The sequence below is a fragment of the Sitophilus oryzae genome, unplaced genomic scaffold (genome assembly GCF_002938485.1).
Source record: "Sitophilus oryzae breed Bouriz unplaced genomic scaffold, Soryzae_2.0 scaffold_1440_pilon_pilon, whole genome shotgun sequence".
NCBI lineage: Eukaryota > Metazoa > Arthropoda > Insecta > Coleoptera > Curculionidae > Sitophilus > Sitophilus oryzae.
The window spans coordinates 1764668-2023216 of NW_022146105.1; the positions used below are offsets into that span (position 1 = coordinate 1764668).

Below are 258549 nucleotides of genomic sequence, written 5' to 3' on the forward strand. Positions count from 1 at the left end.
AAATATGGAACGGATCTATCTATCTACTTGAGTATAATTAAGAATTTTTGGCTAAGACTATATTTGTCTAGATGTATCTTATCAGTAAAAATTAAATTAATCTGGTATACAAAATAGTAAAATAATTTTATTCTAAAAAGACGAGAAGAAATAAAGGCAGAACACAATAGTGAAATGTCATAGGTATAACATTTAGGCTTTAAGGACAAAAGGCCATAATATATTACGATGTTATCGAACTTAGTGATTTGCTGGGGGTGCGAGGAGACCCTTATTGCTTTGTCCTCACTTTTGAATTTGGGGTGGTCGCAAGCTGATAACGGCAACTCACTGTTACATTCTCGATCTGTAAACCCCATTCTTAATTTACATATGTAATCTTCGGCCCTTTTTGTCTTAGGGATCCTTTTTTCTCACCACCGAGACTGAATAAATTCGATCTTGGGTTGGTTTAGATAAGGTTTAGACTGGAAGGGTAACAAATCCTTAGTTTTGCGTAAAATTAGTAAACGCAGATAGGGATGATTTGGATTTTTGGATTTAACTATTAAATCCGTTGACGTTCTGAGGGTTTCTGCGTTTCAACGGATTCTATAGACGTGTCTGTGTCTCTAAAACACTAAACCTTTGTGATATTTTGAATAGTTTTATCCCTTTAATTGTTTTTTTTTGGCCAGGCAAAGGAACTATTTTTTAACTATTAATTTCGACAGATACAATTTAATAATTAATTTATAGCAAAAAATAAAGCTAAAGTAATTTTTTTATTTTAGATTATTAAAAAAATAAATTAAAATTGAAAGGGTAGAGAGTGGAAAAGGCCTAATAAGCTGATGGCGCGTGACAGTGATTACTAATTGTCTCTAATAGCGGCACCAAGTGCGTGTTATGAGAGTTTACAACTCTCTCTGAACTATACTCTTGCTGACAAACTCTCCTCGATGTCATAACAAGGGTAATGTTTGTACATTTCCCGATTAAGGGTTCGCCTTGTTTATGCCTCAACGCCAGCAAGACAACGCGTTTCAATCATTTACGTCAATTAAACCTTTCAGAATATTGTTTGAAATAATTAATGAGACAAAAGTAATTATTTATAGTAAAAAGAACTATTTTTCTTTAGGAATTAATCTCAAAATATATTTTCTGGACTGACATTGTCATTAATTTTGTAATTTTACACAACGTTTAGATTGACTAAGATGTATTACTGACCGTTATTAAGTGTGAACTGAACTTTTACACTAGTGCTAGGCATACACACGTGACGGGATTGTGTGCAGTCAACTTGTTGAGTCAGATTGTCAGGTTGTCCGCTAAGGACTTCAGCATTGGTACGTCTTATAATTGGTTGCCATATTGTGCATGGCTAAATATGTTATTATTGTTTGATATAAAAATAATTTCTTTAAATGTACGCTATACCGAGGTTCCTTGTGGATAATCCGGACTTCCGAAGACTGTATGTTTTGCGGGTTGGTCCATGTGGCAGTTAGAATGAGTGGGAGGGGGTTAATCACCGCGACCTTATATACAGATCAATTGTGTCCCTCTTTCTTAAGTTATAACTCATTATACAATCCCAGGACCCTGACAAAAGTCAATATCAGAGACGGTGTTACTGAGGGTAGTTCTCCATCTCCGATATCAGTCGTACCAAATTTTATGGCATGGATGGCTGTCGTCTCGGCACACTTAGTGATGAGGGGTTCTGGTGTTTCCCTATTCTCCTCACAGAATCTGCATTCGCCGTTATTTCTTATCATTCTGCTGAGGTGTTCATTGAAGGGACAGTATCCTATTAAAAACCCCATGACAATTCAAGGACATTGTTTGACAATTACTTAATTACAATTATAATTAATTCAAGGACATTGACCATGACAATTACTTAATTCAAGGAACTGTTTCGCTATTCGCCTGATCTTTTCTGATGTTTGCCTTTCATATAATATGGTATTGTTAAAAGAGAGTGATCTTAAGGTATGGTTTCGCTTGTGCGTCTGGCGTGTCTTTTTATAATTATGGCGCCAATATTCTCTGGTATAGAGAGTGAAAAATTAATTGACGAAGTGAGGAAGTATAGTGCTATTTATGATCCCGAGCAATGGAACTATAAAGGTGTGTCTATCAAAGACGCAGTATGGGAGAAAATATGTGTATTGATAGAAAAAAACGGTAAGCACGTATCTAAAATATTTTTATTTATAATTTATTTTCAATAATTGGGTACTGCTACGGTTAAAAATGCGGCGGTTGCGTCTGGACGCAGCTGCCAGACGCACAAGCGGAACTATAGCAACCGCGTTGTCAGTCGCTGGAAACGCCAGTGCTGCGCCTGGACGCGGCCACCAGACGCACAAGCGCAACCATACCATTAGGTTCGCTCACCAATGAGTCTAGCTTGCAATTCGAGATAATCTTGTAAGGGACTAAATTAGGAAGATTATATAATAATATAATTTTAAAGACAATAGATATAGAAAGTTTGTTTTTTTATATCTTACATAATATGTTGTGTGTGAAATTACAATGTAAAAAACTGGCGCATTATAAATTTATAAATGCTTACGGTGCCCAGAATGTAACTACACGTGAAAAGCTGTCTATCAGTTACTGCAAATTATTATCGAATGGCTGTAAAGCTGATTTACGATAAATGCCTGGCGAGAAAACGAACACCTTCGTTGCGCTGGGCAGCCTTTTAGATTTTTATTAAATTTTACGACGATGGCCATTTTATAGGCGATCGTAATGTATGACATACAGGGAATAGTCGAGACAACACTCTTTACATTGTAGCCGATTCATTCTCAAGGAATATAAAATCACCATACTAATAAAACCCTCACAATTCCACGTAAATATTAAACTTTCATATGTTCTGAATTTTAAGCTGATCTACATATTATTATTTATTTACTCTATGGCAGATACAAACAATCAGGAGATTTCAAAAAGCGACGAGGAAGAAAATTACTAATAAAATTTAACACATAAATTTTGGTGAAAGCGGAACGGAAAGGAGCTGATTAATTGCAGGGAAGGAAAAAAGATTTTCCACACACTTTCCCAATAAATCTCGGAGAGAGGTGGTGTACTTATAAAGTTATCCAATTTCACCCTTTCTCTATTTAATCTGACAAGGGCGAATTCAGGCGCTGGAGAGGTGGTTGTCATCTTGCGACTTGATCACCGCGTGTGATTGCCCCTCTAATCAAGAATCATTTATCTTCGGCCTCTAATAGCTTCATTTGTTCCAGTTTTTATAGCTCCTTTTATTGCTGACAAACTTTTTTGCCTACTAGATCATTTTTTTATACTTCATAGTCTCGACAGTTTTATTTATTTTTTTATCTTTAGATTTTAGGTCTTCTATTAATAAATATTCTTTTTTACTTTTTTATCAGAATATTTCGTATTTTTATATAAACGATTTTTTCTAAATTTTGTCATATGCCATACCCTACTCCTATGCCTACAACCTAACCAAGCTAATACCATTCTTCTTCAGCTAATAGTGGTTTAGTGCTGATGGATAATGCCATGCACTTCGAAGTAATATGTTTTAACATTGTAAATTTTAGATTCTTGACAAATTTTGCAAATGAGAAGAAGTTAATTACCATGACCTTATAGATTTATTGTGTCCCCCTTTCTTGCGTTATAATTCAACATATATTCTCAGGACTTTGACAAAAGCCAGTATCTGAGATAGGAGAGATGATTATTCAGAGATTAGTTCTCAATCTCCGATATCAGTTGTACCACAGACAAACTAGTTTGTGGTTATACCAAAGTTTATGGCAGGAATGGTTGTTGTCTCGGCGCACTCAGTGATGAGGTGTTCTGGTGTTTCCCCATTTTTGCAACAGAATCTGCATTCGCCGTTGTTTCTTAGCTTCAAACTACTGAGGTGTTCATTGATGAGACAGTGTACTGTTAAAAACCCCGTGACAATCCGAAGATTGTTCTTTTGAATCAAGGAAAATCTTTTCGTCGTAAGTCCTGAGAAATTTCTTCGAGTGTCTTAGGGCACAAACATAGGAGGCATCTCGATGCGATGCTCGCCAAGATGCTGGCCGCGCTGCTCGCCAGGATGGAAGTCGCGATGCATCCTACGCGCACTGTTTTAAAACGGCGAATAGGTGCGCGTAGGCATACTGAAACATTTACCATCGCCGTCTTATTAAGCACCAGTTCATGTAATAGTAGTTATTAATTAGTATAGGCTTGGTGCATTTCAGATGATTTCAACAAATTCCTACCGCAGCGAGTCAATGGCAAAAATCAGAAATTATCTTGATCGCATAGAATAATATTGAAATCGTGGTTTTGTTATAATATATAAGTATTTTAGTTTTTTGCTAGTGCAGTTATTGAGACAAAAAGAGATATAAAACACTCACTTTCGGGTAGTAAAAAATAAATGAAAAAGAATTCGAACTAGGCGTCGGCGTCGTGCTGTGTTGTGACAATGTCAAATGTTAATAAAATTGCCGAAAAAATGTTAACGCATAAAGGAGAGCGCAATTAGGGTGTTGTTGGGTGCAATTACATTCAATAACTCAACTTTCCCGGATATTCAACTCTCCTGAAACAAAATTTTATAGCTTCATAGTTTCTCATACCGATTTGATCAAAAGCAAAAATGGTTTCAAGCAGTTCGACGAAACAAGTGAGTAAACAAAGTGCTCGTTACATAATCAAAAAATTAAAAAGACATTTACTATGAGAGGATAAAATATAATTTGCAATATTAATGGTATACTTTTTTTAAACAACTAGTGATTAAAGTACTTGCTATAAATAAATAGTCCATAAAGTAATTTCTATTTTGAAAATAGCTACTGTCACTAGAAACCTGCCATGACGACATCAGCCCTCTTTGTTGCCATTTTATTAAAAAATTGCTCTTTATTCAAAATCTGAGCTAGATAGGTATAGGACACCCTAATATATGTAGTTTGAAGGAGCATTTGAATCTGTTTCGATTTATTTAAAAAAATAGGTTGTATTTAAAATAACAAAGTTTTTATGTAAAATAAATATTTAAAATAAATCATGAATTTTTGGTACCCCTGTATAAATTTAAGGCAGCAATACAATTTTTCAGTAAAGTTTATTTCTCTATCTTTAAACTCAGCAAAAGAATTAATTCTAAAAAGTAATGTACAGGGTGTTGATAATCTATTCCATTGTAGCATGCATATTTAAATATCTTTAAATATCTCAAAACCCAAAGCTTGTAAACATATTAATATATAATAACCCTTATAATACATGCCTTATTTTGTGTCCAAGGATCCAAATAAGAAATAAAATATCGGGTGTTCCATAAGAAAAAATATAATTTTGGTGTGTAAATCTTAGTTCTGACATACCCTGTACATTTCAAAATAATTTTAAATTATGCACATGGTCTTCCCACATATGCCCATAAAATATTTTGTTTCTACATATTTCCGTTTTCGTATAATCAACCGACGCGAATGAGTTGCGCCACCCCGTATATAGGTGTTCCATTTAAAAAAATATTCGCGATCCACTCACACTTTTTGAGTCACCCTTTAGTAGTTCAAATATTTTCCTCAAATACATACCTAATACATACTAATACATACGGTATTAGGATACTGGTCTGGACTACAAAATTCATAAGTTTTTTATTATTAGAACTACAGATGTCCGACGCACTATTGCCGGACCCTGTAGAATCAAAGGTTATTACATTTTGGTGATAAATTAAATATTAGTATTGTGAACATTTTATTTCACCCGACTCTAGTTCGACATATGCTCAACGAATTGTAATCCTAAACCGACCAATCAAATGTAAAGTTTCAGGCATCCGCGTCCGCTTCTCGCAAAAACAAAAATTTGTTTTTAGGAAGCATCGCGCTGAACATCTAGGTGCGTGGCGAGGTGCGAGGCTCCAGTATGTTTTGACACATAAATTTGTACATGTTCGATTCAGCATCGCCGGATGGCAAGGTGAATGGCGCGCATCGCATCGAGATGAAATGCCCCGCACTATGTTTGTACGATAGTCGCGATGCATCCTACGCGCACCCATTCGCCGTTTTAAAACAGCGCGCGTAGGATGCATCGCGGCTACCAGCCTGGCGAGCAGCGCGGCCAGCATCTTGGCGAGCATCGCATCGAGATGCCTCACTATGTTTGCGCCTTAGACCGTTGGATGATTCCCATAGGTTGTAACGTATATATTTTTTTAAAGAATACTATTATTGCATAATATATTCATGCAATAACAGTGTTATTATTATGATCTCCATCCAAACATCATACTTCTTGGGTTAATGGTTTACTGGTGATGATTGTTTGCCATCAATATCAAAGAAACTTAATATCATACATTGTGCTGTTTAGTCATATTTTGCGTTTTCATTTGGTTTTAGTAGAGAATTTTTTGTTTACCTTTTTACAGCTCGCTGATGTATACCACACAATATATTAAAGTTTAATAATTTTTCTTCCTTTGTTCGCAAAAACGTCCGGATACATAATATTTAGAATTGCATTGTATAAGTAATTATATGAAGTAGTAATCTACGAAATATACATATTTAACATTTTCTAAGTTATTTTTAGAAATAACGTGGTAGACGGAAAGATAATAAAGGCATCGGAAGTTTCGGCTGCTTGAAAGTTCGGGGAAGTTAATTTTTCTTGAAGGTGGAAAATTCTCTGTACACAGATCGCGGGTGGCTGGCTTGCTGGCTTTATGGGTTATTTATGCAAATTTTCAACTGCTACACGCCGATAAAGTATTAGAACGAAAAGTGTCTCGTTCCTAAGTAATTATACGATTCCTCCTGTTGACGCAATCTAATTAATATAGGTATTTATCTTACAAATTAAGACGGCTCGCTTACTATGGCAAATACCTAGCGACCGAGTTTCGGTGATTAATTACATAAGATATCGCTTCATCCCGCCAACTCCTCTTCCGCTATAATTCTGGGCAAATTTTCGCCGTGCTCGTCCCCTCGTTCTATTGCTTTTGTGTCGCATTATGCAGTACTGCGTATTGTGCCCACTCCTTTCTAATCATTTCGATCATTCTTCTCGGAAATTACCCAAAATCCCCGCTCGCTACACAAAAAGATCATTTCTGGTTTCGTTTTCATTGTTGCCGAGGACTACTTATATCCCAAATCCCTTCAAGGCAAAGATTTCGGAAATAAAGCCCATATACACTTTAATTAAGTTTTATAATTTCATCAGACAACCGGATTTCTAATTTTAGACTTAACTTTTGCTTTTAATGATAATCAGAAGTGATATTTTACTAAATTTACTTATATATCTTATATCAGAAATATTTCAAAATAAATCTTATTTAATTATTGGATTCAATTTTACAAAATATATTATACCGGGTGCGTCTCAAAAGTGGCTCACCCCTATGACTTTATTCTTTCAAATAAAAAATTAGAGATTTGGTATGTTAGTATATGACATAAATTAGGATTGATTGACGATTCAATTGTTTTTGGTCACTTCCTGTTTCACCGGAAATGACTACAACTTTTGATTTTTAAATGGCACCCTCGGTATATACAGGCTCTCGTCTACCAATCTCGAGGTAGTGGGTTCGAATCCCACACCCGGCATTTCATCAGCCGACTATTTTTATTAAAATAAAAATAGTTTGGGTACCTAGGTCGACTCAGCCTTAAATGAGTACTTGGGATTCACAATTCTGAGGTAATAATAGGCGGTTGAAGCGTAGTGCTAGGCCACATTACCTTCCTTGTATACCGAACGGCTCTAGTATGGCAAGCTGTACCTTGCTACTCCCAAGGCGTTAAACGCTATATACGGGAGCTATTATTATTATTATATTTTAAATACCATCAACGTCAATCAATCCTAATTTATGTCATATACTAATATACCAAATCCCGGTTTTTTAACTGAAAAAATAAAAAATTTATAAGGGTGAGCCCCTTTTGAAACGCACCCGGTATACAGTACAGTTGACCACCTGTTACTAACTGTGAACTATGAAAACACTAATAGAACGAGCCGATGGATACAACATCCCATTATACAGGGTGAGGCTTAAATAAATGCAAATATTTTCGGGGCTGGTAGATCTCCATAAAATAAACATATTTTCTCTTTACCGTTTTTCAAATAACTCCAAAATAACGGAGATATTTTACTTTAAAAAATAAAAAAAATCGGTTAGATTTTGAGAAACACTGGATCTTTTCTGGGTTTCCTTTCTTGTAAATTTAATCTACTACCTACATATATGTTGCCATATTATGAAGATATTATTTTTTTTAACTAAAAATTAAAAAAAAATCAAAAATTCTAAATTTTCAAAAATAATTTGCGAAAAAAAAATAAAATGTTACATATATCCTAAAATGCAGCTAATCTTTACAATCGTTCACAATCAACATTATTGTTATTATATTATATACCCCTGCAAACCATATTTTCTTTTCCTGAAAATTAAACAATCAATTAAAGAAGACTAAGCTAATCAGGGAACAATCAGCGCCGAATCCTGGTCAAAGCAATCGAGGCATTAAAGTGACGAAGAATCGAAATGGCAAGAGAAATAAGACCTCAGATTCATTCAATCAGCAGAGTCCCAGGGGAGGGCGAGAAATTAAGTAACCTTGGATGCTCGCCTACATGTAATTAGAATTACTACTTCCTGCGGTACAAATATCACCACGTTCCCCTAAGGACTTCTCCCTTGTCGCAATCCACTTCCATTTTTGGTCCATATTTTTGTCCTATTTGAAAAAAATAGTGCTATTTTATAGAATATATTTCCAGATATGTAGTAATGATAATAAGATTATGTTAATAAAATTATATAGCTGATTTAAATACAATAATTCTTGTAAATGCAGCGATCAAACAGTTTTATATACTTAGTATCCAGTTTTTTTTAAAGTCACTAATATAGAATCAGGAAATCTTATAATGTAAATAATCTTGATAAAAACAGATATTCGATAAAAGAGTAGGAAAGTCGTTTAAAGTTATATTCTCTGTATTTTATTGACATCGTCTTCTGACGTTAATGGTAAGATTAAAGAACCTTACCGACGTTACTTTACCGTAACATCCTAGAAAAATATTTAGAGGCTTCCACTGATTTTTTTTTCTCTAAGCCAGGCCTGGCACTCCTAAGGGAACCGTTGACTCATCTCTGATATTCAATAAGGATGCCTTAAGTATCTGTAAAACACTATATTATGGTTATTTGTACTTTAGGATATGCACATTGTTAAGATTTTATTTTATTGTACTTTTAACAGGCTAAACTTATTTATTTTTTGAACCAGTACTTTCATTTAAAAAATGTGCTATCTAATATGCTTCTAATATACAGGGTGTCCCCTTAGCTGTGATTGCAGTCCACAACATATATGCCTTTTTTGGTTAATATACATATTAAAACTTGACGGAAAACCTAGCTCAAATATTTAAAAAATTAAAGCTTGGTAAAAATGGGACACACAAGTTTTTAACTATATATGTATATAATAATTTAATTCCAGATTAATAAGGCGTTATATTATGCGTATTTCTTTTTTTGAATATGTCTCAAAAAATGAGTGTACTGCCTTTATTCCAGCTGTTGCAATTCGATTTTCCACGTTATGCACCGAGGCGTGGAAAACAATTTTCGATAGAGAATTTATGAAGACATTCTGACACAATATGTGACAGCGTTTTATATTCCTTGTATTCGGCATGTTTAGTCTTTTACGTCCGATTTATTTTTTGCGTGATTTGTTATGCGATTTAATAAAAGCAGTGGCTTACGTTAGTAACATCTTTTTATATAGATTTATACTCAGACAAAAATATAATTAGACAAGACTTAATGTAAAAAAAAGGTACCCAAGAAAGAAACCAGATATAAACAGAAAAATAAATAAATAAAAAATAATAGGATGCTACTTATTAAAAAAGTTTTTAACGATGATCTATATAATTATTATACAGATTATAATTAAAATAAGTAAAGATTTTTTGCCACGCTTTTTATTAAAAGATATTATAGATTTTTATTTATTGAAATAATTGCCACCCCTAATCTATTTTAAATACTTATTTATTACCCGCTACTGGGGCTAATTTCTTGTTGGAAGGTCGTTAAATTTATAAACAAATACCTTTCGGAATGAAGGCGCAAAAAAATAGCAAAAAATAGCGCTGCTATGACTCAGCTCGACACAGCGAAGCCACTGGCCACAGGCAAAGCTGAAAAAAGTCTAGTAGGCGCTAGTAGTGATTTGTTTATCGAAGTTTTGGCAGCCTGAGTTGCGAGTATATTTACGAAAAATGTGTTTAAAAAGTGTTTTTAGTGATCATAATAAGCCGTAATATGTAAGTACAAACATATTGTATATTTAGATGTTCTAATATTTACTGTTTTGAGATTTGGCTTCTGAAAGTTGGTTTAAAAGAATTGTGTTATAAAATTTTATTCCTGCAGTTCTATTTTTTACATAATAAGTATTTTCAAATTATTTTATACCGATTTAGGCTGCATTTATTTGTTTTATGATCTCGTACTCGTAAGTATTCAAAATTAAATCAAATACGTAAAGATTGGAATAGGAATTTCAGTTTAAATCTACTAATGAGAGAAATACAAATATATTTAAGATACAGTGACTTAAAATATTAACTATAGTAAAAAGCTGAAACACTAAAGGGGAAACTTTATATGGAGCATTTTTGGAGCACTGGGGAGCAATGTAGATAACTAATTATAGTTTTGTAATTTTCTATTTGTACTATTAGGTTTTCGGTATATTTAAAGGAATCATACCTATGTATATAGAAGATTTTCTATTATATTCTACGTCATTCCCTGCCCTGTTTTCGAATTGTTTTTGGTCACTTCCTGTTTCACCGGAAATGACTACAACTTTTGAGTTGTAAACGGCACCTTCGGTGTTTTTTTACTTTATTCGGTAGAAAATAACACTCTGAATAGAATGACATATCATATGTCAACTTTTGACATTTTCGCATATGGTTTATATGAAATTATAACTTCCGGTTCGTAATGAAAATTTGACTCGAAATACCGTGTGTAAGTATCTAAAATTGAAGTGTGTAGTATCAAATTATTCGTAAAAAATGCCTTTTCCAAATATGCTAATGAGCCACCCTCGTTCCATTTGAAAAATTGAGATATGATTAAAAATACGATTTGGGCATTTTTTTAACTGGCCAGGACAAGACACTAAAAACATTAGACGATCAAATCTATTTTTCCAAGGCTCCTTGATTTAGAATTAGTATTTTTAACATACCCATGGCACTCTAGTTTGAAATTTAAAATACGAGTATTTTATTAAGCGAGAATGTCAAAAGTTGACATATGATATACCATTCTATTCAGAATGTGATTTTTTATTGAATAAAGAAAAAATACCGAGGGTGCCATTTAAAAATCAAAAGTTATAGTCATTTCCGGTGAAACAGGAAGTGACAAAAAACAATTGAATATGTCTATCTTAATTTATGTCATATACTAACATACCGAATCTCGTTTTTTTATCTGAAAAAATAAAAAATTATAGGGGTGAGCCCCTTTTGAGACGCACCCGGTATATTATATGATTAAATATTTTAAAATTTTGAATTTTTTTTAATGACTAGTAAATAAAAAGCCATATAAAAGATCGATTACAAAAGAATTGTAAAACATTTAAGAAAGTACGGTCAGATAATAGGTAAGAGGTCCGTCGCATTGTATCATAGATTGAATGTGAAATGAAGTATAAGACGTGACAAGTGACATGGGGTGTCGACAAAACTTTTGACGTATGGCTTTCGGGCTGCCGGCTATCGGACCGTAATATACGTCCATCTATATCGAGTTGGAGCGTTAGGGCTCTCTGGAGGAAACTGCTCCACTTTATCTTCCAGTGTTTTATGTTTGCGGCTTGACAGTAGATAAAAAATATTCCGATGACTGATGGCCGAGAATTGCCTGGGAGACCGCCTTTTTTATTTCTCTCCACTATCTTTTTAATAAACAGCTATTAGTTAGGCTCTCGGATTTACGCAGATACTTGTAAGGGCCCATTGAGTTATAGCCAAGGGTTTATTTACGACCACGCAGGAGACGACCCTTTTGTTGCATTTATTTCTATATTTCCCTACGTAAAATCGTTTAATTCCTTTAAAAGCTATATAATATAAATATCCATCTGGATGTCTAAAATTACTCTAGTATATACCGGGTGCGTCTCGAAAGTGTCAAGCTCACCCCTATAACCTTTTTTATTTTTTCAGATAAAAAACGAGATTTGGTATGTTAGTCTTTAACATACATTAGGATTGATTGACGTATTCAATTGTTTTTGGTCACTTCCTGTTTCACCGGAAATGACTACAACTTTTGATTTTTAAATGGCACCCTCCATATATTTCTACTTTATTCGATAGAAAATGGCACTTTGAGTAGAATGATTATGAATTTATGACATTTTCGCTTAAAAAAATTGTATTTTAAATTTCAATCTAGAGTGCAATGAATGTGTTAAAAACACTAATTTTTAATCAAGGAGCTTTGGAAAAATAGATTTGATAGTCTAATGTTTTTCGTGGGTTGTTCTGGCCGGTTAAAAGATGCGCAAATCATATTTTTAACCATATTTCAATTTTTTCAAATGAAACAAAGGTAGCTCGTTAGCATATTTGAAAATAGCATTTTTTTACGAATAATTTGGTACCACACACTTGGTATTTTGAGTCAAATTGTTGTTATGAACCGCATGTTACAATTTCAAATAAGCCATATGCGAAAACGTCATATGATATGAGATATGATATATCATTCTATTCAGAGTGTCATTTTCTATTGAATAAAGTAGAAATACACCGAGGGTGCCATTTAAAAATCAAAATTTGTAGTAATTTCCGGTGAAACAAGAAGTGACCAAAAACAATTATTGAATACAATTAATCCTAATTTATGTCATATACTGACATACCAAATCTCGTTTTTTTTATCTGAAAAAATAAAAATGTTATAGGGGGTGAGCCACTTTTGAGACGTACCCGATATATTGCAGGCTAATAATACGTGTCTAAATGACAATATTTCAAGAAAAGTTTAAGTTTAGGACAATTTCCAAAAAAAAAGATATTATTTCAGTAAAGTAGTAAAGTTTTTCAGAATTCAGTATGTACCTACCTATTTACTAACACTCTTTTTACAATATTTATTTAGGTTTATTATTTGAATTATATCTAAAACTTATTACAAAACGTGCCTTAGAGACCATAATACATACAAAAATACTGCGCAGGAAATTCTGTACAGGAAAATTAAAATTCAAAGTGATATAAAACACAGTAAAATCAATTTTCATCAATCAAGCTTTTTTCTATTTGACATTTAATGAGAGTGATTAAATTGTACGCTAGCACAAGAAAAATCTTCCTAGAAACTAATTCTACAAATATATAAATAAGCTAGGGTGAATTCTACCTTCCTCTTTTACCTGTCTGTCATACATCACGGCCATATGTGAATGTTTTGACATAATGATACTCATCCTATAATAGCAACGCATAATGTAGGAAATGACTGAAAAGGAACTAAAATTTTAAATTCATAGTTTGATTTTTATCTGGTAGTGTCCAATTTAGAAGCTTTAAATTTTGCTTTAGGTATATGATATAATATAAGAATATACGTTGTGTTAAGTCTTTTAGCAGGGAATGTAGTGGATAGCAATATTGTAGATACAAAGACTGTTGAACCAAATTTTACGATTTCGAGACTAGAATATTGTGATTTTACAACTCTTTGCAACGTGTGCGGTAAGCTTTAAGCTGTAAAACCAGTTTTATGTTCACCGCAAAAATAATAAAATATAAAAAAATCTACATTCCAGTCATATTTCAATATAAATCTAGTTGTGTACCTTCTACCAAACAGGATGTTAGCCCTATATTATCCTTAAATACAGTATGATTATTTTAAAAGTAGCAATCGGGTATATATTTTACATAACATACACCAAACATTGTCAGATAATTGACAGTAAAATACGTTTATGCTCTTCTTTGCTATATTTCGTGCTGTTTATTCATAAAAATTAATACATTTATTGTTACTTGTGTTTAGAAAAGCCCATTTTAACTACTTTAAGAAAAACTGCATCTATTTTTAAATTAAAACTGACAGGAAACAATTGGTAAAAACCAGGCAAATGTCAACATACCTTAATTTGTCAATCTATGATTCTATCATTGTCCATTGTAATTTCTTGTGTCCCCGAAATGCATTTTTGTTTTAAAACTGGTTTGGATGAGGTAAAAGCATAACGTTTAGATAATACAATTTGATATTGACAAAATTATATGACAACTTAAGGTACTATGATATTTGCCTGGTTTTGTATTGTTACATGTTCAGTTTTAATTTAAAAAAAGATGCAGTTTTTCTTAAATTACTTAAATTCAGGTTGAAAATTGTTTAAATTTGGCAGTATATTCAGGTGTACGCAGACCTTTAAAATACCTATTTACGACTTTGCTGTAAAATATACAGGGGAGCCAATATTTTGACAGCTCAAAATTTGTATACAATTTTCTGATTCCAATGACGATGCACCACTCGCTATACGCGGTATTTTCAAAGAACGTAGCCCCCGCGTAAAACGAGAAATTCCTGTATATCACATACATAAAAAGTCCTCCTACTCTGGCTGCCTGCTCACCAAGGGATAGTCTCCAATCTGGAAGACTCCAACCGTAACTTGGAATGGGTGTCCTCCAACGGTCTAAGACACTCGAAAAAGTTCCTCAGAACCTACGACCGAGAAAAATCAAAGGTTTTCCTTGATTTAAGTAAAAACAATCTTCGGATTGTCACGGGGTTTCTAACAGGACACTGTCTCCTCAACGCACACCTCAGTAGGCTGAAGCTGAGAAACAACGGCGAATGCAGATTCTGTGGGGAATACGGGGAAACACCAGAACACCTCATCACTGAGTGCGCCGAGACGACGACCATTCGTGCCATGAACTTTGGTACGGCTGATGTCAAGGATGGAGAGCTAGCCTCTGTGGAGCCGTCTCAGATACTGGCTTTTGTTAAAGCCTTGAGACTGTATGATGAGTTATAACTCGTTATAACTCAAGAAAGGGGAACACACAATAGATCTTTAAGGTCGCGGTGACTAACTCCCCTCCTAAACATTCTACATTTTCGATACATTCATACATAAAAATTATATTTAGAATTTCAAGTAGGAACTCAAATATCTATCATATATTAGATCCTAAAAAAAAACCTGTATAGTTATTGGAAATTCGATATTTAAAAAAAATCGGTGCGCGTCAAAAAACGAGCGCGATTTGTCAAATAGGCCGGAAAATTAACACCCGAGCAAATATGCCGACATATTTTGGAGAATTCCCACAAACCGCGGAATGCGACCAGGCAGGCCCTCAAATCCGACAGCCGAGAGCCACTTGTGCCCTTTGCCATTCCGGTGGGGGAATCCCGGAAGTAGTGGCTGGTCGCAGACGCGGTGCACGTCTAGAGCGCTTCCTCGAGGAATCGGTTCCCACGCAGGAGGGTGGTAGTCGCTGCCTGCGAATTGCCTAGGCCTTCCTCAGATTTACGTTTCCAGGTGGTTCAAATTAATTTTCCGTCTTTCCGTAACCAAATACCTATACGGGGAATACCTATAGTGGCTCATAAACGTAAACAACATGGTTTTAAACATATTGATACTCCTTAAACCTTACTTCAAAATTGAAGTTATAATACGTGCACACAAGTTTTTTCAGGGCTGGTAGATCTCGATAAAAGTAATATATTTTCTCGTTACCGGTTTTCAAAAATCCAAAATAGTCTAGTTATATGTTTTACCCCCGCCTGTGTTTTACTAGGAAAATTTAAAAAAAATGAACAGTATAATAGATCTAGTGAACGTTTTAACCATCATCAAAAATGGAAAAGCTGAAAAACAACGGCCCAAAACAAATGTTTCGAATCTTCATAAAATTTTCTACAAATGCTGAAATTTTCATAATTTTATGACAATGTTATAGTATGTTTTTAAAACCTTTGAAAATATGTGAAAAATAGCATAAATGAACATTTTTTGGACTTCTTCCCATACATACAATCATGAAAATTGGCAATTTTCGTCATGTCACCGATTTTATTAAAAATGCTGTTATTTGCTAATTAATAGATGTAGAATAAGAAGATATAGTCTGTTGTAGTCTTACGAAAACAGTAATTGATCTAGAGGACGTTTTAACATTTATCAAAAATAGCTAAAAATCAAGGTTCCTTCGAATTGAAAAGTCCCAATTATTTTGAAATAATTTCATATTATCGAAAAATGTTTGATAATTTATAAAATATTACGGAAAATTATTTGTACTAAAAACGTACTCATCTTTTTGTCAAGAAACTATTTATTGTATTAAAATAATTATTTTCTTATTTCAGGATTACAGAACAGGAATCAGTTGCGAAAAATATCTTAATGGATATTATCGGCCAGTTGATGTACCTAGTTCCATTTGATTCAGAATTTTACAATAAATGCGATTGCAGGGAATATGGTGCATAAAATAAAAACCCTTGCGAACAGGTAAGAATATCATATTTCAGCTCTTTTAGTATTCACATTTTTTGCTAATAAGAGCAAATAATAAAAAATAAAACGAAAATCAAGACAACTGACATCTTTAATTAAATACTATATCAAATTCATACTTATACAGGGTGTTTTGAAATTTTTTTACCAACATCGGTTCGATTCTGTCTTATTTCGTAGTTACTGGGAGTTAAAATCTTCATTTTGCATATATTGTGAATCTACATAAAATTTTCTACAAATGCTGAAATTTTTATAATTTTTGACTTTGTTTACTATCTTTCTAAGGCCTTTGAAAGTATGTAAAAAATAGCAGGGGGTTTATTTATTAATATACGTAAAAGATACAATATACTTTTTACAATCAACTTTAAAAAAGTCTTTTTTATCGTAGTATATTTCTAAACGGTTACGAATAAAAAGTGTGAATGTAGCTCGTCAAAAAGTTTCGAATTTGTATTCGAAGTAAGTCGGACAAGTTTCGAGGCGGCAAATGCGATGCAAAATCTAAAAATGATTCTCGCCGCCAAGTTTCGGTCACAATTTAAAATTGAATTTGTGCAAAACAGATCTAGGACGTTTCCAGGGAACGTGACAAGTGGCGAGATACCAGACAAAACAAGCACTAAGGACCGCAGGAGGCACAACAGAGCGGAGATGCTCACCAAAGTTCCGTTAACATTTATAGCCCCAAATTTAATTAAGCAAATAGCTGAAATTCCTCGGGCAACGGTCATTTATATTCTCAACTGAATACATAACACACCCCCAAGTCGAATTGTATATTTATTGTCGCCACAATTGAAAATTACATGTCATCACACCAACTGAAATTTATTCTAAGTTAAATCATTGTATTAATGCCGGTGTACGTTTGCACAATGACCACTTTGTTCGCATATATTAATGAGTTTTCCATTCCGAAGTTATAATTTAAGCGAGAAATAATTACTATATTATTGGTTTAATTGTACAGATACGGACTAGTGGTGAGTTATATTTCATTTCCTTGTTTTAATATAGTCATAATTATAAAAATTACCTTACTGATAATAGAATTTATTCTTTTATTTCGTGTGTCAAAATTATTATTATATTAAATACACTCAATACCCGTATGACAATAACTATACTATAACTGTACTGGAAAATCTATGTATTTTGCAACTGACATAGATATATAAGAAGATATATTTCCTCTTTCAGCGCTATAAAATATTAGATGTTGATGGGAGGGAGGAAGTTACCCATATAGCACGTCCAAATGAAATTACGTTTCTACAAGGGAGACACATGAGAAACAACATATATTAAAGTGAACCTAAGTGTTCATCTAGTTCTAACATATACATATGAGATACACGCAGGTTTATATTGATAGAATTGTGTGATATAGTGTTTACTAGTTGTATACCGTATGCACTCAAGATTCTAAAAAGTTTTTTGTAACGTAACAAATAATTATTAAAATGATGAAATCTGACGTCGGTATATGAGACATACAGTGTATAAGTCATATGTATGTGTGATACTTCGTATCATAGTTGTGCCTATAGTACACACCTTGTCAAAATGTGACGTATACACATAATATAAATATCTATATAGACACTTTGTAATAGTGTACTGTTGTGTCTACATTCTAGCATGAAATGAAGGTGTGCGCATGCGCGGATAGCCTCAGTGTAGATACACCGACCAAGTATATCTTATGTGTCCTCTCTCCTTTCTCCTTTCTAGGAGTGGTATGTGTTAGCAGCCATTATTGTTTTATCATTCGGAAGCTCTATATAAATGTTCTGTTTGTGTGTAGTTTAAAAGAGATTTTAAGGTAAGTACAAGTTTTTAATTACCTTGTTACACCTTCCTAAGAGTATTATTAATATTATAGCAACGACTCTTCCCTTACTCAATACCCAATTTACCAAATTTTGACTCCAGTGAATGAAAACTCTAAATATTCTCGTATAATGATAAAGAGGTTAGCTGAGTTAGCTCTGCAATATATTTTTTTTTAATTTGGAAATAATACAAATCTAAATGGACCAAAGAAAGAAAGATTTAAACACTTCAAAGAACTTCTTACACTGATATTCGGTAAGTTATTGATGGATCAATATACAGATATGTTTAATATTCAATAATCAGTTCATATAAAATTTAAGGGTGAGATTGTTAATCTGGAAATAAAATACAACAAAGTCCAACAGAGTGCTCGATGAATGAGTATGCTAATAAACCAACTGCTTGGAGGAAAAGAGGAGAAAAAATGACTAAACGAGGTCCACCAGAATCGTGGCGATATACCAGTGTTTACTATTTTAGTATGTTGTTATTCTAGGTACTTATATTTTTAATACATTTTGATACAAATTCTGTTCTTTTACAGTGTTTTCTTTTTTCTGGTGTCTGCAGTGTAAATAATTATTATTATTGTGTTATTTGCGCTATTGCGTTCCATGATATAAAGAAATATAAGAATTTTATTTTTTAAACACTTAATCCATTTTATGGAAGAAAAATGGTACATTTAATACAAAACAAAAATGGAACAATTTTAAGGCTACTTCTCTTGAACTTACGATCGAGATACTTTTGGAAAATACAAAGTTTTGCCTTCCTAATTTTCGTTCTAAAATGTTATAATTGGTACCATTGAATAAATATTTCTTAAAAAGAATGAAAACTTAGGCATCAAAACTTGTATTATTTCCTAAATTCGTTCATAAGAAGTAGTTTTATCTAGCACAAGATATACGAAGCAAAATACATACGTATACACGCGGTAGTCACAACTGCAATGTGTAAACATAGTTTAAACGTAATACACAAGCACTGTGTATCCTACGGCACACTGTGTATCCCTTACTTTGTGTATACGTAAATGCTATACTGTGGCTACATTGTGAGGCGGACGTTTAACCTTTGTGTCAAAATTATTATTATATTAAATACACTCAATACCCGTATGACAATAACTATACTATAACTGTACTGGAAAATCTATGTATTTTGCAACTGACTAAGATATATTTCCTCTTTCAGCGCTATAAAATATTAGATGTTGATGGGAGGGAGGAAGTTAATCACCGCGACCTTATAGATCTATTGTGCCCCCTTTTCTTGAGTTATAACTCATTATACAGTCTCAAGGCCTTGACAAAAGCCAGTATCTGAGACGGTTTTACAGAGTTAGTTCTCCATCTCCGATACCGTACCAAAATTTATGGCACGATTGGTTGTCATCTCAGTGATGACGTGTTCTGGTGTTTCCTCATTTTATAAAACTGAGTAGGCTTCATTAACCTAAAATTATTATTATTTCTAGATATCGTAATCTTCTAAAGGTTTTCCGGAAAATAGTTCAGATCCATGAACATGGATCTTGGACTTTATAGCCATTTTAACAATGAAAAATATTAGGCATTTTTTAAGAGTTTTTTTTTACTTTTATAATAGGTACAATACTTCCGTTATGATTTTCTTTATAGCCACTTTTCCAAATCACTTTATAAACTGCATTTGAGAATAAAAAGCAATTCTTTTATAGTTTTTGAGGGTGTAGCAGTTTGCGACAGTTCAGTTTTTGCGGAGTAAAATATATACCGTTATTTTAAGCAAATTCTAATTTATATTGAAACCAATATTAATTTTTAACAATATTAAAATTAATTACGAATATTATTTTATGAAATAATTACAACATCGCTTCATAAAAGAATCAAAATTCGTTTACTAATTATTTCATAAATAGAACAAAATGAGTTGAATCAATATTTTTGTTTAAAAATCTAATATTGTCTTAAAATGTATGATATTACATTATTTTGATATTTTTTCAAGTCCGTTACAGGATATCCTAAAACTCTTCTGGATGTAGGGAATTGAGGAATTTCTTGTCACCCCCTAATATTTATTTTCTTCTTGGGGACCTCGGACCTCCCTAAGTTGGCCATAAATTTTTTTAAGTCATATCTAGATAATTTTTATTTCTGCACATCGTTCAATACAGGGTGAGTCTCAAATAAGTGCAAATATTTTCAGGGCTGGCAGATCTCGATTAAAGAAACTTATTTTCTCTTTCCGTTTTTCTTTTTATTTTACTGTGAAAATTGCCAAAAAATTGATTTTTTGCCAAAATTTTGAGAACCACTGCATCTTTTCTGGATTTTCTTTCGTGTAAATTTAATCTACTACTTATGTTGCCATATTATCAACAAATTATGTTTTTTAACTAAAAACTAAAAAAATCCAAAAGGTCTTTATGGGGTCAAAATATACTACCCCTAAAAATATTTGCACTTATTTAAGACCCTGTATAAGTACTTTGTATTGAAAACAGAACAAAAAATAATGCTTGTTCTATTTTTGTGCATGGTTATATTACATTAATTATACACGTTGTTGCTATACCGTACATTAAAATATAGCTAACTGTATACTTAACAGATTTTTAGAGTACGAAGAACCAGTATGGCAAAAAATCTCCGTATAAGTTTTTCTATGAGTTACATAATAGATGTTATCCATTTTTGTTTAATCTCTTTGTTTTTATGTTTCTGATGACAGGGGGAGATATAGCCCCTGAAACGTTAAGCATTTTTTGATGCTTAGGTGAATTTATTTAAAATAAAACTATGCTTAATTATATAATTCTCAGGTTGGGTTTAGCAAATAGTTTTAAACCGCGAATTACTTCTATTTAAACTCTTCGAAAATGACTGAATGTTCTAAATAGACTACGGATATATTTGTCAAATTTCGTGAGATAGGAAAAGTCCACAGAAAATAGATTAAACTAGAGATTTGATTTAGTCGACTTGAAGCTTTTACAACGAGGACATGAGGGAGGAAACAATCAAGACACTCCTCGGGCTTAGAGCTCGCCAGAGATGGGAGTGATGCGATCAAGCCACTTGAACAGGCATTAACGGATGCTTTCCACTACATGCTTAAAGTGTCTTGTCGCTTTTTAGCAAGCTTAATTCATCTGCATACTTGACTAGGTTTCGTTTTGCATAGGCGTGCCTATAAAATATTTTGCCAGTATTTTAAAATACTTCCAACACAAAATTTTTTATATTGTTAATATCCATAATTGTACTTTTTTGGCATTGTCTTTAATTTAGAATTAATAATTAATCTCTTCTCGTTCTGCCTCAATACCAACAGGAATAATAGCTGATCATACTTCGGCAGCTGATTCCTTGGAGGTGAACATTTTTAGTGGGTAATATTCTGACTCCCACACTGTCTCGTGTTCGACTCTATGATCATCTCTCTCGAGATGGTGATGGGAACGAGCACCATTCGCCTATAAAAGAGTTTCTACCACCCCTTCACCAAAAACTAAGTAGATTATTAGAATATATAGATTGTGTAGACAATGTAAGTCCCAAAATATATTTTATTTCATCAACCACAATTTAAACAACAAAGTTTCTAGATGTTGTGTTTTTTTGAACAGGGATGATAAATAAGACCTATTAAAAATTATAATCAATAAATTAAATACACTCCCTGACCCAAAAAACGGGCACTTTAAAATTTTGATGCGCTTTAAAATTTAATATATTTTGTTCTAGTGGGCCGATTTTGATGATTTTTTAAGCAATTTGTAGCTAAATTATTTGACTTTTTAGTATATCTTTCTAAATTTACCAAACCAAATTTAAAATAAAACTTCTCATCTGTCAATTATACGAAGGAAAAGTCGTGGTTAAAGTTTGAAACACCCTGTGGAATTTTTGTTGGAGATATTTTCTTTTGAAAAAGACACTAACATTTTTTCGTTCATTAAATGATGGAAAAACTAAAAACATATAAGAAAATTATTCATTTTAATTTAGAAAGAAATACTAAAATGTCAAATAATTTAGCTACAAATTACTTAAAAAATCTTCAAAATCGGTCCACTAGAACAAAATATATTAAACTTTAAAAACCATCAAAATTTTAAGGTGCCCGTTTTTCGTGCCGGTGAGTGTAGAAAAAAGTTGCTGCTTCTCTACTAAAATAATAGTTATATAAGATGAAAGAAATCAACCCCCCTTTGGAATAAAAAATCACCAGGTCCCATCGAACGTAAACACGCAGGGGTTTGCTTCCTGTTTTAGACTTATATAAAAAAAACACACCGAGGGATTTAATTATTTTAAAAATAAACTGGGCCTCCCATTTATTTTTAGTGGCGTGGTGTTTTTTAACCGTCAAATTCCGGGGGAGGGAGACCTAGTGTGGGGTATCTCACGACAATTCCGACGTGCAAACCGTATCACTTAGTTTTCCTAAAGGACTTTAATCCCTTTTAGCGATTAAACGCCGAGTAGGCCGTGTCTCGTTTCGGCATTCGGCATAGAATGGCAGCGATTTGGTCGAATACGGATGTAGCAGCTTATGTAGTCTTAAACAGAACAAGACTATTAATTCACAAAACTGATTTATACGCACCCATTTGAAATATGGCCCAATAAATTACCACCGTCCCTGGATCTTTGCATGTGAAAATCCTTTCGTACAAAATACGTAATATGTTTGTATTTTGCAGGACTTTTTCATCCTTGTTTTATTTCATATACAGGGTGGCGCCTCTCATACGCCGCGGAAGCTCCAAGGAGAACGGTAGTTTATATCGAAATGAAATTTTGGCAAAATATGTAGGTTGTGCAATAGAGTTGATTTACAAAGAGCAAATGAGACGGGTAAATGGATTTATGATAATATTTAAAGGTTTTTATTATTTTTCAAGTGAGAGTTCATAAGAATAAATGAAAAAAAAACACTGCCTGGTTGACATTTACATGTGATTAGTCTAAACAAGCAGAGCGATATTTGTCAATACGCGGTAGTAGATAAATCAATTAAATGAAAAAAAGGCAGCCCTGATTAAGAAGTCGGAACAAACAAAAGTGCGGGGTGGAACGTTCGGCTTGGGGTTGGTTTGCGGCCCATTGGTTGCGGAGAGGGTGGCTTGGAAAAGCAATATAATCCACCCCCATGTGCGTGTCCTGCGGTTCGCCCCTGTGACATTTCAGGCCGCGCTGTGTCCAGAACTAATTCAGGATCTCCTTTTTTAATTAACTTTTCACTTTTTTCGATTATCGACTAGATTGAAATTTAAAAAAAACAATTCTCTAATAGTTTTTTTTCATATTTAATATATAGGTACATTTTTTTCAATGTGCAATGAAAATGGTTAGAACAAAATTAAAACCAGGTGTTCGCGAAGTTGGTTTACAATATTAGCAAATGAATTACAGAATATTCTAGCGAACCAGAAACGAATAAAACGTCGTAGGTGGTGGGTCAGGTCCTGGATATTGCGAAGAAATAAACGGGGTGCTAGTGAAACTATATTAAAAGAATTAATTAACTTTAACGTAGTAAACTTTTTTACGTTGTAAACTAAACAAATCACGAAAATTTAGTTCTCACGCTTCAGTTTCTATTCATTATTCGATAATGATCAGTCAAAAATGAAAAAAAGTAGAACTGGTTTTCACTTTAACTGAAAGTACGAATGTACCTACTGATCATTTAACATGAAAATGTGTTCTGACGTTCATTATTTGTTCAGTATCACTGAATCAGTCACACTGCGTCAGCGAAACTGACAAGTGAGAACCCGCCTTAAACTTAAATTTAATTAATTCAAAGAGACCTGGTTTATACGTTAAAAAAGAATAAAAGAGACTTTGAGACTATTTTCTTTTTTAATTTATACTTTTTATGAACAAATTTGCTTTACACTTTACAATTAAATAATTAATTCTAATGTAATTTCCAGTATGATTTTTTTAATATTTAATATCATAGATACATTTTTTTTCCAAGAATTAAGGGTGTGTTTGAGATATTTGACATATATGAAAAATAAATTTGTTCTTGGCCTCTTCTTCTTTTTTGATACACAGAGTGTCCTAAATTCAGTGTTGGCCAAATGGCCAGATTATGGCATAGTTAAACAGTTAAATGACCACTTGAATTTAGGCCACCCTCTACAGGACATTATCAAAAACTCGAAATTAGAGATTAAAGCGGTCTAATTTTCCAAAATACATAAAAAAGTTACATGTTGTTAAGTTATGTTGTTATCCTATATGATATCTGTAACACAGAGTGTTACTAGTAATTCCTTCACATTAAAAATAAATTATTCTTTATACACCAAATAGTGTAATATATAGTAAAGAGTGCTTATCAGATTAGACATTCGGTGCTATAGATTAATGTGGATTACAAACTAAAATTAAGTCTTGATGCTAATAACATAAAAAACAAATCGAATAAGTTAAATTTGCCGTTTGAGGTTTTATCCTTGCCACCTCGTGCCAGATTAAAATTCTGGAAAAGCCGATGCATCCATCCAAAGAAACTAATCCAATAAAAAACAAACAGGGATTTGGGCCGTTTGAAGCTGTATTGTCGTTGCGTTCTCCACCCGGCGGGAAAAAACGAAAAAAAAACAAAAGAAAGCTTTTAGATGAGGTAGTTGTCACGTATAGACTGGCTAGGATCACTTGCTAGTCCATTTTCCAAATTAAAAGGGACAAAATAAAAAATACGGTGGCAGGAGAAGAAAGGGACATGTCGTTTTAGATAGACCAGAACCGGACCCAGACTTTGACCGCTCGACATATTGTTTTCAGTTGAGGGCTTTCAGAAAACGTAACTTTACATGAAGAAATAACGCACTTAACATATTAACTTGTAGTACTTGTCAAAGAATTTAGATACGTCAATATGATTTACCTGCTTCAGTAGCGTAGCGGATGTTAGTGTGCACGTTTTGAATAAAATTAGAACTGACAAACCGGAATTTAAGTCGGCCATTTTTAATCCCCATCGCACTCAATCTAAGTTTTTTGATATACTCCTTTAATCTCTTTATTCCAAGTCAGGACCTAGATGCAAAGCCATACAGAATAATAAAGTCAAGAATTAATATTGAACTAAAGCAAACTGTCAACATTCTGGACCAATGATCTATTTTTTTATCTTAGAAAACTACAATAAATATAGACATTTATAGTTCGCTCACGTACACTCTCCACTTGTCCCTGTATGTTTATATCGTTGATATTTTTTAGATTAGCAGAATTTTATTTGTATGCTCCCCAGCTGTACAGTAATATTTCAAAATAATTCAGTATTTAACATTTACATTTTTATGAATATAATATTTTTTTGGATCGATCTGTTCTCGTACACATGCGGACAATCTGAGCTTCAATGTAGCTCAGAATACGACTTGTTACTTAACATAAGATAAGCGAGTACCTACATGATCATAAGTCGAATGGTTGTGACGTAATAATAAGTAGAGTAGTATTGTTACAAATAGTAGTGTTGTTACAAATGCTTAAAATGCATTATAATATATTATAGGGTAAGTGATACATACCTACTACACCATACTATATTTTTTAAGCAACTACATATTTGTTCAAAATAATTCTTAAGAAATTACATTACAGTAAGCTGATCAAAATCCACTTCATCATATTCTACGATACCGTATAAAATGGGGGATATAAAGAGCCCATAAAAACAATAAACTAGAAAATTTAGGGTCCCAAAAGAGGAAAAATATAAAATAGCGAGACTTGAGCTTTAGAGCGACTGTCTAGAATCGTTGGAATAACTTCTGAGGCGAACTATGTTCGTTTCGTGTCATTTACTTCTCAAAATCGCCCTTAAAAAATGGGATTTTGGAGACTTTCCCCATAGCTAAGTAGTTTAAAAACATGTGTGCCTGTTGGGGGTGAGGGAATGTCTAGCATAAATGCATCCTGCTGGGTTGTATTCGCTTTTCAAACATATTATTGCTATTATCTTAAGCACACTAAATTTATTCATTTAACTGCATTATTCTCCGATAACATCGTATATTTATATATTTTTCCATGTCTATATACTTATATAGACATATAGGGTGTTAATAATATTTTTAATATTGACATTTGACATCACCATGTCACCACCAAACAAAAATTATTTTTATTGTAAAATATTAGGTATGTACCTTTTTAAACTTCATTTCCCTGCAAATTTAAAACTCTCCCAAAATTATAAAATACTTACCAAATCTCATTTTTTTATTAAGAAGTTTTATGTAATAGTAGAACGCTTTAATATCTAGATCTAGGAATGGGGTGAGGCAGGGTGCGTCCTGTCGCCATTTCTTTTATATCTATTATCCTCTTTCTATTATCTATTATTATATAATAGATTATATATAGATACATTATTATATATATAATAGATAAATATATATAATATATATATTTATCTATTATCCTCTGAGATGATATTCTAAAGAGAATAATTTCCAGGAATCATCGTAGAATATTGTGGACTCCCATTAGCTTGTTAGAAGATCTCAGTTATGCAGATGACATCAATCTCCTTTTCATAGTCACGCGGATATCAATATTAAGAAAACTAAATCGATGAGAGTTTGTACCAACAATTTCGCTCCCTTTATCATTGGAACAGCAGCTATAGAGGAGGTAAATAATTTTACTTACTTGGGTAGTATAATCTCAACCAACGGAGGCACAGAGCAAGATATATAAATATAATAAACAAGATCAGAATAACATTTGTAATGCTCAACAATAATTGGAGATCTAGACTCTCAACTTATTAAACTTAAAATGTTCAATTCGAATGTAAAGTCAGTATTGCTGTATATCTCTTTATGTATTGCTTATATTTCTGCTGAAATGCATAATTTTTAAAAAGAAAAGTTTTTCAACTTTAGAAGAGTTGCAAGTTTCTGTTTTTCATTCTAGAAATTTTTCTAAACATAGACACACAAGAAACTTCTGGCGGATGTGTACATTTTCATTTAGTGATAAAATATTGTAAAAATATAGCCAGATTTGAAAAGCACTTGGCAATTGGAATTCGTAAGCAGGGGCGTTTTAGCTTACAGCGTGTTTTGATTGCTTTGGTTTAGTTTGTTTTGTTTTAGTTTGGTTTTTTGTCGGTACGGTATTGATGTATAAACTACAGTATCTATTAGACTGTAGGTATGAACGTATGAAGAATGTAAATAATGTAAAGCAAGAACATGTTTTTATAAAACTGATTTCAGTTATTAAGTCGGAAAAAAGAAAATGTTACATTTCCGCAGAGATATTTTTATGATTTTGTGTTTAGGGAGGCTTCTATATACTGAATGTTTGTTGTTTTTTTTATAAGTGATTTCAGCTAAAAAAAAATCACCCTATATCTTTTGTAGGAATAATTTCTTATTATTATACTTTTTTTGAATTAAAATAGGGTCCTATTTTTTGATAGAAGACGTATTATCTTTGCTGGCCATTAGACGTGAACTGGCGGTAAATTAACAGAAAGTTAATGCGGTACATCTGGATCTGGGGAAAAGAGGAAGGAAAGGAACAAAAACAAGATGTTTTTTTGTAATGACAAATGGCCGTGGGGTAGACGACGATGGCGGACACAAAACGGAATTTAAAAATAGTCGAAACAGCATAAAATTTAAAATATACGCCCGCGTTTTTGCCGGCGATACCCGGCCATTTCTCGGACTCTCAATTATAATTACAAGAAACAAGGAATGTCTTAATCGCCATCAGGAACGAATTAAAACAGTTAGAAAGTTATAAAACGAAAATTATTGTTTTGCTTCCGATAAGGTATGTTTTTTATAACGGGGGCAATTTGCATTTTAATTGCGGAATTAGCCGATTTTTCTTCCTCCTATTAGTATGGTAATCTTTATTAGGGTTTGGCAAGACGCTTTCAAAACAAACAGCTAGCTAATCGATTTAAAACAACTTTTTAGGGATTAGTTTGCGCGAAAAAAAATCTATTTGCTTTTTTAAATATGCCGCCCTGAATAAACACCAAGATATTTAATAAAGTTGTCATTATTTCTATATTCCATGTTTTTTTCAGTATAATCCTGCAATTAACTAGAATTTTTATTTTTGTAAATTCATGCAATAACAGGAACATTATAATTTAATTTTTATTATACCGGGTGCGTCTCAAAAGTGGCTCACCCCTATAACTTTTTTATTTTTTCAAATAAAAAAACGAGATTTGGTATGTTAGTATATGACATAAATTAGGATTGATTGACGCATTCAATTGTTTTTGGTCATTTCCTGTTGACTACAACTTTTGATTTTTAAATGGCACCCTCGGTATATTTTTACTTTATTCGATAAAAAATGACACTCTGAATAGAATGACATATCATATGTCAACTTTTGACATTTTCGCTTAAAACAAATAATTAGTGCTATGGCTGCGTTAAAAATACTAATTTTTAGTCAAGAAGCCTTGGAAAAATAGATTTGATCGTCTAATCGTTTCAGTGTTTTGTCCTGGCCAGTTAGAAAATGCTCAAATCGTATTTTTAACCATATCTCATTTTTTTTTCAAATGGAACGAGGGTGGCTCATTACCATATTTGGAAAAAGCATTTTTTTACGAATAATTTGGTACCACACATTTGGTATTTCGAGTCAAATTTTTGTTACGAACCGCAAGTTATAATTTTAAATAAACCATATGCAAAAATGTCAAAAGTTGACATATAATATCGTCCCATTGCTGCCAAAAGTCACTAACTTACTTTTTATTACTTACGAGAAAAACGCGTCTAAAGATGAATTGCATTGCATAAAAATGTTATAGTTAGTAACCATTCGGTATTAAAATACAACGTAAATAGCCAGGAATCGTAGTTAATCCTTTTTTAATCGATTCTCCGCTTCAAAATACAGTTAGTGATTGAATTTTCAGGTTCGGAAAAATGTTAGTTAGTGACTTTTGGCAGCAATAGGACGATATGTCATTCTATTCAGAGTGTTATTTTCTATCGAATAAAGTAAAAAAAAAATACCAAGGATACTATTTAAAAATTAAAATGAATACGATTTTTCCAGCTGCCAATCATCTTTCCAGCATGGTGCGTGGATCCAGGCCGACTGCGACAAATCCATAAATATAAATGCACCGGTATTTTTATCAGTCAGTTTCCATTTCGCATGGTCGGATATTACTAAGATATTTTAATTTCCATACGATTAACTCTCCATCTGATTTCGGGCCATAAGAAGGATCGTTTGCGAAACGAGTCAGCCATCTACACACCAGTCAAAAGCCCTTTTATCGTGCCGGATTTGAATTTTCGAGTGTGTCTTTATTGTCAACTTTATTTCTAACGTTGTCGCTTACGCCATAATACGTGTAAACCAATGAACTGTTTACTTTAGGAATTGCGTCATTTCTCCCCATTCAAATTATCCCTAGTTTGATTTTCTTTCGTTTATTTTTTACACCATAATACGGTTTTATCTTTTCTTTTGCTTATGTATTAGGTTCTTAAATATCCATTTTAAATCTTAAATTACATTATACCAAATAAATGATGTTGAGGCTCAACTGAACTGAATGTTATAATATTATATAGCTGATAATGACTTTACATCCCGTAGAACAAAGAATGGGAGGTAGAATGTAGAATGAGTGGGAGGGGGGCGCGAGAGGAATCACCGCGACCATACAGATCTATTGTGCCCCCCTTTCTTGAGTTATAACTCATCATACAGACCTAGGACATTGACGAAAGCCAGTATCTGAGACGGTCTTATAGAGGATAGTTCTCCATTTCCCATATCAGTCATACCAAAGTTTATGGCACGAATAGTTGTCGTCTCGGCGCACTCACTGACGAGGTGTTCTGGTGTTTCCTCATTCTCCCCACAGAATCTGCATTCGCCGTTTTTTCTACTGAGGTGTTCGTTGAGGAGACAGTGTCCTGTTAAAAAACCCGAAGATTGTTATACATATATTGATAAAGTATATAACAAAAACCATACAATATCCAAAAATAATAAAAACCATACAATATTCAAAAATTAATTTTGGATATTGTATGGTGACAGACCACTCTGCAGCCGTTAAGGCTTAAAACAAGGTCTGTACCTTTGTGGCAGGTTCATATCTTGAAAAAATTCTTTGTTTTGACTGACTGTCTAATAAATTCGCTGTGATTCAGCTCTAACGTTAAATGGAAATTACGAAAACTTGATTTGTTGTGTACCTGCTGAAACAATAAACAGGTGATCCTGCCCTCGAACTTATACCTGAAAGGGGGAAATTCTACAAAAAGAGGGAGGTAATAAAAGTTGGAAATCGCCATTTTAAAATTAAAAAAGGGGGAAGTACAAGCACTCGAAAGAAATTAAACGAGCATTATTGGAAAACAAGAATAAGAGACGAGTTGTTTGTTGTTTGGTTTTGCGGTCTATTAGATGGCAAATCGGCGATGTGATGCTGGAGAGAGAAGGCTTTCATTTAGGCCGTTGCGCCACATAATATAAGATCAAACGAGCTGGTGGGCCTTTGCATTGAAAAGCAAAACCTTTTGATGCTCCGCGCCATTCAAACAAAGTCACATGGACGCTTTTCAGACCGCAAGAGGGAATGCTTCGTTTCGGAATAAAAATCTTTCATCAAACAGTCCCCGCCTGTCCCAATGGCAAACCTTCTAATGAGTAAAAACATCCCTTTATATAGGTACATTTTATATCTTCAATACACATATTTTTTAAAAGAACGAAATTTGACTTCGTTTTTTTGTTCTCTAATATATTTACAAATATTATCTTCTTTCATTTTGTATTAACTCAAATAAGGTTTTTTATTAAGGCGTATTTACGTCACCAATTGAAAAAAAATATGTCAAGTTAATCTCTGTTTTCTTGAAATGATATGTCTGCGTGAACTGCGAGGTCTGACAGATTCAAATTACGAGCAACAGAATCAAATTATTCTATGTGCCGGGCTACAGCGGCATCCAAGGCAAAGAAAAAGACGATGAACTAGCAAGGCAACGATCCCCGGAACCCTATCTTGGCCCAGAGTGAGTACTGGGAATGTATGACCCGTAGTAAAATTCTGGATCAGGGAAAAACAGAATGTCCACTGGAGAAACGGGCACAGGCATAGCAAGTCCTTTACCCAAGTACCTAATTCTAAAACCACAAAGGAACTACTGATGCTTATGAGGAATAAAGTGCGCATTATAACAGGTCTCTTCACAGGACATATCGTCAGTGAAACGTTAATTGAATAATACATTTAATACATCACATACGTTAAATTTTTAACGAAATATTGGGTTTTATTTTTCCCCAACAAATATTATTATTTTGGTAATACTTTTGGTACCGTTTCTTTTTTCTCCTGTAAAATTAGAAATAATGCCGACGATATGTTTGTCAAGTACTACCTGAACAAGTTCAACCTGTATCAAGGAAGTCTTTGTTGCAGACTCTGCTATAAAGATCCTGAAACAGCGGAGCACATAATATGTCGCTGCGAGGCTCTGGATCGCAAGGCTAGAGCCGGAGGAACTATGCTTCTTGCTTCCATCCTATCAAGGACCTGCACAAGTTTGTGCAGGGTCCAGAGTTAAGAGATTAAAATATTAAATACATCAAATAAATTAATACCGTTTAGAATTTTAACCAACAGTACAAGAAGAAATATCTACTAATCCCGAAAACCTGAGCGGCCATAATTAACAAGAAGTCTCTGTCTCAACCCCGAAATTCCGAAAAGACATGAAGGGGAAGAAGGAATTTTTTATTTGTCACCAGATAACGAGCACTCTGATAATGAGCTCGCCAAAGGTATATCACGTCTACCATAAATAATAATTATGCGAGGTTGAGAGAGAGAGGCCAGGGCCCAGATGAGAGCTCGACTAGTGCAGATGCATATTCTAATTACTCGGGGTGTAATTGATTTGGGTTTCCATCTCGCGGGACCACGATGGATCGGTCTCCGGAGATTTCGAGGCTCGTCGCTGCGGCAGAGGCATCATATTTGTTTAGCGTCGCATCTGGAATCAACCTTACAGTACAGGGAAACCTCCAATTAGGAACATACCATGTTTGATGGACATCACAAACTCAGTGTCTTCTATAAAATCTCTATTAAAAATATTATAATTATTACTGTGCCTTTATTACTCTCACTTGCAGATATAACTAATATGATGTAAGAATTTTATTTTGGCCACATATAAGAAGCTTTTAACTTCATTATTTTTTAGTTTTTTTATTCAATTTTACTAGGAGTTACGAAATGGCATACACTGTAAGATGTTATTGATATGAACTATATTTTTTAACTGTGACTAACCGCCTACCCGAAATACATTTGCTATATCCTGTATTTAGAAATGTAATATTATTAAAATATAAGACATTTTATTTTCATTTATAATAAATATTTTCTTTTTCTTAGTAACGTTAATGAGACATCAAGAAATCTAGAGATGTAGCAAAAATTGAGGATGAATAGCAGTTTTACCTGAAGAAAGAGCAGGTAAGAAGTCGCCGATATATTGTTTAGTAGATGTATATGTTACTTAACTTATTGCATGATCAATTTAAAAAAGTATAGGTATTCTTAAAGATCACACCAATAATAGTAAAGGGTATAGCCGGATTAATATAGGAAATCTGCCCCGCGGCTTTTTTGACCCGCATTCAAGGGACCGATTTGGTGTCGAATCAAAAATAATTCACCTAAATTTTTAACTTTTTAACTCAAAACGGTTTTCGAGATTTTCAAAAAAAACTGTTTTTTTCACTTTTATTTTTATTTTTATAGTAAAATTCAAAATTAATTAAAAATAATATGATCATGGTTCTTAAACGAAAAGCCGATTTTTAGAGGAGGGAAGAAAATTAAAATATTCATTTTTTTAACCTTTCTGAAATATGTCACTCACTAAAAATCGTCAGAAAATGTCTTTTATACACCGTTACACACAGGAATTTTTTAGAATTTTTTGAAGTGGTGGAACAATATGAAAAAAATTAAACTCATTTTTTTTTCTAAAATCTTTTTTTTTCTAAAATCTTCTCGGGCGGAAATTTTTTTATAATAATCTTTATGTTTATTTCTGGCAAGGATGTATTTTTAATGAAAAAATATTTTCTACGCACTTTTTTAAACTAAACAAAAATATAAGTTAGTTAAAACAGAAGATTTTAGAAAAAGAATGAGTTTTTAATTTTTTTCATATTGTTCCACCACTTCAAAAAATTCTAAAAAATTCCTGTGTGTAACGGTGTATAAAAGACATTTTCTGACGATTTTTAGTGAGTGACATATTTCAGAAAGGTTAAAAAAATGAAGATTTTAATTTTCTTTCCTCCGCTAAAAATCGGCTTTTCGTTTAAGAATCATGATCATATTATTTTTTCATGTCTGAGACTTCCAAGAATTAAAAAAAATCATCATTAATTAATTTTCATTTTACATATAAAAATAAAAATAAAATTGAAAGAACAGTTTTTTTTGAAAATCTCGAAAACCGTTTGAGTTAAAGAGCTAAAAATTTAGGTTAATTATTTTGATTCGACACCTAATCGAGTACGAGTTAAAAAACCGCGGGGGCAGATTTCCCATATTAATCCGGCTAATGGCTATACCCTTTGAATAGCTAGTTATTATGTATTTACATTATGGCGAATGCGCTGGGAAATAATTATTATCTTTAAGAGTGTGTATGTAAAATTGTAAAATGTAAATTAGAATGTTATTTATCCAATAGATTTACGTATTTCAAAAATTTCCTTTCTAAATTACACTTCCAAACGAAGAGTAATGAAAACGTACCATACCAAAACGTAATACTTACCACATATGATGGACATCAGAAACTGAGACTCCATTAAAAATATTATAATTAATACCTTGCTTTTATTATTCTCAACTGCATAGTATAACAAATACAATATTTGCATTTTATTTTGGCCACATATAAGAAGTTTTTCTCTTCATTATTTTTTCATTTTTATTCAAGTTTTAGTAGGTGTTAACTAAATGGCATACACTACAAGATGTTATTGCTTTAAATTATATTTTTAAAACGAGACACGAGACACCTTATACACCAAATACATTTGCTATGTCCTGTTTATTAGAAACGTAATATTATTAAAATATAGCACCTTTTATTCTTATTTTTAATAAATATTTTATTTTTCTTAGTGACAACAATATGAGGCATCAAGAAATCTAGAGAAGCTGAAGCAAAAATTAAGGATGAACAGTAGCTTCGCCTGAAGAAAAATCAGGTAAGAAGTTGCCGATATATTGTTTAATAGATGTGTATGAAATCTTAACTTATTGCATGATCAATTTAAAAAAGCATATCCTTAAAGAACACAATAGTAGATTTGAATAGCAAGTTTTTATATTTTATATTATGGCGAGTGCGCTGGGAAATAGTTATTATCTTTAGAAGAGTATCTAGAATTTTATGTAAATTAGAATGTTATTTATCAAATAGATTTACGTATTTCAAAAATTTCCTTTCTAAATTCCACTTCCAAACGAAGAGTAATGAAAGCGTCGCATATAAGTACCTTACAGTAGGTAAAGGGAAATTCACAATTAAAAACATACTTGCCACGCATGATGGATATCAGAAACTGAGTCTTCTATAAAATCTCCATTTAAAATATTATAATTATTACTGTGCTTTTATTACTCTCAATCGCATATACCGTATGATGAAAAAAACGGTGTCACCATTTTATTTTAGCCACATATAAGAAGTTTTTAACTTCATTATTTTTTAATTTTTATTCGTTTTAGTTGGTGTTAACTAAATGGTATACACTGTAAGATGTTATTGATATAAACTCAATTTTTTAAACGAGACACTTTATACACCAAATATTTTTGCTATGTTTTGTTTATTAGAAATGTAATATTATTAAAAGATCGCACTTTTTATTCCTACTCTTATATAATAAATATTTTCTTTTTCTTAGTGACGGCAATATGAGGCATCAAATCTCGAGAAGCTGTAGCAAAAATTGAGGATGAACAGCAGATTCACCTGAAGAAAGATCAGGCAAGAAGTCGCCGATATATTGTTTAATAGGTGTGTTTGTTACTTAACTTATTGCATGATTAATGTAAAAAACTACCATATGATCAAAAAAAAAAACGGCATCCAGTTGGCTGGGAAATAACGATCAATGACATTTCTCATATAAATTTACATATAAAATGACAGCGGTCTTCATTTCATAGCCATCGCTGACGCCGTTTTTTTTCGATATCATACGGTATATTGTTAAAGATCACAACATTAGTAGATTATTTGAATACCGTTTTTATATTTTTACATTATGGCGAATGCGCTGGGAAATAAGTATTATCTCTGGAAGAGAATTTTATGTAAATTAGCATATTACTTCATTCATCAATCAACAACGTTGACTTTTAATTTTTTTATCAATTATTTTATGTATTACCTTAGTGTATTACTCATGTGTATTACTCTTATGGCGCATTCTCACGACGCGTGTACTTGACAAATGTTTGTAATTGATACATGGTGCGTCGGGCATCTATACAGAAATTCTAAGTTATTTATTATAGGAACTGCGCCGTATTCTCGCCAGACCCTGTATGCCGAAAAAAAATACTTGCCAAGCAGACGAGTTGTGAGAATGCGCCTTTAGATTATTAATCTAACTTTAAAGAGAATTTTTAAATTACGCTGTAATAGAAATATTTTTAAAAAAGAAAAATACACACTTAGAAGGGTCAAAAAATAGATACATCAAAGTTATGTAACTTTTTTTATCTCTTATTCTTATTTAAGTATACTTTAAAAATAATTTTTCAAATATTTTTTATTTAACGCCACTATATGTTGTTTCTTTGTCTTAGTAGTTTCAGATTAATGTTTGTGTTATATCTATTTCTATATATTCTTTTTCAGACCCAATATAAATCTATACATCACACGTCTCCCTATGGCAGAGACAAATCATTATAACTGTCCTTAAAATGGAATGAAGAAATACTGACTAAAGAACATGAAAGCTAGTAAGTTCTTAATAATATTTTGTATTTAAGGTATTCCACTAATCTCGAAATTCTTATAGCTCATTGTCGAAGTTACGATTTGCATCTCGCCGTATCCTATATCCTATGGTTGTGTCGCCTTTCCAAAGCAGTATTTACATTGTAATGACGCCTGTAATTTTGAAAACATGTAATAAAATGGAAGCTTATGGAGCAGGGAAATGGAAGAATAAAAGATAATGTAATAAATTATACCGTATAATCGAAAAAAAAAACGGCGTCCACTTGGCTTGGAAATGATCATCGATGACATTCCCCATATAATTTGCCATATAAAAAGACAGCGATATTCATTTCATAGCCATCTCTGATGCCGTTTTTTTTCGATCGTATGGTATTTTGTGGCATTTGTATTCAGAGCTAGTTTAATATAAACGGGGTCATTTAAAATTTCATTAAAAAGCTATGTTATATTAACATATAATTAACTAATGTAGATAATTTAAATTAAGTATATAATTTAATATATAAATAGGTTTATATAATATAGTACCTACATGTGTATGTATCTATTAATATACATATACAGGTCGATGTGCGTGTTGTGTCATATATTTGTATATGACACACCACACTTATTTATAGATTTAAAGATATCACACTAATAATAATGTAGAATAATGCAGTTAATGTAGAATATACTATGTAACCCCTGTTGATTTTTTAACTTTTAATAAATCTGTTTTAAAAGAATCCTGTATTTCATTTTTGAAAATTTTAGGCTAAATATAGTTTTTAAAAGTTTATTTTGATTGTGGCTCCCTCTGGTGACAAAAATCTGAAACTAAATTTTTAGTTCAGCGTTTTGCCGCAAGAGGGCGCTAAAATCGCATAAATTTTTGACCGATAGTAGCGCCTCTAGCGGCAAAACGTTGAACTAAAAATTTAGTAACAGTCTTTTGTCAACAGAGGGCGCTACGATCGCATAAATTTTTGTCCGATAGTGGCGCCTCTAGCGACAAAACGATGAACTAAAAATTTAGTTTCAGCCTTTTGCCACCAGAGAGCGCTATGGTCGCATAAATTTTCCGACCGATGTGGCGCCTCTAGCGGCAAAACGTTGAACTAAAAATTTAGTTTCAGCCTTTTGCCACCAGAGGGCGCTACAGTATCATATATTTTTGGACGCTTGTAGCGCCTCTAGCGGCAAAACGTTGAACTAAAAATTTAGTTTCAGCCTTTTGTCACCAGAGGGCGCTACAGTAACAAAAATTGTTGTCCGAATGTGGCGCCTCTAGCGGCAAAACGTTGAACTAAAAATTTAGTTTCAGCCTTTTGTCACCAGATGGCGCTACACTAGCATAAATTGTTGTCCGATTGTGTCGCCCCTAGCGGCAAAACGTTGAACTAAAAATTTAGTTTCAGCCTTTTGTCACCAGAGGGCGCTACAGTAGCATAAATTTTTGTCCAATTGTGGCGCCTCTAGCGGCAAAACGTTAAACTAAAAATTTAGTTTCCGCCTTTTGTCACCAGATGGCGCTACAATCGCATTTTTTGGACGATTGTGGCGCCTCTAGCGGCAAAACGCCGAACAAAATAAGTAATATAAATATTGAAAAAAATATTTTTTTTAATTAAAACAACCAAATTTCTCCAAAAATGTATATATTATATTTTTTAAGTTAACAAAAAGAGCGTAATACTAGAATAAAAACCTGACAGAATGAATAAAAACGACTGTACACAATATAGAGAACCAACCGTTTGGTATATTATGAAGGAGCAGGAGGAATTTTTGCTGAATCTTGTAGAAGATGAGTAGAAGCAGGAGGGAAGCAACAGCCAGAAGCCGCAAATTAAATACCTACAAGTAAAAGCACTATAAGTAACGTATATACAGGGTGTCCCACAAATAAGTGCAAATATTTTAACTGGGAGTATAGTTCAACCCAAGAAACACGCCTATGAGGTTTTTTCGCGAAAAAAAAAATTTGAATATTCGAAATTTTTTGGAAATTTTTTTAGTTTTTAGTTAAAAAACATAATTTCTTGATAATATGGCAACATAGGTATTAGATTAAATTTACAAGAAAGAAAATCCAGAAAAGATCCACTGGTTCTCAAAATTTTAGCAAAAAATAATTTTGTTTTTGACAATTTTCAAAGCAAAATAAAATAACTCCGTTATTTTGGACTTATTTGAAAAACGATAAAGAGAAAATATGTTTCTTTGATCGAGATCTACCACCCCTTAAAATATTTGCACATATTTCTGGGACACCCTGTATATATACAGGGTGTTTCAAAACAAATGCGAAAAATTTCAGGGGGCGATTCCTTGTTCAAAATAAAGGGTAGTTTGCTTTATAAATGTTGGGTCAAAAGTCAACCATTAGGGAGTTATCGCGGTACAAAGATGGCGGAAAAATAATGTTATTTTTTATCTTGAAAACGAAAAGCGATAGACTAATGAAATTTTATGGAAGCATTACTGTTATGAAAACACACTTTTTGGTAATTTTCTCACTTTTTTAAAGTGAGTGGAAGGGGTTGAATTAAACTACCCTATCATTCTTGTTAACGAAATTAAAAAAAAAATCTTATCAAACACATGCAAAAAAATTAATTTGGATAGTCTACTTTGTTTAGAAACTTTTTTATGTCTTGTGATTTTTTGATAGAACTCGCCGATTTGAAATTAAAAAATAAAATGTAAAGCATTACATGTCAGGACAAAAAACATTTTTAGATAAAGAATCTAGTTTTCTTTAAATTTCGTTAACAAGAATGATAGGGGTGGTTTATTTCAACCCCTTCCACTCATTTAAAAAAGTGAAAAAAATTACCAGAAAGTGTGTTTTCATAACAGTAAAGCTCCATAAATTTCACTAGTCTATCGCTTTTCGTTTTCAAGATAAAAAATAAAAACATTATTTTTCCGCCATCTTTGTACCGCGATATCTCCCTAATGGTTGACTTTTGACCCAACGTTTATGAAGCAAACTACCCTTTATTTTGAACAAGGAATCACCCCCTGAAGTTTTTCGCATTTGTTTTGAAACACCCTGTATATAAAGTATTTCAATAAGATGCTCAAGAACTGTTAATCTAAATATCTAGGAAAATATTTAAATTTTAATTACTCAAAGGATTTTTATATTACTTTAAAATTACAGTAATTAAAATTTAAATATTTTCCTAGATATTTACGTCTTTTGTCCTTAGAATTTTCTAAGGACAAAAGAGAGCTTTCAAATAAAGAGAATACAGTAGAGATACTATAAAAATGGCAAAACGTAAAACAACGGCAGCTGCATTTTATTTTTTCATTCTGCATGTATCTTTTTCGTTATTTTTTATTGTCCTTCTGTGTTTTTTATTATATCTCTAATGAAGATAAACGATGATTCACACGTAAACATTACCTGGCGCCACTTTCACTCGCGTGGTTGTGATACCGTGTAAACACATCCCCGTACTAATCACTAACTGGCATAAAAAAGTGTTTATACGGTACCACTACCATGCCAGACTATGATGCCAGAGCTGGCGTTCCAGTGAAACTGGCGCCAACTACTGGATACGTGTTACCCACCCTTAAGTATAAAATTAGAAATGTTTCTTACTTTTAAGAAAAATGCTGGTAGCTCTATCAATTTTAAGATTTGTGAACAAGTCAAGACAATCTACTGCTGCTGTTCCATCAACATATGGGAGGTTAGCCGAGTGTTGGAAATATGTATTGTAATGTACCCTAAAATAAAATAAGTAAATAAGTATTGCTATATCTTACTTTAAAATATGCTTTACTTTTAATAATTACTTAAACGTAATCTCTCATATACAATCGGTGACTGGCGGTGGGTAAATACTAAATGGTATAATAATGAAAATTGTGTATAGGGAATATATATCAAACCCATTGAGAGAATATTTCGTCGGGGAACCCCCATGTAAAATTCGATTATCTACCTAACCTAAATTGAACGAGTTTAGTTTTTTACGGAACAGAATGAGAAACTATATAGCCTTACAATGATGAAAGTACCTAAATACCGCTTTGAAACTCCGGCGCGACTCGAACTGTAATTTTCATTTATCTAAGGGCTGAGCTACTTTATCTATAGATAAGAAATGCAGTACTAGAATTTTAAAATAACCCCGACAAAAGTTAAAATGTATTATAAACTTACCACAATTTCCTTATCCTTCCGCCGGAATTTCTTCACTCCCATTATAAAGAGTGTCCCAGAAATGAGTGCAAGTATTTTAACTGGTAGTATAGTTCAACTCCAGAAACACGCCTATGAGGTTTTTTTAGCAAAAAAAAATTAAAATTCGAAATTTTGCGAATTTTTTTAGTTAAGAAACATAATTTCTTGATAATATGGCAACATAGCTATTATATTAAATTTACAAGAAATAAAATCCAGAAAAGATCCAGTTGTTCTCAAAATTTTAACAAAAAATCATTTTTTTGGAAATTTTCAAAGTAAAATAACTCCGTTGTTTTGGACTTATCTGAAAAACGATAAAGAGAAAATATGTTTCTTTTATCAAGATCTACCACCCCTTAAAATACTTGCATTAATTTCTGGGGCACCCTGTATATACAGGACGAAAAGGCAGTTACGTCAGACTGCACCTGGGCATGGCGAATGCCCCAACTTCCTGGACATCGGGCGATTCTCTAGAGTTGGTACACGTCATCAGGTATTCGACGGTGCCTTGGAGAATCCGAAGAAGCTTTGGGACCAAAGATATTTTGGGACCAATCACACGCGTCTTACAATATTTCATCTGGAATCTTCTTTGATTGAATTATCCTAGAAAAATAGAAAAAAATAATCAGCTTCGGAAATATTAACTGATCAAAATCAAATAAACTTACTTTTTAGTTGGTTTTGGGTTGAGCCTGGGCTATGCTAGCCTTTCTATCCCGAATCTCTACCCATAAATCACGTCAGGCAGATGCAAAACAAAAAATTCTTCACGTCGCGTCCGAGGTGTTGTTGCCCTCTTCTGCAGATTTGACCCTTTTCGATGAATATGCCTCACCAGTCACTTTCGATCCCAATTAAAAAAATAAAGCCTCATCTGAGATCATGCATGCTACATATGTAGGTCATCGTAAAGAAGAACATCAAGTTCAGGAGATGATCCAGGTCTCCTCTTCGGAAGAAGGCCGCGTCGCGCTCTGGAGCGTCACCCTTTGATCCAATTCGTCGGGACACCATCTCTCGATCAAAGTCTGAAAAGAAAAGAAAAAACACTGTAATGCCTTTGCAACTAACTAAACGAGAAAAAAAAGGTCGAAAGAAAACGAGAGATCAAGAGAAATCCATGAGAAGAAAAAATAAAAGAATAGATCTCACCCAAGACAATTGAAAAGGGAGTTTTTTTATCCCCTTAAATATTAGTATTAAGAAGGAATAGTCATTAAGGAATAAGGAATACCCTGACAATAGTAATAAGATGACACTATCTGATTAATAAACAAAATAAAATGCAGAAAATATATGTATCACAGTCACAAATTCCAGAAAAACTCAAATCATAAAAAGTTTCTTTATTTTTCAATTGATTTTGAAGGTATTAATTTATTTATATTGTTATATCGTACAAAAAAAAGCATGAAATGACTGTTATGTAAGGATATAGGTAAAAACGATATTTGTTAAAAGTTATTGGAAAAAATAAATAACAAATTTCATATGGAAAAATAAAACTATTAAAGCTAAATATCAACCTAATTCTCCATAGAAATATTATATAGGTATGCCTAATTTATAATTTTTACTCCATAACAGTTCGAGAACAAAAAATAAACAAAGAACTTCATAATTTTAAACAGCATTAAAATTTTCGTTTTGTGAAAATTTTGTGATATTTAATGCTCTGTAATAAATATCTAGGTACTATCTATAATGACCTTAAAACAAATGGAAAACCAATAATTAAAAATATTAAGACAAGAAAAGCGAAGGCGCCATGACGGTTACAAGATTGCAAAAAAAACTTAATCGAGAATCGAGATAAAATGAAATATAAAGAAAATATCGAGTACTCACTATTTGGAGAGCTCAGCGATGTCACAAACAAGAGTTTACGAACAAATATAGTGTACATAAAATTCACTTTTTGTTAAAAAAATCAGAGAATTTTAAATACCGGCGACAGAAAGCTGCGGACCTCTTGGCATTTAAAAGGGACATGCGCGACGCCAATTTCCGGAAGACGGCATGACATATGTGAGTTGACCAATCAGAAGGAAGTCACAGGTGTCACAGCCCTCTTTGTTAACAAAAATTTAATTTGACTTTATATAGTGGGTTAAATTATTAAAAAGTGGGCCAAATTAATGCCGTAATAAACAGTATTGAATTTATTACTCATAAAATAAAAAACTTTTGAGCAGATTTATATACTATACTTGTGAGAAGTTGACAAAGTTGTTATCAGTAGATGTCAAAACAGATGTTCGAGATTATTTCTAATGACATTTGTAGATGGACCAATAGAAATTAATTATTAACCGTGGATACCGCTTAATTAATGTAATGTAGGTTACTATAAAAGGAATGGGAAAACATAAGTCAAGTTTACTACAAATAGGGCAGCTTTCATTGTTGAAAAATGGATAAAGTTTATAGGTCCCTTATAAGAAATAGTGTTTTGGGGATATCTCGAGAACGGATAGGGCTATTTCCTTAAGCGAGGTCTCGTTGGATTCAGGGATGGAAAAGAAATGCCACGACAATAGTTTCATCCCTGTGTAACCCCTATTTTAGAGGTAGTTTGTATTTTTTAGGAATAATCGAGAACAGATGGGACTATCGACTTAATTCAAGGTATCGTACCGCTACAGTTCCAGCCCCCTACAACCCCAATATAATGGGGTAGTTTTTGATTTTAGATATTTTTTTGTAAATAAATCGAGATATAGGAGGATTATATCGACTTAGTTGATGTGTCGTTGGGTTCAAAAGGCACATTAGGCACCAACTTACAGTGGCTCTTCAACCCTCACCAACCTCTATTTTAGAGTTAGTTTTCGATTTTTGATGTTTTTGGAAATAAATCGATTTTTCTTTATTGGACTCATGAGCAAAAAAAACATATAAATAATATGAAAAGCCCGAAATATTTAAGAACGATGAGAAAATGTTACTTTACAAGGCGCAATTCAACCATTAATTTCAATATCAGGCAACAAACGTTTATTTATTTGGAAAATAATTATGAGGCTCAAAAACTGTTTCTTTATTCCAAGTTCAGGCAACCAGTAAAACTGCTCGAAGAAAATTATTAAGCTTTTTTTAAATAGATTTTCCCAACGAAACATAGATACTTTATTATTTTTACTCTAATATAATTGAATTATTTAGAAATAAATGCTTTTCAACCGACTTTAAACTTTTTCAAATTAACTCTTAGTTAAATTATACATAGGTACTTCTCCTACAAAACATTAAAAAAACATTTTCATTCAACGGTAAATACATACATTAAAAATGTTATTCTCATTATAATTGGGTTTATTTCAAGGATAATTTTAATATAGAGCGGTATTTTTAAATTTTTGATTTTATGTTGAAATGTTTCTGAAAATAAATTTTCTATGGACTGCAAATAAAAAGTATATTTATATTTTCCTGTATTTTAAGGCAATTTGAATTTTGTTTAAAACTGTCCTAGTCCTAGCATTATATAGACAGTGGTACCATCTATCAAGCTAACAATCGAATGACATTAAAAAACTTTCTGTAATAGAGTATTCAATTACTATCATAACTTGTTATAAAATATATTTTTGAGATACTTAATTCAATTTTCGCGTAATAACAGCAAATGCATTTAACTTCGCACATATAAAAAAAGTGACAATGTTGTACAACGTTTATACTAAGACTCTGTATATGTACCAATCTGGCATATTCTACGCCACGCTAAGTCTAAAAATAATCTTTAGGTGAACTTTTTCAGTATGATCCAACATCGCTATAACTTTATTTTCGGAACTCTAGATGTATTATAATGTATTATTTTAAGTGTTTTCTTATTTTACTTGTTTTTGATCTAAGACTAAAATGTTCTTCTTGTTCTTTGCAAGGAGAAGAGTAAGTATTATCTTATTAAAAGCAATTTAAGTGTTAAAATAATAATCATTTTTACATAGAGTGGCAAAATGGGCAAATGCAATAGGAGAAGATTTGTGGAAATTAGGTAGAGAAGTTACTAAAATAACCGAAATTAAACAGGTAGTATTAATATGTTATGAATTTTAGATTGTCCTACTTAAAAAATCTAAATTATATATTTTTACTTTAGAAGTATGCATTTCTGAATGCCAGAGTTGAGAAAAAAGATTTAACAATCTTACTACAGGAGATAAAAGAAAATATCTTAAGAATGATGGACAGAAAAATGGACGCTATAAGGGTAAAAACTTTCCTGTATAAGTCAGAACGAAGTGTAAAAAATGATTAACTTGTAGTGCATACAACAAGAAGCTGAAAAAGTAGCTGAGACCTTCAACATTGACCGTGACGTACAATTCAAATATTACAGCTCTAAATGGTCATCAACTGAAGGAGCCGAACCGACAAAACTGCCAAAATCTTTAAAGAAAAATCGACACATGTATTTAACCATGGTGCTAAATAACGATACTCATTTTTATAATCTACCAGTCAACACCAGCCATAGTTCCGTACATGTCCCAACAAACGTCTATGATAAAGGTACATTGCTATTAATGAAGGTTTCCCATATCATTTCAACTAGGTATATTTTTATAGAGGAAAAGGTGGCTGAAGCAATTCAATGGTCTGAAGCTTTAGACAAGGTGTTTGCTCAGAATTACAAATCAGATCCCGCCCTGTCCTGGCAGTACTTCGGTAGTTCTTCTGGAATAATGCGCCATTATCCAGGTGTCTTCATTTGTGTATTTAAGAGTTTATACATGTCGGATATTTTTAGCCACGCTTCTATAACATAATATTTTGCCTTTAGCTATGCACTGGGAAGAACACAAAAAGGAAATCAAAGATCTGTTTGATTGTCGCATTAGGACTTGGTTTATTGAAGCTGCCACTTGCACCAAGGACGTCGTTATTCTTATAGATAATTCTGGTTCCATGGACGGTAAGCTCTTATATGTTTATGGCGTATAGTACACATTTTCATTTAATTCTTTATAACTGTTAACATGTCTTGTAGGACATTTTAATTGACGGTTTTAAATAAAACTCTAATTACTCTAATGACGTTTTTCTAAGAGTTATTCCGGGGGGTGTCTCACTATTGGAATTACATGTACATTTTCTTGGCAGTCGCTGGCAGTCTTATGGCAGTCACCTATCATAATTACATGGCAGTCATAGACAGTCTTCTTCATACTCATTGGCAGTCGCTTAGCAGTGGAAGGATATTTTGGCAGTACGTGTACATTTTTTACCCGAGTGAGACACCCCTCGAGTTATTCTAAAAAAATCTTCTTAAACAGTTTACTATTTCCCTTAATTAATAATAAAATAAAATATTCAACAGAGTTTCAAAAAACATAAGCGTTGAAATGATTTTTATATTATAATAAATATTTTTATAAAGGTTATTATGAATTAAAATGACATTAACTATAAATATAAATGACAAAATCTATTTTATATTACGTTCATTTTTTTTATTATTTTATGACAAAACCCCCAAATAAATTGTACTTTTATAATTCAAAGGAATGGGCAAACATATAGGAGCTTTAACAGCGTACAGTATATTAGATACTTTTTCGAATAATGACTATGTAAATATTCTATACTATTCGGAAAAGACAGCGTACGTAGTGCCATGTTTTGAAGATCAGTTGGTGCAAGCAACAAAAGAGAATATTCGTTTATTTAAAGATGCTATCAATAGTTTGGAACCGAGCGGAAAAACCCTGCTTGAACCGGCACTGGAAAATGCTTTCCAACTTTTGAGTGACGTAACATAATAAATACGGCTTCATTTCTTCTGATCGTTTTATCTCCTATATGTTTTAGTACCGTACAAAACGTGGCTGCGATAACGAAAATAGCACTGATTGCAATCAAGCTATCATGATATTAACTGACGGATTAAACGCAAATTACAGCCAGCTAGTGATGAAACATAATTACTTATTTAACGGAACAAACATTCCTGTCAGAATATTCACTTATCTTATTGGACAGGAAGTTACTAATGTCGAAGAGAGCAAATGGATGTCTTGTGCCAATAGAGGTCTTAGAATATGTTTCGTCTTTACATGTCTAACTTGCTTAATTTTATAGGGTACTATACACACGTACAAACGTTAGAACAAGTAACAGCAGCAGTACTCCAGTATATTTATGTAGTAGCCAGGCCTCTAGTATTACAAGCTGAGGATCATCCAGTGTCTTGGACTCACGCTTATGCAGATCTCACAGTATAGCATCCTGCGCCTATACATAAAATTGTAGTTATTTTAACGCTATTTTTATTTCAGTATGACGATGCCACTGATATAACTATAAATGAACCTTACAGACTCTTGACGTCAGCGGCTATTCCTTGTTACGATATGAAAATAAATAAACAGAACGATACAAGAACAGCGGAATTGTTAGGAGTTGCAGCAACTGATGTGCCTATCGATGAGTTTCAAAAATTAATTCGTCCATATAAGGTAAAGGCAACCTCTAACAATTCTTTAAAACTATTTTGTTTTCTTAAATTCTTTTAGATCGGTGTAAACGCTTATGCATTTATTGTAAGTAATAACGGTTATGTATTAATGCACCCTGATCTGAGGCCAGTATTTAATGGAATACTGAAAGAAAACTACAACAGTATCGATTTAACGGAAGTGGAACAGCATGATCATGATTTACCAGATGAGGAAAACGGCAAGAGGCAAATAAGCGAAACATTAAGAAAACTTCGATCAGCGTTAGTTAACGGTTCAGAAGGAAGCATGCACAATGTTACGCTGAAATACCACTACGATGATAATAAGAGAGTGGCAGAGGAACTGTACGATTACTACTTTGCGCCTCTAGAATACACGCCATTTTCAATCGCTATAGCGCTGCCTAGTACTTATGGAAAGTATTCCTTAGATGTCGGAGATGAAATTCAAAAAAATCGACACACTGGAGAAAACTTAACGTCATTTTTCAAAGGAAAATGGAAAATCCACCCCAAATGGTAACATTGGTAACCACAGCAATTTTTAAGCAGTTAAAAAATACAACAATTTTCAACTTTTTCAGGGTATATTGTCGTTATCACTACTTGGAAGGGCATGAATTTGATACTCCCGAAGAAGAATTAATACATTTCCTAGGCAAAATGTACGATATGGATTTTAAATGGGAAAGACAGTATGAACCAATGGAAACTGAAGATATTAATCAAAGTCAGTTAGTCAGTTAATCACTAAATAATAAGATCGTAAGCATCAGCTTTTTCTAGTTGAATGTGGTCGAAAAACCTTAGGAGATGACGATTATTACTGCGATAAGCAACTAGTCCAGAGACTTATTTTTGATGCCAGAAACACATTTGAACCTTTCAAAGAAAAATGGTCCTTTCAGTCCGATTTTGAGAGACAACTATTTGAAAAATACAACGTCTCTTTGAGATTTGTCGCGACTATGAGCGGCCTAACCCGTTGGGATTACATATTTCGCAATGAAACTAAATCAAAAACTAAGTAGGACAGAGTTTATGAATAAATTTGTCATTTTAAAGCTAAATGATTTTTAGGGAATTCGGTGATCTGCATCCAAGAGCTATACACGAAAAATGGTATAAAAGTGCCGTACTCCAACACAAGTACGACACAGACTCGTTTGTATATTCCGTGCCATTTAACACTAGTCCAGATAAAGACGATTTGGTTACAGCCAGCTACGCCATTTTTGTTAACGACGTCGGACTTGAAGCTCCCGCTTCGGTAGTGGGCTTCCAATTCTCTCAAGCTAGTTTTCAAAATAAAGTAGTCAATGTATCGACGCGTCTATCGGTATGATAGTTTTTTGTTTTAAGTATATAAAACAAATATATTCTACCATGAAATTGTAGAATCAATGCTCACACTGTGATAAATGTGGAGATAAGCTAACATGCTACGTGGTGGACAGTTCTGGATATATAGTTGCCTCGAAAGACAAAACAGGTCAATTTTTCGGAGAAGTTGAAGGCGATATCTTTGAATCTATGCTGAACTATTCTGTTTTCAAGGAAAAAATACTGAACGACTATCAGGCTCTATGCCAGTTGGTGGAACAAAACAGCAGTTCCAGTCCAACAATGCACACTGTAATTAGTTTTTTCAAATATCTATAAATACAAATTTATTTTGTACAGAACCATTTCAGCCCATCTATTACATCAGTTCAGTGTTTAAATGGTTTGTTTTAAAAACACTATACTTGATAGGAAAAATAAATTTATATCAAATATTAGATCCCTTAATCTCCATGGCGCAAGAAATTGCTGGTAATATTAAATTAAGTAAAAAATTATATTACTAAAATGTCAATTTTAGAAAATATTTCTGATTCTGAAGCTGAAGATGGTGATTCAAAGGATGACGAAAATGAAGTTCCAGACAGTGAGGATGATGATGATGAGGATGGTGAATCAGATTCTGATGATTATACTGACGACGATAACAAATATACAGCGTGTGAGAATAAAACCACCCTATATATTTTACAACAGTCCCTGTTTATAGATGGAAATTTCCTTGGTGAACTGTTTACTTCTGAAAGGTTGGTGTACTGATTTCCAAAATTTAAAACCCTCATTAATTTTTTTTTGTAGAACATATTATTATGTAAAGAGAATTCCCAACAGTAATTTAATTTTTGTGGCCATCCAAGGAAAAACAAATGTAGAGGGGAAAAAATATACAACCACCCCCCAAACGAACTCAAGTCTCCCACCACTCGACTGGACCTTTGTAGTAAGCGATACTCATCTACCATGTCAAAAATTGCATCTAAACTCCCTACCAAGAAGAAGGCTCACTGGATGTTACAACGAACACTATTTGGTAAGCTTTGGTAATGGTAACTCTCTATTAAGCACGTTTTTTAATAAAATATTACATTTTTCAGGAACATGAAATCAAAGCTTGTGGCAAAGCATCACCAATAAAAGACTTATCACTGAATGTATTTATTTTAAGTTTCATTCTAAAGTATTTTTTAAATTATTCTATATTGTAAGTATTCATATCAAAATAGAATAAAATACGTTAATGTTAAATAGAGTTTTAACTGATACATAATTTTTAAGAGAGACAAAAATAAAAATAAAAAAAATGCTTAAAATATATTCGCGTGGTGGTGGTGTTCAAATCGTTGAGTAGAACGTAATATTAATTAAGAAAGTTCTATCATCGGTACCATTCACAGATACCGTTCCATACTGGTTTTAAATTTATTTCATTATATGTCGTGGGGAAAAAACTATTAATTCTATAGAATAATGCCAGTGAATTCAATACAGCTAAATAATCAGTATTTATTAAAATATATGCAACTATTCTAAACATTTACAATTTTCTTTGTGTGAGCCATTAGGAAAAGGAAGTAGAATGTAGAGTGAGTGGAAGGGGAGTTAATCACCGCGACCTTAAAGATCTATTGTGTCCCCCTTTATTGAGTTATAACTCTCATCATACTTATCATCAGTTCAGAGTCAATAACTCATATCATACATGGGAATCTTCCTGTTGTAGAGAGGACAAGGTATTTCCCATTCTCCGCTGACTACAAGTGTTCATCCTCCGAAAAGTGGATTTTTGTCCTCTGTGTCCTTCAGTGGAAGAGCTTGTCTCCGGGACAGGTACACTTGAGGTAGAGACTGGAGGATCTGTCTCCATTTTCTCCACCTCTTTAACTTGGTCTCTCCTTAGACCTGATACGCACCCCCTTGATCTGGTCCTGCCATCACAGGATTTAAGTATTTGGTGGGGTTGTCTCCTCTTGGTCTGGGCGGTTAAGCTAAGCCCCCTCACATACACCCGTGATACATAACCACAGACAGTAGAGGATGCCTGGTATGACGGACGTAGTCCCATCCAGCATCGTTATACGTCTTGGTGCAATTCTCTGGCCACGACACTACAGCCAGGGACAAGACAATGAGATGTTCCTTAGACCCAGCCAAAGTGCCAGAGGGGATTTCCCCTAGCACCTAACTAGGAGCTTCCCCGCCAAAGATAAGGTCTCGCATCTCCTAAAGAAATAAAAAGAAAGTAAAAACACTGAATAATTTTTTAAACATACACTGTATTTTTAATAATTTTTTCGAATAGACAATATAAATAAAAATATTTTAAAAATCAATCTAAACAGTAAAAAACATCCTATTTATAATATAAATAAATCACAGAATATTCACCGTTCTTAACATAACAACGCAATTTGATATTAAGTTTGTTCAAGAACTTTTTAAGCACTGAGCATGTTGAAATTTAACCCCCAAAAGGAAAGAACTAATAATTTAGCTTAATAAAGTAGATTACATTCACCTGCGATATTTTTTCACGTCTTTATAATTGATCACATATATATTTAATCTAACGCATACAGAGATGTTTTCTAATATTCCCTTAAAAATTATTTTTACATACAAAATTTTGAAATACGTTTAGTTATGTACATCTTAAGTTAGGAACAAAATCACTGAACTTTTCTAATAAAATAAAATATATAAAGCTCTACAGATATTTTATTTTCACCAAAAACATTATCCCTATTTACCACTAGTCTACGAAAATCTTTAGAAAAAATGGCACTGGCATTATAATAGTTGTTAATTTTTTTGATCAAACTTTTAACATTTATTAGTGCCTGTAAGATTCGTCTAGACTAATCATTCTAATATCAAACCAATCAAAAAAACTGTTAGGAAACCTCATCCTGTCTCAAATACTACAAGAATTGCTTAAAGTGTGACAAAATGCCATGCTAAAAATAATCTCTTATGAAGAGAAATGTTGGAGTATTTCAATTTTTTGAGCATTTTCTAGAAATAAAGATCATTTAAACTGGGTCGTGATTATTTTTCAGTGGTTCTTGAGCCTAAAAATAAAAAAATAATAATTATTAGTAAAAATATTTGCATAGTGTTTATTACATTGCTATAAAAAATATTAGAATACAAAAAAAAATCATGCTACACAAAAAATCATTGGCAAAAAAAAACAAATGATAATTTCAATATACTTACATAACGTAAAAATCAAAAAACAAGTTATAAATATTTTTTAAATATGCTTCGCTTATTTGAATGCCCTAGAATACCATACACTTACCAAAATGAGCCATCTCTCATGGTGTACGCATGAACCAAAAAGAAATTTTTAGAAAAAAAGGTTATAACATAAAAGTTTCCTATGCTAACCTCAAAGATTATTTTTTTACTACGTTATACTTAATTGTAAATGTTTACATATCATGCTATAAATATCTTCAATGTTTTTGGCACATATACTGATAAAATAGATATATAAAAATATTTGTATAATTTATGGAAGCTAGTAATACTGACAGTTAAGGGAGCAATAAGTTATTAGTGAATTCCGAAAAAACATATTTTGAGCTCACAATTCTCAATAATTGTTAATCACAAACAAGCACAGTTATTTTATCATTCCATATGTGGAAGTTTAGGCTATTTTAACAAGACAAATTAGAACTGAAACAAATGTTAGTGACGCAATTACACAAAAAATAACAGAGACATATACATAGTTAGATTTAAAAATTATCTAGAAATATTGTAGTCTAAAGCTAGAGCTCTCACCTCTTCACCGACGGTACTTGGATAGTGCTTCACGGGATAATTGTTTTTCTCCAGTGAAAATTGATCTTCCGTTGTCTTCCTGTATACTGGATTGTCAAAGTTCATTGACGTCACGTTGCGATGTTTCAGACGGTTATATAACATATAGGCACCCTGAGGACACAATCATATGAAATTTGCATCAAACGTCATTTAAAAAAAAACTTACCAGTGCAAGAAGTAAGATGGAAAATACCAGTACTGTAATGGCCCAATATGCCACGCCTCCACTATCAAGGGATTCCGGGGTAGACACACCAGGGACGTTCTTAGATCGACTTGTCGTGCCTATAATACAATAAAGATAATATATAAGATAATATATTATGTCTTCACAATAATTATAACTTAGAAAAAAAAAAGAAAAATTAGAGAAAGATCTAGAAAAAGTTATTGGTAAAAGTAGCGAATAGAGTATAGGATTATTAAGACTAAAGAAGCTACGGGAATATACAGGGTGTGCCAAAAAGTTCGCAATAATTGGGATTTTTTATTATTATTCAGTTATTGAACAAGTTTCTACCGAACTTCTATAGCATGTCCAATAATTTAAGAATAAAAAATCCATTTCTTGCGAACACTTTCGCACGGCCTGTATATACAGCTAGAAAAATTGCGGACACCACCACCAGTAAGAGACGCTAAGTTAGGTTAGGGGCGCTGTACTCACTCTCTGGGAAGGGGCCCACTCGCGGTGAATATGGCTTAGACTGTGAGGGTGTACTTGTTGTAATAGACTCTGCCAACCAAATAAAACAAAAAATAAACACGTGAAACTTGAAGGCGAATGAGAGCAGAACATTAATAAAATAGTCTCTTTTCTGAACCACTTTTAATTGTGCTCACAAATTTTGTGATTTGAACTCAAAGTAGTTTTAGAGAAGATATAACAAAACTTACCGTCTTGGACACACGTTATTTCATCGGAGAGCATTCTCAAGCCTTCTGGGCATGCGCACGAGATGAATGGTGCTCTGGATCCGACACGGGGAGCAGGCAAACATAAATGAGAACAATGCCCGTTGACAGGTTGACAGTGATTTTCAGCGTCCGGCTGACGATATGGATGGTACACGTGAATAACCATTGGATTCTAATTAGACAAAAACTCTACTAAGTACTCATTAACTTAACAAATAAACGTGATAACATACCAAAACCATCTCTGTTGCAGTAATGGGACTTAGATCTTTGCCGGTGAATTTATTGGCACGGAATACTGCTGCTCTGTCCCAATCTGTCCAATAAAGCCAGTCCTCAAATGTGGTTATAGAAAATGGATGCCTCAAAGCGTTTGCAGAAAACAAAATAAGCTTCCTATTTTGGCCATCCCAGTCGCAAGCAGAGATAGTGTTGAGTTTGGCATCAGCCCAATAAAGTCGCTTTTTAACAAGATCTAACGTCAAACCGTTGGGCCACCTAGAAATAATAATGTATATTATATAAGAGAAGAATTGGAAGTCTATATTATATGATTAAAGGTAACATAAGTCATGAACATACCTGACATCATAAGTTACAATAGCTTGTCTATGAGTTCCATCCATGCCAGCACGTTCAATACGAGGTTCTTGTCCCCAGTCAGTCCAGAACATCCAGCCTTCAAGAGGATCAACAGCAATGGCTCTAGGTTCTTCTAAATTATCACGGATTAAAATTTTTCGCATCTGTCCATCAAAGTTGGCTAAAGAAATGGTGTTCGTGCCAGTGTCAGTCCAGTAGAGATGCTCATATACCCAGTCGACAGCCAAACCGTCAGAAGTAGTTACTTCATCTGACACAACCTAAACAATTAGCAAAAAATTACAATATACATTTATAAATTACAAGCGTAGTTGAAACTTACTACTGTTTTAGCATTGCCTTCATCAATAGGAGCTTTGTAAATTTTCTTATCAGCAACATCACTCCAGAAAATCATACCAGTCCGGAAGACGAAATCCAGAGCTGTTGCAGAGTTTGTTTCATTGACAATGCTGGTCATCTCGTGGTGGTCCAAGGAGATTTTACGTATGTCGCGACGTCTGGCAAATAACAACGATGCATGACCTTCGACAGCTTTGCACTTGGTATGGTCTCGAGGATCTCTGGCATAACCAGCCATGCATTCACATTTGAAACCGCCCTTTTCATTATGACAAATCTGCGAACAACTTCCTTCGATCTCACATTCGTCGATATCTTTGCAGGTACGATTATCATGGGTGAGGGCGTATCCATGACGGCATTCGCATCGAAATCCTGCAGGAGTATCTACACAGCGATGGGCACAACCTCCATTGTCATGAGCACATTCATTGACTCCGCAGCTGTTTCTTGGTTCGTCTTCCCAAGCGGGGCAATCAGGTTTACCATCACAAACGTGGCTTAGTGGGACACACGGGCCCCCAGGACCACAAGAGAAGTGAGTGATTGGGTCACAAATTGCAGCGGGTTTGCCACAATCGCGTTCGTCGCTTCCATCCATGCAGTTCGGGTGGCCATCACATAACAGCGCTCCTGCGATACAAGAACGATCTGTGCATTGAAACTGGTCAGGTCTGCAAGTGATATTGGCGCAATGAGAAGGTTCTTCATCTGAACCATCGGGACAATCTTTGGTACCGTCGCAGAGCCAGCTTTTATGGATGCAAGTTAAATGATCGTTGCATTCGTGCTCAGAATTTAAGCAAACTGAGGCGTGAGGACGGAGAGGGCATCCCTGCTCGTCCTTTCCGTTAAGACAATCATATTCGCCATCGCAACGCCACCTAGACGGAACGCAAAATTTCTCGCTGCACTGGAATTCGGATTCTGGTGCGCAGCTAACAGCGGGGCAATCTGCTTCATCAGAATTATCGCCGCAATCGTTATCAGCGTCGCAAACCCATTTCTTTTGAATGCACTTCCCGTTTTTACATGTAAACTCGTCAGCACGACAAGTCTCATCTGAAAAAAAGGGTTTAACGCCATTTTAAATTAACGAATTTACAATCCTTTTAACAAGTTAACTTAAAATTAACTTTTTCAACAAACTGTAGAAAATTCAAGTGTATAGCATTGCTAATATATTTGTGACACCATTATGTAAAAGAATGTAAAATATTTCTAGTAATTATTTAAATGACCAAAATAAAAGATAACTGAAATTAACAAATAAAAAATGCAGAAAAAACTTACTGCAAGATTTCTCATCACTGCCATCTGAACAATCTGGGTTATCGTCACACATCCACGTTAGTGGTACACATTCTCCTGGGGAGGCCTTACAAGTAAACTCGTCTGCGCCGCATTTCTTTTGTTCTAATAACGAAAAAACGTCAACGTTTTAGTAAAAACAAATTTCACTTTCCAAAACTCAAACTTACGACAGATGTGTTCATCCTCATCGCTGTTATCGCTACAATCAATATCATTGTCACACTGCCAGTGGCCAGGAATACACTTGCCATTGCCACATCTAAATTCGTTTTTACTACAAGTCACATTTTCTAAAAAAAAATCCTTCAATTCCAAACAGTTATAATAAAAATTGGCTTTAAAATCGTGAAATAGTAGAGATATTAAAAATATAATTAGTGAAAATTATTAAAAATTTAATTTATATCTGCCCTGATGATTTTTACATACAGAGTGACAATTTGAACAGTAGCATTCAGGAATATCTGCTGAGAGAGATCTCAAAATCTAATCGTACGATTTAAGATTTTGCTAAAAGACTATAAATAGAAAGCAACGAGCTTTTCAACGACAAGGTAACACACACACAGGTAAGTTCGCAGTAAAAAATTAGTCGGGGTGGCTACCCTCTAAGGGGTGAGGTTACCCATCCAATCCCCTGATATGTATATTGAAATCTTCCTATTAGTATTTCTTATCCAAGAGATTGGATATTGCGTATCCACCCTTTAGGTAAAAGTGGCTTTAAAATAAATTATTAAACTTTAGCTTTAATTTAAAAAACTCATGTTAGATTATCGGCATCTTCAATGTGCAAAAACATTTTTTCCTGCTGTAACTTTTATGTTTTAAAGATTAGTATAATTATAGTAGAACATAAGAAAATTTATTCTACAGTTATCTAATAAATTATTTATTTATGCCCGATGCAAAAATATGTAACTGAATTTGATATATTATCAAGGAGTCGGCCTGATTATAAGAAAAAACTGTGTTAAATTTTGCTAGATATAAACAAAACTTTGACCGACTTATTGTAACTTAACCTTTATTTGATCTAATCGCAATTAAAGCGGCGCTAGAAGACACAATATTTATGTTTACATAATATTATTATATCCTGGCATCTACTATTTTTTACAAAGGTTATTAAAATATAATCAAATCTACGTATTAAGTTCACAGTTCACACAAAAAGGGATCACTAATTAAAGGATTTTAATTTCCCAAAAGGTCACTAGACGAAAAAAAATATACATACATATATTTAAAAAAATGCGATACTAAAATATAAAAATAAAAAAAAAGAAGTAAAATTTAAAAAAAATCTTTTAAAAATTCAGAAAAATAAAAAATATAAATAAATTAACGAACCTGGATTTGATATAACAAGACCAAGAGAAAAATCTATGACTAGGAAGAGTAACAAGAAGCTATATAAAAACTTCATCACTAAACACAAGTGAACCAACCGACCACGACGAAATGCTGTCTTAGTGTAAACTTGACAGCGCGACTTCTTGTGCGTTTTCTGCTTATGTCTCCCCCAGATTTGCCCACTGCGATAACATTTAACTATTCCGATTTATACACTCTTCATCAAAAAGATTGACAATCACTATCGGCAGTTTCACACACATTTATTTTTGTTTTTAGTATAACAGTATTTCCAAAAATATATATATGTCGAAACCTAGTCAATACTATTGATAAAATAAAGATTTTTAGTAATAGATTCTATGAAAATTAAGTAAAATATTTTCTGCTCTTTCTTAATAACTGAGAAAAATATCATTATCAATTAGGAATTTTAAACATCAAAAATAAATAAAATAAAATTGTTTGTATTTATTGGGCAAAAAAATTATTTATATTTTTTACAAAAACAAAAATAGTTGCGTACTTCAATAACTTTGAATTAACAAAATAATTATAATAATAAATAAAATAAATTTTTAAGATATATAATATATCAAATAGTTCCAGTAAAAAGAAAATATAGATATTAATATACAAATAAATCCATAGAACTCTCAGTTTTTGTAAAGTATCTCGACAAAAGAAACATATTTTCTCTTTGCCGTTTTTTCAAATAAGTCCAAAATAACCGAGTTATTTTGTTTTCAAAATTTAAAAAAAATATATTTTTTGCTTAAATTTTGAGAACCACTGGATTTTCTGGGGTTTCTTTCTTGTAAATTTAATCTACTACCTATGTTGCCATATTATCAAGAAATGACGTTTTTTAACTAAAACCCTGTTAAAACATTTTTCAAAAAATAAAAAATTTCGGTAAATCATATTTTGCGATGAAAAAAAGTTCTTATTGCGTAAAATATATCGATTTCTCTCAGAGACACCTCAGTAGCATTTAAAAATATATTTTTTTAATTTCTCATAATTCTATATTAAAATGAAGAGAAGTAACATATTTTTTAATATTATATAAACATAAACAGCCAACAATCAATTTTATTTGGAAGAGTATATATTATGTTTAATAGGTGCTCTGGACGCAAGGTAGGTATCTGATGTAACTTTCTTCAAGTTTACAGCGCGTCAGCTGAAAAGCCGTACTGGTCAAATTATACCTTTGATGGGCTTTTTTTTCTCGCTTCAAGGATACTGAAAATGATTTCTTATATGCTTGGGACATAATTGAAAAGAAAAAAAATAAAGTGCCTCTATTATATATGCATGTAAAATAGGCAAGGGACTAAAAAAGAATTAAGGACAATTAATAAAAAAGCACTGACAGTATAATTATCAGCAACAGCCCACTATGACGACTTTTCTTGGATATTATGGTACTTTTTTGTGAAGTAGTCTTAAATATTACTCACAGGGTGAATCTTAAATAAGTTTTTAGGAAATATTTTCAGGGCTGACAGATTCTAATAAAAAAATCATATTTTTTCTTTACCGTTTTTCAATTTTTTCAAGTCTAAAATAACCGTGTTATTTTACTTATAAAATTTCCAAAAAAAAAGGATTTTTTACTAAAATTTTAAGAACCACTGGATCTTTTCTGAGTTTTCTTTCTTGTAAATTTAAGCTACTATCTATGTTGCCATATTAGCAAGAAATTATATTTTTTTAACTAAAAAAATCCAAATTTTTTTTTTCAAAAATTCCCAATTTTCAATTTTTTTTTCGCGAAAAAACCTAATAATTCTGTTTTTGGGGTCGAAATATACTACCCCTAAAAATATTTGCACTTATTCAAGAGTCACCCTGTATACCACAAAAATTCACAAAAAATTTAAAATATTTTCAAGATTATAGTTTATTAACATTCGATATTACTTATTCTATTGTTTACATCCACTATACATATGCAGTACCATTGTATACAAATACTGCAAGTGATGCTGATACATGTAGCATATCGATTTTTATAGACAAAGTTATTCTTTAAAAAACACATTTATCTTACTACACTTCGTATACAGGGTTGTTCACGACATACGACACGGAGTATTGTAGCTAAACGATTAGATTTTTACAAATTGTAAGTTTTGGATTCGTTGAAGGACTATTAGAACTACAATTTAAAAATGTTTTTACAAGATACAGAGTGTCCCAAATAAATAAAAAATATCAAAGTTGTATTTTTTTAAATGGAATACCCTGTATATTATTACATTTTTAGTTTCTACGATTAAAATAAAGGTAAATTTGATAAAGGTTTATTACACTTAAACCTTACCGTTTTTGAAATATTTTCAATTTTGTGAAATTGCAGTCAAAATTTTAACGCTTCATTTCTCCAAGGGTATGAAAGTTTTTGATACTAAATATTTACTGAAGTTTATTTATTGATCAGTTATTGTGCTGCAATAATAAAAATTGTACTACCTTATACAGAGTGTCTAAAATGTTATTTTACATAATTACTAGCTATAAACGGCAATAACTTGTTAAATTTAAATGGAACACCCTGTATATTTTATGAGAATCAGATGCACAATTTAATTGTCTATCAAATTGTATTATACCATTTTTTACCTATAGCTTCAAGTTTCCGTAGAAAATGCATTTTCATGTAATTTTAAATTCGTTTATCAATATACCCATGGAATACTGACATTTTAGATTATTTTTAAAGATGTAGGTACCAAATTTTTAAAGAGTACAGATACTAATATTGTCGATATAGTTTGTTTATTTCATTAAAAAATAGAAAAAAAAACTGTTTAAATATTTGTTAAAGAGGACCAATTAATATGATTCCAGTATTCAAACTACATTAATTAACTGTTTGAGTTGATTAATAATAATTGCTCCAAAAACTAAAAAACTGAATTTTTTATGTGTATTAGACAGTGTGGTAAAAAGTAACACCTTAAAAATGATATTTCATTTTTTGACAAATGCTTATTTGTAACAACAACATATTATTATATTGATTTCTGATTCAAATCCACATTTATTTAGAAGTATTAGTATGTAATTAATTAGTATTTGGGCGGAAATAATGGTGGTATATTTAATTAATGGTATACTCTTTTATGAAGATTTAAATAGTTTTCTTTTTGCATACAAATGGGCTAGTAATATTATCATTTTGCTAAAAACGATAATATTACTAGCCTGTACATTTTGTTTGACATTTGTTGCTATAAAAACAATCTAAAATGTCAATATTCCATGGGTATATTGATAAATGAGGTCTAAATTATAAGAAAATGCATTTTATACGAAAACTTGAAGGGATAGGTAAAAAGTGGTATAATACAATTTGATAGACAATTAAATTATGCATCTGATTCTTTTAAAATATACAGGGCGTTCCATTTAAATTAAACAAGTTATTGCCGTTTAAAGCTAGTAATTATTTAAAATAAAATTTTAGACACTCTGTATAAGGTAGTATAATTTTTATTATTGCAACACAATAACTGATCAATAAATAAACTTCAGTAAATATTTAGTATTAAAACTTTGATACCCCTTGGGGAAATGAAGCCTTAAAATTTTTACTGCAATTTCAATAAAATTGAAAATATTTCAAAAAACGGTAAGGTTTAAGTGTAATAAACCGTTATCAAATTTACCATTATTGCAACATAATAACTGATAAATAAATAAACTTCAGTAAATATTTAGTATTAAAAACTTTGATACCCTTGGGGAAATGAAGCCTTAAAATTTTTACTGCAATTTCACAAAATTGAAAATATTTCAAAAACGGTAAGGTTTAAGTGTAATAAACCTTTATCAAATTTACCTTTATTTCAGTCGTAGAATCTAAAAATAGAATAATATACAGGGTGTTCCATTTAAAAAAATACAACTATAGCATTTTTTACTTATTTGGGACACTCTGTATCTTAAATTATTTCTAAATTGTAGCTCTAATAGTCCTTCAACGAACCCAAAACTTAAAATTTGTAAAAATCTAATTGTTTAGCTACAATACTCCGTGTCGTATGTGGTGAACAACCCTGTATATTAACAAATATTTTTAGTGGTGGTATATTTCGAAAACGCGCGCCTTAGAGTTTTTTTCGCAAAAAAATAAAAATTTTGTAATTATTATATATTTGTAATTAAAATTATTCGTAATATTTTTAATTCTCAGTTATTATAATATGGTAACACAGGTTGAAGACTAAATTTAGAGGTACGAAAACACAGAAAAAATACAGCGATCCTCAAAATTTAAGTAAAACAACATTTTTTTTTTATTTTCAAAGTAAAAAGCTCTATTTTGAACTTATTTGAAAAACGTCAAAGAGAAAATATAGTTCTCTTATCGAGATCTACCAGTCCTGAAATTTTTTGAATTTAAGACCCTGTATATCACTGTATTTTTTATGATTTAAAACAAATCAATTACTTAACACATACATAAATATTTCCTCGTATAGAAAATCGAACACATCTAAGATTTATTGGTATTAAAGCTTGTCATAACATAATTGATTGCATCAGAAAGAAATGGTTGAGACAAGGTGTGTAGGAAAAAGCGCGCAAAAACCTAGTTTCAGTAATGCAACACAGTGGTCGAACATACCTTAATGTAAGTCTGAAAAAAAATACAAATCGTCTAAAAATACATGAAAATTTGATGTATAAGATTATAAATAGCTTGCGATTAAGGTGAATCCATCTACCTTGACAAGCAGGTTGTTAGAATCTGGTCATACAACATCCTTACTTATAAAAAAGAATATTCATTAAGCCGCTTATTTGAAAAATTAAATTGCGTTGAAAATGCATGAGACGCGTTTTCTGAAGAGTTCATCACGTAACGGGATATCTGTCTGAATACATTGTTAATTTCACTCTTTAAAGGAAGTATTACAGAAAGCTGTGCATTAGACTCTTCCGCCTGCAGAGAACGACATTGCAGCGAAAAGAAACTACGAACAAAAAAAATAAACATCTTAATAGCAAACTAATGAATCCAAGTATATACAACATTTTTTACTAGGTTTTATACAATAATTAAAGGTGATTTTTTTTTAAATTTTGAAACTCCTTGTATATGCATAATGCTCGGATTACAATAATTATAGGTAGATTAATTATTTTAGGCATAAGCAAAATTTAATTACTTATTAAATATGCAGGCATAAACAGTTTGTTAATGTTAAATACGTCTAATGTCAGTCTCACTAACAAAGTACTTGGTGAATGCCAGGTGAGTCTTTCAGAAACAATATTAATTTACTGTTTTATCAATTAGTTGTTAGAAATATTAATATTCCTCAAATAAAGTGCAATAACCACTGATAAAACCACATTTGTACAACATAAACAAATCAATCCAAAATAGAAATCTTTCTGTCAATTTGCATAATCTGCAGGTTTAAAAAAATCCTAGTAATACAATAATAACTATGTACGTTAGATTTATTGCATAAACATGAATTCCCCCGTTCTAGCTAAATTAGAATATGGCCTTATTTTGCAAAATATGCGAAAAATAAGAGACAATAATTACGCAAAATAAGTAAACTAAAACGATATGTGACTAGCGCTTTTTAGTAAAAAATCGAAATGTCATTCTATGACTTTCACGCAAGCCCAAAACAGTCTATATTTTCTTCATTCCTACGTTTTAATTGTTTAATGACCTTAGTGAAAATTAAAAGATCATTCAAAGTATTTATAGTAGCATAAAAGGATATTAAAAAGTTACTTTTACGATTTCAATATAGTTTTTCTATACCCTTAATCCCCATCTATTCTGGCTGAATTCGGCTGTACAAATTGAATTTTCTACCCTTTTATTCTGTTGAAATTGGATGAGACAAAAATAAGGTTCAATATAAAAATTACTTTCAAGCCACCCCTATTTCGTAAAGACCTATTTCAAAACAGATATTACAAATAATATTATTGCTGGAAAATGTTGAAAAATATTTATTTTTCGTTCATCTCTCGTTGACGGCAAAACTATTAGCAATTATGAAGATCTCTCATGCGCAAATTGTCAGTAAACAAAAATTACGCAAAACTCGGATAATTTTAGACGTTTATATTCATGTATAACGATTTTTTTAAATAGCTTAAGCTTCTTTTTCTTTTTTCATGCGAACAAAATTAGACTAGACTTTGGATTATAAACAAATAATGGTTTAGGAACACGTTTATTAATCCTACAAAGATCTGTCATCTCGACATTTGCGCTCAATTAACATTCAGTTTTACAAATGCACGATTAATTTGTTATTTACTGTCAATTATTTTATTGTAACAGATGATTGAAAGATATCTAAGTTATTTACGAATATAAAACATAAAATTTACAAGTCAATTTTCAGTTTTAAGTTTTAATGTAATATTAGTATAAAATAACATTAAATGTTTATTAAAAATTAATAATTTAAAAAAAAACGAATTATAACAGATATAAAAAGGACTAAATGTGGACACACACCTGCCAACTTAACGACAGACCAATCTTTTTGCCAATAAAACAAATGGACACTTAAAATTCAATAAACTCTCGTCTTTATTATGTTAAGATCACCAAACACGGGAGACACGTCTAATATCTTGTAGATTTTCAAAGAGAAAAGTCTGCTGTCTGTCTTCCAGTAAACTAGAACGTGTATGGCCACTTTAAAAACATTAATTTTGGTATAGATGTCTCTCTCATAATATAAGCAACACAGAAGCTTTTAGGAGTTAAAATTAAAAATAGTATACTGAGAACCCTGAAGAATAAAATTCACTAGACCAAATAATGATTTCGAAAATAACCCCCTTTCAAAAGAAAGTGAACTAAGTAACACAGAATATTTATTAAACAAACATGTATTGTAGAGTTTGTTGAATGTATATTTATCTAGAGATTGTGTTTTCATAAGATAAAAGATATATTGAGGGATTAATAATTATTAAGTATTTTTAATATCATAAAAAATAAACTGTTTAAAGAAAAAATGTAGATTATTAAAAATTCGTCAGGTTATCAATCTAAGCAAGGTGTTTTTATTCTTTCGATACAGAAATACAAATATTGTAAATTAGCTAACAAAGGAAATTTAATAGTTTGCTCAATAAAATAAAAATCTATATCTTCTAATAATTTTTATCAAGTAAAAAGAGTCAAGGTTTTGAAAAGAATTGTGTCTAGTAGCTACGCATAAAAATTATTTCTTAATGTTAACATTTTGATAAAATTCTATCTTATGTAATACATAAAATGCGTAACATCTTTTAATAAGTATCTAAATCTCATTAATTAAAGAAAATAATATAGTCAATTTAAAAATAAAAGAGATAAAAGAGCATAAGGTTTTTTTTATATAACAGAAATAGGGCAAAATGTACTTTGTATATATATATACAAAGTAACAACTATATATTTTTTGCATGGTGCATATGTAATAACTGCGTAATAATATCAATGCGCGCCAGTTATCTTATAAAATAAATCCTATTGACCCCTTTTGGAAGACAAATTTAGAGGTTAAAGTATAATATAAACAGGAAAAAAATGTAATACAAATCAAATTGTATACTAATGTAATGTAGTACGAAAGTTTACAGATTTGGTAGTACGTCGTAAAGTCGTCACTGGTGAGCGAATAAATGTCATCAAAATATTTTGTTAAATCATAATTTGTTAAACTATATAATTTGTTAGCACTTAAATGTGAGAAAAATAATGAAATATAATAAGCATGATAATTAGTTTTGTCGACAATTTGTTATCTACGTCATTATGTATGATAATATTTTTTTAAATTAAAATTATTGTTTGGTAAACGTTAACTAAAGCCTAGAAAAAAGATCATAAAGCACTAGCGGAATTTTTGCAAAATCGGAAAGCCTATAGTCTTTAATAATAAAAAATAATACAAAATTAAAATTATAGTATAATATGTAGATTATTATATATTTACTATTTACATAAATTTTACAGCATAAAATTTAATATACAGGGTGGTCTACTGCTATGAAAAAGCTCCATATCATGTTTTCTCTTTGATATATTTAGCACAACACACAATTTCATTTTATAATAAACTTATTAGTTTTACACTAAAGTTAAATATATTTTTTAAAGAAAATCAAATTCAATAATAAATATTTATTCGGATTTAAAATGCAGATTTTAGGAAATTATTATAATCAATTATTTTCTAATAATAACCATTTTTGAAATTTTGTTTATTTTAATATCACCAATTATTATCTATTTATTAGTTTTTGAACTTCATCTATTTTATAAACTTGATATGGCATTTTCTCTTTTGGTTTCTCCTGGTTATACAGGGTGAGTCTTAAATATGTGCAAATATTTTCAGAACTTGTCGATCTCGATAAAAGAAACTTTTTTCAAATAAGTCTAAAATAATCCAGTTATTTTATTTTGAAAATTAAAAAAAAGAGTTTTTGCTTAAATTGTGAGAACCACTGGATATTTTTTGGTTTTCTTTCTTGTAAATTTAATTTACTAACTATGTTGCTATGTTATCAAGAAATTTTGATTTTTAACTCAAAAAAATCCAAATTTTCATTTTTTTTTTGCGCAAAAGCCTTATAAAATCCTCGTTTCTGAGGTCGAAATATACTACCTCTAAAAAGATTTGCACTTATTTAAGATTCGCCCTGTATAACAAAAAATGTTGTTTATCTTGAAATAATGATTTTGGCACTTAGAACATTATTTACTTCAGTCTTTATTATGTTTTACAGCATAAAATTTAATATACAGGGTGGTCTACTGCTATGAAAAAGCTCCATATCATGTTTTCTCTTTGATATATTTAGCACAACACACAATTTCATTTTATAATAAACTTATTAGCTTTACACTAAAGTTAAATATATTTTTTAAAGAAAATCAAATTCAATAATAAATATTTATTCGGATTACTTCTTCCGTAGGATGAATTTTAAGAGAAGACAAAACACGAATTAACTATAAAAAAGAATAATGTCTTAAAAAGTTTTGACTACAACAGTTTTTATATTTTCTGACCGATAAGAAAAAGAAAAGCTAATATAAAAATTTAGTTACTCAGAAATGTACGAACTATTGAACAAAACAAACATTATCAATTAAAATTACCCATTAATGTTCGTATGTCTAATACTGTTTGTTTACTGTATGAAAACGTGTGGCCAATTAATTTAATTATAACCTTCCAAGATTTTTCTTTCGTGTAAATTTAAATTTCATTCGGTATAAATATATATTTGACAGTTTTTCAATTACGCCCTGTTTTATATTCAAATTTAAGCTGTAATATTACAAATTGCCTATGCATATTAAAATATAATTGTCGATTAAAATTATTTATCACTAATTTTATAGCTTTTTTTTATATTAGTATATTACTTATTGCTACTTATATCTATTATATTATACTAGTTGCCTTTTTCTATCGAAGTAATATAATTTTAATCAAATAGAATAATATGAAATAAAAACGACAAATAATTTTACTTGTTAGTTTAATTTAGTAACAAAAATATACATTATTATTTAATGCGTTGTATTAAATATTTATACTTCAATGTTATTAAGAGAGATTATTATAAATTATGTGACAACAATATATGTATATATCTCAGAATCTCCGGATACTATTTTGTGGAAAACATCTACGCATTTTTGCATTTAAATTTTGAAGAATAATTGCTTTTACTTTAATCTCCTCAATTCAATTAATTCTAGTATGACAGATCTTAATAGTAAATAGCTTCCTTACGATTAATTAATGAATGTGTTAATGATAGCGAACTTGTACTAGCATTTATTTATTATATACGGAAAACACTAACAATTAAACAGTCTATTTCATGACATATCGACTCAATTTTAATAATAAAATAATTATGATGTTTCCTGTTATATTTATGAATGTTAAAGATGTACAAAAATACTTCTATTCAAACTAACTGGAAGCCAATACAAAATTTATACACAATTTACGTAATACGTTAAATTGTTTAGAATAATCGTTTTTTTCTCCATTTTTTTATTGTTGCCCAAGTAATTATACAAAGCCATTAAACGTACATATATGAACAGGGTAGTCCACTTTTAGTAGAGGGCCTTTAACAGGGTAAAAAACTTATTTTAACAAGAACATTTTTGTATCAACATTGGGTTAAAAAATCGTTTTAATAATACAGTGTGTCATAATTAAAAAAAAAAGAATTAAACCAATGAGAATATTTATTTTTTATCAAGAGACGTTTTTTGTAAATGAATTGCTCATTTAGACAAAGCATTGAAATTTAGGACGGTAATTTTATTTTTTAATTTTAACCTACTAAATTTTAGCCTCTAAATTATTTTTAAATATCTTCAGAGATCCGGACATTGGTAAAATCAATCGATTTTTTTGAAAATTTTACCACCCTGTATTTTTTAAACGAACCATGAATTTTTCTTCTTAAAATAAGTCCTACTGCTACCGAAAAGTATAAAACTGAAAAACAGTATTTTATCGGTTGGGTTTCGATAGGTAATAATCTCACATATTTATCGCAAACTTAGTTTATGTAAGATAAAATGTAGGGTTGTAGCAGAGCTAAAGATGGATTATGGATTAATTTATGCGATAAATATGATTGTTCCCATACTGATATTATATCGGTTAATAAATACAAAAATATTTTTGTCTACATTATAAAAAATTAAAAAACAGGTAAAGAAAAATAATAGTCACTTACTCTGGCATTCAATGGGATTCTCATCAGAATTATCACCACAATCATCCTCACCATCGCAATGAAAATTTATAGGAATACACTTCTTATTAGCACAACTAAATTGTCTTTGTGGGCATATTGAGCCTAAAAAATAACAAAAAACAGAAAAATTAGATATCTCAAATAAAAATTCAAATACTTTAATAGAATATAGATAATTTCTAATAAAAATGCTTTAAATAAATATCTTGCTGTCCTTTTCGTGCATTTAGGGCTATTAAAAATTTTGTAATTAAAAAAGACAGAAAGAGAGTAAAATTAAAATAGTTTTAATAGTTTCTAACCCTAACCCAGTTGGATTTCTTTCTTAAATAATTAAATAAATACACAATTAATGTATTAAATAGGCAAATGATACAGTGTACAGAAAAAATGGTGTTTTATATTTTAATTAGAGGTCATTTGGCCTTAAATGTTTTCAATCAATTAAAGACTGGGTACTAACATACAATGTTTTTCTTCATTTTGCGTAGGCCTCTTTACGTTTTTCAACGTCTGAAGAATTACAATTGCTCGTTATCAAAATATTTACTTGAAAATAATACAATATAAATTATCGTTCATATTACAAAATATTATTTTAATAAAATAAAATAAAATGTTTTTAATAAAACATTGTCAATGTGTATTTTTTGGTTTCACCAAATTACGAATACATACTGGAGCACTAGAAATATATTACAAAGGTTTAAATAAATACCGGTCATTAAAAAAAAAACATTTACCTATCTGACTATAAAACCAGGTGAATAGATATAAATGTAAATAAATACTGCAATCATCAATCACCTGATTTTCTGACGCCGATTTTTAAATTCATTTTCTCTTTTTAAAAGACGAATAAAAAATAAAACACCCCTTCCAGAATGTTTACTGGTTAAATGTTTTTTTTATAATTGATGCATCGGATAAACGTCAAAGTGAAGGACGGGCATTTAAAAGGAAAAACAAACTCACCCTCTTTAGTATTAGGTCCTGGTTTCCCTATGGAACCACAGAAAAAATAACATAAAATCGAAATAAAAATAAAAGTCACATTCGGTAATCTAAAAAGCATTGTAGTAAAGGTGTTTACACGTGTTTTACGACATAACCAATTCTCATTTTTGTCTCACAATACGAACTAGGTGGTGAGCTTCATTGTGGAGACAACAGCCAGTCGCCTTGATTCTTAGCAACGCCTACCTACACCACGTTCGCGACGTGTTTGGCAAGCACCTAAAGCCAGCGGCTGTCCTTTTTTATTAAAATAAATTGAACAAGGATCAACTAGGATCGAGTAAAATCGAGGGCTCCAGATCGCAGCGTCCTGTTGACAACTACAACACATGCGCAAATCGAGCCCTTAACTAAGGTAGTTAATACGGTGACGCGGTGTATGGCCAACATCGTACGCACAGATTGCCGTCTGTTTTTGCCAACTCCAGAATCGCAAATAGCAACGCGCAAATAAAGGTTCCTCCCTGGAAGCAATCCAATAAGCTAAAAGTGCATATTTACTATCAATTTTAATAAATCATATGCTTTATTTGAGATAGTTTTACAGACTGTTTCATCAAATCTGAAAGCGCCAAATTTTAAAAATAATAATCAATAGATTAAGGAAAGACAAAATAAAATACCACAAGAGTAAAATAATATTTATTGTATTCGTCATATACAAAAAATGGCAACAATATTCAACACACTTAACTATAAAGTATTCTCTGAAACAAAAAAAATATTTATATTATATTCTGCTCAAAGCAAGCTAAACTATACAGGGCAGTCCAGTGTTTCGAAAAAACAGCATATCAAGTTTCTTATTTGAGATTCTCGCACCAATCTATATTTTTAATATGCTGGCAATTGTATTATTATTGCTGGCAAAAATATTAATATAGATATACTACTCTATAGTCATAATCTGGCACTATATACAGGGTGAGTCTTAAATATGTGCAAATATTTTCAGGGCTGGTAAATCTCCATAAAAGGAATATATTTTCTCTTTAACGTTTTTCAATCTAAAAAAAACTGATTTTTGGTTTAAATTTTAAGAACCGCTGGATCTTTTCTGTTTTTTTTTTCTTGTAAATTTAATCTACTAGCTATATTACCAGGTTATAAAGGTATTATGTTTTTAACTAAAAATTAAAACTTCCAAATTTTCAAAAAAAAATTCACGAAAAAAAACTCATTTCTGGGGTCGAAATATACCACCCCTAAAAATATTTGCACTTTTTTAAGACTCACCCTGTATACTACCTGGTACATACTACAAGTCAAAAATGTCATAATATAAAGGATGTTTCATTTGAAATAGTAGAAAAAAATGCAACTTTTTATTTTCCTGCACTTTTTATTTTCCTATCATGCATTATACAGTTTACTTTATTATACTTAGTCTGAATCTCGTGTTTTATAACTCTGGAAGAGCATTAAATGAGTAGAAAAAGACTGTCTGAAAATAGCCATGTTCATAAAACTACTCAGTATAAATTATATTATTTTTGGATGGGAACTTTATGAGTCATCCACTGAGCGAAAAAAACATATATAAATAAATACAACTGTAGTTACATTAAACGTATGTTTAAAATTAAAAATGTATTTAAATCACCCTGTATATATGTGAATATATTTTTAAAATTTGCACCATTAAAATTACTGAAGTGAAAATTTCAGTTAGAAAACCAGATACGGATTTTTTTCGAAACGCTGGGTCACCCTGTATACTTACCATGTTGGCAATATTGTCCATGAAAACCTGGATCACAAATGCATCTGTGCTTTCCCTCGTTCCCCTCAGTATCACATGAGCCGTGTCTGCAAGTGACACTGCAAGCGGCCCTGGCGGGTTTGGCTCGTCCTATTTCGCAATGGTCGCCTCTAAAACCCCGCGGGCATTTGCATTTATTCACCCCCTTGCACCTTCCCCCATTCAAACAAGGGATGATACAACGTGAAAATTCACAACGAGGCCCGTAGTAACCCTTGGAGCATTCACAAGTGTCCTTTTGGACGCATTTGCCACCGTTTAGGCACTTTTCACTGCAAATACCTCCTTCGCAATGCGCCCCCTAAAGAAAGAATTTGAAATTACCAATAGAAAGCAAATACTCAATTTAGATAATAATTATATCGAAATATGCATCCATTATATTTTGATTTACATTATCACAACTATGTATAGATAAAAATATATTCTAAATTTTATCTAATCAGTTCAACTGAAAGCAAAGTACTTGTTAAATCCATAATACTTGGAAAAAAGTTATTATATCAACACATTATGAACGTGCTTACAGGGTGTCCCAGTGTTAGAAAAACGCTCAATATGAAACATTTTAAGGCAATAATATTGCACATTTTAAAAATATTCCCAAAAATATAAAGAGAGTAAAAAACTTCAAGTTTGTAGTGTAAAAATATATTTGAATCACCCTATTCTCTTCTTCACTAAAATTTAAATTGTTTAATACTTTTTAATAGGTAAGAGTCACCTAATATTTGAAGATAAAGAGGAGTATACTTCACTATACAAGAAGGTAATCTAAAAAAATACCTGAAAACCAGATGGACAACTGCAAACGCCTGGAGATGTACAGTTACCACCGTTCATGCATTGTGGATAACATAGCGCAGTTTTACAGTATTGACCCATATAGCCTTCAGGACACTGGCATATTTTGTCATGATTGCACCAGCCCTGATTAGCACATTTCTTATCACACTCAGGATCTGGATCTAGAATAACAGATAAAATATGTAACTCATGAGTGAGCTAATTATATAAATCTTACGCCTCTGTGAAAAAGAGCATTCCTTTATGAGATTTAATCGTAAAGGAGTTCCATTCAAAGGCTTCCCTTTTCTGGACTCTATCATTAAACCAATTCCAAATTTAGCCGTGCCAGAGTTATTTCCAATGCAAGGTAGGAAAACGCTAAATTCTTTTGCTCTTTTTGGCACTCTACCTTTAGTTTTAATTGATATTTTAGGTGCTTTTAAGACACTTTCGTCATAAGATTGTAATCTATCAAAGTTATAGTTATACTTTTTATTTCCAGCTTTCCATGTAAAATTTACATAGCTGACTTCAGAAGGAATAACTGGTAAACGGTTCTCAAAGTTTGGGTCAAGTATATAGGGGAGTACAGTTCCATTAGCAATGGCATATATCTCCATTGACATTCCTATAAAATATATTATTTTTTCCTGCCCAAATAATAAAACACCTTAAACCTACCACTGAACATTTTCACCTGTTTTTCGTCAATCCAGAGAGATAGATCGCCACTATTTCTTGGATCGTTTTTGGGATCATTTCTACATTGTACTGTTGCCATAAAAGTTACGAAACAAAATAACATAAAATTCATCACAGTTTCTTGTGCATGCATTCTAAAAATTAAATTAATGATATAAATAACCTCGGTAATCAATAATGAGGTAAAGCAGAAAATGTTAGAAGTTACAGGCTAATAATATAAGCCAAAGTTAATAGGTATTTGCATTAGGTTAGCTAATAAGGATATAAAAGTATTAAATAAAAATTCACATACCATTAGTATAAAGAAGCAGCTTCATCCCTCTTGTAAAATAACAAATTTTAAAAAGTAAAAATCTTCAAGCTTAGGAAAAAGGTATTCTAGAAAAGCAAAGCTAACCTATTCAAATAGGCGAATATTTACATTAAAAATACTTACTTTTAATTCTATCTGAACTATGTGCTTTAATTAACTATGGCACTTATAATTGCCTCCGTTGAATAACAATCTTGTTAATTTCTTAAAAAATACATGGATAGTTAAATATTTACTTTAAACTTTAAACTATTTACATTTCTATTATTCAAAACAAAAACATAAGGATATTTTGACAACTTTTGGGTGCCTCACGTCACGTCATACCTACAAAAAAGCGTTATAAAATAAGGCTATAGTCTATGACTATAGTTGTAATCCTAAAATTTTTAAAATTTTAAAGGTTTATTATAATAATTTGTATTAGAATTAAATGTCCAGTAAAGCAAAACATAAAAATTAATATAAGATATTCTGTCAAAGAACAATGAATGGCGTAGATGGAAAACAGCTGAGATTGACATTGACATCTGTATGACATCTGTTAATGTCATTGGCTATACGTCAAATAAATGATTTTAAAGCCCCGTTCTCAGAGCTGCGACTGTCGCCAGCGACACGACAAAAGAACCAATCAGATTTGTACAAAATTTAAACAGCTGTCAATTTTAAATATAGTACAGCTCCCATTGGTCGTTTGAAGTGTCAATCAGTGTCGCTGTCGACACGACGCAGTTCTGAGAACGGGGCTTAAGACATGGCAAATTCTTAGAAAGTAAACAATAATGAGATTTAATTATAAAGTTATTCTTTTAATTTAGAATTTAAAAAAAACTTTATATTTATCATAAATAAAAGGCTGTATTTATTTTTGAGTGGCTCAGATATCTAGATAAAGTTCTTGGTGCTGCTCAGAAGGTAAGAACATGAATATATAAAATATATATTTGCTTACTACATACAAGTATCCTTTAGAATGACATCAAGGGTTGTCAAAAACAACTAGTGCAACAATTAATGAATCATATTCATGAGTCCCCAGGGCCCCCAACTCGACAACTAATTGCTAGATGCCTTGCTACGTTGTTCTCCGTTGGAGATGCCTTCTTACTTTTTGACACTGTGAATCAATGTAATGACATTCTTAAAAACAAGGACGATAGTCCTAGCTTCTTACCAACAAGATTGTAAGTAAATAAAATGATAAAGTGTATATCAATTCTTCTTTTGCATGTTCAAGTAATAATGGGATTGTTGTAAACCATATGAATTTATAAAAATTATAGTTAACTTAGTTGTTACTCATGCTGTGTGAATGTTTAGAGATACAAAAAATAAATTAAGTATTCTTCTGCTGCAAATCCACTAATGGATGTTCGCGATCACATTAGTCCACTCTTATTTCAGATTGTATGGAGTCATTCCATTGTCCTCAGTCCCGTCCACTGTCTGATGTTGCAAAGCAATGACATCCTCTTCCTGCCGATTCCTCCCTTTTCCTCGATCTTTCCTTCATTGATCAACTGAAGGAATTAGTATCTATTGTTATGTATTACATGACCCAGATATGCTGCTTTTCGGTGTTTGATTGTGTCTAGCAGTTCGCGGCCTTTATTAATCGTTCTAAATGTTTTAGGGCAGCAATTTGCTGTGTAGGAACAATGTATGAAAAATTAGGGAGAATGATGGGTAGATCTTATGAAGAGACAGTCCAAATTTTAGTAAAATCATTGCGAAATGCTGAGTCACAAACAAGAATTGAAATAATGCTTACACTTGAAAAAGGTACATGAATATTTTTACATCAATTATCACTTGACAAATCAACTACAAAATATTTGCAGTTTGTGCTGGTATGGGCAGTGCAGCTTGTAATATACATAAGGATGTTTACAAAGCTGCTAGGCCATGTTTGATTGATCGTAATATGGCAGTGAGATGCGCCGCCTCAAAATGTCTTTTGGAGTTGTTAAAACACGCGCCATTTTTACACGGACCCGAATTAGAAAGCTTAGCGACCTTGTGTTTTAGAGCATTTGATGGCTCTAATTATGAAGTTAGATGCTCTGTAGCTAGGCTACTTGGTCACTTAATAGCAACAACACAACTAGGACAAAAAGAATCGACCGCAAAAAATGGTTTGTAATAAAAATAAATCTACTAATTGTTTCCTAAATGTTTAATAAAAATAATTCTAGCGATACCAGCAAACAAAAATTTAAAAGTATATTCTCTGGATGAAGCCATGGGAATTTTAATGTCTGGATTTCTTAGAGGAGGAGTGGGTTTTTTAAAAGGCACTGGAGAAATTATTAAGGGCAGTTCGGGTGTTAATAGAGAAGTCAGAGTTGGTGTCACACATGTGAGTTATTTTTTTATGATTCGAATTCCTATAATTTTTTATATTATTTTAGGCCTATGTAAATTTTGTTCAAATATTAGGCAGTTCATGGTTAGAAAAAAATATGAAACTGTTTCTTTGCCATGTATTGTATCTAGTTGCTAATCCTAAAGCTGCTTCTTCTCATGTTGATGCGGTTTATTCCCGGAAATGTATTAATTTTATATTGAGAAGCGTTTTTGGTAAAATGTTTGGAGAAAAGGCACAAATAACTGCTTGCAAACAGATTGCTCAAATTATAGTAAAAGAAATGAATAGCATAGATTTTAACCCAGAAAATGCGAAGGAATTTAATCAGGAGACTCTGTTTAGCCAGCATCTGTTGGTATGTTCTCTACAAGAGATTGGAAGTCTTATCCTCAGTTTGGGAACTACAGCTCATGACCTGATCACTGATCAATCCCTAAGTATATTATTAATGTATTTCAGTTTAGAGTTGATAATGCAATGAAAATATAATTTTAGATGTTATTGATGTAACTATGAGTGTTCTTATACATCCATGTCAAGCTGCCCGACTTGCAGCTGCATGGTGTCTTAGATGCATATGCGTCGCTGTGCCGAGTCAGATTTCTCCTTTAATTGGTTAGTTAAAAATAGTTTAAGCATAACTACGTAAATTTCATTAATGTCGATTTTAGATCGGTGTGTGACAGGTATAGAACAATACAGAAGTTCACCAGAAGCTATTTCTGGTTATAGTGCTGCTTTAGCTGCTGTGCTAGGAGGAGTCAAGTTGTCACCTTTGGGTGTTCCCCATACCAAAGGAAAAGTAATATTTAACACAGCAGAAGAATTACTGCGAAGCGCAAGTCAAAACAGTCGCTTGTCTTTAGCACGAACTAGCGCAGGTTGGCTATTAGTAGGAGCTGTTGCAGCTCTAGGTCCTGCAGCGGCCCGTCCACTCTTGCCCAGAATGCTTCTGTTATGGCGGAACGCCTTCCCTCGTTCCGCCAAAGAGCTAGAATCAGAAAAGGCTCGTGGGGATGTTTTTACCTGGCAGGTTGCCTTGGAAGGTAGGGCAGGCGCCTTAGCTGCAATGCATAGTCTCTTACTACATTGCCCCAGTTTAGCGAGTGGTGAGGATTCTGGAAGACGCCTTTTACAACCAGTAGAAGCAGCCTTAGCCATGCTTACAAGGTAACATATTTATAACTTGGTAGGTGTAAGGAACTACTTTTGTATTTTTTACGCCATTTTTGCAGTATATCGAGCGTTCTAAAAACATACGGACAACAGCTTAAAGCACCCGCTGCTATGGTGAGACTACGCCTATGCGAGACGTTGTTGCTCTTATCGCCACATTCATACGAAAGTAAGCAATATATTAAAATTATTTGACGTTCAATACCCAGCACATGTTAATTCAAGGTTCCTATACTCATCTATTACGAATGTTGGTTGCCGAATTTACATTAACGGAAAACCCTGCTAATACCACAACATCTCAGTTAAAATCGGTGTGTCACGCAGACGATGCTATACTTTTAGCAACTTGGTTACAAGAAACTGATCATGGCACTATTGAAGATCAGGTAGGTTACTATTGAATTTGACTGAAATTCTTGATATTTTTCTTGTAATAATGTATAACTCCTTAATTAAACAATATTTATCTTAGATGGAACCTAGTCGGAAAGGTGAAGGTGATCATGTGAGTAACATTTGAGAGTGTTTTATAAAGGCATCTTAGTTATTTCTGTTTTTCGTATTTTTTTATTATTCAATTTTAGAGAGCATGACTGTAGATTGTTTATATCTTATAGCTTCAGACACACAGTGCGGCGGGTTCTGGGGCCTTGGAACACGATCCTTGTTGCCTGTTCAGATCAGGGAATGGAGAGGCTCCGCCTGGACCTTTACCTTTAGGCGTTGCCGTCATTGATGCTGCCGTCTTACTGTTTGGCCAACTCTTCGCTCGTGTTACTCCACGTCATCGAACTCAAACCCTAGATCATTTCTCGGAATGTGTTCGAGCAGCTCGTAGTTCCCGTCAGGAGGCTGTTCAGTTGAATGTCTTTGCTGCTCTTTTAAGCGGTCTTAGAGGACTTGCAGCTGCCAAAGTACGTCTTTAATATTTTTTAAGCAACTGTATTCAATTTTAATTTATATCACTAGGCATCTCTGAGTAATGATGAGGCGAAACGTGCCGCCGCTTTATCGTCCGGTGCGTTAGCCGCTACAGGAGCACCGGCTGTCTTAAAAGCGGCCGCAGCGGAGACTTTGGGACGTCTAGCGCGTGCTTTGGCGGATCCTCGCTTTACAGCTGAACTAATCCAAGCTAGTATCGAGCGTCTAAGGACAGCTCGAGATGCCGCCTCAAGAACAGGTCATTCTTTAGCTTTAGGAGCGTTGCATCGTCATGTAGGGGGTTTGGGAGCGGCTAGACTGATGCAAACAAGCGTCTCTATTTTACTGGCTCTAGGACAGGACCGTGCTTCGGCAGCGGTACAGGCTTGGGCTTTGCACGCTCTACGGCTTTGTGCGGACGCTGGAGGACCCATGTTCCGTGGATTTGTCGAACAATCTTTAGCTGCAGCTCTGCGCTTACTTCTAGAGACACCACCAGCTTCTGTTGACGTTCACCGGTGCGTAGGCAAACTTCTTTCATCTCTCATTACCACAATAGGACCCGAATTGCAAGTAAGATTGTCGTTATCACTTCAATAACTTGTAGGTTTCATAGAGCAATATTTGTATCTCTAGGGCAATACATCAACCATATGCATGGCCCGTTCCTCGTTCCTCTGCGCCTGTGCCGCTTTACAAGGTCATCCCGAGCCGGTAGTTCAAGCTGAAGCTACTGCTTGTCTTCAGCAGCTCCATTTGTTTGCTCCGAAACACGTCAATTTGTCTTCGCTAGTTCCTACACTTTGTGTAAGTATAAATTCATTGTCATAACTAAATCAAACATAAATGAAGGATTTCTCTTTTCAGAGGGCACTTTCAAGCGATCATCTACTCTTAAGAAAAGCCGCGATATCATGTTTGAGGCAATTGGCGCAGCGGGAAGCCAAAGAAGTATGCGATCTCGCTTTAACTCTAGCTAGTGAAGGGCCAACTGTGGAAGGCTTGATCATTACCGAAACTGGTTTACCTGGAGTGTTCTTCGGATTATTAGATACCGAAACTGATGCAGGTTTAATTAAAGATATACACGATACCATCATAAGTATGTTGCACGTACTGGCAACGGAACATCTGCCTCAATGGTTAGGGCTGTGCAAAGATGTTTTAACTGTAGCTTCTGAACCTGGAGAGGGGGATCAACGATCAGGATTAGATGCCGTTCCTGAAGATGATGACCAAGAACAATTTCACGCTGAAGAAGACAATCAACAACGCGCTGTGCAACCACGTTGGCCCACGAGAGTTTTCGCCGCGGAATGTGCACGGAGAGTTCTTTCCGGATGCACGGCAAAACGGCTAGCCCCTCAGTTACCCGACCTTATTCGAATGGCATTTATAGCAGCAACCAGTGATTCCGATCCCCTAAGACTAGAAGGCTTAAAAATGTTAAGAGAACTAATCGATAAGTTTGCTATGGAACCTGAACCCGAATTTCCAGGGCATCTGTTATTAGAACAGTTCCAAGCACAAGTAAGCGCCGCCCTGAGACCTGCCTTTACCGGCGATACTGCTCCCCACGTTACTGCTGCCGCATGTGAAGCCTGTTCTGCTTGGATTGGGGCTAAAGTAGCTAGAGATGCAGCAGATTTGAGACGAGTTCATCAGCTGATGGTGTCGTCGCTTACAAAGCTTGGAAAACCGTCTGCGGCAGGAACCTTACTGTATAACGAAGCGATGATAACATTAGAACGATTGGCCATATTGAAAGCTTGGGCAGAAGTATACATCGTAGCGGCTGGAGCTAGAGGTCCTCCAGACGCTGGATTACTCGACTTAGTAAAACCTCAGCTGTCAACATTAGCTAATCACTGGTTAAATGCGTTAAGAGATAGAGCATTATTAGCTTTACCTCCAGAGTTCTCTGGACAATTGCCTCACGACGGCGGGGCATTTTATACCGCTGAAACAGCAGAAGCCGCAAGGTCTCACTATGTCGCTGCTTGGCCTCCCCTTCTACTAGCAGCTGCTCTTTTGCTATCTGCTCCAGCGAGCACAACACCCCTTGAAGATGAATCGAATAACAATCCACAATCTGACTACTTTAGACTTCTTTTTGGCACGTGTATAGAAGCCCTTTGCGGACCCCGAGGTACCGAATCTCCGTATATAGTCGATACATGCCTCAGGGCATTAAAAGCCATACTAGAAGTTAACAGAACTAGAGAATTGCTACTTGCAGATTCCTCGTTAGTTGTAGAATTGTGTAATGTTCTGCACCGATTAGTTCTTACCCAGGATTCTGTTGATTGTCAGTTTTTGTGCATGGGAGTCTTGCAACAAGTTCTCAAAGCCGCTACAGACCGATTGAATGACGAAAGAAATCGACAAATAGATGGAAACGAAACAAGAACTGTTGAAGAACGCGATAAGCTTGGAGAAGGAGGCAGCAACGGAGAGTTGGATCCGCATAACTCTCTGGTTTTTGCCGCTCTTGAAATATGTCTGTGTCTCATAGTACGGCAAATTCCAGCCCTTAGTCCCACTCCGCACCCAGCAATGACTGGAGCGTCAAGGTGTAGCGATTCTCACCTTTTAACTGCCGCATTTACCGCCTTGGGGGCCTTGCCGGGTCTTTGTTCTCTTCAGGGCTCGTTAGCAATACTTCCATCTTTGTTATATTTAGGAACGGGAATTTTAAAAGAAGCACCTTCTGCTGCTCCTGCCGCCCTACAACTCCTGAGGGCTTTAGCGTCGGATTCACGTGCCACTGATGCAGAGTGGTGTCTTCTTCTACAAAGTGCTTTAGCGAAAGTAATAGATCTTGCCAAGATGCCAGGGCCAGATGAGGCAGCTCCTCTACTTGCCATTGCTGTTTTTATTCTACACGCACCATCTATGGTCGTCGCAGCACCTAATCTACAATATCCTTGCTTAAATCACTTCCGCCAGTGTTTACAAAGCCAGGATGCGGCTGTGAGTACTATACAGATACAGGGTGAGAGTGGACAGTTTCAAAAGTGCTGTTGGGAATATCTGAGACAAAAAATTCTTTCAGGAAAACCTCAAAGGTAGCAGAAGTTTTTAAACAAACGTACAAAAGAAGGGGTCTGTCCTATTAGAGGAGAAGTAGGGTGATTCAAAAAAGTACCTCAAGGATTTCCCATTATTTTTTGTCTTAACTCCCAATTGCTACTGTTCAAATTGTCACTCTGAGAAGCCGTTTACACATTTCATAATAAAATACTATTTAACTCTGTTTCAGACTAAACTGAAATGCATAAAGACTTTAAAGTCTTTGTTTAGTCATCCACAAAAAGCTGTGGCAACGCCTTATATCCATTCCTTAGCCCCTCAGTTAGTCGAGTTTTTGTACTCAGAAAAATCGAAGAACATGGCATCCAATGAAGACTTCTGTATCACAGTAGAAACGATTAATGCAGTTGAAAGTTTAATTGCTTTAGCCGAACCACATAATAGTAAGTATATTGTGCGTAGGCTGTTCACAATGCTACTCGAAATTTAATGAAATTACTATCAGGTTTTGAGGCTGTCTAATTTATATTAAAATTTAGATATGTTCAAGGTTACACGCATATAAATAAAATTTATGTCATTAAGTAAATTAATTAATTGTTACCTTCCATTAATATTTTATTAAATAACGTAATGTAATTTATATCAAACATTTTTTTTTAAAATAATGTTTACCGATATATTTTTCAACTCATGAATTTTATATTCTAAATTGTTTTTCTCTTTTTCATCTTGCATAGGAAATATTATGCAAGGCAAGTATTTTTTTCATACTGTTAAAAACTATGAATGAATTTTACGTTAAAAACGCATTATTTTTCTAGGAATTCAGATGCTGTCATTGCTGGTGCCTGTTCTGGTGAATTATTTATTGCAAAACCCTCATGAGAAAACTCTAAATAAATACTTAGTATCTTTGCACGATGTAAGTTTACAGAAACTGGTGAAAATTGGCCCGACTTATCCAAAGGTAACTGATAATGATCAAGTTCGATATTCTATATACTGATACACTAATACTTTATTCAACAGGAATTTAAAAAACTGATGACCAGCTCTTCAGACCTCAGAACGAAATTAGAAACCGCCATAAGGCGTAGCCAACAAAACCACATTAAGATTAAAAACGAAGTTAATATTAACAACCAACCCTTATCTATTCCTACGCCAAGTATAAAATTGAAAACAGACTTCAGTAACTTCTCTTAAGTTTTTAACTAAGTAGCTGCCTGTTTTAGATAATAATCATGTGTCAAAAGGATATTTTGGTTCAAAATCCTATTAGAGGTAACTTCTGAATTAAATGTTTACTAATATGGTATTAATTCATGTTTAGGGATATATACTTCTAGGACAGAAAGTGATATTGCTGCGACTTTTTTTATATAGACAAATCAATTTGACGATAATAATGAATTACAAGATCAACAATTTTGTAAAAAAATAGTAAAATATGTATGTATGAGTGGCCTAAAATGGGGTTATATAATTTTGAAAAATAAATTTATTTTCTTTTAATTGCTAAGGCTCTAATTATGTATATATTTTAAATTATTTGTTATTGCTTTCTGTCTTAGAACCACTCTTTTCCTTTATACAATTTTTTTACAATTTACTTTTTTATACGAATTTTTAACTTTATACCAAACCTTAAATTAATATAAGTTTTACTCCAATAACAACTACTGTATTTAAATTATTTACTAAAATTTGAAATGCTAATTGACTTTTCTATAGGTTGCTAAATATGTATGCATACTTTGACAAACACGAGTTATTAATTCCGACATACAGGGTGTCTCAGAAATAAGTGCAAGTATTTTAAGACGTGGTAGCATTAAAATAGCGGTGGCAAACTTCTGATGGCAAGCTGATGTAACACTTAGCCACAGCCTAAACAATACTTAGTGTTCTTTTTAATTTTACCACCCTTTACCTAAGAACGCAACACTAAACTTAGTACGCTTCACCTCACTGTGGTTCTGACAACAGCAAACTTAATTAAATTTCACTTCAATACAGTTTTAGACAACACTACACTCAAGTACAGTTAGTTACTTCTTGAATACTTGTACAAGTTTTCGTTCTGTTGAAACACGTCGGTTACTACGTAACATAAAAAAACATTAAAAACAAGAACAAACCGTCTTTTAGTCTGTTTTTTTTTCCGGAAATATTTTTTTTCGCAAAAAACTGCATGGGCGTTTTTCTGGGGTCTAACTATACTACCATCTAAGATACTACCAGTTTAAATACTTGTACTTATTTCTGAGACACCCTGTATATACAGAATTTAAATTTGTTTTCTTAGTTTATAAACAATAACCAGTTAGCAATATGTGAAATATATCAAATAAATAATCAATGTACGTAATAGACTGAGCAACTATTTAAATTGTTGGAAGCAGATTTTTTGTAATCATGAATATAATTTATGTGATATTACTGTAAACGAATCTAATTTTTTTATATAGAAAAAAACCTTTATTTATATTCCAAAAATGTATTAAACATAATATATAACAAAGCTTCAATAAACTTGTTTATTTAATTTAAATCTTTCATAGCCTCTTTATTATAATAATAAAGTTTAACTTTATTTTATTTTATATTCGAAGCTGCAATAAGAACAATTATGAAACCACAATAATAAAAAAATCCCCAAATAGCAAAAAAAGAAATTTTCGAAACTTATAATACAAATGGCAAAATGGCTTTTCTATTTTTGGGATAATTTGGAAATTCCTTTTTATAATTTCTATGCTTTGCTAAAGCCCAAACAGCCATTTGGTACAATCCAGCTAATCCAAAAAGTCCAGCTAAAAATTAAATACATAAAATACTGCTAACTGTTTTCAATATTCATTTTACCAGGAATGCAAGAAGTTAAAATGGTAAAACCTAACCAAGCTCCAAATTCGTAAGTGTAATTAGGGCAAGATACGAAATTATACAGCAAAGTCAGGGGATTGCCATTTGGTACAGGAATTTTCCGTACTTTTGTACCCTCAGGTCTCAAATTTCTTAAAAGTATATGAATACTCAAATTTCCTAATTCAGATACCTGAAAAAAGAATTGCAGATTAAAAATGGGTATTTCAGTTTAGTTGTGTTAAAAAAAACTCTTACAGCAAATAAAGCCAAGCCACAAATTTGAAAATAGAGCGGTGGTGGAGTAAAAAGTGGGTGGTTAACATGATAGGCCACATATAATGCAAATCCCCAATAGTAACCACAATTCTTAAAAAAATTTCTTATTGGCATTGTACCATGAGAAAAACGATGAACAAACAATGTCTCAAGAATTCTTTTTACATAATGCGCACTCCAACAGCCTAAAGCTATACTACAATGCAAAAAATGTTAAGTGTTAAATAGGTACTTAATACATATAGTATACATACATTGCAGTTGTTGATAAAGAAGTTCCTTGAGCCCTATCTCCGTAGAGTATCCAAGGCCTTAAAGCTACCAATCCGTACACTAATAGAGGACCGCTGTATTCAAGGAGGAAAAGTGTTTTCCAACCAATTTGAGGTCCTAAGTCTTTTACATATATTTTTCTGGCATTACTTATTGATGGAATGGTTAAATCATCATTAATATCTTTTCCTTTAGGTTCAGATCTTATAGACTGTCGATCAACGTTAAGTTTAGGGTAAATACTCGCAATCTGCTTTTTGATATCCTTTACTTTTGTATTTTCATCGAATGTAATAGTTCCTATTTGTTTATTAGTAGTTGTCAATACTTCGACCTACAATTTCACATTTTAAAAATTAAATTTTGTTAAAATAAATATAACCTACCTGAACCATGACTGTTAAATCAACTGCTTTGAACAAAACTAAATTGTTTAAGGAATATTTGCCTTTTTAATGAAGGTAAATTAAAAGCTATAGGCAAGGTTAATTAGCTCGTAGTTTTACGACGAAATCAGGTTTTAAACAACTGCTGACCATTGAACTTTACGAGTAACTATGGAAAATAGTAAACCATATAACGCTTGGATTAATAAGGAATAAGGCTATACTGGTTGTGCAAATTCGGATTTTAAGTAAATATTTCCGGTTTTCCAGATTTTTTTTTACAAAACAATTTTTCACACAAGTGTCGCCCTCTGTTTTCTGTTATACATAAAACAAAAGTACGAAGAGAGTGATATCAGAAATGGGCAGAACAATCGAATTATCGATATCGATCTTTAGTATTATGCATTTTGCAGTCTATTAATAAAATAAAATCATAGGCATTCTTGTAACTAAAATATACTAGTTTATACACAATTATATTTAGAAGAAAATTTTGATTTATGTGAGAAATAAAATAATTTACCGAAATGTCTATTACACTATGCACCTTATGTATTAAAATATAAAGTTCCCACAATAGTAATTAGTAGGTAATATTCTTGTGTATGCATTTACTATATAAATAAGGGTAATATAAAATTGCATAAAGACAAATATTATATTTATTAGTATAGAGAAGTTAAAAGGACTAAACCCCTACAAGTATGCGAATTTCTGCATTAAGTTCATCAATATACAATTATTATTGAAGGGTCCAGGGCAAAACAGGATAAGCGCCATTTTACTACTTTTAAGGGAGTCCTAGACGGCTGGTGGTTATCAAGTTCTTTCTCTGTATGTATTTTTACTAGGCATATATCATAGGATTTAACAGCTGGTGGTCCTGCAGAGTTTATAAGCGCGTCAGCGATGGTTATGAAATGAAGATCGCTGTCGTTTTTTATGGGAAATGTCATCGATCATTTCCTAGCCAATTGGACGCCTTTTTTTCGATTATACGGTATAATATTGTAAAACTCTAAAATTAAGAAACCAGGGCTAATCACGTTTTTCTCCTGGACCCTTCAGTAAAATTTAGTGTTGAAATATTCTAGAAGTAGTTTTAAACTGATTAAACAATATTTATCAGTCTGAAGTGACATCAAACCTTGTTGTTCATCAGTTGATATGTTGCATTCACCGATAAAAAATCACTATACAATTTTTAACTATCACGACAGAAATTTGATTAGTTACTGATACAGGAACATTTACGGTTAAATAAATATCATATGCGTGTTATCTGTAATAAATAAAAAACATAGTAAATTGAAATTCTTTAATATAATAAGGGTTATAAAAAATAACAAAATAAAATTACTTTTCTATTATTACTAATAACAAACTGTATCATTTTTATATAAAATTTGGAGAACATAATTTTTGTGCCTTGAAAACGGAAATCAACGAAATAAATAAATGCAAGGTAGCAGAGAAAAAATAGAACTTTAATATGTAATTGCAAACCGGAATTAGATTCTGTTTTAACTTACAACTAAAAATAAAAAAAAAGATCAACACACAGCAAATTCTGACTGTACTAAGACAACATTTATTTACAGCAGAACGGCAAACATAGCGGAAACGGGTAGGGAAGGGCGCAGACCCGCTAAAAGGCCACCCCCAAATAACAAACAAGTTGGAATGATTTTGAAAAATTTATTCTTTTATCTGACAAATATACTTGACAGATACAACAGAAAACAAATAGAGCTGGTAGCGTTTATTTAAATACATATTCATACATTTATATATAGCACATCCAAAGTGATCGGAAATTGGAACATAGGGTTGGAGGGGGAAGGACCCACTGGGACCGCGTAGTGCAAAATAATTTAAAAACGTGGATAGGTAAGAATAAAGCGATGACCAACTTAAATAGAGGTAACAGGTATGACTTGGACTTACGTAATGGAAAAAACAAACAGAAACAAACTAAAACAACGTTTTAAATAATAATTTTAATAGTTAACAAGTTAGAACTGAAAAACTGTGCTTGAAAAATAAAACGTCAAAATTAATTACACGTTTTTGGGGAGGGATATATATAATATATAAAATAATTAAATATAAAAACAATTATAATAAAAGATGAAGAAATTGACATTCAATCACACAACTGTCAGCAAATAGGTAATGGTATTAAATGTTGTTTTGTGGAAGTTACCCGGTTGTGTGATAATGTGAAATTTAATTTAACGATTTTACATATCTTCTAAAAACACTGTTAAATATCAAAAGTTTCATCGCCGAGAAACTTACAAACTGTCAATGAAACTTCACAATAAAGTTCCACGGAGACGTTAACTTACATGAAATTTCATTTATAACGAATAGTTTGAAAATGGGGGACTTGACACTTCAGTTATCTCCAGTCTCCTGCGGCTCATCCGCCTCCCCCTGGAACAAACATAGGACTGTTTAAGAACAGAGAACGAGAAAAATCGCCAAACTTTAACTAACCTGCGTATCGCTCGTCCATAATGTGAGGTTATCTCGGAGGAGCTGCATGATTAGGGTACTATCCTTGTAGGAGTCTTCATTTAGGGTGTCCAACTCGGCTATGGCGTCGTCGAAAGCCTGCGACAAAGATATGTTAGGAAATGAAGCAGGCAAAATATTAGTGCGGGCAGAACTAGCGTTAAACACGACACACACGACAAACCTGTTTAGCCAAGTGGCAGGCGCGAGCCGGGGAATTGATAATTTCGTAGTAAAACACGGAGAAATTTAGAGCCAGACCCAGCCGGATGGGATGGGTGGACTGCATTTTGGACTTGGCTATATCAAAGGCCTCTTGGTAAGCCTTTTGGGAGTCCTCCACCACCTCTGAGAAAAACAAATACAAAAATTATTTGACGGTTATGGCGGAGCGTGCCGATGTCGCCGCGTAATTCTGCCCGCTACAATTTAGATTGAGGGTAGTATTAACCTGTTTAGCTAACTGACAGGCTTTGTCTGGTGAATTTAGTATTTCATAGTAGAATACGGAGAAGTTGAGGGCTAAACCCAGCCTGATGGGGTGGGTAGGTGTCATTTTGGCTTTTGAGATTTCAAAAGCATCCTGGTAAGCCTTCTGGGAATAGTCCACGACAGCTGAAAAGGCAAAAATGAGAACATTTTGTCCAGAGCGGGACTCGGCACAAACGCTACTCTAGAGAAACTTAATCGCCTATTACTTACTATTTCTAGTGTCTCCCGTCGCGACTTCTGCGAGGTACCTGTAGTAATCGCCTTTCATTTTAAGATAAAAAACTTTCGATTCGGCATTTGACGCTTTTGGAATAAGATATTTATCAAGGAGACCCTGCAACACAAAAGGAATTATTACAATCTAATAAGCATTATACTTTTTAAGATTCTAATGGTAAGAAAAATCAGTAAATAAAAGTGTCTTCAAAATATCTCGGAAGAACGAAAGTTATATTCAACATCATTTGAAAGCAATAGAAGTCATTTAAATAAGGGGCCTTATACTACACTTACTAAGACGTCGTCGCATATCTCCCTAAGCTCTTTCTCTACTTTTTCTCTATATTCTTTTGCCATCTGTTGTTTCCGCTCAGAACCCTCAGTCTTTTGCTCAATTGAAGAGATGACCCTCCACGAGGATCGCCGGGCACCCACAACATTTTTGTACGCAACAGAAAGCAAATTTCGCTCTTCGTTGCTTAACTCCACCCCAGTTTCTGTTACGGCCTTCATAGCCGAAGCCATATCATCATACCGTTCGGCTTGTTCGGCCAATTTGGCCCTTTGGACTAGTTCATCTTTGTCGGGAGTAGACATTGTAGATTGCTTAACTCTAATCTGCAAGAAAATCGAAGTAAGTGGCAGTGGCGACGCTAGAACTAAAAATAGAGGCAATGACTACTGCGCCGATAACGTCCTGCGCAGTAGCCATAGAGGTGGTACAGACGCAATATGGCGCCGACCACACCTTGACGAGATAGGCCGGAGCGAGCCGACCGGGACCGGTTGCCCGGTCCATCGTGTGACCCATCCGCAAGGAATTCAACTGACGTCACCCCTAATACTCATATAACAGCCCTGCGTGACTAATACTAATTATCAGAATTAACCCCCTTAGAACAAATATACACTAACTACGTTCCGATACCGCACCGTTTGCGCACCTAAACTTGAAGGTCAAATAGATTTTTGAAAAACGACTTTTAAAACTTATGTAGAAGTTAACCGGCAAAAGGAAAAAATTAATAGAACACACTATAAACTAACTATCAACAAACTTACAAATCAGTTCTGGAAAATAACAGTTTTTTGGCAGCCGATGCCGATTGTACACTCAAACAAGCATGTACGACAAGGACTAGAACACGACTACGAAGACGGTCAGATCGATGCGGGGTAGCGGGGTCGAGAAACCGACATGCACGATACGCAAATATGGCGACGATACGCCTATTTATATACTTTAAAATTAACCAGTTCCCGTGGATTTTCCTTCGGGAATTACTATTCAAAACAATGCTACATCTATAAACTACAAAATGAGATATGCTTACTTATTAGTTTTCACTTCCTTTGCTTGCTTTTTCACCACTAATTCGCTGAGCACTGACAAAACGAACCGGCAACTCTATTAAGACACAAGACAGAGGGAGCCACTTTCGATTTTGAAACGAACAGTGCGTTCCGAATATTCGGGTTGGAACTTGCCGATTACCCTGACACTATTTAAAAAAAGCTTAGGAATTTACGAAAGAAGCTTTTAATATGATATTGAATAAGATGGCAACATGATGGCAACCATAGATTGCAACCCTACATTCTCCCTTATTTTGATGTATATTTAACCAAAATTTAACTTAAAAAAAATATTTCATATTTTTATTTAAAAAAATCATGGGTAGATGCATAAATAATTTTACATTTTTAGAAAATTATTGGTATAAGTACTTTCTCTAGATATATCTAATTATTTTTATATTCACACATGCTATCGTTTATACTATTTTCACTATTTTCTTATATCTTAGATTAAAAATTTAACAATCATTTTATTTCTGTGTGTGTGAATATCATAGGTGTATATTTAATTTATTTAATATTTCGCTCTCTGCTTCTAAATATTTTCTTTCACCTCGTGCTAAATATAACTCTTGTACTACCCTTAATTTAAAAATCAATAAATGACAAGCTTGATTTTGACCTTGTCCTTCAACGTACCAGATTAATGTTAATTATTTTAGATGACAAATTTTACTAACGATTCTAACAGATACAACAAACAAATATTTTTGTTAATAAGTAAATCACATAATTAAATAATTGACTATCAATTTATACACTAAACAGTCAAAAATATTAATTATATTATTTTTTAAGGGCGTATGTCTAATGGCATTTATTATACCCTATGTCTAAAACAGTATTTTTTCCAAGATTAAGTGGTAATTCATTTAATCTTGGAAAAAATGTCTATTTAGACTCAAAATTAAAGAAAAAAAATCATTATTAAACTACCAGTTATCTAATCGTCCATACAAGTGAGAATTGATCGAGTTTTACATTTAAAAAATGCGTCTGGTTGTTTCCTTCGCATGATGAAGTAATGCAGAAATTCGCATTGCTGTAGGGGTTAAGGCGTAGAATAAGTGGTTGGGTTGGGGAATAAGAGAAGCCTTTAACTTCTGTGTATACTATTTTTATATAGAACTCTACATGGGCTACCGTATGATCGAAAAAAAAACGATCACCGGTGGCTATGAAAAAATTAAGACCGCTGTCATTTTATATGTAAGTCATTGATCGTCATTTCCAAGCTCAGTTTCCATTTTCCATTCTGTTTTCTGTTTCCAAGCCAACTGCACGCCGTTTTTTTCAATCTTCGCTATAACTGGGGAACTGGGTATAAATTTTATTCTTAATCTAAGGGCACACACTTCTCTGTAAACCGGTATAACCTATAGAGAAAGATAATAAAAAGTCAACATTTTATTACTTGCTCTATGGTATAACCCCCAGGTATGACGTCAACATATAACGACTTTTGTCTTTCTTCCGTCTCTGTCGCCGTACGATCTTAATATTTTGTATCCTTGTTGAGCACTCCCCGCCTAACGGCCTTGAAAAAAAAACAAAGAGAGCAAATTAAAAATTTTACAATATGAAAAAGGATAGTACAACATAGTTGTGTGGAATATTTTATATTTTTTTAAATGGACTTTGCGTGATCTGTTCTTACTGATCTTAGATCACTTTGAGCATCTAAAATGAATAAGATAAATATAAACCAGCTGGGATGAAAGGGGGAAATATTTCCCATTTCCTCCCGTTTTCTCGTTTTATTTATATTCCTTTTTACTCAGTTTTGTTATAACTGTTCTGTAACTTGAGAATATTCATCAAATATAATATTTAAACAAGATGAGATATAATGACAAGGAATTAGTTACAGTTAGTGAAAGTAAACCCGATCTTGAAGGTGTTTTGCATCATATGAAACCACAAGGGAATGAATGGTCAGATTGGTATCAGCAGCCCTCATTTAAGGAAAGATATTTCAAGCTTATAGCTAATTTACTTTATTATTATAGAACAAATAATGAAGTGGAGCCATTAGGAGTACTTGTTTTGGAAAATGCTCAGATTGCTTATGAACGCCCCCATAAAGGTATACCCTTTGCATTTTCTATAACATTTAAAGTAAATGACAAATTCAAAGATACTGAAGCTAAGCATATATTTTCGTGCCGTTGTGACAGGGATGTGAGTAAATGGGTATCAGCTTTGAAAACTGCCTCATATGAGTACTGGAGATCACAATATTTAATTTTAAAAACTAAAATAGACATGAAAGCTGGAAATGATCCTGTGTTAGAATACTTAAAAGACAATAATGTATCAACAACCTCAACAATGAAGGTGGAAATAAAAAAGAAAAAAACTAAAAGTACAAAATCAACATTTTATAGCCACATTGAGACAAACACTTTGTTTCAAAATTCGACTACTCACTGTGCTTCAAGAGAAGTAGTTTCTACATCAAATGAAACTAATAACCTAGCAATAGATAATTTAATTACTTTCTAGTTAATTTATCTGTGTTTGGGGGATCTCTTTTAAAAATGTATATTTACATTTTCTTTATTTATAAACTTTTTGCTTGCCATCAAGGCTGAAAATATGGGCTTATCATAGTAGCCCTGTACCAAATAAGTAGTATTTACTCTTGGGTATCTGACAGTTTTCTCTCTAATTTATTTCATTTTTTATATTGTATTTTTATCATATTCATTATTTTTCATATTATGGGAATATTAAAAAAAATAAATATTAAGAAAAACATGGGATCCTGATGAAATAAATCTAGTCACATAACTATTTACTGTCAAACCTACATTTTGTAAAATATTTTTATATATAGTAAAAAATAAAAAAATAGGTACAAAAAATGTTTTTTTTTTTTTTAATATTTCAATATATAAAAAGATTTAATAAAAGCAACAACATATAGTTAAAATTTAACAGAAAAAATACATATAAAATGAGTTACCTAATAATACTTTTAAGAAACAAAGCTTTATATAGCTTTCATTTGCTTCATTAATTCTTCTAAGCTAACATCATCACTGTTAGTGGCTTCTTGAGCTTGTTCCAAAGGAATTGTATCTGGCACACCAGGTACAGTATAAGCTAGAGCTAACCCTTCAGCGACAGCTATATTTTCTTTTTCGTCTTTACTTTCATCTATCAAAGAAATACCATATTCATTTGATTCATGTATGGGCCCCACATCTTCAACAGCCTCTTGAGCTTGCTCAGGCCTTGGTTTGGCCAAAAATTCTGCTTGCCGTAACCTACAGTTACTGTCTTCACAATTTGGATTAGGGCGTAGGCTCATTGTAGGAAAAAAATCATTGAGTGCATTATACCCTAAATAATTTGTTACTTGGCCAAATTGCAGCAGATACTTTAGTGTATTTTGAACTAAAAATCCTGCTATTATACCCATTGTAGTGGGAAGACTGGCAGCACATACACCATCTCTTTTAAGAGTCTTTTCATCAATATTAGATGCAACAATTAATGGAGGAGCACACTAAAAATTTGACATATTAAATAGGACAATAAATTCTACCTTTATAAATTAATACAGCAAAACAAGCTGTTTCCCCTGGTGCTAAAAATTGAATATGGCCAGACACAGCATTTTCTGAAACTCCTGATTCAAACCAATTCAGGTTGAATTCATTGCAAGCAGTATTTATGGTAAACCTTGCTTCAAAGTTGTCTACACAACTTAAAACTAAATCGACAGGACCATTTGTTAAACTTGAAGTACTACAAGAAGTTTTATTAGTTTCACAAATGTAAATTAATATTAAGGAGACTTACGTTAAAGTTTTGACAAAATTATCAAAATTCTCCACTGTTGTAATGTTGTAATTGTATGTATGAATATCAACATCGGGATTGATATTTATTAACGTTTCAGCAGCTGCCTGTACTTTACTTAAACCTGACTGATGTGGTTGAAAAAATAACCTATTCATATTTGCTAATTCCACTTTATCATAGTCAAATAATAAAAGTCGTCCAATGCCGCAACGAGTTAACATTTCTGCTGTTACACTTCCTACGCCCCCGACACCGACAACCGCTACCGTAAATTCTCTGATTTGCTCATAATTATTGACTATTCCCATTCGCTTTAAAGCCATTAATCGACTAAAAAATGACATAAAAATTAAGAAAACATTGTTTAAGTGTAATGGGTTTCTGACCTGTAGGGATTTGAATCAAGAACATCAGATGAAATAGTAACGATTTTTTCACGTCTAGGTGCATTCTTTTTAGAAACGTTAGCGAGTTTTGCTTCTAGTTCAGCAATTTTTTGTCTTAATTCGTCTACTGATGTCATGGTTCTTTTAAAGTTTTTCAAAACATATGGAATGAAAATCAAAATTATTCAAGGAATGTTTTTCTACCGTCACTGTCACTTTGATCTGTTGAAACCACAGAACCCATGTGATTGTAATTATTCATCGGGCATCTATGGATCAGTAACCACAGAAAGTAAATTGATTTATACTGTCATTGAAAAAAACGGGGCCATAGTTTTTAAGAAGAAGAACAAAGATAAACAATCTATAATTTGGGCAACGGCCCAGCTACGTCGAAACACCGGGGGTGCGACTTTGTTCAAGTTAGCAACCGATCGTTTAGAATCGATGTCGAAACCAGATCGATACTATGTTCATTGCAAATAGAGGTGGGCCAGTCTGCGATTTTTGTGGAGCTGCTACGCTCTGCGACTGCTCCAATAAAAGCACTGTGACAAGTAGCAGCGATTTTTCGGAGCAATTAACCTATAAATTAAAAATGTAGTTTTATAGGTTAATTGCTCCGAAAAATCGCACTCAATGTTCGGCACCGTTCGTTGCATTTACTAAAAAGTACAGGACTATAGGTGTGATTATGATAGGCAACATCATCGTCTAGTTTTTATTTATTTATATCGTATGATCGAAAAACGGCGTCAGCGATAGCTATGAAATGAAGATTGCTGGCATTTTATATGTAAAATTTATGGGGAATGTTATCGATTGTCATTTCCAAGCCAACTGGACGCCGTTTTTTATTTCGATCAGTAGTGGCGATTTTAACGTCTGTGCAATCGGGGTAAGTCACCGACGGGCCCCAAGCCTCCCGGGCCCTTGCGAACAAGATTCGAACTTTTCCGAACTACGGGCCCCTAGAGCTCTTAAAATCGCGGCTGTACGGTACTATACTGATGTCTTAGTTTGATAGATGTTGCTATATTTTTTTAGTCTATTCAGAAGAATTTGAGTGTTTCTAAGTACCAAGCACTTTGCTATAAATATCTTAAAGAGTCTGTTCATTTTCACAGAGTGGTGGCCCATGGTAAAAACTTAATGTTATATTCAATTCAAAGTCGAAACTGTCAAAAAAATCTTTATTAGTGACCGGTTTCGGCTATTTAGCCATCATCAGACCTTAAAAATAGATATAAATAATAAAACTTATATGAATGTATAAGATCAAATAAAAGATTTAGGATATACAACAAAACACAGATACAAAATTAACTAACAAATAAACATACTAACAAGTTAAAAATTACCTTTGTCAAAAACATCTGTTTGTGATTAATATATAATACATAAATATCTTATTTAGATTCATGAAAGAAAAAGCGAACGCTGCTACGTTTCCCGTTCCCAAACTCCCAACAGCTCCAGTACACAGAATATACTCAATATACTATGCTCCAGTCGACTGCGACCTGCGACGACTGTGACTGGAACAGTCTGACCGGGCGACGGGGCTAGGAGCATTTTCAGAATTTACACTATTGCCTGCTATTGCTCCTATTGCTACTCACGAGCGCAGATGTCCTAAACTTGTAAACTGCTCCGAAATGTCACTGCGATTTTCTTGGAACTGGAGCAGTCACATACTGCGACGTTGGTGGAGCTGTGACAAAGTAGCGGACTGCGATTTCACAACCCACCTCTAATTGCAAAACTAGTGTCGCTCAAATGCTGCGAAATATGGTATCACTATCACACTCTTGCACACGTGTCTAGACTGTCGCCTCGCCACAAAGCGAGAAATCAGAATATCGCTACGAATCGATGTTGCTACTGAACATAGTGCATCAAGCTACAAATTACTTTGCTATCGCTTTGAAACATGAACAAAGTTGCACCCCGGGTTCTCATTAGAACACCGAAGTTAAGCGACGTAAGGCGATGCTAGTTGATGGACGGGTGACCGGTTCGAAACTTTGCATCGTGCTGTTGTCCAAGGGAAAAGTGTAAAATCTATTGATACACACTGCTCATTCACGCCGGTTCGAGGCGATGAGATCGGATATCTCGTGAGTAGAGTTAATTTAGACACTTCCTAAGTCGGTAGGCCATTGACCATGATATGGCCGAGGACCGCGGTTCGGATTCCGCGTAAACAAAGTAGGTCCCGTCCAGTTTAGCCATTGCAGCAGAAAGGAGACGTTAACTTGAACCTCACACATCTATAATTTTAAAATTCAAACCAGTAACGGCATATTGATAAATAAAAAAAATGTCTCGAAGCCAAGATTTAGTTGACCAATTTGAGCAATTATGTGAGCTCCAAAAATCTGCATCAATACAAAGTGAATTTACATTATCAGATGAAGTTACCAATATCAATTGTAAGTAGTTATTTGTTTGAAAAGGTATGCTTAAGTGTATTGATTTTAGGTGTTCTTGAAAAAAACGCAACAGTCATAAATGAGCTCGTCTCATATTTGAATAGTACTACTATAGATACAGTAAATGGTAGAACATCCTCTAATGTAATATCAGTTGGGCAAGAAAGTGCTCCATTATTGGTGACCTTACAAAGGTCGGCTACTAATATTTACAATATGAATACCAAAAATAAGTTTCATAATTTAGAAGTATGGACTATGCAACTACGTAAGAAATAACTGAAATAAATCTTGATTTTATTATAGGAAGTTACTCAAGATAAAATGTGTAAGGCAGATGAAGAGCTTAATTCTCTGGATGATTATATTAAGAACACATCAAAGTTCGTACAGAACTCTAAATATCTTTTAAAGCATTTGAAAAGTATACAAAATTTTGATAGTTCTATTCCTGGTAAGAGTGCAAATTTTATATTTATGATAGATGATGGGTATATTGGGTATAAGTATCCCGTTTTGTACACATTATTTTCAGAATTGTCAAGCTTTTTCATGGCTGGTATTGTAACATCTTCGCCACAAACTTCGCCAAGGAAGTGTATAGAATTGTAATAAGTAAATTGAAGTAAATTTAAAAAATAAATCTATGAATCTTTTCCTTTTGTGTCAAATTCTTAAATCACCATCCCTGGTTACAAACCATTTACAAACCCATCCCTTATTTTTAACCATGGAATAATGTTAATATTCCAAATATAAAAATCATATGTAATAATTAGATTAGTATTTATTAATTTGTAATAATTATTTACCTAGAGCTTTTGGTATATCGAGCTTTTACTTTTGTAAATAGTCTATTGTTCATTTGCTTATATTCTCGGTCAAGTAAGTTTTACAGAATTTTATATTTTTCTTGTGCATTGTGGATTGTGGCTGGAAATTATAAAAGAAGAAGAAATGTTTGTTTTCCCTTTACCCTGTCAAGCTTCAAAAATAATTAAGGTTATATTTTAGAAAAATGTTTTAAGTCACACTCTAATGAAATGTTTTATTAAACGTAAATTTTCGTTGCATAATAGCCTTAGATGAAGATTTAAAAATATATAAGATGGCAAATAATGTAAAAAATAATATTATAAATAATATGACAACTCTAAAGCCAATTCATGGTAAGTATAGGTATATCTAAAACAAATGGGGTATTAACAGTTTTTAGCAGTGTTTATTTATGACAATATATTCTGATGTTATGTTTAGATTATTTATGGCTGTGCAGGGAATTTTAATTATTTCTTTCTAATAGTAAAACTTTCTAAAAAGGCATTGTGATTATGAGTGAATATTTTAGGATCTAATAACTTGGGTGCAAAACTATCTGACTGCCAACCGAGTACTTCAAAACCTATACACATTAGGAGAGTTGAACAGGCGTTGAATTTAGATCCATTCTTGAGAACATTTAATAATTCATCACCGAGTAGTGACAGTGAAAGTAGTGATGACGAAGATGATTTTGAAGGCATAGACAGCTTGTTAAAAGATGAACCACATTCAGCAAAAGATTATTATAATTTTAAAAATGTATCGTCTCTCTCTTCACGCAAATGGTTAACTAATGTGTTATCAGAAAATATTGATACTGGCCCTGAAGATGCACCTTATAAATGTTTATTAAAAATGCATGCCTTTCAAAAAAGAGTTAGGAAAAGTAAAATGGTAAATAAGAACTTAAATTTATTATGTATATATTATAAATTTGATACTCTTTTATAGAATTTTGATCAGTCAATGTTTTATGGAGCAGGTTTAATTAGTGCTGTGGATCATTATCCAGATATTGAGAGAAATATCCCTTCATCTATGAGGAAGGTAAAATTGTCTTCTTTGAAGGAAGATGCAAAATCTCCTCTGTACGATCCAGATATTTTAGATGATATTTCGGTATTATTTTACTTTTATCTATGAATAATTTTTGCATTTACAATATTTCTAGGATGAGCCTTGCATTAATCTTAATCTTGAAAATGGTATAAATGAATATCCGAATTTAGATGGTGATATTGAAGATAATAATGTTAATTCAGACTATTCCCAGTCTAATATACCAGCACAAATAATTCCCATCCCTCCTCCAATGAATTCACTAAATCATAACTCATCAAAAAGAAAAAATAAAAAATTTAAGGATGATGAATCTAAACGTAAATGGGAAGAAATGATGACTGTTAAAAGAAGAAAAATGTTCATTAATATAGCTAAAAAAGAAATTGGCAAGCAACATCGAGCTAAAAGCAATAAACATAAGGAAATGTTACTTCAGTGTAAGAGAGTTGCGTCTCATTGTGTTAAGTATGCAAGGCAAAAAGCTGTAAGTAGTGTTTTATAAGTTTCATAATTATTATAAGTATTTTTTTTTTAATTAATGTCTTTTTAGCTTCAGTCTGCCAGGACTGTAAAAGAACAGCAATGGAGAATGAAGAGGTTAGCAAGAGAAAACATAGCTTATTGGAAGAGGTCGAGGCGCTTTGATAGAGAAGTTAAAAAGAGACTTGAAAAAGAAGCTGAGGAACAAAGAAAAATGGATCATGAGTTAATAGAAGCTAAGAGACAACAAAGAAAACTGAACTTTCTTATTACACAGACAGAATTATATGCTCATTTTATGTCAAAGAAATTAGGGACAGCCTCTGCAGAAGAACAACTGCGTATCCTTAGCCAGTTGGATGAGGAGAAAATTGCTAAATTAGCTGGTGATGACTATGATTGTGAGACAATGAAAGAGAAAGCTAGAAAGAATGCCCAAGATGCTTTCCAGAGTGAAAAGGCCCGAACAAGAAATTTTGATCAACAAGCAAACTCTTATCTTACTGAAGTTGAAAATATAGATGGTGAACAACCACAACCCAATATGTTTAAGGGAAAGTTAAAAGGTTATCAACTAAAAGGAATGAATTGGTTAGCAAACCTTTATTCCCAGGGTATTAGTGGTATTTTAGCAGATGAGATGGGTTTGGGCAAAACAGTACAGAGCATTGCCTTTCTGTGTCATATTGCAGAAAAATACTGTATGTAACAACTTTGTTTTCTAGAACTCATTATAATTTAAAACTAATTTTTAGCTGTTTGGGGTCCTTTTTTAATTATTTCACCTGCTTCTACTTTACACAATTGGCAACAAGAAATAGCTAAATTTGTTCCAGATTTTAAAGTAGTTCCTTATTGGGGAAATCCAAATGAAAGAAAAATTTTAAGGCAGTTCTGGGATCAGAAAGATATTTATACCAAAGATGCCAGTTTTCATATTGTGATTACATCTTATCAAGTAACTATCACTTACCTGTTTCCTTCCTTCAGTAGCTAAAACCTACTTATTTTTAGATTGTTATTACTGATATTAAATACTTCAACAGAATAAAGTGGCAGTACATGATCTTAGATGAGGCTCAAGCTATAAAAAGTACAAGTTCCATGAGATGGAAAACTCTTTTGGGATTCAGTTGTAGAAACAGGCTTCTCCTCAGTGGTACTCCAATACAGAATAGCATGGCAGAGCTATGGGCCTTACTCCATTTTATCATGCCAACACTTTTTGACTCCCATGATGAATTCAATGAGTGGTTTTCAAAGGACATTGAAAGTCATGCTGAAAATAAAACAGGCATCGATGAAAGTATAAACTTGTTAAAACTATTTTGTTCCGTTTGAATACATTAATTAATATTTTTAGAGCATTTATCAAGACTTCATATGATTTTAAAACCATTTATGTTAAGGAGAATAAAGAAAGATGTGGAAAATGAGCTTTCTGACAAAATAGAAGTAATGGTGTATTGTCCTTTAACAACAAGACAAAATTTGTTATATTTAGCTTTAAAACAAAAAATAAAAATTGAAGATTTACTTCATTACTCTGTTGGAGGAGGGGATTCTCATAATGTAGATAAAAATTTTACATCAAACCTCATGAATCTAGTTATGCAGTTTAGGAAAGTGAGTATAATTAACTTAAACACAAATATATTGATATTTCAAGGGTTTCTCTTTCTAAGGTATGTAACCATCCAGAGCTGTTTGAAAGAAGAGATGCCAAGTCACCATTAAGAATTTATCCAATAATTTATAATATTCCTTATTTAATATATGACGCCAATGTGAGACAGAAATTATATTTCAAGTTAAATAAGCAGCTATGTTTTACACCAAAATACATATATGAAGCTTGCTGGTCTAAAAATTCAATATTTAACTTCATGGTACATATAGGTTTGTCTGTTGACGAAATTTTTAAGATTTTTTTGGGAGATATTATAGCGAGGTGGAAAAGTTATTATAATTTTCAAAAACGACAGAAAATAATTTTTGAACGGACCCTATGGCACTCTGAATTATATTCAAAGCCCAGTTTAGATTTGAAACATACTTTTAGACTTAACCAAGGACAGGTTGAAAGTAGTAACGTTCTAGAAGATTTGCTGTTTGTTAGAAAACTCACTGGCAAAAAAGTGGTCTACACATATCAAAAGCACACTTATCATTCAATGCCAGAAACGCTAGAACATAGAAATATAAGATTTAAAAAGTATAAGTTAAATGAGAATGATAATGTGCATGTAGAAAATGTAAATAATCCAAATATTTGCGAATTTCCACATATTAAACGATCTCCTAAGGAGTTCCCATGTGAAAAGACTGAACTACCTTCCTATTTATTTTTTAGTATACCAAAAGTGAGTTTTAATTATCTACATGTAGACACTAAAGTGATATTTCTTTTTTTTTATTAGGTATCAGCACCAAGACTTAGTATATATTGTTATTCAAGAAGAGCTGCTTGGAATTTACAAAGACATATAGATGATTATAGTTTTAACTCTTTAAATTATTGTTGGTCTGAGGCAACAGGAAATATATTCAGAGCTAGATCATCAGAAAGTATATGCCCTGTCCCATCTAGTTGTTTAGAAACTGTAATGCCAGTGCATGGTTGGTCAAACATAGCAATTCCAGATAAAGAGAGCTTGGTTACTGATTCTGGAAAGTTATTTGTTCTTGACTGTCTACTGAAGAAACTTAAAGAGGAAGGTCACAGAGTACTTATTTATTCTCAGATGACCAAAATGATTGATTTACTAGAAGTAGGTTTTAATTTCCCTGACTAAGACTATTATTAATGTTGATATAATTTAAGGAATACATGTGGCACAGGCATCATAAATATATGAGGTTAGATGGCTCTTCAAAAATATCTGAACGAAGGGATATGGTTGCAGACTTTCAGGCTAGAACAGATATCTTTGTTTTCTTATTGTCTACAAGAGCTGGAGGCTTGGGAATTAATCTAACTGCAGCAGATACAGTAAGTGACAAATAAAATTCAATTTTTTTGTGAACGGTGCTGGTTAAGTTAATGAAATATCTATTATAAAATTAAAGTCTCTATTTCTCCTTTTTAATCCCCATACTTTTTTAATGTAACATAGCTACAGCAAAGAGTAGATAAGACAAGAGACGACAGTGAACAAAGAAGTCGAATTTCGCGAGAGAGATGCAGATATATTAAAATTTAAAGGTCCCATCAAGTCCCATTTTGTCTGTTGCCAAGTATATTTCTTTGAAAAATAAACAAGATTTTCTGAAAATAAATTAATAATATAAGAAGGATATAAAGTAACGTATGTTAATACGGAAATGTAAATTTTTAGTTTAGGTTGGTTTAGGTTCTTTTTTCGCAATGTACTGATAATATCAAAGAAACAGAATGACTAAAGTTGGTCGATTTCAAAGATAAACAGATAAAATCTGAAAATCTGACAACTGCGCATTTTATTTATTCGAACCTAAGATTTTAGGACGCTAATCAGCTGTGCTAATCAGGCTTAAACATAAACAAATCTGATTAGTTGTTTTCTTGCATTTTTGCCTTTTTAAAGTGTGTTTTCAGAGTTTTTCGATATATTATCGTTTTGAGAGTTTTTAAGGTTTAATTTTAGTATCGTTTTTATTGCGTTCTAATTTGTAATTATTGTTAAATATGAATACTGAACAGGACACGAGTAGCAGGAAAAGACGAGATGGTGGCATTGTGTGTGCTTATAAAGACTGCAAAAATAGGTCTTGTTCTTCGACAAACATAATATTTCACTCTTTTCCAAAGGATCCTGAAAAGTATTTTTATAGAAATATACTATATAATTATGTTATTAAACTAAATGTAATCCATAGATCGAAGACATGGTTAGAAGCTTGTAATTGCGAGGATTTATTAAATAAAAATTGAGCAACTCTATTTTTTTGTACATAAACTCCACATTGTGATATTACACTTGTTCAAGTCCATATGTAAAAAAAATACACGTAAATAAAACATTTCTTACAAATCGACTTGGTCACTTTCTCTTGTTTACCAACGATATACAAAATATTGCTTTTATTATCTTTATTCCCCGACAAATATGTTTCTAATTATAATTTATTTTATATAATATTTAGAAAACTCATTTTTTTTCGTTTCTATTTATCTCTTTACCCACACAGTAACTATTTATAAGCTATACAGGCAAATTTTAATAATAGTCTATTTCAAATTTCCCGCGAAAAAGTTACGAAAATTTAAAGGGACAAGCGAGACGAGGTCACTCTCCCCACCACTCAAACATGAAAGGTACCGCGCGAACTGTCGTCTCTTGTCTTATCTACTCTTTGGCTACAGTGTGTAGCTACAATGTGTTTAAATGGGCGTTTAATTTTAGTTACACATTTATTTGTTAATTAAAATAATTAATTTTACCCCGATATTCTACTTGTTTAGTACAGTGAATTTAAAAATCCAGTATCTGTAGGTAATCCAAAAAGAAAGTACGTTAACTTTAACAGCTTTTTCATGACATGGAAACAATAATTGTACATTGTGCAAAAATTGAGTTTTAGTGTTGGTGTAAAAAATTTCATTTTTTCCCGTCATTTATACATCGAACCGGCATATCGTATAAGTACTTCAATAAAAATCGTTAATAAAAAAAAATAAAAAAAAACGGACGTTAAAAGAAAAATATCACATGCATAAACTTTAAAGCGCTCTGGTGAAAAATATGATTTTTGCAGATATGCCGGTTTGATATGCCAGCGACGATTTATTTAAGTCATATACCACTTAATAAGCAATCTGACTACTTTCATGACGTCAAATGCGTTGTCCGAGCCTTTATTTTCACGAAGGTTGTGCTACAGCTAATACAATAAATATACAAGATAGAAAAATATATTATAGGTTTTTTGAGATAGCTAGTTGTAATGCATAGTAGGTCGCTATTAAATGTTTTTACAAAGTCTTTGATAAAACAGCCGAGTTGAAACCATAATAAATTTATTACAGCTACTCCTTGTGTTGAACTAATGAAAGTTACGAGCTTAGAGAATTTTCGCAACATATGACGAGGTAGAATTAATGTGGATAAAATCTTAATATGATTGGGAAAATAAAATTTATATTATACAGGAACGAATATTGCATGTGTGAGAAGCAAGATACGATCTGTGGTTATTGGAAAAGAATCTTAGGAATCATCGATTTCGAAACATCCTTTAAATGTGAAAAGTTTTCTCATTATTCACCCCGCAATGTGAATGGCAAATAGTTTATTTTGCAATAAACAGGAATAAAAGAATGCTTGTCTCCTTTTCGATAATGTCACATTTTCTTGTATAATATAAACCTGAGATGAATAAATAACCACTAGCAAACGGCATTGACATTATAACAAATTATCGATTGTTATAGGTGATTTAATTCATAAGTACGCCGATTCCGGGCCGCAGTCAATCTGCACGACCCGTTCAAGTTATAATACTTTTTATTTATAAATTCGTAAAAAAAAAGAAATTTTTTTATCGTTTACAAAATAATAAATATAAATTGAGAATGACTTTTGTAAGTAATTATGATGACTTGACGAAAAGACTCCGGGTAGTCGCATAGTACATGCACAAATTATAGTAACAACTGGCTACACTTGTTGACACTTCAAAGAACCAATGTGAGTTGTTTTAAATTAAAATTGAAAGCTGTTTTTTCTGCTGCAGAATTTTGTGCAAATCTCATTGGTTTCCCGCCTCCAAGAATGTTATTTCACACACAATTTACAATTTCTTTTTTTACATTTTCACACCTCCAAGAATGTTATTGTGGTTTTCTTATAAGGCAAAGTTTCTGCAATCTGTTTGCAGTTATTTGTTGTTTCGTCCTAGTAGTTCTTAAAGTTTTGTTTTGCATAACGTAGTAGTGTAGACAACAGATTATATCTGACAGTGATAAAATCTTAGGTTGACAAATTAAGGTATGTTGACATTTGACTGGTTTTGCATTATTACCTGTTCATTCATTATAATTTAAAAATAGATGCAGTTTTTCTTAAATTACTTAAAACCAGCTTGTCCAAAATTATTCAAATTTGGCATGTGTATTCAGCATAAGCAGACCTTTAAAAAACTTATTTACGATTAGCTGTAAAATTAATAGGGGAGCCAATATTTGGACAGTTCAAAATTTGCATTGGATTTCCTATGTTTCCAACGACGATGCAACACCCGGTATATTGTGCTTGTCCTTTGACACACTCAACTTCCAATTTAAGTCTAGAGAAGTTGCAGTAGTTTGATGAGACTCTACTAGTCACTGATCTCCGCGTAAGGTGGGTGGCTGGTCCTAAACGAATCCGCTCGTGCAGTTTGATCTGGCCGTCGCATAACGGATGCAACGTCCACGTACTTCGACAAACATGCTGAGAGAATCACGCTGAAAAGTTCTCAGCGAATCCACGGCAATCGGCATACGTCAGAGCATTCCGCGGCCACAGACCGTCCATTAACAGGTAGCGTCACGGAGAATACAAAAGTTGGGACAAAAACTGGCCGAAAGGCAGACCACGGTATGCAAATAATGTTATCGCATCTATTTTAATTTCTTTTTTTTTCTTCGGATTGTTCTCATAATCGGGACCCGCGAGCTACCTGCCTACCTACCAGTGGTGGCTGGATATATGGGGCACAAGGTTGCCTAAATATACTTATTTTATATTATATCCAGCGGATAAGTTATTATATCAACGTCATTTTCAATTTCCTAATACTCTGGCTGTAAAAGATATGTCTTGTTAAGGATAACTATGTCAGAGACAAAGTGGATTCTTTGTTAATCATGATTTATGTAGACGAAACGTCATCTCTTGATTTTATAAATTATTTACCATTTGTTTTCTTCCGTTATTATATAATAATATAAAGATACTTATAAATAATACGAGTGTTGTCTTTTATATTTTGCATATAGAGGTAGATAAAAACAGTACATAACTTTTGAACATCATATTTTTTCTAAGTATTCTCCACGAAGAGAAATGCAATTTTGCATCCGTTGGAACCAATTCTGAAAGTAGTTATTTCACTCGCTTGTTGGTACCTTCAAAATTGTGTTTTTGAAGGCGCTGACTGCATCTTCTGGGGACTGGAACATTTGACCACGCAGTTCATTCTTAATTTTTGGAAAAGTAAAAAAAGTCGTTAGAACTGTTTACGTTTTGGGGTATTTTATGTAGTAAGTGGAAATAAATGGCTAAAAGGTCTTTATCGGTTTGACTATAATTAACTTTGTGTTCATTCATCATACGTGATGCACAACTAACTAATTTAAATACATTATTTTCATATTGTTGAAACATACAACACCCTAAACCGTTTTTAGATGCGTCACATTGTAAAATTATACTTAAGACATTTATACTTAATTCTTGATATTTTTGTGAGCGATACTTTAATACTTTAACTGCCTTCATTTACGTATTTTTTTGTACTTAACGACTGCGCCATGTTTTACGTTTTAGGGTATTTTATGTACTAAATGAAGGAAATAAGTGAAATATTGTAATTATATATTGAAGTTAAAGTAAATTAACAAAACATATCAGCTGATAACTTATAATAGACAAGAACACCAATATGTCTGAATGACATATGTCTAATAATAGGGCGTGGCTACAGGCACGTAAGACGGAACATATTCGAACAAAAACTTAGGTCGGGATCTGTGTGGAGAATTTGTGTGGAAATTTTCTCGACATAATTCTAGTTTTCAACTGACTCGTCAACTTCAAAAATTCAGTTGAAGCGGCCTTAAACTTTGGCATTAAGTTAACTAAAGATGATAGTTAATTTTAATATTTGATATATGTTTACAGACGCCTACTATGTTTATATATGCAAAATATAAAAGATAACCCTCGTAAGTAATAAATAGCTTTTAAAACGAATTGAAAATTTGTCATTATTTTATTTTTTTCTGTTTCCAATCAAAAAAATTCACGAGTCACCGCTGCTGCCCAGTACCCATTTGTCCTGAAGATTTATTGGGCATCCACCGTTAGTTCCACAACAAATTCATTCACTTCTTTATGTTCGCGTTCATTTTTTCCTTTGCATATCCGTACAGCTCGCTTTAGAACTCCTTATATTTATTACAGACATTATTTGTTGTTTGCTGTTGCTAAATTACGTCAATTATAATGTGGTACATTGGATAGCACAATTAAAAATATATTTTCTGCTATATCATATAAATATTTTCATGATACACACAGCTTGCTCTATCATGATATACAGGGCTGTTCGAATTGTATTCGGGAATCTTCGGCGGCGTATTCTGCAGATAATAAATTCCACGTTTATCGCGAATGTCTCTACAGAAAAAAATAATTTAAATAGTAACGGTCCCTGCTATAAGTGACTTAAAACGCGCTCGCGCAAGCGTTTTGTTTGAACTAGTGGATGACATAACAGGGCACGTGCACAAGTAACGCTAGACCTTAACAGCACCCTTTGGCAGGACAGGGGGCCGCCTTGAAGAGCCTCCGCATCGGATAAGGGCCAGTTAAATGTGCGCCACCCCCAATATCAAGATAATGAGCGGTGTTGTCCAAATAAAACCTGAAGTGACAGTAGATCCTCCCGATTGGTTCAGATCGGCGTCGTACACGAAAGGGGATGATGCCTCTGCGATCTGAATAGTCCGGAAAACCCGGGGTGGTTATCACTTCCTGGTTTGCACGTGCACAACGACGGATTCGTTTACAACCACATGGCATTTTCCTGTTCCGCGTACAATGAAATCTCGATAGGCCAGGGGTCCCAGTGCAAATTTAAAATTAGGATTTTGTGATATTTTGTGTTCTGAGATGTCTACATACTAAACAGTATTGGCAAAAATGATTAAAAAAAAATAAAATCAGATTTTATTTTTATTTTAATAGAAAATATTATTTAAATCGGATTTCCAAATAATTATGACTTATTTCCAATAAGTCCTATCCTAAATGGCTAAATCTTCGTAACTTTGTGCGATAACGATAACATTAACAATTCTACGGCGCGTGTAATTTTTCCCCATCGGTCACCAATATATTCCGCAAAACAGTCACTCGCTTAGATGAAAATATTTTTTTTTCAAACGTCACAAAAGTATTACTATTTTTTTCATTTTAACGCCTATTAGGCATAAACGTAAAGCACTTTTACACCTAAGCACAAAAGTACAAAAATATATTATTAAACTGATATTAAGTGTCAAATTCAACGAGTGTACAAATTGTTGCTCGATATTGCCACGTTTAAAATTGATTAAAAAATTATTTGTAACGTTTGAAAAAAAATAGTATGTTCTATTCGGAGTAAAAATGTACTTTTTGTGCCTCCCTGTAATGTTGGACTAGCTTTACGCTGGTCCGTCAAAGGTACAGCCTCGTCAAAAAAAGTATAATTTTCACTCCTAATAAAATAATACATTATTGTTCAGAATAATTATTATTTTAGTTCAGAATTATTTTCAGTTATTATTGTTCAGAATAATTATTATTATTAAGTCGAGAATGAAATTAGTATTATCTAATATCAAAGTGAAAAATACTTACTGCAGATCGAACTTTCGGGAGAAATTTGGAAATAACTAGAAGCTTTGAAAGTAGAAGATAAATTGGAGAAGGCAGATCAAGATACAGCTGTTTCAAAACAGATACAAAACAGCATATTTTCTCTGCTGACAATGATTATAGATTCTCGGGGACTACTACTACTAACATTATATATTTTTCTGATTATACGGTTCTGAAATAAATTTATATTGACAGTGGTGCATAAGGCAATTAAAAAAATATGTGCGCTACTGGATATAATTGTCTAAATAAAGAGAGGAGTTAAGCGGGATGTGGTTTATCCGTTGTTGATCGGTATCGGGGATAATTATTAATAAAAAGATGAGAAAATTCGCTTCGGTGGCACAATATATAACAATAATTTTACGATAAACTTAATTGGCAATTAATGTGAGGCTCATTAATATTTGACGATTGGCAGAAAGAAAATTTCACACGGCCATCTCACGTACCGCCGTATTAAAATTCAATATATTCTCAGAATATTACCGCTTAACATATTCAGAAGCTTATGCTTCTCCTATTTATATTAGAGACACGTTACAATGTTACAACTTAGTAACATAGTTAGCTGGAAGAACATTTCCTTATAATAATTACAGTAACGTTGTGGCTACTAAAAAATCATTTAAAAAGCTAGGTCACGCATATGTTAAAAAACGAAACTTTTATTTGCCAAAATTAATTTGGTATGTAATATACTTCATTATATAACATTTTAAATTTTGCTTTTTCCTACTACTTTCTTGTGTGTGCTTTTTTTAATTTATTAAATATTAAGCACTAAGAATAAATAATAATTATCAGCACATGCAGATCTGAGTAAATTAACACTAGCTGACTGTAAAATAAAGCACAGTTGAAATAAGAGTTTGTTTATTTTCTCTATACTATCTTGGGTCTTTTAGTTATTGCATATGTAAAAAGCGAATCTTAATTACTAAAATTAATGTATTTTCTAATATAATCATAAATAAATATAATTAAAGAAGTCATTATACAACATTTTTAATTTTTGCTTTTTACTTCTACTTTCTTATATCGTTTTTTATAAGTTTATCTCAGATATTAAGAAATTACATGTTTAAATAATATATTTTTTAATATTTTCAATATATACACATCTGAAGTAAAATAATGCACTATTTTCCATTTAATATCTTGTGTCTTTTTACTACAAAAATACACAAGTATAGTTACTACTATAGGTTATAAGAGATATTTGCAGTGTGTTCCTTGTTTGTTTAAAGGTAATATTCTACGACAGCGACTGGAATCCTACTGTAGATCAGCAAGCTATGGATCGTGCCCATAGATTGGGCCAGACCAAGCAAGTCACTGTTTATAGGTTAATTTGCAAAGGTTCCATTGAAGAAAGAATTCTACAAAGAGCTAGGGAAAAGAGTGAGGTAAGTCGGTGAATATGTACTTAAAATATTATGTCTGACGGTATATGACTCGTTATGTGACGGCGACTCACCCTGTATATACCCTGGGTTAATCTTAAATAAGTGCAAATATTTTCAGGACTGATAGGTCTCGATAAAAGAAACATATTTTCTTTTTACTATTTTTGAAATAAGTCCAAAATAACCGAGTTATTTTACTTTGAAAATTTAAAAAAAAATTGCTTAAATTTTCAGAACCACTGGATCTTTTCTAGGTTTTCCAACTTGTAAATTTAATTTACTACCTATGTTGTCATATTATCAAGAAATTATGTTTCTTTAACTAAAAACTACAAAAATTCCAATTTTTTTTCGGAAGAAAAAAAAACAATCGTATTATTGGGGTCAAAATATACTGCCCCTAAAAATATTTGCACTTATTTAAGACTCACCCTGTATAAAGCTTTGATTTATAAAAAATTACTTCTAATTTTTATCTTATTTTTGTAAAAACCTTCTATAATATTAAATGAATTATTATAAAAAAATTAAAAAACACAAATATGTTGAAAATTTTTTCGTGAAACTGAAAATATTTCAAAGATGGATAAATTTAGGTGTAGAATATTTAAACCAAAATGTTTGGGTGGTATAAAAATAATACTATTTTATTGGGTGGTGTAAAAATATTATTTTAGATTTTTTTTTTGTAAATTAAACTGTAAATTATTGTTAAATACTTCTGTATTAATTGATTTATCATTTTATATCGGTTTGTGTGAAAAGCGCCGTATTTTAACGTAGTTGTGAATGATTTTTCGATTCGATCGCATTGTATAAATTAGCGATGTGAAATTTGCAGATACAAAAACTGGTTATAAGCGGTGGAAACTTCAAACCAGACACGCTAAAGCCCAAAGAAGTGGTATCTCTTCTTCTTGACGACGACGAATTAGTTCAGAAATGTAAGCTGTCTCTATCCCCGTCTTCGGGAAGTAATATATTAATGAATAAATAATCCATTTTAGATCACCTAAAAGTGGAAAACAAATCTACGACAGAGGAAACGAGGGACGAGAAAAAACGCAAATTAGCTTTTAAGGTAAGAAGCAGTCCAGTCGTTGGATTTTAATTGCCAATTACAGGTTTTTGGTCGTTAATTTCTAGACTATACCTGCCGCCGACGCTAAGAGAGCGCGTATGGATCCACCCAGTGGGAACCACGAAGTCGGCGAAGAGCCCATCCACAGCCCAGCCAGTGAAATTGAACCAGACGCCCAAATAGAAGAACCCGATATCATGAACGATGACGACTCTCCTATCACAAATAGTAAGACGCTCGTTATTCTTATTCAGCAAAAATACAGCATATCTCATATAAAACGCCCCCAAGATATACAGAAAGAACATTTCTATACAGTTTTACAAATAAAGTTCCCATCATCATACGTGAAAGTTTGACTTCGGCGATGGTTGATACTTTGAATTGTAGACAAGAAAAATTTTGTCTTTAGATTTTGATAATTCAATTTTATTCATCTGATATTATTAAATAAAAGGTTCTTTCGACACTCTAACTAAACGTTTTTGTTTTTCTTTACAGAATATACTGTTTACAACGTGTACGGGTCTACAGTACGGCCCAGACCTGCCGGTAGAGGGTTGACTCGGCGAGGAAGACCTAGGGGATCTAGGTCAAGGACAGGTGTTGGTTTGGGGCGAACGTCCAACTCAACCACAAATGGTCCTATGCTCCCGAGCGGAACCAATCGTAAGTCATACCAAATGCATGTTAGAAACTTTAATAATAGAAAAACGTTTGGTCGATATTAACTAACATTTTTATTTTATTTTTATTTCTCTGTATACTATGTTATAATATATATGTGATACAGGTAAGTATTCGTAATTTTCTTATATAGTTTTCGAACCGCCCTGGTATATTGCAAGTTTTATTTTGATATTAAGATATCTACGAGATATTCACGACTGTTACTTTTTAAATTGTAATCCTGTATACAGTATGTCCCCGGATTGTCTTTACAAGAGGATTTTTTCTTTATTCTAAAATAGTTAAAACTGTTTATACTTTTCCAAGTTTCTATACGGTTTTAGAGAAAATAAAAAAATATCAAAATATGGTTGAATTTTTTCCTAAGTCTTAAAAATCAAAAGGCGTTAATATGGTAATTTAGATTTCATTCTTTGATAGATGATTGTTATTAATTTTGATTGAGGTTGTATTTTGTGCTGTTAAAGTATCACATTTTTCGATAACTATTATCACCTTTCCATAGCATTGAACCAAATAAATTTTTGCAAACAGCGAAAAATATGACGTTAATTAAAATTCTATCAATTACAATCTACCGGGTGCGTCTCAAAAATTGCTCACCCCCTATAACTTTTTTATTTTTTCAGATAAAAAAAACGAGATTTCGTATGTTAGTATATGACATAAATTAGGCTTGATTACGTATTCAATTGACTATAACTTTTGATTTGCCTCGGTGTTTTGTTACTTTATTCGATAAAAAATGACACTCCGAATAGAATGACATATCATATGTCAACTTTTGACATTTTCGAATATGGTTTATTTGAAATTGCAATATGCGATTCATTACGACAATTTGACTCGAAATACCAAGTGTGTGGTACCAAATTATTCGTAAAAAATGCTTTTTTCAAATATGCTAAAGAGTCACCCTCGTTCCATTTGAAAAAATTGAGATATGATAAAAATACGGTTTGGGCATCTTTTAACCGGCCAGGACAAGATACGAATAACATTAGACAATCAAATCTATTTTATATAGTATAAAAGGGATTAATTAGTATAAACGGGATTAACTATTTTAGAACAAGCAAATTTTTTTATGAAGAATGCATTTTTCTCAAAATATCAATAATAAAGAAGTTGTTCTTCTTGAAAAGACAATCCGGGGATATACTGTAGGAGATTTTGGAAACTTACAAATTTTGAAAAAAATCAATGTTAAAAAAATGGTTTTAGAGAAAACCTTTTATTTTCACCGTTTCAATCGTAGTTTTATCTGTCTTTGAACGCGCTACTCGAATGAAGAATACGTGTTCAGCGTGCGATTAAGTTAAGTAAGTAGTTCGAAAATTAGGTTATCAGTGTAAAACGGCGTTTTGTTGAGTTTCGTCGGTAAAAAAGCTTTCAAACGGGGCCCATATGCTTCTTCATCCATCCACCTTGGAGGCCAAAAATAAAATGTAGGTCCCGAAACCGAACATCCGGGTTTCCTTTCGAAAAACGGCTGCATTCAATTGGCTTTTTTCCGTCGCCTTTTTTGTAGGCAAATCAGCGGCTGTGCAGCGACAGCTACCTGCGCAAAAAACTGCCACCTTTTTAGAACCACCTTTGAATAGATTTCCTAAAGGATATCCGCCAGATGCCGGGAAGAGTTGCCGCCTCCTATCCTGATTTTTGTTGCCCGTTCGATTCCCTCATTCTTATAATGGATAAGACGTTTTTTATCCTCCTTTTTTTGATGGACAAGTATTGAAAACCTCCAAAGGGCATGCAAATGTTTAGATCGCGCAAAAATATCCATTTGAGGCTTGATATTTATCGACTAATTTATTTTTTGTACGAATATACTAAGAATTAAATACAGGGCGACAATTTAAAAAGTGACAATCGGGAATACCAGTTGAACTTTTTTTGTCGAAAATAAAATCAAAATGACTAGTTTTCGAAAATGCTGCTTACAGTTAAAGACCGATATCTTAAGATTTTGCAAATTTGAAAGCAACGAAATTGCTTTTTTGCTGTTATTATTTTTGTCTAAGTAAAAAAATTGAGTTATACAGGGTGTGTCTTAAATAAGTGCAAATATTTTCAGGGCCGGTAAATCTCGATCAAAGGAGCATATTTTCTCTTTACCGTTTTTCAAATAAGTCCAAAATAACGGAGTTGTATTACTTTGAAAATTTCCAAAATTCTAAAAAAATTCCAAATTTAAAAAAAAATAATATAGGGTCGAAATATATTTTCACTTATTTAAGACTAACCCTGTATATCTACGGAGACCGATTTATTAGTTGATTTATGATATTTCCATCAAATCAATTGATTGACAAATACCACGAAAATCCGAAAGTGAGTCAAACAGACTGACTAGTTTTTTTACCGATAGAACTCTATTAGTTTATTCACATTCTTGATAAGAACTAGGCACTTTTATACCGTAATTAACATAACGAATACGAATACTGTTACTATGTTTAATATTGGTATACGAGAAATCTGGTATATTTTTAACAAATTCATAAAATTAATAGTTCGAGATTTAAAACTCTTTTCGGAACGTGAATTCCAGTATATTTGTACATAGATATTATTTATAAGTGTCTAGTCTTTATCTAAAACTAAGCCGTTTTTTATTATATCATTAAAATCAAATTCATTATGTATATAATTTTATATACAGGGTTTTAAAAAAGTGTATAGGGAATTATCAGATTTAATATGATTATTATTATTATAGATAACAATATACAATTTGTCATCTAATGCTCGCTTTATACAGGAGGGGGTGATTTTTTAAAAATAATATGTTTTTTTTTGGTATTTAGGGAAATTAAAAAGCAATCATGTCCCAAATTTGTTCACACTCATTTAGATAATATATTAATTAAATTAATCTAACATACGATTGCAAATTTACGTTTTTTATATTTTATGGATTATTTCTACTTATATTATTTGATAAAAATGTTTTGAGCGGTTTAAAAAATTAATTCCTTTCTTGCTGTTGAAAGCACGTGCTTTTAAATAATTCAGATTGAATTAGGTCTTCCGTTTTCAATTAGTTGAATATGAATGAGAATTTAAGAGATCATATTATTTATGATTTCAATTTGCTCTGCGGTAGCCCAGTTTGTAATTAATACTAGAGGTACCGAACAGTGATAAAATTTATACTCGTATATACGTTTACGCCGTTGATATATAAAGCGTTTTGTAGTTTTGTTTTGGATCGGTGTGATGCCTATCTATACGTTTAGGAAATTAAAACATCAATCTATCAAATGATTTGTATTTTATGTCCCATTAAATGGCAACAAACGGGATGGCGATAAATTTTAGATATTGCAACATCGTTGTGTTTTTCAATGACCTCTCTTTGTTTTTCGAATTAAATTTTCACCTTGTTTGCTATCCTTTTATATAGAGCTTTTTTAAGCAATTTCAAGTATGCAGTTCAAAAAACAAAGGCTAAAACAAAAACAATTTTAACTCGTTTTTTAACACAAACTGATATATCTTTTTAATTTAGGCGTTATTATTAATCATGATCAATAAACTCCATTCGAACTACATACTTGGCAACAGATAGCCATATCTTGGTGCAGAGGAATTAGTTAATTAGCACTGTAAAAGCAAATTTATGTAATACCGTAGTCCTATCACATTTCTCGAATTGTTCGATGGTCTAGTCGGTATCTCTAAGTCTGTACAGGGTGTCAAAAGTAGAAACTTATTCCTTAAGACATTTTCGTCTGTTTCAGTGCCTTTAAATTCAATTGGAGAGGTACAGACAGCGGATTCTGCATCATCCGTGTCCTCTACGCAATCGTCTCCTAGGGGAGCTGGTGAGATGTTCATCGATACCACCCCCGGGCTGCCCCTAGGGCCTGGGACGCGACGGGGTCCTGGAAGACCCCGTTTACGCCCATCGGGACCGGCAAATGCCGGTTCCAGAGCTAGTAGGCCGAGGAAACCTGCCAGGCCTCTACCTGTGCCACTGCCCTCCGATCCGGGGATTGTAAACAACTCATCCTGTACGCAGTATTCGTTCTACGATTTTCCAGATGACTGATCTTAGTTGATACCAGTTTCTGATTTCAGGAAAAAGAGCAATATTAGTGTTAATTGTGCGGTGTACGTCACAATTTTTTTGTAAATTCTATAGTGATGCAATAGAGTGATCAAATCGTTAATTTGAAGTCCGATGTATATCTGTATATACTATTAAATATTTGAAATGTATAAAGTGCCACTGCAGCTTAGGTAGTTTAGAGTGACACTGAAAACATTTTTTGAATACAATACATTGACAAGTGTCTTAAACAGTAACCTACCTATTCTGCGAGTTCGTTTTTGTAATTATTGTAAAGTTATTAATGGTCGTGTAGAAGAATATTTTGCCATTTTTTTAATTTAAAATCGTGTATAATAAATCTTCGTACCTGAGGACTAAGAAGATGTCGAATGCCTATTTGTGTTTAAAGGACTAAAAAAATTCGTTTATTTTTTCATGCGTGTTTGTTTTTTACAATTTTATACACATTTTATTTATTTGTTTCTTCATTGTCGTTATCAACTTTCGGCCTTTTTTTTTATAAAAGAAACTTTTATACATGTAGTCGTGTTAAAATATTTCAAGTCTAAATATAAAATTACGTGACCTTATAATATATGTATATTAATTAAGAGAATTATTTATTTTTAGAATTAATTTATCAATTTAGTTGTATTTTGTATATAAGTAGAACTTAATGAGAATATTTTAACTTTATCTGTAAGTTTAAGAAAACGAATCAATTGCAAAAATTAAACATTTTTAAAATATTTTTATTGTATTATTTTTTTCCCAAGTTTATATACAAGTTTATATACAAATAAAATAAACGAATACACAATAATAAATAGTGCAAAGTTATTATATTTGTTTTATTAAAATAAATATTTCCCTGGCCAGACATCTGATCACGTACTAAATTACTTTATAGTAGAGGAGCAAATAAACAGAATTCTTTTTGGAATAATAATTGCAATTCAATACATTAAAAAGAAATACACAGCAGTTTATTAATTTTCAATAATAAAATGAGATAAAGGAGTTACCTAATAAGTTATACAGGGTGTCCCAGAAATAAGTGCAAGTGTTTTAAGGGTGGTATGGTCAAAAGAAACATTTTTCTATTTAACATTTTTAGAATAAATTGAAAATAGCCGAGATATTTAACAATAAATTATATACCCATCTCTGCTTCTTCGACGCCCTGAGTTGCCCACATCGAGAAGAAGTAAGTAAATACTTGATTAAAAAACGTCTTTCAATATTCTGCGCCACACATCAATGATTAATTTACCTAGCATTAAAATAGTGGTGGCAAAACTGCGATGGCAGGCTGATTTAATGCTTAACCACATCCTAGATACATATTAAGTGTTCTTCTTTTCGATTTTACCAGTTTTGTCATAAAAAACGCAACACTAAACTTAAATACACTTTACCTCACTGTATTGGAGTGAATCAGTATTAATATTATATTACCATATCACTCTAGTTCAAGTACAAAATATATACAGATGATATAGAGATAGAGATAGAACCATAGAAAGAACGTGTTTGTCATATTTATATGGGATTTAAACATAGCATTCAGCCTATTCCTGCGGCAACAATTATTATTTTAGATCTCAGTAGACTATCTCAGAGACTATAATTATTAAGTAATTAACTTTTTTTTAAGTCTTCTACTGAAAATAAACTGTCATTGTTTATTAAGGCAATAAACATCCTAGAAGCTTTTACGTAATTAGAAATTATAAAGCAAAAAACGAATTTTAGTTTTATTTTTGCAACGATGTTGATGCGAGACTGTCGTATAATCGGAAAATTAGTTTTTCGTGACGAAAATGAAATTAAAATGGAAATGTTCGAAATAAAGAGGTGTCAGACAATCGGCAGTCTCAAGTGCTGAGGCTATGAACTTTCAAGAGCCCTCTGAAGCCAATAATCGATATTCTATTTTAATTTTCTCGGACAGGGCTGTATTTTAATTAAATTGAAACTAATTGTCTCTCTTTGACGTACATATAGTAAAATTACCTTAATAGTTATATCAAAAACAAATAAAAATTGTTAATTAAAATGTATTTAAAAGTTAGCTTTATAGAATAAATGCTAATCTATAGTGAACTTTAATTTTAGGACAAGTCCTATATTGCATTAGATAAATGTAGGGCTATGGTAATTTTATAGGTCAGATAAGGTGGCTTTAAAAAGTAGGGTATAAATAGTCTTTTCGTATTTGTATGACATGTGTCTCTTTTCTTATTCAGACTGACAAGATCTGCACATGGCTTCGTCTGCCAATTCCATCAGATTTAGATGCCTAAATTAGTAAGCTCATTAAATGAGCTTACGATGCCCTATTGGTAGACCTACTACAGCTTTGACTGAATTTCTGCACCATTCTAGAGATTTGTTGATTACTCACTGTTTTGTGGAAATTCTCTGTGCGTGCTGCTGAACCGCAAAACGGTTCTGAGCCTATCAATGGCATTAATGAGCATTGTTTGTTGGCATTTGACCCTCATGTTGGTGTTGGGTTTTGAACATAATCGAAGTAATAGATAACCCTGGAATATTTTAAAGTAGTTAAAAAAGACAATGGATGTATTTTATTTTTGAAGTTATTGCACAAATAAAATCCAATCGTTGGCCTCATTGAGATCTTTAAAAACCAATCTATCGACTAAAGTGTGGCATAAATGTTTCGATTACTGACAGTGTAGCACACTAAATTCCAATAATAGTTCGGAACGTAAATAGATGGGAAAACTGGAAAAAGTCGTGGATTTAAGTTTGTTTTTGTAAGGAAAGGCACGGGACGCGCCTCAGTAAGGACTTTGGCTGCGAGATGCAACAGTTAACGCGAGTCGCATTGAGGTTTTTCTTCTGCGGGCCAATGAAAATATTTAACTCATTTTCCCGGCTTAACACCTGGCCCTGACCAAACCGAATTTGAATGAAACCAAACAAATAATACATTTAACACAGACGCTCCGATATATTTATAACTCACTTGGAAGAGGTCGAAAAGCAAGAGTGCCTGATGCTTCTGATTCGCTAAATATAACACGTTGAAAAATGTCTATCTCGCTCGCTCTTCGGTAAACGGAAAATCTTAGTTACACGGGAAACCATACGAAAGAAAATTGTTTTTCCGACTTTTCACCGGTAGGGCTTCCATACTTCATTCGATTCTCCGTTTTTCTTAACACAATTAGAAGCAATTCAATTTTTTTCGTAGTCCAGTGTATTACAGTGATGTGACCTTAGTTAATTTTCACCTGTATTTCGGTGTTTCTAGTGGGTGTTTAAAAAAAAGGGACGTAGTGTCGTGTTTGTACAGTGATTGTGATCGTGTACTCATTCAGGAATGACCATCTATTTGTTTGGCCGTAAAGGTGACGGTCCCAACCTTGAAATGGATAGAAACATTATTTTGGTATGTGTATAAATTTAAACTTGGACTCGCTTGTGTCTGCCTGTGCGCTTTGTGTGCTTTATTATACGTTTGTTTATTTTGTTCGATGGTTTCCGACATCGTAAATGCCAGGAAAAAAGCGAAAATAATTAAAAGCCACTTCGTTTCGCTTGTAACATTTAGCGGGATTTATTTTGTTTTCCTAGGCTCCCGCCAAATCATAACACTGTAACTTTAAATGCCGCTTTATTTTAACGATTATTCACGATTACACCATACAATATAGCATATTTTAATCCTTGGAATTTTTAAAAAATCACTGAAATTGTATTTAGACCTCCAATGAAACTTTTATTTGTGCTTAAGGAGGATTTTACAAAATTTAATTTTATTACTAAACTGAATGAATACAGGTGAATGTAGAATGTGTAAGAGGGGGGTTGATCATCGCGACCTTACAGATCTATTGTGCCCCTCTTTCTTGAGTTATAACTCATCATACAATCTCAGGGCTTTGACAAAAGCTAGTATCAGAGACGGATTCATAGAGGCTAGTTCTCCGTCTCCGAAATCAGTCCGAACCAAAGTTTGTGGTAAGAATGGTTGTCGTCTCGGCGCATTCAGTGATGGAGATGTAATGTTTCTACATTTTCCCAACAGAATCTGCATTCGCTGTTTCTTGGATGGAATATTCGAGGTTAATAAGAACACAATAAGTTAAATGTTCTACGATTTCGAACTGGCTTGTAAATACCACAGATCTTCATTTCGAAGCCCACTGTGACGCCGTTTTTTTTTCGATCAAATGGTATATAGTACAATTTATGATAAGAATAAATATCAGATTCTAAAATTCTTTAATGTATATAATTCCCTTTAGAAAAATGCGATTGCTTTTAATATTATTCAATTACCTAATTAAAAATCTGAAAATTAAAACTTCCATATTCATACGATTTTTTTAAAGTAATTTTTAATTATAGTAGATAATGAAAAAATATTTCTTCTTTTGTATTTAGTATGTAATTTCTTTGCTGTAATCATTTTTATTGGAATTTTTTTGAATAAAATTATATTCCTGGAATTTTTTAATAAGTTAATGTAATATTTCGCATATACGTATAATACGAATTAACATGAAACTATATTAATTTTTTTATATATCTAATAATTTAGGAGAATAACATAACATTTAGTCACATTGTCTAAGCCGCGAAAACATTTTAAAAATAAAAATTATGTAGGTTGGTGGAATTTTTGAATGAAAATTCCATTCGAACTATAGTAATTAAAAATTTGTAATTTTTCGGTTAGCAGAAAACAGTTAACGAAGATGCAGTTGCACAGAAATGATTCGGAACAATATGAAAGGTCTGAAAACGAGGATATGCACCGAGATGAGTGTTGCAATAAATACAATTAGAAAGTAACTAAACAGATTCTAAAAATAATGGTATCCTAAGATAGTAGAAATTTGATTTGACTTGTGACCCGACTTGAGTAAGTGGGTACAGAGACCAAATTCTGCATCTTCTTCAATAGAGGTCAATGACTCTCAAGCTCATCTTCGATCTTCCTTCTAACGTTATTGCCAATTTGCAAAATTGAACTTGTGGGATGACACACTATGGTTTTTCGTAAAAGGCTGCATTCCTATTTGGCCACTATAATTAACATAAGTTTATGCATTATAATGTTACACAGTATTTATTTCCTTTCGCGTTAATCAATTAAACTCTCGGTTTAGTCAATTTATTAAAATTACTGAAAAGCAACTTTCGTATCTTATATCTTCTATCATCCAACATAGCACTATCAAATTTAAGAGCATTATTATAACATTTCTGGTATATGTAATATAATTTTTCTGATATATTTCTTAAATTTATTGGCAAATTTCACTATTTGTAAGTAATCACAGCTTATTTAGTACCAGCTGGTTATCTCAAGGTAAAGTTGTTCCACTAATCAAAGATACATTTGGGTTTACATTGCTCTTAGCCTTGTAAACCATGCTGTGTGCTAACAAAAGTATCGTTTACAGTGTTTTCTCTTAAAAACAATAAGAGAACATTGCTTTTTAAAAATGCTTCAATCCATAATTTTCCCAGTCAGCTCGATATATTTTGATGATATTACCAGTACCAGTATTGCTCATCAAGCAATTCTACTGTTATATTAATCAATTAAGGCCGTAAACAATAAAATATATAATTTTATATACTAATTCATTATAATCAATTTAAATAATAAAAATATTGTATTTATATTCATGCAGATTAATGTGAATAGTTTTGTTCTTAAATATCTACTATACATGTTTAAACGCGTCTTCAAATATTAATTTTGTGGAATATAAATGAACATAAAACGAGATGTAATTAACGAAATGTCATCGGAACAACATATACAGTGTGAGTCTTGAATAAGACAGAACACGATTATGAGGTAAACAGAAACACGATTATGAGGTGTTTTTCACGAAACAAAAAGAAAATTTGGAATTTTTGGAAATAAAATTGGAAATTTGTTTAGTTTTTAGTTAAAAAACATAATTTCTTGATAATATGACAACATAGGTAGTAGATTAAATTTTTTTTGGAAATTTTCAAAGTAAAATAACTCGGTTGTTTTAGACTTATTTGAAAAACGGTAAAGAGAAAATATGTTCCTTTTATCGAGATCTACCAGCCCTGAAAACATTTACACTTATTTAAGACTCACCCTGGTATTTTAGAAACGTCTAGGTTTACTTATTTCATTGAGATTTATGAAAAAAAAGTCCTTTGTCTCGGGTATAGAAACCGAAATATCGTGGAATTAGCTCGAGACAAAACGAAATTGAATGAGACAACAGGAAACAACCGAAAGTCGTCAAAAAAATCCTCCACGCCCTTTTCCACGAGTAGTTTCTAGGCGTTTTAAAGAAATGAAAGTATGAAGGCCAAGGCAAATGCAAAATAGGGCAAGGCAACCGGAGATAATCCGAGACGAGACAAATTTAGGCGAGGAAACACGATCTTGGCCTGCTTTGAAATTTTTTGTAGAGGGTGTATAAGATTTAGTGAGATTTTGCTTGACCACCTCATCCCATTGATCCCCTGATGTAATTAATGACTCCCCCATACTGATTTTTGCTTTATTAAGATAATACCACAGCCTATTAATACCCAACCTGCCGGCTTACCATCATTTGCAGGGAAATCTCCGTACCAACCTAGATATGTACATATTCACTTATCTAATGTTATGTAACAAGTCTGGTTCTGAACTTCATTAAAACTTCGTTTCAAAAAACGATTTATCTTTCTCTCCTAAATTCTTTTGATGTATTCTTATAGAAAGCATGAAAAGAAAGACACATATGTGCTGCATTAGCGTTTTTCCAAACATCGAAAAAAAGCCTTTAACATATTTATATGTAGACCCGAAACGAACAAATTCTTCATGTAAACTTCCTCCGATCAAACATTTTCACCTGTTTAATGTATAGTTTCTGTCTTTTTTGTATCGGAAGCCGGTCAAGAATTGGGACATGTAATTTGTCATTTGTTTAATTAAGAATTGGAGGAAAAAAAAGGTAGGGAGACTGCTCAAAGGGCCAAGCCAACAACAGCTGTTGGTGGACATCAACTTTGTTACTTGGTCGCCTAAAAATAAAAACGACCGTCTTTTAGATTAAGCGTAGCGTAAACTTCTGTCCGGAGAGGGTGTAATTTTCCGAGCCAATGGCTTTATTTCACATTGTCTCCTGAATCACTATGTTTTATTTATTGCTCTGAAAGCTGTTGGGTGTTTCAAATATAATCACCCTTTTCCAACAGCTCCGCATTAACATATAACTATTTATCGGATTTCTGACTTCTTATAGATCGTCTTTATTCTGTCAACTCTATCCCATCAAAAACATAGAATGTAAAAAATGCCAAGTCTCGCAACACAATTCTTCCACTATAAAAATTTGTGAGATCTCATGTAAAACCAAAAGTCAGTTTATTTTATTTAGTCTCTCTTTAAGCACCTATTCAACAATTTTGTTATAAATTGTTAGTATCAATATCGGGCGATCGACACCTTTCAGCCCTATAAAGCAGCAGGAGTGGATGGGATCTTTCCTGCCCTTCTAAAGGAGGGTCAGCAAATAGCTACTCACCATCTACTAAGCATTACAAGAAGCAGTCTAGCGATGGGATATATACCAACCACATGGAGAAGAGCAAAAGTAATCTTCATGCCCAAAATAGGCAAAACTGACTGGACAAATCCCAAGTCATTTAGGCCTATTAGTCTCACATCGGTCATACTAAAAACGCTGGAGAAAGTAGTTGACAACCATATTGGAAAAAATCATCTAAAGGTTAAACCACTGCATGATAGTCAGCATGCATATAGAACGGGCAGATCCACAGAAACTGCTCTGTACCGATTAACGGAGCTAATACAGACAAGTCTGGATAGCAAAGAAACAGCAATTTGTGCCTTCTTGGATATCGCGGGGGCGTTTGACAATATACCACATAAGGTGATCAGGCGATCTCTAGAAACAAGAGGGGTGAACAGAACTATTATTCGCTGGTTTTGGGAAATGCTGTCAACACGAACAGCAGAGGCTCAGATGGGCACCAAAACTGTAGCTGTTAAAACAACGCAAGGAACTCCACAAGGTGGAGTAACCTCCCCTTTGCTGTGGAGCTTGGTAGTGGATGAACTACTAGACGAATTAACTCTAGCGGGAATACACTGCATTGGGTATGCAGATGACATAGTCATCATCGCTCGGGGGAAAAGGCACCCTGTGTAATATTATCCAAAGACGACTCCGTATCACTGAGAGATGGTGTAGGACTGTCGTGCTGAGTATCAACTCAGACAAAACCGCGATAGTGCCATTCACCAGAAAGCGAAGTCTGAAAAACTTGAAAAGAATTCAACTAGATGGAAAGGTAATACTGCCAACACAGGAAGTTAAATATCTGGGAATAACCCTGGACAGTAAACTCCTGTGGAACAGGCATATTAAGAACACTACCAGCAAAGCCATAAAGGCTCTCATGATATGCAGAAGACTGGCCGGAAATAGATGGGGCTGCTCCCCTAACACTTTGCGCTGGATGTATACCATGATAGTAAGACCCATGATTACTTATGGAGCAGTTGCCTGGTTCACAAAACTAGAGCAACGGACGGCAAGGCTAAACTTGTGCAAAGTCCAGAGACTAGCATGCGTTTGTATCACAGGAGCCATGAAAACCTGTCCAACAGCAGCAATGGAGGTCATTCTAGATCTAACACCACTGCACATTGTCATTGGTAGAGATGCCCATGCGACAATGATTAGAATGGTCACTAACGGAATTAGAACTGGGAGAATTGTCAGATCAGGGGCTTGGAACACCCTCAAAAAGGAAATACCACTCCTGAAACTCCCAGTGGACGATATGCCAAGAACGTACAACTTTGAGAAACATCTCAATGTAGTATTGAGCAATAAAAAGGATTGGAAGAGCGAAACGCTTGCCCAGCAGTTAAAAAACCATACCATAACTTGGTATACTGATGCTTCCAAAACCAATACGGGAATAGGGATCGGAGTGTTTGGGCCGAAAGCTAAATACTCCGAACCAATGGGCACTTACCCTAGTATCCTACAGGCAGAAATCTACGCTATCGAAAGATGCGTACAACTTATCTTCGATAGGAACTATCGGAAACAAGAAATAGCCATCTTGTCTGATAGTCAAGCAGCGTTAAAAACGATCAACTCAGTATCAATCAATTCGAAATTGGTCAAAGAATGCATAGAGAAGCTGAATAAATTGGGCAAAGAAAACAAAGTCCTCCTACTCTGGGTGCCTGCTCACCAAGGGATAGAAGGCAATGAAAATCCAAATAATCTAGCTAGGAAAGGAGCGAACACTCCACTAACTGGACCAGAACCGTTCTGCTTTTCAAGTGGTAACCAACTCAAGGCGGAACTCAAGAACTTGGAAGATTCCATCCGCAACCTGGAATGGAAATCTTGCAACGGTCTAAGACACTCGAAGAAGTTTCTGAGGGCTTATGATCAAGAAAAATCACAGATCTTCCTGGGTCTGAGTAAGAACAATCTTCGGATTGTCACGGGGTTTTAACAGGACACTGTCTCCTCAATGAACACCTCAGTAGATTGAAACTAAGAAGAAACGGCGAATGCAGATTCTGTGGGGAAGATGGGGAAACACCAGTACACCTCATCACTGAGTGCGCCGAGACGACAACCATTCGTGTCATGAATTTTGGTACGACTGATATTGGAGATGGAGAACTACCCTCTATAAAATCGTCCCAGATACTGGCTTTTGTCAAAGCCCTGGGACTGTATGATGAGTTATGTTTCAAGAAAGGGGGACACAATGGATCTGTAAGGTCGAAGTGATTAACCCCCCTCCCACTCATTCTAAATTCTAAAAAAAAAATTCTAGTATCAATATTAGTCATCTTTATTTCTGTAATAATTATAATGACTTGGCAATTGCACAGCACCATACTTATAAAGAATAATTTACCATCTTGATTACTAAGAATCGAATAATTAGAATAGAATATCATACCGTGCAATTGCCAACTTTGCCAAAATTGCCAAGCTATATATTCTGTGATTCTAGTTTTCTAACGATTTGTGTTTCCGACTTTCGTTATGACCCAAATATGAACATTAAAAAGATTCAATTCATGATTTTACCAATGTTTTATTCAAAATCATGTTTTTGTCACTTTTACACATATTTTATTTTTTATCTCGAAAACTATAAGAGATAGGTATAGGTTAGTTAATAGAAAAATTATGAAATATAAAAGTAGTTTCCAAAAATGTAATAATATACGGGATGTTTCATTTAAAATAACAAAGATGCTACCAATTTTCAAATGGTCCGGCAACACTGTAACGCTCATAATATTTTAGATAGATGGAGGGCCTTTATATAAAAATCCACATTTTCAAAACAATCCTATCACCAGTTCTCCTATTACCATCGCTGGAAAATCAGTTACCGCTAGCGGCTAGACAGCTAAAATTTAATCCATAGGGATATTTCCCTTATAAGCTTAAAGCTATCTAAAATTCGAAATTTGAAGTTTGTGACACATCTAGAAGTACCTTAGAATTTTGATGACGACGAGTGAGTCACTGGCGAAGTTAAAGAAGTTTGACTTTCATAATCTTTGAATTATTGTTGGTACATATAATAGTAATATACAAATAAAATCAGAAGAGACCGCTTGGATTAATTCTAGTTTTCGAACTTTTTCCCGACCGGAAAATCTGTTACCGATAGCGGCTAGACAGCTAACTTTTAATCTATAAGGATATTTCGAGATTTTTCATTTTTTCCTTCCATTATAAGCTTAAAGCTACCTAAAATTCGAAATATGAAGTTTGTGACACATCTAGAGGTACCTTAGAATTTTGATGATCTGTCAGTGAGTCAATGTCGAAATTAAAGAAATTTGACAAACGATAACAGATTAAAAATTTCAAATCTGAGGTTTGGAAAGAAACCTTTGGGAAAATTCGGTATTTTTCTGATCAAAATAGTGCGCCCTACTGTTGTTTGGTCTCATTTCCTATTTTATTATTCTCCGAAAGTTTGAATTGTTAATTGTTAAAAATAAACATCAAAGTGTGATGTCGGGTAACGTCTAGGTGGCCTCTGTTAACACAATACCAAGTAAGCACCTGAAGAATTGGGTGGGCTATTAAAATTTATCTCATATGTACGTGATAGCTTAAAACAATGGCAGGGCATAGAGTTAAAACATTACGTTTCCATGGTACATGTACTCTTCGGACAATCAATGAAACCTTTACAACTATTGTCTTATAGTATATCTACCTCTTTTTTGTTTGTTTTCAGCACGTGTTCAATTGAACAATATAATTACATTTATTTTAAGTCCTATCAATGCAGGTGTACTGCATTTTACATTATATCTTTATTAGGAGGGGCTTTAAAAGTGTGTTTTTTTACAGAACTTGATGGCATGCCAAGCCCTGTTATCGACCTTAAAGGCTACACATAATTGTCAAAATTAATTTTAAAATAAACACGCTTATTATACGCGAGAAATCATCGTTTAATTTTTATTCACATGTTGGTCGTGTGTCTTTTTGATTAGCACCATTAGTTAAATCGAAATAAATTCCACTGAAAGATTTTTCTTTACACGAAGATAACAAAATACTGTAAATAGTGTCTATATATTTGTGGTGGGTTCATTACTGGTAAAAGAACATTAATGCCTTTAAATATTCGAATTAAGGAACATTAAAGATTATAAAACTAATGTTTATATGTGTTAGTTAACGGTTTGTGTTATATATCTTACAGAACATCCTATATATTTCCATACAGGGCGAGTTTTAAATAAGTGGCGTCTATTATTTACGTGAGTGGTCAAGGGGGGAGGGGGTCAAGCCGAATCTCACTAAATCTCACATAGGAGAGAGAAGGGTTTTTAGCAAATATGACGTAATTTTTCGTGGAGCAAAAAATAGTCTAAAAATGTGAGAAAACCAGATTAGAGTAAAATATTTATTTCTCGACTAAAAAATATGCCTATATCTGACACAATTCATGGTCGTGTTTCCTTTTGTCTCGTCTCATCTGATCTCCGGTTGTCTCGGCTTATCTCCGCTTGTCTTCACACCTATTTTCGTTTCTTAAAAACGCCTCAAAACTACTCGTGAAATTGTGGAGGAGGGCGTGGGGGGATTTATTTGTTGCTAAGCAGTTTTACGATTTTAAGTTTTAAAAATATAGTTTTTTATTATATTGTAATTAATAATATTAGACAATGATTAAAACTAAATAGTCTTGTGTAACATTAGAGGAATAGCTAGTTTAATCTACCATCGGTAACTGTTTTTGATTTAAGAAAAGCATTGTGTTTATTTCTAAAAGTATTTCGAGAAATGGTTCGCCAAATTTATTCCACATAATATTTATATTTATAAAATTATTCCACATATTATTTTATTTAATATATTTCCAGAAATATTTCGCGAAACATTTCGGGCATAATGTAGAGGGTGTTTTTAAATTTCTTTTTTTAACTTAAATAATTCAACAGTAAAATTCAAGAAAAAAAGTTATTAGGTGGCTTTGATAAAAAATTTCTTTCTGTGTATAGGAAATGAGCATCTCTGTTTTTGAGATATATCAAAAACGAGTTAGATGAATCCGAAATAAAAGGCACGCGTAATTCGTTAATCGGGGTCAAAGAAATTATGAATTTATTGAAATAAACGTTTGCTGGATTGAAAGACACACAGTGTGACGAGCAATAGCCACAGGACATTGATTTTTTTTTAAAAGAGGACAGGTGTTGAGGCCGCTTTACACCTGGTAATATGCCGGCTGGGAGAAGGAAAAAACACAATTTCAGTGGCGTCCGTTCCTAGCCCGCATCGTCCGCACAGCGCATTGAAACAAAAGGTGAATTACTCGGAAATCTTGCGACCTATGGGCCCCTTACCGCCGGCCATTTTTGTTTGAATTCAAAAGGTGTCAAACGCAAGGTCGAGCTTATTTATGTTCGTTTTTTTTTCGACGCTGTACGCGAAGTACACAGTACACCATAGATTATTATCTCAATATTAATATTAAATATACTGCAATGTATACAGGGGTTTCAGAGAATCCTTGTTTTTGAGTTATTTTTGATGATGGTTAAAACATCCCTTACATCTATTACTGTTCTCGTAAGATTACAATGACCTATATTTTTTCTATGGAAAAAGTCGAAAAATGCTCATTTTTTGGCCATTTTTTACTCATTTTCAAAGGTCTTAGAAAGATAGTAAATAAAGTTCTATAATTACGAAAATATCAGTATTTGTAAGAAATTTTATATGTAGATTCAGAATATATACACATTTAAAGCGTTTAATATAATACACATTTATAGATATTTTAGTTTTGAGAGAAAATTAATTGCTTGAACCCTTGTTTTTGGGCTATTTTTGACGATGATTAAAACATCCCCGACATCTATTAATGTTTTCGTCAAACTACAACGGCTTATATTTTCTTATTCTAAACTAATTAGTTAATAACACCAGTTTTAACATAATCAGTGACATGACAAAAATCATCAAACTATAACTATATGTATGGAAAAATGTTAAAAAAACGCCCATATTTGGCTATTTTTTACCCATTTTTAAAAAACTCTTCGAAAAATAGTAAACATAGTCCTAAAATTATGAAAATATCAGTATTTATAGCAAATTTTATGTAGATTCAGAAAATATACACCTTTAAAGACTCAGATACTTTGTTTTTTTGAAAAAAATAATTTTTCGACCCTGGTTTTTGAGCTATTTTTGCTGTTTGCTAAAACGTCCTGTACGTCCATTACCGTTCTCGTAAGACTACAATAGCCTATATTTTCCTATCCTATGCCTTTTAATGAATAAATAACAGCAATTTTAACAAAATCGGTGATATAATAAAAATCGCCATTTTTCAAAAGTCGAAAAAGGTCCATTTTTGGCATTTTATGGCTGGATATTTCATCATTGAACAAAAAATTAAAAAAAAAACATTATTGTTTTGGAAATGAATGTATTTTATTAACGATTTCTTTCTGTAACCTTGCATGAAAAGGGCTCCCTACTAGAACATTCTATCAAGTTGCAGCAACTTGATACATGTGCTTTAATTGGATTTAAACTCAGTTCAACACCTGCCCTCTGCATTTAACACAATCAACCCTAGAGTGGATGGCAATTCACCGGTATACTACTTGTTCGCCATAATGGCACAATTTTAGTTTCAAATCCTAAAAATCATTTCAAATCCATTTGATGGGTGATGCAAATATTTTTATATACAATTCTATTAATTGTGATAGTGACGATAAAAAGAGTTTTTCATACAGGGTGAGTCTTAAATAAATGCAAATATTTTGAGGGCTGGTAGACCTCGATAAAAGAAACATATTTTCTCTTTGCCGTTTTCCAAATAGGTTCAAAATATCCGAGATATTTTACTTGGAAAATTAAAAAAAAATGTTTTCGCTTACATTTTGAGAACCACTGGATCTTTTCTTGTTTTTCTTTCTTGTAAATGTAATCTACTACCTAGGTTGCCATATTATGAAGATATTATGTTTTTTAACTAAATATTAAAAACATTTCCAAAAATTAAAAAAAAAATACGCGAAAAAAACTTATTTATAACTGTGAGGACAAATTATTATTTTAATCTTATACAGAATAGTACATATTATTATTATTTATACGTTATTTTATAAGCAACGGCTATTTTTAGACATCCAAACCTGTTACACTTAAATATAACTTCTCATAAGGTGTCAATAACATTTTATTTTAAAACTAACCATACTTGTTGCAGACGAAATTTAACAAAGGAAATTGAAAGGACAAAAATATGATTAAAAATATTTTAACAAATAAAAATTTCCGAGAATTTCTTACTATATTTTGAAAAATGAGTCAAAAGGAAGGAAATAAGTAAAAGGAAAATTTAATTCAAATTCTCTGTCGTGTTAGAAATAAAAGAGCCAGGCATTTAATCTGTCGGCAGTTCTATTCCCTAGGAACGGATCAAATGAACGATTTTTATTTGACAAAAGCAGTCCGATGGATGCATCGCTGATTGAAATCTCCCAATGAAATCTCTTTATCTCTTTTGGCAGCTTGCTTTCAATGTGGAATTTTCAATTTGCGCCCTGGAGATTTCGTTTCGTTGAAATTTTATCAGTTTTATGGACAATTCGCATTTCCTAAATGTCAACGTTCCATCCGAGAACTGGAAGAAAATCGAAAAACGGAAACGAACGAGATTGAAGCAGATTTAACAGGCATTTATGGATTTAAAGCAATTCCTCTATTGGTAATCGAAATGAATATTTTATTAGGAATCAGAAAATTACAAATTATTTCTACAAAAAATTTTTTACCTTGGCTTTGTGAGAAATTGACTTTTTGGACCCTTGTTTTTGCATGGGCTATTTTTGATGATGGTTAAAGCGCCCCTACATCTATTAATGTTCTCGAAAGACTACAATGGCCTATATTTTCTTATTTTACACCTTTTAGTTAGTAAATAACAGCAATTTTAAGAAAATCGGTGACATGACTGAAATCGCCAATTTTCATGGCTACATGTATGGAAAAAAGTCGAAAAAACGCCCATTTTTGGCTATTTTTTACCCGTATTCAAAGGTCTTAGAAAAATAGTAAACATAGTGATAAACTTATGAAAATATCAGCATTTGTAGGAAATTTTATGTAGATTCAGAACATATACACCTTTAAAGGTTTAGATACCTTGGTTTTGTGAGAAAATTAATTTCTTCAACCGTTGTTTTTCCTGTCCCTTGAATCCATTAGTGTTCTCGTTATATTACAAACGCTTGTGATAGATTATAGGGTTGATTTTTGTCATGTAATTTGTATTAAAAAATGTCGCGTAACTCTTTAATTGAGCTTTAAATCGTGCATAATGCCCTTTTAACTTTTGAAATGCACAGTTGGATGATCCGTAATGTTTCCCTTTTCCGATACAATGGCCACGAGTCACGAGTCAATTTTCTTTATTTTTTATGAGATAAGATAATGGCTGAAATTGTTTTTTTCCTTTCGAAAGACACTACTGAGTATTATTATACTTATATGTAAAAGCTTTTTAATTGTTAATTAAGAATTATGTCTTAATGTTAGAACATTAAAAATAAAATAATATAAATGTGCAGGGTACACTCTTCTAATTAAACACTAAAATGGACCTATTAGAAAAAATTCTCAAGAAGAATTAAAAAATAATAATAAAGCAAAATACACGTTTTTTGACCTCATCTCTGACGTTGAACGAACTTTTATTGTGCTGTGATTGTTCTCTAGAGGAGGAACATTTTAATTATACACCAGTAATGCGAGGTTTTTGTATGAAAATTATTATACGAATGACATAATATATTATAATGAAATCTGTTCGTGTGCATTAGCAACAAACAAGACCATAGATAGGAAAGGAAAAAATAAAGGAAAAGGAAATAAGGATATAAATAATTAAATATTAATAAAACCACAGTTAGTATTCTAATTTTAAGTTGTCTGTTTACTTGAATCAAAATAAACTTGGTCTAAAACTATAAAGAAGTTTGTAAGTTAATTCAATTTTTGTATATTGGAAACGACATAATTTATATATTAATATATACAGGGTGTTCATAAACCCTTTAATAGGTATGACAATGAATATATTATTTGATAATCAATATTTCTATTTTTATTAATAGTATGGGCCTTAGATATGAGTAAAAGATGTTTTGACCCAATATACACAAGGAAAATTTAAACTAACCCTTTGTTTCTTTACAGATTTTATATCATATTGAAAAAAATATTCTTTAAATTTGGTTTTATTTCTAACTCTGATTTATTTTTCTTTAATGTTACCTATTTAACCTTTTTTATAAGCCATTTTACCTATTATTGAGCATGCATTATTTCTGGTCGGCCTTAGCCATTCTATTTAGCCAAAGAGTGAATTTAACCCAGACAAATAGCTTGTGCGACCCCGTTTTTAAATCTCCCCCTTAAAATGTGTCTTTATCGTATTCGATAAGGGTGGCTTGTTTTTCTGTATATTCTGTAACGGAAATATAAGATAGATAATCAGAATAAATGGCGGGTTTTAAACTTTAAAAGTATACTTTTTTCTATTGACAATTCGTAAAAATTAAGATGTTTTTCGAAGGTAGAGAGAAGTATGTTCTATTTTAAGAAAAATATAATCTATTTCATAAAGCAGCCGCGCGGCGTGAGCACCCTAATAGGACACCTAATGGGTAAAATATGTTTTTTACCGGAATAATAAATATGGGCACCAAACAAGATCGGAAATAGCAATAACTCATTTTTTTAGGCGCACGTGCGGACAACATCCACGTGTTTAAAAACGCGCCTCCCAATCATACACAGGAAAAACAATTTTCTACACGGAAAAAAAATCTTGCTCAAAGAATCCCCTTTAATACTATTGGTAAGTAATAAGTAATCTAAAACACTACATTTATTATCTATTGATTTTGATATACACTCACCGGCACGAAAAACGGACACCTAAATATTTTGATGAATTTTAAAGTTTTATATATTGTGTTCTAATGGATCGATTTTGATGATTTTTATGGTGGGTTCATACAGCCAAATAAAATAAAATAAGAATAAAATAAAATAAAATAAGAAAGTTGGTTATATGGGATACCGTACATGCGTTCATACAGCCAAATAAAATAACAAATAAAATAAGAAGTCTTTATCTTTTAACTTCTTGTTTTATTTTATGTGAAAACGGCTTTGCGCACGCTTAATTCTAACCTACAAATATTTTCAGTTTGGATTTAATTTATTTTATAATTTCACATAAGTAAAATGTATAATATAGTAGGCAACGAATAAATAAATATACTATAAATAGTAAAATTACTATAAACAATCGTAAAAGTTAACTTTTATCCAGCCTCATCGTACTGCGCATGAGCAAATATATATTTCTTATTTTATTTTATTTGACTGTATGAACGCACACAAATAAGAATTCCTTATTTCTTATTTTATTTTATTCTTATTTTATTTTATTTGGCTGTATGAACCCACCATTAAGCAATTTGTAGCTAAATTATTTGACTTTTTAGTTTCTGCTTCTAAATTAAAAATGAAAGTTCTCATCTGTCAATTATACGAGGGAAAATAAAATGTGAAAATGGTAAAAGTTTGAAACATCCTGTGGAATATGTTAACAAAGGGAGGTATTAAAAAAAATTATCATATAGGTGCATCTTTCCTGGTTCCTGGACAGTTTATTAGCCGACCATACCAAGGCTATTAAGATCGGCACTCACAATTTCACTCAAAATGAGTTGTTTGGGTCATAGATGACCTAAATACAAAATATTTTCGTGGTGTCTGTCTGTCCGTCTGTAACACGATAACTCAAAAACCGCTAAACCGATTTTAACCAAATTTGGCACAAAAATACTGTGGCACCCGAGAATCTGGCTATTAGTTTCTGGTGGGGGTGGGGGGTTGGTAAGGGGGTATGGGAGGGGGTTAATAATTTAAAAAAATCGTAGCTCCAAAATTACAGTAGCTAGCGAAACGCGGTTTTCAATTTAAGATTAGGAATAATATTTGGAACAAAATTTGTAATAACATCAAAATCAGTCAAAGTCGCAGTTTTTGACATAAAAAAATTCCTTTACTTTGACACTAAAAGAACTGCCTACCCCCCGATTTTTTTTATTAAAATATTTTAGTATGGGCGGCTTTACGTGCCTCCCGGCGCCAATTTTTTTTTGGTCCATCTCAATGGATTTTTTTTGAAGATATTCGCTTTTGAAGAAGATGTACTGACATTTTTTCTTAAGTTTTACATTAAAACCATGCCTTTGCTTTTGGTCCTAGTCAACAGACCTATGAAATATAAGTGTTTATCATTTATATAATGTCACTGTCATTGAAAAATTATATTAATATTGTCTGTTAGGCAGTAGTGAATACAACTTTTGGACTTAAAACCATATCTGCTTGAGTAACTTCCAACAAACAATAATTATATGACTTTTCAGTGACAGTTAACTCTATTTCATAGGTGTGTTGATGAGGACCAAAAGCAAAGGCATGCTTTAAATGCTAAAAATGCTGTAAATCGTTACTGTCTTCTTTAAAAGCCAATAAAAATAAAGTTATTGAGATAACAGCAAAATAAAAACTCTAAATCACCACAATACACCAAAACACTTTTACTTTTACCCTGGACGCGCGTTTCGCTAACCATGTTAGCATCATCAGCAGATGATTATAAACTGTTGAGTTTGGTTGGTTTGTTTATAAACTCAACAGTTTATAATCATCTGCTGATGATGCTAACATGGTTAGCGAAACGCGCGTCCAGTCCAGTGTAAAAGTAAAAGTGTTTTGGTGTATTGTGGTGATTTAGAGTTTTTATTTTGCTGTTATCTCAATAACTTTATTTTTATTGGCTTTTAAAGAAGACAGTAACGATTTACAGCATTTTTAGCATTTAAAGCATGCCTTTGCTTTTGGTCCTCATCAACACACCTATGAAATAGAGTTAACTGTCACTGAAAAGTCATATAATTATTGTTTGTTGGAAGTTACTCAAGCAGATATGGTTTTAAGTCCAAAAGTTGTATTCACTACTGCCTAACAGACAATATTAATATAATTTTTCAATGACAGTGACATTATATAAATGATAAACACTTATATTTCATAGGTCTGTTGACTAGGACCAAAAGCAAAGGCATGGTTTTAATGTAAAACTTAAGAAAAAATGTCAGTACATCTTCTTCAAAAGCGAATATCTTCAAAAAAAATCCATTGAGATGGACCAAAAAAAAATTGGCGCCGGGAGGCACGTAAAGCCGCCCATACTAAAATATTTTAATAAAAAAAATCGGGGGGTAGGCAGTTCTTTTAGTGTCAAAGTAAAGGAATTTTTTTATGTCAAAAACTGCGACTTTGACTGATTTTGATGTTATTACAAATTTTGTTCCAAATATTATTCCTAATCTTAAATTGAAAACCGCGTTTCGCTAGCTACTGTAATTTTGGAGCTACGATTTTTTTAAATTATTAACCCCCTCCCATACCCCCTTACCAACCCCCCACCCCCACCAGAAACTAATAGCCAGATTCTCGGGTGCCACAGTATTTTTGTGCCAAATTTGGTTAAAATCGGTTTAGCGGTTTTTGAGTTATCGTGTTACAGACGGACAGACAGACACCACGAAAATATTTTGTATTTAGGTCATCTATGACCCAAACAACTCATTTTGAGTGAAATTGTGAGTGCCGATCTTAATAGCCTTGGTATGGTCGGCTAATAAACTGTCCAGGAACCAGGAAAGATGCACCTATATGATAATTTTTTTTAATACCTCCCTTTGTTAACATATTCCACAGGATGTTTCAAACTTTTACCATTTTCACATTTTATTTTCCCTCGTATAATTGACAGATGAGAACTTTCATTTTTAATTTAGAAGCAGAAACTAAAAAGTCAAATAATTTAGCTACAAATTGCTTAATGGTGGGTTCATACAGCCAAATAAAATAAAATAAGAATAAAATAAAATAAGAAATAAGGAATTCTTATTTGTGTGCGTTCATACAGTCAAATAAAATAAAATAAGAAATATATATTTGCTCATGCGCAGTACGATGAGGCTGGATAAAAGTTAACTTTTACGATTGTTTATAGTAATTTTACTATTTATAGTATATTTATTTATTCGTTGCCTACTATATTATACATTTTACTTATGTGAAATTATAAAATAAATTAAATCCAAACTGAAAATATTTGTAGGTTAGAATTAAGCGTGCGCAAAGCCGTTTTCACATAAAATAAAACAAGAAGTTAAAAGATAAAGACTTCTTATTTTATTTGTTATTTTATTTGGCTGTATGAACGCATGTACGGTATCCCATATAACCAACTTTCTTATTTTATTTTATTTTATTCTTATTTTATTTTATTTGGCTGTATGAACCCACCATTAAGCAATTTGTAGCTAAATTATTTGACTTTTTAGTTTCTGCTTCTAAATTAAAAATGAAAGTTCTCATCTGTCAATTATACGAGGGAAAATAAAATGTGAAAATGGTAAAAGTTTGAAACATCCTGTGGAATATGTTAACAAAGGGAGGTATTAAAAAAAATTATCATATAGGTGCATCTTTCCTGGTTCCTGGACAGTTTATTAGCCGACCATACCAAGGCTATTAAGATCGGCACTCACAATTTCACTCAAAATGAGTTGTTTGGGTCATAGATGACCTAAATACAAAATATTTTCGTGGTGTCTGTCTGTCCGTCTGTAACACGATAACTCAAAAACGGCTAAACCGATTTTAACCAAATTTGGCACAAAAATACTGTAGCACCTGAGATTCTGGCTTTTAGTTTTTAGTGGGGGTGGGGGGTTGGTAAGGGGGTATGGGAGGGGGTTAATAATTTAAAAAAATCGTAACTCCAAAATGCAGTAGCTAGCGAAACGCGGTTTTCAATTTAACATTAGGAATAATATTTGCAACAAAATTTGTAATAACATCAAAATCAGTCAAAGTCGCAGTTTTTGAGATAAAAAAATTCCTTTACTTTGACACTAAAAGAACTGCCTACCCCCCGATTTTTTTTATTAAAATATTTTAGTATGGGCGGCTTTACGTGCCTCCCGGCGCCAATTTTTTTTTGGTCCATCTCAATGGATTTTTTTTGAAGATATTCGCTTTTGAAGAAGATGTACTGACATTTTTTCTTAAGTTTTACATTAAAACCATGCCTTTGCTTTTGGTCCTAGTCAACAGACCTATGAAATATAAGTGTTTATCATTTATATAATGTCACTGTCATTGAAAAATTATATTAATATTGTCTGTTAGGCAGTAGTGAATACAACTTTTGGACTTAAAACCATATCTGCTTGAGTAACTTCCAACAAACAATAATTATATGACTTTTCAGTGACAGTTAACTCTATTTCATAGGTGTGTTGATGAGGACCAAAAGCAAAGGCATGCTTTAAATGCTAAAAATGCTGTAAATCGTTACTGTCTTCTTTAAAAGCCAATAAAAATAAAGTTATTGAGATAACAGCAAAATAAAAACTCTAAATCACCACAATACACCAAAACACTTTTACTTTTACCCTGGACGCGCGTTTCGCTAACCATGTTAGCATCATCAGCAGATGATTATAAACTGTTGAGTTTATAAACAAACCAACCAAACTCAACAGTTTATAATCATCTGCTGATGATGCTAACATGGTTAGCGAAACGCGCGTCCAGTCCAGTGTAAAAGTAAAAGTGTTTTGGTGTAGTGTGGTGATTTAGTGTTTTTATTTTGCAAAGGTTCCAACCCTCAACTGTAATTATTGAGATAAACCAAAAAACAAACTATCGAGAAGAGATGTATGTAGATATAAAATGATTTTTAAGTTCCCTGGTTTTTTAAGATATTCCTCAGGGTGTTTCCCCAAAATATCAACATCTTTCATTTTTAATTTAGAAAGATATACTAAAAAATCAAATAATTTAGCTACAAATTGCTTAAAAAATCATCAAAATTGCAAATCTACAACAAAATTTTAAGATGCAGGTTTTTCGTGCAGGAGAGTGTATAATATTTATATATGTTTCTGTAACAAACATTCAGTTTAACTACCCCACAGTTCTTTTTTCATTTGGTTATCCATCTTTTATACATATATATGGACTAAAATACTAATATAGAATATGCAAGTGCACAGAAAAATGATATACAAAATAAGTGAGAATTAAAATATTAATTATTTAGATATTTCATTGGGCCTTCTCTTGAATTCTAAATATTTTTTGTTTGTAAATTTGTTATTATTTTTTGTTTTCTCCTAATCTCGAATATTACTATCTAATACCTACCTGCTGAGCAACTTGAGGGAACATCATCAACTCGAGGGAAGAAGGTCATGGTCAGGTCCTCACAATAGGAATTGACCTCAAATCGAAGGAGGCAATAGAGAAAGAGGGACATATCCTCTATTATAGATACGGGACATCACCGGTATCAGGTCTAAGGAGAGATCAAGTTAAAGAGGTGTAAAAATAATAAAATGGAGACAGATCCTCCAGCATCCACCCCACGGATACAAATACCCTGTCCCCTCTACAACAGGGGTATGATGGGTTATGGACTGTGTGATGACTCAAGGAAAGGAGGCACACACACAATAATAGATCTTTAAGGTCGTAATGATTAACTCTTACTCATTCTACATTCTCCAACCCCGAATATTAACAGCTACACTTCATGTACAATAAATCTTGTACGTTACTGCTACTTACTTACTATCTACTAAGCATACTTGTGAAGAAAAAAGGTATATTTCTTTCGGTGTGCATTTCTACCATCTCCGAGGATGATTTTTTCATCATCCTGATACTTTTTTTGTCGCGGCTGTGTGTCGAACGCGAGCTACCTTATTATGACGAGTAACATCGATCGAGGGCAAAAAAGAAGTACCATCAGGGTGGAAAGGAAAGGCTGTCGCTGGGCGATATATTTTAAGAATTAGGGGTGACTTTTTTGGGCGCTCTTATCTTTCTTCGTTTTTAATCTAAGGACAGCTGACTTTTTAGTTATGCAAAGCTGGCAGCCTCGCTAAACTCGTGTCAAAAATGCCCGCCACCCCTCATAAAAATATCTAGATAAAGGTGTCGTTCGTTAAACGAAAAACTTCACATTCCTACCCCGCATTATTTCAAGGTCTAGGTTTTTTAAAGTGTCCGGAAATAGATAGAAAAAAATATAGGAATTTCGTTTTGTTTAACGACAGCTACTGAATATTACGTCTAGACGGTCAAGTTTATGAAAAAATAAAAGACAATATTGTAAAATAAACGAAAAACATTTCTTTACATTCCTACCCCTTATCTTTTTCTTAAAAAAAAGAATTTCTGTTTACAGAGAAAAGAAGAAACCCTAGTACAAGAACTGCCTTCTAGGAATAGGTTTTGGTAAAAAACATGATAATTATTCCTAGAATACTAACCATATAATGAAATGCCGCAAATACTAACCATTCGTAAATTTTACGATATTTTGTTAACAAACAAAATATCTAAAAAAAATGCTCGGTTGCAATAAAGTGGCGCCATTCTTTGTTTTTTTGATGGATACATATAACAAGTAGAAGTAGTGCGTTTGTGTTGGGGGTTCCTGTAAATCTGCCTGCAGAGGAGTTTCTAAAATTTCACTGATCAGAAATTTAAGTGAGCGTTCTAAAGTTGGGACACTTGTAAGTTCCCCATCAAGTTTTATCATAAATTCCTTTCTTGTTATAAGGTTTATCCCCTTTCTTTTTAGATTGTGATTTAAAATAATCTATCCTTTTCTTCAATTTCCTTGTCTTTCGTCATCGCTCTCAATTGAGTACAGTTCCAAAGACACTGTTTCTAGTTCTGTTTGTGTTAGGGGTCTTGTATCTTTCCACCTCTTTGACATTTTTCGATAAATATATTAAATAATTTCGTATTTAAAAACAAGAGCAGCTCGAGCCATAGCACCCCTAAAATATTTGCACTGATTTAAGAATTATCCTGCATAGATTATGCAATAAAAAGTTTGTTTTCAAGGGGCGAGGAACCCCTGTAATTATTATTTATTAAAATATTAGAAAAGTATCGAACTTTTTCATTTTCATAAATAAGTATTACTAAAGGTTGTCTATTAATAGGCTAGAATGTTAGAACCAGACCACAATAGTTATAAAAATATTAATAGCTCGGCGGATTTCAAGTTCATTATAACATGTGCTGTGGAGTAAGCGAACATAAAAAAATATGAAATAGAAAACAAACAAAACATTACTGGTGGGTGTCACTCGTCTTTGCGGGTTTTTATAGAATGATCTCTCCGTGTGTGCTTCACAATTGCCGTACACACGCACTAAAAGGGCATTTCTTTGGATAACTACTGTAATTTTTATAATTATGTGTCCTCGATTCATTTTTCTTCAAGGAAAATTACAAAAAAAATAATTTTATTAATCTGAATTAAATGTGTAAGCTTTTTACACATTTTGTTAGCTTTATCTGTTTTTATTTCTTAACAAAACATGTTTTATTTCCTAAACCTATAGAGGGTGTTTCTTAAATAAGGAAAAATATTTTTTTATAAAAAAAGTGTGTTAAAAAAATCGATTTGAAAATAAAGAATCGAAATTAAAAGACAAAAAAGAATTAAGGAAAATAATACAGATGTAAAGGCAGGCGGCCACTTGAGCGAAACTAAACGAAAATATATGAACGAAGATTCAAATCGTAGTTTAGTTTCGCTCGTTTTAGTTCGTGACAGGTTCCAGCGAATTTTTCGCAGCGATTAGTTCTATGATAGCAGAAATACAATACGAAAACGTAACTAAATTAGCTGCCTACTGAGCGAAAATCGTTCCTAGTGGCCGCTGAAACTTATTTTCGTTTAGTTACCGTTTGTTTTTATACTCTTAGCTTAAACAGTGCTTTGCATAAAATCAATAAAATGAAAAATATACGAAATAATATACATGTACTGATTTCTTTCGAAAATCGACAACTATGAACCCTTCCCGGACACAAACGGTACATTGTGAGACAGGAAATTGTAGAGAGAAACAAGCCCTACAACATAGGATCCAACATTTTAATGAACAGTGCTTTGCATAAAATCAATAAAATGAAAAATATACGAAATAATATACATGTACTGATTTCATTCGAAAATCAACAACTATGAAACTATGAACCCTTCCCGGACACAAACGGTACATTGTGAGACAGGAAATTGTAGAGAAAAACAAGCCCTATAACATAGGATACAACATTTTAATGAACAGTGCTTTGCATAAAATCAATAAAATGAAAAATATACGAAATAATATACATGTACTGATTTCTTTCGAAAATCGACAACTATGAAACTATGGACCCTTCCCGGACACAAACGGTACATTGTGAGACAGGAAATTGTAGAGAAAAATAAGCCTTATAACATAGGATCCAACATTTTAATGAACAGTGCTTTGCATAAAATCAATAAAATGAAAAATATACGAAATACTATACATGTACTGATATCTTTCGAAAATCGACAACTATGAAACTATGGACCCTTCCCGGACACAAACGGTACGCTGTAAGACAGGATATTGTAAGGAAATTGTAGAGAGAAACAAGCCCTATAAATAGGATCCAACATTTTAATGAACAGTGCTTTGCATAAAATCAATAAAATGAAAAATATACAAAATAATATACATGTACTGATTTCTTTCGAAAATCGACAACTATGAAACTATGAACCCTTCCCGGATACAAACGGTACATTGTGAAACAGGAAATTGTGGAGAGAAACAAGCCCTATAACATAGGATACAACATTTTAATGAACAGTGCTTTGCATAAAATCAATAAAATGAAAAATATACGAAATAATATACATGTACTGATTTCTTTCGAAAATCGACAACTATGAAACTATGGACCATTCCCGGACACAAACGGTACATTGTGAGACAGGAAATTGTAGAGAGAAACAAGCCCTATAACATAGGATCCAACATTTTAATGAACAGTGCTTTGCATAAAATCAATAAAATGAAAAATATACGAAATAATATACATGTACTGATATCTTTCGAAAATCGACAACTATGAAACTATGGACCCTTCCCGGACACAAACGGTACGCTGTAAGACAGGAAATTGTAGAGAAAAACAAGCCCTATAACATAGGATCCAACATTTTAATGAACAGTGCTTTGCATAAAATCAATAAAATGAAAAATATACGAAATAATACTCATCTACTGATATCTTTCGAAAATCGACAACTATGAAACTATGGACCCTTCCCGGATACAAACGGTACGCTGTAAGACAGGATATTGTAAGGAAATTGTAGAGAGAAACAAGCCCTATAAATAGGATCCAACATTTTAATGAACAGTGCTTTGCATAAAGTGCTGTAAGACAGGAAATTGTAGAGAAAAACAAGCTCTATAACATAGGATCCAACATTTTAATGAACAGTGCTTTGCATAAAATCAATAAAATGAAAAATATACAAAATAATATACATGTACTGATTTCTTTCGAAAATCGACAACTATGAAACTATGGACCATTCCCGGACACAAACGGTACATTGTGAGACAGGAAATTGTAGAGAGAAACAAGCCCTATAACATAGGATACAACATTTTAATGAACAGTGCTTACGCTCGCAGTGGCCGCCTGCCTTAAGGGTTTAATAGATAAAATTTCAGATATCCCGAAACAGGTAGTAATGATAGTATAATAAAACATTTTAAGTAATTTTAGCAGTTTTATTTCCTATGTTAATCTAATTTTAGGTAGCAATGAAACAAAAAACTATAAAACAGTTTTAGTATGTCGTTAAAACTTTAATAAGACCATATAACTCTCTAGATAGAACCGTAACCTCCTTAGTTTTTGTCAATAATCGAATTATATGTAAAATTTGACGATTTCCATTGGTATATCGGGGTATAAATCTCCGTCATGTTAGGACAGAAAATTTGGAGATATCACCGATAGGCATAAAGGCAGATGAGGCACACGTAGCGCTATCCCCAGCCAAAAGCTCTTTAGATTTGTTATTTGTAAGTCACGAATTCCCTGTACATTTATTGAACTGTGACCGTTTTAGAGAATTACGTTTGGAAATGGAATTACATTTTTGATACCGATAATGCTGCCAACGCTAGGATTAACTTGGCTTTACATATCCAACATGAATTGTCTGACAAATTATTATGCAAATGCCTTAACGTATCCTAATACTATTATACATCATATATGCAACACAGTTACGGGTATTAAGGCACAATTGCAATTAATTGAAAATATAGGTACAAAATTTAGTTTTTAATTTTTCCTGTAATGTATTATTATACAATTTATTTTATAATATAAATAATATCAAACATTGCTCTATAACACATTAGAGTATCATATCTTTGTGAACACATTGAATGGCAACAGATGTAGCCTATATACGAATAGTATGATATATAGACAATAAAACAAGCTTTTTTGTTAATCCTTTGAGAAAAAAACCACACTTAGTGGTTACGAGTTGAAAAGTGTGTCTGCGTATAAAGTGACATTTGTTCGACACATGTCTCAAATCAACATTTTTTTACAATAAGCACCACATAAGAGAATACATGTAAATGTAATAAGATACTGTATTAAAACTTCTGGAGTTGTTATAACACGTGCTATTGAGCTCCTTATTTTTTTGACTACCAAAAATTTTAATGAATAGTCTAGTCGGTTTATTCATTGAAAAACCGTAGGTTTGCTTAAAATATTTGCTTTACCTGCTAAGTAGTAGATCTAATAATAACTTTTATAAAGAATTCCGAGACTTTCATTTTCAAACGCAAATAAACAAACAATAGACATTTTATTTAAGAACTAAAACATCTTTGTATATGTTAACATTTATTTCAAAAGAAATCAACAAAAAAAAATTATATATTTTCACCCATTGTTGGGCGAATAATAGAACTAAGTATGTCATGTAATTTTTTATAGTTATGAACTTCTTTTTTTTAAACAATGGCACACTTGACAAGACATTCTGGTAATCTTGATGTCAGAAATTCGCTTTTCTTTTATTTATTTTAATTTCATTATGTGCCACTGTGGGTAGATTATTGTAAAAAAAAGATAATTGAGGCTTGAGAACGAATTTCTATACCGGGTGCGTCTCAAAAGTGGCTCACCCCTATAACTTTTTTATTTTTTCAGATAAAACAACGAGATTCGGTATGTTAGTATATGACATAAATTAGAATTGATTGACATATTTAATTGTTTTCGGTCACTTCCGGTTTCACCCGAAAATGACTACAACTTTAATTTTTTAAATGGCTCCCTCGGTATTTTTTTACTTTATTCGATAGAAAATGACACTCTGAATAGAATGACATATCATATGTCAACTTTTAACATTTTCGCATATGGTTTACTTGAAATTATAACATGCGGTTCATAACGAAAATTTGACTCGAAATACCAAGTGTGTGGTATCAAATTATTCGTAAAAAAATGCTTTTTCCAAATGTGCTAATGAGCCACCCTCGTTCCATTTGAAAAAATCATCTTTGAACCGACCAGGACAAGATACTAAAAACATTAAACGATCAAGTCTATTTTTCCAAGAGTCCTTGATTAAAAATTAGTGTTTTTAACATAGTCATGGCACTCTAGATTGAAATTTAAAGTACAATTTGTTTTTAAGCGAATATGTCAAAAGTTTACATATGATATGTCATTCGATTCAGAGTGATATTTTCTATCGAATAAAGTAAGAAAATATCGAGGGTGCCATTTAAAATCAAAAGTTGTAGTCATTTCCGGTGAAACAGAAAGTGAACGAAAACAATTGTATATGTCAATCAATCCTAATTTATGTCATATACTAACATACCAAATCTCATTTTTTTATATGAAAAAATAAAAAAGTTATAGGGGGTGAGCCACTTTTGAGACGAACCCGGTATTTCATATTTCCCTATTCGTAATATTTAATTGTTGAAATTCAAGTATTAGGTGTTAAAAAGTTTAGAAGACAATAACAATTTTGGTTAAACGTCTGATAGGCTGTAAAAGAAAATAATGAAGACTACATGTATCACTGTGTGGAAAAAAGTGCCGACATGTGTTTTTTCACATTTGGCAACACAGTGTCTGGGTCTTTAAATAGTCATAGATTCGACGAGAGACATATTTACCAAAACACCGACACTGGAGCTTGAAAAAAAGGCAGTGTATATCATTGGCCCCCTTTCACAAGTGCTGACATATTTTTCTGCTGTTGAAATTGAACGACAAATGATCCAAATCACCGGACAGACATTTTTTTTCATCTTTTTGACTTTTGCCAAATAAAATAAACCGTTTATATTGCCCTTGTCTGCATTTTTTTGATTAATAACAAACGTTTCATGCGCGTTACGCAGATCAAAAGCCGATCCTTTGACGTTGATTAAAATTATGCTCGAATAAAATACCTAATAAAATTAATCTCCATTTATCATAAGTTAATATGTTTATACGATTATTAATTTTAAATTTATGCGACTAGTTTGATAGGGATAAATGTAATAATTTTGATAAACTACAAGGTTTATGGGAGAGATTAAATAAATGTGAATTCGAACGTATGTTTTACATGAAAATAGGAATTTTACACTGACCAACGTTCAAATACCACGCTGATATTTAACACTTTCCAGTGACATTTAATTACTATTAAACAGGAGATGATGCTATAAAACAGTCACAAATTTGGCCTTGCTGATACATCTACACTATTAAATATTAGACACAAAGTTCATAAATATGAACTGTACTGTATATAACGATTATTATTATACAGAGCAACAATTTTGTAAAATTACATTATTTTGTGAATAATACCGGGTGCGTCTCAAAAGTGGCTCACCCCCTAAAACTTTTTTATTTATTCAGTTAAAAAAACGAGATTTGATATGTTAGTATATGACATTAATTAGGACTGATTGACATATTCGATTGTTTTCGGTCACAGTATGATATGTCACAATGTCACTTTCTATGGAATAAGTAAAAAAATTCCGAGGGTGCCATTTAAAAATCAAAAGTTGTAGTCATTTCCGGTAAAACAGGAAGTGGCCAAAAATAATTGAATACGTCAGTCAATCCTAATTTATGTCAATGAATGCATCCTCGGTGTATTTCTACTTTATTTGATAGAAAATGGCACTCTGAATAGACGTGACATCATATGTCAACTCTTGACATTTTCGTTTAAAATAAAATCGTATTTTAAATTTCAATCTAGAGTGCCATACATACATATTTATACAGTTCATAAATATGAACTGTACTGTATATAACGATTATTATTATACAGAGCAACAATTTTGTAAAATTACATTATTTTGTGAATAATACCGGGTGCGTCTCAAAAGTGGCTCACCCCCTATAACTTTTTTATTTTTTCAGATAAAAAATCGAGATTTGGTATGTCAGTATATGACATAAATTAAGATTGATTGATGTATTCAATTGTTTTCGGTCACTTCCTGTTTCACCGGAAATCACTACAAGTTTTTTTTTAAATGGCACCCTGCTGTAATGGCGCCCTCTCTATTTTGTTACTTTATTCGATAGAAAATGACACTCTGAATAGAATTACATATCATATGTCAATTTTTGACATTTTCGAATATTATGGTTTATTTGAAATTGCAACATGTGATTCATAACGACAATTTGACTCGAAATACCAAGTGTGTGGTATTAAATTATTCGTAAAAAAATGCATTTTCCAAATATGCTAATGAGCCACCCTTGTTCCATTTGAAAAAAATGAGATACGATTAGAAATAAGATTTGGGCATCTTTTAACCGGCCAGAACAAGACACGAAAAACATTAGACGATCAGAACTATTTTTCCAAGGCTCCTTGATTATAAATTAGTGTTTTTAACACAGCCATGGCACTCCAGATTGAAATTTAAAATACGATTTTATTTTAAACGAAAATGTCAAGAGTTGACATATGATGTCACGTCTATTCAGAGTGCCATTTTCTATCAAATAAAGTAGAAATACACCGAGGATGCCATTCAAAAATCAAAAGTTGTAGTAATTTCCGGTAAAACAGGAAGTGACCAAAACCATTTATATACGTCAATCAATTCTAATATATGTCATAGACTAACATACCAAATCTTGTCTTTTTATTTAAAAAAATAAAGGTGTATAATTAAAAAGTAACGAATTAAAAATCTTTTTCACTAGTGATATAAAAAAGTCGGTTTCTATTTGAATCGCTCAACTCACTTGTCACAGTGCCTGTGGTAATCAGTAAATTTGACATTTGGGCTATATAATTTTTGTGTGACTGGCAGTTTTTCCCCAAAAATGTTTATTTTTTTCTCAAAAAACGGTTAACGTTAGGTATAGAGTGTTTTACAGAGAACTTATGTGTCTAATAAAAAATGGGAGTACCCATTTAAGATAAGAAAGTTCCTGTCAAGTTCCATTTAAGTGCCGCCATATTGAAAATATTGTTAATTGATAGAAACTTCTGATGCACACTCAGCCTGGTACACCCTGTAATACTCCTATAACTACCCTATACCGGGTGCGTCTCAAAAGTGGCTCACCCCTATAACTTTTTTATTTTTTCAGAGATTTGGTATGTTAGTATATGACATAAATTACGATTGATTGGCGTATTCAATTATTTTTGGCCACTTCCTGTTTTACCGGAAATGACTACAACTTTTGATTTTTAAATGGCACCCTCGGAATTTTTTTACTTATTCGATAGAAAGTGACATATCATACTGTGACCGAAAACAATCGAATATGTCAATCAGTCCTAATTAATGTCATATACTAACATATCAAATCTCGTTTTTTTAACTGAATATATAAAAAAGTTTTAGGGGGTGAGCCACTTTTGAGACGCACCCGGTATAATACACCCTAAATACTCCTATAAAATTATAATTTATAATAAAAAAATAAAAACAAATTCTAACCTTGTAAGTTTAGTTATTTTTGACAAAGAATCATCTCTTAAAGTATTATCGCACTTACACCCTGTATAGTTACGATAATAAGGAAGAATATCATAGACAGATGACTTTAGTTAGTTGGACGGCAAGAGCAGTAATTAAAGCTTAATCTCACGCGACAATTTTCGGTCCCTTGCGATTGTGAAAATGGAAATTGTTCACCTGCCTTTTGGCCGAAATCTGCAAAACACATGTCGGCCACCAGTCTGTGGGAAACACGGGCAGATGCTGTAGGTACACCTATATTACCTGTGCATTTATTGCACGGAGTGCAGGTAAAACCCACCCGCAATCTTCAAGAACAAACATCATCCCCCGAACTAGTAATCCTCTACCCTGAGAACCTTCGGCCCTACAGATGCCTGCTCGAGAAAAAAAACTTTTCTAGAAATAACAGAGAGCCGAACGAAAACATCATCGGTTTTAATTAGTTGTTATCGGCCTGGGACAGATTAGTGTTTTATCGAGTGCCCTTTAAAAAAGCACTCATGTCTCTACAGACACTGCTAAAAATAATGTAGGGCGTCAGGAGAATAGAGAACAGAATCATTAAGGGAGCGTTAAAATAACAGATTTTCGGTTTACTTTTTTTATATATTGTCCCTGAAAATAACGCCGACTAATTTTAGTTCATCTAGAAATGAAAGATTTGTGAAGATACTAATAGGAAATAATTTTGTTTATTATTTATTAAAAATTAGATCCCTTTTTATTTAATAGATATATGTTTTATGACTTTTCTTATATTATACATATATTTATATTGTTTTTTTCTTCTTCTTCACATATTTAATTTTTATTTATTCACATATTCAATTATTTAATATTAAAATCATTTATAAATCAAGGTGCCTTGCATTAAAGAAATTGTTAATTTTATGTAGGTATTACTGAAAAGTTAATAAAGTTATTATTATATTTTTTGAAAATTCAATATTTACACTTTCTAGATCTAGATCCTATACTCTATTCAATAGCATCAGTTGATAGCATAGTGCTAGTATTTTATTTTATCTCACTTTTAACAGGCTATTACTTTTTTATTTTTAGGGATAGAACCATTTTATGGATAGAACATTCATTATAAACAAATTATAGGGTTTTTACTCAAATGTTATTACTTAATATCAATAATATTCCACACTGTCAAATGTCAAATGACTCTCACTGTTATTAGTAGTTTATTATTACATAGTCAGTTAATTATTTTCAAAGCAATTATTTCAAAAATATACCACACGCACGTTAAATTTGACATTATTTTTGTTAATACGCCATTAAATATACAGGGTGTCTTAAATATGTGCAAATATTTTCAGGGCTGGTAGATCTCGATAAAAGAAACATATTTTCTCTTTACCGTTTTTCATATAAATCAAAACTAATGGAGATATTTTACTTAAAAAATTCCAAATTTTCAAAATTTGTTTTTCGCGAAAAAAACCTCATAGACGTGTTTGGAGTCAAAATATATTACCCCTGAAAATATCTGCATTTATTTAAGACTCACCCTGTATATATAATAAAATTGATGAAGTAGTTGTAAAAAACTGTAAACTAAAACTAAAAATGAACCAAGTTTCTAATTATAAATAAAATTTATTGCATCTATTTTTTCTAATTCGCTATAGTTCTAATTTTGTTACAAATAGTAGTAATCGATGTAATTATTTAAATAAAAAAATGGACTGTAAGTACTGGTGTTTAATTTACTTAGATATTCATAAAATATTAGTGTATAAGGGTCGGTATTGAATAGATGGAAGTCGAATAAAAACATAAATCATGATAGAAGCAGATATAATAATGATAATGAGAAAAAAAACGAGTGAAGAGGCAAACATATAAGTAAAAGAATAGGCCGCAGCTGATAAAAACACATGGTATCTCTTAAAAACGGCAAACGATGGTGGCTTAGATCGGCGGCAGCAAGCAGCCATCTGCCCTTGGTCATGATTTCGTAAAATGCAGATAAAGTAAAGGGTTGTTCCTCGTGGTGCAAGCAAGGCAAAAAGAAATAACGGACCAACTGGCAAGTCGAGGATTCAAATCAGAACTGCATCTGTTACGCAGATGGTCTTCAGGCTCGATACCTTCCCTCAAATAGGTAAAAATCACTTGATTACTGTCCCTTTATTATTGTATTTTACCTATGCCATATTTCAAACGATCTACCACCTTTCCGAAGACTTTCTGCTCAGCTCTGCTGCGCTGGCGTCACATGTTTTATTGAAGTTTTTTCCGAAAATATCGTTCCCGCCATATGGCCGAAGGATCTGTTTGGTTTTTCCCTTTATTGCCCGTCAATTCTTTTAGAAAAGATCATACTGCGCCGACCGCCGGTGCTATAAAACGAATTTTTAGCATTTTTGCAACAGTCATATCGAATTTCCGAAAATTGTTTTGTCCACTTTTGAATTTCGTTTATTTCCAAGCCGTATGTACTCTTCCTCATTTTATGACCATTAATTTTTACGTTGTACGCTCTATATTTATTTCATTTGTAAATAGAATGATTTCAAAACGTTTTAATTCTTGGATGCTGTATTGAATGTGCATGAATTATTAAAAAACTATAATAAAAGGATTTAAAAAAAAATATAATTAAAAACTATAGACTTACAGTATTACATTAGTCTTCTACGATCATCTTCATAGAATGATCTTCATCATAGACATATTATGAAACTAGAAATTAGTCATTTTTCCAGGTCACCTTGTATCTTCATTCCATATTGGTGTAGGTCTGGAAGACACAATAAAAATTAATTTGTTATCCAGAATTTTTCTGTTAAATTTTCCATTTATAGGAAATATTTTAATACTGATTATTTATCCGTCTCTTATACCTAGTATATGATCATATTATATAGATTTATTTTTATTTTAGTTACTATATTATATAAAATATTAATAATCAAAATGGTAAATGGTAAAATTCACAGGCAAAAATTACTGTTTTAATTCATTACATTATTTAAAAACTGCAATCCTGTTTTAATTATTAACTTTATTCATAAAAAAAAAACAGAGAGGAAGAAGTAAAAAAAACACTTACTTTTTTGTATTTATGATGCCTCGCAATCACCTCTCATCTTCAAGTTCTTAAAAGGAGTGTTGTCCTGTTATCGTGCTAAAACTGCAATAAAAAAACTACTATACCAAGACAATATTCATGAAGAAAGGATGTCACTCACCTTATATATTCTTAGGTAGACAATATATGACAACTACTACAAGTGCCTCCAATAAATATCTTTCTAGCTTAACAGTTTTTCATCTCCCGTGAACAATCCTGACTAGGTTCGGTCTTGAGGTCTCGTGAGGTCTCATAAGGAGGACATTAGCCCCCTTAGAGATCAAAAACACATTCCTACTTGCTTCATCTCAATAAAAATCAACCAAAACAGACAACGACGTTAGATTTAAATCCGGTGTTTTGAGCATACTTATATTATTATGAATAATCAATGTTCATTCAATTTTATGATTGACTTTTTTATATTTTTTCCAAATCTATCTAAATTTTATAAAAAAAATAATCAAAATCTAACATTCAAACTCAGAATAATGGCTCTTCGAACATCACTTATGGAAAGTACTACAACATACTTTACGTGAATTGAACTTAAAAATCAATAAGTTTATATAATATAGTATTACACCGGATTTCGAATCTAAAAGAGACCTAGCACTAACCTGGAATAATAGAGGAAAGCAGTTAGTTTGAAATAAAAAATGGTTTAATGGTATAATAACACACCTGATTAGATATCGTTGGTCTCATCCTGACAGCTTCTGTCCCCAAAATCTTCGTTCTAAAACTGCATCAGTCCTTATACCTCATTAGGAACCGCTCCAAGAACAAACAGACCTTAGAGCAACCCCTATTACTGAAAAGAAATAAAAATAAAACTTCCACAGCTATTATATTTTAGAAAACTGAAGAAACCTACCCATAGCGTCCATTGTCAGGAAATATACATCCAGAACCGTTCTAACGGCAAGCCTTCTCTTTATGTGGAAATAAAGAAATAGGCATAATAAGATCTCACAAAAATTTGCATCACTTGATAACTGTACCGTGGGAGGTGTCTGCATTGTATCCATACGGTTGCATTCTGGAAAAGGAGATAAAAATTGTTAAAACACTTCAACAATGTCAGATTTAATGCTTAGTTAATTAAAATGCCTCTAAAAATAATTATTACAGATTCCTCCATATTTCCTTTTTCATTAACATTTTTTTTCTAATATAATTTCCGATTATATATGGCGCATTTGGATAATATATATTAAATCTGGATATTAACAAAACATCTTTTGACATGCATTTTAACCTGTCTCTTTAAAAGCAAGTTAACAGAGTTTGCCAAATTTTATCAGTAGCATGGTGAAACCTAACATAAAATTCTATTTTAATATTATTTCCAGACACTTATAAATCAAGGTGTTTTTAATCTTTTATTGCATTTTTAATTAATGTATATTTTCTAAAGAAAAACAACTATATTTTCAATTCACTTTAGGCCTAAAATTTGAGAAAACTGCAGAATTAAAACAAAAAAATATTCTTTTAGTACAAAAATGTAATAAATATTTATTGATCGAAACTGTACGTTACGTAATAGATATCTGTGAAAGGGTTAAATTGTAAAAATGTTAATAGCGTTGACTAATTTGGACTGCGGCTGGGGTGGTAAAAAATAGCCAGGGGCCTAGTTGAATATATTCACCCCCGCAAGATAAAATAAATTATTTCGGTGCAGATGTTTGGAGCAGTTGCGATCCGTTCTTTAAAAAAGTTAAAAGCCCCAGCCCAGATTGTTGATTAATTTTCGTAGGGATTTTTCTGACGTCACTTAATAACCCATTAGTTTTGATTTTCTGTTTATATATAGTTAGATATTTAATATTTTGAATAATTAACATTAGAAAACTCTTCGAATAGTTCTAATTATAATTGGAGGTAAATGCATGTTACCGGCGTTTAAAAGTTAGTACCTCTGTTATTTCTCTTGTATTTGATTAATAAAATACTATCAATGTATATACAGGGTGAGTCTTAAATAAGTGCAATAAATGCATATATTTTTAGGGGGAGTACCTATATTTCGACCCCAGAAACAAGATGAGGTTATTTTCGCAAAAAAATTGGAAATTTGTTTAGTTTTTAATTAAAAAACACAATTTGTTGATAATGTGGCGACATCGGTAGTAGATTAAATTTAGAAGAAAGAAAAAAAAAATAACTTAAAATTTTAGCAAAAAAAAATTTTTTGGAAATTTTCGAAGTTAAATAACTTGGTTATTTTGGATTTATTTGAAAAACGGTAAAGGGAAAATATGTTTCTTTTTTATCGAGATCTACCAGCCCTGAAATTATTTGCACTTATTTAAGACTCACCCTGTATGTATTTAATGTAATTTATTTATGTGCGTCTGCAATTTATAAATAACTATTAAGGAACTACTTGTAGGTAAATAATCACAATTATTTAGCAACAGAATTAAATATGTATGTACAAATAAAAACACTATTAAAAACAGAATAAAAATATGAATATTAATTTTTGAGGAACTACGAGACAAATATTGTTTCTTTTATAAGTTTCATTTGCATTATTTTCTCTGGTATAAATCTATTAAAAAAGTGTAAGACTTGCAAGGGTCTTGCAAGCAAGACCAAGATCAAGACCTACCTTGGTCATGGAATGCAATTATTACATTACTCTAATCCCAATGCAAATTTTAATTTTTGAAATACAAATGGCAAAAAGTTATCATTAATTTCCTGGTTATATTTCGGCATGAAATATATCATACTTTGAGCCTGAATTATATGATTACCTTCCATTTTATGAAAAGAAAACGGTATAACGGTAATCCTAACTCTATTCATTGAGTTCAAAATTGACGATAGAAAAATGGAATAGGGTTGATGAAAAGACAAGCAATGAGGGATAGGGCACACGGAAGAGATTTGGCGCCAAAAAAATGATCCCCCTCGATTTTACTAGATACTACCCGAGCATAAACCTGTTTGTGTTTTCGGGAGCATGCGCACATCTGACATTTTAGAGCACGTGCCTCCTGCACATATGTGCGCGTGCCAAAAACGTAGCAGCTGCTGATTTCTGACCTTTTCTCTTCTTTTGTGCGTGTATCTTACAGACTCTCAAAGCGGCATTGTTTAATATGAAAAGAAAGCTTCTTTTTCAAAATCCACGTCTACCTGGCATATATCAACAAGTACGAAACGCTCTATTCTATACAAAAGATAAACAAATGTCATTTGGCATATGTATAGCATATATGTATGTCTCTTGGAAATTGAAAGGAATACACAGAAGGAAACCTACAATTTTTAGTAATGGTATTTTAATTAACTTCGAAATATATATACTTAAAAAAGTTTTCAAGGATTTCAAATTAGTGGTAATAAGACATCATAACCCAAATATATATGTATATACAACATGTTTTCGTAAAATAGCATTTGGTTTAGAATCCACGGACACAAACAATTTTATGCGTTAATAAAGAATATTTAATTATCAACTTGCTTTTCTTAAAAATTGTAAATAATCGGTTATTATAAAGTTAAACTTAATGAATGAAACATCTCATATATTTCGTGAGCTTACAGGAAGGGCACTATCATTAAAATATATTTAAATGAAATACGGTACAGAAAAAACGTAACGTCTTAACAATTGCTATGGTATCGTCTTATTAGGAATACAAGGGGTCAGAATAATTGGAGCTGTTAAGGTCCAGTACAACGCGCACGACGCATTTTCTTGTTTCCTTTTTGGTAGGAAATTCAAATTTTTTGTGCTTTTATTTTGCCTAACTATAAATAAAATTAAAACGCTTACCTATACATCTTTATATCAGTATTTCTCTATATAGATGTATCGTTAATGTATTGTACAGGGTGAGTCTTAAATAAGTGCCAATATTTTCAGGGCTGGTTTTACCGTTTTTCAAATAACCGAGTTATTTTAATTTGAAAATAAAAAAAATATTTTTGGCTTAAATTTTGAGAACCACTGGATCTTTTCTGGGTTTTCTTTCTAAAACTTTAATCTACTACCTATATTGTTATATTAACAAGAAATTATATTTTTTAACTAAAAACTAAACGATAATTTTTTTTCAACAAATTCCAAATTTTCCAACTTTTTTTCGCGGAAAACCCTCATAATCGTGTTTCTGGGGTCGAAATACACCCTAAAACCCCTAAAAATATTTGTACTTATTTAACACTCACTCTGTATAGTAATTCTGATGATTATGAAAGAAACCAGCTTCCAGCTTGTCAGTGGTGTGTCTTAAACAAGTGTGAGTTAAAAAACATAATTTCTTGATGATATGGCAACATAGGTAGTAGATTAAATTTACATGAAAGAAAATTCAGAAAAGATCCAGTGGTTCTCAAAATTTAAGCAAAAAAGCATTTTTTGTTTAAATTTTCAAAGTAACATAACTCGGTTATTTTGGACTTACTTGAAAAATGGCAAAGAGAAAAAATGTTTCTTTTGACTAGATCTACTACCCCTTGCACTTATTTCTGGGACACCCTGTATAGTATACTTTGTGGCCTGTCACATGACTGTTGACAAATCTTGTATGTAGGTATTTAGAAAAATTATTTTCTATTCTTATTTTTTTTATTTTAAGAAATTAATTCGCCACAAAGGTATAAATATTATTTACAAGAATGTTTTGTGTGACAAAATACAGGATATATAAATTAATGAAAATAAAAATATTTTAGATACATTTTTAGAATATAAAAAAACACTAGGCTATTACGAATATCATATTACATCACCGTCGTTTAAAGCGAAGTAATATTAGACCGGTTGTGCAGTTGGGCCGGGACAAAAGGTAAGGAAACGTGAAAGACGTAGTCCAGGAGTTCGAGATTGGCCAGCCGTAGTTCCGGCAAACTGACCAGCACAGTTGCCGCGGTTTTTTCAAGTAGCTTCTTCAAAATTGCTCCGAAAAAAACCTTTCCCATACAGCCAAACAGGTTACTGTTTCAGTTTATGCTTTTTTTCTTCCTGTCGGGCTCGATTTACTTTTTGATCGTTTATTAATTGGTGACAGTTTTCTGTTCCCAAGACCTTCAGTCATATGGTTCGGCCGTTTTGTTTTATTTTTATTGCGCTTTCAAGAAATAACCGTTACTGATTTCACAAATCCATTATCAATAGCCAATATATTATGTTATTAGAAACTGTTATTGATTATTACTTCAATAGAAAACACTGACACAAAAGTCTACATATATATTTATACGCGATTTTATTAATTCTATATTAGATAGGAAAGGATCATATGGAAGAAATTGCTGATTTAGGAAAGTTGCTGACTGGAAAAGGATTTAATCATTTACAGCAGGAAGATGTAAAAGATCTAGGAACTTGTATCACATGTTGTTGAATTGACTGAAGAAGAACTCAAAGAACTGTAACATGAAGAAAAACATTTGCCTAGTTTGCATTGGTACCTGTTCAGTTTTAATTTAAAAATAGATGTAATTTTTCTTGAATTACCTAAAATCGGCTTGTCCAGAATTGTTTAAATTTGGTTTGTGTATTCAGCATACGCAGATCTTTGAAAAATCTATTTACGCTTTAACTGTAAAATGAATAGAAGATCCAATATTTGGACAGTTCAAAATTTCCTATGGTTCCAACGACGATGCACCACCCGGTATAAGTAAAATTAAATTTTTATAAAAATTCAATAATACAAAGCAATGAAAAAAAAACGTGTGCAGTTAAGGTATAGTGAGACGCGGCAACCTCGCAATTGACCGGAAATTTATTATGTCTTGGTCGCAAGCATTGAATGAAACCAAGTAATGGCCCCTAGACAAGAGCCTTGAACAACGACATGAGTTTGAACTAATTAGACACACCGTGTAAGCCTAAGAAAAATTGACTTTAAATTGACAGCAGCGACGGTTTTTTTGCTTGCTTCTGACACGCGCTGACTTCAAAATTAAGTCGACATCCACCACAGCCAACTTGGCGGAACGCTAAATTGACACGACGAGCTTTTAGAATACTCCTTGACAGAAGAATGTCGTAGTAGAATACTGTATATTTTAGCAAAATAACAAAGCCAGTTGATTATCTAAAGACCATCTGTTCATCTTCAATTATAAATAATTTATCATATCTTGAGCGAATTATTTTTATAACTTAATTATAACAACCGATTACGATTGTAGTACATATTCTTTCCGATCAAAACAAAATTGTATAACCATTATTTGTTCTTAGAATCAGATTTATCTCAATCGAATGGTCTATAAATCACGTTAAAGGCTTTATTGACCTCATACTTTGCCGTTAAATATGTTAAAAATATTTGTCATCCGCTCCTTCAGGATCAAATTTACTCGCCCCACCAGATATATAAAAGGTTCTTTCATTTGTGTCAAAGAGGAGCCCTACCTAGCTTAGTGAATTTACAGCTGTCTAGGTTTCGTTCCAAGGTCCATTGTATTTTGGACAAGAAAGTGCATAGAAGCTTTTAATTAAGAAATATTTTTAAGTTCCTTCTTTATTTTTAAATAAATACAAAATGTTAGAAAAACTACTTATTTTAGGTAAAATGTTAGTTAAATAATATATATAAAAGTTATAGGATTTTATCTAGAATTTAAAAATACAGTAATAAAGTAGGATAATAAGGATGCATAGTCTATTACTCGTACGCTGTACTGTTCGGCTCGATCTCAGGGGTCGGGTAAAGGGGTGTGTGGCCGAAGGAAATAATATATATTATATTTCAGAAATCATCAGTGTTAAGCCATACCCAAAATTCCAAACACACGTGCTTTGATTAAGTCTTGATTAAGGTTTGCAGAACTTCAGCATTTGCCATAAAATAGCGAGCAATTTGTTACAAAATCATATCGTCCCATTGCTGCCAAAATTCACTAACTTACTTTTTATTACTTCCGAGAAAAATGCCATAAAAAAATCTTAAAAATAAAGAAGTTGTCTAAAAATTTGCTACAATACGGATATAGTACAACGCTTTATCTTTAATTTCCTTCTTCATTTGTGTAAAAAACTACTTTTTCCGACTAGTGAAAGTGAAATGGACAGACTCTTAATAAATAATTTTGAAAACTCTTGAATTGTGTATCTTCACATTGCCTAAAAGCTTATATATAAAAGCCGATATAACACAAAAATGCTTTTTCTTTGATCACCCTGTACACAGAACATGATGAAAAAAGGCAGTGGTCTTTAAAACGATCATTTATAAGAATTACATACAGTTATAAATTTTATATTTATTTATCAAGTTCTTCTGGCTATTTTTAATAAATTACATATTCAAAGACCACTGTGACACCGTTTTTTTTTTCGTATGGTATTTTATTATCAGTGTATTATTTGATAGGATGGATGTAAAAAGAAAAAAAGTAACATACAAGGAACATAATAAAGTTATAAATATATTAAAGATTTCAGTTCAAAAAATTATCGAAGTTTAAAAAATCTAGGAAACTGATTCTAAGTAGATGAAATTTAAGAAATGGGTTCTTCTTGGTGTGGTTCCGCTGGTGGCGCAGTTTCTTAGCGTATTGTGAGTGGTGGAGGAAAGGAATACCCAGCTGCCTTCTCCACGGCATCTGTCTCACAGCTGCGTCTTACAGGTAATCAGTCCAAATACATACGAAATTCATATTTGGTTTTGATAATATCACAGTTTTACCGTCCCGCAATATCGTGCCGACGAGCTTATGGATGCTTTATATAAGAAAAGACGCAAACAAACACGATTTGTTTGGCTTTTCGAAGATTTTTCAAACTCTTTTTTTGATCCTTGACCCAAAAAAGTAGAATTATTCGAAAGAGTTTCACTACTTAAATCAATCTTTATTTTTAGAAATATACTATTAGTTGAATTTCCATTTTACAAAAAATAAATACCGCTTTTCCTGTTATATATATGTATATATTATTTATTTTGTTTAATTAAACGTCCCTTACATCCATTACTGTTCTCGTAAGACTACGATGGGTTATATTTCATTATTATACGCCTTTTGATTAGTCAATAACAGCAGTTTCAACAAAATCGGTGACATGACGAAAATCGCCAATTTTCATTTTTGGCGCTATTTTTTACACATTTTCATAGGTCTTAGAAAAATAGTAAACATAGTGATAAAATTATGAAAATATCAGTATTTGTAGGAAATTTTATGTAGATTCGGAATATATACACCTTTAAAGGTTTAGATACCTTGGTTTTGTGAGAAAATTAATTTCTAGAACCCTTGTTTTTGGGCTATTTTTGATGATGGTTAAACGTCTCTCACATCCATTACTGTTCTCGTAAGACTACATTGGCCTATATTGCCTTATTCTATGCCTTTTAATTAGTAAATGACAGCAGTTTTAACAAAATCGATGACATGGCAAAAATCGGCAATTTTTATGATGTCGAAAAATGTCCATTTTTGGCTATTTTTTATTCATTTTCAGAGATGTTAGAAAGATAGTAAACATAGTTATAAAATTATGAAAATATCGGTATTTATAGGAAATTTTATGTAGATTCAGAATATATACACCTTTAAAGTTTTAGATACCTTGGTTTTGTGAGAAAATTAATTTCTTGAACCCTTGATTTTTGGTCTATTTTTGATGATGGTTAAAACGTCCCCTACATCTATTCTCGTAAGACTACAATGGTCCATATTATATTATTCTCCACCTTTTAATTAGCAAATAAAAGTTTTGACAAAATGGATGACAGAAAATTTAATGACAGTGTTACTAATTACTACTATGAAAGCATACTATCTGCATATATTTTCTTCCATTTATGATGATGAGGGGTTAAGATTGAAAAAAAATTGTTCTTGTTAACTAAATTTAGAAACTTATACAACTGGAAAAATAAATTTGGATGGTGTAGTATAATTAGAAACCTTTATACATCTTATATTTTTTTCATAAAACATACCAATTTGAAATGAAAATATCAAACTACCCTTTATTTTGAACAAGTAATCACCCCTTAAAATCCTTGGCATTTGCTTTGAAACGGATCCAAACGGTGGAAGATCTATTTTCATATATGAAGTTTGTCATTACGCATATATCAGTAATTGAATTATACAGTTGTATAACGTGTGAACTTATAAACATAACAGTTAGTTTAAAATCGCCATTGTTTGCGAAGAAGCGGTTACAGCTACACTCACCGGCACGAAAAACGGGCACCTTAAAATTTTGATGTATTTCAAAGTTTAATATATTTTGTTCTAGTATGCCGATTTTGATGATTTTTTAAGCAATTTTTAGCTAAATTATTTGACTTTTTAGTATCTCTCTCTAAATTAAAAATGAAAATTCCCATCCGTCAATTATACAAGGGAAAACAAAATGTTGATATTTTGGTGACAGTTTAAAACACCCTGTGGAATATGTTAACAAAGAAAGACATTTAAAAGTCATTTTATCATCTAGGTACATCTTTTCTCGATAGTTTATTTGTTGTTTCATTTCAATAGCTTTATTTTTGTAGGAGATATTCGCTTTTGACAGACACTAACATTTATTCATAAAGGAAAAACGCCTTTATAAATAAAGAATATTTCCGAAAAAACAAGGTGTTTCAAACTTTCACCAAAATATCAACAATTGGTATTCCCTCGTAAAATTGACAGATGGGAATTTTCATTTTTCATTTAGAAAGAGACAATAAAAGAAGTCAAATAACTTAAAGTAATGAAAATAAAATAATATAACATAAAAAATATATAACTGATATATAAAATACATGAAAATTTTAAGGTGCCCGTTTTTCGTGCCGGTGAGTGTATTGAATAGAGACGATGGCAAAAACATACACATAGCGTCTGTCTGGGCCGATTTGGACACGAAAGCTTCATTAATGCCGATCTCGCTAAAGATGGAATAATTTGTATATAAAATCTTTTACCGGTATGTTTAATTGACTTCCAGTTTAAGACTTGTCTTTATTTACTATCCTAATGATTTATACGGTTCTTAATGCTGCCGTATTTTCAGCGTCACAGGCGGTAAGCTATCAGAAACAATCTTATTTTATTTATTATTTATTACTGCTTTTTATTTGCGTATTTTGATCAAACAAAGCTCGTTTTTTATCTATCTAAAAAATAAATAAGGACGGCAAACTATTACTGAGGCAAAAAGAATTCCCAGGAAGCTCAGGCGTTAAAGTATTCAGAAGTAAATCCCTAATAGAAGCAAAGGCCACTTTTACGTGACTTCGAACAATAAATATAGATTTATTTCTTTACTTCTATTATGTTGAAACGGCTTATGTCTTTAACACATAAAGGCCGTTTACATATCGCATAACAATTGGGATGCATATTCTTCTGTTTTGCATTTTCTTCGCATCCGCTCTCAAGAACTGGCTGAGGATGTTTTTCAATTGCGTGTTATGGTATTATATAAAAATGCGGTAAAACTAACGTAAAGATCGTTTCCTTGGAGAAATATGCATAATTCGACGTACAAAAATGAATAGATTTTCATTTAGAGTTTCCACAAGAGCCACAGGAAAAGAGATAGATTGACTTTTTCCTTCTTTCCTTTACTCAGACAATGCAGTTGTCGACAGATAATGTGAGAAACGATATGATAATTTTGCTTGTTTCATTGTAGCCATGATTAATGTATTTTTGAAGTTTCGCAAGTTGATTTAACCCAAATAATTATATCTATAAGATTATATTTAACCCAGTAGCCATCACAAGCCCTAATTCCTGTGAAGCTAAAAATATGGAGAGGAATTTCATCAAATTAGACTAGAACAATGAAGTCCTTTAAATTGATGGTATATATTGCCTCCTGGACATCTACAAACACAAAATCACAACCAAACTCATCATACATGGGGATTTTCCTGTTGTAAAGAGTACAGGATATTTCCCATCCTCCTCTACCAACAATTCCTCGGAGGGTATACACCTTGCTACAGTTGGGGTTTGGTCCTCCATGCCCCTCACAATCGAGGAGCTCCAGCCAAGGTACTCGTCAGGTGGAGGATCTGTCTCCATTTTCTCCACCTCGTTAACTTGGTCTGTCCTTAGACTTGATACCGGTGTTGTCCCGAATCTACAATAGAGGAGATCAAACCTGACCATGGTCCTCCTCCCTCGAGTTTATGAATCGCCAACTCGATGTCCTTTAGAGTTACGATACGATTTTTATTAATATCTTGTATAATTCTATTACAGTGTGATAATAAATTTGCTTCATCACTGCTTAATAAACACCAATTAGTTTTTTATTAATTAATTAAAAAGAAAGCAATCCTTTCTAACCATATCCGTTTAAAGACAGCAATTTGATGATGGTTATTAAATTAATCGTTACAAAAATATCCATTATTTTCTGGCTAATTTCAGCTATGAAGCATAATTATCTTTATGTAAAATAATATCTAGAATCGATTTTGGTGCACAGGAAAAAAAGCTAGAAGCAATAGAAAATATTTGCTGTGGTTTCCTATGTTTTTTAGCTCTCTTTGCACATCATTGTTACAAGGTATTATGAAAACAAGGTCACAACGATCACAGAGACTTGCTAAAGAAAAAAGAAGAACATAAAAATAGCCCTAATAATCATACTGGTTATTTTTTTACCGTTATGTTCAACAAAGCAACTCAAATTATTCATAATTTAAAGTCAAGCTGCCTCTAAACGAATTCATTATAAGAGTATTTAGCCAAAAAAGGTGGCTGCTAATAAATATGTATGGTGAAGGGTTTTTTCTGCATTCACGACGCCTTGTTTCCACCTTCTAACAGGGTTTTACGTTAAATTTGGTTATAATGTTCCGCTATAAGACGCTTTCAACCATATAGTAAGTATAGACCATTATTTTCCAGTGGATGGACATACATTACTGCTATTATTTCATACAAAACAACTACTATATTGCCTTACGTCTTCTAAAATAGAAATACAAGCACTCCTATATACTCTTCACTAACAATACACTTTTATTTTAATTTTTTAAAGCTTATAACAGAAATATAAGTACACAAACATTCCGATATAACACAAATAAAGACTCTCTCCGTTTTTGTTGTTGTAACTTCAAATTTATTTCCCAAATCCGTTATTACTTAGCTTGTAATTATTTTTTGAATGAACTATTTTTGATTCATAAATATTTTTCAATTTATAACGTCTATGAGGAATTTCTTGACTGTTTAAAAACCGTTTCTTTAAATTATTTTTAACTCCGTTCAGATTATACCAGGAATCTGTATTGCTCATGACTGAGAAGGAAGCTGTTAGGATACTTAAAATAGTCTTTTTTCGACTTTTATAGTGTATTTTGGAGGAAATTTAGTGTGACGATAAATATTTAGACTTAAATTATTCAAAAGAAGTAATTTTTGAAATATTCTTTGAATCCTGATATTTTCAAGCACATTGAAAAAAAGAAATTATAGCTACAAAGAATGTAATGGCTACTGAAAATACATATTCATATTTTTAAAAGTACCATGCGCTACGCAAGAAGGTTTTATGAAAGAAGCAGGTCTTTTTAAACAGTTGGTGTACGCGCCACAGTCCAGTAAGATCAAACAATGAAACTTTCCATGCTTAATGACCGTTTTGGTTGGTGGGTCTTTATATATTTTTTTAAAATTAATATTATTTACTTGACAATATGATCTTATAACGCTCACGACCACACTAAAGAAAAGCGTGCTATAATTCGACATTTATCAACTCCAAAAACAGGTCAAAAACACGTATTTGGAAGCTAGAGTTGAATCAACAACATCTAAGAAACGGATTCATCATTAACAGTAAACAATACATCACATAAACACACACAAATAGCTAAAGTCAAAAACATGAATGATTATTTTACGAGAACGTATATTTTTTTAAAATCATATTGGCTATATTTTTTCGTGGAATATTGAGATATATACTATCGATAATAAAATGAATCAAATTAGTTTCAATGAACATTTAAAATCATTATGTCTATTAGTTATTATCAGGAAAAAATAGCGGTATGTGCATCTGCACTTTTTGGGTCAAGCTAAAATGCAGCAAATCAAAAACTAAGTATATTTCTATACCAAAATTAAAATCAATGACTTAATCATTTTATATATACATAGTTTCTTTAGCATCAATAATATAAAACTTTAAAATCTAATATAGAAGTATATGAAAATAATATCCTGGCATTTCAACTAAAATACCAGGAGATAAAAGAGTAAAATGAGCAAGTTAAAAGAAACAGATGTAGGTTTTTAAAAATAGCAATTTATTTTTCATCAAAATGTTGCCAATGAAGACATTCAGTCAGCCCAAACGTCTCTAGAACAAATATATAAAATTCAAAATTTCTGTAAAAATGTAAAAAGTCACAGGTTTAGAAATCCAGAAACGAATTTCTGTAGATTAATGCTACTACAAAAAATACATGAATTTTGAACATATATATGTAGTGACAAAGCTGAAATATCTTTATGTAAAATTATATAAATTATATGTCGTTTAAGTATATGTATATCGATATTGATTTGATGCCTGTAAAATATGTACGTCGAAAGTATATTATTAACTATCCGTGTAAATTGTAAGGACCCTAACACCTTGCCAATGCAATATTATTGCGGAAGTGATACACTTTCGGTTTGGTGGTGAAAAAGGTACGGGGGACTGCTTGCATAAATAAGGAATTTTAGCAGGTGCCGGTATATTAAATACTCTGTATCAGGCACAATATAAAGTTCATGTTAATTAGGCAATCTTCATTTTCATTTGCAGCTTTTTAATATGTACCGTTATATCTGAGGTAGTTGCATCAAATTAAAACAAAAATGTGCACGCCAACATTGTTATATGTCGTCATACTATCAATTTCACTCGTCACATTTACGGATCAGATACTGAGACTACTGCCAGAACCACTGAAGATTTAGTATTTTTCAAAAAATTTTCTCCAAAATATAATTTTACTGCGAAATTGGACTCTGTTGTAGATTTTTAGTTCACTTGTCTTTTAGAAATAGGAAAAATGATACGAGAATTGATTGAAGAGTTAAAGATTATTAATAATTTAAGATTAACGGATTTAAGATTCTTATAAAGAATTTTAAATCCGTTAATTTTTTTTTATTTGAGAAAGGGCGATTTTCACAAATCTAAGATTTGTCAGCATTCATGGAACGCAGGACACAGAATAAATTTTAACAATGGAAAAATTATTATACTAAAGCCACAATAAAGCGTTCTTCGTCCTTTGTGTTGTTTTGCTTTCGACGACGGGAAGAAATATACTTCCCGAAACGTTAGGCATTTTTTTGCCCGTTAGGCAAATTTGTCTATTAGTACATTACTGCTGACAATTTGGTCTTCGTTGGATTAGCGCAGCAGTGTTTACAAAAAATAACTATTTTATTTTGTAGGTTTCCTACAGTGCAAGTGGCGAAATATCCAGGACTTTTTTGAAAAAAATTACAATTATTGAGAAAGAGAAAAACGTCTGTTTGCCTTTTTGGGGACCTTACCAGTGAATGCATTCAAATTCGCCTTATTTTTCTATCTTCTAGCAGCTGTAGCTTCTAACAATTTTTAAATCAAGACATTCAAAAAGCAATCAAACTCGTATTAAAATGAAAAAAGACTAGAGAATCACGAAATATAAAACGTAATATAAGTCTATTCACCGAGAGAAGGGACTATTTCGACAGTAACTGACATAGGTCACATTCAAAACCTGTTACTGTCATATGACTGCAGTTAAAATTACGCATAAGGTGGGAAACTTATTGTTAAATTAATACAAAAAGTCAACCTACAAAGTCCTCATTAAAACGCGTACTTATATTAAGATTCAATAAAAGGAAATGGAAAAGCAAGAAAGTTGAGGAATTTTTTTGGTCAAAGCGGCCATGGGGACAATCTTAAATCTAAATTGGACTTGATATTTACGGTCCTAATTAAACGAGATGTTTTAGTCAAAAGTCATAATCGCTAAAAAATAAAGAATAAAAAAGGGATAAATATTTCGTCCTTTTCGATTTGCAGCTGCAACGCATATTGCTGTGCATTAAGGCAGGTGTAACCAAAAACCAAAGTCAATCCTCTAGATTTTACAGGTGCCGTGTCCCTTTTTATAATTGTCTGGTAAAAATGCAATTAATAAGCCGGCCTATGGGGGCTAGAAAGCTGATTCCGAGCCATACGTTTGTTTTTCAAAAATAAAGCTCGCCACGTAACGCTCGTGCAGAAGAATTTGTTAAAAACACCTTGTATTATATAATAAAAATTAATTTAAAATATAAATCTCAATAACACCCTTCACCAATTATGGTAAATCTTACGTAACTATTATATTACGAAATCTACATAATCCAAACCATATAGAGACGTAGATGGGTACTTTCTTCGACATCATGTAATAAACGTAAATCTATGTGATGTAAATAAGTGGCAATCTAACATTTTTCTGTTAACATGTATACCGGGTGTTTCTCCAAAGTGGCTCACCCCCTATAACTTTTTTATTTTTTCAGATAAAAAACAAGACTTAGATGTAAGTATATGACATAAATTTGGATTGATTGACGTATTCAATTGTTTTTAAATGGCACCCTCGGTATTTTTTTTACTTTATTCGATAGAAAATGGCACTCTGAATGATACATCACATGTCAATTTTTGACATTTTTGATTAAAAAAATCGTGTTTTAAATTTCAATCTAGAGTGCCATGGCTGTGTTAAAAACACTAAGTTTTAATCAAGAAGCCTTGGAAAAATAGATTATTGATCGTCTAATGTTTCTATCGAATAAAGTTAAAAAAAAATATCGAGGGTGTTATTTAAAAATTAAAAGTTGTAGTCATTTCCGGTGAAACAGGAAGTAACCGAAAACAAATGAATACGGCAATCAGTCCTGATCGTTTGTTTATCTGAAAAAATTATAAAGTTATAGGGGTGAGCCACTTTTGAAAAACACCCGGTATAGTATATTATATGAGGTACCTTCGTTTTGTACAATAAAGTTCGTCTATTGAGATGATCCACAATCAGTACTCTAATATCTCTATCATTTCAACATGATTCTTAAGAAATTATATAGATTTTTTATTTTTTTAAACATAAAAATAGTACTAGTAACATTGCTGGTTGTCAATCAGAGGCTGTAATTTACGTAAAGCTTTTTTAAGCGTGGTTATTTTTCAACGATAGGAACAACTGTTGTTTACGTCGTCTTTGCTAGACAGAATAATAGTTCTCACTTATCTAATTAACGTGTAGAAAGAAGTGACCACCTGGCTTGATTGCCACGTGGCCCCTACAAGAAGAACGGAAGTGTAAGATCTCTTTTTGGAGCGATTGACAGCTTTGCTAATCTGTTTCCAGCCAAAGTTCAGTTCCTTATGTAATTAACTAAGGGGGTGTTCTCTACTCAACTGCCTCGGACATCGTCTTCTTTGACGTTTATTTCCTTTACAGAATGCACTTCCTCTGTATGTTCATTTTCTTCCATACAATTAAGACTCCATTTGCATTAAACAATTACAGGAGTTCTTCGTTTTGCGCGGGGGTTACGTTCCTTCAAAACACCTCGTATATTGAAACAAACTTTTTATTACATAAACTATACAGAGTCCTAAGTGCAAATTTTTTTTTATATTTCGACTCCCACCACGTCTATGAAGTTTTTTTGTGAAAAAAAAATGATTTTTTTTTGGAAACCGCGTATAAATATACCACGTGTAACGAGATATTCCTCTATACAGGGAGACTCTTAAATAAGTGCAAATATTTTAGGGGTATTATATTTCGACCCCAAAAACACATCTACGGGTTTTTTTTCGCCAAAAAAAAATTGGAAGTTTTCTTAGTTTTTAGATAAAAAACATAATATCTTCGTAATATGACAACGTAGATAGTAGATTAAATTTAGAAGAAAGAGAACCCAGAAAAGATCCAGTGGTTCTCAAAATTTACGCAAAAAATCAATTTTTTGAAATTTTCAAAGTAAAATAACTCCATTATTTTGATCTTATTTGAAAAACGGTAAATATGTTTCTTTTATCGAAATCTACCAGCCCTAAAAATATTTGCACTTGTTTAAGACTCACCCTGTATAATAGTTGTTCAAGCTCACTCAGAGGTTCGACAACAAATGTATCAAAAATTCAACTTAAAAAGTCAGTTAAAACCATTTTAAAAGATCGATAGGATTCTGTTATCATATTGTTTTTAATTACAAAAAAACGATGGAAGCAGGTGAAGAAGCCTGGTGATGTTAGCATTTTGAAATGTTTTGTCGGTATCGTGGGAACAAAATCGGTAGTATAATCAGCCAATCAGAGGTCTAGAAAAGATTGGAAACACCTGTTAGCCTATAGAATAATCCTTTTTCTGTAGGGGTATCTTTTTGTCAAACCTTCTCATACACCAGGCCTGTTGTATTTTTTTCTGTTTTTATGAAAACGCATCAGTGTGGCTGGGGTTTTATTAAATATTTTTATGGGACAGAAATTCGTAAAATGTAAATTTTAAAATTTAGTAGAGCCAAAACATTTGTCAGAATATTCAGACAGCTGGAATACAAATAAATTTAAATCACTTAAATCGAGGGGAATCTAATTTGGATCGATTTGAAAAAATCCTTTAAAGACGTAACATATTGCAGTTTGCCAGAAATAACACTTAAACACAGGCACACATTGTGCTCTAAAATAAAAATAATAATAGTAATAAAGCCGGCTTTGAGGTACCAATATTGTCTACCGTAAAATATTAGGTTATAATTTGTCGATATTTAAGGCAGTTTAGATTTTTCCTTTGCCATGTAACATGTAAAGGAAAGCCAAGCAGCTGGTCTTTGAGAAATTAAGCCATACCTGCTATAAAAGCCATATGTCGAGATTTTAAAATACACGCTTTGAATGGAAGATTTGAATAATTTTATACAATTATACTTAACAATTTAAAGTAATATGTTAATGAGATTTTTCTGATACCTTTAAATCAAACTCGTTGGCAAAAAGGGCTATATTTTGTTATTCTACATCTTTTAATTAGTAACAGTAACATAAAATCTGTGACTTTTCCAAAATCGCCAAATTTCACGACTATTTATATATGTATAAAAAAGTCGAAATTTTGACCACTTTTAACTATTTTTTACAAACTTTCAAAACCCTTTATTATAAATATAATAAATATAAAAACATAAATATATAAACCCGGCTATTTTTGATGATTGTTAAAACGTCTCGTACATCCATTACTGTTCTCGTAAGACATCAATGGCCTACATCATCTTATACTACACATTTTAATTAGTAGTAATAACAGAAGTATTAACAAAATCGATGAGATGACGAAAATCGCCAATTTTCATGTAACTGTAACTGAATTGTTGAGTCAAAAATCCAACAAACCATTACAAATTAAGTAACAAAATATATAAGGCTAGATCTATACGACTTATATTACATAAGAATCAACGCATTTGACAATAGCTAGGAGCACCTTGAATCGAAGATTCAACAATCCTGAAGGCTTGTACTGCAACAGAACAATTAAAATTGCCGTATTGAAACGTATAAAACGCTGTTACAACAATAGACATTTGCATAATAACAATCCGTTACACAACGTAGAAATTCTATGAAAATTAAAATACTTCACTTTCAAATTTAATAAATTTTATTTTTGGTCTGGTATTCCTCCAGCACTGACACGGTCATTAATACAATGGTACAATAGAATGCCATATTGGGTGTAGATTTTGTTTTAGCATGACTCATTTAAATTTTTCGATTCGATTGCTAAGTAAGAAGTGTTTCTCTTTTTTTTCCTTAAAGACCACAGCATCACCAATTGTTTTACACTTTGTTTAAATAATTTCACTCTTAAGTCATTTTAGATTTACCTAATCAAGTGGATCACAAAAGCGTGTAAAAACTCTTCATTAAGTGGAGATATACCCCTTGAAACGTTGTTATTTATTGATCAATTTTTAGTTATTGATTTTTATTGAATGGACGTATCGGCACCAAAAGCTGGCACGTTAAAATGTTATACATTGTGTTCTAGTGAACCGATTTTGATGATCTTTTAAGTAATTTGTAGTTATATTATTTGAGTTTTTAGTGCCTCTTTCTAAATTAAAAGAAAAGTTCTCATCTGTCAATTATACGAGGGAAAACAAAATGTTGTTATTTTGGTGAAAGTTTGGAACAATATGGTAACACAGAAAGGAAATTTAAAATCCTTTTATCATCTGGGTGCACTTTTTCTCAATAGTTTTGGTTCATCTCATTGGTTTTATTTTTTTAGATATTTGCTTTTGAAGAAGACACTAATATTTTTTTCGTAATTTTGACATTAAAAAACCACGCCTTTGCTTTTGGTCCCTATCGAAAACCTTATGGAATACTATCGGGAAAGGATGTGGCTAGATAATAAAATGATTTTTAAGTTCCTTGTTGTCTTAATATTCCACAGGGTGTTTCAGACTTTCAGCAAAATATCAATATTTTGTTTTTCCTCGTATAATTGATAAATGGGAACTTTCGTTATTAATTTAGAACAAGATACTAAAAAGTCAAATAACCTAGCTACATATTGCTTAAAAAATGATCAAAATCGGCCAACTAGAATAAAATATATTAAACTTTAAAAAACATCAAAATTTTAAGGTATCCGTTTATCGTGCCGGTGAGTGTATTTTAGTACAGAAGCGTGACGATTCCTCAATAAAAAAATTTGGCGCCGGGAGGCACGTATAGCCGCCCATACTAAAATATGTTAATAAAAAGTTGCAGTTCTTTTAGTTTCAAAGAAAAGGGATTTTTCCAATTTTTTTTATCTCAAAAAATGCGACTTTGACTGATTTTGATGTTATTACAAATTTTGTTGCAAATATTATTCTTAATCTTAAATTGAAAGCGTTTCGCTAGCTACTGTAAATTTGGAGTTGCGATTTTTTAAAATTTTTAACTCCCTCCAATACCCCCTTACCAATATCCCACCCCCACCAAAAACTAATAGCCAGATTCTCGGGTGCCACAGTACTTTGTGCCAAATTTGGTTAAAATCGGTTTAGCGGTTTTTGAATTATCGTGTTACAGACGGACAGGCAGACAGACACCATGAAAATATTTTGTATTTAGGTCATTTATGACACAAATAACTCATTTTGAGTGAAATTAAAAAAAACTTTTTTTGCCGATCTTAATAGCCTACCATACCTATTGATATGGTTTGGTTTGGTTGGTAAATTTTATCATTTTTTCATTAATTCTCTTTATTCCAAAAAAAGATTCGTCATAGACTTGAAATTAATACACAAAATCTTTATCTGGCGTTAAATTGTCATTTTTTACTGAATATAAATAAATAATAATTTCAAAGAATTTCTGGGTGTTATTAAGAGGTTAAATAAGTTTTAGCACGACTGTTGCCCGTCCCCTTCTACTAAATTATATAGATCGCGTTTATAAAAGTTCTTTCGTGATTTCGATAAAATATATCACCCTCTTCGGAATGTGATTGTGCTGTTATATCATTGACTCTTTGACGCTTTGTTTATTTATAACCCAAATATAAAATATAAATTAGACGTTTCATATCCCATCACCTTTTGGTGCCGTGAAAAAATTTCGTGGCATTGTTTTGTGTCCAAATCGAATTCAATTCACAGACAAGGTGTTTACGAAATATGGCGATTATTTTCGGAGCGGAATTCTCTCGTAGTTAGTTGTTCAGATCGAAATGTCAAAGAACGAACCCTCCCTAATTTTATTGCATCGCCTTTATACAATATTGTAATCAAAATTATGAAATGTCGAGTTACACTTCCCACAGTTACTGTTTTCTGTAAATGATTGCAATATAATTTCGAGTAGGTGCCACACTAACACAATGTTTTAATAACAATAATTTAAAAAAAATCATCTCCTCGCTCTTGTACGGTTTTAGTTTCGTTACCTCCCATTGTATTTTTCTTTTAAATAGGACAGGTAAAAAGGTTCTGTTTGGCACGTGGTTGGGTACCTCGTTTTTTCACCGGCAATTGGCAGATGGTACCGAAAAAATCCGTGAGAACTTTCTGGCTATTATGAGCGCTTACACCCAGCATATGTCGGTGCTTTAATGGAAAAAAATCTTTTTAAAGGTAGGTACGCTTTATCCAAGCACGGTACCATTACAAATCAAAAATAGTACACTTTAAATTATATTTACATGCAATCATGGCGATTAAATGAAGCTCTGCATTCAAAATTTTGTGTATCTAATTTTCTTTTTCTTTAATATGACATAAAAAGAAGAAAAACGAATCATTGACAGATAAGGTGAGATGTTAGACAGAAAATATAGTCAAATTAAATATGATTATAGCATACCGTACAATGGAAAAAAATCAGCGACTTTAGTAGGAAATTTTATGTACTTTCAGAAAATATAAACATAAAAATTGTAAACATAGTCGTAAAATTATGAAAAGTTCGAACATTGTAGTCAATTTTATGTACTTGCAGAAACTATAAACATTTAATGGGTTAAATAGTCTTGTTTTATGAGGAAATCAGTTTTAAAAATCCTTGATTTTTAAAAGTTTCCCTACATCTATTACCATACTAGTAAAGCCAAAAAGGATTATATTTTCTTATACTGCACCTTAATTAGCAAATAACAGTACTTTCATCAAAATCGGTGATCTGCCCAAAATCGAAAAAATGTCATGGCTGCACATTTTAAAATGTATATAATATAAACATAGAATAAACATAGATATAGAATTATGAAAATTTTAGTATTTGTAGGATATTTCATGTACATTGTGAATATATAAATATTTAAGAGCTTAAACGTTTTGGTTTTGTGAAAAAATTAATTTTTTGGACCCTTGTTTTGAGCTATTTATGATGATGGCTAAAACGTCTCCCACATCCATTACTGTTCTTGTAAGACCACAGTGGCCTATATTTTCTTATTCTACACATTTTAATTAGTAAATAACAGCAGTTTTAACAAAATCGGTGACATGATGCAACTCGCCAATTTTCACATTCATGTATGAAAAAAGTCGAAAAAATGATAAATTTTGGCAATTTTTTACTCATTTTCAAAAATTTTAAAAATATAGTAAACAGAGCCGTAAAATTATGAAAATAGCAGTATTTGTAGGAAATTTTAATTGTAGGAACGTAGATTCAGAAAATATGCACCTTTAAAAGCTCAGATAGCTTAGTTTTATGAGAAAATTAATAACTTGAACCCTTGTTTTTGGGGTATTTATGATGATGGTTAAAACGTCTCTTACGTCCATTACTCTTCAACTAAGATTACAATGGCCTATATTTTCTTATTCTACGCCTTTTAATTAGTAAATAACAGCAGTTTTAACAAAATCGGTGACATGATGCAAATCGCCAATTTTCACATTTTCATGTATGAAAAAAGTCGAAAAAATGATAAATTTTGGCAATTTTTTACTCATTTTCAAAAATTTTAAAAATATAGTAAACAGAGCCGTAAAATTATGAAAATATCAGTATTTGTAGGAAATTTTAATTTTAGGAACGTAGATTCAGAAAATATGCACCTTTAAAAGCTCAGATACCTTAGTTTTATGAGAAAATTAATAACTTGAACCCTTGTTTTTGGGGTATTTATGATGATGGTTAAAACGTCTCTTACGTCCATTACTCTTCAACTAAGATTACAATGGCCTATATTTTCTTATTCTACGCCTTTTAATTAGTCAATAACAGCAGTTTTATCAAAATCAGTGAATTGACCAAAATTGAAGATTTTCATGATTTAAGTATGGAAAAAGTCCAGTTTTTTTTATAAAAATATTAAGTAAGAATTATAAGTTACTTTTTTCAAATGGAACGCCCTGTATATGGTATTATTAAGGTGTTTTTAGTGGCGAAAGCCTCAATATTTAAGTCAGTCATGCAATTTCGTGGACGTCGGCAAATGTAAATTGACAATTACTTGTAACAACAATGAAACTACATTTTACATTATCTAAGTTGGATCAGAATGAAATGCACTGGCCGGCACCACAAAAAACGCGCACGGTCTGAATAATGTTCATCTTCTTTTTATAATATGGATCAAACAAGAAATATTTCTACGCAAGCTTATGACGAAGATGACAGGGTTAAAACAGAGCTTGATTTTATCGATATTTCAATCTCGAAATGCTTCGAAACTTATAATATGTTTATTTGAATGCCTCGGATACACGCTAGAATGTATCCGATGGCCATAAATCATCGTTTGGTTTTGTTTCTCGAGGCTGCTGCTGATGCCACAAAAATTTCTCGAGTTTAAGTAGGGGAATAGGTAAATCAGAGACCTTAGGTCAAAGGAAAACGATGCCGCACAGCCCTAGGCCGCTGACGTTTCTTATTCTTTTCGTTTGACTAATTTTATGCATTTCATATAATAAATATAAGTACGTTCTATAATTTTCCGATAACCCAGTTCGTTACTTTGGGTTTTAGTCAGGCTACGGACGCTTCAAGCCATTCCTGACTGATTATTTTTAATGTTTTTCGACAATTTTCTACATGTACATGACACTAAATTACTTGTTATTTAAGCTATTTTACAAATAACTCAAAATTGCTAAACTAATTACTTCTAAGTTCAGTTTAAGTATAAAATACACCAGGGAATAATTATTTCATAAAAATAAGAAAGGGGTATTATAAACTATATCGAGACCCAAGCAGCATTTGGACGTCGGGACAACGTTGTGTCACGCGACCAAACGTCGGGGCGCAACGTCGGCACAACCTCGTGCTAACCCTAGTCTGCACTAGTTTGGAGAATAATTTTTGGGTCGAAACGACGTTGGATACCGACGTTGGCTAGAAGCCTAATTTAGTACAAACTCAACGTTGTTTAAAATCCTAATTCACAGAAATACAAAACTAATATGGCGTCTAAGTCGCGTTTTATCCTAAATTGGGATAATTATAGTAAAAATATTATATTTATAATTTAGTTAGAGACATATGTCAGATGGCAGTGAAGGAAAACAAAACAAAAGTATTTAAGTGTGGAGGATGTTTGAAGATCATAATTATTGAAACACTTTAACCGACTCTGTAACTCGTTACCCAAGGTAAAAAGTTAAACGCAAACAACTTTATTGATAAATGTATTGTTTCTACTTTAAAAAATACTAATGGGCCTTGAAATTAAAGAAGTTTTAAAAATTTTCTTGAATTTTTTTTTTAGTAAAATGAGAATAATTTATTCGCATTCGAAAAAATTGTTTCCGCGTATTTTTTAGGGTCAAATATTTCAAGTTAATGTATTCAAAAAGCAGGAATTGCTATTTTAAGAACGAAACATTTTCTTATTTAACAACATGGCGGCTTTAACTTTGTTGTTTTGGAGATTAAGATGGAGTAGTTCGAGTAGTCGCATACTGGACTAATAAAGTCGCAGTTCGGCCTTAACAGGTAGTATACTAGTCGCAAGATTGCCTAATTTAGTCATTCTAGAGTCTAGCTTGTGCCGCCCTCTATAATCTAAATAAACGAGGAAGTGTCGGTAATATATGTCGATGTATATTTAAATTTAGTTTTATATGTACCTTTCTTATGTCCCATTTTAATTAAGTTTTTTTTTTATAAAAACAAAAACAGCACTGAACTGTCTGACTGAACAGAACAATGAATTGAAAATTTAAGATTTAAGGTTATGGTTCAATACAGTTGCAAAAAGGTAGTGACTCTACGTCCTACCAACGTAAGAATAAGGAAATCTAAACAACGTTGGAATTAGTAAAACAGACGACGTTTGCATAACGTTGGAATAGGTCCTGAAACTGACGTCGGAAAACTCTATATTATCCAACGTTGTAACTACGTTGTCCAAATCACCTAAAGATCACTTAAGCAAAAAAGGTTACAAGACAACGTTTATTCGACGTCGCAGAAGCTTCTACTTTGCTGTAGTACTAGTCCAACGTCGGCACAACGTTATAAAAACGTTTAAATTTATTTTAATACCCAAAGTAGGGAGCTAACTATTTTTTGTAACTAATCCAACGTTGTGTTTAGTAAACATGTGGTCGCAAGTCGTGAAAATGCTACTTGGGGAACACTTTAAAAGTGGTACCTTGTTATAGAAGATCATTAAATAGAGGAAAAAGTACTCTAGACTTTAAACTGAGGCTCTAGACTTTAAACAAACTCTGTCACTCCAGACTCTAAATTTTAGAAATGTTCTTTTACAACGATACTATTTTAAAAGCGTTCTTCTATATCAAGAATTATATAAATATGTATTTAAATACTCGTTGTTTTTATATGTAAGGAGAACACCTTGAAAGTGTGAGACTATAGACTTAACAATGATTGAAGAACAATCTTTGGATTGTCAAGTGGTTTTTAACAGGACACTGTACCCTCAATGATCACCTCAGTAGATAAGAAGAAGCTAAGAAACAACGGCAAATGCAGATTCTGTAAGGAAAATGAAGAAACACCAGAACATCTCATCACTAAGTGTGTTGAGACAACAACCATTCGTGCCATAAACTTTGGTAAGACTGATATCGGAGATGGAGAACTAACCTCTGTAAAATCGTCTTAGATACTGGCTTTTATCAAAACCCTGAGACTACATGATAAGTTATAACTAGCGATGGGAACTATCGAATGAATTAGACTATCGAATGGTTAATGAATGAATGCTTTCAACTATCGAATGGTTTTATTCGAATAAAATCATTCATTCATTTGTATACTAAAGCATATGTGACAACCTCGCTGTGCGACTAAATGGTTATCGTTGAGCCACGACTATCGAATGCTTTTGACAAATGAAATTTAGTATTCGTTTGATTTTTGTATGCGTCAGTGCATTATTAGTTCTTCCAAATTTTTATAACTTCGCCGTATAAATACTGTGCTATTTTTGCGTTTATTAAAATAGTAGTTATTTTTTAATTTTATTTATTGACGATTGTGTGCATGTGCAGGTGGTCAAAATTTTTCCGAAAATTTGTGTGGTTTTCCGTAGTCCGATCTTTCAATTATTTAATTTTATATGGTATATGGTCTATTTTTTAATGGGAAATTTTGAGAAGTAGCAATTTTTAAGAGAGATGAGATGAACTTACAATTAATTTTAAAAATACATATTTGTATTTTAGATGTTTTAATAATATGAATTAGTTGAACTTAATAATCATATTTAAGTAATGTGGTTAAGTAAATGGTTATCGAACTCAAACTATGGGGTGAGAAAATTAAAATGAGTTTTACACGTGCCAATTAAAAAAAAGTTAACGAAGTTTTTATTTTGTTTATGCTAATTCTCTTACATGTAGTTTTTTGCGAAGAAATATTTCATTTATTTTTTAAAGTAAATGCCAGTAAAAGTAAATATAATTTTTAAATAGTAATATAAATAATTTTGATTTCTAATTTTTTATTTATATTTTTCTTCCATTACACTGCATGCTTAGAAAATTAATAAATGTTTATATTTCATGATTTTAAAATTTGTTGTTAATATAACAAATTAGTTCTATAATTATTATTATTTAATAAACCAACGTTGCCACACACAAAAGATTTAGAGACTAAAAAAAATCTTTATTTTAAATGATTTTAAATTTTATTGTTAATAGGTATAACAAATTATTACTGTATTATTATTTATTAAACCAGTCTTTGCTTAAAAACATTACTAACTTTTCCTACATCCAAAATAACAAGTATTATTGCAGTGTAACAACAGAATATTAATTAAAAAAATGCAGAATATATAGACATACTAACCCTAACTAACTAAAGCCAAACAATAATATTCTTTGCTAATATCAACTAATATCTAAATATGGCAACAGCGCCCTTCATAATGTATTTTCTGTGTAAATACTAGCACCTCAATAAAAAAAATAATGTGTCCTTATCTATATCTGACTCCGCAAAAAATCAAAGATGTCGCCTTCTTTCATAGCATTGCCACCGACCGCTGTCGGGCTTCTCGGAAAGAAACCTACGTCGCCGGGCGACAATTAAAATTCAGTTAATATTTTATTATAATCGATCCTGACGAATAAATGAATTTCATAAATGAATGAATTTTATAAATGAATGGTTTTTGCTGCCGAATTACTAGAATACAATATTTCAAGGCAGATGACGGATCTATTCGATATTTTTTATTCGAATAGTTTTCAACGAATGTTTTCTTACTAACTATCGAATTATTCGAATGAATTGCAACTATCGAATGTTTCGATAGTATTCATTCGATAGTTCCCACTACTAGTTATAACCAGGGCCGGCGGAAGAGCCGGGCGACCCATGCGGCTGCCCGGGGCGCCACATACGAGGGGCGCCACGACGGCAACTAAAATATTTAAAAACAGTAACGAATGACCAGATCAATAATTAATCGGTACTATCAATTTCCACATTAAAATATTACCAATTACCACACACCACACCACATAGGGAAGAATATCTGACTAAACATTATAAACACTACTATATCCTAGACGTATCCTATTATAGTTTACTGAAATTATGCTCAAAAAATCCTTTGCATGAAAGCTTTGGGATAGCTTTAATTTCTTCCATTCTATATGTTTTTTTGGGTGCTCTATTTGAAACTGAGATTTGCGAATTCATTTTCGTGGAAAAATCTTAAACAAAATAAAATAAAAAAATATAAATCTGATTTGTTCGTGGTATTTTACTTATAATTCAAAAGCTATCAACTTTTTGTAAATAACCTTTCTTTCTATAATTCTTGTTTTTATAAATTTTGTCTAAACAAACTGTTTTGGGTCAAGAGCCAGCAAAATTGGCAGTTTTAGACTGACTGCTCAAAATCGCACTTTTTCTACTACCCTTTTATTTATTATTAATGGCTGATATATCCTAAAATTACATGAGGTAAATATTCTTTCGCAAGAAGCTGAAGAGGATCTCGATATCCTTATTATCAAAAAAATAGCTTATAAGTTTGCCTCATTAGTTAAATTAATTTATCAACAGTAGTGGGAAAATATATCAATTTTTTGGTGATTTTGAGATTCCCAATTGAATATGTAATAATACACGGAAAATGGTAGCAGAATCGTAGAATTTTCTCATTAGAGTAAGACAAAGGAATGCATTTCAAACACTGGCTGAACCTCATTTTGAAGCCGACAAAACTGTATCTGATCATAAACTGATTCTGCACGAAATAATTGATTGTGAAAAAGAAAAGAAAATTTTCTTAAATTCATATAGAAGAATAATGCAACTGCTTGAAACTAAATACTAATATTTTCAAAGATCACTTATACCAGAACGAGACTGCCGAAGTTGGAATTCTATTTCTCATAACTCCATATACCGGGTGCGTCTCAAAAGTGGCTCACCCCTCTAACTTATTTATTTTTTCAAAAAAAAACGAAATTTGGTATATTAGTATACGACATAAATTAAGATTAATTGACGCATTCAATTCTTTTTGGTCACTTCTTCTTTCACCGGAAATTACTACAACTTTTGATTTTTAAATGGCACCCTCGGTATATTTCTACTTTATGACATATGTCATCTTTTGATATTTTCGATTAAAAATACGATTTTGGCATATTTTGGACCGGCCAGGACAAGACACGAAAAACATTAGACGATCAAATCTATTTTTCCAAGGCTCGATCCTCTAGATTGAAATTTAAAATATTATGTTTTTAGAATGAAAATGTCAAAAGTTGATATATGATATGTCATTCTACTCAGAGTGTCATTTTCTATCGAATTAAGTAAAAATATACCAAGGTGCCATTTAAAAATCAAAAGTTTTAGTCATTTCCGATGAAACAGGAAGGGGCCCAAAAACAATTGAATAGTCAATCAATCCTAATTTATGTCATATACTAACTTACCAAATCTCGTTTTTTATGTAAAAAATAAAAAAGTTATAGGGTTGAGGCAATTTCGAGACGCACCCGGTATACAAAAAACAACAAACGTAGACTAAGATTGAAAGAAGAGTAGAATTTTGAAGTATCTTTAAGTGAAATTTTATTATTAAAGTAGCATAAATATGCTTAGTTGTAGTTAAAGGATAGTATTGAAAAAAAAAGAGAATTATAATAACTATTGGGGGCGCCAGATAGGGTACTCGCCCGGTCTCAATATTTGCCTTCCGCCGGCCCTGGTTATAACTCAAGAAGGGGGACACAATAGACACAATCTATAAGGTCGCGGTTATTAACTTCCACCCTCCCATAAAATTTACATCTACAAAATAGACTTAAAAATGACTCTAGAACTCCAGACTTAGTAGACTTTGAAAGGACTACAACGAAAATATTTTAACAGTGTTCTCGTTATTACTTTTTTTATAAATAATTGGATCTGATAAAGAAAATTGTGGTATGATTCCCGCAACAGTTACTTCGAGAAATTGTCAAAAAAATTCTTCGACTCCGAACAAAACGTTTTGTTGTCCAAACTGTCCGAAAAGAGATCAATTAAATTCACATCTAGCGAGCTCGTAACATAACAAAACAGTTGCAAGGAACATTTAAAAACCGTTTGCTGCAATATCACGTCCAAAAGGCTTTATTGAAGCATACGGCCGGTAACCATCGCTTAATTGACGAACTATTAAGAAAGAATAGCCATAAAATCCTTTACATGCCATTTACTAAAGAAAGCAATACGTATTATGCTACATGTGTACCGTTAATCAAGCTATTATGGAAGTTAAAGAAATTCGCTTTTTTCTGTAAATCTCAGTATTGATCTCTTTCGAGTAATAATAATCAATTTTACGTCAATAATCCATTTAGGTTTTTATATAACAAACAGAAATTTGATTCGTTTTAGTGAAACCTTCTCCTTATTATATTTATTATGTAGATAAAAAAAATACGCCCCACCTTTATAAAAAAGCGTGTTTATAAGGGTACAATTACAGCTTCGAAATAGAATTTTAAAAAATGTAAGAAAAATTATGTTTAGGTACACTCATAAGAAAGAATAACGAATTGTGGTACTAAAATAATGTGCCTTTTGCTTGTAAACATACTAACCCACATGACAAAGTACTGTAAGTTGAATAATTCACCCAGATCAATTATTATATCTAAAAGTCCACAACATGAGGGTAGTATCTTTATACATTTTATTTCAGTTAATAGTAGAGCTGCACCTGTAAATCATGTTACATATAGACTACAATATTTTACCATGCTATGTATTTTATCTTCAATCTAAAATATATTTTTTAATACTACTCGTTTCATTAAGTCATTACAGACTATTTAATATTTCCTGAAATCATTACATTTCATTAAATAATTTTCTTCGGATTCAAATCTGCTAAATTTGTTTTTAATTTTCTTTAATTTAGCTTAGTAAATATTTATGGGTTTGATAATATGTGAGAAATTTAAAGGAGCTTTTCCATAATAAGTTATGAAGAAATATGAAGCTGTGTTAGAGCAATGTTAGGTTTTGTTCAAGATCACTGCATGGAAACGTTTCTAAAAAACAATTCTACATTTTTGAGTTTAAGTAGCTTAAGATTCTTAAAATTATAGTAATTTATCTATAATATTTCAGACATTCAAGTCCGAATTTTGTCCAAATTTCAGAACTCACTTGTCTGGAATTTCCAAAAACTGCTATGGAAACCCTATTCCTGGGGTATAAGTCAGACTCGCATGGTCACTTATAGCTCCACCAAATCCATGCCTGCGTAAACCCACCATCGGTGAGGAATTGGGTCAAAATCGAAAATAGCGATGCTAAAAATAAAACGGAGGGTAGGTTGCAGTGCAATGCAAAACAGACCGTCAGTGGAACGGATAATACGTCATTTGTGCAGCTGGCAAGCTGCAATGTGCATAAACCACCGTGCATTTCCTCTTAGCGCTAACACCGTGTGCGCCACGTAGAGCAAAAGCAATACCACTTGAGGGATGCATGCGTTTAGCCGGAAGTTGGTGGCAAATTTTCTCGGACACAGAAGGCATGGATCATCATTTTTATGTAGATTCAGAATATACACACCTTTAAAAGCTTAGATACCTTGGTTTTGTGAAAAAATTAATTTTTTGAACCCTTGTTTTTGGGCTATTTTTGATGATGATTAAAACGACATTTACGTTCATTACTGTTCTGGTAAGACTAATATGGCCTATATTTTCATATTCTACGCCTTTTAATTAGTAAATAATTAGCAGTTTTAACGAAATCGGTGACATGATTAAAATCGCCAATTTTCTTGACTATATGTATGGAAAAAAGTTAAAAAAATGCCTATTTTTGGAAGGCTCATTTTCAGAGGTCTTAGAATTGTAGTAAACATAGTCCTAAAATTATGAAAATATCAGCAGATTTATACAGCTTTAAAGGCTTAGATATACTTTGGTTTTGTAAAAAAAATATTGTTCTGAACCCCTGTTTTTGGGCTATTTTTGATGATGGTTCAAACATTCCCTACATCCATTACTGCTCTCGTAAGACTACAATGGCCTATATAAATAACAGCGGTTTTAACAAAATCGGTGACATGACGAAAATGGACAATTTTCATGACTGGAATAAAGCCGAAAATATGCCCATTTTTGGCTATTTTTTACCCATTATCAAAGGTCGTAGAAAAATAGTAAACATAGTACAAAAATTATGAAAATATCAGTAAAAATTAATTTTTTCAACTCTTGTTTTTCAGATATTTTTGATAATGGTTAAAACAACCCTTACATCCATTATTGTTCTCGTAAGACTAGAGTGGTCTATATTTTCCTATTCTATGCCTTTTGATTAGCAAATAACAGCAGTTTTAACAAAATCGATTACATGACGAAAATCTCCAATTTTCATGACTATATGTATGGAAAAAAGTCGAAAAATTGACTCTTTTTTATACATATTCATAGTGCTTATGAACATAATAAGAATTGTCGGAGAATTATGAAAAGTTGGGAGTTCGTAGGTAATTTTATGCACTTCCAGCAAATATAAACCTAAGAGATACAGAAGCCCCTCGAAAAATATTAAATAACCTAAAAATAAAAGGCCGCTTCAAGATGATCTTTGGCAGCGCTTTTGAAAACGTTAACGGAAGTCCGGCTTAGATTTTAAAAGCGCCGACCACCTGATATAGTTTCGTGAAATATGGCTCTGCACCGCGTAAATTGGAGGCAGAGGGCCATGTGGCTGGCATGTAGCACGTGCCAAATATGCCCGTTGAGCTGGACCATTGGGAGCAGCTGCTACCTTATCTGTAGGATATGTAGGATAAGTGTCACTTCGGCAGTTCTCAAAAACGTTGCAGCGCTATTATGCGTCTAGATTGATTTTATTTAAGTTTGAAAAAGGTACGATTTGATTTTTTTAAATAAGAAAATTTTGATGGTTAAATATAACAATAGACCAAATTTTAATATGATTCCATTATGTTAATAATTGAATTTTAATTATTATTTAAAACTATTCTTATTAACTAATTGAAAAGAGTAGCGCACTACTAGTTGTAAACGTTGCTAACTTAGATCAATTTATCGGTTTTGATAAAACTATTATTACAACAATTGTTCAAAATCTAGGTGCTAACTTTTATTTATTTTTTTTTAATTATTTCTAGCTGTCTTGAAAACCTGTAAAAAAAACAGCTAAAAATATGTATAATTTTGGTGATTTTTCTAAAATTATCGGTATAGTTAGTCATAGATAACAAAAATAGGGTAGTAGTAATAGGGTTGGTTCTTAGTTAATTATTAGGTTTCATATTTCCTAAACTAGAATTTTGGGTCATATTTGATGGGAAAGAAAAGAGAACCTAAGACAAATATAAACACACACTAAAAGCCACCTGAAAGGAATCTTTTCATCAGGTCGCAAAAAGAGAACAATCTTAATATTTGCTTATCTCATGCTCGAGAGAGGGAAAATATGACCCATTATTCAGCTGGGGGCTGACTACTTCCGGCCGGAAATCTAGAACACCCCCGGAAGTACTTGCTATTTTATTTTATTAGACCACTTGCATGAGATCTCGAATATCGCCGGTGAAATCGGCAGTTTCAGCACCCACCCACTACCTTAGCTGTCTTCGATTCATATTATGTAATAATCCATAAATTGTTATCCCGTTTCAAAGCCTTTTAGGTCTATTCAATCATTTCGGCTCAGAGCATATGGTGCTACAATAGAACATGTATTTCATCCTCCACCATAACTCCACCCAAACCCAATGAGATACTTATAGATAATAAGAATTTTAAAGTAAAAAAATAATTAAAAATTTAGTGTATTTTTTTAAGGCCTGTCCTTGTCAAAAAATCACCCTATATATTTATTTATTAAAACACTTGAGGCAACTGGTATTTAATTATTATTATATCTAACACTTTTTTCGCTGTAGGTCTTGAAACTATATTGTACAGGGTGTAATGTAGAATGCAGAATGTGTGGGAGGTTAGGGGGTTATAATCACCGCGACCTTACAGATCTTCGCCTTTATTTCTTAGCTTCAGTCTACTGAAGTATGATTGTTCTTACTGAAATCAAGAAAAATCTTTGATTTTTCTCGTTCATCTCAAGTTCTGAGAAATTTCTCCGAGGTTACGGATGGTATGGAGTCTTCCAGGTTCTTGAGTTCCGTTTTAAGTTGGTTTCGACTTGGAAAGCAGAACGGTTCTGGTCCAGTTAGTGCAGTGTTCGCACCTTTTCTAGCTAGATCGTTAGCTTTTTTATTGCCTTCTATCCCCTGGTGAGCTGGCATCCCCAGAGTAGGACTTTATTTTCTTTGCCTAATTTATTCAGCTTCTCTAGGCATTCTTTGACCAACTTTCCGAACTTCGAGTTGACGAAAGAATTGAATAAAGAGGTTTTTTATATAAAAATACATTTGACATTTTTACTAAATAACTGTTTACTTAAATAAAGGAAACCAAAATCACAATATACATCTCATTCTCAATTTTCAGCATAAAAAGATTTACCAGAGTATAATGACAAATGACATAGGAAAACAGTTTTTGAAATTGAAAATGAAATACTTTTTTAACATCTTAATATCCAGGGATTACTGATTTTTCTATTTTGCCCTTATTATTTAAGGACATTATAAAAGCGACAAAAAAATTGTAAATTAGCCATTTTGATATTGATAATATTATGATATTGATTTACTCTATAAAACTAAATAATCTGGCGGAAAAAAACAATTATCTGAATTTGTGTGCATAATTATTTCATAAGACTTTTTTGGACAAATGAACACCCTGTAAACTGGTTAAAAAATACTAGATATTAAAAAAAAACTCCAGTAAAAAATGCCTTTAAGGCAGAAAAAAATAAAATCAATGATGGTCGTTTAAATTGAACAGTTGCTCCAAAACAATATTTCTACCTTCGGGATCAGAGCAGATGTTACGTCAATCTACAGTATCTTTTTAAAGACCTTTGGCCACATTTTCAAAAGGCGCTTGTTTTACCCAGCACCTTTACTCTATACCTTCAAATTACAAGAGGTTGCACAAAATTCAGTTTGAAGACTAAAACATTTTTATTCCCTATCAGATTATTCCTATAAAACGAGGCACAGGGATTTAACGATATTTTTACATCCTCAAGCTAGTGTATAAAGTAACATATCCGTTTCAAAGACAGACTTAATCTAAGTAATGTAGCTTAAGTAGCATACTTGATCAGTTACGACTGGTCTTAAGGGATTTAAAATAAGAAGGGGTTAACCATAGAACACACGTGTACTATTTTTAAACATTTTAAAATAACTTTTCCACCTAGTAATTTGTGAAGGATTTAGAAAAACAGACATACAGGGTGGCGTAATAGTACGAGGAAGTACAATACCGTCGTAGAGCTGTCGAAGATACGAAAAAATGTTTTATACAGATGCATGGTTTATAGAGACACATCCTAAAAATATTTTATTTTATGCAGGATGTGCATAAAAAAGTTATGATAAAGTTTTTCTTGAAGTAGCATCCCTCATTTTTCTGTATAGATTTGGATTTAGCCTAAAATTTAGTACGCTATTTTTATTTCCCGCACTATGCGGTGTTGCCATTCTATTTCATATTTACCGAAACTTTGGTTAAAAACACTATATCCGAAAAGTGGCTAAAAACCACAGTGAATTTAACATTATTAATACTTATACTATCTTTTTCTAATCACCAAGGAGAACAGAATAAACCCTTGAAGGAAAATTTACATTATCTTGTACAGGGTAATTTTTATGGTGCCCCTAACAACGCAATATTTAAAATGCTATATCTCTCTTTTTTATATGTAACACCCTGTATGTTATTTTTCTTTTAGATGCAAAATTAAAAAGTGAACATTTTTTAATTCTGTATCTAAACGAAATATAATATAGAGGGTGTTGTATTTAATAAATAAAGATATAGCATTTTAAATATTTCGAGTTTGGTGACGCCATAAAAAATACCCTGTATAGGATAATGTAAATTTTCCATCATGGATCTGTTCTGTTATTCTTGGTGTTTAGGAAAATACAGCTAAGTATTAATGAAGTTATATTCACTCCAGTTTTTAACCACTTTTCAGATATAGTGTTTTTAACCTAAGTTTTACTAAATATAGCTTCAAATAAAAATAGTGTACTATATTTATGCAGAATTTTATGCTGAATCCATTAATTTATCTACAAAGTGAAGGGTGCAATTTAAAAAAGCTTAAAACTCTATCATAACCTTTTTTTGTGACACCCTGTATATAATAAAATATTTTTAGTATATGCCCCTTCATAAACTATGCAACATCTGTATAAAACTTTTTTTTATATCTTCGACAATAACAACGACGATATTGGACTTCCACGCACTAATGGGCCACCCTGTATATAGGGAGCCACTTTTGAAAAACATTTCATACATAGACGCACATACAGATTTTTTTAAACAAATATAAGTAATCGTGTTTCTAAAATTAATTAGTTGAGTTTAAAAAATGAATTGGAGCTACTACCCTAAAGTCAATATAATTTCATTAGCTAAAACTCATTTAATTTTCCTAGAGTAAATAAGCATTACTTTACACTTAGGGTTAACCGCAGCCCTTGTTTAATTTAATTTCGATTCTATTTATTTTTCCAACATTTGTATTCCTCGTATGTACTTCAAAATCAACATTTGGTAGACATTGAGGGCAAATATAGAGATATAATATTATAGCACACCCTGTATAGCACATTTGCTCGATATAACAAACAGTTTTTTGTTGTTTTTAACGATCGGAGATAGGAAAGGATGAGTCTTGATGACTAAAGTAGTTATATAATAACAAAATGTTTTTTACGCAAAAAATGTTAGTTGCTCTGTGTGGTTTGCGTTTTGAGTGTGTGTGCAGGATTTTAGGAGTTTTCTTTTGTTCTTTTTGATATTTTAAGGAAATTTTATCTAGTTCTGGTTAGTGTTAATATTAGTTTTAAATTTTTCCACACCAATATATTGTAGGTAAGTGAAAATTATGGTAACTTAAATTTGCACGAAAATTGTTTTTGGGGTATAAAAAACTAATGTTATTGGAGAAGGCTATTAAAGAGGTGATTGTGAAAATGATTTGTATTTAATATCCAACAAGCCCGTTTTTTATATCACAAATTACGCCATATAGAATAAAACCTTTCAGAAGGTCTTTTCTGTATTGTTGTAGATAAGAATACGTTATAAAACCGAAACTTAACGAGTAAATGAGTTTTAAATAGGTACTAATGATTACCTAAGCAATGCAAAGAAAATATTCCATAAAAAATTACGTAATTATCAGCTTCGTACACTTTTTTCATAAAAAAATGAAAATATTAATTTTCTGGATCGTTTGACAAGCACAGGCATTTGACAGGACATTTTTGACGGTACTCTGGACAATCTTTAAAATATTAAATAGTAAATTACCAATATTCTGTTTAATTATTTACTTTTCGATATTGGTTTTGTTTGTTGCATATTGTTTATTATTTGATATTTGTTTTTGTTAAATAGTCAGTTTTAATAATACAAAGAAAACGGCGGGCATTTGAAACTGAAAATACGATTTTTTGGCTGTATTAATTGTATAGTTTTTATAATTAATATTTTTTTGGTAAAATATTTTTTATGCAATTTTATTGGTTTATTTCAAAAATTACAGCTCATACTTATGAGTCAAGTGACGGAATCAATAAAATTGCATAAAATCAACGACGGACGACGCATTACGGATGCATGTAAACCCACACTTAGAATTTAGGGTCATAGATAATGGATGACTTGACAGTCTCGCGAAGAAGTGACGTAAGACCGAGAGTTGTTGACAGATGTGTTAATTGTGGCATTACGGGAAATTTTGGTAATTACATAATTAAGAAATTGAACGAATTGAGTGGTACTGTGCACGAAGAAACCCTGGTTATCTATAAATGCTAACGAAGAAAGAAGTCGCTGGCTGAGTTGTTAGTCATCATCGGTAAAGCTCTAAAGTTGTTGTTTTTTTCTGTTCTAAGACTTTACGTGAACGTAAACTAGGTAATTGAGATTCGCGCGGCAGAGGGGCAGGGTGAGGGTACCACCTCGGAAGCACCCGTCTACATACCCCTTAGAGAGCGTCCCCACCACTAGGACGCTACCACACGGTCCGCGCTCAATGCTTATTGCTTTTCGTTCACTCAGTCGGCACAAACTCGAAAGCACAGACGTTGAACGTGCCGCATCGCGCACCGAAAGCGTTCTTTCCATATAGCGAACGCGTAATCTTGTGTTTAGTGAACGTTACAGCGCTATGGTGTGCGAAACCACCCGGCTTTCCGACATAATTTGCTAACTCTTTTTTTCTGCATGTGCCTGTGCTTTACTGTGGATTATTAGATTTAAGTGCATGGTCTCTAGTGAACTTTTTAGTGAGCAAAGTGTTTTTTTTTCTTTCGCTAGCCTATGGCGCGGTGTTGCAGAGTACCTTTGAGGTAACACTACCTGGACGTTGTTGCTCCATCGTCCCCATATCCGGACATCGCGTTACTACATTTCTTCGACATGTCTTGGATACTTTTCTTCCTGGTTGGACTTTCTTTAATTCTTCAGGTAAGTCTAGATTTTTAGCTGGCTAAGTTTTTCTCAGAACCATCCGCAGTCACGTTTGAATGGCAGGAGACAGTGAAATATTATAAACATGGTCAGTGTCTCAACAACCTCAATGACGCCTTTATTTACTACAGCTTACGCGCTAACAAACTTTTCTAACCGTCATTTTCACCCTTGCGCATTCTCTAGCACATCACGCTTAACGTAGCCGTTCACACTTCAATGGAGCTTTTGTCAGCTGCCTCAGCTTTTTCATTATCAAAATGTAAATACAAACACGAATTTTCTAATTTTTCATTACACCTATTTGTACAGTCTGCTAAAATGCATACAATGAATTTATTTCGATTAAATCTGATTTAAGCAACCGCCAAAACAAATATTAATTGTTAACAAAATTAATTGTTATTTAAGAAAGTAGATCGTACAGTTTTACTAGGAATGTGGAAATTTAAATTAACGGTGCATTTTTAGAAAGCTTTAGAAGCTTATTAAAATATTTTATCATGCAACAGCTTATTGGTAATTCACGATGGTACCAATTACAAAAAAATAATTAAGAGTTATCGAAGAGAGACAAAGTATTTATTGAGAAATAGAATCATAACGCTGGCTTTTTCTAAATTTATGCCAAAATTAGTTAAAATAAATAAACCGTTAATTTTTAATTAGCACGAAAACTCATATTTATGTTTACAATCTTTCTTCCATATGCTATTGATATATGACCCACCAAAAGTCAATTATAGAACATTTGGTATTGACCAGTCATGGTCAAAAAATTAAATTAACTGGCAGATGATAATGTAGCTCCCTTCTTTCACTATCTTTATTGTCATGGACCTTTTTTGCAATGCTTGTTTTTCAAAAATTGTTAGATTTTAAGACAATTCCCATATTCTTTAACAACCTATTGAAAACGACAGAAGCGTCATCCAAACAGATAGAAAAACGTTAGAAACAAGAAAACAAACGATTTTTGAAAAACACTAATGCAAGGAGGGAAGAAGTAAATAATAACGGGTCTTGTTGAAATATCTATAAAACGATAATCGCGTACCGGTATAATAAGTATTTTAGCGTTTTTACGTCAGGTGAGTAAAATCATGAATTGAACATTTTGTCTAGGCCCCTGCCTCTGGGGTGTTCGAGTTGAAGCTGCTCTCCTTCGACAACGAAGCTGGAAAAGACGACCAGGGCAGATGCTGTTCTGGAAGACCGTCCGGCCAAGAATGCGATGGCGATTGCAGACCACGATTTCGCATCTGCCTCAAAGAATACCAAGTTAAAATCGATGCCAACTCCCCTTGCACATTTGGAGACGTCATTACATCCGAACTAGGTCCTGGATCAGCTGACGATCCCCAGAGTGGTTTTGTCAACCCCATAGCCTTTCGATTTCCATTCACATGGCCGGTAAATATCAATAATCAACTGTTTTTTTAAGTACTTTACTGCATTGGGCTGTTGCTGTTGTGCGTTCCCAAAACGTGATACTAACAATCGACTTAAGAACGATGTTTTAAGTGAACATATCCGACAAAAGCCAAAACGCACGTATAAAATATCTGGAGCGATTTAGGAGAAGAAACCTCTGACAGAAAACATATATAGTCGGACGTAAATTTGCTGCATTGAGTGTACAGTTTCCGCTAAGAGATTCGAAGCATCTTAGACTGTCTCGGGTACTCGACAGGCAGGTATTCTGCCGTGGGAACTTGGCTTCCACCGGCAGAAACATAAAGTGGGGTAAACTACAAAAATTTATTTTCACTTTGCTTTATTTTGGGCAATCCGTAATTTACGTGCAAACTTTCATCGTTTATTCTTTCGAAATAAATTGCATGTTATGGTTTAAATTGCTTTAAAAATTGACACATATATAACTGTTCATTCCCTAGCATTTTTTTCGTTAATAATTTACACCTCTTATATTTTTTTTGGTTTTTATTTTTTTTTATTAATTCGTAGTGGGGTAAATAGTATATACGTAGGTACATATTTTTATATTTTAATTATACATACATATTTAATTTTGAAAATAGCTAAAAGATAATATTTAGTGATTGTAGATATTAATACCTACATTAAGGAAATGACCAAAATAAAGCATAAAGCAGAATAAGGACTTGGAAACTATATTTTCCTAAATATTCGGTATCTTGAATAATTTTCTTCACTGTAATATTTTCAGTTGATACTCTTGATACAAATAAATACAATTTATTTGTTTCCAGAAATAACATGAATTTTTATTTTCATTTTGTAATAATTTATTTGTGCTAACAGTATTTTTTTTAAATTTTATACAAATGAGTGAATCCAAGTAGTAATTTAATGTTGATTGCATCGAAATGAAGTACCCAGCGATTGTATAAAAGAAAACGGTCAAAATTAAGCACGAACCGTATCGTCTGAACAGTTTTCTAATATGTATAGTTATGTCTGTCGAGTAACAGTATTCATTGGTCCGATGCATTCTAAAGAATTTAATTAATATATTTTCGCTAAAACTATGAAGTTGGAAAGCGTAACTTTTATTATGCGCATTGGTCGAAGAAGATATTTCCGTGTTTTCGAATAAATTCCACTGTTGCAATGCTTACAGGCCTTGCCAGTCGTTACGTACTGCAAAAGAACAATTTAAACACTCATATTACAAGTATTTTAAGGGTTGAAATGTGGACGCGAAATATTCGCAAAGATTTTCTCACAATTCATAACTAGAGAGATTACAAAAGATGCTTTAGTAACCGGTTCTCTTTTGTTTACTATGACTGGACCTACTATCATACCAGGCCAGAATATTCTCTTCTTGGATGTTAACATAATGACTACATATCTGTCTTACAAAAAATAACTTCTATTTTCTTGTTTATTTTTTGTCATTTTTTTTTAATTCTGGATAGATTCGAGAACTACTTCATATACTCATGCTCATCATTATGCACGTATTGTCTGTCATGTTAATTCAAACTTAAATTGTTTTTTCTGTCAATTTTTGCATGTTCTTTATCAAAATCGTCTCTTCTCTTGTTGGACAGACTTTTGCAATATACTTTTAATATGTTTTTCAAGATAATTTTCGCACTATATTATTTAACGTTGACGTAGGTGTCTATTGAGAAAAATCAAATAATATATAATCTGGCAGATGATGTTACGCGCTTGCATTTTGGGGTTATCGAGAAGAAATATTGGAAGGATTGGCAAGACGCCAAGGGGCTTGTCGTATTTTATGTGAAAAAAAGAAAGAAAATGAGCATTTCCAGAGGAATATTTTTATAATCCCGGCCGTCTATATAACTCTTTTACGGTGCATTTCACTCGTGGATAATTTATTATTAATTATTATTAAATCCTCGGCTATATCGGGCTCTTTATAGATTTCTTGATGTTCTTACAAGGTGTTTCACGAAAATCTGTTATGGACATGTATTTTTCGCAAAGTTCTTAATTAACATACATAATATATAAAATTATTAGGTACAGTAGCTTGCACAATAATCGCCTTGCAATATTATAATTTTATGTAATTATCTTCAATTATTTATTACTTTATGTGATTATTTAATAAATTGATTTCATTACTTAGGTGTTTAGAAATATTAGGCATGCTTCGATAATATTTTTTTCACTTACCATATTTAACAGTCTTACAAAATCGTTCTTTCCTGAAACAATAAATAACAATTAACATAAATAACATTGAAATGTCTGTAATTTGTAAATTTATAAAGTTATTTTCTTGTTACCAAAGAAATACAATGGTTAGCGAGAAATTAAGAGGACTTAGTATGTTTATTAGTAATCGGCTAGGGAACGAACGGTAAATATATTCAGGAAACACCCTGTATTTTCATAATAACGTATCATCTTCTCGAATCATGGGAAATAAGGCACAGCAACAGCCAAGCAGGTGATCGCCGCATTGCATGAAAGCGAGCTTCTTCTTTTTCTTATCCTTACAGAGAAAGTAGTTTCTCTTAACAATAAAGTCTAAAATTTTCTTCTTCTACAGGGTACCTTTTCCTTAATTGTTGAAGCATGGCATGGTAACGAATCGGCACATTCGGCAGGTAAGGAACCTTTACTACATATGTTTTTTATTGTGTTTTGTATGTGGCGCGCACAACTCAAGAACCATTCAACGAAATACCAAAGGCCCTGTTCAGAAAGAAAGTCGATCTTTTGTTGCTTACGACCACAGATCGATCTTTGTTTTTTTCTCCTTGGTATGAAGAAAAAATTACTATATACAGGGTGGTCCGAATTGTATTCGGGTAATTTCGGCAGCATATTCTGCAGATAAAAATTAGTAAAATAGTTCGTAAAAATGTATGTCCTAAAATGCGTCGTTTCCGTTCATATTTTTTAACTGATTTGAAGAGCAATAACTTTTCGTCGGTACCTGTATAAAATTACTGAGTAGAAATATATACATTTCCGTAATTTTTTACGTAAAAAATGTCTCTAGGTAAAAATCGGTATTAGGAACCGTTTTCAAGATATTTGGCGTATAAATACATGTCATTATTGACAAAAAATAAACTTGTTGGCGCCCCTACAAGTAAAAGTCATACAAACATCAAAATCGAATTTCTCATGTCAAAAAAACACCCAGACAAGAAATTTCATCCACTCGCAGACCACCCTGTATATCGAAGCTTCTTCAAATAAAAACAAATGCACAGAAGTCTCCAATCATCGTTTAAAAAAATATTTATCTTTGGCGAACAAAATCAAAAGATATTTTTTATAAATACCGGGTATTTTAACGTCAAAAAAAGCGGCATCTAGAACAAACGAATTTATGGAAACCTTTTTATCAATCCGAGCTGCGTAAGTAACTTTCTTTGGTTTATGTGTTGTAAAACTAAATAAATATGTGGCACGGTATACACAGGCACATGTATAACAGCTGTCAGCTACACAACGCCTCCTTCCTGATAACTAAAGGTTCATCTTCCGGTAATATTTAACCAATATACAGAGGTAGCCTTCGTTAAAGCCTTCGTTCAGATTTTTCCCAGTTAATTTCCGATTTTTGTTTGATTTTTTTACTTAATGTAAACAAACAAAAAGTCTGGGTCGTTTTTCTTACAGGCCCTGTATAATTCCCTATCAATTCCATTATTATGACTCTTAATGTATATTTTTATTTAAAGAAATTAGTTTTAAAATTTTTCAAATCTAACAAAAATAAATTAATATACAGGGTGGTCCGAATTGTATTCGGGAAACTTTGGCAGCATATTCTGCAGATAAAAATTAAAAATAAGTAAAAAAGTTCATATAAATTTATTTCCAAAAATGCGTCGTTTTGGAGATACAGGGTGTAGAAGTTTCATTTTTATTTTTTTTTCCAAATAATGAACTAACATCGATATTTTGGTGAAAATTGGTGTCTGGATGTTTTTTAACATAAGAAATTTGATTTCGATATCAATATGTCTCCTACTTTTAGGAGGCGCCACCTACATGTTGTTTAACTGATTTGAAGAGTAATAACTTTCTATCCGTACCTGTATAAAACTACTGAGTAAAAAATACATTTCAGCCATTTTTGACGTAAAATCTCCTGGTAAAAATCGCTACTAGCAAGGGTTCTCAAGATATTTAGAATGGAAATATGTACTCAATACATGTCATTATTGACAAAAAAATAAACATATGTATATGTTTAGTAGATCGTTATTTTTTGACTGAAATGATTTGGAAACTCTTTATTATTCTTCGAAAAAAATGTGATAAAACAGTTTCTGTTGAACTTTTGGCAGAAAAAAAAAATATTATTTCAATCTAATAACTAATTGTCATGACAGGTATTGACAATTTCGATTCCAAATATCTCGAGAACCATTACTCGTAGCGATTTTTACCAAGATACCTTTTTTACGTAAAAAACTTTGTAAATGTATATTTTTTTACTCGCTAGTTTTATACAGGTACGGACTAAAAGTTATTACTCTTCAAACCATTTAAAAAATATGTAGGTGACGTCCTCTAATAGTAGGAGTCATATTTACATCAAAATCAAATTTCTCATGTCAAAAAACTCCCAGACACTAATTTTCATCCAAATATCGACGTTAGTTCAGAAATTATTTGGAAAAACCAAATAAAAATGAAAATGCGACACCCTGTATCTCCGAAGAGAGTTCGAACCACCCTGTAAATATAGGTATTGAGTTATATTTCAAAATAACCCTTTTAGATAAAATAGAACCACAGATTAGGTATCCTATAAGTATACAGATAAAAATCTTGTCCCTAATTCGTGGTACGAAAATTGTTTTTTATGACGATGTGCAAACGAGTCAAATTTCCTGTGCGCAAAAATAAACTCGCGTAAAATAACAATAAACAGCGTAATAGAGAGATATCGCTAAACCGAATAGCGTGCATGGACGTTAATAAGGCCAGGTGTTATTTCCTTTACGTGAGGTGGTATTAACTCTCTTCATTTATAGTTATCGGATCGGAAAGAATTCTGATCGCGTCGCGTCCGTTATTTAAACTTAACCTAACTTTGAATTTAAAACTTTGAAATTGTTTTGTTTACTAGGTATTTTAAAACTAAAGGGCTAAAGTGCTTATTTCCAGTGCTTTATTGTTCAACGTCTGCCAATGGGTTTAGGGCAACAAGCAACAAATTCTCTTAGAAAGGCTAAGTCGTCATCTGCTGTAAACCTAAGACTCTTTATAGGTTCTTTAGTATTGGAAGAGGTGGAATCCATATTTTGGGCCATATTTACTTAATTAAAACTAATCCGAGCTACTTAAATATCAAATTACCTAATAAAACTAAAGCAATAATTCAAAACAATTCAAACATAACCTAAAATAAAGATCTCGCCGGCCGGCTCCGGTTGTCAATAACCCGCACATGCCCATTTAAGCAATTTTAAACGTTATCAGAGGTTATTTAGAAAGAGCGCTTGGTGTAATTGATCCGCAAATTACGTCAGGCGGTAACGTTATTAGCGGGTGTTGCGTTGACTCGCGCATATCGTAACCATGATAAGGTACGCGTAAATACTGGATGACGCTATTCGGTTTTCCGATATCTCTCTAATAACTGTGCCGGTCAGGCGCTGTGCACAATTTTAGAGGCCATAAGTGCCCGATTCCGAAAATTGGAACCACGAAAAACAATAAAGAAAAAACAAAGATTATAATCTGTGATAGAACTCTCCAGATTCAAGATATTTACATATTATGCATATCATTTTTTAAGAAATATCTTAATAGCAAATTACAAGAACTTTGTGTTCTTTTATTTATATGTAAACTCTTTTTTTGCTGTTAAATATTTAATATAATTTTTAAAATGTTGTAATAAATATTAAAAAGCAAATATATTATGGAGTAAATATTTGAATATTTATAACATGTCGATAAAAGGGCAGTATATATATGGCAAAAATAAATAAATAATGCTATGTTACATAACGTGAATTATTTTCATTTGGTGTGGTGTGCGTCGTGACGATAATACAGCACCATCGGTTGAGTTTACACTGAAAGCCAGGTGTTAGCTAACAAAGTAACCGTCTGTGGGTCCTCCCTCTCCCTTATATATATTTTTTTGTTGGACGGTCATGGTAAAATGATAAATAGATTCCAACTCCCTTTTGACCGATTATAATGTCATAACCCTAGCTTACTGACGTTTTTTCTTCTTCCTATGTCAAACTTTTATTTTTTCTATCTGTATAGTTTTTATCTACCATCGCGGGCTTTCAATTCTTTATCCCATGAACGTTATCGGGATCTTCGGTTGTTTGTTTTTGGTATTTTTGACAATTAAATGGGTTGTCTCGATAGAAGAAATCGTTTTTTATCCCCCTAGGTAAACCTCCTTTAAGCTTCTGATATTAATGATACCTATTCGAGCAATAATTGCATTCCTGGTAGATCTTGTCAAGGTCTTTTAACATTTTTCCCATAGAAATTTATCAAGATAAGATAATATCCATCTCGCTCTTTTGTGCCTTACAATATTTAACTTTTCAATCGTTCATATTGCTGCAGATTTTTATTGGAAACCCGTATTCACACATTATTTATATCTCACATCTATGACATAGGCGGCTCGTCACAAGGTTCAGAAATACATACTAAATATTTATAAAAAATATCACTTCAGCTAATAAATTTTAAGTATAAAATGTTTCTTATATATTCATATTAATGCAGGCACTAATCATAGTGAAAAAAATTTAAACAATTTTCACTTGTCAACATTTTTTATCGAGTGCTTTTAAATAGCTTCATCAACATTCTAGAGAGAGAGAGAGAGGGAGAGAGACGAAATATAATAATAGGAACTAAAGGATTCGTTTTTTTATTACCTATGGTCGACCAAGAGATGCGTCTGGTAGATCTCTAAAATAAATAAGCCCATGCAAGACAGGTTTTCTCCTTTAATTAACAGACATTCGTTAATGCGAAGAAAGAAACAGTAAATAAATGGTCAGGATAAAGACAGAAAAATCAACGCTAAACAGGCACATAGGAAGAAGCAGTTCAAAAGTACTTTGAAAATAATTTCTTGCCTCCTCTTGTTAACAGGAATATTTTACTGGTGCGCCTGAAAGACTTTTGAATATATATTTTTTCTTACGCGTGTGTATGTGTATATATATACATAATATTTTCACCGTTTGTTGACCCTGTGATTGTGTAACTTATTAATATCTTCCTTCCTTAATAAATTTCTTATTAATTTTAATCTATTAAATCAATTTTTGATGCAGTAATAGGGCATTAGAAAAAACTACTTCCTTCTAAATAGATTAAATTCAGAATTCGCATATATTTAAATATAATTTATTTTAATAAATGGCCTATCATTAGCAGAAATCATCACGAGCAGTTAAATTTATTATTTTTATATTTTAGACATTTTTCAACAGTTTTTTAGTTAATTTTGATTAATTTTAATTTGTCAGGCAATGATTGCGTAGAGTAGCTTTACATCATAATGTTGAAATCCGCGAAGTAGGTGCCTAGAGGTATTTACGTATTCAGTTTATCTAATGATAGTATAATATACAGTAGTAGGCACGTCAACGTCTAGATAGACGCCTCTATTAAAAAATGTTCTTAAATTCATTTATATATTTTAACAACTTTTATTTTTAGTTAATAAACTTTATTTTTTTCACTGTGATACATAGTAAATGATTAGGCAAAGGTAGTTATGTTTGGTAGTAAAAAAAACAGTAAGAAAAAGATCTAATTGTTGTGGCAAGCCAGTCGTATCCATTGTTATATTTTGTTGTAAATAATTCTTCCGTAAATTCAGCGTGTGCCTACCAAAACTGCTCTGCCTCGCCGTGCTTCTATTCTTCTCAAACCCATTATATTATCTCCCCGATATGAATTTCTCATATTTAATTATAATCTTAGCTGTATTAAAGCTCGTATAATATATTTTTTCCGGAATCTACGATAGCCAACATAATGTAACGTGTGAATCTACTTAATTAGACGCTGCTATAACGAACGATTTTTTTACGGAGAAATATACACTTTATTCCCTTAAGTATACGGCATTAACATAACTGGTATAAGTTTTATTTTATAACCTATTAAGTGTCATTTCGTTTACCAGATTCTCTCTCTATATCTCTGCACTACTTTTCCAAATTTAAATTTTTAATTTCTCTATTTTTACATGCCTATACTTTTAACGTTGTTTTATTTAAAAGGACCAGAAATATTTTGGGAATGCATTTTTATTAATGCCAGATGAAAGGAACTTTTATTTGAAATGCCTTGTACAATTGTAATATACAGGATGAGTGTTTTTTTAATTTTAATGTCATTGTGTTTACTGGAGTCCGTCTCTATATCTCTGCAATACTTTTCCATGCCTATACTTTTATCGTTGTTTTTATTTACACGAACCAGAAATATTTTGGGAATGTCTTTTTATTAATGCCAGATGAAAGAAACTTTTTGAAATGCCTTCTGCTGTTATAATATACAGAATGAGCGTTTTTTAATTTTAATGTCATTATATTTACTGGATCCTCTTTCTCTCTCTGCACTACTTTTATATGCCTATACTTTTATCGTTGTTTTAATTTGAAAGATCCAGAAATATTTTGGGAATGCCTTTTTATTAAATGTAGGATAAAAAACATCAACAATCAATTTTTAATTTCTCTATTTTTTACATGTCTATACTTTTAACGCAGTTTTAATTTAAACGAACCAGAAATATTTTGGGAATGTCTTTTTATTAATGCCAGATGAAAGAAACTTTTATTTGAAATGCCTTCTGTGGTTGTAATAAGTATACAGAATGTATATTTTTTAATTTTAATGTCATTGTATTTACTGGATTCCCTCTCCATATATCTGCACTACTTTTATATGCCTATACTTTTATCGTTGTTTTAATTTGAAAGATCCAAAAATATTTTGGGAATGATTTTTTATTAAATGTCAGATAAAAAAAACATCAACAATCAATATTTAATTTCTCTATTTTTACATGCCTATACTTTTAACGTTGTTTTAATTGAAAAGAACCAGAAATATTTTGGAAATGCCTTTTTATTAATGCCAGATGAAAGGAACTTTTATTTGAAATGCCTTCTGCAGTTGTAATATACAGAATGAGTGTTTTTTAATTTTAATGTTATTATATTTACTGGCTCCCCTCTCTATATCTCTGCACTACTTTTACATGCCTATATTTTTATAATTGTTTTAATTTGACAGATCCCGAAATATTTTGGGAATGGCATTTTATTAAATGCCAGTTAAAAAAACTTCAACAATCAATTTTTAATTTCTCTATTTTTACATGCCTATACTTTTAACGTAGTTTTAATTTAAACGAACCAGAAATATTTTAGGAATGTAATGCCAGTAATGTTAGATGAAAGGAACATTTATTTAAAATGCCTTGTGCAGTTGTAATACTCATACACAGATTGAGTGATATCTGCACTACTTTTACATGCATATACTTTTAACGTTGTTTCGATTTGAAAGATCGACAAATATTTTGGTAATACTTTTTATTTATGTTCGATAAAAAGAACTTTTATTTGAAATGATTATATTTTCTTAGGCAATTTTATACACAAGATATAAACAATTTTTAAGCATCAGTCATCAAAAAGATTTAAATAAACGGTTTATAAAACGTACATAGGGTTTTTTTCGGTGTTAAAATTCGAATTTGCATTGTTCCAGTTACCCATACTACTTGTTACCGAATGCTTGGCTGCGCGTCTTAAGAAAAGCTGATACCGGATGTCCTGTCTTTTTATTTTTCTCCCCAACTTATGGAATACAATCTCTAACTTCCTTCGGTTCACCCCTCACCTATACACCTTCGATATACTTCTTTTTTAAACTAACGTGACGGGTTAAGTTCTGTTTTTTAGGGGTTGCCACACATTTTGCCGTTCACCGCAGATAATTTGTAAATAAGGGGAGGTTGTTTTTGGTTTTATTCGGGTTTATTTACCAAAATAAATTTGAAAATTAACCTGAAAATGTCCAAACAGATCTAAGTTAAAAAATAACAATAATATACTTGAAGACTTGAAATTATTCAAATATAAATTATTATGTGGTTCAACCTTTATTTTTTTTTAATTCAAGTGAAAACAAATATTATATAATAATACCTTTTTAATATTTTAAATTCTTTCGTTGTTCTGGAAAGCTGCCAATTAAAAAAAATATATTTTCGTCTTGATTCGCCAATAAAATTTTAATTAATTGTTTAATAAAAATATTTAATTAATATATCCTGTGGAAGGAGTGGTGGGTAATACTTAGCAAGGTTTAGTTAATTAGGGCCTAAACAGTTTGGGGCCATTTTAATCGTCTTCTCGAATCTGACGAGAATCAAGTAAAAAATCTTGGGAACAGGCAAAGGTGTTCTGCCTTTTGTACCGGATACAGCTGTTCTTAGGACAGGATGCTTTTCTGTATAGTGCAGGTGTATTTTGCTCTCTTTCAACCACTCAGTTCGATTTTTTTTCCTCTTCGTCGACTACCTTTACCACAGACTGGTTAATATACATCGCCTTTATTTTATTATTTTATATTTTATACTGTACTTCCAACTTAAATTATATTTTTGGTGCGTTAAAGAAGAGTTCTAAAATTAAAAATTAAATTTCTCACTTAAAATCTACATGTGTTTTTCAATTAGTGTAGATAATTTCTGGCAAAACAATTTCAGTTAGATAACTTCATTTCCTATTAGTTATTATCGCTTTATATTGCAACATTTGATTTCATTCAGTTTAAAAAATTAATTGTAATATTTTGAGCCTTGTAAAATAAAATAATGTTTATTTTTATAATATTCCAGTCATTCAACTCTACTATTTACATCATCTACATAATTTATTTTCGAAAAATTATCTAGATATATTTCTGTATGCATTACGTGTCTCTCAATTTATTTATGTAGCAAATAAAGTAACTAAAGACTTTAGACGTAGGTAGTATTTTTTATTGAAAGTTTCATACTTGACAGAAAATGTCAGTAGGTCTCTATTACTCTTCAGAATCATTTATTACGTCAAATGTATTTATGGAGGATTTTTTTTGTTACAGTGTTGGTCAGCAGACTGATGCGTCAACGGTGGCTAGATGTGAGTGACCAATGGACTGAAGATTCACATAGTTCAAAATATTCAACACTAAGATTCGAGTACAGAGTTACATGCGAGCCTCACTATTATGGAAAAGGCTGTGTAAATCTGTGCAGGCCTCGTGACGATGCTTTTGGACACTACAGCTGTTCGCCCTCCGGAAAAAGGGTCTGTCTTGCCGGATGGACAGGCGATTACTGCACAAAAGGTTAGTACCAACTATTATTTAAGATATTTTCTTGCGTTATTTTTAGTTATTATTGAGAAAAAAAACAGAACCTTCCCTTTTTTGAGACCAAAAAATGAACAGTCATTATTTTAATTATTCAATTAGTTCAAATAACTTGTAAATCCCTTTAATTAATATGTTAAGAGTGTTTTTTGCTTGAGACTTAATTTAGAGCAATTTTTAGTCAAGAGATATTACATAATAAGTGTTGATTGCACATAAAAATTATGAAATATTGGCGATAAATACCGTAAGACAAAGAGATGAGAAAAAAACTGAATAAGAAAAGTAAACAATGATCGAAGCTGGTTAAATCTGGGATTGATGTGTGTATTAAACACAAAAGCGACACAAAAAAATGGAAATTTCGTATCTGAAGACACAAAAAATTGACCGCGAGATCTAAGACGTGAGCTTCACTGCTGCCGAGTTTTCAGCCGTTCAGCCTGCAACGTTCCCACGATCGCGGCATACCTGTCTGTCTACAGGGTGTTCCGCATAAAATGGTCCAAAGGAAATTAATTGCTTCGGCTGACCGTCACCGTCGTCTCTCTCTCTCTCTCTCTCTCTCTCGCCCTAATACCGCTGTTTTATTACACAAAATAAACTTCTGTAATCCTGTTTGTTTCTTTTTTAAACAACTTTTCTCGTCTTTCTCATCATGGTCTGTTTTTTTTTATTTTTACACCGATTTTCGGAGTGTCATAAAAATCATAAAATTTAAAATCACCTTTATATAACAGCAACTATTCACTCTCTAGCTTTTGATATCGTTTCTATCTGTCAGATTTTCTTTATAATTTGACAGTCTTATTAGTTTTTTAAATGATTCAATTAAAAAATCCAATTATTCAAGCCCTACTTTTAAAACAATTGTTAGGTACGTTTCGTTCATTTAAAAATCAAATTATCTACTAAAACAGTGATGTTTCCTAGGTAAATGAATCTATTTCACGAAGAACTAACGTTGTGTTTTCTTTGTTTTAGCTCAATGCCTACCAGGATGCGATGAGCAACATGGTCATTGTACACTGCCGAACGAATGCAAGTAAGTACATTTAAATGTTAATTTTCTTTTTATGTTTATCTGTTTTTCATATATGTGTGTTATAAATCGACGTGTTTTTTTCTGCCGCATGGAAAATGAAAGGATGAGGATAGGCAAATGTCGCGTAGCGGATTTATGCGCTTGTTACTTTTACTGATATTTCGTATTCTCTTTTGGAATGCAAATAAAAATATTTATAAATATTTCATCTACCTATTCTGTTCTTTATAAAATTAAATATCAACACAACAAGAAAGGTGTAAGTAAATCTTTTAGATATTTGTTTTATTAAATTTATTAATCACATATTTTTGAATTAACTTATATTCCAATGTTCCACCCAATATAATACCGTATGATCGGAAAAAAAAGGCGTCCAGTTGGTTGGGAAATGACGATCGATGAAATTTCCCATATAAATTTACGTATAAAATGACAGCGATCTTCATTTCATAGCCATCGTTGACGCCGTTTTTTTTTCGATTATACGGTATATATGGTACATGAGAAGAACCAGGCAATTCATATTTGTACATATGTGCTCAAAATACGAAAGAAAGAAACTTCTTCCCCAGACATAAAATAATGAATGGGAATATGAAGAGTAAAAATATACTTAAGTGGGTTGCGAAAGGGTATATTTTTGGTAGGAAGAGCGTAGCGCGTCGTCTTCGAATTGGGGCGATCGAGGTGCAAGTTTACGCGGAAATCGAGCAGCGGCCCGCGATCGCCGATCCGCATTAGCCATTCTAATCGTGCGCTGAGAAACGGCGGCTCATTGAGTTGCAGCCCGAGTCCGCGGGGAGCGGGGGAACACGCCCACGGAGCCGATTCCCACGCTGCCCGTTGGCAAGTATGCGGGTCAAGGAAAGGTTAGCGCTGGGTCGGCGGCCCATCGAGCAAAATGGCAAAGCCGGGCCTGGCAACCGACTCACCACCGTCTCATCTCATCTCACCAACTCTCTCTTTGTTTCAGGTGCCAGTCGGGCTGGGAGGGTCCTCTCTGCGACCAGTGCCAGCGCTACCCCGGCTGCATGCACGGCTCCTGCGTCAAGCCCTGGGACTGCCTGTGCGACGAAGGCTGGGGAGGCCTGTTCTGCAACCAGGACTTGAACTTCTGCACCAATCACCGGCCCTGCAGGAACGGCGGCACGTGCTTCAACACCGGCCCGGGCAGCTATACTTGCAACTGCCCTCCAGGCTTCAACGGTACTGATTGCGAAATCACCACTGATGATTGTACCAGAGCTCCGTGCCTTAACGGTGGGACTTGCCGCTTTGAGGACAATGCCGTACCAGTATGCCAGTGTCCTCAAGGATTTGGAGGTGCTCGATGTCAATCTCCTATATCCCCTCCACCTCCACCTGGCTGTTCTGGAGCTCCCTGCCATAACGGAGCTACTTGCATAGATACACTTGGAGGATTCACATGTTCTTGTCCATCAGGCTTTACCGGAGCTACTTGTGAACGAATGTTGGGACCTTGCGATTCCAACCCTTGCGAAAATGGAGGTGTGTGTTCCGAAGCGGCCGGAGCACCTCGAGGATTCCGTTGCGCCTGTCCTGCCGGTTTCACCGGTGACAGGTGTCAGGTTGACATAGACGATTGCGCCGGCGGCAATCCTTGCCAAAACGGAGGAACGTGTATAGACAAAGTGAACGAATTCCGATGTCAGTGCGTGCCTGGATTCGCGGAGCGGCTGTGCCAAAAACGAGTGGACTATTGCGTAGCCAAACCATGTGCCAACGGAGGAACTTGCCAACAGCTGGTCAACGACTACAAATGCCAGTGTCCGCCGGGTTTCGGCGGAAAAGATTGTAGCGAAGAAGTAAACGAATGTCTCTCCAATCCTTGTCGGAACGGTGGGACTTGCATAGGTAGGTCACGAGGTTTTAGTTGTATTTGCCTACCAGGTTTTCTGGGAAAGAACTGCAGCGAGGCACACGCAGGTGCTGCATCCAGCGCCCGCATATCTACCGAGTCAACACTGACAGCTGAGCACGTGATCGTGATCGCTACCATTTCAACTTTCGTCCCTCTGCTAGCACTAGTAGCCGTTGTGGTTATAGTGTGCTTGAAACAGCGACGGAAAAGAGAAAAAGCGCGGGCTGACGAAGAAGCTCGCCTGCAGAATGAACAAAACACGGCGAATAGTAGTTTCGCCAAGCGTGGCGCCACGATGGCCGCAGAGGCGCGGATGATCAAAAACTCTTGGGGCAAGTGTACCAACAACGCCCTAGACGAGGCGTCTGGTGGAGGAGACTTGGAGGCCTTCCCCAAACAGCAGCAAGTGATCGACGGGCGGCCGGTGTACGGCCTGCAGCGCAGCCGTTCCCAGAAGCAGCTGAACACGGAGCCTTGTTCGGCGGCGGCTTCCGTGGCCGTGGCAGCAGCCAGGGCGTCCGCCCTGCTCGCTGCCAAGCTGCACGAGCCCGAGTACGAGCCCGTGAAGCGTTTGTCTGTGATGTCGTCGCAGGGCGAACCCCCGTCCAAGGACGCCCCCGTGTTTGTAGTGGAAGAACACTTCCGAGTGCCCGTGCCCGGCGGTCTTTTCGCCACCGAGGTGTGATAGGTGGTGCCAAGACGCCGCCCCAAAGACTGCTGTGTTCCGCTCCCGAGTACCCGCTAGTCTAATCCTGCACAAACTGTTCCAGTCATATTTTTAATTCTCTCTCGTTTTTTTTAAATCGAAATTCCTGTGGTACTCGGTCGGTAGTTCCGGCTTCGGCTGTTGTGGGGCGTCGCGCTGGGATGTCCGGGTGCTTCCATCGCCTCCGTCGGCCGATCCAGCTACCATGTCCATAGTGTAAATACTAGAGTAGCGTTTTGTAAAGTTGTTTTAAGCCGCTGGATCGGTCGGAAACCAAAGATTGGGCGCTGGTGAATCGCCTGCATCCTGCGTGGCGTTCCTCTGGTAAAATCTCTCGATTATACCATTGTGATGCATTTAAGTGAGCTAAGTCACCCGAGGGGTTAGTTACTAGTAATTTTGCGGAGTGATCCTCTTAACCCATATCATATATAACGTTCTCTCTTTTTTTATCGACGATAAAATATCTATACCAATCACTAATATGAACCCACCCAAAAAACAAATACTTTGGGCGAATAAATTCCGATAAGGGATTTACAACATTTGCTATAAAAAGCTTCACAACTTTTTAAGAATTTTATTTCTTTATTTCAATACTTCAATATTACTATTTTTTAATTAAAAAATGTACCTATAGGTTTATCCCCACTGCCTTGTAAGTATTGTCTCTCCCTGTTTTGAGTTAATCCTATTTGATTTCTTCTAGTAGTTCATTCAAGAATATTAAAAGTTTAATTTTGAGTAATCTTATTTTTATCTAACTTATTTATTTATATTTTTAAAATCACAGATATTAAAATAAACTTTATATACCTTCATATACCTATATTAAGATATATAAAATGAAATATCTAGATTTTCTTTAATAATGAAGTTAGGATTGAAAAGCGTTAAAGGGATCACTCTTAGGTATTATTAAATTTTTAGTTATAAATTATTTTTCGGACCGTATTTTAATATGTTTATTTATAAGCACGCTTAATTTATAACTTAAATTATTTTTTCTGACTGATTTTTTCCTAATAGTTCCGATCGAAATTGGTTAATTAAAATTGTTTTGTATTTATACATCGTTGTCTCTCTGCCAATTTACTAAAACTAAGCGGCCAAAAATGCGTCCAAGTGCATAAATACAAGGCAAAGCTAGTTTCGATCCTTATTGCTTGTCGTTAATGATTTAAACGCCTGTTTGTTGAATCCAACAAATGTTTCTTCACATTTTCCGCTTAGCGTGACTGAAATTTGACATTAGATTTTTTTCTTTGATGACTTTGAAATCTAGGGGACCAATAGACTTGAGGCGAGCCGATGACGTGAAGAAACGTTTTTTAGTTTTAACGACAACCAATAACGTATTCGTTTGTAGTTTTGTAGTAAAGAATTGAAAAGGACATACGTTTAAAGTAGGGTGTCCGTTAATAGTGAACCTTATCTCCCCCTTGTAATTTTGTGACTACCCCTCCTAACCCCAGTACTTAAAAAGGGAAGATCGACTCCGCTGTTCGATTAGGTCTGGCATTCGCGTATTTATTCTCTCTTGGCCAGTGGACTCTTATTTTTGCATAGACCTAGTAGACCAGCCCGTATCTGATCCGATAATAATCCTCGATTTTCGTCCAACATATAGACTTTATTTAAATCGAACAAAGAAACTATGTTCCTGTATTCGTTAACTAAGTCATTTTTCTGTGGCGTACGAACTATTGCCTCACATTAGTGTTTTTTGTAACTCTGAATTACAGGGTGTGCGCTCATGACTGATATCTCACCTGCTTTTAATTGTAAGCTTTGATTAGTTCATTTTTTTTCTCGCTAAATTAGATTCGATTTTAATTTATCCTATTTAGCTTGTAATTATTAGCAGCTTCTTTCAAATGCCACACGCTGTATATTCGATGTATTACTTAATATTTGGGCAAGTTAAAAGACTTATAGTAAAGACGTTTTTTTTTGTAATATATCCTTGTGTATATTTATGTTACAATTCGTATCTAAGAGTTGTTCTGTTTCTGAAATACTTCTAGAGAAGCGGCTGTATTTGTTCCTCATGTGAATAATGTTATTTAAAAGTTATCCTAATAAATTTTTTGTTCTATAATCGTTTCGTCTTTTTTTACAATTCCCCTGACTTTGAATAAAAAAATGTGCAAGACAGAAGTGTAAACAGTCATTAAAGTATATGACACTGAATAATAAATTCTTGGAAATATCACTTTAAAAGAATCAATTGTGTGGGGCCCGTCTAAGGCCAGGTAAGCCATAGGCATACTATTGTGCCCTTTTTAAAAACATATGGTGCTACCTAGAACTGTGAGCCCAGGTGTAGAACTTTAAAGCCAATACGAAGGTCTCTTTCAATGAACCATATTGTCTGTGTAAAATCTTCAAAATATTACTTGAAATATTTTTTTTAAATTCGTTTCTGACATCCAGAAATACAACTTTTCTTAAATAAATTAATATAGTAGATAAAAGACGGTAGTAAAACACTTATGTGTATTATAATGGTTTCGTTCCGACATAAAGTCACTACTAGTGGCAAGCTATCACACCAAAAAAAGATAAATGAGCTACCGCTAAACCCAAAAAAAAACTTAAGTGTGTATTTTCCTTATCTCTAAATTCTACCCTAAAAATTAAAAGGGACTTCTGCTTATACCCCTTCAAAAAAAGTTTTTAGATAAAAACATCATAAAACTGCTTTTTTATTAATGATTCTTATAATTCCTTAAGGGCTTAGGGATGGATTCTCTTAAAACCTTTTTCAAAGAGTCGATTTACATGGAGGTCATTAAGACAGAAGTACCTTAATTTTTTTGAAATAGGTATTTTTAAAAATATAATTTTTCGAAATACGCAAGCTTAATTGCTATTAATTATTGAATTTCTAATTAACCCCAGAAATAAAAAAGTAGTTACGATTTACGATAGTTCGCAATTTAAAAGGTAATTACTAATTACGGATTCTCGATGTTGCAATTTTTTATATTTAATATTCATCAAAGAGAAAGGTATTGCCATTTTAAGGATAGGTTTGAGTCAAAATGCTATTAACAGTATGCAAGAGGAAAGTACACTTTGCTAGATTCGAGATGCAATAAGCCACCATCAATCGGTATGGTATTACGAGGGGTTACATAAAAGTAGTCTTAAATATATTCCTCATTTTATATTTATATTTAGGTAATTTAATATTATTATATTATCAAGTATTATCAGGTAAGACAAATTAAAAAATGTCGTATATTATATTGCTTAAACTTCATTTGAAACAAGCAAACGAGCATGCAAAGTTAATTGTGAAAATACTTAAAATCGTATAGTTTGACAATAATCATTAACTATCTCTAAATTTTGTAAAATTAAAATTACATTATTTTGTGAAAATATGCAAAAATATTAGAATTTTAAAAATCGCTCATTACAGATGCTCTAATATGTCATATTATTTTTTGCTGCCATATTATTTTTTGTAAATTTATATATTTTTTTTTCTTGTTCGTCAGTAAAACTGACCGTTTTTTCCTCTTCACACAAGGATTTCCATGATACGTTTTGACTGAACAGTAAAACTGACAGGTAAAACTTGATGTATAGACCGGACCTAATACAGAGTGACTTTTAAATAAGTGCAAATATTTTTAGATTAATATATTAATATAATTTAGAACAATTATTTTAGAGTAGTATATTCCGACCCCAGAACCATGATGAGTTTTTTTCGCGTTTTTTTTTAAATTTGGATTTTTTTTAGTTATTTTTATGGTAGATTATCCAGTGGTTCTCAATTTTTTTTTAAATTTTCGAAGTATAATAACTCGGTTATTATGGACTTATTTGAAAAACGGCAAAGAGAAAATATGTTTCTTTTATCGAGATCTGCCAGCCCTGAAAATATTTGCACTTATTTAAGACTCACTCTGTATAATTATATGTAATTTCAATTGTAACTTTATTTAGTGACATCACCTCAAAGATTAAATAGGATTATCTATTAAAAATTAAAAGCATTTAAAGGCAGATATACCCTGTGCCTATGGAATATTAAGTGATTTTATTGGTTAGGTAACAGTAAGCTATATTTTAGGATTACAATAAAGTTAGGAATAATATAATAACAATATAAGATTTTAAAGAAAGATAAATATAAAGTATAGGTATTTAAAATATGAATAATATGTGTGGTTCAATCGGTACCTAATAATGTTTGTACCACTTTCGCGCGGCAGTTATTTAGCCAGCATCGTACCACAAAGATGCGAAGAGATTAAAGGTAGGTACCGTATTGAGTTGGTGCTATACGACGCTGCATTCCAAATTCCGTAGCGAAGATGCTTCTAAACGTGAAAGTAGTGTTTCCACTCGGCATGTAGGTTGGTGACTGGGCCTTTGAAATTAATTTGTTTCTATGCGCGATTGGATAGACCTGACGGCTTTTTTTATTATTATTATTTAGCGAAGAAGCGAACAGTGATACCTACTGGCTGAAATAACTTCGAAATTTACTGCTTGCGTATTGAGTAACTATTCTGAACATTTTTTATCCTCAATAATTTTATTGCATACCATAAACTCGTATGGCTATAACGCGTTTTTCTAATCAGAAGGATGTGCATATTTTAAATGGAAAGGTTGAATTACTCAGATGTTCGTTATGAAACTGAAGCTTTAACCCGAAGATACACACATAAAAGAAATCTATAATAAAACCAATAAGCTATAAAATTAGCATTTATTAAAGAAAAAAAGCATCGCTTTTTAGGAAACGTGAGATTTTTTTAGTTCAAGAAATTGTAAGATAGACAAAGATATCCCAAATGTCAACACCGCATCTATTTTTAACTGATTTCGTCTAAATTGGGAACAGCAGTGATTATTATATGCTGATGGACAATATATTTTCACATAAAGCAGATGTCCCTCTATAAAAATTTCAAGTCACTTTATTTATTATATCTATGTTTTGTTGAAATTTATAAAATAGCCAAAAATATATAGCTGCAACTTCAAATATCAATCCGCAATTTAATCATTTTTCCATTTTTATTTTCATCTAAAATGCCATGGCATGAATTAAAGAACTGTAATGATTGAATATGGCAAAGTAAAAGTTTCGAACAATTAAAATGTATTATTTTTAAGTATACCTACCATACAATCAGGGTTGTAAAAAATCAGAATTTTAAAAAAAAAATTAAAAATCAGTTTTTTTATTTAAATCAGATTTTTTGATTTTAATAGAAAACATTAATGTAACGTTTTTCATTATCAGAAGAACCTAGTTTGGACTAGAGTTTGCAAATGAAATGTATTCAAACAGCGCATTTTTGTCACTTGTACATAAATTTCGAAATAAATCCCTGCCCTTTAGAGGTCTAATGGATTCACACAAAAATACTTCACATTTCGGAAAAATCGGTACATTTTATTTGATGAATAGATATAGGGTAAATGTGTTATAAAAATATTTTTTATAGTTTTCTAGGACACATTTTTGTGTATATTTTTAACTTTTACAGTTATTTTTCGATTTATTATTTTAAAGAAGTTTTAAAATAGTTTTTTTTTATTTAAATTACATGATTAAAATAAAAAAAATCACTCGATTTAAATCATGCCAACTCTACATACAATTTAGTAACAATACATACATATATGGTGCGCTGTATTATATATATATACCTACATACATAGGTAATAAAAAAAATAATTAAGGAGATTCGCATGAAATTGTTCCACCTGTAACCCAAATAAACCCGCTGACATTTTTTCTTTATAAAGAATAAAATAAATTAATCCAAAAATAGAGTTGCACCGCGCAGAGTAAAAAGTGTGGGACGATACGAGATAAATAACAAATTTATTCGTTTTGGAATCCTTTCACTTTCCTTTGCCTTTGTATAGGCTTACGCAAGGAAGGACTTTTTTGGAATTTCCGCGTATATCTTATAGCCTATGTAGGTGTCTAACTGATGCGCCTATTACGAGATAAAACACTTTCGTTTGAGTTATTTACTATTCATCACTCTGTTTTAAATCGCGCTGCTTTGAGATATCCGAATTATTTTAAAATTTATCTACTAAACTAGTATAGTATTTTAATAATTTCGTATTAACGTCCTATATAACAACCCCACAAATAATAAGTACGCCTCTGGAAATAGTGACTTTCGTTTCGTTGCAAATTAATATACATCGACCTTTTATTAATGTACAAGCCATCTAAATAGGTGTACCTAGTTATGAAGTAGCAAAAAAACTTTGCTTATGGCATATATTTTTTCCATATTATATAGTGGCTGTATCTTAATATAATAATAAAAGTAATAAAGTGAGTTTTTGTAGTTAAGCTTAAGACGATGTTGAGGCAGAAAGTATGAACAAACAAATAAATATATCATCGGTTTTGTGTCTTTACTGCGGCATCTGAAATACGTTTACAAAAAGCAGGATGACTTCTCTTAAAATAAATGCTTCTCATTCTTTTCGAGGCTATTTTATCCGCAAGGCTGTTAATAGCAAGACCGAAAAAAGGCACCAAACGAAATTTATACGACATTTCCCGTGAGATAGTACCTGCCTCTAACAAAATCGCAATTGCAACACCATTAATTGGTTAACAATAATTATAATTGGCCGATTTAAATAAAATTTATTCCGGAAGGAACCCAGTTTAATACGTTAATTAAACAAATCAAAAGCGCACTAATTATCTTTAAGAAACTCTACGAAAAATAGTTAATTAAGCTTCAGCCGCCAATATGACGGAAAACTCTATTAATATGTACGTTTATGTTAATTAAATAATAAGCATAAATCTTCGTAGGTGGTTCCACCTAAAGCTCCTTTTTTAATCAACTCCCAACTATTTTGCATACACCAACCCTGTTTGTCACTTCTTCAATAACATCAATTAAACATTAACAACGTAGAATCGTTATTCGCTTCATCCCGTTTGTTATTCAAGCAAATTTATCTCGAACAATAATTAATTGATATCTATTTTATAATGCTGAGACAAATAAGAATAGTAATTAAAATATTGAGCGTTAATAAACTGTGTAATTATCGATAATTTACAAATTAATAAGGCGTTATCAAACTCAAGTCGCCAGTGCAAGGGAAGTGTAAAAAAAATTGTATTTTTAATGTTGAATTGTGTATTGTGGCGCCATCTTGTATCAAGCGCTCGAACTGCGTCTCATATTATACAGTTAGTTATAAAGCGATTACTTTAATCCTTTCAATAAATCTTTAAAAAATAATTTCCTGCTGCTATATTTAATTACAAAAATAGATATCTCTTAGCATAACACTATCTATGGAGGGCTTAATAATCTATTAAGGGCTATCATAGCGATTTTTATTGTTATAAAACAATAAAGGCTAATATTACGTCTATTTTGATTTTTTGTTTCTATGAAATACTTTATGGATATTCATTTTCAATCCACTAAGATTAGCTTTCCAGATAAGCCATAATAAAACGTATTGTATTATATTTTATATTATTATAGAGTATTATGTATAGAAATACCGAGTAATTTGACTATGGATTAATACATTTGCGAAAAAAAATGTATTATCATTATTTAATATGAATATTATAACACAATATTATTGTCTATCTGTATATCTGGTTTTATTGGTACAAGGGTTAAGTAGAATAGCAAAATTATTAGACTTTGTCTTCGCACCAGCCTTTTTGGGTATTTTATACTCAATGTATTTTTATATTTTTAATTAAAGACCGTATTATTATTATCGTAAATAGTATTGCGTTTTTTGCGTATACTTCTGCTATATTCAGAGATACTAGAAAATTATTTTCCAAAAGTTAAATAGTATTTGCTCCCTATGAAGTGAGACCGTCAGTATCATACCTGCGCAGTAACTCACAAGAATATACTTGCAGTTTAATGCGCAGCAATGTATGCACAGTGAGTGAAACACGTTTCTAAAAAATATACAGATATAACCAACTACTAGTAGTATTGGATAAGTTGTGATAAAGGATTTAGTCTTGCAGATATGATCATAGGAATGCTAGGTGGGTGTAGTTTTAGTAATGGAAACAGAATAGCAAAATAATCAGAAGAAAAATATTTAACGTTATTAAATAATATAAATATGCAATCAATATTGTTTAGAATTTACCGTCTGATTATATACATAACTATTCTGTCTAAAGATATATATATATATATATATATATATATATATATATATATATATATATATATATATATATATATATATATATATATATATATATATATATATATATATATATATATATATATATATTGTTATTATAAGTTTAACAAAGTGAAACAGCACCAACTTTAATAATAAGGTTTTATTTACAGAGAATAAATTATTAAAGCTATTAACTAATTTTTCGCGTTAACGATAAAGAAATGTTTGTATACTATATAAGCAAAAAACTAAAGGAAAAGTGAATTAAAATAAATCTACCTTAAGGTCATAACATACAATGTCTTCTTTTATTAACATTTTATTTTATCTCGAAATCTACAGGTCACACTGAACCAAGAGCAGTCCTAACAACAAAGTGAAATACGTGGTTTGATAAAACTGTTAATAAAAGTCAATTCTTGACATTGCGGAGTTTCATCTGAAACTCTATTAGCTGGGAGATCATTAAAAAGTGACTGAACTTCAATTTGAGAATTTAAAAATAGTGAATATTTGCACAAAAATTATACAAAATGTTTTGTTGGTAATGATTGAAATATTTTAAAATTAAAAAAAAAATTCTTAATTCTTGATAGTAGAACAACTACCAAGAATTTATTTCAAATTAATTCCAAAGACTCTAAAAAAAATTACTATATTATATTTGATTTCAATCACTGCCCTTTTTTTATCCAAAAATAGGTATCAATTTAAGCTTAGGAATTTAAGTAAAATGAAAGGAGTTGCAGAGCAACTGCTTTTGGTGATATATAAAAAATAAATTACAGCGTACAATTCTGTAGATATCACAAAATGAAAACGAAAAACAAATATACCCTGAATTTTTGACGTATATGTATGTATAAGTTCCGTAAGTTCCGGTGTTGATGACATTGGAACAAGCCACTTTTAGTTTTTACTTACATATACACATTAACATTAACTGAACTTCACTTCTGTCAATATATTTAAGCCAGATTTCTTCATTTACTTTAGACAGATATATACACTGAACATTTCTTTTACTATGCTATCAGTCATTTAAATAGGATATAACTGTTAAAGGTAGGTAAGAGACAAGAAGGGTAGCATAATGTAAAACATGAGAAAATTTTCACCTTAGCACAAAGTACATCAATAATGAATTAGAGTGAGATCTTACATATTAAGAACATAGATAAATTTCTTTGGTTCAATAAACATTCTACAAAATTCTACCCCTAACTAATTGCAATGCAGCATTAAAAATAAATATACAGTTTGTCTAACGAAAATACGAGAATGACACGTGAAAAGTTCAGACAGAGATTGTATATTACAAATACATATCACAAAATAATGACTGGGTGGGACCCAAAAATAAGATAAAAATTACAATTGATTCGTCAAATAGCAACAAAAATCACAGATATTTTGCAAACCTAAGTAAAGAAAAAGAGTACTGCAGAGCATTAATAAACTATCAATGTCGTATATTAATTTTTAACTTTCACAACCTCCACGAAGTTTTACAAGCTACATAACCATCAACTGTAAATATCAACTAAATATTCGAAAGGATTATGTCCATAGCTATTACATTATATATATTTAATAGTCTTTTAGATTATTGATCCCCACAATACTCTATGTATATATAGTTATGATTTTATACTTTCTCCTAAATTTATCCATCAAAATTAAATCACTGACATACAAAACAAGTAACCACTTTACTCTTTAATTATTTTTAACATACTTTCGACCTAAATTCATTCAAAAATTATCCATTCAACCACTTTTTCTCTTTTAATACATAAAAACAACAATATAGATTACTTTCGATAGATCTTAAGTGATAACATATCGTAATAATCGATTGAAAAATGTGTTGAAAATAAAAAATAGACGAGAGTAAGTACATATTGCACTTTAAGAGTTATCTTCAAATTGGGAGAACCAGAATTACAATTATTTACACGTATAACAGTAATACAGCAGCATCTAAGACAACAGACACAGGTACATTAACACAGATTTTACATTTGACACTTTGTACAGATAATGATAGGAAATATATAACAAGAAAAAAATAGATGTAAGAATCAATTTAATATTTTTTGGCTTCGTGTTTTTTTTATATTTTTTTATTGGCTAACACCAAGATGTTTATTTTGATTTCATTGTCCTGAGATTTTAAGTAAACTACAACACGCAGTTAAGTATATTTGCCAAAATGTAATGTTTTCTTGAGTTTGCAAAAGCGACATCTTGATATTGTACCAAACACCACTCTTTGCTGATTCTTACATCAAGTAACGCGTTTCAAAGTGTTTGTAAAATCCGAAAAAACAATAAAATTTTTCCAAAATAATATTTTTTTAAATCCCTTCAAGAGAATCACAGATTTACCATAAGACTGGGAGTACACAGGCGAATGATATTTATTTCTTATTTGATAGAACTAAAAAACTTAATGCCAATAATATAACCTCCAAAAATACAACAAGAGAAGTTTTTAAACAGACAGAATTATAAAACATGAAACAAGAACTTTCTACATTATACATAGTATAAAATATTGTTAAAAAAGTATATAATGAAATAAATAACATTCTAGCAGCATATTTACTATATATAAAACGAAATATAAAAATATATAAAATAAGGACAAATAGGTAGTATTTTTTTATCTCCGTAAACACCTCAATGCAACCAAAAATATTGCCCAAACATAAATTGCCATTCGTCTGCGTTCACCCGTTTTAACAAAATATTTCCAATATATACAGTACAGACAAAATTGGCCTATATATGCTCACGAAAACATTCCTTTTTAAAGGATTTAAAATAGGACTAATTTTAGAGGTAAGGTGGGTGGGTACTGATATGAACGTTTTTCTTTAACCAAACCAAAATAAATTAGGCGTGTCAAATTTTTAATAACCCTTATTTTAACCAAATTTGACATAACGGTCCTATGGCAAAGGCTAGAGTAAAACTATTTTTTTTGTGTTTAATGCGTGTGATGTATGTGAAGTGGTTTTACTACCAATCATTTGAATCGCAACAAGTTCATATGTCACACATTAACATATCAATTCTAAAAATACAGAAGACCTAGATAGCAGATACAACATACAATAGCTGTTTTATTTGGAAGAAAAAATAATAGAAATATTAAAAACTTGAATTAACGTCGCTTAATGCAGTGGTATAACTGAGAGATATAAATATATTAAATAAATATTTTGCAACTGAATTTTAGTCTTAGATTAAACTAAACATGTATTAAAATGTACTTTAATCAAGGTTAATAAAATGCCGTGCATAAATTTGTAATTAGTGCCCAGTGGATTTCTTTTTCATAAAAATGATTTTGTTTATAAATATAAATTTCGGAAGATTGCATGCATGTGCCATAAAGGCACAGACGTTGCTTAACGAGAAAGTATTGTGCCCAACAAATAATAAAATTCAATCAGTATAAAAAAAATACCCAAATCAGTATCCACCTTTGTATTAATAAATAGATGTCCCATGTGACCGGGTATCTCAAAACAACAAATAATTGTCCGTAGAAAAAATTGAAAATCTAAGGGCGTGGGCCTATAAAAACCTAGGTACGGGCGCGGAGGGTGCGAACGGTGGTCCGGCAGGGCACAGTCGGTATGCAGAACGTTGGGCGGTATGCGAACGAGGTAGCGGACCATCTCCCAAATCGAGGCGCAACTCCGAGGGCGCTGGTGGTGGTCCCAGCGACGCGGGCGCCATCGCCACATCAGGCAAGCGTCCATCAGGTGGCTCCACTAGACGCCGAGGCGGTGTTGCCAGACGCCTGCGGGCAGGACTGCGTCTTCCTGCTCCCGAGGCTTCCTCATTCTGAGCCCCAGCGCGGTACGCCTCCAATGCTTCGGCTACGTTATCAGGCAAATTAAATTCGCGAACGACTCTTAAACGGATTTGGCGGCCGATTTCGGCACGGCTCGCCAGCGGCATGGAAAGAGCGCGTTGACAGCCCGGAGCTTGACGCAGCTTCTGCTCGCGCTTTAGCATCGCGTTTAAGGCCGCTACGTCAGGTACTGGAGGAGCGCCGCCTAATACATCCACTCCCGATGGCCCGCCACGCGTTTCGACCATGTACAGGGTGTCGGGGATGTCTTGCGCGCAACGCACGCGCCTGCCTCGCAACATCTCTGCCTCCTGCACTAGCTGGTCTTCAACCAGCACTTTCAACTCGTCATAGTACGGCATAAATAAACGAGGCTGTACGAAGAGTCCGTTGTTCTTACCTCCGCGAATCCAGGCGTTTACGCGCAAATTTTCACGCTCACCGCCGATCATATGGCTAGGGGGCGTGCTGACCAGACCGCGACGAATTGCCTGACACAACACCTCACTGTTAGGAGGCAGCACGTGATCCATCCTCACCAACGGCAGTAAGTCCGATAATATTTCCCTCAACTCAATATCACTCAAGTCTCTCTTTTTCACTCCTTTCCTAGTTACAGAATGAGCCGTATGACTCACTACATTTGGTTCTGAAAAGATTCCTAGCATCAAAAAATATTTATTGACTATATTCAAATGACAAATGACAGATGCTCTCGGCTTACCCCTATCCTCCATTCGACGTATCAGCTCGTGTTCGCCCCACTTCAATACAGCCTGTAACACTTCTAGTTCGCTAGCTTGCAAAAACGGACTTTTTAAAACCTCTATTATATGCGCTTTATCCAACTGATGCAATACGGGCGACTGAGAAACAGGCTGGAATTCTTCTCTCAAAAAATGCAATGCCTAACAAAATTTGCAACTATTAATTTTTGAAAAGTATTTGGTCATACAGGATTAGTCATTCAGATGAAAATATTAATGTATGCCAAACAGTCCTTTAAGTCAAGTAAAATTTTGTTATTTCATACTAAACAACTTAACCTATATACCATTTACTAGAAACTTACCTGTCTATGTACCCAAGCTGATCCATGAGGCTGTCTAGCCCACTGAAGAACAGCAGGTAAAGTATCCATAGACAGTGCCTCTAAAATAAGATCTTCACAACCTTGGGCGAGTATATCAAGTTCTAAAAAGCGACCAATCTGATACAATTCCATAGCTTCCTCTAAAGGAGAAGGCCTTGCTCGCCCTGTATAAGCAAGGGCGTGAGCTTCGCCTAGCCCCCCACCACATCCACCTCTAGATATCAAACTTAAATCCACCTACAATCACTTACGGTATTAAACAAGAAATAGCAAGGCGAGTAGACAACAAACCTGATCTAAATAAACAGCATGTAATAAAACCCTAGCGTATCTCTTAGGAATGACGCCTTCATCCAATACAATTCTAATAGGTTGTCGTTCTTCTTGGTTTCTCGCTCGTCTAGCCAAAAGGGACCTAAAGAACGGAGAACGAGCTGCCAAAACGGCTCTATGACATGGAAGCTCTAGACGAGGTCTGAAACCATACTCTGATCCAGCCGAATCAGGTCGGGGGCCTAGTGGACCATCAGCTCCTTCAGTAAAGACCAATGCCGCATCAGCATGGTCCCCTGACTCTAAAAGGTACCGCAAATCAGCCTCTAAGGCGTTAGGAGTACCGAATTCTTCTCTCAAGCGTCGAAGGAGATTCATATCTATGTTTGCATTATGAGGACATATATCACCTAAAATATATCAGGTATAATCCAACACCCTCTGAACATTAACGTAAATATTTTACCGGTATATAAGTATCTGAGTAACGCCGAAAACAACTGTACGTCTACGGTGGCAGTACGAAGTTCTAAGCAAATCCTGGCACCATATCCTGGACATCCTGCTAGTAAGTCTCTAAAATACGGACATCTGGCTGACAGCAGCGCCCTGTGTATAGGAAAACACGCCCCTCGATAAACCAAATCCGCATCAGTGCAATATTTAAAATCGTATAGTGCAGATAAGTCTTGTTTGAACGTTGCAGCTGGAGGTCTAGCCAGTTCAGCTTGAACGCAGAGATCTTTTAAGGCAGCCAAAGCTTCGTACTCTTCCAACAGAGCGGCTACTTCTAGAGGACTCCAGTCTGATACCAATTCTCGTAAAACTCGTCCATGATCGCAAGCTTTCGAAGATCTAAAAGTGTCAGTGAGAAACATGCATGCAAACTTTCATATACCACATCACAATCCAGAGCCAGATTAAATAGACAAGTTCAGCAAAAATCAGTCTAGGACAATTATTGGTTTTCATTCATTATTTAGTTAACATGTAAGGTCATAAAGAGCAGGAATATTTTTACCACATAATTATTTATATTATCATTTTCGAGTTTGTTTTCAAGTTTCGATGTCGAATATAAACTTTGTAATAAAAACAGTGTTTATAATTTCTATTATGGAATTTCTTATTTTCTTCACCTTGTACATTCAAAACAAATTTAAAATTCTGGTGTATGTTAACATATTCTAAAATTATTGCATCTACCATTGTTTCATAATTCTATAAACAAATAAGATAGTAACCACTAACATAATTTATCAGAGTGCCTACTGTGCAAATTTAATTCGACCCTATCAAGATCCAAATTGATATTACCTGCGCCTACGAATGAACTTTTTCTTCAGAGTGGCAAATCCAGTGACGCGTTTCTTCTTTTCCCTAGGCCCAAGAGGCTCGAGTCCGGGAGGGAGTCCCAGGCCTTGATTCAGTCCAAGCCCTGCGCCCCCCTCGATCCCTTGCGACGCCGACGCGCTGGCCCCCATCCGCTCTGACATGCAGCGCTCACTCTCTAGGGCGCTCCTCCAGCTTGACTGTGGGGCGCACGGAAATAAACAACTAAATATACTCATCGCGTTCCGCCGCTAAATGCGCGGACATCCTCTACGGGAAAACAAAAACAATTTGATATAAATTATAGCACATCCAAAAAAACCACCACCTAGAGAACTAACAATATGTTAAGAATGTCTAAAAACACCTGGAATTCTTTCACACAACATATGTAGGAATGATCTAGGATTATCTCAACAATCCTAGGATTGTTTAAGGATACCTAGGATTATATGAAGATACACACAATTGAAGAAATAAGTAGTAGAAATAGGTAGTAAAAATATGCAGGCCTAGGATACTCTCAATAAGCCTAGGATTTGATGAATACACTCAGGATTGTTTTAGGATAGCTAGGATTACAGGAAGAAAATAAAAGAAAAACCAAAAAAGTTTGATATAAATTATAGCACGTCCAAAAGAAACAATCACCTAAAGAACTAACATTGTTAAGAATGTCTCAATATACATAGGAATGATATAACAGGTCTAGGATGATCTCAACAAGCCTGGGATTGTTTAAGGATACCTAGGATACATATCATATGAAGATACGCACATTAGAAGAAATATGTAGGCCTAGAATACTCTCAATAAGCGTAGGATTTGATGAATATACTCAGGATTGTTTAGGATAGCTAGGATTACAGAAAAAATAATATAAGAAATATGTAGAAACTCAGAACTAAATAACACAGTATAGGAGTAACCTACAAAACTAAGATTAATTAAATGAACAAAGAAATTTTATAATTTTAGATACCTAGGATTGCATCAACAAGCCTACTATTACATAAGGATACTTGGGACATTTAGGAAGATTACATCAATATAGACAATGAAAGATTTTTTTTATATTCCTAGGATTGTCTCACACATACCTATTTACATGAATTTTCAATATGCTTAGGATACTATCAACAAGCCTAGGATTAGATTAAGACATTCATGATTGGATTAGGATTAGGAAATGTTAAGTATGATTCAACACCCTCATGATAGTCTCAAAGATCTAGTATTTTTTAATAGGCCTCTAGTATTTTTTAATAGCCTCAACAAGCCTAGGGTTACATTAACATCCTCAGGATTGTTTTAGAATGCCTAGAAGATGAAGATAAAAGAAAGTCAGAATTGAATGAAGTAGCTTATAATTGTCTAATCATAGTGCTTTTATAGGGATCACCTATTAAATTCAGATTAGTTGAACAAAAAGAAATATAGGATTACCTAATTGAATATACCAGGGATTGTTTTACTTGACTTAGGGGTGTGAAGGATTATATGAAAATAGTGAGGGTTGTTTAATAAACAGGTCAGAATTGTACGAAGGACCTCACAATAATACAAAGAAAAATAACTATAGATATATCTAGCTTTTCAACAAGAACTAAAGTACATAAGACCTACAAATTCAAATCACATAGAAAATAGATACTTTTGAAAATACAGTAGGTATCAAAAATTTCTGAATGTGATTATTTTAATATTATCAGGAGAAAAAAGTATAACAGCTGTAAAAAATTATTTATATTATGTGGAAGTTCTTTCAACAGATATTGTAATATCAAGTTATTACCATACCTGTTAACTATATCTTAAGGACAAACTCATTCGATAATTGCTATTATATTTATTAGTGTTCCTACACTAATATTAGTACAAATATTGCTATTATATTTAAATAATTACAATTATTTTCATAGGAAAACCAGAATTAGAGTTTAAATATGCTTTATGCATTTAAAAAAATAATTAATATTTTTGATGCAAATATAGGTCAATCCTAAATTAAAGATACCTCTGCACTCAATTTAAAAAATACAACTACAAGGACTAGAAACATACTAAGGATTATTTAATGTATACCCAACATATACCTTATATGACATACTGCTAATCTATCGAATACTTTCTTGGATTTTAAAGATATACAACATATCTATTAAAATATAACAATTTACAAGAACAATACGAATGACATGCCTGTGAAATATGATCTTTTAATATGTAGAGAATATTACTTACATCATGCTAGTGTTAAAAATATATCTGAATTAATAATACAAGACATTGCAATACAATAATGAGTAAAAACAGATATTCAGCAGGCAAAGCTAAATGTCATCTTCTAATTAGGACACATGCAAATAGGGCTGAGGGAATCATTCTAGCATTACATGAAATGTAATATAATAAAAGGAAGCTTGAAATATATGTTTACTCGCTGCCTAATTAACATCAGCCAACATACACTTTGTAAACACTGCCTACTATGACAGCAGAACCCTTGCCCTTTTCATATGAAAGATTACTACAATAATACTGAGCAGATTGGTAAACATAAATATACCTGGTCGTTGTGGAATCATCTTTATTTTAGAGATTTTCCTGTTCTTCCAAGCAATATTCATCACTTTTAATTTTTAAAAAATTGAATAGTAGCCATGTTTAAGTTATACGGACGAAAAACAATGTTTTGTGTTCCACATAGAACCAAGTTTCTTACGACTGCACTTTAATTTGATACAGATTCACATTTAAACAACATATTAATTTGAATAATAGGTTTATAGAGCCTCAATATCTGCCCTCAAAAACAAATTGAAATTCGATAACAGTGTCAACCAATACTCCAGCTTTCAAGTCCCGAGAAAACAAGGTTCGACGTACTACAAACTTCATTTCACCTACTGGAGTGTCAGATTCCAGTGCCACTAATCAATTAATTTACACACTGGCCGTTTTAAAAAATCCTTATAACAATACACTAACAAGACAATATTTTTGAACTATTTTATCGAATTATATATTTTTAACGCTTTTTTAAAGTAATGTAAATAGAAAATCACATGGAAATTGTTTTTACATCTGAAAGATTGTATAAAGAACAGAAAACTTCCGTATGTCGTAGTATAATCGATACTATCTAGGTCTCTGTCTTAACCTGAATTCTGAAACGCGCCATCTATCAGCCTTTCCAAAAACCCAGCACAAAGAAAATCCATCAAAAGAAAAATACCAATATTTAATTATTCACAATTTATTTTACATTTATATAAGCCTCACAAAATTGCACTGAACATTAAACACTTATCCATACATCTATACAATATAAACAAAACAGTTATTAAACAAAAAAAATTCTATTTTAAGTGTTCTGGTAAATTATATGCTGGATCTGAATAATCATCAGAGTCAGTTTCAGAGTCTGTAGAATATTCCGAACTAGAAGAATCATCAGACGTGTCTTCGGATGATGTATATTCAGAATCGTCACTATCTCTTTCCACATCTAATTTCATCGCAGCAAATTTCTCATGTAATTTAAAATCATTTTCAATTTCTTGTAGATTGAGTCCAAGATCTTCTTTCCTAATTTCAAGTTTTAATGTTTCCTGTACTAAAGATTGCCATAAATCTTTATGCCATTTCATAATGTATGTTATATAATCTCTAATAAATAAATTGTTCAATATATAACGGCAACAATCACCCTTCAAAAATATTTGGTGGATGTCTATTAAAATTCTTATAATATACCTTTCATCTAAACTAATAATATGTTTCAGGTCTTCAAACACTTTCTGACTTAAATTAAAATTTCGGTATAAAGGGTAAATGACACTACGTCTAAACGAAGTGGTTAATGCTTCTTTGGGTGAATCAAAAACATCAAGCCAGTTTAATGTGGCTGCAAGTTTAACAATGGTCCAGCCAGATTCTATATTCTTCTCAAAACATGTAGATCTTTGGTCATAACAATATGCAAATAATATATCAAGGAGGCCATTCATACAATAGTTATTTTGTTCTTCACTTATACAGTATTGTATGTTTGGAAGATCCTTTAAGAAATCTAATTCATGATCAGTAAAACTAAAATCTGATTTACTTAACCGAGCCCAAGGAGACTGCAATGCAATTATCTCGTTTATTTCAGCATCTTCACTAAAATCCGCTATATAATGATCTACATTGAATTTCCCTTGTTCATACTGTATTCTAAGTTTACGCCTTTCTAGTAGCGCAACCTGACAAGGGTCTATTTCAAAAACATCATCAAACATTGAACTGATCTTGACAAAATCTTTCCTGGCTCTTAAAGCAAATCCAAATCCATAGTTCAAGTTAGTTCTGTCGATATTATCATTGTTAAGATGGTCTTCACAGTTATTTATATTAACATCGTTATCATTGACGTTTTCAGACAGCACTTCTATATTAATAGTACCTTCATTTAATTGAGCTTCCACTTTCGGTACTAATAATTTTGTAATAAGATCAAGATCTTTAAAATGTTCACCTGGATTCTGCTTGGGACACGTAAAAGAAAACTCTCCTAAATCGGTATCAAATGAAGTTTTCATCCGCTCATTTTCTATTATGTTTCCTGGTAAAATTAATCTTAGATAATACGGTTTACAAGAGAAAAGGAATACGTTTTCATCAACATATATATCCAATTCACGTAAATTGGAGTAAGGGGCACGAATATTAATGAAAACAAAGTTATCATCTTGAGTTAGTTTAAATCGTGGAGTTATCATTTTCTTTTGCCACCTAATATTTTTACTTTTCAGCTTTAATTTCAAAACACAGTTTCAAAATAAATCACAGAAATAAATGAACAGTATATAAGGTTATGTTCACAGTTATGTTACATTGATCTGTATTTGGTTTGGTTTTAGGTTTTAGTTACAGAAATCTTTATCTAGCCGTCCGCATAGCCTGTGGCTCCTGTGGCATAGACGTCCGTTTTTATTAAAATGAAAGTGAAAAAACCGTAAATTCAAAATATTTAAAAAGCTAAAGATCGCTAACTATACAGATCTTGATTTAAAACTACATGTAATGAGATCATTACAGTAATTTAAACCCTATAGATACTTTTTTTTCTGATTTTCTCATTTAATTGACATGCAATATTTTATTTATAAAATTTTCTTCACTTACCACAGTTACCTGCATTCTTAACTCCATATCCACTAGCTGTTTTATGAAGAAGACATCCGTAAGAAAAAAAGCCTTGTAGGAATACTATAAATAATTAAAATCATATATATTAAACAAAGCCCTGTTAAAAAATGTACAAAGCTATAGCTATATTAGTTGATAGATATTTTAAATAAGACCTACTTACCATTATTATTAATATTTTATAGTCGGCGTTACTTTGCGAACTCTGTGCAAAAAAGGGCGTCCATATACATATACTTTAGTTGAATATTTCCAAAACTTACAATAGAGTACACCAAGTTACACTAAAACAATGAAATATATCAATAACATATTTATCGTCTCATTTAATTCACAGTTTATTTAAGAAAAAAACATTTAATAATAGTGAATATAGGTTGTTAATAAAAAAATTGATTTACCAAAAATAATCTTATGATTAACGTTTTCTAAATAATAGATTATCGCAGTGTTATTGTTATAAAATGTTATGAGACAATACACATGAAAATAATGCACACTTACCAATTGCCAATTAGTTATAATTTATAACCAGCTAATTTCTCACTTTTCGTTAGATGACCGCTCTAGACAAAATGGTCGTAGTACCCCGATGTCTAGATTTTTATTCTATTTCGGTATTACATAGTTTAGCAAAAGATTCTAAAACGAAATAATAAATAGAAAAATATATTCTTCGTATTTAAGTATATGTTTCCGATAATAAAAATAGTTTATTATACCTGAACAGTTTAAACTTTCAACTGCGAACTTTAAAACTAACACAAATGCTACACCTACCTTAAATTATAAAACCTGGAAGACCCGGAACCTGAGATTAAACAAGCAGAGGTCACAAAATCGTACGAAGCCATTGTATTGAATATTTTATTTCAGTTTCAAGAGACCAGGATAAGTTTAAACATGTTTAAATCAAACATCAAAGACAATACAAATTCCCGCTCAGAAATGTGACAGGCAGATCCCGTTGGAGACAGCAATGTTGTCAGATTTTTAATTTACAGGCAGCTTATTTCCTATTAATATAATAATTTTATTTACATTAAATACTATGTTTTTTATTTACATTAAATACTATGTTTAAATGCTTAAATATCGTAATACCAATCAGTATAATTTGATGCTTTTATTTTAATATTACTCATTGTACAGAGAAAATTACTTTGTTTATTAAGAATCCAACTAATGTCTATTTATGCAACCAGAGATACAACCTCTTATAGAGGGTGTTTCGAAAACGAGTTAAAATAATTTGGAATTAAATCTGAAATGAAATCAATAATAAAAGACACAGTATTTTATTTTAAAAAAATTGTACATATACAAAAATATAAACGAGGCTATACGGTACAGTAACAAACATTTTGTATGCATGGTCTAAAAATAAACATTATAATAATTATACTTTAGGATACCAACCATACATTAAATAATCATCAGTTTGTGTTGCCTTATCGCACTGAATTCTAATTCTTTCACACCCGTATAATGTACTAACGGACTTAACAATTTTAAAGGTAGCTAAACCTGATTGTGTAGCAGACACTCTAGGTGCTATTTCGTTGCCAGAAAGTTGTCTTATAGGCTTACGACATTTAATATCACTAAACTTAAACCTTTTTAGACGTGGTTCTTCTAAAACTTCGTTAGAATCGGAATCAGAGTGTTGTCTTTTAAACGAAGCAGAATTTGATTGATGTAAATCCTGTTGACTTGAATTTTTAAATCCACCAAAAACGCTTTTTACTATATTTGTCATTGATGTCCATAAACTGGATTCTGTCATGGAGCTAACAGATATCTGTGATTCTGTATGAGGTTTTATGTTTGAAATATCATCTTCTTGGCTTTCGTGGTGATCTAAGTTTGTACTAGTTGAAAAATTATCAATTTCGTTTGTTGAAGTTGATTCGATCATTGGTAAAGCAGCAAAATTTCGACCGAGTTTAGAACTTTCCCCCATTTTTCTCTGTACAATCTGAAATAACTTTCCCTGTGGCGTTTTAAATGGAGTTTGGCATGATAAAACTTTGGTTGATATCTCCTCAACTATTTTTGTATGCCTTATTTTTACTTCGCTATTAGCCACTATGGGAGTAGATGAAAGATGTGCTGGAAATTGAAAGTTCATCTGAAGATTAGTTCTCTTGATGATGGGACTTGGCATAACAATACTGACTCTTCTATTAGTTTGCCTTGAGGGCGATTGCATGTTTACATTATTTTCTTTTTCTAAATTTAATTCAGATTTATTTTTTTGGTCAGTTTGTCCAGATAAGTTGCTGGTTTGTTCTAAATTTGTTGCACTCAGCCACATAGTTTCATGCTGCTCTTCAGTCTCATAAACATTTTTATCAGAAAGAGGTTTACACAGACCCATGGATGTTCCTTTAAGATTGTCTGCATGCTGTTGTTCAGTCTCATAAATATCTTGCTGGGAATCAGGTGTACTCAGAACTATACAAGCTTTTTTATGGTTGTCTGCATTGTGCTTCTTATGTATATCTTCCTCAGAATAAACATCTGTAATTTCTTTGGTGTTTTCTATTATAGGAGACATGTCCTTCTCTGGATGTTTTCGAATGCTTCCTCTAGTTTTAGAAACCTCTGTAAAGAATAATAATATATTAGTCTACGAAATATTTTTTTAAACTAAAATATAAATAGGTACCTGGTGTACACAGAACCATAGACATTTCATTTAAGTTGTTTTCACCTTTTGTGTATGTTCCATTATTACTTATTTCAGGTGATATTTCATTATTAAACTCCTTAGAAATTTGTCCCTTTACCATTTTTTGTGAATTTCGAATAGCCACTAAAAATATTTAATTTCCATACGCTATTTTATCACTAATAAATATTTAAATACCTGGTGTAAAACCTTCGAGTTTAGTATTTTGTGACTGTTTGTTGTTAATTTTAGAGGAACCTTCTACACTGACAAATTGCTCAGATTTCGCACTGTAAAATAAATCGCTTTTTGCGTTTACAATACCTAAAAGATTCATATAATTAATTGTCAATTATTTATCTTATTTTTCTCTGTTACTTGGCGTTAAAATATCCTGGCTATTATCTAACTGTTCGGCATTTTCTAGTTGAATATGTTTGGCGCTTGAATCAATTGGTATAAAATGTGATTGATTACTACTTGTATTTGGACTTCCCGATATGAGTCCTAAAACGAAAATAAAAATTAATTTAGGTTTTAATTAATTACTTAAAATAGATGCCTGGTGAAAATTCTTTTGTATTTTGTTTGATGGGTTTATCAATGCAACATAAAATTATTAAACTATTTTTAAGTATAACAAAGAAATTAAAATATAATTTATACCTGATTTTGTCTCTTCAGAATTGTGTTTGGGTGTTTGACCAAAAGTAACTCTTCTCTTAGAAGAGTGCTGAGATTTGATGGAATCCGTTTTTTTGATAATACTTTTATTTTTTATCATAGAACATAGATCAACAGGTGTTAGGGGCTCCCTACTTTTTTCAAACGAATTAATTTCATTTCCTTTTTGCATGGGTGTGCTAGTGGCTAAATTAAAAACATATTTTAAATGCTCTTTTCCTTGAAACTCTTGCAAAATTGGGCTCTGGTTATCTTCGACTTGGAGCGATGGAATATCCGCAAATGGTGTTTTAGGGGAATCTTCTTTAAAAGGAAGCACAGAACATTTCCTATGCTGCAGAATATCCTCAACGCACTTAAATATTTTCGTACAGTAGTTACAATACAATGGCAAATGGGTAGTTTCTAAATGTTTGAGTAATAAATCATCTATATTTCCATATGAAAATACCCCATAAACACAAATATCGCAGGAAGGAAATATATTGTGAACGTTTGTTTCGTGTTTTATGCGACAGTTCTCACAGCAAAATGCTTTTTCACATAAACGACAATTGTTCTAAAAATAAATAGAAAATAAATGTCGTCATTTAATTATAAAAATATGTAATATAGATTAATGAAAACTCACGGCTTCGTATCCTCGCATATTTTTAATTCACCCGCCACTTCTTTCTATTGATTTTGCGCGGTTCTTTGCTCATCCATTCTGCACATATGTTTTTTTACTGTCAAAATTATTATTTTTTTAAAATTGATATGTATATAAAAATTAATTTAATAAAATTGTATTAAGTGTTAAGCAGAAAATAACAGGAAGAAATTAATTTTAAATTGTGTAAATACCTACTTGCATAATTGTAATTTAGTATTCAAAAATGAAGAGCTTTGTTTTGTAAACAATATCACCGGCAAGCCTAAATTATTTTAGAAATACCACCAGATGTATTAAAGGGCCAGAAAATACTACTTTTTAGAGAAATATGAGTGGAGCAGTGTATGGTGGAGGTTAGTACACACGTTGTTTTGAACAATTTCTTTAAACTTATAACCTGTCCATTTTTTGTTTGAAATATCATTCTATAAAAAAGAGCAATAAAAATAAACTTGTATTTTGTCAAATTCAGATGAAGTCGGGGCCTTGGTCTTTGACATAGGTCATAACAGTGTAAGAGCAGGATATGCAGGAGAAGACAGTCCAAAAGTTGATATACCAACAACTGTGGGAGTGTGGCTCGACTCTGAAGATGAAGTATCTGTTCCTGTTACTCATTATAACATTGGATTATGTGCTATACATGTGTGGAGACCAGGTACTATGTAAATTTTTTTTTACTGTAGTTATTTTAATATCATATTTATTTTTATAGAGATGGAACTTAGCAGTTTCCTGAAAGATGGGATGGTTGAAAATTGGGATATGTTTGAAAATTTTCTTGATTATATCTATTATTCAGCGTTAAAGGCTGTGCCAAGAGATCACCCAATATTATTAACAGAGCCTCCATGGATTACACCACCTAAAAGGGAAGAGATGGCTGAACTAATGTTTGAAAAATACGGAGTTCCTGCTGCGTACCTTGCTAAAAATGCTAGTTTGGCTGCCTTTGCAAATGGTAGGCCTACATGCTTAGTCCTTGACAGTGGAGCCACTCACACTTCTGCTGTTCCAGTTCATGATGGGTAGGGAATATTAAAATAAAGTTCTTTTTTTTAGTAATATATTCATTTAATTTATAGGTATGTTTTAACACAGGCTGTTGTCAAATCACCAGTTGGTGGAGATTACCTTAGCGAGCAATGTAGAATTTATTTACAAGAGAGAGGTATTGAACTGGTTCCTCCTAGTTTTGTTGCCTCTAAGGAAATAGGGAGACCTGAAGACTTGCCAAATTGGCAAAGACGTGATGTTCCTTATAATTTGACTGATTCTTGGTTTGCCTACATGATCAGGGTATGTTATTAATCAATTTCTAAACACTATACAATCATACGATGTCTTCTTGTACTTTAGGAAGTGATGCAAGACTTTCAAGCAACTGTTTTACAAGTTTCTGATAGTTCTTACGATGAAGAAATTGTAAAGACTATGCCTACTACTCATTATGAATTTTCAAATGGATTTCATAAAGATTTTGGTGTAGAAAGATTCAAAATTCCTGAACCTTTGTTTAACCCAACTAATGGAGCTAAAGCTGGTATTCAGCCCATTCTTGGTGTTGGATCTTTGGTTACAACAAGTGTAGGAATGTGTGATATTGATATTAGACCAGTAAGACAAAGATTGTACATTTAATAACGTGTATGACACTTACATTTTTTTCAGGCAATGTATGGAAGTGTAGTTGTTACTGGCGGATGTTCTAGTCTTCAGGGCTTCACTGAAAGACTTAACAGGGATCTGGCAGCAAAAACACCTCCAGTAATATTTTGTGGATTTATTTAATGAGAGTATTATACTATTATATGCTTCTCTATTTCAGAGTATGCGCCTCAAGGTTATTAGTGCCCCAGGAGCTTCAGAAAGAAGATTTGGTGCCTGGACAGGTGGTTCAATTTTAAGTTCTCTAGGTTCATTCCAGCAAATGTGGGTATCGAAGCAGGAATATGAAGAAGGTGGGAAAGCAGTGGTACAAACGAAATGCTTTTAATTTTATCTAATGACTGATTTTAATTTTTTGTTCTCCTAGTATTATTTTCATATGAAGGATTTTCTTACAGTTATTATGATAGTTTATTTCTTAATGTAACTTCTAAAGAAGAATTTCCTGCCAACAAAAAAAAATTGACTTTTTTATAATCTCTTTTAGAATCTCTATAATTTTTGACAATAATTTAAGACGTTTCAATTAATTAGTACATTTTTTATACATTACCGAATAATTTTATTAACAAAAGTACTTCATCTGTACTTCCTATAGCAGGAAAATTTTATTTCTGAGTAAATCTGAAGTAGACAGAAATTCTGAGTAAAATAATCGAAAAATGTATAAAAGAAGGTGAAAAAGAATATCTTTCAATATTTTTCTCATTAAATAAAAAAGAATAAAAGTAAGGAAATTCTATCTTAAAAAATATTTTGTGACAATAATTTTGTATCTTGTAGCTTTTGTAATATTTATTACACGAGTATATTTTAGTTAGTTATTTTATGTCTTAATATTTTATGATTATGATATACGTTTACTTATACAGAGTGTCCCAAAAAAATCGTAAACAATGGGAATTTTTTTATCGAGGTATTGAAAAAGACCTTTTTTCAATAACAAAACCATTAAACTAATCCCTTCTGTAACGAACTTTATGGCACACTCTTTATATTTGCACAGATCTTGATAGACTAGAAATTCAACTGTATTATATCCAAAAATTAAGACTGATGGATTTAATTTCAGCAGAATGAAATCTGCCTAAAAAATAATGTTGAGATTATGTTTTAAATATTTTTTGCTGGCCAGTAATAGTTTAAAGCTTAAAGCTGAAACTAAGTTAGGTAGATTATGTGTTTCTGTATTATATTTGTTGTTCTGTTTAGTATTATCAGTAATTTTGTGATTTCATAAAATGTGGTAAACGAATCAAAGTCTTGTTCGTGGTTACACTAAAAAAATTCAATGTTCTGACGGTTGGAATATACAGAGTGCCCCAAAATGTTCTCAACAAATGGAATTCAATAATAATACTGCACTGAACTTTTTGGTACACCCTGTAGACATAACTAGAAACAAATATTATCAGAATTTTGTTTCCACTGCTTTTGAGCAGTATTATTTATTATTTTTGTGCTTTGAGCACGATATTTTGTTTTATTTTTTTATCAAGATACTGTCCCAGTTTGTAGAATAGTGATTATTGAAATTAGAAACTAGTCATTTTAACGGTAAATACTCGTCTAAAAATTACTGATCTCAAAATTTCGTTCTTTCGTGTGATAATTTCCCGTTTGCAATATTGAATTTAATGTTCCTATTTATGTGTTGCCATATTTTATTTTCTTTTGCACATGCAGCTGTATGTGTCATTTTATTATTGTAACTCATTATGTGCCAATAAAGGAATATCTTACAGATGTTTGTGTGTTCTTTACGTCTACCGTTTACACAACGTTTTACCAAAAGGTTTTACCTAGCAGCGGCCTAGCGCGGCGTCAATACAAGGGGATGTCATAAGTAACTGCAATTAACATTTTACCATCATAATAAAGTTTTTTCTTTTTTTCTATAGCAACTGTTAAAATAGCCTTATATCTATCAAAAATAGTAGATAAAATAGTACTTTAACCTCAAGGGTAGATTAAATAATACAAGGATAATACTTTAACAGCGAGGATAGGTTAAAATCTTTATTTCTTCTCGCACGTTTTTTAATTGCTTCCATTTTTGAAAAAAATTGCATTCCTTTTCATAAGTTATTCGGGATTTAAATGGAAGTAGTTTGGATATAGCGTTTGTCGCCTCAGCCTGAATATCTGTTGGTAATTTACTTATTTCGTTTTGAGCCATTTCTGGCTCCAATTCAATTAGTAATCGACACGAAAGAGAATTAAAAAATATTGACTCAAAACTGACAACTAAAGAGACAGCTTTATTTATTTGTCAAATTAAATAGAAACCAACGCCAACCCAGCACAATATTTTTTCTACTCGTAATAAATTCCTTGAAATAATAATTTCTGAATATTTTTTAAAACGTAACCTCGCTATGGAAAAAAATATTGTTTTATACACGACCAAAAAATTGCATTATCATCTTGTATAAAAAATAACTATTTTTAAAATCTTCAATTTTGAAGTTACAAAAATAAAATATAGAAAAAATGTAACAGGTTAAAAATGTTTTTTTTTTAGTTAGTTTATTTAAAATAAAACATCATATTCTAAATAAAAAAAATCTTGACTGAATAAATACAATAACATATAGGTATAACATTAAAAAAATCAGATATATTTAAGTCCTTGTTTTATCTTCCTGGTAAAGGAATATTGCAAATGGCATTGTGTGCTAAAATAGCAAAAATACCCGCCAAAGAAATCCCAGCACTATCTGCAAAACCTGTAATAGCCATTGAAAACTGTTTGTTTTCCGGAGCAACCTAAAAATGAATCTAGATATATTAGCAGCAACTATATTTTCAAATCATATATTGTTATATGTTAGATTTAGCAATGAGCTATCGAACTCTACCCTAAGACCTTACCTCATTAGTAATTCTGTAGTATGTGTTCACGTATGAGGATCCTCCAAGCAGGCCTTCCCACAAAACCAAGGCCACAACTATGTAGAAACTTGGAATATAATAATAAATAGCTTCTGTCGTAAAAATGATTACGTTAATACCCTACAAATATGTTCTTTTTGTAAATATATGTTTCGTAATATGCGTTATTATTTTAGGTATATATCTACCTGGAAAACTGCCATAATCCATGTCTGTTTTATATGCCAGAAATTAACGGAAGATCTAGATATAAAGACTCCCACTTGATAAGTGACCTGTAGCCATCGATATTGGGAACTAGTTGATAGCCAGAAATTTTCAAACTGAATTATTTCAAACTGAAATTTTAGATAAAAAATAATTGATCGGTACTCTTATATTATACCACTTACAGTTCCTTGGTTAATAAAATATTCAAAGAGGTAAACTAGTCCAAAAGGTATCATGTATTTCAAAAGTCCAGGGATAAGTTTAAGCTTTCTAATGATGGTTTCCTTTGGATTTGTCAGTTCTTCTTCGTTGACTTTCCTCTGGATCTCTAAGGCTAGAGCGATGTCATCTTTAGATGGTTTTGGGAGTATGATCCAGAATCTGTAATATTCAGAAAATCACTTTCTCATGTACGTGTTTCTCTTCTTATACGATTTTCTTATAAAATGTTCTTCTATAAAGCCAAAATAGCAAGACCTCACATTACATACGTAAAAAAAGAGAATTAGAGATACTTACGAAATGCACATTAACGCTGGTATTACAAGCATTATTAGTAATGTAGTCTGCAAGCCTAGTTGCTGTAATAATGCATATGATAGAGATCCTATTACACCCGCTCCTCCTGTTCCAGAACTCCAAGAAGAGATCACAGTCCTAATAAAAGAAATTGATTTTACATTCTAGACCCATATTGAGTGATTTGAATACTCACTTATGATAAAAAGAGCTGTATTGGAGATAAGTTACTTCACCCAATCCAGAACTAAAAGATGTTAGAACAACACCTAAGATAGATATAAATATGGTGCCTCCAAAAGCTACAGCGAGAAAACCAGCCGCAGCGAGAATCACACATAAAATTACTCTTATACTAAAACATTCTTTCGTTAGTTCTGTTAAATAACTATTAATTTTAGTCTTACTGTACGAAAAATGGTATAAATGGAGCCAGGGACTTTGCTATCAACCCTGGAAGTATATCTGCCAGTAGAATTGCCCCAGTCGACATATAAGTACAGTTTTCTCTTACTTTACTTTTACTCTAAAAACAAAAATACGTCAGATTTTTTAGTTCATTATGATAAAGTTAATTTTAATTGTCATGAATTAAAATCTATGCTAAACAGACATTATTTTAAATTAAGATGTTAGTTGATTTAAAACGTTTTAGCAAGTATGATTAAATTCAATTGATTGCTGGAATATATTTACAACAGATGTTTTTTAAGTACTTGTATTTTTAAATATTCAAATGTAGTTGTTAGTTCAAAAAAATATCCGAAAATAAAGTAGATTTAAGTATTTATTGAAATACCAAAAATCATAAATAAATTGTCATGGATGGACTATACCTATACGTACATTAGCCTCGCTACTTTCACCAATTATATCACTGGCAGCTGTTAGCATGACCACATATCCATAATTGTTACAAAGGCCTAAGATCCAGTATGCTACAAGAGATCTGTAGCACCTTGTTCTTGGTGTTGCTTCTGCTGAAAGCTCCTCTTTGGATAGGACAGTGGTGGAAGTATCACAATTCGACATGTTTGTTAGTTTTTAATAAATATTCCTATTATTTAATGAGATCTACTAGAACATTGGTTTGGCTTTTGAGAATCCTTAATACGGCAAACAACCTGAAAGAAAAGGATAATGCATATACTCGTAATAGAAACAATTAAAATGATATTTTTCTATTATTAAAATTATATATACAGGCTGTCCCAGAAATAAGTGCAAGTATTTTAACTGGGAGTATCCTAGAAACACGCCTTTTTTTTTGGAAAATTCGGAATTTTTTGAAAATTTTTTTGGATTTTTTTTTAGTTTTTAGTTAAAAAACATAATTTCTTGATAATATGGCAACATAGGTAGTAGATTAAATTTACAAGAAAGAAAATCCAGAAAAGATCCAGTGGTTCTCAAAATTTTAGCAAATTTTTTTTTTTGGAAATTTTCAAAGTAAAATAACTTCGTTATTTTGGACTTATTTGAAAAACGATAAAGAGAAAATATATTTCTTTTATCGGGATCTACCACCCCTGAGAATACTTGCACTTACTTCTGAGACATAATGTATATAAAATTATTATTAAATTTAGCAACTGGTAAACAGTTGGTAATAGGTCTTTCAATGATTATTACAGTTGAGGGTTGGAACCTTTGGTGTTACACAGCAAAATAAAAACACTAAATCACCACAATACACCAAAACACTTTTACTTTTACACTGGACGCGCGTTTCGCTAACCATGTTAGTTTCAATCAGTTTATAATCATCTGCTGATGATGCTAACATGGTTAGCGAAACGCGCGTCCAGTGTAAAAGTAAAAGTGTTTTGGTGTATTGTGGTGATTTAGTGTTTTTATTTTGCTGTTTCATTCACAATAACAACAGTTAAGAAAATAATCAAATTCAAAATTCAAACAGCACCTAGATTTATATAGGGTATTTGAAAACATACCATCTCCCGTGGTGAGATTCCTCACGTATAAATAAGATTTATTTTTTTTATATATCGGTCCGATTCTGCTTTGTTTCGTATAGTTACAGGGGGTTAAAATCTTATTTTCTTTTCGATTTATTATAATTTTTTGCCAATACCGATTTGAATGAAATTTTTGAGGGTAAAAGTTACTATAAATGCGACACATTTTAGTGTTAAAAAAGTGTCGACGAAAAGTCTGTCAAACACCAATATATTTTTTAAGTTTAGTTTGGAGACAAGACAAATATAGAAGTTAAATTACGTGGAGAAACTTCCATTGGTACTGTCTCTTAGTGAGTTTAGCCCATGCAAATATGTCATAAACCGACCAAGTACAGTACCAACATGAAAGGAACAAAATAAACCAAAAATAATAAAGTTGGTTTTAATAGATATTAAATTTGCCTTATTTTGGACCGTTTTTTATGCTCTGTAATTTAATCAAGCGAATATTAATATTCAAGGCAATAAAAATTAGTCCTCATATATAGGAATACGGAGTTTGAGTGACATTTATATAAACCCGTGCGAGGATTTGAGTGAAAATATAATTGACTTATCGAATATGCAAAGAGAATGAACTGGACATGGAATTGCCATTAAGCACATGGGCTATTTATGAACTTACGGTTAGGATTAAATTTTAAATATTGTCAAAAATAGAGGCGCATCTGCATATACAGATTTTACACATCACAACACAAATACATTTTTGTATATATTATTTTATTATTCAATAGTTTACTGTATATTTCTGTAGGTACCACACTATACTAAAGTTTTCAAAATAAAATGACGATATTTATAAGATTGTTTCATACATATATAAATGTTTATGTTTGCGTTTACATCAAATAACCAATAAGGTGATTCATTTATCTTTAGTATAGTAGTATAGTTCATCTTAAAAGAAAATCTTTATTTGTCTAACTAATACAATACATTAAGCAATATTTATGGAAAACATACGGGGTGTAGAGTGTAGAAAAATAGAATATAATATCTGGATAATACAATACTGATAATTAGAGCTACATCAAATTTTTGTTTTTCATTAAAATTATTGCAACGCAAAGAAATAGTACAAACATTTCCAAAGAATATTAAAAAAATGTCAAATAAACATTGAGAATCGCGAAAATATTTGAACGTACCTATACAAAAAATATTGTATAAATTTATATAGAGCGTTGTGGATATGTGTATAGAATCCTAGCTATATATTCTATAATTATTTATTTTTATACTTTATAAAATGTATATACAGGGTGTTTCAAAAATATGTGCCATCTCTCGTGGGGAGATTCCTCATGTAAAAATAAGATTTATTTTTTATATCGACACAGGTCCGATTCTGCTTTGTTTCGTAGCTACAGGATGTTAAATATTTCAGCGATTTGAATGAAATTTTGAGGGTAAAAGTGACTATAAGTGCAACATATTTTAATGCAAAAAAAGTGTTGACATATTCACCAGGGACATATGCATATGGGAAGGATATGGGTTATCCTGGAATATTTTTTTAAAATTAATGGGCTACTGACTTTTTTTTTCTTGTTGGCAAAATTGTGAAGGCCATTTAGTGCAGGTTAAAAGTTGTATCTTGATACTTTGTCTCATTGATGAGATAAACGCAGTTTTATTAATCATAATTAATAAAATTAAAATAAATATTAAATTATTTCTTTAATCTAATTTATTAATAAATTTTATTAAACATTAAATGATGATTATTAAAAATGAAGACATTAAACCCATGTAGCTACGAAATGAAGCAGAATCGGACCTATGTTGATATGAAAAATAAATTTTATTTCTACATGAGGAATCTCCCCACGAGAGATGGCACCTGTTTTTTGAAATACCCTGTATAATAAATGTAGACATAAAATAATTTTAGCTATTGCCAGCATATCGTTAGTTAGGGTTTTGACAATTTTTTGGTAATCAGAAGACCGAAAAAAAATAATTATGATGTATTTTTTTTAATTGAAAAGCAGCAATGTTTACTTCTATTATTTCTTTGTTAATTATTGAACTAAATTGTCTACAATCAATCCCTTTGATTGATTGAAGTACTCTGTATAATTTAAAGAAAAATTATATATTTACTACATATTTAATTTATATAAAATTGAATTATTTGATTTATCAAAAATATGAAAATTATTATTAACATTTTTTATTTAAAATAAAATTGATTTCCGGAGCATCAAACTAGGATTAGTTGTTACATGTTCAGTTACATGTGTGGCCGAATCTTATATATATATGTCTAAAAGAAATAATTACTTTACTTATTATAGTAATTTAATTGAATTTTTAATTAAGTCTAAAAAATATATGAATTAGAAATATATTCAGACGATTTAATCAATGTTTAATAGGTAAAAATTATTTTATATAAACCGTTAATAGGTACTAGTTGGTTTATTTAAAATATAAAATTAATATTTTTTTCGGAAAAATAATATACCAAAAAATTAAAATATAATTAGATATATTTTTTTAATGCTACAGTAAGTACTTCAATTAAATGGAATTTATTATTAAGCAAAACCAGTTAGTTAAAAAACAACAATTAAATTCTACGTGTTTAACTGATAAACCACAATAATTAAGTAGATTGTTTTGTTTTTCCTTGAATACATTAGTAGTTTTCATGTAATTTTTAAATAAATCAAGCCAATAAACACATAAATACGAGAGAGTTCAGTTATAAACCATTTATAAACGTACTTTACCTGAGGTACTTCAGGCGTCAAGTCCGTGGTACTCGAGAGGAATGCACAAGCGACAATGTTTCGCTAAACTTGCCAAATCAAAGTACGGCGAGATAGTCTTCAATGAAGCTTATAGTACTTTAAGTCCCGACGTTCAGCAAACAGCCCAATGTAATTGGCAATAAAAAAATTCTTAAATCTTAAATCACTATTAAATCGTTCTATATTATATTAACTAGTACTATATCAGTTTGGGTCGAGATTAAAACAATCACTAATCATTACAAAACTTTATCAAGTGGACGAATATTTCGGGTAGGTACTCATAAACGCGCTGTAGTTTGTTCTCGTGTCTGACAAAATATTTTCGTATAATTTTAATTACAGGGAAGGTGTTTCATTAACCTTTTGTAAATTATAGTAAAATAACCTTGGGTTTTAACCACGAATAGTACTACAAAAGCGAAAAAAAAACACGAAATTAGAATTATTAGCGTTTTGAGAAAATTAATATTAATTATATCCATCCAAACCCTAATGAGATCTAATTTAAACGTAGTCAAAAAAATATTTTTTTTTAATAAAATTTTACATATTCTTATCATCAAGCATACTGATTATTTGCACTTTATCTAATCCTAATTATGAATTTATAACATTGCTCTTCATATGTTTTATACTAACGAATTACTTTAATATTTGGCTCTTTTTTTAACGTATATTAGGGATTTCCCATGAAACGCTCTGATATAGTAGTAGCTATTTCAAGTAATAGAAAAATAACATGTTTTTCTTTTTATAGGACACAATATTTTCATTAACTTTATATACAGGGTGGTCCATTAGTGTGAGGAAGTCCAATAGTCCAATATCGTCGTCGTTGTCGAAAATATAAAAAAAGTTTTATACCGGGTGCGTCTCAAAAGTGGCTCACCCCTATAACTTTTTTATTATATCAGATAAAAAAATGAGATTTGGTACGTTAGTATATGACATAAATTGGGTTTGATTGACATATTCAATTGTTTTCGGTCACTTCCTATTTCACCGGAAATGACCACAACTTTTGATTTATAAATGGCACCCTGGGTATTTTTTTACTTTATTCGATTGAAAATGACATTCTGAATCGAATGACATATCATATGTCAACTTTTGACGTAGGTATTCGCTCAAAAACAAATTGTATTTTAAATTTCAATCTAGAGTGCCATGATTGTGTTAAAAACACTAAATTAATAATTAACAAATAATTTTTAATCAAGGAGCCTTGGAAAACTAGATCCGATCGTCTAATGTTTTTAGTCCCTTGTCCTGGCCGGTTAAAAGATGCCCAAATCGTATTTTTAATCATATCTCAATTTTTTCAAATGGAACGAGGGTGGCTCATTAGCATATTTTGAAAAAGCGTTTTTTTACGAATAATTTGGTACCACACATTTGGTATTTCGAGTCAAATTGTCGTTATGAACCGCATGTTACAATTTCAAATAAACCATTTGCAAAAATGTCAAAAGTTGACATATGATATGTCATTCTATTCAGAGTGTCATTTTCTATCGAATAAAGTATAAAAATACCGAGGGTGGCATTTAAAAATCAAAAGTTGGAGTCATTACCGGTGAAACCGGAAGTGATAAAAAACAATTGAATATGTCAATCAATCCCAATTTATGTCTTATTCTAACATACCAAATCTCGTTGTTTTATCTGTAAAAATAAAAAAGTTATAGGGGTGAGCCACTTTTGAGACGCACCCGGTATATGTTGCATGTTTTATAATGGTGCATATCCTAAAAATCTTTTGCTGTATACAGGGTGTCCCCAAAAAAATTATGATAATTTTTTTTTTTTTTTTAAATTGCACCCCCCATTTTTCGGCACATAATTAAATTCAACATAAAATTCTGCATATTATAGTACTCTATTTTTATTTGAAGCACTATGGAGGTGTTGCCATGCTATTTCTTATTAATTAAAACTTTGCTTAAAAATACTATATTCGAAAAGTGGTTAAAAACTGAGTGAATATAACTTTATTAATACTTATTAATAAATTAAAGTTATATTTATTTTCCTAAGCACCAAGGATAATAGAATAAATCGACGAATGAAAATTTAAATTATTATGAAATTTACATTATAGTTTTACATTATATTATTTACTACAGGGTGTTTTCTATAGCGTCGCCAAAATTGCAATATTTCAAATGCTGTATCCCAGTTTTTTTAAACGCAACACACTGTATATTATTTTTCGTTTAGATGTAGAATTAAAAAATGTACATTTTTTGTATTTAAAAAGTAACTAAATTTTTAGCGGCGATTCCTCGAACTAATAGGCTACCCTGTATGTATAATAAATTCAGGTTATAAAAAATAATTATGCATATTTATAGGAGAGAGATTCGCGTTCATAGTTAACAATTAAAACAATAAATTAGACAGGACTGTAATCAGTGTTAGAAAATATATACTTAAAATATATCAATTTTTAAAATATGTTTTAAGGGTAATCAAAGGATAAACAAACTATAAATTAGGGCTTTGTGTATAGAATAAATTAATCAAGCTTCAATACCATGTACACCACTAGTTAATTATTTACCTTTACCACCAACATGCATTTATAATTCAAGATGAAATTACACTGTCAGAGCTAAGGTACAGGACAGGGTTAATTGAATTTTATTTCAGATATATTATAAAATAATTTTTCCCTGCCTGTGATATTAAATTAATTATTAGGACATTAGTGTGTTTAGGTTTTGTAAGAAACTTAATTTTTCGAGCCCTTGTTTCCGCACAATTTTTTTATGTTAGCTAAATAGTAACAGTTTCATCAAAATCTGCTGCCTGACCAAAATCGACAAATTTGATGAAAAATGTCTGGAAAAAAGTCGAAAATTTGCCCATTTTTAGCTCTTTTTTTCAAGTTTTCAAGATCTTTGGAAAAATAGTAAACCTGCGCGTAATTTTATGGAAATGTCAGTATTTGTAGGAAATTTTATGTAGATTTAGAATATATAATGGTTTAGACGGTTAAGTATTTTGATTTCTTTAGAAAATGGATTTTCCCGAACCCTTGCTTTCATGTTAGCTAAAATGTTACGTACAGGTCATACTGAACTCATAAGGCTAAAATAGCCTACATTTTCGTTTTCCACGCCTTTTAATTAGTAAATGCAATATTTTTATCATTATCGGCGGCCTGACCAAAATCGACAAATTTCATGAGTATATGTATGTCTGAAAAAAGTCGAAAATTTGCCCATTTTTAGCTACTTTTTCAGAAATTTTCAAGGCCCTTAGAAAAGTAGTAAACCTTATCGTAATTTTATGAAAATTTCAGTATTAGTATGAAATTTTATGTAGATTTAGAATATATAACGGTTTAAAGATACTGGATTTTCCCGAGCACAATTTTTCATGTTAGCTAATATGTTACGTACAGGTCATGCTAAACTCGTAAGGCTAAAATGGCCTACATTTTCGTATTCTAGGCCTTTTAATTAGTAAATACAGTAGGTTCATCAAAATCGGCAGCCTGACCAAAATTGACAAATTTCATGAGTATAGTAAGTAAAAAAAAAGTCGAAAATTTGCCCATAATTTTTGGGTATTTTTTAAAAGTTTTCAAGGCCCTTAGAATAATAGTAAACCTAGTCGTAAAATTATGAAAATTTCAATATTTGTAGGAAATTTTATGCAGATTTATATACAATAGATTAATAATATTTGGAATAAATATTGAGGTTGATATGTTTTGGTATATATATAATTCTGTATTCAACTTTTTTGGATGATTAGCGAAACATGCGTATTTCTTCTCGTGATTTTTCATACTTGAAAATTATTTTTATACAAGCTTAGTCAGTTAATTTTCTCCAAATCAATTTTCAATTTGTTAAAAGACATATTACACTCTTTGAAATAGTGCTGAAAAAATCCCCATCTTTTATTCTAGAGAATAACTCTATTTCGCTAGAGTGGATAGGATTAAAAGTTAATGGGGCCGGTGCTGCAGTTCGGTCCTGCAATTAACTCTGCAGAGATCGTGGACTGTACAAGCTTAACCTCTTCTGCTAAATGGAATCCCTTGACAGGTAAAATCATTCGATTGGTCTAAATTATAAAAGCCGTGAAAAGCAGTCGCGCTGCTCTATTTCGACTATGTAAATAATTCATGAGACCACTATGCAAAATAAGCCGCTAGGTTGACGATTTTATATTATTTCGGGACAAAAGTATTCGCTGAAATTCGCGAATGAAATATTAGCATGCAAATATAAGCTTTATAATATACTAAATATATGATAAAATATCAATATATTCTATCAGTATGGCGTTTTTAAATTCAGTCAATTTGTTAGAGAAATTTAAAATTAAAATTTATTCTACACTGAGAAAAATATGTGAGCTGCTAATAAAATTAATTTTAAGGAAAAATGAGTCAAATAGAATATATAGAAGCATATTAAAATAACGACATGTTTAATTAGAATAAATTTTGTAGTAATAAGTTTAGTAACGAGTTTGTTAAGTTACCCCAACAGAAAAGTCCAGACCAAGTCTATTTCTGGTAGCGATAAAAATATGGAATTTTAAATAATCGTACATTTAATGTGACTTGAGTTTAGGTGTTTTAGTTTTGTAAGACACTGGATTTTTCGAACCATTGTTTTCAGAAAAAAGTCCACAAATTTCCCATTTTTTGGCCAAGTTTTTAAGGCTCTTAGAAACATATTAAACCTGACCGTATATTTATGAAAATTTCAGGATATGTAGCAAATTTTATGTAAATTTAGAATATGTAATAGTTTAGAGGCCTAACTGTTTTGATTTTGTAAGAAACTGGATTTTTCGAAGCCTTGTTTTGCACGATTTTTCATGATAGATGAAGTGTTGCGTACAGGTCATACTCAACTTGTGAGACCCAAATGGTCTATATTTTTGTGTACTACGCCATTTAATTAGTAAATAAGAGCAGTTCCATCAAAATCGGAAAAAGTCTGTATGGAAAAAAGTCCCATTTTTCGTTATTTTTTACAACTTTTCGAGGCTCTTAGAAACATAGTAAACCTGACCGTAAAATTATGCCAATTTCAGTGTTTATAGGAAATTTTATGTAAATTTAGAATATATAATCGTTTAAAGGCTTAAGTGTTTCCATTTTGTAAGAAACTGGAATTTTCGAACCCTGGTTTTCGCACGGTTTTTCATGATAGATAAAATGTTAACGTACAGGCACAGGTCATACTGAACTCGTAAACCAATTTTAGTTTAATTTTAAGATTTCTACTAAAAAGTCTTTGTCTCTATTATCTTTCTAATATTCTGAAATGTTTTAAATATTCAATTTTTATAAACACCATCACCCTAATTTAAAGTTCGATTCTACACTGAAAAAACTTATACAATAGCACTCTCAACATTTTAAAAATGCCTTGGTGTTTATAAAACGCCTCTATACATCATCAACCTTTTGATTACATCTCTGAAAGGGATAAAAACATAGGACTTTAGTGTCTTTTCAAAATGTCAATTTCCGAAACCTTCCTACGTGGGAAATATAACTTTTTAATGAACTATTTATTATTTATAAAATAATAAAATTAGTGACATTAAAGAGCTTTAAATATATTCTTAATAAACCTAATTTAAAATATCATCTACACTGAAAAAAATTTTCTTGTTTGAAAAGGGAAAATTTTAAATTGTGAAAATTTGTGTGATGTTATTTTTTCTTAAACCATCTTGGTTGTAAAATAGCAAGCTTTACTCTTACGTCATATACACTGGAAAAAATAAAAGTATCTGTTTCTGTGAGCTTCAAACTTATGAATGAAATTTTTAAAATTTAAAAAAAAACATTGGGATTGATAAAAAAATACAGACGAACTTTTGCTCGCCTTCATAGGGGTGTAAGTTTGAATCGAGGTCATGAAAAGACAGACGGATCAACGACATACAGAAGCGTAACGGTTTGAGGCTGCATCATCGGCCCCGAAAAGGGTGATTTAGGGGTAGCCGCGGGTCTCAGATTCCATTATTCCACGGGGTCCCCGACAAAAAAGTCTCCCCGAATGTAGTGCGGCCTTTTTCGAGCCGGTTTTTTTAGTGAGAGGGGTGAGTTCCAGGTGCGACATTTGCCATAAGCGATCTCGCGAACAAAGATCGCAATCAGCCCGATGCCAATGGGTTGATGATGTTCAACTACCCCGCTCTTGCTTGGCTCTGTCATTGTGACACTTCTCTCAGACGCGGACACTTTTTTAAACTTCACCTCCTCGCTTTCAAGATTTTCTTCGTTTTTCACATAATTTCACTACAAAAAATTCACGAACACTTAACAGGTGTAATCCCATAGTGTAGTGCCAGCCGGAATTTGAATTTATCTTTGAAAAAGTGCGGGAAACTGAAGACATGCGCGGTTTTGGATTAACCCGTTATTTTTTGAAAAAGTTTTACTTTAATTTAGGTAAGTGTCTAACGAAAAAAACGGCAAAGTATCGCTATGTTTCCGGGTCATCTAGAAAATGGAGACCCCGCAGACGCCAATTTTCAAAATGGCGATATTTATATCATTTTTTACGACAATAAATATAATTTGCACTCGAGAATTTTTTGGTAATTAAAGAAATATACAATATTTATATCAAACTTTGTGCCGGAATACTTCCAATAAAAAAAATATAGTATTGTTGCAATAAGTTTAAAATCCATAGAAACCAATAATTAATCAGTAGGTAGCTTTTTACTTGTAAAAAACTTTGTTTTAAAAGAAAATACATAGCTTTATTTTTTAGTTTTAGACAGGGAATCCCGGTTCTTTTGTGGCATCAATGAACCAAAATATCCTGGAATTAATAATTTCCGAAAGTCGAGTCCTGGAATTATTAATTCCCGGTTATTTCGGTACTTTTGGGAATGGGTAACAAACAGTTAATTTTTTTACATGCTAATCAAACTCTTCTAATAAGTAGTGTACTGTTCTTACTTCTGAAGTTCTTTTGTTTTGTGTAGTTGCTAAATGTATTAGTCATATTTTTATATTATGTTTTATAGACATTTGCATTTTAATTGCAGATGTATTTTTTGCAGATTTAGTTAAGTTTTTTTCTTTGCTTGTGTTAATGTTAATTTTCTCATGACTGATTAGTTAAAAATTTGATATTATTTTTATTAAAAATCTTATTTTTTTATCGATTTTACTTTGGAAAACTATCCCTTGCTTTCTGATTGATGGTCACACTGTCACTGAACAAAAATTAGTATCGAAAGTACCGAAAAAAACGTGAAATCCCGGGTTCGCGCCTCTTAGAACCCGGGATTTCCCGTTTTTTACCGAGATTCCCGAAATTCCCGGTTCTAAAAAATACCTCCTGTTCCGAAAACCCCAATACAGAGGGCGATTTTTATATCATCACTTACTATATATTATAATTGGCACTTACAGATTTTATAGTCAAGTTAATTTCAAGGATTCATTTTTCCATTTATACAGTATTTTGTGGAAATATAATATAATGTTTATATACCTATACATTTTTGACTTGATACTAATGAGCTTGGTGCTTTTCCATAAAAACAGAAAACCCCCAACAAATTAATATACTTTCTTTGGATTGAAAACTTCTAAATGGATTTGTGCTTCTAAATATTTTTTTTCCAAAAAATATAGTGGTATTTTAAAAAAATATTTATTTACATTTTTTTTTATTTCAGTGGTCTAATACCCAGCTTTTTTCCGTAATATAGCTGATATACATATTTTTTACTATCTAATAATTCTTAATAAAGAAAACTAAAATTAAGTAACTTTTTGGCACACATTTGCACGATTTTGAGTACCTACGTTTAAATAAGGAATGTGATTAATTATTTTCTTATGACGAAGCATATATGAGAATGGTATTAACACTTAATAAACAACGTGAAGTATATATATATTAAAAAACTCTTGATCGTCCACAATTATTTAAAATATTTTTTTTATCACAACTTAAATCTATCTACTTATTATATCTATAATAAAATTGCATTTATCTAGTATCTATCTTAATAATAATTTGTTAGTTAAGCATTAAAGTGCTATGTTTTAAGAAGCATATTTTAAGTAAAATTACATATATTTATTTTATTATTTTGGATCAGTAGAGGCTGGTTCCTAAAGGACAGACGACCTCATGCCCATCCAATTGCCAATATGTAAAGAAATAAATAAGTATATAATTGAGTAGATGATGATATTTTTACGTTAAACTATACAGGGTGCTACATATTCGGTGTGAGCATTGGTATCTCGAAAACCGTAATAGACACGAATATGGTTAAATTGGAGCAAAGTTGCGCCTTGGGATGTTTGCCAATATGCTATCAAAAAAGTTTCAGAAATTTCAAGGATTGCAAAGTTAAAAAAAAACGGATTTTTTGGAATAACTATTTTATTTCTTCCTGTCGTTACTTTTCAGAAAATCGAAAAACTAATTGCACATTTTCATAGCTATCTAATTGTATTGCTAAATTTTTAAATTAGCTAATAGTTTCTAAGATACATAGGCTATCTTATTTTTTTTAAATACGGACCTGGGATTTTTATTTCAGATCTTGAAAGAATTCAGTCTCCTGAATACAACGATATGCCACACTTAATATTTTTTTGTTTTGAGTACTTTAACAACACTATTTAAATTCATTTTAAGTCCGGCTCTGGATTTTTAAATTATTTAGCCTTATTATATTCATCGTAACAATTGATTGATGAACGCTAATTAACATCGAATGAGGAAAATCGAGCCAATTAAAATATTCAAATAAATAAAATCCAGGTCAGCATTTTAAAGATGTCTATTATTTTTAACTTTTTTATTTTGATTTTGAAATCTCAGTGTACGATCTTATAATATGCATAATATTCGTATCTATTACAGTTTCCGAGATACCAATGCTCGTACCCCGAATATGTAGATATTTTTTTCTTCTTGATGCTGTGCTCAGCGTCCTACAGAACTCACGAGCCGGCACTGTTTTACATATAGTTTATTGATAACTTATAATTTTTATACCAAAAATCATGTAATTTTCATGTTTTAAAACTGCAACTAAATGTCCATGTACAGGCTTTATTTATCTAAACTATACCAAACTTATTTGACGAAATAAGAAATCACGCGACTTTGTGTTGTAAAATAATTTACATTATCTGTTAAATCTAATAATTCATTTATCAATTAATCCGCTGTATAAAAAGCAAATTTATAGTTTATTGTTTTATGACTTTCGTTGAGAAATCTGGATATCTTAAGCCCTAAAGAATATCTAAGTTATAAATTTATTTACAAGCTATATTTTGATTAGTCAGATGTTAAAAATATTATATATTATATTTGGAAATACCTGATTGAAATTCTTTTATTGTTTTTTAAAGCCAGTTGTACAAATTTTATACAATTTTTTTAATAAAACTTTGGCAGTTTGGTAAGAATTCATATTTGTATAACTGAATCAGCTTATACGTATAATTCGATACAGACAAGCTTACTTTCACAAATTCAGTAGACAAAACCATGGCAAAAGCTGACAATGACTTAAAAGACAGCTGCACGCATTTTCTACGATTACTCTTTTAAAAAAATAAGAATGGGGATGGTATTTGGTGTTTTTTAGGGTTGCGATGACAGACAAATAAGGGTTTTGCTGCGATAAATCCCTTTTTGGAGATATTTTATAAATAGTCCCCGCCGTTCAATTTGTTAGGAAAAATGTTTTGAGCATGATTCGCGAATTTTGCCGTCAAAAACTAGGGGTATATATTTTTGTCAAAGGCACTCCTAGGGTTTTGCAGCAAATACGCAAAATAATATACATAATTGAAATAGATATATGTTATATATCGGTGTATTATGCAGTGTTTAATAAACCTATTCAATCGATAACTTGAGTACAAATAGATGCAATGGAACTTCCTGAAAATTTGATACCACTGCCCTATAGGCTAGATCTAATCACGAGTTAGCCAATGAAATTTCAGTCGCAATGCAGCGATTTTGTGCCAAGAGGTGATTGAGCCTTGCTATTTTAGTTTTACCGGCCAAATAATCAAAATTTGAATTTTCCCTTGCAACCTCTTTAAAGCTTCAGGATCAAAACTAATATTTTCTTCATCCAAAAAATCACCCCAATTCAAATTCGCTATACGTAATTACTCTTAAGAAAACAAATAAATAATTAACTATAGAAGTTTCCAGATATTCCTGCATTTTGGGATCGGGACCTGACAGAATGTAGGCGTTGTCAACCTGGTGTAAATATTTAACTTTGGCCAACTCCGTTGTTAGAACCCTCCGTCATAGGGCGGAGCTTTGAGGGGGATGAAATTTAGGACCGCCTTTACAATAGCCACCCTCGTGATGGTCAACATGGTCAGAAAGATAGTTCTGTTCCGGAAGTCTCAGCAGAAGCACACACAACATTTCAGTATCTAGGTAAGTTGGATGTTGTGTAATTTCTAAAATAAATTAATGTCCTGTTGTATAACCCTTTGTCCCAAGAACTATTGCCCTACAATAATTGTTGTTATATCTTCTGCATTTAAATTTAACCTGACAATTTTAATATTCCTACATTTTATTTGAGTTGTCTTTTCAGTAAAGAATGTTGATTCTTTTAGGAACATTTGTGGTAGGATAATATTCTTATATTACAGATATTTTGGTCACGATTATCTATATTAGTAATTAGTACAATATCAGTTCAGAAACTGTCCATCGAGAATCTGGTTTTCTATTATTTCTTGTTAATAATTATAATTAATATTAGGATCTTTATTAACCCGTTTTGCAATATCAGTTTGAAAACTAAAATTTGATTAATTATTACACCTGCATTAACAACTCTATAACCTGTTGATAACATTCTTTTTATTCAATTATAATCCTTTTTAAGAAAAGTATTAACAAAAGATGTAAGTATATATCAAACCAAACCAAGGTAACAATATCAGTTTCAAAAGTACTTATTGGGAATCTGATTTGTTCAATAGAGAAATTAATACCATAATGTATCTATACTTATGTCTACTATTAATTAATTAATTATTTTAGAGTAATAAAACGAAAGATCTCAAAGCCATATCGGCTTGAAAAATATTTATTGAATATCTAGTAACTTAATTGTGATTTTGTGACAATATTATAAAAGCGAAACTATAATTCACTTATACAGGGTGGTCCGAATTGTATTCCGGAAAGTTCGGCAGCATATTCTGCAGATAAAAATAAGTAAAAAAGTTCGTATAAATGTATGTACTAAAATGCTTAATTTCGGAAATACAGGGTGTAGAAGTTTCATTTTTATTTCGATTTTTTCCAAATAATTTATGAAGTAACGTCAATATTTGGATGAAAATTGGTGTCTAGGAGTTTTTTTGATATGAGAAATTTGATTTTGATGTCAATATGACTCCTAATAGTAGGAGGCGCCACCTACATGTATTTTAACTGTTTTGAAGAGTAATAACTTTTCGTCCGTACCTGTATAAAACTGCTGAGTGAAAAATATACATTTCCGTGACTTTTTACGTAAAAAATATCTTTTGGTAAAAATCGTTACGAGCAACCGTTCTCAAGATATTTAGAATGGAAATAGTCAATACATGTCATTATTGACAAAACATAACCACGTTGAGAGTACTTAGATAGTTATTTGACTGAAATAATAAATTTGGGAAATTTTTATTTTTTTAAATTAATCATAAATTTTCTGCGAAAAATGATGATAAACAGTTTCTGTTGAACATTTGACACAAAAACATTTCAAATTTATGATTTCAGTCTAATAACTATTTAGCCAACATGTTTAATTTATGTCAATGATGACAGGTATTGATAATTTCGAATCCAAATATCTCGAGAACCATTACTCGTAGCGATTTTTACCAAGAGATCTTTTTTACATAAAAACGTCTTAAATGTAGATTTTTTTACCCGGTAGTTTTATACAGGTACGGACGAAAAGTTATTACTCTTCAAATCAGTAAAAAAATATACAGGTGGCGCCCTCTACAAGTAGGAGTTATATTGACATCAAAATAGCATTTCTCATGCCAAAAAACTCCCAGACACCAATTTTTATCCAAATATTAACTTTCCTTCAAAAATTATTTGGAAAAAATTGAAATAAAAATGAAACTTCTACACCCTGTATCTCCGAAACAAAGCATTTTAGGACATACATTTATAGGAACTTTTTTACTTGTTTTTATCTGAAGAATGTGCTGCCGGAGTTTCCGGAATACAGTTCGGACCACCCTGTATATACGTATTCTTACTCAGTTCTAATCTTTTTTGAACTACTACTACGAAAAATATCGATTAAATGTATCAATAACAGTTTCCAAACGCCTTATTGAGACTCTGATTGGTTTATGCTGGTTTGTGACAAGTATAAGAACAAATCTACCCTTTTTGGAGTACTACTCTGGAAGATATCGCTAACATAACTGATGTAGCAATATCAGTTTACCAGCAGTGAGAAAAATTCTATATAGTAATCTATCTACTTTTACTCATTTCTTATTTATCAATTTTATATTTTGATCGAAATACGTACATAAACTAATGTACTAATATCAGTTTGCTGATAATTTTTTGAGAATCATACGGATCTGTGATACCTATGTAGCGTAGCTTTGAGAACAACACTAACTATATAATTTTGTATAGATACCAATAAATTAAACTTAAGTACCTACCTGTTTTGTTACTTTAATTTTTTTGTCCTAAATTTAATGAGTAATTGAAGAGTATTATTGTTTTATGTCGGTCATAATTTATTTCATAAATTTTAAAAACTGATTTAAACATGGATAAGCTTAACCAGCTTTTGTAACCGTTGCACACCCAACTTACTGTTGATGTCTCCAAAGTCATTTATTAATATTAGGGAAAACTCAATACTATATTAAAAATATCTCAGGCATTTATAGTTGGTATTTTATAAAGAAAATAAAGTTATATTTTATAGGATATTTAAAGACTGATTATACTTTTCTGTTATCACAGAATAATGATGTTAGCCCAGACATGTCATTATTTGAATTAAAATTAGCTGTAGAATGATTAGTAGATGTATTTTTCTTGCAAATTGAGGATGAAATTTTAACTATATCTACCCTTGTCAATCTCAATAAGGCCCTTGTCGCACCCCAGCGAAGTAAGCTGATTTCGTAATTTATTCACGAACTGTGTCACCTAATAAAATTTTTAAATTCCGCCTTTCCTACTGAGAGAAGTGACACTGTCATAACTAGGTCCTTTTTTCAAAAAGGCATGTTTCGAAAATCTATAATACATATAATTCAAAATAAAATATAGTAACCCTTTATTTTAATTGTAATTCTTTACGGATTTATAGTAGTGTGATAAAAGGCACGCCGTTATCGACGTAATATAGTACACTATATTTGTTAGTAAATATTAAAAACCTTTGATATATCCATAGTTAATAGGATTTATTTATTTAAATATTGTCAATAAAAGGTATTAAAAAGGTTGTACTTTTATTTCAGATTAAAAAGATATGGACTGCTTCGCGGGTTCCGAACTGGTGGTCTTCAGCCATAAAGGCCTACTTACTCAACGAGAGGCATTACTGATTTTGATTGTTGCTCAGAAAGCCTTTTTTAGATAGCGGCTTTCGGGCTTCAATCAATTTCATACAATGTCTGTAATCAACGAAGTTGAGGATGGTGAATCAAACCACCTATTATTATAGAATATTGAGAAAACTTTTGTGAATATTGTATTTTAATAATAATTAAATACCTTTAACGTATTTGGTTTCAATAAACTATTTCTGATTTATGTGAATTTAAATAAGATAATAAAGGTTAAAAAATAAAATTTTCGCATATTAGGTTTAATAAATAGGGATCTTAACATAACTATAAGAAAATAATTTGTTAATTATCGCAATTAAGTAAGAATTTTTCTATTAGGACTACCTATTTAACACACATTATTTTATTTTATAGTAAACTCTATTATTATTAGCTATATTTTTTAATATGTTTACTTAGAAAATTGAATAAAACAAAACAGAAAGTGTATATTTTTATATTCTAATAAACATATGTCATCAAACATTATTTTAAAATCAACTTAAAGTCAGATATTATAAATGTTTTTTCTGTAACTTAAATGTACCGTATGATCGAGAAAAAACGGCGTCCAGTTGGCTGGGAAATGAAGATCGCTGTCATTTTATATGTAAATTTATATGGTCGATCGTCATTTCCCAGCCAACTGGACGCCATTTTTTTTCGATCATACGGTATAATGTATATTATTATTTTATTTCTATACATTAAATGTATATTACAGGGTGTCATATCTTAGTTCTAAAACTAGTGGAACTATTGGGCGCGTTCAGGGACGGTCAGCGGCTGAGTGGCTGAGTAAGCGATTTCCCTAAACGGTCTATTCTGACGAACAGCAACAGTCAGCCGCTGTGCAAAATTCTCAGCGGTAAATATTTATGCTGAGACAAGTCAGCCTTAATCTATAATCTATTTCCTTATCTGTGGTCAATTAATGTAAAATAACTTTAATTTTCTCAGTTTATTGTTTACTTTTTATGGTTTGTTGAAGTTTATAGTTAATCGAATCCTTAAAAAATAGGAGATATTTGTTGTCAAAAAAGTTACAAAGCAGTAGCTTAATCTAAAACGTTCGAAAAATACAATAATTGTAAATAGAGATCGAAGAAGTTAAAGAAATAAAGAAAATTCAACTTGATTTCCATCTCAAGTCGAGTTTTCTAAATACAATGAAATTAAAAAAAAATACTACTCTGAAAAAATCTAAATCAGGATAAATAACTTTTGATTGTAATTATACCGTCTGATCGAAAAAGAATTGCTCCCAATTGGCTTAGAAATGACGATCGATAATATTCCCTATATAAGTTTACTTATAAAATAACAGCAATCTTTACCTCCACATCACCCCTGACGTCATTTTTTTTATTGTAGGGTACTTACACCTTCAGTAATTTTATTTGTACCTGTTTGTATCATACCATCGAAAAAAAAACATTACGATAAATGCGTAAAAGGTGCCAGTTCCTGTTATTTTAAGTTGTTTTGTTTAGGTGTATAGGTAAAATTATTTATAAACTGTTATTTTTTAGAAATTTAATGTTTAATACTGTATTGTCAAATAATATATTTTCATCTATTAAATGATCAGCCAGTAATATATTTTTTTTCTAAATAATTTTTATTCGATCAATTATAGAGCGATTTGACGAAGACGATTTATTTATATTTCTCTCAAATTATATAGTCGACAGAGAGCGCATGAGACAGGTACTCTTTCTTGTTCTTTCTGCTGCTTTGTGCCGTTTAGGGAATATCGTAAGCTGCTGGTCAGCGAAATTCTACGCTGAATGTCAGCGGCTGTGTTCCCTGAACGCGCCCATTAATTTCTAGGTTAGAAGAGTCTATTACGTTCAAATACGTTTAAAATAAAGTATACGGAGGGTACCGCTTAAATTCCTGTCCCGATATTGAAGGATGGCTATAGAATTTCAATGCATTTCCTACATAAGTCTATCCTTGGTTTGTAGGAGGTTTGACTAAACAAGGATGAACCTATGTCTTGAAACCATTCGACTCGATTTTCTGTCCTCCTTCAATACTGGGACGTAAATCCTCTCATTGCTCTTATGGAGAGGCCGTCGTATATTTTATTTAAACGTATTTGATTACGTTGTAGCCTTGCTCAACCTTGCTGTAGGTACTGTTCGGGTCGCTCTCAGTGGTCGGGTGTGTGGCCGAAGGAAATATTTATTATATTTCAGAAATCTGCTTAAGGCTTAGCCCGATCCTGTCGTGTTAAGCCACATCTAAAATTCCAAACACACGTGCTTTGATTAAGGCTTGATTCAGATTTGCAGAGCTTCAGCATTTGCTATAAAATAGCGAGCAATTTGTTACAAAACCATATAAATTATATATCACTGTAATCACAAAACTTCAGTCTATTTCCGTATTGTAACGGAATTTTAAATTATGTCGTTATTTTCTAGAAAATTTAGTCCAAACATAAGGAATATTTTGTTGATGTTTGGCCATCAAAAACTTAAAAATAAAGAAGTTGTCTAAAAATGTGCTACAATACGAATATAGTATAATCCTTTATCTTTAATTTCCTTCTTCATTTGTGTAAAAATACCTAGTCAGTTTTACATATAATAAAATTCAACAATTATGTGTTGTAAAAGACTGATTTATGTCTGGAAATATTATAATTAGTTTTTAAGTCTAGAGAAAAAACATCGATAAATAATTAATTATATTCGAACTTTTAGGAATATAAAAAATAAAATTAAGTCGTGCTATACAGGGTGTCCCAGATATAAGTGTAGGTTTTCGCATGAGTTTTTTTTCACCAAAAAAATTTTTTGAAAATTTTTTTGGAAATTTTTTTAGTTTTTAGATAAAAAACATAATTTCTTGATGATATGGCAATATAGGTAGTAGATTAAATTTACAAGAAAGAAAATCCAGAAAAGGTCCAGTGGTTCTCAAACTTTTTGCAAAAAATCATTTTTTTTGGAAATTTTTAAAGTAAAATAACTCCGTTATTTTGGACTTATGTGAAAAACGATAGAGAGAAAATATGTTCCTTTTACCGAGATCTACCACCCCTTAACTAGTCCCAAAATAATGGTTGCAGGGGTTGAAACAACTACAACTCGATCAGTGGCGCATCTAGAAATTGAGTCTGGGAGAGGTACTAGCAGTAGTGAAGTAAAGAACTAGATTTAAATTAAATTTGCGTTAAAAGATATTGTAACTGTGGAAAAAAATAAACTTGGATAGGTCTGGACTTTCTATTTTGACTGGTATTATAATTTCTTTTGAGACAATTTTATTTATTTTTGCGACAATTTTATATTTATTAATACTACAACTAAAATAAGGGCTGCCGGTGTTGTACTGCCATACGATGCCTTTGGGGTTGCACTCAATTCAACAATACCCCATTAGAGACGACAGTTCTATGGGTTCCAAATTTATTCCGAAAAATTAAAACTACCTCTAAAATTAGTGTCACAGAAGTTGAAATGACTGCCACTCGATTTCTTCTGCGTTCCCAATTGTAACAACACTCATTTCAAGTCGGTAGTCCCATCCGTTCCCTATTTATTCCTAAAAAAAGTACAAAAAACTATCCTTAAAATAGGGGCTGAAGAGGAATGGCAGTCCAACGACACCTCAATTGAATCGATAGTCACAACAGTTCTCGATTTATTTTTAAAAATACTGAAAATCGTCGATGATTTTTGCGCCCATTATTCCGACACCTTACTTAAGTCGATATAGTCCCCCTTCTCCCTTTCCTAACCAATTCATTCTCAAAAAAAAACTATTAAAAATCAAAAACTACCCTTAAAATTAAAGTTGCAGAGAGACTAAACAACTCATTCGGTACCTTTTGCACTCCTGACTGCAAAAACATTTTAACTGAGTCGATAGACCAATGCATTCCAGATTTATTCCCAAAAGTACATTAAAATTGGAAACTACCCGTAAATAAGGGTTGAAGAGGGATGATAGTACACTCACTCGATGTCTTTTGCACTCCAAATCCAACGCGCCCTCAACCAGCGCGATAGCTCTATAAACTCTAAGATATCCTTAAAAAACAATTTTTCCATAAGATATTATTTAAACTTTATTGTGAATTAAAAAAATTAATGATCAATAATGGGTGCCTTAGTTGTAGCCTTAAGTGGAACTTGACCCGATATTTCTGCATTCTTTATATAGTAACCTAGATTTAATTCAGAACTCACTAGGTACATAAGAACGAAAAACCCATATTACTTAAGTCATTATGGATGCATTAGATTATCGTACATATCTCCCTAAGAATCTGCCTTATTTTGAGGATTAGGAAGTTTCTAGGCTCATGGTATTGTGTACATGACACCTCTTTTTGTAGGCTATTTTAGATTAAGTAATATTTATGTCAAAATTGTTTGAAATAATAATTATAAATTCAATAAAATCACATAGCGTCATCTAAAAAAGAATTTTTACTCCCGCAGTTTTCAATTCAGCTTGTGTGCTTTGAAAGTTGCTTGGTTAAAGCTGTAAAATTTTGCAAGGGTTCAACATAATTGATTTATTCATAAAAGAATAAAATGCAAGTTTTCAATAGTTTATGTATTTTAAATCGACGTTAAATTTCCTACAATTCCCAAAGTTTTTATAATTTTATCGCTATGTTTACTATTTTTCTAAGCGTCTTGAAAACGTGTCCTTAACAATAGTCAAAAATCGTGCTACTAATAATATATTACTTGTTACAATCATAATCACAGCATTCTAGTTTAAAGCAAGAACTAAAATGCATGATCTATTCACACAAATAATCATAGAAACTCATATAAAATATATATAGAATAAAGAGTATAACCAATTAAAAGACTTAAAATCAGATAATAATAGTTGCTGAAGTATTGCGCGTAGGATACTGAAACAATTTCAGCGTCTAATTACTAATAACGCTTTATGTCTATAATACTTTTTGAGAAAATGGTGAATCCTGCGCTCTCGCCAGTTTCTCAGAAAGTATGATTTAATTTGAGATGTTGTAGATTATTGACAAAATGGTGAAAGCAAAAAAATGAAATGAAATTAGTAGTGAGGCAACCAGTAAAACACTTAGTATTATTGTTCAATTTATGTTTTAATCAAAAACTACTAAAAAACCCTTAATATGCAAGCATAAATTGAATAAAGTGCAATAGATTTATTAGAGACTTTATTTTCAAATTTTTAACAAACAAATTAACAATGAACATTTTTTGTTTTCTAGGATTTAAATATTTCAAGCACACTCTATTTAGTACTAAAAAACCCTTAATATGCAAGCATAAATTGAATAAAATGCAATAGATTTATTAGTGACTTTATTTTCTAATTTTTAACAAACAAATTAACAATGAACATTTTTTGTTTTCTAGGATTTAAATATTTCAAGCACACTTTATATAGTAAAAATGTATATATAGTACAGGGTGTTCCATTTATGGAATAAAAATGTTTTCAGGAGTGCATCAAAAATATCAATCTCTGATTGACAGCAGCTCAAAGCAGAACGAGTTGATTTTCATTGCAATTTATTAAGATAACACAATGAAAAGAAAAATTATCTGTTTGAATAAAATAAAATAATAATTTATATTAAACAGTTAAATAATTATTTTTTACCTTATTTGTGAAAATAAGTATAGAGTATATTATATTTTTAAAAAGCTCATAACAAGGCAATGTCACAGCAAGGGTTTTGTTTAAAAGTGCATAGTCTTTTTGAGGTTTTAAGGGAATACTCGGGAGAGACAACTCTATGTGGTTAAAATTTACCGGGCTTTAAAGTAAATTGTATATCTGGTTGTCTAATAAGACGATAACGTTTTTCAAACTTGGCAACATGGCGCCATTCTGTAGTTTTCAAAAGTAACCGCTAGATTTTTTGCTATTCTTTTGTTTTAATATAAGGTACGCCGACTTTAGTTTATAAAGTTATTAAATAATTAGTTTATGAAGTGGTTTATATAATTAAGAAAGTGTTTATTAGTTTATAACGTAAGTTTATTCCAAATATATCATTCTTTTTGTTTCTCATTTCGAAGTTTCAGATCTATTGACTATGGAAGCTCTGGATATTAGCGAAACATTTCAACATAAATTCATGTACAAAACGATATTTATAACTTAATGTAGGCAATATTTAATCCAGTAACACCTAAAAAAGTATATTTCTATGTTTTACTGTTTTTATAGGTTTCTTTGCTTAGAGCGTTTATTACTTTATAAGGGCTCCATGCTACATGATTCTACGATAAAATTTCTGAATGAAAATGTTTCAATAATCAATGCAGTCGATATTTGAATCAATGGTGGAGATATTGTACCAGTGTTAAGGGGTGAGTAATGTTACCTCTAATTATATTTAGTTAGTTCAAAAGTACCTAGAAATGATATTATGCTAATGAGTTTACTTAATTCTAAGCTTTATCAATATAAGTACCTAGTTATATTTAAGACTATATTACTAAAAATATAATTCAGAACTTGGACTATAAAACTTACAACTTATTCAATATATTTTC

At 32.1% G+C, this 258549-nt stretch overlaps 16 protein-coding genes and 6 long non-coding RNA genes across 30 annotated transcripts; 9 read left to right on the forward strand and 13 right to left on the reverse strand.

Moving 5' to 3' along the window:
* Positions 1–10303: 10303 nt before the first annotated feature.
* On the forward strand, positions 10304–37247 carry LOC115876722. The gene is made up of 8 exons (XR_004049194.1): positions 10304–10389; positions 16505–16649; positions 26990–27166; positions 32955–33035; positions 34713–34798; positions 35501–35613; positions 36463–36569; positions 36629–37247. It is a non-coding gene; the product is annotated as an uncharacterized LOC115876722 (long non-coding RNA).
* Positions 37248–38214: 967 nt separating this feature from the next.
* LOC115876936 lies at positions 38215–40879 on the reverse strand. Its single transcript, XR_004049232.1, has 3 exons — positions 40742–40879; positions 40175–40302; positions 38215–38412 (listed from the first exon to the last, which is right to left on the reverse strand). It is a non-coding gene; the product is annotated as an uncharacterized LOC115876936 (long non-coding RNA).
* Positions 40880–41062: 183 nt separating this feature from the next.
* Positions 41063–42760, reverse strand: LOC115876937. Its single transcript, XR_004049233.1, has 3 exons — positions 42620–42760; positions 41440–41799; positions 41063–41374 (listed from the first exon to the last, which is right to left on the reverse strand). It is a non-coding gene; the product is annotated as an uncharacterized LOC115876937 (long non-coding RNA).
* Positions 42761–44283: 1523 nt separating this feature from the next.
* LOC115876723 (voltage-dependent calcium channel subunit alpha-2/delta-3) lies at positions 44284–50813 on the forward strand. The gene is made up of 19 exons (XM_030892625.1): positions 44284–44668; positions 44728–44809; positions 44880–44990; positions 45046–45292; positions 45350–45481; positions 45564–45695; positions 46286–46533; positions 46592–46811; positions 46862–46998; positions 47059–47238; positions 47296–47759; positions 47825–47970; positions 48027–48267; positions 48321–48579; positions 48639–48875; positions 48935–49055; positions 49105–49330; positions 49383–49614; positions 49679–50813. Exons 1-19 carry the CDS (start codon positions 44586–44588, stop codon positions 49787–49789), a joined length of 3609 nt encoding a protein of 1202 aa, XP_030748485.1. The 5' UTR covers positions 44284–44585; the 3' UTR covers positions 49790–50813.
* Positions 50814–51281: 468 nt separating this feature from the next.
* LOC115876724 (very low-density lipoprotein receptor-like) lies at positions 51282–68932 on the reverse strand. Of its 2 annotated transcripts, XM_030892627.1 has the most exons (12): positions 68721–68932; positions 67725–67847; positions 55763–55885; positions 55575–55697; positions 54262–55343; positions 53919–54199; positions 53570–53834; positions 53316–53508; positions 53086–53154; positions 52585–52703; positions 52377–52529; positions 51282–51652 (listed from the first exon to the last, which is right to left on the reverse strand). In XM_030892627.1, the coding sequence occupies exons 1-12, from the start codon at positions 68818–68820 to the stop codon at positions 51614–51616; spliced, it is 2670 nt and encodes an 889-aa protein (XP_030748487.1). In that variant the 5' UTR covers positions 68821–68932; the 3' UTR covers positions 51282–51613. The 2 variants fall into 2 exon arrangements, with proteins under 2 accessions (XP_030748487.1, XP_030748488.1); XM_030892628.1 differs by lacking the exons at positions 67725–67847; positions 68721–68932 and adding an exon at positions 56949–57160.
* Positions 68933–69389: 457 nt separating this feature from the next.
* On the reverse strand, positions 69390–72396 carry LOC115876725 (protein shifted-like). Its single transcript, XM_030892629.1, has 6 exons — positions 72311–72396; positions 71995–72149; positions 71549–71941; positions 71311–71492; positions 70486–70825; positions 69390–69469 (listed from the first exon to the last, which is right to left on the reverse strand). Exons 2-6 carry the CDS (start codon positions 72146–72148, stop codon positions 69456–69458), a joined length of 1083 nt encoding a protein of 360 aa, XP_030748489.1. The 5' UTR covers position 72149; positions 72311–72396; the 3' UTR covers positions 69390–69455.
* A 422-nt stretch (positions 72397–72818) lies between these two features.
* On the forward strand, positions 72819–82369 carry LOC115876581 (HEAT repeat-containing protein 5B). Its single transcript, XM_030892398.1, has 19 exons — positions 72819–72863; positions 73190–73249; positions 73307–73518; positions 73968–74116; positions 74176–74469; positions 74530–74693; positions 74746–75139; positions 75198–75317; positions 75374–75872; positions 75938–76047; positions 76104–76267; positions 76354–76386; positions 76499–76795; positions 76851–77375; positions 77439–77609; positions 77670–79775; positions 80065–80278; positions 80660–80805; positions 80868–82369. The coding sequence occupies exons 1-19, from the start codon at positions 72819–72821 to the stop codon at positions 81042–81044; spliced, it is 5880 nt and encodes a 1959-aa protein (XP_030748258.1). The 3' UTR covers positions 81045–82369.
* Positions 82319–83991, reverse strand: LOC115876726 (probable very-long-chain enoyl-CoA reductase art-1). Its single transcript, XM_030892630.1, has 5 exons — positions 83645–83991; positions 83240–83592; positions 82965–83181; positions 82707–82899; positions 82319–82654 (listed from the first exon to the last, which is right to left on the reverse strand). Exons 1-5 carry the CDS (start codon positions 83651–83653, stop codon positions 82527–82529), a joined length of 900 nt encoding a protein of 299 aa, XP_030748490.1. The 5' UTR covers positions 83654–83991; the 3' UTR covers positions 82319–82526.
* Positions 83992–85331: 1340 nt separating this feature from the next.
* LOC115876727 (14-3-3 protein zeta) lies at positions 85332–88334 on the reverse strand. 3 transcript variants are annotated; one of them, XM_030892633.1, is made up of 6 exons: positions 88213–88334; positions 87173–87496; positions 86870–86993; positions 86352–86515; positions 86150–86266; positions 85332–86086 (listed from the first exon to the last, which is right to left on the reverse strand). In XM_030892633.1, the coding sequence occupies exons 2-6, from the start codon at positions 87473–87475 to the stop codon at positions 86048–86050; spliced, it is 747 nt and encodes a 248-aa protein (XP_030748493.1). In that variant the 5' UTR covers positions 87476–87496; positions 88213–88334; the 3' UTR covers positions 85332–86047. The 3 variants fall into 3 exon arrangements, with proteins under 3 accessions (XP_030748493.1, XP_030748491.1, XP_030748492.1); XM_030892631.1 differs by lacking the exon at positions 86352–86515 and adding an exon at positions 86619–86782; XM_030892632.1 differs by lacking the exons at positions 86352–86515; positions 88213–88334 and adding exons at positions 86619–86782; positions 87941–88093.
* A 1589-nt stretch (positions 88335–89923) lies between these two features.
* On the forward strand, positions 89924–91086 carry LOC115876730 (pleckstrin homology domain-containing family J member 1-like). The gene has a single exon (XM_030892635.1). It carries the CDS (start codon positions 90077–90079, stop codon positions 90740–90742), a length of 666 nt encoding a protein of 221 aa, XP_030748495.1. The 5' UTR covers positions 89924–90076; the 3' UTR covers positions 90743–91086.
* Positions 91087–91109: 23 nt separating this feature from the next.
* On the reverse strand, positions 91110–92690 carry LOC115876728 (ubiquitin-like modifier-activating enzyme 5). Its single transcript, XM_030892634.1, has 4 exons — positions 92437–92690; positions 92048–92380; positions 91807–91993; positions 91110–91751 (listed from the first exon to the last, which is right to left on the reverse strand). Exons 1-4 carry the CDS (start codon positions 92571–92573, stop codon positions 91233–91235), a joined length of 1176 nt encoding a protein of 391 aa, XP_030748494.1. The 5' UTR covers positions 92574–92690; the 3' UTR covers positions 91110–91232.
* A 500-nt stretch (positions 92691–93190) lies between these two features.
* Positions 93191–94364, forward strand: LOC115876731. The gene is made up of 2 exons (XR_004049195.1): positions 93191–93334; positions 93854–94364. It is a non-coding gene; the product is annotated as an uncharacterized LOC115876731 (long non-coding RNA).
* Positions 94365–94659: 295 nt separating this feature from the next.
* LOC115876732 lies at positions 94660–95528 on the forward strand. Its single transcript, XM_030892636.1, has 4 exons — positions 94660–94871; positions 94921–95120; positions 95178–95325; positions 95407–95528. The coding sequence occupies exons 1-4, from the start codon at positions 94760–94762 to the stop codon at positions 95481–95483; spliced, it is 537 nt and encodes a 178-aa protein (XP_030748496.1). The 5' UTR covers positions 94660–94759; the 3' UTR covers positions 95484–95528.
* Positions 95529–95813: 285 nt separating this feature from the next.
* On the forward strand, positions 95814–114857 carry LOC115876733 (chromatin-remodeling ATPase INO80). The gene is made up of 18 exons (XM_030892637.1): positions 95814–95830; positions 95886–96040; positions 96220–96587; positions 96645–96812; positions 96865–97239; positions 97306–97936; positions 97991–98193; positions 98250–98541; positions 98599–98861; positions 98921–99598; positions 99656–100006; positions 100060–100227; positions 108097–108255; positions 109097–109199; positions 109263–109336; positions 109402–109564; positions 109838–110005; positions 113776–114857. Exons 2-18 carry the CDS (start codon positions 95980–95982, stop codon positions 114084–114086), a joined length of 4536 nt encoding a protein of 1511 aa, XP_030748497.1. The 5' UTR covers positions 95814–95830; positions 95886–95979; the 3' UTR covers positions 114087–114857.
* A 2291-nt stretch (positions 114858–117148) lies between these two features.
* On the forward strand, positions 117149–206466 carry LOC115876734 (neurogenic locus protein delta). 2 transcript variants are annotated; one of them, XM_030892638.1, is made up of 7 exons: positions 117149–117510; positions 187730–187879; positions 189008–189295; positions 191901–191958; positions 200483–200728; positions 201737–201797; positions 202774–206466. In XM_030892638.1, the coding sequence occupies exons 2-7, from the start codon at positions 187832–187834 to the stop codon at positions 204365–204367; spliced, it is 2295 nt and encodes a 764-aa protein (XP_030748498.1). In that variant the 5' UTR covers positions 117149–117510; positions 187730–187831; the 3' UTR covers positions 204368–206466. The 2 variants fall into 2 exon arrangements, with proteins under 2 accessions (XP_030748498.1, XP_030748499.1); XM_030892639.1 differs by lacking the exon at positions 117149–117510 and adding an exon at positions 186167–186277.
* LOC115876736 lies at positions 149359–150108 on the reverse strand. Its single transcript, XR_004049198.1, has 3 exons — positions 149913–150108; positions 149774–149854; positions 149359–149461 (listed from the first exon to the last, which is right to left on the reverse strand). It is a non-coding gene; the product is annotated as an uncharacterized LOC115876736 (long non-coding RNA).
* On the reverse strand, positions 150288–150798 carry LOC115876735. The gene is made up of 3 exons (XR_004049197.1): positions 150672–150798; positions 150479–150608; positions 150288–150414 (listed from the first exon to the last, which is right to left on the reverse strand). It is a non-coding gene; the product is annotated as an uncharacterized LOC115876735 (long non-coding RNA).
* A 6643-nt stretch (positions 206467–213109) lies between the features above and the next one.
* LOC115876738 (BTB/POZ domain-containing protein 7) lies at positions 213110–222353 on the reverse strand. Of its 2 annotated transcripts, none has more exons than XM_030892640.1 (7): positions 221729–222353; positions 219145–219429; positions 218294–218682; positions 217846–218237; positions 217534–217791; positions 217186–217369; positions 213110–217122 (listed from the first exon to the last, which is right to left on the reverse strand). In XM_030892640.1, exons 2-7 carry the CDS (start codon positions 219396–219398, stop codon positions 216179–216181), a joined length of 2421 nt encoding a protein of 806 aa, XP_030748500.1. In that variant the 5' UTR covers positions 219399–219429; positions 221729–222353; the 3' UTR covers positions 213110–216178. The 2 variants fall into 2 exon arrangements, with proteins under 2 accessions (XP_030748500.1, XP_030748501.1); XM_030892641.1 differs by having other exon boundaries at positions 213110–217110; positions 221729–222352.
* Positions 222354–222407: 54 nt separating this feature from the next.
* On the reverse strand, positions 222408–224088 carry LOC115876739 (protein SHQ1 homolog). The gene has a single exon (XM_030892642.1). The coding sequence runs from the start codon at positions 223923–223925 to the stop codon at positions 222522–222524; it is 1404 nt and encodes a 467-aa protein (XP_030748502.1). The 5' UTR covers positions 223926–224088; the 3' UTR covers positions 222408–222521.
* Positions 224089–225637: 1549 nt separating this feature from the next.
* On the reverse strand, positions 225638–228697 carry LOC115876740. 2 transcript variants are annotated; one of them, XM_030892643.1, is made up of 7 exons: positions 228564–228697; positions 228345–228441; positions 227696–228272; positions 227408–227536; positions 227228–227353; positions 227027–227173; positions 225638–226962 (listed from the first exon to the last, which is right to left on the reverse strand). In XM_030892643.1, the coding sequence occupies exons 2-7, from the start codon at positions 228360–228362 to the stop codon at positions 225755–225757; spliced, it is 2205 nt and encodes a 734-aa protein (XP_030748503.1). In that variant the 5' UTR covers positions 228363–228441; positions 228564–228697; the 3' UTR covers positions 225638–225754. The 2 variants fall into 2 exon arrangements, with proteins under 2 accessions (XP_030748503.1, XP_030748505.1); XM_030892645.1 differs by having other exon boundaries at positions 228345–228422; positions 228564–228656.
* LOC115876741 (actin-like protein 6B) lies at positions 228477–231782 on the forward strand. Its single transcript, XM_030892646.1, has 7 exons — positions 228477–228721; positions 228841–229026; positions 229084–229396; positions 229454–229667; positions 229728–229985; positions 230040–230135; positions 230197–231782. Exons 1-7 carry the CDS (start codon positions 228697–228699, stop codon positions 230362–230364), a joined length of 1260 nt encoding a protein of 419 aa, XP_030748506.1. The 5' UTR covers positions 228477–228696; the 3' UTR covers positions 230365–231782.
* A 766-nt stretch (positions 231783–232548) lies between these two features.
* On the reverse strand, positions 232549–238668 carry LOC115876742 (battenin). 3 transcript variants are annotated; one of them, XM_030892647.1, is made up of 9 exons: positions 238381–238668; positions 234507–234784; positions 234068–234186; positions 233857–234015; positions 233661–233798; positions 233324–233522; positions 233120–233269; positions 232911–233051; positions 232549–232805 (listed from the first exon to the last, which is right to left on the reverse strand). In XM_030892647.1, exons 2-9 carry the CDS (start codon positions 234690–234692, stop codon positions 232674–232676), a joined length of 1224 nt encoding a protein of 407 aa, XP_030748507.1. In that variant the 5' UTR covers positions 234693–234784; positions 238381–238668; the 3' UTR covers positions 232549–232673. The 3 variants fall into 3 exon arrangements, with proteins under 3 accessions (XP_030748507.1, XP_030748509.1, XP_030748508.1); XM_030892649.1 differs by having other exon boundaries at positions 238376–238636; XM_030892648.1 differs by lacking the exon at positions 238381–238668 and adding an exon at positions 236265–236409.
* Positions 238669–258549: the final 19881 nt, after the last annotated feature.

Excerpts from the sequence above, each read along its gene's own strand:
- LOC115876723 (XM_030892625.1), top strand. The coding sequence starts at position 44,586 with ATGTATTATTTTAAGTGTTTTCTTATTTTACTTGTTTTTGATCTAAGA. Across the intron at positions 46,534-46,591 it reads CTTTCCAACTTTTGAGTGAC|TACCGTACAAAACGTGGCTG; the intron begins GTAACATAATAA and ends TATATGTTTTAG. Across the intron at positions 49,331-49,382 it reads GAACTGTTTACTTCTGAAAG|AACATATTATTATGTAAAGA; the intron begins GTTGGTGTACTG and ends TTTTTTTTGTAG.
- LOC115876724 (XM_030892627.1), bottom strand. The coding sequence starts at position 68,820 with ATGCTTTTTAGATTACCGAATGTGACTTTTATTTTTATTTCGATTTTA. Across the intron at positions 55,344-55,574 it reads CAGTGATGAGAAATCTTGCA|ATGAGACTTGTCGTGCTGAC; the intron begins GTAAGTTTTTTC and ends CCTTTTTTTCAG. Across the intron at positions 53,509-53,569 it reads CTGCAACAGAGATGGTTTTG|AATCCAATGGTTATTCACGT; the intron begins GTATGTTATCAC and ends TTGTCTAATTAG.
- LOC115876725 (XM_030892629.1), bottom strand. The coding sequence starts at position 72,148 with ATGCATGCACAAGAAACTGTGATGAATTTTATGTTATTTTGTTTCGTA. Across the intron at positions 71,942-71,994 it reads ACAGGTGAAAATGTTCAGTG|GAATGTCAATGGAGATATAT; the intron begins GTAGGTTTAAGG and ends TATATTTTATAG. Across the intron at positions 71,493-71,548 it reads ATGCTCTTTTTCACAGAGGC|ATCCAGATCCTGAGTGTGAT; the intron begins GTAAGATTTATA and ends CTGTTATTCTAG.
- LOC115876581 (XM_030892398.1), top strand. The coding sequence starts at position 72,819 with ATGAATGGCGTAGATGGAAAACAGCTGAGATTGACATTGACATCT. Across the intron at positions 75,873-75,937 it reads GCCTTAGCCATGCTTACAAG|TATATCGAGCGTTCTAAAAA; the intron begins GTAACATATTTA and ends CCATTTTTGCAG. Across the intron at positions 77,610-77,669 it reads CGCTAGTTCCTACACTTTGT|AGGGCACTTTCAAGCGATCA; the intron begins GTAAGTATAAAT and ends TTCTCTTTTCAG.
- LOC115876726 (XM_030892630.1), bottom strand. Across the intron at positions 83,182-83,239 it reads TCTTTATCAACAACTGCAAT|TATAGCTTTAGGCTGTTGGA; the intron begins GTATGTATACTA and ends TTTGCATTGTAG. Across the intron at positions 82,655-82,706 it reads TTTAACTTCTTGCATTCCTG|CTGGACTTTTTGGATTAGCT; the intron begins GTAAAATGAATA and ends TTTAATTTTTAG.
- LOC115876727 (XM_030892633.1), bottom strand. The coding sequence starts at position 87,475 with ATGTCTACTCCCGACAAAGATGAACTAGTCCAAAGGGCCAAATTGGCC. Across the intron at positions 86,994-87,172 it reads AGATATGCGACGACGTCTTA|GGTCTCCTTGATAAATATCT; the intron begins GTAAGTGTAGTA and ends TTTGTGTTGCAG. Across the intron at positions 86,087-86,149 it reads TATGGACGAGCGATACGCAG|GGGGAGGCGGATGAGCCGCA; the intron begins GTTAGTTAAAGT and ends TGTTTGTTCCAG.
- LOC115876730 (XM_030892635.1), top strand. The coding sequence starts at position 90,077 with ATGAGATATAATGACAAGGAATTAGTTACAGTTAGTGAAAGTAAACCC.
- LOC115876728 (XM_030892634.1), bottom strand. The coding sequence starts at position 92,573 with ATGACATCAGTAGACGAATTAAGACAAAAAATTGCTGAACTAGAAGCA. Across the intron at positions 92,381-92,436 it reads CTTGATTCAAATCCCTACAG|TCGATTAATGGCTTTAAAGC; the intron begins GTCAGAAACCCA and ends GTCATTTTTTAG. Across the intron at positions 91,752-91,806 it reads GGGAAACAGCTTGTTTTGCT|TGTGCTCCTCCATTAATTGT; the intron begins GTATTAATTTAT and ends TCAAATTTTTAG.
- LOC115876732 (XM_030892636.1), top strand. The coding sequence starts at position 94,760 with ATGTCTCGAAGCCAAGATTTAGTTGACCAATTTGAGCAATTATGTGAG. Across the intron at positions 94,872-94,920 it reads TGAAGTTACCAATATCAATT|GTGTTCTTGAAAAAAACGCA; the intron begins GTAAGTAGTTAT and ends TATTGATTTTAG. Across the intron at positions 95,121-95,177 it reads ATAAGTTTCATAATTTAGAA|GAAGTTACTCAAGATAAAAT; the intron begins GTATGGACTATG and ends ATTTTATTATAG.
- LOC115876733 (XM_030892637.1), top strand. The coding sequence starts at position 95,980 with ATGGCAAATAATGTAAAAAATAATATTATAAATAATATGACAACTCTA. Across the intron at positions 98,194-98,249 it reads TTGTGATTACATCTTATCAA|ATTGTTATTACTGATATTAA; the intron begins GTAACTATCACT and ends ACTTATTTTTAG. Across the intron at positions 109,565-109,837 it reads CGACTCTCCTATCACAAATA|AATATACTGTTTACAACGTG; the intron begins GTAAGACGCTCG and ends TTTTCTTTACAG.
- LOC115876734 (XM_030892638.1), top strand. The coding sequence starts at position 187,832 with ATGTCTTGGATACTTTTCTTCCTGGTTGGACTTTCTTTAATTCTTCAG. Across the intron at positions 187,880-189,007 it reads GACTTTCTTTAATTCTTCAG|GCCCCTGCCTCTGGGGTGTT; the intron begins GTAAGTCTAGAT and ends CATTTTGTCTAG. Across the intron at positions 201,798-202,773 it reads ACACTGCCGAACGAATGCAA|GTGCCAGTCGGGCTGGGAGG; the intron begins GTAAGTACATTT and ends TCTTTGTTTCAG.
- LOC115876738 (XM_030892640.1), bottom strand. The coding sequence starts at position 219,398 with ATGAGTATATTTAGTTGTTTATTTCCGTGCGCCCCACAGTCAAGCTGG. Across the intron at positions 217,792-217,845 it reads ATGCTGTTTATTTAGATCAG|GTGGATTTAAGTTTGATATC; the intron begins GTTTGTTGTCTA and ends AAGTGATTGTAG. Across the intron at positions 217,370-217,533 it reads CAGCTTGGGTACATAGACAG|GCATTGCATTTTTTGAGAGA; the intron begins GTAAGTTTCTAG and ends AAATTTTGTTAG.
- LOC115876739 (XM_030892642.1), bottom strand. The coding sequence starts at position 223,925 with ATGATAACTCCACGATTTAAACTAACTCAAGATGATAACTTTGTTTTC.
- LOC115876740 (XM_030892643.1), bottom strand. Across the intron at positions 227,537-227,695 it reads TTCTGAAGAGACAAAATCAG|GACTCATATCGGGAAGTCCA; the intron begins GTATAAATTATA and ends TTTTCGTTTTAG. Across the intron at positions 227,354-227,407 it reads CCAGGATATTTTAACGCCAA|GTATTGTAAACGCAAAAAGC; the intron begins GTAACAGAGAAA and ends TGAATCTTTTAG.
- LOC115876741 (XM_030892646.1), top strand. The coding sequence starts at position 228,697 with ATGAGTGGAGCAGTGTATGGTGGAG. Across the intron at positions 229,397-229,453 it reads GCTGTTCCAGTTCATGATGG|GTATGTTTTAACACAGGCTG; the intron begins GTAGGGAATATT and ends TTTAATTTATAG. Across the intron at positions 230,136-230,196 it reads TGGCAGCAAAAACACCTCCA|AGTATGCGCCTCAAGGTTAT; the intron begins GTAATATTTTGT and ends TCTCTATTTCAG.
- LOC115876742 (XM_030892647.1), bottom strand. The coding sequence starts at position 234,692 with ATGTCGAATTGTGATACTTCCACCACTGTCCTATCCAAAGAGGAGCTT. Across the intron at positions 234,187-234,506 it reads GTGAAAGTAGCGAGGCTAAT|AGTAAAAGTAAAGTAAGAGA; the intron begins GTACGTATAGGT and ends TTTTGTTTTTAG. Across the intron at positions 233,052-233,119 it reads GGATTATGGCAGTTTTCCAG|GGTATTAACGTAATCATTTT; the intron begins GTAGATATATAC and ends ACATATTTGTAG.